The sequence below is a fragment of the Stegostoma tigrinum genome, chromosome 19, assembly GCF_030684315.1.
Source record: "Stegostoma tigrinum isolate sSteTig4 chromosome 19, sSteTig4.hap1, whole genome shotgun sequence".
Classification (NCBI taxonomy): domain Eukaryota; kingdom Metazoa; phylum Chordata; class Chondrichthyes; order Orectolobiformes; family Stegostomatidae; genus Stegostoma; species Stegostoma tigrinum.
The window spans coordinates 38,870,412-39,142,878 of record NC_081372.1 but is presented as its reverse complement, the minus strand read 5'-3'; the positions used below and the strand labels follow the sequence as shown (position 1 = coordinate 39,142,878).

General features: G+C 40.5%; 3 protein-coding genes across 10 annotated transcripts; 2 read left to right on the top strand and 1 right to left on the bottom strand.

Moving 5' to 3' along the window:
* Positions 1 to 37,745: 37,745 nt before the first annotated feature.
* On the top strand, positions 37,746 to 65,055 carry opn7b (opsin 7, group member b). Its single transcript, XM_059652648.1, is given in 7 exon segments — positions 37,746 to 37,831; positions 55,483 to 55,526; positions 57,026 to 57,188; positions 59,584 to 59,711; positions 62,226 to 62,418; positions 62,420 to 62,558; positions 64,486 to 65,055. Coding segments are annotated over 7 exon segments (1,323 nt in total).
* A 13,234-nt stretch (positions 65,056 to 78,289) lies between these two features.
* slc9a8 (solute carrier family 9 member 8) lies at positions 78,290 to 151,280 on the bottom strand. 4 transcript variants are annotated; one of them, XM_048550221.2, is made up of 16 exons: positions 150,955 to 151,280; positions 144,836 to 145,026; positions 142,669 to 142,749; positions 140,356 to 140,414; positions 139,107 to 139,190; positions 131,841 to 131,942; positions 129,078 to 129,112; positions 126,256 to 126,399; positions 125,788 to 125,926; positions 124,331 to 124,436; positions 103,565 to 103,681; positions 101,135 to 101,217; positions 93,223 to 93,334; positions 88,954 to 89,174; positions 88,411 to 88,557; positions 78,290 to 82,084 (listed from the first exon to the last, which is right to left on the bottom strand). In XM_048550221.2, exons 1-16 carry the CDS (start codon positions 151,191 to 151,193, stop codon positions 81,977 to 81,979), a joined length of 1,968 nt encoding a protein of 655 aa, XP_048406178.1. In that variant the 5' UTR covers positions 151,194 to 151,280; the 3' UTR covers positions 78,290 to 81,976. The 4 variants fall into 4 exon arrangements, with proteins under 4 accessions (XP_048406178.1, XP_048406179.1, XP_048406180.1 ...); XM_048550222.2 differs by having other exon boundaries at positions 126,310 to 126,399; XM_048550223.2 differs by lacking the exon at positions 126,256 to 126,399.
* Positions 151,281 to 156,978: 5,698 nt separating this feature from the next.
* Positions 156,979 to 236,617, top strand: LOC125461406 (beta-1,4-galactosyltransferase 5-like). 5 transcript variants are annotated; one of them, XM_059652821.1, is made up of 9 exons: positions 156,979 to 157,347; positions 205,432 to 205,560; positions 207,611 to 207,724; positions 212,128 to 212,252; positions 214,082 to 214,198; positions 218,385 to 218,572; positions 219,992 to 220,114; positions 230,925 to 231,026; positions 233,446 to 236,616. In XM_059652821.1, exons 1-9 carry the CDS (start codon positions 157,245 to 157,247, stop codon positions 233,591 to 233,593), a joined length of 1,149 nt encoding a protein of 382 aa, XP_059508804.1. In that variant the 5' UTR covers positions 156,979 to 157,244; the 3' UTR covers positions 233,594 to 236,616. The 5 variants fall into 5 exon arrangements, with proteins under 5 accessions (XP_059508804.1, XP_059508803.1, XP_059508805.1 ...); XM_059652820.1 differs by having other exon boundaries at positions 205,432 to 205,566; XM_059652822.1 differs by lacking the exon at positions 156,979 to 157,347 and adding an exon at positions 159,248 to 159,302 and having other exon boundaries at positions 205,432 to 205,566.
* The last annotated feature ends 35,850 nt before the right edge of the window (positions 236,618 to 272,467 follow it).

Genomic DNA, 272,467 nt, shown 5'->3' with positions numbered 1-272,467 from the left:
CATGTAATAGGGACAACAGACTAAGTTCTCTATTACCAAGAGTGTGAATTCACAGGACTTTTTGGAAAATTTTCTCAAGGCTGAAAAGGAATGTGCTGTGGGAGGGTGATGATCCAATTATCATGATCTGTGTGGGTACCAGCAACAAACACAGGGCTAGCAAAAAAAGGTTCTGCGTCGGGATTGAGTAACTGGGGCTAAATTCAAATGCAGGGTCTCAAAGGTAGTATTAAGCTCGATTGTAACCTGAACCATAAGAGAAATGAATGCATTGCTCGACGATTTGTGTGAGAGAAATGGTTTTAATTCATGTGGCAATGAGCAAATAAAGAAGGATTGAAACAAAAGAGAGAGGCTGGAAGTAGGGTATAAGAGAAAGCTGGCAGTAATATAAAGCAAATACTCGCAGAAATACGTACTGTTTAAGTCAGATAAAATGAAACTAAATGTTGGTTTACTAGAGAAAATGATAATAGGAAATAAGGAAATAGTATTAGTCTTTCAGCGACTAACGAACAAAGACACTCAAGCTTGTTTCAACTCTCCCTCTTAAGAATCACTGAATTTCAGTTTCTCTTACCAAAGTAGACTACCTTGGCTTTTCACATTACATTCTATCTGCCAAATCTTTGCCAACTCACTTACCCCCTGTAAATTCCCTTTGCATCCTCTTCGTATTTGCTTCAGAGTTTTGACAGATAACCACTGACAAATTTATCTCTACATCCACCTCTTTCATATTCAGAGATATAAATAATCAGGACCAAATGATTTATTCACATTAAGTCCCTTCGATTTCCCTGTACTTTTCACTAATATTAAATATCGTGTTGTTTCTCATTTTACATTCTCCATTATTTCTGGGATCTTGTAATATTTCATTTAGTGTGGGTAGACAAAGTATTTATTAGTTTCTCTGCAATTTCCTTATTACTCATTATAAATTCTTCTGACTTTGCTGTAATTGATCTATACTTGTTTTTGCATTTCTGTTCCTTTCCTTTTTACATACTTTCAACTTCAACATTCTGTAGATATATTTCTTGTTAGTTTACTCATTCTATTTTCCCTATCTTGATCTTTCATTTAATATTTGCAAAATTCCAAGATCATCCCAATTTTCAGGCTTTTTTTGGCAACTTTATAAACTGTCCTTTTGATCTAATGCAATTTTGATTTCTTTTGTTATGTTCTGGTGTTTGGCAATCCCACAAATTTATGTGGAAAAATTAAAGATACCACTGGTGCAATGGTTGTCACTCACTGCCATATTCAATATGTTTAGTGTTGAAGGTAGTTCTTGATTTAGTGATTTCTCAGTTACGGGATTCTTCAGTACTATCATTCCAATAATACATGCCTTATTTTAGATTATATAGCTCTTACTCGACTCCAAACAGCATGGAGAAATAGCGTGTGTAAAAATTCTGCATTTCTGAGCAAAACTTCTGTGACTCTTCTTCAAAAATCATGTCTGCTAATGGCTTGCAGTCCTTTAACGTGCCCTTCCAAGATGTGCAGCAAGTGGGGCATTTAACATATTCTCTTGTCTCACTGGCCTTAGTTGAATAGTCTCAGAGAATGCACTGTTTATACTGTAAAATCCACGATCAATCCACGAGCAAAGTAACTTGTCATATAGCTATGTTGAACTTTCGTGCTACGCATCTCTTTACCCTTACGAGCAGCTCTCATGTGGTTGGGCAATGTTCACAGCCCAACCACACGTATGTAATAAGTGTGGGGAAAGAAAGAAAGAAGAAAATGGCACAAGAGCATGACTCATAGCATGTAGGTAGTGATCCCAATTTGAACAAGCAAATGTCCCAGATTTTCTCTCAAATATTTGGGTCCAGGGAAAGATACTGTATTGTTATATCCAACTTGAGTCAAGTTATATTGTAATAAGCAATGGTCAAGTCCTATGAAGAAATTGATAACAAATCCAAGCTATTTACTATCACTACTGCCACACAGGATGATGATCTGGATACTGAATGTATGCCTGACAACAGCCACACATCCATGGCAAATTATACCCATTCATCTGAAATGACAATTAGTGGACTGTGGGCAAGCTAGGCTGTAGCTGGTTATGTCCAGATCCAGATTGTCAAAAGGTAGGTTGTAATGTATCAAGCCCGTTCCTGTTTAAGAATATTTATACGTTAGGAGAAAAAGGGTTCTTTTAAAGGAAACAAAATACATCTATTATGGCACAGATTTCACACCATACAGCCCCTCTATTTTTAAGACAGTTATATGACTTAATTACATGTGATATTCTAGTCTAAGGCCTCACTTAAGTCACACTGTCCATGGAATAGACTCAATGGCATCTTGAATAAACTGTCCCCTATATTTTTGTCAACTCCGCTTCCTGAATAGCCATCTCTACCAAGACTTCTCATCTACACTGCAGCCCTCACTCTGGTCCGTTTAAACTGCAAGAACCTACGAGAATGTCTGAGTAAAAATGCCAGGAATTGGACAGGTGGTGGGCTCATGATGTTAATTTGGTCCAATAGGGATGATCAAACGGGATGAGAATGTTAAGTGCTTGTTTTCAAACAGTGCAGACTTCATGGATTGAAGGGCCTTTTTCTGTGTTGTAGATATTTATGATGCTATGAAAGTCAGCGGGAGGATTGTGACCATCATTTTGTGCCACAAATGTATTCAATGAATTGACTTGTCAGGAAATGTTAGCAGCCCACTTATCGGCACCAAAGTTTTGCAATTCTACTCCAGATTTTATTACTTCCACCAACAGCATGGTAAGATTTGAGTTTGTGTCACTCAGACAAGTTGCCTGTGCTGCACGATTACTAATACAGTGACAATGCAATGATACCATTCTATTCTATTCACATCACCCTTCATTCCCATTTTACTTACATCAGCATGAATCTGAGTGATCTGCTGCAGCATCTCTCATCCTCATTCCCTTCACACTCAACTCCTTCCATCCTGTCAGTAACTGCTCCACGAACCTCATTCATTTCCATTCGTTCCCATTACAAGTAGAGGTGATATGTAACCTTGTTCCATAAAGATTTTTGCCTTCTTTTACTAAGAAAGTGAATACTCACAAGAACCCTATTTATAAGCCTGCCTGATTGCTGACTTCACCATATGCACTATATCTGTTCAATCTGCACCATCCTCAGAATCATATAGCTCTTTCATACCTGGCCCCACTTAGCACAGGAGATTATAAAATGCCAGCAAGAGGACCAGGTCTGGTGCAGCACCATTGGAAATCATTGTAGCTTTAAGAACTGAAGTGGATATTGGAGTGTCGCAGCATCTCAAGCACCTGAATATTGGATGTGAACATATTAGCAGTTTGTCTGAACAGAGTGAAAACATCAATCTTCCAGACCACAAAGAAGTTCTCCCTCTGAGGACTAGAAAGCACCAACAACACTAATCAAGTGAGCCATATGCGTATAATCAAAGTTGACAAAGTACTATCACGAAATCATATCCTTTTTTCCTCCAGGATATCACAAGGCCATAAATTCTTAGCTGGAAGATCTGACGATTCCACAGGGATCCTTTCTCAGTGCAGTAGATATAATTTCATAATAAATATGCTTCTCTCCTTAGGCAATCTTCGAAGATCAAAGATGACTTCTAATTTGGTTGAATGAATTCCGAGATGGTTTATGAGTCCAACTGCAGTCTCTGCCATGTATGGATAAGTGTTTCTTAAAGGATTAGATAGTTGGGTTGTTTTGAATTTTGTGCACTGTCTCGGATGTCATGACTTTGTCTCTGCATGTTCCTGATACAAGAGTCTGTCAATGTGTTCAGTGCATTCCAGAATGAATCTCTTCCAGTCATAAGGCAGGGTCTCCCATGAGTCAACAGGTATATTTAACATCTTCAAGAATGCTTCATGAACATCCTAAAACATTTCTGCTGGCTTCATGCCATGACTGATGTCAGGCTGTCCTGCCTAACAGAGCTCATTTTGAGAGAAGAGCACCTCAATGCTGGATAAATTGGCCAAGGTGAGGATGCTGCTTACATTGAATTTGGAATATCTTGCAAAAGTGTCACTCTGCTTTGAAGTGCTGGTTGTAGTTTGTCCAAGTTTGGAAAGTATATTAGCGCAGAGATCATTGCTAGCCTGTAAACCACAACCTTGGTCTTGGTTTTGAGATCCTGGCCCTTAAATACTCCTTTCTTACTTGGCTGAAGGCTGATCTGGCATATTTGTAGTGGGTATTTTGCTAAGTTCATTGGAAAAGGACTTTTCAGGTGCGAGCGAAAGGCCCACATTTTTATGTACTTTGGAAAAAGAATCAACAAAGATCTGGAGTTTTTTCTGAGTAACAGCACACACAGTATCTGAATATGGAATCTGTATGATTGAAGTTGGACTGGCTTTCATTTTGGAATAAAAGCAGGAACAGTTTCCTGTCTGTTCTGCAGATTATTTCCTGTGGATAACCAGTGGAGGTGAATTGCAGTATTGCAGTAAGGGGAATGGAGAAGAGAACTGGGGCAATGACACAGCCATGTTTGACCCGCATATTCACAGCTATATGGTATGTTGTGGTTCTGCTCATGAGGATCATGCCTTATATGTAATTGTGGAACAGGCAAAGGATTATGACAAATTCCTAATGGCAGGCAAATTTAAGGAGGATACTTCTTAACTTTACATGGTTGACAGAGTTAAAGACTTCTGTGATGTCTTTGGCATTGTTCCTTGTACTTATCTTGAATTTGCTGAGGAGTGAAGATTATGTCTCCGGTGCTCCTCAATGAAAATCACACTGTAACTCTAAAAATTCATTAACCTCTATGATGAGGTGGTTGGGAGGATCCTTGAAATGATCTTTCATGTGGCAGAAACCAAGGAGACTCCTCTGCAGTTAATGCAATTGAACATAGTCTTGCTTGTATGACCATAATCATAGCATTGCTGAAATCACTGGTATGTGCTCTTCTTCTCACATGAGGCATATGAGGTTACACAGCTGAACCAGGAGTGTATTTCTGTCATTGATTGCAGAAATTCAACAGGGATTCAATCTGCTAATGAAGCTTAGTTATTTTCAGCAATCAATGGCTTTTTTTATAAACTTTGCACCAGACCAGGGCAACACTGAAACTGAGATACATGGGATACTGAAGAATGAGGTTCTCGAGATTCAAAATGAGGTTGGGTGGTAAAATGCAAATATTCCAAATGAGAAATTAAGGAAGATATGTTAAGTTACGCACCATGACTTTAATAAACATTATCATCTTGAGAGATATCTCAGTCCTAAAAGATTATCTCTTCACTTTGAGGTTGTGTCCTTTGGCCCTAGTCTCTCCCACCACTGGAAATATCTTCTCATATCCATGCTGCCTTGGTATCCCAGTATTCTATATGTTTCAATATGTTTCAATGTATTCCTCTCTTATCCGTCTAAACTATATCAAATACAGACCCAGAGTCCTCCTATGACAATTCCTTAATACCAAGAATCATTCTTGTAAACATCCTCTGGACCCCCTCCAGCATCGGCACATCCTTCCTTTGATATGGGGTCCAAAACCGCTCTCAATATTCCAAACGTTGTCTGGCCAGTTCCTTATACAGCCTCAAGCGGAACACCTCTGCCGTAGTATAACAGCCCTGTTGAAATAAATGCTAACGTTGCAATTGACTTCTAACTACCAACTGAACTTGCACGTTAACCTTAAGAGATCTTAACTAGTCCTTTTGTGCTTTTAGGCCTGTTTCCACATATAGTGTCAAAAAAAATCCATGCTATGCTCCATATCATGGTGGTGGCTTTCCAAAAGAAAGACTAGTAGGTGAGTGATGGTGACAGATAGATATTCGGAGAATGACATGCAGCTCATGTAATAAAACTAGAAGGAGGAATGGAAGGTTCTGCTCAGTATTTTGGAACAAATTAGTTCCAGAACAGAAACTAACACAGCAGAATGTGAATACTGATTTCCTTTGTTGAGTGGATCACTTATCCTTTTCTTTGATCATGTAGTGAATGATAGCTATGAACAAATATGCAAAAGATTTGTTACTTTGGTCATACACTTAGTTAAACTGCATAGCTGTGCTTTGCCTGTCAAAAGGATCACCAACTATCACTGTTTTTTTAAAATTTTTTTCTCACTTGACCAAGTGAGAATATCGAAGAATATCCTATGTTACTGCCCCACGGTTAACTATTTGCTGACCTTTTAAAGTCGGAGTCTGTTGAGCTCCCAGGATACAATTATATTAAATTGCAAAACTAATGCTTTTTGGAATAAGCATCTCAAGGTGATGCAAAATGCAAGAGAATATCTTGTATGGCGTGTCAAAAGCAGCATTTACGGTGATTCATCGTAAAAATTATTTTGTGTCAAAACAGCAACCAGAGCATCATTGCCGCATTATACTAAACAATATGTCAAATTATGTAATGAGTGCACTTGAGAGGCAGATGGCGCTATGGATCCATTTTTCTAATCTCAGTTTCATTGAATGGGCTTCTTGAGTAATGGCATAGTGTCCCGACCTCTGGGCTGTGAGGCTTGAGTTCGAGTCCGATCTGCTCTAAAGATGTGTAATAACAGGTTGAACATAGAACATAGAACATAGAAAAGTACAGCACAGTACAGGCCCTTCGGCCCATGATGTTCTGCCGTGGAATAATCCTAATCCAAAAATAAAATAACCTAACCTACATTCCCCTCAATTCACTGCTGTCCATGTGCATGTCCAGCAGTCACTTAAATGTCACTAATGACTCTGCTTCCACGACTACCACTGGCAAAGTATTCCATACGCTCACAACTCTCTGGGTGCAGAACCTCCCTCTGATGTCTCCTCTATACCTTCCTCCTAACACCTTAAAACTATGACCCCGCGTGGCAGTCAATCCTGCCCTGGGGAAAAGTCTCTGGCTATCGACTCTATCCATGCCTCTCATTACCTTGTACACCTCTATCAGGCCACCTCTCTATCTTTTTCTCTCCAGAGAGAAAAGTCCGAGCTCAGTCAACCTCTCCTCGTAAGACAAGCCCTCCAGTCTAGGCAGCATCCTGGTAAACCTCCTTTGCACCCTCTCCAAAGCCTCCACATCTTTCCTACAAGAGGGCAGCCAGAACCGGGCACAATATTCCAAGGTTGATTAGAAAATATCTTCTATCTGAATTATTTTCATTTGCATACCTAAACAGTTCGGGAGATTATAATTAATTTGTGCTTAAAAATTTTATATACCACATCTTTTAGGATTTGGCTTCACATTAGAGTTGCTAGACTGTTAAACTAGTATGAAATAACCAGCTGGTAGTGAGCTCAAATTATACTATGCAATTGTAGTGTCCTTGCAGTTCTGCCTAAGATCATATGTTCAAATAATGGTGCCGTTTTCATTTTGTGCAGAGGACTAAGTTGCATAGATTCAAATATAACAGTACAGCTTTGCCTAAGGCACAAGAAATGCAGATGCAAGAATAACAGGAGCATTTTGATCATTCCAATTTTAACCCCCGAATCCATATTTATAAATCTTTGCATACATATAATTAAAGGAGACTTGCTTTCACCATATCTTCTTAACAGGCTGGCTGTTACAGAAAGTTTTAATGTAACATACAACAAGAAGTATATGAATCAGAGACATGGGCCATCCCTGAAATGCGTATGCACAAACAGAAGTCAAACTTTACCTATAATATTTGAGCATTTACACAGTAACAAAAATTTACAAATATTTAGGCTCGTAAATCATTGTTAGATTCTTGTCAAATAGATGACACAACAGTGATTAAATAAATAAAATTGTGTCAAAATTATTGATTTAACAATTTTTCACTGTCATTGTTTTTTTGTAACAGATGTATAGGCATGTGGTATTTATAACAACAGTTAAATCACAGATTGACCTAATAAAATTTATTTTAATTCTTAAGATAACTTGTTTGTAAAATAGAGTGTTTTTTGGATCTATTGTGATTAAGAAATCATAAGATTATGACTGGGCAATTTAGTTTTGTATTTATTTATTTTGAACTGCTGCCAATGCTCAACTTTTGAGTCCAAGGCATTGATGTAAGTGTCATGCCATATGTTAAAACAAAAGCAAAGTACACCAGATGTTGGACACCTGAAATAAAAAACAGAAAGTGCTGAAAAAACACAGCAAATCTGGAAGGTTGTTTCAAGAGAGAAATAGTAAACATTTTACATCCCATGTGATTTCTTCTGAAAATGAGTCATACTGGACCCAAAGTGTTAACTTTTATAATCTTCACAAATGCTGAAATACTGAGTTTCTCCAGTACTTTCCATTGGTATTGTATGTTCTAGGTTGCTGTTTAATCTGCTCCAATTTCCTTCCAAAGCCCAAGTATTTAAAATCATTAGCATCAGCAGAAATAATTACAGTTCAAATAAAATTCCATTCACTATTCATTAATTGCTTTTTGAAAACAGAATAATTTATTTCCAAGCAATGTGACTCAGGAATTGAATTTCACATGCTGCATTAACTAAACCATTTGCAATTGCATTTTTCTTTGGCATCTTCCTGGAAGTAATGCATAACTTTAATAGAGATGACTGAAAATGTTCACTTTATTTATATTGTCTACTATGTGTAAAATAAATGCATTAGTTCATGCTGTAAATTTAGAAATAATTAAAAACAGACCTTGCATTTAAGTAACACTTTTTGCAACTACCAGAAATGCCAAAATGTTTTACAATCAATTAAGTATTTCTGATGTGTAGTCACTGTTGTGATGTCAGAAACACGGCAGCCAAATTGCTTTGCACAAACAGCTGTACAAAAATAATACAACAATCTTGATTCTGATGCAGATTAAAGGATAAGTATTGGATTGGACACTGAACAAAACTCCCCAGATCTTCAAAACAGAATCTTCGGCCTGGAGAAAGCAAACGGTGGCTCAAGTTAATGTCTCATACGAAAGATGCATCTCTGTGCACAGTGAAGTGTCAGCCTAAATGTATGTGCTCAAAATTTTGGAGTCAGTCCTAAGCCACAATTTTCTGACTTAAGAGTGGGGGTGCTACCAGAGGAAACCAGCACTGCTACACAGAATTATTTTTTCTGGAGATCTTCATTTTTGAGCTTAGGTACAGACTCAGACTGGAGAAAGGAAAGGAGAAAATTCTTTTAGACTTGTTGGAGAAGCTGAGAGAAAGCAAGTGGGAAAGGTGCAAAGGAAAGTGATGTAACAAAAATACATTGATTGCACTTTTAAAGTGACCCTACGTGTACTGCACTTTGGAAAAGAAAGTTCAGATATCCAAAAGACTTTATATAAAAAAAATTCTGATTTCAAAGTTAAACAATGTAGCTCCAATTATAGGATTTTGCCCTCTTGTTCTAGATTTCCAGACTGCAGGAAATAGTTTCTCAAACAAATTGATTCCAGTTATCATTATAAATATCTTCCCCTTTTCTGGCTTTCTAAGCTTAGGGGAATACAATTCAAATGTATTCTTAAAATTTGTTCACGAAATGAGAATGTCACTGGCTAGACCAACCCATCCCTACTTACTCTTGAGAAGGCATTGATGAGCTAACTCCTTGAAACACTGAAGTCCAGAGGATGTAGATACACACACAGCGCTGTCACATAAAATGTTCCAGATTTTTGGCACAGTGCCTTAAAGGAGGGGTGTTACAGTTTTCAAGTCGTGCTATTCCGTCTGTCTGCTACCCTCAATTTTCTCGGTATGAAGTTGGAGTTTGGAAAGTACTGTCAAAGTACCACCTCTATACTGCTTTTGTACCCACAGTACTTATATGACTCGGTCCAGTTTCATTTCTGGCCAATGATAATCCTCAAGATATTGATAGTTGGGGATTCAACAAAGGTAATTCATTGAACATCAAGGGGTGATGATTAAATTCTCTCCTATAGGGAGATGGTTATTGCTTGGCACGTGCATGGTGCAATGTTATTTGGCATTTATCAGCCCAAATCCGGACGTTATCAAAATCTTGTTGCCCATGAATACGGACTGCTTCAGAACCTGGCGAGTTACGAAAAATGTTGAACATTGTGCAGTCATTTGTGAACATCCCCACTCTGACTCTAATGAAGGGAAGGTCATTGATGATGAAAATGAAGATGAATGGATTACTCTGAGGTCTTCCTGATATGGAACCCTTGAACTGAGATGATTGACCTCTCATAACTACGATAATTTTCCTAGATATGACTTGAACCAGCAAAGAGTTTTCCCCATGATTGCCAGTAACTCCAATTTTGTTAAGGTTTCTTGATGCTACACACAGTCAAATGCCAACTTGATGTCAAGGACAGTCATTCTCACCTGACCTCTGGAATTCAGCTCTTTTGTCCATGTTTGGACCAAGGGTGTAATGAAGTCAGGAGCTGAGTAGCCCTGCCAGAAACCAAACTGAGCATCGGTGAGGAGGAGACTGCAAAGCAAACACTCTATGGCTGGTAATTAGCTTGAGTGGATTTGTGTTTTTCCTTTGTGCACACGACACACATAGGCAATTTTTCAAATTGCCAGGTATATGTTAATATTTTATTTGGGCTGCATCAGATTAGCTAGGAGCTAATTCTGGATACTAAATATTCAGTACAGTGGCTGAAATGTTATTAGGACCCATACATGTGCGTAATCACCGTGAAATAAATATCACACTATTCGGCTGCTTCATGAATACTATGGTTACTGACTTCATAATCCTTTCAGGAAGCCACTTTCAAAGACGGAGTTGAGTGAAAGCAGGATAACAATCTAACCCTATTTTTTTGACCACCCTTCAAATATGGTTCCTGTTTTGGTATGTCTATGCAATCGTGGAACTTGAAGGTAAGTACTTGCTAATTTATAATAATACATTTTATTTGTATTATAAGTTATTTGTTCACAAACACTTATAAATTGCTTCTTTTCTCCAGTTCTCACTTGACAGGAAGAAATATTTGTAAACGAACATTGTTACATTTCTGTCTGGATGTTGCACACATAAGACAGGTTGCCCCTTTTCCACCAAAGGAGAATTTGCCCATCAGCATAAGTTTGTCTTTTGTCGACTGGCCCAGTTTGATCAATGGTAGTGCTACCAATCCAGTTTGGTTGATGGCTAATGATAGTCCCCACCCAGACTACGTTCAGTGCCCTTGTTGCCCTCTGCATTCCTTTCCAATGTTGTTCAACAAGGAAGAGCACTGAGTTATCAGCAAAAAAATGGCTGTTGCTGGTAGCTAACAGGAACTTTTTGTGCCCATATTTGACCTGATCTCATGGGATTTCATGGCTTTCACCAACGTTGAGGAGTCCAGGTGGTGAACCTGTTATGCTAGTAGGACACAGATGGCTTCGGAGTTGTCTGAAATGATCTGTGAGTATGACTGTTTCTGACTGGTGTTTGACTAGACTATAGAAGAACTTTCCACTCCTTGCCACAGGTCCCCAGATGTTAGTAAAGAGGATTTTATAATTTTGACTGAGCGTGACTTTGTCATGTCCAGTGCTATGATGATGCCAGATAATCTGCTTGTTTTTAATATCTTTGAAGTCTTTTGCATTGGTCTGATGCAACTCATAGCTTCCCAGATATCTCAGAGGGCTGTTAAGTCATCTAAATTGCTATGGATCTAGAGTTACCTATAGCAGACTGGGTAAGGATGACAAATTTTCATCCTTATATGATATTGCTATAAAATGTAATAGATGGCTTGTTTTAAAACAATTCAGTTGTTTCACAATCACCAATACTGATTCTAGCTTTTCATTCTATATGTATTTAATTAACTGAATTTAAAATCCCTGCTATGATAGTGGGATTTTCTCTCATGTCCTTGGATTATCAGCATAAACCTCTGGATTATTAGGCAGAAAATCCATTGCCTGAGAGTTGACGTGGTTGTGGAAGAGATTGTGCTCCTAAACATATGAGCATTGCCTGGTTTTCAAACCTGTAAAATATTGTATTGAGTTAATTTTTCTCAGCCTAATGCATCGGTTTACAGGATGTCAGGCAGATAATAGTGGTCAACTATCTACCAGCAGTTTATTATAAAAATCTGAAATACAAAAAGTAACATGCTAATAACAGTGCAGGTCTAGCTTCATTTGTGAAACAAGAAAACAAATCAACTTGACAACTTTCACCAAAACTGATTAATGTGCTTCTTAATATAACTTTCTTACAAATTAATTTTTTAAAAATTTGGATTAGAAAATCCATTCACATATATCCTCTGATTTCAGTGTCCCACCTTTCAAAACCTAAATGTGTATCTTCATACAACAAAATGATCGGAACGTGAAGTTTCGGGCATGGACGAAATATATTCATTATAGGAAAAAAAAAATCCATGAATTCAAGAATTTTTTCACCAGTTGAGCTGTTGATTGCAAAAGAGAAGTGGGTGATCTGTTAGATCAGATCATATTCAAATTGTTGCTGCTGGTTGTACACCGCTGAGCTAAAGGGAACAAGATGGCTAATCTTACTAACTAATGATAACTTTTTATGTAGATGCCTTACCTTTAGTATTGTTACAGTTGTGGTTGGTTGGCTCGTTGAGCTGGTTCATTGTTCTGCAGCCACTTCTGAGATTGTTACTGAGATTTCAGTTATTGAATGGTCAGGTTACAACGTTTAGTCGAGTGATTTCCAAACATTTCACATTATTAACCCCATTTCAAGGTTTGAAAATTGTTGCAAGTCCTAAGTAAGAATGTGAGATCAGGTGTGGAGTAGGTGCCGGTAGCTCTAGGGCTGTGAGACTGGGCGTCTGTTGGAGTAGGAGTACAGTTGGTGCAATTCAGTCAGAGTTCCATGGCGGTTATTTCTACCTCTGAGCTCCTGACTACATTTCGGCTTGTGACCCCACCTTAGCTGACATTGGGAAGCCCTGTTTTACTCTATTATTCAGTTCCATTGTCACGGAGAAGAATGTGCTATATTTCAAATGAGTCAAATTGTATCTGTGTGCGGAATTCCTTCTGTTAGTTGTGCTCATTGATCCAGGGAGGAGCCATCAACCTAACAGTTATAACATTCAGGGAACAGACAGTTCAAAGGGGTTGCTATATTTAACTGTTGAGTTGTTAAATTCAAAGCTGCCTAGCAAAAATGACAGGGTTTGCTGCAGAATTTTCAATAGATCAATAAGGACAAGTTCAAGGGTTACTGAATAGTCAATTTTAGGAGGTTGAACAGAAGCAGCCAGAGAAAGTTGCTATGTCTGGACTTCTACTTCGGAGCAGGGAGAAGAGGCTCCAACCTGAAAATATGCTGCTGTAACAGCCTCCAAGAGGTTGGAATCAGAAGCAGTTCTGGAAGACAAGAAATGTAGCTAAAGGTTGAGTTTAGCCTCAGTGGAAGCCTTGAGTTCCATGGGGAAATGGAAAATACGATGTACCATTCATAGTTTAGTGAAGCTGAGAGTGAAGGTGAAACAAGCCACAAACAGTTTTCACTTTTTGCAATTGAGAAATGTTGGAACTCAGAGAAATGCAGAGACAGTACCAACTTAATGAAGGTCAGTGTTTGCAAAAACGTTCTCTTCCTGCCAGTGAGTAGAGTCCAGTTTCAAGTACCATGGGAAATTAATTGTTTTATTCCCAAACTGCTAATGATTGTTGGAAAAGTTTAGACATGAAGTTATAACCCTGATCAGACTGCACCTCAATTGACATAATAAGTTAAGAAAAACCTGCATTAACTTTTCCACTAATACCATAGTTGTAATCATTCTCAAAGGACTAGCCTCTGGGTATCAAGTTGTCATATCCATACTGTAAGATTATAATGATGTCCTGCTTTTGTTTTTGGTAATGGTGCTACATAATCCACTAACACTTGACTAGATGACTCTTCTTTAAACCGGTATGGATATCAAGAGTGCTGGTTTAATTACATGTTGAGGTTTTCCTACCATCTGACATGAATAAAATTTTTATAGAACTGCACTACATCTTTATCAAGTCCTTCTAAAGTACTTATTTATCAATGCTTGTATTTTCCGTATGTCGAAGGAATTTCACATCCTACTTACAATATCTCCTTACAATATCTAGGCAGTCCCACTATTTGATGAACAATCATCCATTTTTCATCCTCAGGTCTGTGGAGATGTCTCCCTTTCCTTATCAAAATTTTATTTTTGATATAATAACAATTCAGAGCTCCTTTAGCCTCAGCTTTACTATGAGCTGACTGTGCTAATTTATTTAACTCTGGATCTGCTTCATGAGCATCAAATAATAGACATGCCAAACACTTCTTTTGAATTATCCTCATTCTTGAATTGAATTTCAGTGGCCCTATTATTTGCTTGGTATATCACAGTGACAGTTCATGCATTTAGTTTAGCCATTGCTCTGGTCACTACAAATATTGGAAAGATGCCTCAAATCTGTTCCTGTAATTATTCCACCTCTCTAGCCTCAACTGAATTTTCCACGATTACAGGAAAAACTATGATTTTTCACTCCTGCCAAATCATTTTCCCAAAGTAAATCAACTCCAACTTTGGTAATTATTTTGACTACAATTAACCCAGACATCAAGCCACATTCCAATTTTGTACTTTTGTGCAATAGAACTGGGATATACTTTCCACTGATCCCATTGACTAACATTTTGGCATTCAACGAACTCTTTGGAGGGAAAACTAAACCTTTCTGCAGTAAGTGAGTTTGAGTAGCTCCTCTATCTCTTCGAAAAGTTAAGGGGTTGGATTTTCCTTTGAATTAAAAGTGGTTATTCTCCCTTTAGATAAAAAAATCCTATCTTTTATCTGCCCTATCCACCTTTTCTGCACTAAAAACAATGTCAATCTCTAGTTTCTTAGTTGTAGTTAAAGCTACAATCTGATCCATGAACTTTTCCTTCTGTGTTTCCTTTCCAGACTCATTCTTACAAATTCCAACAAGTCCTATGGGTTTCCCTTTCAATATCCAGCTTTCTAAATGAACATGCCCTAACTTGTTACAGTGGAAACATTTTAGCCTTTGGGTTTCACCTCTACTGTCATCATGTTTCATTCTGACCTGAGGCGGAGGCTTTGGGGCATTCTCAACTATCCATACTTTACCCTGACTACTTGCCTGTCTGTCACTTTTCCACTTTCTATCCTATCCTGCTTTACCAAGGTAATGGAAAAAAAGTGGTTTACAGATTAACTAATAATTGTCAGTCATTGTTGCTATCCATGGTTTTGGTAACACTTTTATCCTTAACATCATGTCTCGCGGTACTGAGATTTTAAATTCTAATAACAAAATAGCCTCTTTAAGATCTTCATACTTGTTTTCACTTTCTAATTTTATAATCCACCAGCGAAAATTATTTTTCTTAACTCTTCCAAATTCAATTTACATTTGCCCAAGATACTTCCTTAAATTCCAGAACCTTTGCCTAAATGCCCCAGGCACTAACTCCTATGCAGCCTTTGTGGTTTTCTTCACTGCAATAATCCTGACAAACCTCCTCAGATTGTGAAACATAAATTTCCTGTGCTTTACGTTTCAAGGAGGAAGAGAAGGCTGAATCATTAAACAACAGGAGCTTTATTATAAAGTGTTCACTCTATAGGTAGTAAGGTTGGAGAGAGATGTTTATATGCCCAAAATGACTGATGATGTTGTCATGCTGTCATGTGTCCAGAGTCTTAAGGTGATAGTCCACCATCTTTACATAATCACACAATACTTCACCTGTCAAGCTATATCCTCCTTGCCTCTGCATCCCATCTCATCCCATTTGATCCCATTCAATCTAATCCAATCCCACCTAAATCTCAAATCACAGACCACAAGAGCCTAAATTTTGTCACCAACCAACTGGGGTAGTGCACTAAAAATTGAGACCTGCTATTCCTGGAATTGATAGAGATTTCTTAAAGCACAAACACTACCCCAATTTACCTGATTTTCAGATTAAAATTCACAGAAAACATGGACCTAGTTTCTGTAGTAAAGAATTATTCTTTATTTCATTATTGATATAATTTAAACTATTGGCATATAACATCACTGCCTAAAACTCTAATTCCCTTATAAAATCTACCATATAGACTCCAAAAAACAACCAGGGAAAAATAGATAACAAAGTGTGGCGCTGGATGAACACGGCAGGCCAAGCAGCATCTCAGGAGCACAAAAGCTGACGTTTTGGCCCTAGACCCTTCATCAGAGAGGGGGATGGGGAGAGGGTTCTGGAATAAATTGGGAGAGAGGGGGAGGTGGACCGAAGATGGAGAGAAAGGAAGATAGGTGGAGAGGAGAGTATAGGTGAGGAGGTAGGGAGGGGATGGGTCAGTCCAGGGAAGATGGACAGGTCAAGGAGGCGGGATGAGGTTAGTAGGTAAGAAATGGAGGTGCGGCTTGATGTGGGAGGAAGGGATATGTTTGCCCTCCGGAGAGACCACTCTCTCCGTGACTCCCTTGTTCGCTCCACACTCCCCTCCAACCCCACCACACCCAGCACCTTCCCCTGCAACCGCAGGAAGTGCTACATTTGCCCCCACACCTCCTCCCTCACCCCCATCCCAGGCCCCAGGATGACTTTCCATATTAAGCAGATGTTCACCTGCACATCCGCCAATGTGGTATACTGCATCCACTGTACCCGGTGTGGCTTCCTCTACAGTGGGGAAACCAAGAGGAGGCTTGGGGACCACTTTGCAGAACACCTCTGCTTGGTTCGCAATAAACAACTGCACCTCCTAGTCACAAAACATTTTAACTTCCCCTCCCATTCCTCAGACGACATGTCCATCATGGGCCTCCTGCAGTGCCACAATGATGCCACCCGAAGGTTGCAGGAACAGCAACTCATATTCCGCTTGGGAACCCTGCAGCCCAATGATATCAATGTGGACTTCACAAGCTTCAAAATCTCCCCTTCCCCAACCGCATCCCAAAACCAGCCCAGTTTGTCCCCTTCCCCCACTGCATCCCAAAACCAACTCAGCTTGTCCCCACCTCCCTAACCTGTTCTCCCTCTCACCCACCCCTTCCTCCCACCTCAAGCCGCACCTCCATTTCCTACCTACTAACCTCATCCCACCTCCTTGACCTGTCCGTCTTCCCTGGACTAACCTATCCCCTCCCTACCTCCCCACCTATACTTTCCTCTCCACCTATCTTCTTTTCTCTCCATCTTCAGTCCGCCTCCCCCTCTCTCCCTTTTTGTTCCAGAACCCTCTCCCCAGCCCCCTCTCTGGTGAAGGGTCTAGGCCCAAAATGTCAGCTTTTGTGCTCCTGAGATGCTGCTTGGCCTGCTGTGTTCATCCAGCTTCACACTTTGTTACCTTGGATTCTCCAGCATCTGCAGTTCCCATTATCTCTACAGGGAGGATAACTGGTTTACTTCAAGTTTAAACTGAGATTTTTTTTGTTACTGCAGAGAACAGGCAGCTTTGTCTGGGGAGAAGAGTAACAGACCCTCCTGTGTCTTTCTGTATGTGTGTGTGTGTGTGTCTGTGTCTCTGTAACTTGTTTCCAGTTCCAACCTGCCCAGTAAGCTATCAACCAATCAACATCATTTGTAAACAGCTCTTCAGCTCCTGATTGCTGGCACATTGCAGGTTTCCATAACTACAGAACAGAGTTCACAATAGGTGTCAAATTCCTTGCTGTGAAATTATGCAGCCATCTAATATAGCCTTGTTTCTAAAAGTTTGCATTTCCTGACATCCAACACATGTGCCCAATGGTATGGGGAGACATGGTGGCTTAGCACTACTACCTCACGGCGCTAGAAACCCAGGTTCAATTCCACCCTTGGGCAACTGTCTGTGTCAAGTTTGCACATTCTTCCTGGGTGTGCTCTGGTTTCCTCCCAAAATCAAAGATGTGCAGGCTAGGTGGATTGGCCATGGGAAATTTCCCACAGTGTTCAGGGATGTGTGTTATGTGGGATGGGCCTGGGTGGGATGCTGTGATGGTCAGTGTGGACTTGTTGGGCTGAAGGGCCTGTTTCCATACTGTAGGGATTCTCTGATTCTAATGTACAGCTTTAACTCTCACATGCATTAACTAACAGTTTTGGTGGAACAAGTCCTGGTGGTGGAAGCATTTGGGATCCAGGAAGTGGGGGTGGGTGATCGGGACCTCAGCAAGGGGGAGGTAAGGACTAGGGGTGAATGGGACCAATGGGGAGGGGAAAATCAGGAGTGGGGTGTTAGGAAGAATCAGGACTGAGAGGGAAGGGGCAAATCAGGACTAGGTGTGGGAGGAGGGGATCTGGACCAAGGGGATGAGGGAGATTGGGTCTCATGAAGTAGGGGTGGGGTGATAAAGATTGACACTTGGGAGAGAATCAGTGCGGGAGTAGAGAGTAGGACAGTGGGAGAGAGGGCCTCCCAGCTCCTGGGCCCTCCTTATCACCCCTCACACCGCCACCGGAGTCTTCTGTGCCCTCTTCCCTCCTCAATCCAGAGGTACATTCTACAATCCCACATCTGGTGTCCCATCTCCTGTATGATGTACCTTATTTCATTATCACGCAAACTTCCCTGCGCTTGCACAATGCTACATTTGCTTATGATGTCACATGTAAATTCCACATGATGACATATATTTAAAACCACGTGCATGTGTGTTCCCCAGTTATTTGCAGTTGCCCGAGTCAGTACACTCTGGCTTTTTAAAATCTGATTCTTTCTCATTGCAATCTAGTTCTTAATAGCAAATTTAAAAAAAAACATGGTTCTTACAAAGCCAACAAGATTTCTGCATGAATAGACAGGAATCTTGTTTTAAACTGAAAGGAAAAGCTGGCCCAGTTGATATGAGTGATCATTCAGAAAATGAATTATGTTAAGAAACCAGGATGTTTGCATTTCATAAGACAAGCTTTTCTGGAGCAATTTGTTGGAGAATAAACTAGGGCAGTAGTTTTTCACCGTTGTGCGACAGCAGACTGGCGATTCGCAACAAGGTACAAAGTGTGTTGCAAAGTTTTGGGAAGCAGTGCTGCTTTGCCCGAGTTTCGAGGCTGCGTTTATGTTTTCAAACTCCTCTGAAGTCTTGGTGTCCACTAGCAGGCTGAACAGGATTTCATGAAGGTCTACACGTACTTTCAAATGCGGCCTCATACAGGGGTGTAAATTCAATGATCCAGCATACAAACATTTCCTATACTTGCAAATGGCCCCTTTACATTGTCCTGCATTCTGTCCTGACTTGTGTACAAATTGATCTGAAAACGAACTCCAGCATAGAAATTATTCGTAACCTGGCCACTGCCTTTATCTGCTGATACCAGGTGCCCCTATCAACTGCACATATGCAAGCCTCCAAAGCTACGCACATGCATACATCCCATACCATGCACGCCGTGTGAAAAGGTGGATGTACCATACTTAATTGAAACGTATAAAATAATCAGAGGGTTAGATAGGGTGGATAGGGAGAGCCTTTTTTCTAGGATGGTGATGGCGAGCACGAGGGGGCATAGCTTTAAATTGAGAGGTGAAAGATATAGGACAGACGTCAGAGGTAGTTTCTTTACTCAGACAGTAGTAAGGGAATGGAACGCTTTGCCTGCAACGGTAGTAGATTCACCAACTTTAGGTACATTTAAGTCGTCATTGGACAAGCATATGGACGTACATGGAATAGTGTAGGTTAGATGGGCTTGAGATCGGTATGACAGGTCGGCACAACATTGAGGGCCGAAGGGCCTGTACTATGCTGTAATGTTCTATGTCTATGTCTATGTCTATATTGCTCCAGGTATTTTAAACATATGGCTTGCCTATGGCAATGAAAACATCCTGGTTTCCTAGCTTAATTTATTCTCTGTATGAGCCTTGTTATCAACTAGACCAGCTTCTTCCTTCAATCTAAAACAAGAGTCTTGTTTATTCTTCCAGAAATCTTGTATGTCTTATTGAAATGTAATGTGAGAAAAGTTGGGAACCATTGAGCTAGAAAAGGTTAATTAACAATCATTGTAAAATAAACTTTAAGCAGTAGCAACCGTATTAGGTTAGAATTTTCCAGTAAATTTGAAAAAGCATAGTTCAATCTGAAACTAGGGTCTTAAACATAAACAAGGGTAATTATGAAACGATGAAGAGAGTGGTAGTTATGGTAGATCAGCAAAGTACATTAAAAGTTTTAATGGCATATAAACAATGACTAGTATTTAAAGAATTAATGCTTAATTTACAAAAAGACATACTTTGCTTACAGAAAAAAGACCAACAGGAAAAGTGAGAGAGCTATGATTAATAAAACAAGTTAAAGCTATATTCAATCAAAGAAGGAGGCTTGTGAAGTTCACAAAACATAGAAGCCAGAGGATTGATACAATTTTAGAATTCAGTGAAGAAGGAGCAAAAAGTTAATAAAGGAGGGTCTAGAGCCAAGCATCTGTAATAGCAAGAAGCCATGAGAGCAGATTGTAGAATCTCCTATTAGTGGGTACAAAGGAAAAGATTAACAAAGATAAATGTAAGTCCCTAAGGAACATAATCTGACTATCAGAGCTTAGCTGAAGCAGCTGTTGGTTGGATAGTTGGCCCACCATTTTATATTTTAATTGAACAAGTTGCCTACAGATGCCATTCAGTTATGAGGTTATAAGATCAACTCATGATGAACCTCAAACCTCTTGATTTGATTATGTATGACAATAACTGGCAGATATGGAAATATACCTTTTAGCTCAGTCATTTTTTTTGTCCAACAGAAACTTGAAGACAATAATTAGCTCACAGTGCAAGCTTCGGCTCTCAAGCAAGCTTACTACAATGATGAGAAAACCTTTACTCATATGATCTGACACCAACAAACAGCTGAAAACTTGTGTAAATAAATCAGTAGATACCACGCGACCAAATATTAAATTGACTCTCTGCACTTAATATCTGTTCACTTTGTTAAATAAAACTTCCTGCTAGACATGACAGCCATTGGAATGTAAAGTGGGTCTAAATTCCAAACTCTTCAAATTTAGAAATGTTAGCTGTTCGCAAATTAGATGAAAATAATCTAAATCAAGTGACCGTAAGTTGCATATTCTGTTATCCTGCCATTTATTTCAATTGCTCTAACAGTGATGACTGTGCTTTACTATGTTGGATCCTAAGCTCTGATGTCTCCCCATCTCCATCCTTTAACCCAGCTTCCCTCCTCTAATATGCTACTTAGACATACATCTTTGACCAAGCTTTCTGTTATTTATTTTGGTTTCACATTGCTGCCCGAGATGGGGACCATAAAATTGCACCTAAATCTAACTATATCTGTGTCATGAATCAGAAACTATCATGTGGCAGTTATGATTTTGCACTGCTGGTACAAAGAACCACATGTGAAGAGGTTGGTTGTGGAGACCCCAAAGGACTTTCTACCCAATCCTGTGGGACCTCCTGAGCCATGTGCTTGAACTCCCTACCAGGTGCTGTTTGGACATAAGTTTTCTCAGTAAAGTTAGAAATCCATCAATTGTACCTTTATTCAATCCAACAACATGACAAAATATCACAGACTGTCATTTGTACTCTCATGCCACCAGTGCAGATTAACTGTGATTTAAGCAATGGACAAAACAATTTTCTCCCACAGAACTTTACAAAGCAAGTTAATAAATTGTTGGTCAGTAGCGTTAGAAGTATCTGGTTGGGACATTGGCATATATCAATACAAGGGAACAGGTAGGAAAATAAGTGATTTATTCATTGGATAGAGACAATAAAAAACATATTTGATTTTTCCCAATTTGCTGCTTATATTTGTGATTAGAGAATTACAAATGAGACAAAGTCCAAAAGAAACTCTTTTGCAATGTGGAGAGATGGTAGTCAAGAAGCACCAACCCTCTCACCACCCAGAAACTACAGTTTTATATTCAGTATTTACTCACTCCCATAAAACAACTCATTATTTTCATTCAGCAGGGTGTATATCTTTTAAATCAGATATGGCACTGTGTTATTCACAGAGAATTTGGGGGCCAGGGAGAGTGGGTGCAGATATAATATCTTCTGAGTAGACAACAAGGAGTGTACTAATTGAAAAGTTTTGATTGATGATATGCTATACAACTCTTAGAGTTTGGAGTCACAGAAGTAATGCTTCATGTTGTCAAATCCAATCAGGTGATTATTACTGGCATTGGTCAATTAAGGGCATAACACTCTCATCAGCTATAATGTTGTAGACTATTACCTTATTGAAGATGGAAATGAAAGAACTAATGCATTGGTGACAAAATTAAACTTTGTTGTACAGAAGAAAAGAATTCAGCAATCTATGATCTTTCAATGATTTCTCTGAGTAACAAACAATGCTATGCTGTACACAATGCTACCAGACCTGCTGAGTTTCTCCAGCAATTTCTGTCTCTGCTTCAAATGCTATGTTCTCTTCTACGAACTAATGTCACTAGGGTCAGTTCCACCACAATGGACACATTGAAACTTTTTTGGATAACTGGTCTTAATATTATATATCAATTACTATATATCAATTGGTTAATCTACAAGGACTACAAACCCATCAACGTGCTGAGGAAATTTGGCAGATTAGGTTTGTGGCAGAGAAGTAGTGGAAATATCTTACATCCCAATAGCTTACCAGAAAATGTCTTTACCTGACTTAACAAAACAGCTAGATTGAAAGCAGCAAGGAATTTCAAGGCTATATGTTTAGTAAATAATTGTCTACTTAAATATCATATTGTTAAGGGAGACATCAAAACTTAATGTTAAAAATAAATGGGTTTACTTGTTTATTTCTTGAAAGCCTTAGCTCATAACAATTCGATTTGATGGAAGGAAACCTTGGAGGAGGGGGGAAGTAATTTTATAAAGTGATATAGGAAAGAAATTATGTTTCACAGTAGCAATGTCTGAAGGGAAAGGAAATTCAAAGGTTGGCTTTTCAGAAAATAAGACAGTGCAAGTTTTTCTTTTATGAAAAGCTGAGCTACTTTAGCCAACATTTAAACAATTGCTTTTGTCAGCTCACAGCTTTTTAGAAAAATTTTTCATTCTTGACAATGACTTAATTGATTTACCTTATTTTAAAGTCTCCTGAAACAACTGCTTTATGATACTTTTAAAGTGCTCAATGAGGATCCAAAATGTCTACTACTGACAACACTCCAATAAACATTACCAAATTTTCCATATGAAATGTTACTGCCACAGATAGTGACATATTAGTGTATTATGAACAAAGATAGAGTAATCAAACAATAAAGGAACTAACTGCATAGAAGTTAATTGGCTCTCTTTATAATGTTTTACCTGTTATGTTCAGGTGCTGGCTCAGACCAAACAAAATTAGTTTGTAGTGACTGCATTTTCAATGTCACCTCATGTTCAAAGGTGCATTTTCAGTCAGGCCATATTGAACACCATTTTGAGTAGGTCACTAGCAAAAGTGTTACATGTACATATTGGGGATATTCAGAATGGACAGATCATGGCCTCAGTCAGTGTGGAATACTGTCAGCAGTGTCATCTCTGGAGAGAAAACTGAGTTAACATTTAAAGTCCAGTGACCCTATTCTCCACAGATGCTGCTAGACCTGCTGAGTTTCTCTAGCAGTTTCTGTTTTTTGTTTCAGATCTTCGGCATCCATGGTTCTTTGTTTTATTACAGAGTAAGACAAGATATTCACAAGGGGGCTAGAAAGGGATAAATGGCTTGGCACAAGAAACCGTATTTGCTCAGGATCTTCAGTGTGTAATTCCAACCACCCTCAATGAGGAATAGTTTTTATTTTCTTTCTTCTTTCACGGTATCACTGCCAAGGCCAGCACTTGTTATTGTCAATGTTCTGGAACTAAGTGGCTTGCCAGAATAATTGAATTTTAAATTCAACCAGTTGGGTGTGATTGGATTTGAACCCGTGTTCCCAAGGCATTGGGCTGGGTCTTGAGGAACTAGTCCAGTGGCATAATACTATGCCCAATCCCAAACATACTATAACTGCACAGATATTACTGAGTATAGGTAGCTGGCACAGATACCATTCTTCAGCCAATTCAATTCACTCCATGTGATATCAAAAAACAAAGAACAAAATAAATTACAGCACAGGAACAGCCCTCCAAGCCTGTACCAACACGCTGCCCATCACAACTAAAGCCCCCTAACCTTCCGGTTATATACTTCTATTCCCATCCTATTCACGTAATTGTCAAGGCAGCCTTTAAAAGTCACTACTGTATCTGTTTCCACTAACTCCCACAGCAGTGAGTTCCAGGCACCCACCACCCTCTGTGTAAAAACTTGCCTCGTACGCCACTTTCAAACCTTGCCCCTCACACATCAAACTCATGACTCTTCCACCCTAGGTAAAAGCTTCTGACTGTCCACTGTGTCCATGCTCTTCATAATATTGTAGGCCTCATCAGGTCACCCCTCAACTTCTGTTGTTCCAGTGAGAACAACCCAAGTTTCTCCTTTCATTAGCTAATGCCCTCAATACCAGGCAACATCCTGGTAAATCTTATCAGTACCCTCTCCAAAGCCACCACATCCTTCTGGTAATGTGGCGACCAGAAATGAACACAATATTCCAAATTCCTAACTAAGGTTCTGTAAAGCTGCAACATCACCTGCAAATTTTTAAACTCCATGCCCTGGCTGATGAAGGCATGCATGCCGTGTGCCTTGTCGGTTACCTTCTCCACCTGCGTTGCCACTTTTAGTGACCTGTGTACCTGTACACCCAGATCCCTCTGCCTATCAGTGCCCTTAAGGGTTCTACCATTTACTATATATTTTCCACCTGGATTAGTTTTTCCAAAATGCATTAACTCACATTTTTCCAGATTAAACTCATCTGTTATCTCTCCAACCGATCTATATCCTGCTGTATCCTCTGATGGTTATTGTTGCTATCCGCAATTCCACCAACCTTTGTGTCATCCGCAAACTTACTAATCAGACAAGTTACATTTTCCTCCAAATCTTTTATATATTACAAAAAGCAAAGATCCCAACACTGATCCCTGAGGAACGCCATGAATCACAGCCCTCCATTCAGAAATGCAGTCTTCCACTGCTACCCTGTGTCTTCTATGACCGAGGCAGTTTTTTTTATCCATGTTGCAAGTGCACCACTGACCCCGTGTGACTTTACCTTCTGTATCAGTCTGTCATGAGGGCCCTTGTCAAAGGCCTTACTGATATCCATGTATACAACATCCACTGCCCTACCCTCATCGATCATCTTCGTCATTTCCTCAAAAGACTCAATCAAGCCCGTGAGACATGGCCTCTACTTCACAAAGCCATGCTGCCTCTCATTAATGCACGTGTTTACTTCCAAGTGGGAGTAAATCCTGTCCTGAAGAATTCTCTCCAATAATTTCCCTACCACTGACATATGCCCTCCAGATTGTAATTAGTTGGATTATCCCTGTGACCGCTCTTAAACAAAAGAACAACATTGGCTATTTTCCAGTCCTCTTTGACCTCCCCTATAGCCAGTAAGGATACAAAGATACAAACAATTGAAGGCAGTGCATATTGCAAAGGCAATGGGCCCTGACAACATTCCAGCAAAAGCACTGAAGACTTGTGCTCCAGAATTTGCAGCTCTCCTAGCCTAGATCTTCCAGAACAGTTTAAAAATATTGGCAGCTACCCATCAATATGGAAAACTGCCCAGGTATGTCCTGTAGAGAAAAAGTAGATCAAATCCAAAACCATCCAATTACTGTCCCATCAGACTACTCTCAATCGTCAGTAAAGTGATGGAAGGTATCATCAATATTGCTATCAAGTGGGATCTTCTCAGCAATAATCTGCTCAATGATGCTCAGTTTGGGTTCCGCCAAGGCCATTCAGCTCTTGACCTCACTGTAGCCTTGGTTCAAACATGGACAGAAGAGCAAAATTCCAGAGTGAGGTGAGATTGATGGCCTTTGACATTAAGGCTACATTCAACCAAGCGTGGCCAAGAAGCCCTGGCAAAACTGGAATCAATGGGTATCAGGGGCAAATGCTCCATTTGTTGGAGCCATATGTGGCACATAGGAAGATGGTTGTGCTTGTTGGAGTTCAGTCATCTCAGCTTCAGGACATCTCTGCAGGAGTTCTTCAGGGTAGTGTCCCAGGTCCAAAAATCTTCAGCTGCTTCAACACTAACCTTTCCTCCATCATAAGGCCAGAAGTCGGATGTTTGCAGATATATCACTGTTGCTTTATTGTTGCCATGTGAAAATCCTGGAATTCCCTCCCCAAGGGCATTGTGGGTCAACCTACAGCATTTGACTGCAGTAGTTCAAGAAGGCAGCTCATCACCACCTTCTCAAGGGCAACTAGGGATAGGAAATAAATGTTGGCCAGCCAGTGATACACACGTCCCTCAAGTGAATAAAACAAAGCTTATTTGATGCTGTTAAACCCCTTGTTTAACACCCTCATGGAAAACTGGTACGAAAGGTAAGGTCACATAGTATTGGGTGAGCTGGCAAGATGGGTACAAAACAGGCTTAGTCATAGAGGCAAAGGTTGTGGTGAAATATACTTTTCAGAATGGAGGGCTGTGACTAGTGGCATTCCACTGGGATCAGTGCTTGGACTTTTGCTGTTTGTTATCTATGTAAATAATTTGGAGGAAAATGTAGCTGGTCTAATTAGTAAGTTTGTGGATGATACAAAGATTGGTCAAGTTGCGGATACTGAGGAGGATTGTTAGAGGATGTAGATCAGTTGGATGCACAGGTAGAAAAATGGCAGATGAAGTTTAATGTGAACAAATGTGAGGTGATGCATTTTGGAAGGTCAAGTACAGGTGGAAAGATTCTGTCAGTGGCAGGACACTTAGGAGTATTGATATGCAGAGGGATCTAGGTGTGCAGGTCCACCGATCACTTAAGGTGGCAGTGCAGGTAGATTAAAAAGACTATGGCATGCTTGCCTTCATTAGAAGGGGTATTGAGTATAAGGATAGATAAATTATACTGCAGCTTTATAGAACTTTAGTTAGGCCACACTTGGAATATTGTATACAATCCTCGTTACTCCAATACCAGGAGGATGTGGATGTTTTGGAAAAGGTACAGAAAACGATTACCAGGACGATGGCTGATATGGATGATTTTAGCTATGAAGAAAGGTTGGCAATACTGGTGTTGTTTTCACTGGAAGGCAGGAGATTGAGGGATGACTTAATTGATGTTTATAAGATTGTGAATGACATGGATAGAGTGGAAAGTATGAAGCTTTTTCCTAGGGTGGAGGGTCAATTACTAGCCAATACCAGTTCAAGGTGCAAGGGGCAGAAGCTTAAAAGAGATGTGCATGGCAAGTTTTTCACACTAAGGGTGATGAGTGCCTGGAACATGTTGCCAGAGGAAGTGGTGGAAGCAGACACAATAGCAGCATTCAAGATGCACCTGGATGAATACGTGTACAGTAAAGGAATAGAGGGAATTGGATCGGGTAAGTGAAGTTTTAGTATGGAAGGGCAAAATGTGTCGGCACAGGCTTGCAGAGTTGAAGGGCCTGTTCCTGTGCTGTATTGTTCTTTGTTCAGCCTCACAGCGCCAGGGACCCGGGTTCAATTCCAGCCTCAGGCCACTGTCTGTGTGGAGTTTGCACATTCTCCCCGTGTCTGCGTGGGTTTCCTCTGGGTGCTCCGGTTTCCTCCCATAGTCCAATATGTGCAGGCGAGGTGGATCGGCCATGCTAAATTGCCCAGAGTGTTCAGGGGTCTGTGGGCTGTAGGAGAATGGGTCTGGATGGGATGTTTCAAGGGGTAGTATGGACTTTTTGGGCCGAAGGGCCTGCTTCGACACTGTAGGGAATCTAATAAAATTGTTGGCCAGGCTGACTGCTCTTTCTATGTGCTACAATCTCCACAGATAAGTTTGGCGGTATCTTCAAAGATGCAATCAACAATGCAACATTTGCTGTTGATCCCCTTTGTGGTGTCACTGGAAAAAAAACACTGTACAATGATGATGCTTCTGAGAAAATGTCCAACGTTATGTTGGAATAGGCTTTCACACAATAGTGATATTATTGGGAGTCAGCTGGAGTGTCCTAGCATTACGCCTGTCAAACACATGCCATTGAACCATTGTTTGCTATGACTAGTGATTGAAGCCACAGCATCTTTTGCTAAGCTTGATAAGCCTGGAAAATTCCATACATTTTAATCCCAATTCCATAGATCCCATCATTGCTTCTGTAGATAGTCTTGAGGTTGTAGACTAGGGAGAGGTGGAATGGTGCTGGAGAGAAAAGTGGAGATTACAATTTAGGAAAACCTGCTTTAAAGATGCCTAAAATCCAACAATATTTGATTGTCTTGCTTTTGTTTCTCAACATTCTTTTCCTAATTCACAGAATGACTCACAGAATGAAGTTTTGGCTGTATTTTCCTTGATTGCCTAATTTTGGACAGCCAATATGTTAATAAAACATGTAAAGAAGGGGACATGAAGGGTTACTGCATCACCCTGCCCTGATTTACCATTGTTACTCTTCATCTTCCTTTCCCTGCCCCAGCAGGAATGTTGGTCAACAGTTGGAATTGCTGGTCACTTGTTGGAATCAGGAAACTGACCATTTTTCCGGTCTTCCACCTATACTCCTGCTAGCCTGAAGAATCACCAGAAGACTAATGACAGCAATCTCAAAGACATTGGCAGAGGTTTTGAGTGAAAGCTCTTTTGGAGTGTGGCGAACCCAGCAGGGAGCACAGTTTTTCTATTTTGTCCCCAAATTTTTGACCCTTTTACAGGCTCCTGCTCAATCAGAGGTGATGTCTAGGTAAAGCCTAAAAGTTCTAATCTCAGTTTGGAAAAAGGTCTAACCAGTTTAGGCTGAAATGTATAATCAATACATTTGATTAAAATGTATGCATTTCTAACAAGGCTGGATAAACCGGTTGCAAAAAAGGATGTTTTCCCTGGTAGGAGAGTCTAGAACCAAGGCACACAGTCTCAATATCCATTGTAGACCATTTAGGTCCGAGATAAGGAAAGTTTCTTCACTCAAAGGGTAGTGAACCTGCGTAATTCTCTATCATAGAAGACTGTGAAGGCCAAGCCACTGAATACATTCAAGAAAGAGACAGATTTTTCTTTTAGATTTTAAAAACATCAATGAGTATGGGGAGAAACCCAGCAAATGGCATTGAGATAGAGGATCAACCACCATCATTCAAGCAGGCAGGAAGGTCAGATGCCAATCCCTGGTTTCTTTGTTTTTTAGACATTATCAGTGAATGGCGTAAATCTGATTTTAAATTTATGTCACCTTGTTCGGGGACTTCCCCACCAGAGAGAAGAACCTTTTTTAAATTAATCAAACTGTTCAGAGATGTCATTACACACCTGTGGAGTAGGTGGGACTTGAACCCAGGTTTCTTGGTCCAGGTGTAGGGAAACCATAAGAGGATCCCAAAGAACTTCACTCTCATGATCCTATCTGATTTGATCCAGCTAACACTATGTAAAAACTTTAGAATTCAGAAGTCTTTAACCACTTACCAGATTGTCATCAAACAGCAAGAACGAATTTCAATCGACTCTAACAAATCAGCAATGAACGCGCATGACAAATTCATCCCTATCAAATTACATATTTACGTGTTGCAAAATTCAATATTCTGAAAATACTAAACTAAAGCAGGCAATTGTTCAAAAATGTTTTGGGCTATTCATACCACATATTTTTAACCAACTCTGATTGATGTTCATAATCAAAAATAACAGTTCTACATTTCAAAGTTTGTTTTGCCCTTTTTATTCAAGATCTTTTTGTTTTCTGTCTTTCAGATGTTTACCTTACTCAGATTGAATCTTTCAACATTTCAGACATCATTTTCACTTGATGAGACACTTTGATGCAATGTTCCAAGCTGAACCTAGAGCTAGACTGCAGGAACAGGAATATCTGTTCAAGGCATTGATAGTAGACATTTGAAATTAGGACTTTTTGACTGCTTTATTTGTCAATCTTCTGTGGGAATGTGAGGATATGTTCCATAGTAATGCAAGTATGTGAGAAAATGAAGAAATATTCTAGGAAGAAAGCTTTTTCTTAAAAGAAGAGGTACTCTAAATTCATATGTGATGTATATCATGGAGATGTAGCAACCTAACAAAATAATTCAGATTACTGAATGCATGAAGTTGCATGTTAAAAGAATTCATTGTATGCAAGTTTTAAAATGTTGTTGCTTTTGTGAGGCTTTAGGTTACAGCATCAGTGAAAAATATTGACTTATTATTAACTCAGGTCATCTGTGCCATAAAAAAGCATCACAAAGTGGCAGATATTACACACATAAATCACATACCCATCAATGATGGATAAATTGCAGCAGCTGAACTGTGATAAACAGCAAGTAGGAATAAATTGATGTTTCCATGTTGGGAAGAGGTTGATGGAGGGTTACTTTAAGGATGAATACTTGGGCCCCAGCTATTCATGGGCTGTATCAATGCTTTGGATATTGAGGCCAAATGTCATATTTCTAAGTTAGTGAATAATATTGAGGTTGCTTGGATTGCCAACCTGGTTTGTTGTTCCGCAGACATTTCATTACCGTGCTTGGTAACATCCTCAGTGCAGCCTCTGATGAAGCGTTGGTGTGTATTCCCGCCTGTTTTTTAAACTCTGGTGTCAGTTGCGATGGATTGCCTCACTTCCAGGTTTCCTCCGTAGTGGAATGTTCATGGGGTCGAATTCAATGCATTTATTAACAGCATGCTTCATGGAATGCCACGCTTCCAGCAATTCTCGTGCTTGTCTCTGCCTGGCCTGTCCCAGGATCTTGGTGTTGTCCCAGTCGTGGTTCTCCTTGTCCATGTGGATTGAGATGAGTGAGCATTGGTCATGTCTTTTTGTAGCCACTTGGGGTTTGTGTGCTCTTGTTGTTAGTTTTCTGCCTGTTCGCCCGAAGTACTGTTTCTCGCAGTCTCTGCAGGGGATCTTGGAGATGACATTGGTCCTGTCCATGGCAAGGAATGGGTCTTTAATTCAGGTGAGCACTTGTCATTGGGTTGATGTGCGCTTGTGTGCCACTCTGATGTCCAGCAGTTGTAGAAGTCTTGTGGCGAGTTCCGACATGTTTCTGATAATAGAGTATGGTGATGAGTGTGTCAGGGCGAGTAGAATCTTTCTGATGCTCTTCCTGCAGGCATCTCCTGACCCAATTCTTTGGATATCCATTATCCTTGAACACTTGGAAGAGATATTCCTCCTCCTCCTCTCGGCGTAGTTCTGTGTTGCTGCAGTGTGTTGCCATTTTAGTGCAAACAGCATTTAAAAGGGCTACAACACTCTGCAGCAACATGGAACTACACCAAAAGGAGGAATACCTCTTGCAAGTGTTCAAGGATAATAGATAGGTGTAAAGAAAACTAAACCCTTAGTTTGTTGAAGCCTTTGATGTCTGCACTGAGCTGCATTAGACATGTATCAGAAACACCACCAATGACAGCTCACCACCGCCTTCAGGGCAATTATGGAGGCACAATGACATCCCATGATGAAGCAAAACAAATCTCGGCCACTACCCCACAATTTCAACGAAGGTTCGAGACAACACAAGTATCTGGAGCAAAGTTTCCTGTGAGGAACAGATGGGGTAACGTCAGTGGGGCAGGAACACAGCGCTGTTAAGGGACGTAGAGGCGGGCGGGGATACTCTCAGTGGTCGCACTGCTTGAAGCAGCTCGGCACTTCAGAGAAGTGAGCTTCTCCAGTGACAATCGGATTACGCCACCAATGTTCTGCAGTCGTCTTGATTAAAGTCGGGCTGCAGCCAAGTTTGCCTGAAAGCTTGTAAATCTTGTCTACACATTGGCTGCTAAAGGCGGACACCCTCCTGTTAAGGTAAAAATTGACAGCAACTTTCTTCTGATGTCCTGATTCTTTTTAATTGAATTTTCTTTAGAGCTCATTTATTTCTGTTCTTTTTCTAAATCTAAATCTAGTAAAATAGATTTAGTAAAATCTGTTCAAATAGTCTCGTGAAATTCAATTTCCTGCTGTCATTTTTATTGGATTTGTGAAGAATGAATGATTGCATGGGGAAGACGAATAGACGGCAACAGCGAAAGTTTGTTATGTGAACTCCGAAACTGGATTTTCAATGTCCAAGAGAAGCTGCTTGCTCCTCGGTGTTAATACTGACTGACCATCGTTTGATGGACGTACAGGGTTGGGATAGGGGAGGAGGCGACTCTAATATCACAGAATATCGTATCGGTGACATAGCGTTTCATATTGCACACTGCAATCGTTCAAGTCCAACGAAAATACACGAGTTCTGATCTTTCTCCATGAGCTGCAGATTCGCATTTGCCCACGGTGCCAACATCAGCCAGAGGCGACCCGCTGCTGCCTTGTGCTTTAGTTGGAGTTAGACATAGGGGCCCAAGGGACGGGGGAGACCAGTGTACTTTCGACTATCACTGTATTCTCAGGAATGGTTGGTTTGCGAAGGGAAATGGCAATGAAAGCCTGAGAGGAGAAAGGCATTTGGAAATCGCATAAAGATAACGCATAATGTGCCAAATTTGGCCTCAGAGCTGAACAGCCGCAAAAACAGAGCGGAATCACACGGGCTTACAATGGGATATTAAAACATCATCATCCCAGGTGATACTCTTTTGAGGTAAGAGTAGAGAGATTTAAAAAAAGACATGGGACAGATTTTCACGCAAAGAGCAATCCGCGTGTGGATTGAACTTCCTGAGGAAGTAGTGAATGTGGGCACAGTTACAATGTTTGAAAGACATTTGGATAAGTACATGAATAGGAAAGGTTTGGAAGAATATTGGCCAGGAACAGGCAGATGGGACTAGTTTAGTTTGGGATTATGTTGGGCATGGACTGGTTGGACCAAAGGGTCTGTTTTCGTGCTGTATGACTCTATGACGCCCAATATTTAACTAAATATTTAGATAAATAACCCAGTTTACATTGTTCTCGATGTGCATCACACATCGTGTCTCCAAACTGCTGATTTATTTCAGTTTCTTTGAATTTGTTATTGTGAGTGAGCATCGCTGGCAAAGTCCAGCATTACTTGTTCATCACTAATTATTCTGATGAGGTGATTTTTTGAATGAACTTCATCTCCAACCACACCCACAGTGCTGCTAGGAAGGGAGAGTTTTTACTGGCAACTGTGAAGGAAAAACAGTATTGTTCCAAGTTGAGATAAACATGTTTTGGGGGTGGTCGTGTTCTCATGTATTTGCTGTCCATGTCCTTCTGTAGAGTAGGCATCTTAGGTTTTGAAAGTACTGTAGAAAGAGGCTTGGCTGTAGTGCATCGTGAAGATGATTCACACTGTTGGCTGATGGTGGATGAAGTGAATGTTTAAAAGCATTCACGCACACCTTCATTTTAGATGGAGTTTATCTTGTGTGCTTTTGAAGTCCACTCATCTAGGAAAATGCCACTTATTCCATCACAATCTTCACTTGTACCATCAGATGGTAGGCAGACATTGGGGAAATAGTAATTGACTTAGCTGCTGCAAAATTCCCAGCCACTGACCTGTTCATACAGTGACACTACTAATCAATTTTGATATACTTAAAAACAGAGCATTTTAATATGTGCACATTAATAGTCAAATCAGTAATATTTCCCATTATACAGCCCAATTCATACATTAAAAAAAACTGCTTTCTAGCCAGACCCGAAACGATAACTCTATTCTTACCTTCACAGATGCCATCAGACATACTGAGCTTTTCCAGCAACTTTGTTTTTGTTTTCTTTTCTAGTTTGAAAGACACTGGGATTTACTTTTCCTTTGTTCCTCTCCAGCTGCATTCAAAAACAGGGCTACAGCAGTATGGAAGTAAATGGATTGCCTAAATTTTGCATGATTCTGCTCTTACTGTCTATATTCTCTTGCTGATATGCACCCTGGCAGCGAGAGCAGGTAGTGGTGTTCCCATGTATCTGCTGCCCTTGTGCTTCAGCTGTGGGTTGGAAGAGTCTGCTTGAGAAGCTTTAGTGGATTTCTGCAGATTTCTTGTAGATGCTACACATTACTGCTACTGGGCGTCAGTGGTGGGGGGAGTGAATATTTGTGGTCATGGTGCCAATCAAGAAGGTTCCTTGATGGTGTCAAGCGTCTTGAATGTTTTTGAGCTGCACTCATCCAGGCAAATGGGGAATATTCCATTACACCCCTGCCTTGTGCCTTGCAGATGGTGGACAAGTACTGGGGAATCAGGAACTGAGTTACTTGCTGCAGGGTTCCTAGCCTTTGGCTCACTGTGATTTCTTGTAATGTTAGCCATGTTGGTAATGTTTAAAGGTGTGAACGCAGAGACCATCAGGATGGGTGATGCCACGGTTGCTTAAAATTTGTAACTGAATGAGGAAGACAGTTGTGATGTGCAGCAGCAAGGGCGCACTCTTTCCGAGCTAAGGGGCTTAACAGAATGGCGGGTAACAAGGAGATAAAAAAGATGGTGAATAGTTGACAATGCAGTGGAGAATGGAACATGTTTGCAGGAGACACCATCCACCAAATAGGGCTGTACAGACAAAACCTCAGCTTCTTCGATCTCCCAGAGGTGCAGTATTTGCACGAGCTCAGATTACCAGGCACTCATAAAGATCTGTGGCCTTCTAGAAGAAGGAACTGCTCATTGCTGAGCCTTATGGCTATGAATAATCATTCAAAGTGAAAACCATAGTTGCCTTCAGTTTATTATTCTCCGTTTTCTTCCAGAACCGGAAACCTATTAAGAAACTCCAACTGAGCTGCACATAAGTGCATAGAAGCTCAGATCTGGCGGGTCTGTTCATTCTGTCTCCTTTCCCTGTAAAAGCAATACCAGAATGGCCAGGGAGTTGGATGTGAACCTGTAGCCAGATGCCAACCATTATGACCAGTTCCTGGGCAAGGTTCCCCAAGTTATTACAGTTTCAGACGAGATATTCCAAACTGTAAAGCTGTCATTGAGGACGGATGAACAGGCTCTCCTTCCTTATCACCTATCCTCTCATTTGTAGCAACAAGGTTAATTTACAAAGGATCTTGTTCCTTGTGGATACCTGTCTCTTAGATCCAAATTAATCCATGTTTTAAAAGCAACCAATTTAACCAGTCTTTCTTCAATTAACAAAGAGATGGTTTATTGGTCACTAAACACAAGAAGAAATAAAAAACAGTACACACATGCGTGCACATTAGAAATGAGAATGAAATCAAAAGGAAAAAAAATCATTAAAAGGTAAATGGGTCAATTTCTGGGTCATTCATAGAAAATAGATAATGTGATATTGATAACAAAGTGTGGAGCTGGAAGAACACAGCAGGCCAAGCAGCATCAGAGGATCAGGAAAGCTGACGTTTCGGGTCAGACCCTTCTTCAGAAAAAGGGTTTGAAAAATGATCTGGACCTGAAACGTCAGCTTTCCTCTTCCTCCGATGCTGCCTGGTCTGCAGTGTTCATCCAACTCCACACTGTGTTGTCTCTAGCTCCAGCATCAGCAGTTCTTACTGTCTCAATGGGACATTGATAGTTGAGCAGTCAATTCGAAGGTGCTTTGATTTGCATGTTAAAATTATTTTCCCTTGGTTCTTTTCAACTGTGCCTGGCTGGCTGCACTCAGAGTACCCTCTTTTGCCCTGATTAATTTTGACAAGCTTGCTGGCTTCTCACACTTGCAGTCTATTTCAGGTAGAGGTGATAGTGGGTGGTTCATTGGCTATGCCCTTCATAGCACACTAGCGCTCAAATCCACCCAGTACACACAAGCACCTCAGCCTAGATAAGTACCTCAGCTCACACTTTTTCCCAATAGCACATACAGTCAATGGTTCAATTGGCTTTTAAGCCCCATTTTTGAGTCATATAGCATGGAAATAGACTCATCATTCCAAATGGTCCATGCTGAACGGAAACCCAAACTAAACAATCCCATCTGTTTGCTCCTGGCCAATATCCCTCCAAACCTTTCTTCTTCATGTACCTATCCAAATGTCTTTTAAACATTGTAATTGTATTCGCATCCAGTACATCCTCAGGAAGTTCATTCCACATACAAACTACTGTAAAAAAATGTATGTGTTCTTGCATATTTTTGAAAGAGGAAGGCAGGAATAATGTTTCTCACACAAACATCACTGGTACTGTTTCTGAGGCATGCAACCGAGGATCAACACTTTTTGGTGGAGGATTAAAACTCGAGAGACATTTTTGTCAATCAGAGATTATTAAGTTAATTGTAAGTTAATAAATTGGTCAAATAAAAGATATCATAGCTTGTTTTAAGTATTTCAAAAAAATCCATTGATGAAACTATTAACTTCAATGTAAGTGCAGAAATTATGGATATATTCAGACTGTGTTTCAGCTCTGTGACATACTGGGAATAGAACAGTCTGGTAGCAGATGGAAAACTTGGAGGTAAGCACAGCACATCATGATGTGGCTTTCTAGCTCCTCCTCTATATGACCATATTATCTCCACTTTCCTGAACAAATTCTGTCAGTGTACTTGATGCACTTTCAAATTTATTATTTAATGGGCCCCTCCAAACTTGCACTTTGATGGAGTTTGAAGTTAGAAGTAAAACAGTATCAGCAGAATGGAGTCTAAAGGCTGCACTTTGCTTTAGTGAAACTTTCTTGGATGTGCATCTTGGGGCTGGAAAGGTCTGCTTTTATCCTGCTCTTTACTAAGTGGAGGGAGAAGCCAAGCCGCTTATAAAATCAACAGCAGCAATGTGGTGCTATATTGTAAAATGTAACAAGCTGCTGTACTCCTGCAAAAGCAGCTGATAAAGTAGGTGTGTTCTCCTGGCCAGTTTTCCATATCTACCACAGGGCCCATTATGAAGGGGAGTGAAGTCAGGAATGAGTGATGTTGTTATCTTATTCAGTGATGGAAGAAGCAGAGCAGCCGGCATGTTCACACCAGTCAAGTGTAACCTCCATCAGAGCAGATATATTCACCTCAGTGGGGCCTTGTGCCTGCTTCGGTGAGCAACATGTTGTGGCCAGGATGAGAGAAGAGAGGGATGTTGTCAGATCCCTCAGAGGATGGAGTACAAACACAGCCATGGCTAGCTAGACAGAGATACAAATGCTTGGCAGTCACCCATTGACACCTCTTTCTGGAGGAGCAGAAGCATATGTTGCCATCTTGTGATCTAATGCAGAGTCTGAGGAAAGAATGGAGGGTCCATCCATAATAGGTGTGCTGCTGTGCCTCAGGCACTAGAGTTAATCAACCACTGAACAATGTTGTGGAGAACAAATGTAGCATTGAACTGAATGGATGCAGGACCAATGCACTGACAAGAACAGGATATATGTCACATTCTGCAGCATGACATGGTTGATGGCACTGATGCATAATGGTATATGGACAAAGATCACAGGCATATCTCAGCTGGGGCTTCCCTCTCCTGGTTGAGGGTCAATATGAAATATCTGACGCAGGCAATGATGAAGTGCAGATCAGTCGCCTCATGGGATATGTCTTTCTCTGAGGTATTGTCGGTGCAGGAAGGCTGACTGACTGCTGCTAACCTTGCATCAGTGCAGCCAGGACAGCCTTTTGCCCGCAGTGGCACCTCCTCAATGAAGGTGACTGCAAGAAGATTTCAGCACACGTGTACAGCCTGCCTCCTCCTCAGCCACAGTGCAGCTACAAGCGGAGAGTGCCACATTGATAGTCTCACTTTATGGCTCAGCTGGATGACTTCCATAGTGGAAGCAATCAGTTAACTGCCTTAAGTTTAATGAAAAGTGCTTAGTTGGATCCGAACATGTTTGATCATAATGATGAATGGTTTTCTGATGCTCAAGTGATAAATTGGGTGATACATCTTGGATTTGCACCGTCCCAGAGAAGGTGTGTTTATGATTCATTATAATTAGTCAGGAAAAGTTAGACAATTAAGCACATATCCTAACTCCTGAGTAACTATTTACCTGACTCCACAATTAGTCCACACACCCAAAACTGCACCAGTCCTAGATCATTTACAATCCTAACCCCGCAGACCCTGATCTGCGGCCCTTGGCCTGCAACCTGACACCATAAGGATCACATTCACCATCCTGCTGACCCCACAACACTCACTCAACTGTCCACCTCAGAAATCATCCCTCCCTTCCCCAGGTATGAGCTATCCACCTCAGGGACCCAACACTCACGCCAGAGGACTGTGCCATGGGATCGCACACCCACCCTCCGGAACGCAACATCTCCTGCAGCCTGACACCCAAACCCGACCCCTGCACCCAAGTGCTGTGTGAAACTTGATTTCCTCTTCCCCTTTCTTCAGAGGGAGCCCTGAGCATAATCTCCTGAATACACTTTGTTTTTTCCCTTTTCCTTTCATAAAAAGAAGGGCCAGGCGGGTGATCTGGATGAGATTACAGCTGCATGGAAAATCCCTTCCAGTGAGTTTGTGTGAGTAAGAGCTGGAATTTGTTTTTTTTCTCTCTCTCTCTGTGTCTCTCTCAGCCTATTTGTCTTAGTTTCTCAGATTACAAAGCCCAGTCAAAAGGCAAATTTGGAAGGCAGCCTGATACTGAGAATTCATTGAGATTGGTAGATTCCACTAAACTATTAAATAGTTGTGGTGTCAAGTTAAGAACCTAATGCCTCAAGGACTGTAAGGACTTGTTTACTATTCAACATCCATTCTCCCTGTCTGTAACAGACACTTCCCCTTTTAAAACTTTTCTTCATTTGTGCGATTAATTAATGCTATGTTTTCATTATTATTTTTCTTGAGATTAGTAGGTAATACCAATCCTCTTCTTTCACTGAAGAAAAACCTTAATTGGCTTCCTAATTTTCGAGGAAGCTACATTTTAATTGAAGTGTGTTGGCTACCTGCTAAAAGGAAACATACATTTTGTTGTAATAGATCAGGAGTAGTTTAAAGAGAAGGGAGCCAATTTCCTTTCCTCACTTTGTTGCAATAGGTTTGGTCTCGGTCTTAACAGCCATTTCTTCAAAGACTAATCTTTGTGCCCCTGCAATCCATCCAAGAGCATGATTAGCTGGGGCACCTGCAATTACCTAGTGATGGCTACTGGCCTGATACTGTGCATAGATCCAGAAGAATTGCTTCTTATACTTGTGTACTGGAATTCCTTCCCTTTTATGAAGTCCCCTAACTGCTGTTGAGTCTTGTTGGCTACAGGATTGCATTTGAAAAGCCCTTGCAGCTGATGGAGCCCAGTGATGAAGGCAAATCCCACTGCCCTTTATACCTACGTGAGCTAATCAATGGTGAATTCTCTGAAATTCAATGTCCTTTCAATTAGGGCACAAATGAGCTTCAGTCTGTTGAGATGGATAAATGATAATAAGGCCCTCTCATTTTGAATTTCCTCTACCCTAGAGAAAAAAGAACTTTGCTATTCACCTTATCTACCTTATGCCCCTCATGATTTTACAAACCTATATAAGGCCACCTCTCAACTTCTTACACTACAGTGAAAGCAGTCCCAGCCTATTCAGCTGCTCCCATAACTTGAACCCTTCAGTCTCGGCAACATTGTTGTAAATCTTTTCTGCACCCTCGCCAATTTAATAATGTCCTTCCTATTAGCAGGGTGACCAGAACTGTATGCCAAAAGCGATCTTATCAGCATCATATACAATCACTACATAACGTCCCAAATCCTATACTCAACAGTCTGAGCAATGAAGGCAAAATTGCTAAATACCTTCTTAATTTACAAATATTTGGAAAGGCAAGGATTGATTAAGGATAGTCAGCATGGTATTGTGTGTGTGGGAAATCATAACTCACAAATTCAACTGAGTTTTTTGAAGGAGAATAAAGAGGATTGTTGAGGGCATTGTTAGATGCAATCTATATGGTCTTTAGTAAGGCTTTTGACATGTTTCCTCACAGTAGACTAGTTAACAAGGTTAGATCACATGGAATAGAGGAAGAACTATCTGTCTGGGTACAGAACTGGCTCGAAGATAGAAGACAGAGAGCAGTAGTGGTAAGTTGTTTTCAGATTGGAGACTTGTGACCAGCGGTGTGCCACAAGGAACAGTGCTGGGTCCACTGCATTTTGTCACTTATATGAATGATTTGAACATGGGAGATATGGTTAGTAAGTTTGCAGATGACACCAAAGTTGGAGGTATAGTGGACAGTGAAGAAAGTTACTTCAGAGTATAACGGGATTTTGATCAGATGGGCCAATAGACCGAGGAGTGGCAGATGGAGTTTAATTTACATAAATGTGAGGTGTTACATTTTAGAAAGACAAATTAGGGCAGGACTTATACACTTAATAGTAAGATCCTGGAGAGTATTGCTGAACAAAGAGACCTTGGAGTGCGGGTTCATTGTTTCTTTAAAGTGGAATCACAGAGAGTGAGGAAGGTGTTTGGTATGCTTGCCTCTATTGGTCAGTGCATTAAGTATAGGAGTTGGGAGGTCATGTTGCAATTGTGCAGGACATTGGTTAGGCCACTATTGGAATACTGCATGCAGTTCTGGTCTCCCTGCTGTAGGAAGGACGTTGTGAACCTTGAAAGGTTTTAGAAAAGATTTGCAGGGATGTTGCCAGGATTGGAGGGTTTGATCCATAGGGAGATGCTTAAGAGACTGGGGCTGTTTTTACTGGAGAGTCGAAGGCTGAGGAGTGACCTTATAGAGGTTTTTAAAATCACGAGTTACATGGATAGGGTAAATAGACAAAGTCTTTTCCCAGGCATGGGTGAGTCCAAAACTAGTGTGCATAGGTTTAAGATGAGAGAGGAAAGATTCAAAAGGGACCTAAGGAGCAACTTTTTCACACAGAGGGTGATGCGTGCATGGATGAGCTGCCAGAGGAAGTGATGGAGACTGGTACGATTACAGCAGTTAAAAGGCGTCTGGATGGGTACATGAACAGGAAGGATTGAGAGGCATATGGGTGAAATGCTGACAAATGGGAGTGGATTAATTTAGGATATCTAGTCGGTATGGACGGATTGGGCTGAAGAGGCTGTTTCTGTGCTGTACATCACTATGCCACTATGACTCTATAATGCCTTTTCCCTCTGATGCAACTTTCAAAGAATTATGTACCTGCACCCCAGGTCTCTCTGTTTGACAACATTATCCAGGACCTTACCATAACTGTGTAAGTCCCTACCTTGTTCATCTTATTAATGTGCAACAGCTCACATTAATCCAACATAAACTCCATCTGCCACTCTTCAACCCACTGGCCCAATCAATCAAGATCTCTTTTTAGTCTTAGATAACTTTATTCACTGTCCATTATACCACCAATTTGGTGTTATCTGCAAACTTACTAACCATGCTTCCTAAATTCTCATCCAAGTCATTGATACAAATGATAAACAACAGTGGGCCCAGGACTGATTCCAGCATAACACCACTGATCACAGTCCTTCAGCCTGAAAAAAACCCACTATTAGCAACCCCTTATGATTAGCTGCGGTTAACTTATTGCTCATTTTTGCTAACATGAAACGTGATATACCAATTGACTTATTTGCTGGAAACTCCTCTTCCCCCCTTTTAGTTGATGTGTTAATGGTTTGGCGTAAATACATTAGACTTCTGCCAGAATAATGGTGAAATTTCAGGCAATTCTGTACAAAACTTACAATCTATAATCTCAAAATCCTGCACATCCATCATTTTGTATGCTAGTTAAATAAAAGACTGAGGGAAAATATTTTTTGCCTCATTCCACAGAAAGAGGAAGATATAAAATGACTAAGCTTCAAGTGCTACTGTGCAACTCATTCTCTGTCTTCTGAATGAGGGTCACCGGACCTGTAACATTAACAGTGCTTTCTCTACACAGATGCTGCTAGACCTGCTTAGTTTTTCCAGCAAATTCTGTTTCTCCTTCTGATTTCCATCATCTGCAGTTCTTCATTTTTATCTCATTCCCTCTTGTCTTCTGGGAGTGGCATTCACACAACTATCCACTGGGACCAGCCCCTCCACCTTTGAGGAAGAAGACACAGATCCTTCAAATGATGCACTGGCAAGGTTTACCTGATATACCTTCTATCAGCTCACGTATTCTGTCTGTGGTACGTATTTTATTTAGATTAGACTGGATAGCACTCATTGCAGCATCTCCAAATTTCCCAAGAGGGAAATGCCCCAGGGCTCTGGCAATTAGAGGACAGCTGGAGACCAGGCACCTGCTCAGCCCCAGGCAAGGCTGGACCCTGTGATATTGGGTCATTAATAATTTCATTAAAATAGAAGAACAGACACAGGAGCAACATGCAGGTTTGTTGGAAGCTATTGGGAAACTGGGTTGAAGGTTGGAGGAATCCACCCAATGCTGCCAGTACCATGTTGACTCTGACATGTGAGCATTTGACTGTCTCCATGGACAAATCGGTGGCTGCTATGGAGAGCCTGGCCCAGCAGAATGCTCATCGGCTGCCAGAGACGCATGCAGACATACACTCCCATCACTTTGACCATTGGCAGCTAACACCAACCACAAAGCATTGGTGGATGGGCCACCTTGATCTCACTGTAGATGCTCCTTCCTTACAATGATACAAGGTGATGCCAGTAAACATCCAGCCAGAGGAGGAACCACATACTTCTCCCCAGAAGCTTCCTCTCAGGACATTCCAAAGGTGCTGTTTCCTCCAGCCTACCATTTATCCCACCCTGTGCAAGTTCAAGCCAGGGAAGCAGTACCTGGCTCTGGTCAGCTTGCACTCACCATGTTTGGGCCTCCTAGCAACAAATGTCCGCAGGGTCTGCTATCCAAAATTCCTTTGTCAATATGCTCCACCATAATACAGGCTCTCTCTTCACCAGCCGCAGACCTGTAGAGTGAACTAGTTGTAATGGAAGGGCAAGGGAAATTAAAATATTCTAAGGACACAGAAATAACATGCATGATAACTCATCGTACATGAAATAAAAATAATGGCACTTTAACTCATCACCTGTCTGATTGGCTGTTATTAGTTGCAGGTACAAGAATGCTACAAAGTCTATCCTTCTATAGCATCATAGAATGTTAGAAACCTGTATGAAGGAGTGCTACTCTCTCCCTAATGCCTATCATAATATAGCATAACATCGTACTATTGTTGAATGTGGGAGAACCAGATGTTATAAAGCTTTCAAACAGTTGTTAATGTCAACTTTTATTAAACTGCAAGAAAAATGTAGGAAAAAAGAAAGACAAAAATGCTGCATTTGTTTTTGGGACGAAAGAAGAGCTATGAGCGCTTCAAACTACAACAAAGTTATAGTTAATGAATGATAACTTCACCCAACTCAGATCTATTGGAAGTGGGTATCAATTCAGTTCTGTCTGGCTTGTTGCATGTGACATTGCATTGGTTTATCACGGTGAAGGTGGTGTTTCTCCTGCTCAATGTCATCATCTTTCTCCTTAGGATATTGCTGCAACTCTCCTAGCTCTTCAACATCCTCCACATGCCTTTCTCCCTGCTTCAGTTGTGCAGGGAACAGCATTAAAGGCATCTCCAGACCTATCCAAGCATTAGAACTTCATCTCAAAGAAGCCTATTAGCTGCTCCATGTTGGACCCGATTGAATAATGGGCTGCATTGCACCTAAGCTCCACCTGAGTATCGGGTTGTCTAACAATATCATCACCAGCAGTCATAGAGGGCAGCCTTTATCAGGCAGTCTTCCTTATCAGGCATCCAGCTCTTGAAACCTCAGACTTAGCAAAATATGGGCATCAAGTTATCTGGTGCAGTATCCAAGATGTAGTACTGATGATCACAATGCCACATTTCCACAGCAATGAAAAAATATAACCAGGTCATCAAACTTCTTCGGGATTACTCAGTCCTGACGAAGGCTTTTGGCCTGAAATGTTGACTTCCCTGTTCCTTGGATGCTGTCTGACCTGCAGTGCTTTACCAGCTGCACATTCTTAAGGATCATGACAGGGTCACCATCACGACAAAACAATTCAAGTTCTTAAGCCCAAACATGGTACTTATGGCAGGAAATCAAGAAATTGCTGTAAGTTTGACCCATCAACACATTCTGTAGGTGAAGTCCATTACGGGTAATAGCAACAAATGCATAATCACAAGTTTGTGAACTATTTTACGTTACGTTCTTTCTAAAGTCAGGCAATTTGTGAAATAGGATGCTATTATGCTTTTGCCCACATGGCCCAAGATGAACTTCACATCCTTTAGGCTTATTTTTTCTGTTACTTTAACAAGATGACTGCACACATCATGGGCCTTATTTTACTTTTTTATTCATCGAAGGTATGCTCCGTTCCTTGGGCAGAAATGAGAAAAAAATGTAGCCAGGTATCTGTTGAGCATCCACATTCCTTGGGAATATTTGAGGTTTAATAGACAGGAGGTTAGGTGGGCTACATCACACACTACATCAACCACATCACGTTAACTACATCTAACACACTACCTTGTTGTTCATTTGGTTATCCAGTTGTTTATTTCCTACTCTGAGCAAAAATAATAAAATGTCCCCCAAACAATTCCAATTAGAAGCAGCACAAGCACTCCTGCCACATGCTGTTGTCTGGTTAAATGACAATTAGAACAGCCAGGATTGTAAAAGAACATTTATTTTCCATGTGCTTTAGCGTTAAAAGGGCTGAATGAAGATAATTGAAACATTTACTGTCTAACTTTTCCTCAGTAATTAGTATAATTTTTCTTGAGTAATTTGTTAATATTCAAAAGGGGTTGAAGTCATGTTGGAATAACTAATTACTTAAAAATATGTAACCTTCCTTTACAGATGAGAAATACTAGCGATGAGACTAACAGCATTTTGTCATCTATATCAAAGGAGGAAGGCATTATTTTTGGAGTAATTTATTCCCTGTATGGTAAGAGGCAGTTAATGCCAAAATGAGCTACATTGGGCATTTAGATGTACGCAGTTAATTCTACTGATGTGGAATTTAAATGATTGGATCAGCAAAGAAAGTAAAAATGGATTAAATCATTTCGTTCAAAACTTGAACTGGTCCAAATTTTTAGATGACGATGGAATAAGACATGTAGCCTCTCTCTGATGGAGAATTTAGTGACCCCTTCATAGTCACATAATTCTCTAACACTAATCCACACTGTTCCTCTCTGTATACTCTTTTGAATACAATATATTAAATTATGTCGATTAAAGCAAATGAGCAAAATTAATGAGCAATAATCCCTTAAAGGAACAAGCGAACAAAATGAAAAGTTCCAATGCAACTTAATTGTTAAACTAAAATTTGATTGTGGGGTGAGACAATACATTCCATTTGATGCTGATCAGTCATGGAAAACCTCAAGAGTGCAAATCAATGCTATAGGCTCCCTCTCCAGGGACTTTGACATAACCACACGAGAGAGGTGAGAATCCAATCAAACAGCCCCATCCACGGTGCACTGTCTGGACCTGTTATTGGCCAGGCCCAGTACCCACTCATGAGGCAGTCGTCCAATTTGCTTGCAACCCCTCTGCACCAGATGCACAACAATCAGGAGTATGTAGCTCAGATGTGAGCAAAACGCCAGAAGCAGTCCCCTGAACTAGTGAAATAGGGACTGCAATTGGACATAGCTTATGTGTACATGAAATGTGGAGGCTACAGAAGCTGCAGGGGAGTCTGTGAACAACCTTAACCTGACAATTGCATGGCACTGCAGCATGTTTGTTTCTCCTATATAATACATATATACTGTACAGACAGATTTAATTGATGAATTAACACTTATTTATGTTTTGCTTCAGTTAGTTGATATTAATACATCAAGGCTTGATTCATTTGAATACATTTAACATCTTCGAAGTAAGATTGTTGATTCAAGGTCACTCCCAAAATATTCTGCTTAATATCTAACTCTATAAATTTAAAGGCCCCAAAGCCTGGCTTCCAGTCTTAAATTTTCTTTTTTTTTCATCTATCACATGTTGCTCAAATTTCACAGAAACTCCCTACATAAAATCGTTGTAGTGCATCATAAAGATACTTACTAGTTTCTCTTCTTTTTGTTTGCTCATGGAACATGAACATCATTGGCTAGCTAGCATGTATTGCCAGTTCTTATTTGCGCTTGAGAAGGTGGTGATGAGCTGCCTTCTTGAACTGCTACAATCCACTTGCTGTAGCTTGACCCACAATGCTGCTAGGGTTGGAATTTCAGGATTATGACACAGCAACAATGCAAGGAGCAGCAGAATATTTCTGAATCAGAATGGTGATGACAAGGGCAGTCATTCTCAACTCATCCCTGGAATTCAGCCCTTTTGTTCATGTTTGACCCACGATTGTAATGAGATCAGGAGCTGAGTGGCCCTGGCAGAGACTGAACTGGGCGTCACTGAGCAGGTTATTGCTGAGCAGGTGCTGCTTGAGACCAATATTGATGACACCTTTGATCACTTTATTGATGATCGAGAGTAGGCTGACGAGCTGGTAATTGGCTGGGTAGGAGTTGTCCTGCTTTTTGTGTACAGGATACTTTTCCACATGGATGGGTTGATGCCAGTGTTGTAACTGTACTGAAACAGCTTGGCTAGAGGAGTGGCAAGTTCTGCAGCACAAGTCTTCAGCATGATTGCTGGAATGTTGTCAGAGCTCGTAGTATCCAGTGCCTCTGACTGTTTCCTGATATCACATGGAGTGAATGGAACTGGCTGAAGACTAGCAACTGTGATTCTGGGGACAACTGGAGGAGGCAGAGATGGATGATCCACACAGCACGTCTGGTAGAATATTATTACAGATGCTTCAACTTTATCTTTTGCACTGATGTGTTGGGTTCTTCCATCTTTGAACCGGGGGATATTTGAGGAGACCCTTCCTCCAGTTCCTTGTTTAATTGTCTACCGCCACTCCCAACTGGATGTGGTAGGACTGCAGAGCTCAGATCTGATCCGTTGGTCATGGGATTGCTTAGCTCTGTCCCTCACTTACTTCTTATGCAGTTTGACATGCAAGCAGTTTTGTTTGGTACTTTTATGAGATTGACACCTCATTTTTATACCTGGTTCTGCTCCTAGCATATGCTCCTGCACTCTCCATTGAACGAAGACAGATCCTCTGACTTGCTGGTAATAATTGAGTGGAGAAATGCTGGGCCATAAGGTTACAGATTGTGCTAGAGTACAATTTTCCTGCCGTTGATGGCTCTCAACGCCTCATGGATACTCAATCTTGAGTCACTAGTCCTTTTTAGCATGGTTGTCATTGCCACACAACATGATAAACAATATTCTGAATGTGAATGCAGGACAGAATCTCCACCAAGACTGTGTGGTGGTCAATCTTACCAACACTGTCATGGACATATGCATCTGCAGTTGGCACATTGGTAACGACAAGGTCAAGTATGTTTTTCCCTCTTGTTGGTTCTCTCGCTGCCTGCCACAGACTCAGTCCAGCAGCTATGGCCTTTAGAGCACAATCAACTTGATTCATAGTACTGCTGCCAAGCCATTCTTGCTGGTGGACATTGAAATCCCCCACCTACAGTACATTTTGTGCCCTTACTGCCTAGGTGCTTTCCCTAAGTGTTGTTCAACCTGGAGGAGTACTGATTCATGGTGGAGGATGGTACGTGATAATCAGCAGGAGGTTTTCTTGCCCATGTTTAATCTGAAGCCATGAAATGTCATGAAGTCCAGAGCCAATGTTGAAGATTCCCAGGGAAACCCTCTCCCATTGTATCCCACTGTGCTGCCACCTGTGCTGGGTCTGTCCTGCTGGTGGGACAGGAGATATCTAGGGATGGTGATGGTGATGTCTGGGTTATTTTCTGTAAGATATGATTCTATGAGTATGACTATATCAGGTAGTTGTTTGTCTATGAGACAGCTCTCCAAATTTTGGCGCCCTACACCAGATGTTTGCAGGGTTAACAGGGCTGTTCGTACTGATTTTTTTTCTGGTGCCTTGGTTGATGCCAGATAGTCATCCAGTTTCAATTCTTTGTTGAGATGTTGCAGCAGTTGATACAACTGAGTGGCTTGCTTAGGCATTTCAGAAGGCAGTTGAAAGTCAACCTCATTGTTGTGGGTCTGGAGTCACATGTAGCCCAGACCAGGTAAGGATGTCACATTTCCCTGCCTGAAGGATACTGGTGAGCCAAAAAGTGGGTTTTCCCACTAATTGACAATGGTTCTATCGAAGATTCTTAATTCCAATTTTTTTATATATATGGTAAGTGTAGATCATTGCTGGGTCTGCTTTCAACTGAATACCATATATTTTCAGAAGAATGGATCTAACTGAGAAATACTATACATGCGTCAATGACCCCGTAAACACATTTGTTTGATTTCTGAAGCTACACTTCTATATCACCCACTTTTTTAGGTTTCAAAATCCCTTCATTTGAAAATGTCTCCTTTCAAAAGTGTAAGTTTTATATCAATTATCGTACAATAATAGAAATATTGTGTTATGTGAGAAACCTTAAGGATCATTTTTCCTGCAATGGGGGAATCCACTCTGACATCTTGGACCTCAAGTCTTTCTTTGAAATTCCAAGCTACTAGTCTGTCTTTAGCCTTGAGCATCCCATTGTGGATTTACTTCCTCTTTGCATGCCAACTTGTATGATGAAGCTGGCTTTCCCCTGTCTAGCACTTACGAGTATACACCACATTTCTTCCAATTATCTAACTCCTTTTGTTTTGCGTTCCTTATCTTCTAATTTAGCTTCTAACTTATCACTAGTCACTAAAACTCCTTATTCATAAGTGTCTACTTCTCATGGCATTCCTATCCTGTTCTAAGGTCCTGGTTCTTGTTAATCAATGCCTCTGCTTGATCTCAGATCTGTTCTGGACTACTGCCACATAATTTTTCCCATCCATCATCAGAAGTACTGTTGCTAATTCCTGATCTTTTCCTAGAGCTGTAATTACTTCTAGGCCTTTGCTGGAGATCTAAGTACCTCATCATGTGTTGATATTATTATCTAACTTTGCTAATCCATCTAGTTTATTTTTTGCCCCTCATTTTGTATATTTAACCAGTTTTTGAATTTGCCGTTGACTTTTTTCCTGCTCTACCTGTAATGGTGGCATCCCTCTACTTACTGGTCCCTTCTCATATTTTTGTTACTCATGGGCCAGCTTTTAGTAGCTTTTCATTGAGATAAAAAGTTTTATACTATTGCTTTACTATCACTTAGTCCATACTCTCCATCTCATTATCTATCCTCTTATAACTGTCCATTATATACGTTTCTGAAGTCAATGTTGCTTCTCAAATTCTGTTACATGTTCAGATTCAGAAGTATTTAATCAGAACCAAATAACCTTGAAGAATGTACTCGAACAATTTGGTTACCATGAGAGAGAATTGCTCTTTATCATTGCCTGTCACTAATTCCAAGCATTTCCACTCTTATTGTACTCCACTTTGTAATGTGCCAATTCCTCTGGACATTAATTTATCTCTGATGGCCTCTAAGTGATGCCGAATTGTCTCTACAACTTCAGCCTTTATAGTTGTCCTTCTTGTTGCACTCAGGATGTTCAAATCCTCAGAAAAAACTGGAGCCACATGTTGTCCCTTCTCAAGTTGGAGGTCAATTACACTTTGCAGAAGGTATTTTTACATTTCTTCCCCCAGAAATAATATAGACTGCATCCATGAATCGTTATAAGTGAATTCTTTGTACGGATTGCCCACGTTAGGGGAAATGTTAGTTTACAACTTGGCTGGTCAGCTAAGATTTTGTGAATCACCTCATCAATTGCAACATGATTTCTCTCACAAACCCCATTTTTAAATGGACATCCCACTATAGTGTTCATTCTTAAGATGTTTATTTTTCCCCCACATATCTTAAATTTATCATTGGCAAAATCCCCCCATTGTCAGTTCATGCTACATCTGTTTTAAGAAAGTAGTTTACCCTAGCTATTTTACGTGATATCACCAAATCCTAAAGTAAGTGAAATTTCACATTCCTTAACATTTCATCATTCCTTACTGTGATGATATGTGTCTTTAAGAAGGATTTGTTCTATGCTGATTCTCTTGAGGAGGAGTGTTTTCAACCTGGTGTCAAGGTGTCTGCTGCATGGACAGCAGATTAAATAGCTTTGTTTTGTTTTAATTAGATAAAGGAAGCATGAGTGGGTGGAGTCAGGCTCACACAGACCCAGAGCTTTAATTTTGCTTTTAGTTGTTAAAGTTAGGTTTATTTGAAGTTGAAGCAGCTAGATACAGCTCTCTTGGCTGCTGCAGAAGCTTGAGTTCTGTCTCTCTAGCAGCATGTTGCTAGGTTCAGTTTTTTTGGCTTTTCCTCTCTACTGTGAGGATTACACAGGCTTAAAGGGAATGGGAGGCCATCAGAAAAAGTAATAGACTCAGGAAAGAAGTGCAGGAGTTCCCAGTGGCCATCTCCTTCTCAAACAGGTACTCTGCTTTGGAACCTGTTGGCAGTGCTGTGGCCTGTTAGGGTAAAGCCATAAAATACTAAATGAATATTTTGTGTCAGCACTTACTGTGGAGAAAGACATTAAAGCAAGGCTACTTAAGGAAACAAATAGTGATGTCTTGAAAATTGTTTGCTTTATAGAAGAGGATGTACTGGAGAGCTTAAAATGCATCAAGCAAGATAAATCCCCAGGGTCTGACCAGGTGTATCAGACATTGTGGGAAGGTAGGACCCCCTAGCAGAGATTCTTGTATCATCTTATCCCACAGGTGAGGTGCTAGAGGACTGGAGGGTGGATAACCTTGTGCCTTTATTTAAGAAAAGACGCAAAGAAAAGCCAGGGAATTACAGACCAGAGAATCTGACGTCAAGGGTCAGTAAATTGTTAGAGGGGTTTCTGAGAGATAGGATGTACATGTATTTGGAGAGGCAAGGATTGATTAGGGCTCAGCTTTGTGCATGGGAAATCATGTCACACTAACATGATTGGGATTTTTGAGGATGTGATCAAGAACTTAAATGAGGGTAGAGCAATACACATTGCCTACATGGACTTTAGTAAGATCTTTGACAAGGTTCTGCTTGGTAAATTGATTAGTAAGTTAGAGTACATGGAATCTAGGGAGAGCTTGCCAATTAGATACAAAACTAGCTTGATGGTATGAGACAGAGTGTGATAACTGGCGGCTTGTGACTAATGGTGTTCTGTAGGGATTGGTGCTGTGTCCACTGTTATTTGCCATTTTTACAAATCATTTGGATGAGAATCTAGGAAACATGTTAATAAGTTTGTAGATGACGCCAAAATCGGTGGTACAGTGGAAAGTGAAATAGGTTATCTGAGACCGGAATGGAATCTTGATCAGCTGGGTCACTGAGCTAAGGAGTGGCAGGTGGATTTTAATTTAGATAAATGTGAGGTGTTGCATTTTGGTATTACAAACCAGTGCAGGATTAATTGTAGTTACCTGGGGAATGTGGTCGAACAGAGAGACCTAGAGGTGCAGGTGCATAATTCCTTGTAGGTGGCATCACAGGTACACAGGGTGGTGTCTTTGGTGGTGGCTTGCCTTCATTGGTCAGGCCATTGAGTATATGAGTTGGGACAGTAAAGGGCATTAGATTACAGTGAGAAGGCAAGATTTAAAAGTAATCTGAGGGGCAATCTTTTCACATAGTGGGTGGTGTGTACGTGGAATAAACTGCCAGAGTAAGAAGTAGATGCAGGTACAGTTAGAACATTCAAAAAGACATTTAGACAGGTACATGAATAGGAGAGGGTTAGCGAGATATGGGCCAAATGCTGGCACATGGGACTATATTAATTTAGGATATCTGACGAGTTGGGCAGAAGTGTCTCTTTCTATGCTGTAAGACTCTATGAATCTATCTCCAACCCTAACAACAGGCCCAAGAAGACTTCCAAGTTCTGACTCAGTTCAATTTAAAAAACTAACTTAAATCAATACTTCAGCCCAAATAGATGCCAGGTTTTCACTTACAGTTATCAGCTTACGAGAAACCAGCACCATTTGAAATCAGCTCTTGTCTCCCTTTACGTTCTTGCTCCAAATCCCTAGTGACTTTATGATCATTCAGAACAAGCAGTCTGTCTAAAAATGCAAAGAAGATAAAGGGTGAAGGATCAATAAAAGAGACAATGAAAAAGGAAGCGAGACCAACTTGAAACTAAAAGGGAGAGAAACAGAAGTGAAGGAGGGAAAAGTAGAAGTCATAGAAATAAAGGAAGAGAGATGCAGAATAGACAAGGAAAATAATATGAAGAAAGGTTCAGGAAGCATAGCAAAGAATGGAGAAGGAAGAAATAGAAGTTATTTGGGATAAACAGGGAAATTAATACAAGCAAAGGGAAAGAAACAATAGAAATAAAGATGAAAACAGCAAATAATTTAATAAGCTTTAAATTCAATTTTTTAAAGACTTACAGGAATATGCATCAATATTTGTGATAATAAAATGCTTTGAGAATTTTATGACTGGCCTCATTCCACAAAAACGTAGCATCATGTGCCCTGAATCATAGAATCCCTATTTTAAGCTGTTAATACAATGTTCTATCTGTGATTTTTGCTTCTGGCCACTTTAGACTTATGCTCAGTGCAGTCTGGTGAAATTGAAACACAAGGAAGATACACAAAGGTGAAAGAAACATAAAAATCTTGCATATATTATCAAACTCTAAGTGGTTGCATTTATCCAATCTCTTCCAGACAAGCAAATGGGTGTATTGATTTATCGTAGTGGCATGTGTATAGACTCTGGTGTCCTGGTCAGCGGGTTACATTGATTTCTGGCAAGACGCTTTGCGTTCAAATGGTTTCCATTGATATAGAATGGATGATCCTTTATATTTCAGTGGTGGACGTTTGTTTTGTTGCTGAACTAAATTCCTGATGGTTGATAGTGTTTATTCCAGTCTTTCACATACACGGCAATTTTTTTTTTCTGTCACGCTGTCTTAATATGTTAATTTTGAATCTAGTGAATTCAAATGTTGCACATTTTGTAATAGATTTTCCAATTGTTGGGCATCGAGTGGTAGAACCTATTGTAACAGAATGGGTCAAGCGTCATGGAGAATGACTGAGCTATTCCAAGGTACAGAGGAAAATGGGTATTCTTGCTCATGACTCACACAAAGCTAGTACGTAGGTGTAACACACAATTGAGAAATTTGATGGAATGCTGTCTTTTTTTTATGAAAGGAATAAAAGCTGGGCCGTTGTGTTTCTGTTACACTTGGCATGTTGAGATTGTATCTTGAATACAATGTGCAATTTCGGTCTCTTTCTTTAGTGAAGGATGTAAATGGGTAATTAATGTTTAAGAAACTGAATGATCTTGAAAAGTTGAATGTGGGAAAGATGTTCACCTCTGTTAGTCAGCCCAGAACTAGGGGGTACTGTTTTAAAATTTTAAGTGCTGACTTTGGAACGGAAATGAAGAGATTTTTTAAATTCTCTAACAGGGTGTGAAACTTTGGAAGTCTTTGCTTCAGAAGTTAGTGGAGGCAATGTAATTAAATATTTTTAAGACTGGTGAACAAATTCTTCTTAGCAACGGGATCAGTAGTAGTCTTGTAGGAAGGGAATGTGGACTTTAAAATGGATTTAAAATGGAAAAGATCTAATTGAACGATAGAGCAGGCTGAAGAGGACAAATGGTCTATTTTTGTTACCATTTTGTAATTTTTTTGTCCAATCACGAAAGGATACCTTGCAATGGGAAGTCCAACCAATTATGCTCAAAGGTTTGGCTGAAACAGACTCTCCTTAAAAGACGCTACAAGATTCACCATGGGAAATTAAAGAAAATGCGTCCTGTATGAACAAGGAAGAACTTTCTATTAAATTTAATTCAGTTCATGACTACATAGCTATGGAGCATGCAGTTTAATATATAAAGGCAGCATGGGTTTTTTGTTGTCTTAAGAACTTACTAGAGTGTACCTTTTTGGTAGTCTGGTTATTTAGTTATCTCCAAAGTAATGTGTAGTCTAAAACAGCAAAATGCTGCAGATGCTACATATCTGAAATAAAAACAGAAAATACTGGAGAAACTCAGCCGGACTGGCAGCATCAGTGGCTAGAGTCATAAAGTCGCATCTTAGAGCCACACTGGATTCAAAATTTTAATGTTGCATCTCTCTCCCCATAGATGTTGCCTAACTTGTTGTTTCTCCAACTCTTTGTCTGTTTTAATTCATTATCTACACTTATTTTACTATGTTTGTCACAGTATAAGTCTGAAAATGTGAAATCTTTCTTATGGTCCATTGTAATGGACCGTGGGCATTTCATATCTCTTCTTAAATTTGTTGGTGTATGCGGGAATCTTAATACTATCCGTAGGTTTAAATTTGTACCTAAGCATAATATTTTCTCTAGATCACATTTTATTAGCTATTTGCAGTAATTGAACTACCACTTCTTGGGCTGTTTGAGGTTGATACTTTTCTTTGACTATTAGGTTCATGATAATATTCTCCAGTATTGTTGCTGAGTTGAAGTAGGTGCTGTACATGTACTTGTTCCTCTGCCTGCCAAGTACACGGCCCTGTGTACTAATATATATATAGATAGCAGGGTATGCAAGTGCATCACATTGCAAGCACAGATAACAGTTGTAAACTGAATATAATTCTTCACCCACCTGGGATTATTCAGCAAATATTGTATTGTCCATTTATAGGATCACAAGTAATGTGTGAATTTCGCAAGTGCAGGGTGTTTGAGTATGATTAGTACCCTGCTGGTTGTGAACAATCAACAGGATATTTTGCTCACTATCTGGCAATCTTTTGAATACATACTTACATACCTAGAACTATACAACTATGGAAATTCATACATTGCCTTACTCACTATGCGACTAGCAGACAAAATTTTTGGGCTTAATGACAGCATCCTGTTTGGTGGTGAACATCACGTGACAAACTGATGAAAGTGTTGCAGTGAGTTAACATTATTAGCTATTCCAACATTTAATTAAGATTTTATCCCTCACTATTTTCATATAATATACAATGGAATAGAAGACATAGAAAATGAAAGCTGGTGCATTTTTTATATTTGTATATTTTCTGAAGTTTCAGTTTGAAAGCTCAAAACAGCCTGAATTCATTATTCTTTTTGGACAGGGATCAACATATTTATAAAATGTGGATTTTCTTTTCTTCTTTCCTTAATTTCCATTATGAGAGACCTAGTAGATCCCTGTCTTCCTGACTTCAGCCTATGCCTCTGATCCACCAAACATCCTGGATTATACTGGCATCTGCAGGAAATGAGCAACAAGGCCTGGTTACTTCTTGGAAAAAACCTGAGGAAAATTCTTAGGTGCATTGTAAAAACTTTCTTTATCATTTTATTTCAGCCTTCTCATTTTTATTTACAGAAATGTTGGAAATGGTGTAAAGCCTGTTTAATTATACATCTCTGTTTTGGCTGGGAGACCTTTGTCTTGAAACCTCTAGGAATTTCTGAAGAAGGCCCTAGGCCCGAAACGTCAGCCTTCTTGCTCCTCTGTTCCTGCTCGGCCTGCTGTGTTCATGCAGCTCTACACCTTGTTATCTCAGAACTCTCCAGAATCTGCAGTCCCTACTATCTCAGGAATATATTCAGTGTGTTTTGTCAATCCAATATGATAGTGACAATCTCTTAGTTTGGGTGCAGGGTGCTGTTGGAAAACATTTAAGGCACAAATATGTTTTGTGCTGCAGGACAACAGAACTACTGAACTCTAATGATGGACTTCTTCTGAAATCCTCTCAGTAACACAAAATATTCTTTCCTGCTGCCTGTTTCGTTGTTTTTCCTTCTCCTTTATTTGATTTTGCAGTCAGCAGTGAGTGCATTGTACTCACATTAATATTAAGAAAAGCTGACCACGAAGCTTTGATAGACTCCAGAGTTCAGCCTTTCTCCTTTTTATTGTCAATTTGAATTCAGCAGTCTTCAGCAGATCTATAACAGGATCGGTAGCAGCAGAGATTAAGTAACTAACCAGGTTGAGGAATTCTCTTTACTGACAAAGCAGAAAACCAATTACATTATCTACTCTAATGTAGAAATCTAATTGTCTGATTGGATATTGAAATAAAAACAAAAACCTCACTTGTAAACATACTGATATTTCTTGCACTGTTAATAACTCATGCCACACAAGTGGGAGTCAGCCTGGTCATGTGACTTCACACTATTGAAAAGAATGAAGGTCCTAACATGCTTTCTTATCTGCCCTTGACAATGTCATTCCACATGTTACGTGTATTTTGGGCCAGTACATAGACCAACTGGAAGTGAAAGATCCTCATGGAGCATACATTGAGAACTATATTTTCTTCTAAAGAAATCAGATTTAATGCTTTATTTTTTTTTCAGGGCAAGAGAGGTTGTTCAGAATTCTGACAATATGGAATTAAAAGCTCAATTACTTGCAATGGAAGATGTCTTAACTTTTATGTCAGTCTTTACAATAGGAATCGTTGATTTTGGTTTAAATTCATACTAAATCAATAATTGATTTGCTAATTCCATTTCCGAAGAATGCAAAAATACAGCCTTTGGAGGAGTGGACTGTCACTAGCAGCAATTCACAGAATTTCTCAAAGCTTTGGAGGGATATGGGTCAGAAGCAGGCATGTGCAATCAGATTAATTTGGGATTATGGTTGGCACGGACTAGTTAGACCGAAGGGTCTGTTTCCATGCTGTGTGACTTAATGACTTTATTTGCAGACAGCAGAATTCGGCCTTAGGTTTACCAAAACAATTTACAGCAAGAGATAATATTCTTGATTATTACCATTGAAAATGCAACTCATTACATTCATCTGATGGTCAAACCAAGAAATAGCACAATCTGTATAATGTTCATTACTTTTATCAAAAACCAGAAAAGTTAGATATGAACTTTCTATGTGAGAAATGTAAATATAAATATGGCCTAGCAGTTGGTGGTAGTTTAATTTATGTCTTTTAAAGAAAAACGTAATTCATGGGCAAGCATAAACCGTAAGATGTTTTGAGACAAGTGCTTTTACTTTGGAATTCTGTCAGTATGAGGAGTAGATATTCCCATGTAAAATGCTTTAAGTATTAACTGTTTTTAAAAAACTGTGTTTTCACAGGTGTTTTATCCATGTTTGGAAACAGCGTTCTCTTGTTTGTAGCATACCGGAAAAGGCACACCCTTAAACCTGCTGAATATTTCATTGTAAACCTAGCTGTCAGTGACCTTGGAATGATAGTAACTCTATTACCACTTGCCATACCATCATCTTTTGCACACAGGTAATTAAAACACACACATTAATTCATACCAAATTCAATTTCACTTATTGCCGTGAGCAATGTAAGGATCAACAAGAAATAGGTAAGAAAAATTACTGATGTTATATTGTGCAATTTAATTAGATTTGGTTGAAATTTTTCTTCTGTAAATATAACACAAAATCCTCCAAAATGTCATCTTCTGGAGGAACAGGAAAGTCAATTCCAAGGTAAAATCACACCACAAAACAAATACCTCACAAAACACATCTGAGATGTTGAGTTTTAAACCGAAAAAATGCATCTGCCTCTTTGACACCATGGGTGTTATTTTACTTCCAGACTGACATCCACACCATTTGCACTCAGTCTGGAGCAGGCCACACTGGGTTTGATTTTGCTAAGACTATACCTGACCAGTACGTACAGAGTAGACAGGGTGTGATGTCAATCAATCAGCACGTAAAGCTGTTTTGACTGTGGCACGTGGTATTATTTTTGACATCAACATTCTAGCTAACCCTGTCACCTCACTCAGCTAAATATCCATTCAACAGCAGGAAGGAAGTATCATCAGTATTATTTAAAGGCACCATTAACCACTCTCAGGTTTGTTGCTGATCAATTTCTACTGGTTGTTGTTGGGCTAATAGAAGTGTTGCTTGGAATTGAGGAGAAATTGACTTATTTGAAAAAATTAGGAGGACTGATTAACAAAAGGTAGTCAATGAATTGGGTTTAAAAGAGGAGCAATAATTCCGGAAAGTAGGATGCAGTGAACTAAAATTATGGCATGAAAGGATGCAGATGGATATTCGGACAGCCAAAACTAGAGAGACTACATTTTCTTGAGGATTTGTGCCTGTCAGAGGGCTAAAGGCAGTTATAGGTGCAAGGGAAGGTAAGGGCATGATAACGTTGAAGCATAAAGATGATTATTTTAAATTTTGGTATTTCGGGGAGCTGAGGGAAAGGGCAATTTTGAAGTATTTGTGTACAAATAGAGAGAAAATTTCCTTAATTTAAGCATTTGTAACAGATTTTGGGAGACAAACTCAAGTATTACAAGAAGAATATGCAGACAATAGATTTTCTGACTCTTTTTATCAAAGTTACACAATCAGTCCATGAGTTAGCCCTTAAGCAACCAAATATTTTCTGGTAATTTGAGGAGGTGGTGACATGGTGTTAACATTACTGGACCAGTAATTGACAGTCCCAGGCTAATGTTCTGGAGGTATTTGTTTGAATCACATTGGGGTTCAATAAAAATCTGAAATGAAAAGCTAGCCTAATGGTGGCCATATAACCAAGATTGTTTGAAGTCATTCAAGGAAGAAAATCTGCCTTCTTTACTAGGTCTGGCCTACATGTAATTCCAGATTGACAGCAATATAGCTTACTCTTAATTGCCCTCTAAAAAGGCCTAGTAAGCCATTTAGTTCAAGGCAATTAAACTGGACAATAAATGCTGCCCCAGCCAGCAATGTCCTCATCCCATGAATTAATCAAAAACAGTTTAAAGAAGCAGTTTTCAGTTTGTCAACAATCATAAAATGAGTGATTCTCTTTTAAGAGATGTCTAAAGCTACAATTTTCAATTACAAACTACGCCTCCTGAAATAGTTTTATGTCCATGAAGATTTCTCACACATCCTAGTTAGCTGATTTGTTAGCCTGTTACTGAATCATACATATTCAACATTAGGTGGTCTTCTTAAAATTTTCATGGAACCACCATCACTATACCATTCTGATCAATGTTTTAATCCCAATTTGCAAATATCCTATAGCTTTTTTACAAGTTAGGAAAAAGGAAATATTATCATAGAGGTCTGTTTACAAAGTTATTACTGGATAAAATGTTTTTATAAATCCTTTTCCATAAATCCTTAATTTTTTTTGAAACATTTCATATGTGGTTCTTGTTTGAAATATTCAAAGAAGATCTCTTGATAAGTGGATGAATGAGAGAATTAAGAATTACATTTCAAATAAACTAATTTGAATGAGATCTGGATGTATAAATTAATTGGCAATGGAATGGAGCAAGACAATTTTTTGCAATATTGGGTTACAGAAATGCTTAACAAGAAATAAGATGTGACAGAATAGTATACTGAGGAGGAAATCTGAATGAATATAATTTGACTCTGAATGTCAAATATTTTCTAGTTCCACCATAAGCTCAGTGTTGAAAATGAAGGGCCAGTCATCAAGTTGAGTTCAAAAATGTTTAGAAGTTGTGAAAAGCAAATTTGAGCTTTACTAAATTAAAATAATTCGCATATATATCTCAACATACCATGTGAAGCATTTAGATGAGTCTTTATCACCTGAACACAGGACAGAAGGATACTTTAATTTTTGTCTGTCTAGTCTTACAGGATAACTAATGCAGTGATCTCTCTTCCAGATGGCTGTTTGGTCATGGAACATGTATCTATTATGCATTTTGTGGTGTTTTATTTGGTATCTGCAGTCTTACTAACCTGACAGTGTTGGGTGTGGTCTGCTGCATTAAGGTTTGTTACCCTGCATATGGTAAGTTCCAAATTTTTCCTTTTTCATCACTTAATTTTTACAAGATATATTGATTCCAAAAGTAATTTAATAAACATTTGCAATTATACATGAACCGTAGACTGCTTCTTCTGCAGAAAAAAATATAGAACTTAAAGCACAGATATAGATATTCTAACCAAATACACTCTAACAGTATTTATTCTCCACATTGAGATTCTTTTCACTCTGCTTCTTTGAATAATGCCAGTATATTTTTCTATTTGTTTCTCCCTCTCATATACTTATTTATCTCCCCTCAAGTACATCAATATTACAAAGCAAGTCCAGACCCTCTGTAATAACACCTCTGTGTAAGTCTATGCAAACACAAATGACACAAGAATGCCACTAATTGGAAAACCAAATTCAAATAGGATGACATATTAACAACATTAATGTTTATCTGTTACAATAACCCAAACAATCTACATCATCCAAAGATAATTATAGAAATTATGCATTGAACCTTAGTAATGTTTTAACTAAGTTAAGAATGGCCCAGAAATTGCTAGAAAATGCTATCATTTCTTTTCACTGCCATGACTAGACTCTAAGAAGATCCATCATTTTGGACAATGAAGAGATATGTCATGTCTGGACAACTCCAAAAAAGAATTTGTTACCTTGCTATTGGCCTTGCTATTGTCTATCATGCAACTGTTGGTTATTAATGCAGTCATTAATACAAATTAATCTCGTAACAATCAGTTAGGGCTCACAATTCATGTTGTCAAGATTACATGATTTATGGCCCAAGTGTGCCATTCAACTCTGGTGGCCAGTGACGGAATTCTGAAACTGTAAATAGTGTTCCATCAGCAGTAAATTGTGCTTTGAGGTTTTAAATAGTAAATGCCTTAAAGAAAAAACTTACCTTTTTCACTTCTTTTCTCCTCCCCCCCCCTTAATCCATTCTCTTTCATTTCCTTTATTTCTCTTCATGTAGCTTGACTCTCTCATACCCCTTACTCTCTAATTTACTTTGCTTCTTGCTCTGACCTTAAATTTCATTGCATTCCAAGCACCACATTCATTTGGAGAGTGAAGTCCCTGAAGAAGTCTTCATTTTCTGAAGAAGGGTCCAGACCTGAAATGTAGGCTTTCCTGCTCCTCTGATGCTGCTTGGCCTGCTGTGTATATCCAGCTCTGCACCTTGTCATACCACATTCACTTGGTTGCCTCATTTTTGATTCACTTTTCCAGCAGTTTGTCGTACAAAATAACTGGAGTTGATGGGTGGAGGAAGAATTCTAACTAACATCCTTACTTCTGGGCCAATGTTACAGCATACAGCTACATGGAAGACAAAAATAGATTCATTCCATCATTCTTCCCTGAATATATTTACAACATTCAAGAAACTTAGCAGCCAGCACAGCAACCAGTTATTTGCATAAGGCAGGCAATTTTCGTGTTTCTGCCAATTTGTTCTCAAGTTTCTGTAGTGATTTTGAAACACTACATCAGTTAAAACGAACAAAACAGGCTTGAAGAGTTGAATAATTCATTTCAATTCCCCTTCTCAAGTTTTGCAAGGGCAGACAGGTAGTTAAACTGGAGTGGGTGAAGAACTCGCTCCGTTCCTACTCAATTCCGATTTTAAAAAGACTGATCTTGCAGTGTATGCCGCACCTTCTTGAGTGCAACATGATCTGTGCAAATTGGGATGTCATTCTGGTAGATATTAATGCCATCTTACCTTGGATATGAGTAGAGTGTCCACGGCAGCTTCAACCTGAGTCTGAAAACTGAATGGTCAGGCCATTTTAAACTACTTTGTTGGACCTGGAGTTTGAGGAGCTTGGTGGGATCTTTCGTGCAGACAGGTGCCTCATTATTGCACATAGGCCACACATGCAAGATGCATTTATACTGGGCTGAGTATGCCATGCACCAGCTTCACCCAGTACAGCTCAGAGAAATTTGAGGGAACATATGTTGGAAAGGTCATGAAGTAAACAATAGTGCTACTGGCTTGGAGTGAACTAATCAGCAATTTTTAAATGGAAATACTATAGGACTTCTCCAAAAGTGGAAAAGTGGGCTAATTTGTGTGGTCCTCCCTGCTATCCCCTAACAATTCCCAAGGTATTGCCATCTTGTCCTAGATCTAAACATGATGCCACCTTGATGAAGACATGTTAGTGAGGCCTGACTAGTGTCCTTCATGCAGTAGTTGTCTAAAGTGGTTATGGGAGTCAGGGTAAAAACTATAGCATCTCCTTTGAATAGAGCTGCCTGGGATTGAATTTAGCTTTTGATTAATATGCTGAAATGGAACTTTTCTGGGGGTTGATGTAGTATTTGCATAATATATTCCTTGCCGAAAGCAAAAAGGTGGCAAACAGTCCACAAGGGAATAAATTGCATGTCATCTCTGACGGATTGGGTTTTGATTTATCTTTCCATTTGCTAAAATGTTTTTGAGCTCTGGTAATTAGTACTTCTGGTTTGCTTCTAATCAAATGTTTTTACATTTTTATTCTACAATAGGCAACAGATTTACATCAGAATATGCATTTCTCCTCATGACTTTTGCTTGGGCATATGCTTCCATATTTGCCATCTCTCCTCTTGCAAATTGGGGTCATTATGGACTGGAGCCATATGGGACTGCTTGTTGCATTGACTGGAAAGCACCAACTACACATTCCAATGCAGTGTCCTATATTGTTGTACTTTTTGTCTTGCTATGTCTTCCCCTGCAGTATAATCATTACATCATATGTCCTCATCCTGTTAACTATAAATGGATCAAGGAGAGCAGTGCAACAGCATGTATCACCACAAACAATCTCAAGCAATGCTCACAATCTAATTGTAAAGGTAAACCTGGAAATACTTTATGGTATTTTTAATTACTTCATGGGAACAAGAGAACAACTTAGCTAGAAACTCTGATCTGTGGTAATTAAAGTCAGTGTTAGATTGAACTGTGGCGGGAGAGATTTGGGACATGACCTGGGCTCATTATCAGCTTTTTTCTTGCATAATAAAATGTTTGATGCATTGGGGAACCTGCCTCCTTGCCTGTGTGCAATGTCAAAAAATGTCATGGAGGAGCTTCATGCCAGCTTCGTACAAGGCTTTGTGCAATGCTTTGGGCTCTTCCCAGTAAGAGTGGAGCTCCATTAGTACACCTACAGATCCCATCATAATGGCACTATGTGAAGATTGATCAGCAAATTTCCATTGCAGCACAAGAAAAAACCTTTCAATGATGTGGTACAGCCATGTGACCTCAACTTGCTGTTATCATTGCTTTAGAAGGTGTTCAGAGGGGATCTTTCAAATAACTGAAATAACTAACTAAAGCAGACACTCGATGCATTTTTATCAAGATTAAAATAAGGTAAATTTGTCATAGTCCCAGTGGACCACAGGCTGCTCTCTCTCATTAGAGAGAGGTGACTCATGTTGATTGTTTAACCTTGGGGTCACCATGCCTCCGGGAAAGAGAGGCGTTCAAAAGGGAAGGCCTTCATGTCATTCACAGCCAGTGCAGGAATTGTACGCATGCTGCTGGTGTCACAAGACTATTTATTAAATAACAAAAGTTATGCTTAACAAACAAAAGCAATCAGTATCCTAGTTCTGGTGATGCATTTTCGTTACAGGCACTCCACAAATACACTCTGCCAACACTTCACCATCCTCCACTCCCCTCACCATCACCATATCAAAACCGGTGAGACCAGGTCACAACTTGCCAAAATCTACTTCAATGCTCTTTAAAGGTTCCTGGCAGAGATCTTGTGAAGTAGTGGTAGTGTCCCTATCCTTGAGTTAGGAGGCCTGGGCTCCTGTCCCATCTGCTCCAGAGCTCTGCACTAACATCACTGAACAGAACAAATAGGAAAATATTTTCAAAGGTTCCTCAGAGATTGATGCACCCCCATCTTGGAGTTGCTGCCTGAGTAATCAACATTGCTCATAGTAGTGCTGCTGAGGCAGCCAACCTGCTGACTTTCTGATTGGAATAACAACCCTTGGAGGTACGCTATTGTCCTTATTTAAATAGCAGTATCACTCTGTCCGGTTGTATCAGTGATAATGGGAACTGCAGATGCTGGAGAATCCAAGATAATAAAGTGTGAAGCTGGATGAACACAGCAGGCCAAGCAGCATCTCAGGAGCACAAAAGCTGACATTTCAGAGATGAAGGGTCTAGGCCCGAAACGTCAGCTTTCGTACTCCTGAGATGCTGCTTGGCCTGCTGTGTTCATCCAGCTTCACACTTTATTATCACATTGTCCTGTTAATTGGCCACTATGAATAAGCCATTCGAAATCCTCCTGCTCACTGAAATGGGATGCAGCTGAACTCATCAGCAATCAATAAGATTCAGCTGGATAGTTCAGACTGTTGCATAAGTGAGCAGTAAGGCGTATGTAATATTATACTGAAGCAGTTTCTTGCTTTTTCTCTCCATCAAAGGAAGCTTTCCTCCTTGACAGTTCTCCTTAAAAGCTCAAAACAACCTCTCTGATTTGGACAATGTAAGATGTCTAATGATGTCAAAAATGTTATCAGGACCTGTCTGATTTTGACAACTACCTATTCATTATTATTTGTCAATTGCCAAAATTCTGTTACGATTGTACCATGTTAATTTGGAATAAGGAAGCTGGATGGTTACTGAACAGAGTTAAAAATGTTAACACCAGTCTTAATGAAAAATGTTTCATTTTTGTCACAATCATTATGAGTGTGAAATAAAATCTGTAACAGTTGACTTTTCATTACTTTACAGTTAAGTGTGGCTGTGTGCATTGGATTCTTAGCAGCATGGACTCCATATGCGGTTACGTCAATGTGGGCTGCATTTGGGAACGCTGACAAGGTTCCACCACTAGCGTTTGCTCTGTCTGCTATATTTGCAAAATCATCTATGTTATATAACCCAGTTGTCCATCTGCTGTTTAAACCAAACTTTCGAAAGTTTTTGAACAAAGACATGGCATATTTACTCAATCTGTGCAGCTGGCAGAGTCAACCCTGCAAGAGAGCATCAGACCTGTCCTTAAAATCAGCCTGCGACCAGATCATGTTGAATTCTTGCAAACTTACAAATAGATTTGTGGATCTGCGGGATGCCTACAACACATGCAGTAACACATTTGAAAGTTTCAGTAACTGTCCAAGATCTCAGAGTCCAGGAGCAAACACTGATATTTCAAGTGATATTAGTACAACACATAGTCATATGAAAACTACAACCTTTGTGATGCAGACTACAAACATGACATCTTCGACTGGACATGTTGAGGTCACAATAGACAAACTTCCCATCAAACCAGGAACTAATATATCACTATTATAAAATATTGTTACTTTTTTGTCACAGTGAACAATGAAGGCATCGTGCAGATCTACTTAACTTGACAAAGTGGGCATCAGTATGGTAAAGATGTGTCCAAAAATTGAGAAATATGTCATAAACTTTGCCAGTGTCAGTACTATAATTCTATATATTTGCCTTAAGTTTGTAAAGTGCTGTGTTAATATGTTTCAAAATTTTGGCTAAGGATTTGAACAGTCTTACATAAATAGGAATTAGAATTAGAATGAGAATTATCTTTATTGTCATATGTACTCACATGAGTACAGTGAGTCACACGTCATTGCTTATGGCACCATCTTAGGTAGAAAGGTACCTAAGTACAGATTCTTGAGTATAAATTTTGAGGAAAAAGAGTAAAACAAAATAAAAGGTGTGACATTACAGATCTTCAAAAGTACAAGATCATAATAATAAATGAGAAGAATAAAGAAATAAAATATGTTATGAATGTGTTAGTGTGGCTGGTTATTAATATCATGCAGTAGAATTTTCCTGTTGTATGTAGAAAGATGATTAAATATTCCAGGGGCGCTGCTTGGAACTGCAGTTCACAACAACAGATATGTTGGGTGGGGTGGGGTGGGGTGGTGGTGGGTGGGAGTGGTACATAAATGGCTAAAGTAAGGTATATTTAAATTGTGACCACAACCCAGCTCCAATGTGCCCACTTTCACTTTTAACAAAGTGGGATGAGCAACCTACTCATTCAGATCAGGATTTTAATATTTTCTAATCATCTTGTTCAGTGATTTTATTTACACACCTACATAGAACATAGAACAGTACAGCACAGAACAGGCCCTTCAGCCCACAATGTTGTGCCGACCATTGATCCTCATGTATGCACCCTCAAATTTCTGTGACCATATGCATGTCCAGTAGTCTCTTAAATGTCCCCAATGACCTTGCTTCCACAACTGCTGCTGGCAACGCATTCCATGCTCTCACAACTCTCTGTGTAAAGAACCCGCCTGTGACATCCCCTCTATACTTTCCTCCAACCAGCTTAAAACTATGACCCCTCGCTTTAGCCATTTCTGCCCTGGGAAATATTCTCTGGCAATCAACTCTATCTATGCCTCTCATTATCTTGTATACCTCAATTAGGTCCCCCCCTCTCCTCCTCCTTTTCTCTGGAATAGGTTGGATTTGAACCTGGACTATAAATCCAAGCTTTATCAGTCTTCTTCTATGTCATTGTTTCTGTTGTTTGATTGCATCTGAGGAGCTGTTCCTTTACAATATTTTCCAGTTCTGAGGAAGGTCAATGCCTGAAAAGTTAACCTGTCACTTTTTTTTAATGTAGAAATTGTATCTGCCTTGTTATGTGTTTCCAAATTGCCCATTTTACCTTCACTGACATGTTAGGCAGAATTTTCTGAGACCCTGTCAGCAGGATTACAAAACAGTTCTATGTAGCATTCCTGCTGTGTAGCCACCTGCATCCAACCTGACAGATTTGTTCTTGAACTCAAATTACACCATTTCCTATTGTAGGATTTGAACCTATGTCTCCAGGAAATTGGCATGGGTTTTACTAGACTGCTAGTCCAGTGACATCATCATTAAGCTATTACTACTTCTACTGTAGGCTGTCAGAAATTTTATGAAGTTGGGGCGGACCTCCGCAGAATTAGCCAAAATTTACCATTTAAGGGCTGCTTCCCAAATGGGCTCAATTTTGAGACAGAGGGGGTCTGGGACTTGATGGAAGCCCCAAAGCATTAACCTGCACAGACCTCCAGTGGGACAACAGAGAGATTCCATTGGAGAGATTCTATTGACTTCTATGGCTATAAGAACATAAGAAATTGGAGCAGGCTAGGCTATTCAGCCCTCAAGATGGCCCAAGCATTCACCAAGAACATACCTGACCTGAATTGAGTTTCAGCACCTCTTTTATGAAATTTCAGCATCATACTTAACACCCCAATATTTTAAAAAAAGCTATCTACCTCCATTTTAAATACTTTCAGTGATGTAATTTCCATAACTCTCTGGGGTAGACTACTCCAGACATTTTGCAACTCAGTTTTGAATGATTGTTGACTTATTCAGTAACTAAATCAAAACTTAATCAGCCAAATGTGTGCCCAATCACTTAAAATGTTTAAATTCCTTTGAAAATTTGTTATGTCCTTATCACAACATGCCCTTGTACCTTTTTAGTATCATCAGCAAAAATGGATATATTATGCTGTGTCTTCCCCAGGTCATTAGTGTATTTAGAAAATATTGGAAGCTATAAGACTGATCCTTATGGCACTCCAGTTGTTATGTCTTTCTAACCTGAAAAAGACCAAAAATCCCAACTGTTTGTTTTCTGTGTGTTAACCAATCCACAATCCATGCAATAAATTACTCCTCCTACCCTGAGTTGATATCTTGTGTAATAACCTTTCTGTGACACCTTAGCAAATGCTTCCCGGAAACCCTAAAATACTACATCAATCAGTTCCAATGTTTGTTATCGCCTCAAAGAACTCAGGAAAATTTGTCAAACATGATTTCCCTTTCACAAAACCATGGCAATTCTGTTTGATTCCTTTAAACTTTTCTAAATGCCATGGCAATCCTTCCTATTTTACTGATGATAGATGTCAGGCAAAATGGCCTATAGTTCCCTTCTTTCTATCTCCCTCCCTTCTTGAGCAGGGTAGTCAGATTAGTTGGAATTCTCCCATAATCCAGTGCATTTGGGAATATTTCAACCAATGCCTTCAGTATCTCTGTCATCACTTCCTGTAAAACCTTTGGATGCAGGCAGTCAGGCCCTAGTGACCCATCTTCCTTTAATCCCATTAGTTTGTCAAATCCTTTGTGCCTCACGATGGAGACTGTTGGAAGATCTTTACTCCTGTTTCCACCTTGCGTATCTATTACCTTTCAGATGTTTATAGTGTGAAGAACATCCATGCACAAAATCATCCTTACTCTGGTCAGTTTCATGAATCTTAAATAAAATTGGTATTTGATTACAGTGGGGTTGAATGCTATATTCTCATTTATTGAAAACCTCCCTTTATTTACAATTCACCAATACCAGTGTTAATATCAACATCATTCTATGAATCTTCAAAAGATGATGTTCACTGTGTTGTGTGGCTTTGGGTTATTGCTAAATGAACAGCAGATATTTGGAGGTATTAGCAAACCACATACAAATACAACAGCAGAATGTTCAAATGGCAGGGTTTCTCACAGCGTTACTATAAAAGAAAGTATCCAAACAAAAACCAAAGCTTACAAAATGGCCTAAACTGATGGTCGGGAAGAGGATTGAAATATTTTAGAAAGATGGCGAAGATTGATGCAAAATATTGGTTTAAATTATCTTCCATTTCCCTGTTCTCTAGTATCATGCCTCAACTGTATCCTTCAAGAGTCCCCTCACTAAATTTAGCTACCCTTTTTTTGTTAAAGAAGCTCTTGCTGTTTGTGTTTATATTTCTTGCCAATTTACATTCCTAGTAATTTTCTCACTTTTTATTAGCCATCTAGTCATCCATGGCTCGTTCTTAAAATTTTCCAATCCTCTGGCCTGCTCTTCGTTTATGCCATTTTGTACACCTTGGTTTTTGATTGGATATTTCTTTTATGGTAATAGTTTGAGAAACCCTGCCATTTGAAAACACTGCATTTGTATTGGGACGTGGCTCACTGAACCTAACACAGTGACCATTATCTTTTGAAAATTCATAGTTATATAGACTGGGGACTGGTGAATTGTAAATCAAGGGAGGTTTTCAGTAAATGAAAATATAACATTCAACTCTACTGTAATCAAATATCAATTTTGAATAAGGTTAATGAATTTCAGTAGAATAAGAATGAATTTGTGCACAAATAGTCAAATGTCTCTGTCCCTGCTGAAACAACATCCATCTTGAATACAAATCAATGTAAAATTGCAGATCATAATTGATATGTAATTTTTGATTTTAAATTGTTTACTTTTTGATTAATTCTTCATTTACAACAAGTTAATTCATGCTGATTATGTCACCAGCTGAGTTATAACATTTGGTGGCCTTGTGATTCTCAAGCTCATCTGAAACCTGAGATCAAGAATTTGCCCAAATTGCTGCAGTGATAGAACCACGTCAAATTTCCATGGCTGGCTGAAGAAGTGGTCTTTGGTGGTAGTTTTTAACTACAAAAAAAAACTATATTAATGTAAGCCCCTGCTTTAAAATTTATGGTGTTAATGTAGTCACTGAGTGAAATTTATAAACCATATGCAAACATGTTATAAAATTAATAAAACGGGAATAAGAAATAACAGCGATTAAAACAAGATGAGAAAGAAAGGAAAGATGGACAAAACCTAGGGGATAAGAAAAGACAGGGAAAGCAGAAAAGTATTTGATATTCATGATTTGTGCTCACTTATATTTTCACAATAGAGCATTAAAGCCAGTATTGCTATCATTATCGTCACCATAATAAAGTGATTCTTATGCATCACAGAGTCTGAGCTGAAATCTTATATAGCAGTACAGAACTTACTGTTGCTGACGGTGTTGTAGAGATTAAAGTTACAGGAATGATTAACGATTGCAATGAATAATATGACAGCAGTGATTCACGTTTGGGCTGTTGAGCCTTTCAGCCACCTGGAACTGATTATACTGTCACTGGTTGAGCCACCATGGTGACTTATACCTGGAAACTAAGTGTCATCGTATACCAGAATTCTGGCAAGTTTAATGATTTCCCTTGGAGTTTAGATAAACAATGACCAGATCACAAAATAATTATACTACTGTGGACTTTCCCACAAGGATGTTTTGTTTACTGGATTTAAATGGCTACAGGTAATCTCAGTCAATCTGATGAGTTTTTCCATTAGCTCAATACGGAGGAGATCCATTTTACAGAGAAAATAATCTTCCTGAAGACTGTCAAGCTCCCAGTTCAATATATGACTCATTTTATTGTTAATTAACATCTATTTCTGCTCAGATAAGTGATGTACTGGTGTCCACAACCCTAAGTCAGTGAGTCACATCCAGCAGGCAGAAAGACCAAAATATGCTGAGGAAATTTTCACTAATCATTGAGAAGACTTTTTATTTTGCTGGTGTTTTTTTGACAACTGTTCCTAACACACCCTTACAATTTTACATTGGATGTGCTACCATCTGTGCATAACCTATGAAGCAGAAGGTAGGGGTACTTGCATTAATACTGAGAAATCAATAAGGGCTAGCTAGATTTTTATTCCATGTAAACAAATGGGTTTTGAGTGACTTTACAATCAGCAATCTGTTTCTGTCACTGTTGTGCGAAGAATTGGATGAAAGGAATAACATATTACCAACTAACACACTATTGTAGCATGCAGGAATAAGCATCTCAGCTCTTTTTTTCTCCATTTGATTTGATTTGATGATTCTTGATTTTTTTGATCATTGGAACATCCAAACTCAAAGTGTCTGTTGCACTGTTGAAACATACATACTATGGAAATAGCAATCTGATATTGGCATAAGGCACCGGAAATTGTGGAATATTGGTTAAATTATAATCAAAAAATCTTTTTCCAATAGGTTTCATTACTATTTCTCTCTAAAATGTGATATTCTTATTTTAAACAGGATTAAATTCTCTTTTAGTGCCTTTTTTTTTGTATCTTGAACTATTTTTCTATCTTTATGTGTTCGATTGAAGAGAGTTCAGATTTATGATACTGGAGTGAACTTCTTGTCAGCAGTGTTTTTAGAAAGGAATATTGTTAAGCTATACTACAATGATATAGTAGGATTATTCTGGTGTTCTCTTACAGTCACCTAAACTGACTGCTAAATTATGAAACTGAATTAAACTTCTGATTATGTCCTAATAATAGTAATAAAATGAACTTAAACCTTTTGGATTACTGTGGAAACTCAATTATTTTTATTAATTTCCTTTAGGGAGGCAAAGTTGCTTGCCCTAATATAGCATTGCTAAGGTCATTCAGATCCCCAAAACAATAAACCTCACCAACTACAAATACCAAGCTCAGCAGCAATCCTGGACCAACATGAAGAGTAACTGAAGTTGCTTTAAATAAAGCATATGGGGGCAAAGTAACTGGCACTTCATTGGTTTCGCAAGCTTACAATGTGACATTAAAAGGTTGAAATTTCCCAGATGTTAACTCCAGCTTTGCTGGATCTTTACCTTTTCTGGGTGATCCACATGACCTTGGAAAGATTAATAGTTCTCACTTATACTTCTCGGTCAAGACCTGATGTTTATATCTTAGCGGGTATGCTGATGATGCAGGAATATCAGCTTTCAATAGGTGCTTGCTCACACAGAGGAGGAGTGTTAGTTTGGTGTAAGAGTCTGTGATATGCTGCAGCACAGTTTCACCAGAGTAATGCCTGGGTTATAATTGCATTGACCTGGTTATATTCTCATAAGTAGAGATGTAAAGTAAGTGGCTGGGAGTTTCCGGAGATGAAATCAGAAACAGGCAGTGAAGGGCCTCCACCTTAAACCATTGTTTGCAGAGAATTCTTGAACCAATTGGCCAATTAACAGCTGGCAAGGAGGATCACAGACCACTCTACTTCTGGAGGTGGGCATTTAGGTGGTGGGCATGGCAACACCAGGCTCAGAAGATGGTGTTGTCACCATGTTTCAAAGGCACAGGTCCCCAGCCCTGGTTCAAAAAGAGACCAGTAAAAATCTGACACCATATCAACACCCCAGCATCCATCAGTGTGTAACCCCCGGACACCCAGAGTCTGTAAACCCCCAACATCCCACAGTGTGTAACCACACCACCACCCAGCAGTCTGTAAACCCTGTATCATCCAGTAGTCTGCAATTCCCTAACAGTAAGGAGCAGTTCCCCTATTATGCAGAAGCCTGCGAACCCCATCCCCAACAGCCATCGAACCCACACAACAACCAGAACCCTGTAACCATCAGGGCCCTCACAGGGCAGTCCAAGTGGAAACCCCTGAGGCACATGGCAGAAGCAAGATTCCATGTAGCTCCATGGAGTAATGAGCACTCACCCCACATTATCCTTCTTGCTTTTCAGGCAAGGTTCCACACAAACATAAGAGGGACTCCTGTTCACTTAAACAAGCAAATCTGGATTGTTGTGGGAGAAGAGATCAGATTTCATGCAATTGAAAGGGAAGATTTGTTGCAGGTCTTCATGAAGATCAACACCCTTTTTTGATCTGCTAGGGTGAGTGTTAGTCCTCTTTGTTGGGGAAGCAAATGGCTGGGTCAGGATGTAGATGCTGGGAAGGGGAAGCCTACTGTGCTGGCAACAATGGCAGAGGTTGCAGTATCCCCTGAAGAAGGAATTGCTGTTGTTTATTAGGGGATGTCAGCCATTTACAGTCAATCCTCATATGGTTGCACAAGAGTGCTCCACCTGCATACCATTGGTCACAGATCCAGCAGAAAATATTATTAGACATTGTATCTGCTCTAGTGCAGCCATTAAGATTATTCTTCTGTGTTCACCAAGAAGTGGAGGGTCCAAAACACCAGAGAGAGGGAGCCCAGATTAGTCCAGTCGAGTCCTAATTATTGCAACCCCAACTCGCAGACAGGAGCAAGCTTTGGAGTTGGCAGAGTATTGGAGCAGTGACTTTAATGTCGACAATGAGGCTGAAGTTCAAGCGCAGGAGAGGGCTTAGGCTGGCCTCGTGGGTGGTGTTCATGTATCTTCCAACGTATAGACAACAGTGTAAAATGAAATTGACCCTATGAGTTTCTGTGGACTGAGCCTGATTGTTCTGTTGTCCAACCACAAGAACAGAGACAGAATAATCTCTGGGGGAAACTCACCCCTGAGGAGGTGCAGCATGTCTTAGACAGTTCAAGCTCATGTCATTCACCTGTGCTCTTCATCAATGTAGGTGTTTGAAGTCAGAATCACAACTTAGTTCAAATCACCACACATAAGTCAAACATGTCAGAAGCTATGACAGTTGAGGCCATGAAGAGTCAGAGGACTAGAGGTCAGGATTACACTGACCTCTTCGCTAATGAAATGCCTTGGGAGTTGTCTGTGAGGCAAGAGATGCTGATTGTATATGAAGACCTGATGAATATTCCAGACAGCATCTAAACCTAGGTTTGGACAAAGGAGGAATCTAGCAGGCCCAGTCTGTAACTCTACCCCATCCCCTTTATGTACAGGTCTATGTCCATAAAAAGCTTGGAGACTCGATGTGGAGGCCCAGATAAGGATACACAGGTCAATTGGATACAGTACTCTAGGAAGAAAAACAGTGCTCATGCAATTGATTTTGGGTACTCTGTCTGACCATGATAATTTCTGTTTCTACGTACATGCTAAAGCTTGACTAACAGATCCCATCAGATAATTGCAAGAAGGAATGAAGGAAACAGATTGTTTTGCTCAAAACTGCTGAACTTCAGGTGATCTTATCAGGAAAAGACAAAGAAGGATCATTAAAAGGCTTCAACAGTAGGCCTTAAGAGTTTGAAGAGGCAGATGCAGGGCACTCTGTGTGTGTCCTTGAGGCTTGATAAGCACAACTAATTGTTCACTCACAACTGAAGCATTCAGGTTACATATCTGTTCAATTGAATCCAATCTGAGATCTGCCAAAGAGCATCAGAAAGTGAAATAGAAATAGGAAGTGCAGGGGAAAGTTTTTGGCAGCATCTGTGGTGAGAGAAACAGGGTTAGCTTTTCATGTCCTGAATGACTCTTGTTTCAACTAGGTGAGGAAGAGGGATTCACCTCCCCTCTTTTTTGAATCCTGTCTTGGTTGATCACAACAAATATTTTTATTTCTTTCAGTGTGAATCTAAATCAAATGCTAATTAAAAACAAAACAAATGATTTCATAATGAACAAGAACAAGGCTGTGAGTGAAAATGAATTTTATTACAAACCCCAAGAGAAATAGTTAAAGCACAACATTAAGGATACAAAACTACTGCACCTCCCAGTCGTGAACCATTTCAGTGCCCCCTCCCATTCTTAGACGACATGTCCATCCTGGGCCTCCTGCAGTGCCACAACAATGCCACCCAAAGTTTACAGGAACAGCAACTCATATTCTGCTTGGGAACACTGCAGTCCAATGTTATCAATGTGGATTTCACAAGCTTCAAAATCTCTCCTCCCCCCACTGCATCCCAAAGCCAGCCCAGCTCATCCCCGCCTCCCTTAGCCTGTTTTTCCTCTCACCTATCCCCTCCTCTCACCTCAAGCCACACCCTCATTTCCTACCTACTAACCTCATCCCGTACCCTTGACCTGGCCGTCCTCCCCAGACTGACCTATCCCCTCCCTACCTCCCCGCCTACACTCACCTCTACTGGCTCCATCCCCGCCGGTTTAACTTGTCTGTCTCCTCTCCACCTATCTTCTCCTCTATCCATCTTCAATCCTCCTCCCTCTCTCTCCCCATTTATTTCAGAACCCTCTCCCTCTCTCCCTTTTCTAATGAAGGGTCTAGGCCTGAAACGACAGCTTTTGTGCTCCTAAGATGCTGCTTGGCCTGTTGTGTTCATCCAGCTCCACACTTTGTTAACTTATAACTCAGTTCAGCACTATTACTACTATCTGGAGGCTATTGGCACCCTGAATTGCAATGTTGCTGCTGGGCTGTATTGTGTGCAGAGATAGGCACTGAACATGTACATTGGAACAAGGTGCATCTCAGTACTTTTATCTTGCTCTCTTAATGATCACTCACTGCTTTTACTTGGACACTCCATCTGCCTTTCCTTTTGACAGGCAGAAAAGCAGATAGCTTGTCATGTTCACTGGAAGGCCAAGGAGGTGAACATCTTAAAATGTGCAATACTGTATTACATCAATATCACACTGGAGGCAAATGCCAGCAGCTTAAGCAACAAGTACATTGCACCCACATCAACTAATTGACCAATGTCTGATGGTTTGAGGATAGTGTTTTTTTTTTAGGTCAGTCAGGAAACTTGACCATCCCAGTCAGGGAAGATGCTGAGGTGCCCCAAGTGAGTGAGTTGGAAGTACAGAAGCCAAAAGGGCTAGCAGTTTTTTTTGACAGGGTGTAGGGTGGAACACAGTTGATTCAGAACCAATTGAGTATTATATATTATACAATGAAAACTCAGAAATGCACCAAATTGGTAATTTCAAAATTTATTTTAAATTTGATATCCCCATATTTAACACCTCTTATGAAGTGTGAAGATACCATATAAATGTATAAAAACGTGAAAGGAAAACATTTCTTGTACAGACAAAACATTCCATAGGAAACAACTAAAAAATGTTCATTCACAGGCCTAAATATTCTAGAGATGCACTTTAGACAAAGCTGTGAATTAGCCACAAAGTTGTACGCATAGGGTAAAAAGCTGCAAAATACAATGCTGACAAAGTGAATCAATCATTAAAAATTGTAGTTTAGGTTTTAAAACTTAGTGTAAATGAGAAAGAATACCAGAAGCTGTGCAGCCATAGACGCAATTTCATAACTACTGCAGTGTTGGCTTAGTTTTCGCCTAGCCCCAAAGTTTCATCAGCACAGAATGCTTTAAATAGCTCTGCATGTACTCCAACAGCCTAGAAGGAGCACTGCAGCTCAGGTATGAAGGGAAATCTAACACACCAGTCAGTGGTTAGAGAGGTCAAGACTCCAACCAAACCAAAAAGGGAAATTTAAATACTTAACACTTGCAAATACTTGCACTTTGTGAAAAGAGCAAATTTCTGTTTCAAGTCACAGCAAACAGGTGCAATTCATAAAAAAAAAATCCAACCTATATTGGGAAGGTGGAATACCCAAATCTTCATTTATAGTTTCTTTACTAAAGATCTACTTAGATAATATTGCTTAGCTACTTCAGTTCTACTGTCATTATATATACTAGGAAATGAACTTACAATGATCCATATAGGCAACGTAAGAATCAAAAACCACAAATAAAGTATGTTTTTTAAATACCTGACAAAAGGCAATTTAAAAGTTCAGCTACTTCCTATTATTACTTCAATTCTCAACTGTGAATTCTTTTCAGTTTTCTATAGGACTTGTGACTTTTGTATATTTGCTTACAATCAAGTACTTTACAACAATTGCTTGCCTGTAAGCAGTCGACACAAGTCACATTTATGGTTGAGGTAGTGGAAACAAGTTTTTTTCTACAGCTTTATAACTGCATTAAGCCCATATGATAATAAATGTTCCGTATTGAACATGACCAAATACTAAGGAAAAACACAGTAAACTTAGTAGGCCAAAGTGATATACAATCTTTTGCTGGCTCATTTGATTTGAAGTGAAGCAGATGTATAAATTTGTAAGTTATTTCTTTTGGATTATTTTTCCAGAAGTGGCAAATAAAAACTAATTACACCCTAAATTATCTAAATACTCCACATTTCTCCATATGGCTTCCTACATTCAAGAAATCAAGTTTCATATTGGAAATATTACAATGCCAGACAGACAAAAACCTAGAATAATAAACTTCTACTTTTATAAACATGGTCTCAAAAAGGTAAAAAATACCATCACAATGAATATGCTTTGAGCAAATGCTTCTTGGTATAGATATATTCTACAAATATAGAACTAGACATTTTGTTTATTAATACTAACTGTTTCTATATACAGAAGTCTTACTTAATTAATGCTGTTCTAGAAGTATCTTGAGGTTGAAATGACAAGAATGCATATGTTCGTGGATATTTAGATTTCAATAGACCATGTCTTTGATGAAGAGAAATTTAAATTTTCCAAAACAAAATACCCGAAAATTAAATAGCCAATCAACAAAGCAGACCTACCTATCACAAACAGTTAATGGTGGCAGGGTAGAGAATTAGACATAACTAACATCAGCATTTAAAATTTTGTACTGTTATACTTATTAACTGTAGCAACTTTCCAGAAGAATCTTATTGAAGATTCTAGTTCAGTATGTGCAGCAACTGACTGTAAAGCTGAAAATCACATTTTAGCTTTGTAAGCCCTCTTTGCACGATGAACCTCTTAAATAAAACTGTCCATAAGGTAGCATTTCAGAAAACGAAAGTAATACGACAGCAATTGTGGATGCCTTAATTTTTGAAGCCTGAATATAGTGACAATAAAGAAAGATTCAAATGAGTTAACCAGTTTTACATTTTAGGAAAATAAGATGAAGGGAGATTGTGAAATGGGTCTTGCATAGGCAAGTATGAACCAAGACACAATAGACTATCTGATGAATTTGTGCTTAGCAACAAAGTTAAGAAAATATTCCTGTACCATGATAGCAGACACACTGGAAATACCTAGTATGTTTGTCAGTAACTACAGAAAGAGAAAGAAGCTAATGTTTCAGTTCAATTCTGACAAAGATTTTTTGATATCTCTTGTTTCTCTCTCCGGATAGCAACAACCGTGGGTACTTCCAGTATTTTGTTTTTCTTTCAAATTTACAGTACCCAGCTCTACACCTTGTTAACTCAGACTCGTTAGCACTGGCAGTTCCTACTATCTCTGCTTCAGTAATCCTAATTATTTTGTACTTGGTGTTTGTGCAAGATGTCTCCGAGTTAAACATTCTGGCAAGTTGAGACAGAAAATTCACTGATCTTTGAGTCAACCTTATTGTAAGATGATGTAAAAAGAAGGTAAAGTCACCATTATCCAAGAGGACCACAGAGATATGGATTAACCTGCGGATCTCCACACCTCAGGCAAGAGATAAGGTCACAAGTTGGGACATGCACAGTGATTTCAACTGGTGTGGGAACTGAATCAGTGTTGTTGGCTTCACAATCCATCACAAACCAGTTATCCAGCTACCTTTCCTCCACAGATAATGTACAATACTTGGGAATGGCTCTTTGTGAGAAACTGACAAAATTGAGTTGTTCAGTCGGCAATATGAAAAGTTAAAAAAAATGAATTTATGCTGAAGGAAGCTAAAAACTGTACTGTCAAAGATCCTGAATTAGAACCCATTTAATCTAATTATTTTAATGACTTCATGTATCAGAGTATTTGATGAACATTCTCCTGTTGGATCAGTTTGAGTCACTTTAAGGAATGCTTCAGTAATCCTAGATAACAAGGTGTACAGCTGGATGAACACAGCAGGCCAAGCAGCATCAGTGGAGCAGGAAAACTGATGTTTTGGGTGTAGACCCTTCTTCAGAAATGTGGCCCATTTCTGAAGAAGGGTCTAAACCCAAAACGTCGGCTTTCCTGCTCCTCTGATGCTGCTTGGCCTGCTGTGTTCATCCAGCTCTACTCCTTGTTAACTCAGACTCTGCAGCTTTGGCAGTTCCTACTGTCACTGCTTCAGTAATCCTAATTATTTTGTAGAATGGGTTTAGTTAATTAAACTAACATATCCCATGACCATATTTTAATATTGAATTTGTCCATTTAAGATCACACAAATTTCCCAAAAAATTGTGATGTTCCCATTTATTAAATTTCATCAAAAGTAATGACCAGTTATAGAAACTTGGATGTCTGAGTTAGCAGCACTAGAGAAACGACTTGCAACAACTCAGCTGCACCATGAGCAGCAATTCTGTGATATTGCAGTCTACAATTTGAAATTGTTAAAATTTACAATAACTGGAAGGGATTTCAGTAGTTCTTATTTCACATGAATTGGTATTTTCATTTGAGAGAGCATTGCAAACAATTAAAATACTGAGCTTGATACAACTGAAAAGACAATGCTAAAAGCTGATAGGTTGCATGAGAAGTGTAATAACTTGGAGCAATGGTTTAAAAATGGTGGAGGGTGAAAAGACAAATAAATGAAATTAAGCATGTAATTTTTCTCTGTTTTTAATGTAACTGAGAATATAGTGCATGGACTAAATCTTCCTCTTATTAGCTTTTTTTCTGGTAGAATATCTTATTTCCTTCATGATGTGCCACTAGTATTGTAGACATAATCAAAATAGCAGATTGATAGAGAACTTGTTTTAGAACAAGTTTGAAACTCTGCCCACTCTTAATTACTAGACAAAATATAGTATTTGATGCATGCTTATTATGGACAAGTGGGCTTTGCAATCCTTGTTGTGACATATTTCTATCTCAAGCTTGAATAATAATAGATGGGTAGCGTTGCATTGTCAGTTCTGCCAAAAAATATTTCACCATTTTTTAGGCTAATATAAAATTTATATTAAGGCTACTCAGAAGTATAATCATTGCTTACAAAGCTAGCAAACTGAAATCTAAAATTTCAGTAATATTTGAAAGATTATCAGTTGGTCTTGCAATGTGGTTCATTTGAGCTTGCTAGAAACTACACACGTATGCAGGACCTGGTTCTTTGCAGGAAAACTGCATCTGCCCATAATGTGCATTTTCAATTAAAGTTTGGGATACATTGTTATGTGGAGCTTTCCTCGTAGTATGCCTCAATTCAAGTCAGCTTGCCCCCTTTTTTAATCAATTTAAACTGAAAGTTCTGGGCTTAGTGTTCCTTGGTGCGTTCTCCATGGAAAAACCTTAACCATTCGGAGCCTATGTGCCAACCAATCTCTCTGCTCATGCAATATAAATTTACAGACAGCAGAATGTTGCAGACAGAATGATCCAGGTGCCTTGTAGACTAATCAAAATATGTTAGCGTACAGGTATTGTTCACTTTATTAACAAACTGCCTTTATTGTTGGGGGTGGGGGGGGTGGTGGAGTAAAAAGGTAGCAAAATCCTACCATAGCTGCTCAGGACATTGCTGAGATGAAACTTTTGAGTACTTTACACAGAACTGATCTCTTTACTTAAGGAAGGATAAAAGTGCATTGGAGGAGTTCGGGAGAAGTTTCATTAAACTGATTCTTGGGATTATGGAATTGCCTTAAGGGAAAGGTTGAGCAGGTTGAATCAATACCAAATTGAATTTGGAAAACTGAGACATGATCTTACTGAAATAGAAAATTTAAGAGGGCTTAATCAGGTATTTATCAGAGACTTGCCCCTCGTATTGGAATCTAAAATTATATCTAAAATAGATTATGAGGTGAGACTGAGTAGACTGGGATTACACGCATTGGAATTCAGAAGAATGAGGGGAGATCTTATAGAAACATCTAAGATTATGAAGGGAATAGATAAAGTGGAGGCTGCGTGGTTGTTTCCGCTAGCAGGTGAAACTAGGACTAGGGGGCATTGCCTCAAAATACAGGGAAGCAGATGTAGGGCTGAGGTCAGGAGGAGCTTCTTCACCCAAAAGGTTGTGAATCTGTTGAATTCCCTGCCCAGTGTAGTGGTTGAAGCTACCTCACAGAATGTTTTTAAGGCAAAGCTAGATACATTTTTGAACAGTAAATGAATTAAGGGTTATGGTGAGTGGGCGGATAAGTGGAGCTGACTCTCAAAAAGATCAGCCATGATCTTATTAAATGGTGGGGCCAGATGGCCTTCTCCTGTTCCTAGTTTTTATGTTCTATTAGTTTCAAAAGAAGGGACATTCCATTTAAGACATAGATGAGGAGGAAATTCACCATTTAGAGGGGTGATAATCTTTAGAGTTTCCCACTCGAGTTGGCTGTGGATGCTGAATCATTAAATCTTTTCAAGGCTGAATTAGACAGATTTTTGCTCACCCTGGATAATAGTGGACCAGGCTCAAAGGTGAGATTAAGGGCACAGTAAGATCATGGCTGATCTGATTGAGTCTAGAAACAGGCTCATTTTCATACACGTTACTGGCTATCTATATTAACAGCTATATTTTTTGGGCATGATTGTGGTGATTAGTTGCTATCTTGAGGACTATGTCTTTAAAGTGGTGGTCTAATTTTATCTGATTGCTAACTCCTGGTAGCAGGTTGAAATAGAACTATTTGTAAAAGTCTTTCTCCAGGTCAGATCTCGTTAAGATGAGTTGGTGGTCTTATCCTTGCATTTTAAAGAAACAAATTTTGCAACATTGACAAAAGTGTAAAATTTTCACGTACAATGTATGAACATTAGATAAAGCATCAAAAACATAATAACTTCCCATAAGATTACTCTTAAATCAAATGGTACTCTATTTTATAAAGTTGAGAAGTTTTCCTTTAAATGCACACTATTATTTTGCTGAATTGCTGCTGCATCCCTTTAGAGTCACAAATGTTGAGTTGTTCTCAAGGAAACACAGGCTGAGGTCAGTTTGGTCTGGTAAATTTGTAGGCTAGAATATGCAAATCCCAGTGATACAATTAATTTTGCGATGACTCAAATATTCTAGTTTAAAATCAATTGGAATGGAATGAAAAGAAAAATCCCTATGTAAGTGTGATTTATTTGAACATACTGACGGTCCACACAAAACGTTTGTGGACAATCTTGCGATGCAAACACAACTCATTAAAATCTGGGAGAATTGGGTTTGAACATCTGAAGGTGGTAAAACTTACACTGGAGTATCATGACTGCATCAGCAATTTAACAAGTAAAGGTTGAGATAAGTTACAAAGTAGAAAGCAAAGTAAATTTGTCTAACAATAGCAGCAAGGGGAGGAAAAGCAGCAGGATTTCTTATTTAGCAGCTAAATGAACTCATCAAAATTCTTCATTATCAGAATGCTCAAGGAAATTGGGGATAGTGAAAATCAATAATCTTATTTACAATAAAGTGCATATCTGCTTGTGATGTAAATGTTAATTTACATTTAGATTTTTTTTTAAGATAAATATTTCTTATATTAGGGTTAACTGCCCACCTTCATAACGACAATCTAAACATGCAAAATATTATGTAGAAGAAATAAGTGTAGAGTTATTTGCTCTTAAAGGAAATTAAACAGCCAACAGATGGCACTATGTACACTTTAAGAGGCTCAGGATGCAATGTTGTGTAATCAAGTTGGTGCCAGCCCTTCTCCTGTATCCTAATGGAACTTAATATAGTGATGAAACATCTGGAGTAAAGCCTAGATGTTTAATCAATCCATATACTAGAGCAGCTCCTGTTCATCATCTTCAGAACCTGATGGTCCTTGACGTACCTCCTCATACCACTTGTTGGTTAACGTTTTCATCTGTATTCGGCCATGATGGAGGTCCTAGAGTACATATGAATAATCAGAAATATGAGATTAGAATTCATTTCAGTAATCCAATGCATCTCAGTAAAATTACTTATCTGTGCTGTTTTATTTATCTGAGCTCTGGGAAAGAAGCTTTGACCAGTTTGAGGTATAAAGGTAGTACATTCTGAGACAGTGCATACCCCGAATTGGAAGTGTCACCTATTTGTTAAAGGCACTGCTGATTTCTAATGGTGAAACTGGGTGCTTAGGCACCAGTATGCTGCTGGGCAGTTATGATGTAAGGTCTACAAGCACGTTATTCTGTCTTGCAATGGGTGCGAGCTGAATGTGGTGAAGGTGAATGAACTAAACTGGAATGGGATCTAAACAAGAAGCCCGTTTTGGGAATCAACGGGTGATGACAGTATTGAGGAAACAGATTATTTTTGCAGGAAACCCAAAATCACAGATATACACAATTAAGATCTACATGTACTCAGCCACTAGTAATAGAGCAAAGTAACAAACTGCATTACTATTTTAAGAGACTCACAACTTCAGCACTGAGTTTTAAACAGTATTTTTAAAATCTATTGCTTCTGCATTGTCCAAGTAAAACATTAAATGTCCCTCCAAATATATGAGAAGGACCTGCCTATAGGAACTTGCTACCCAGTAAGTTAAATAAGCAAATGATTCAAGGTAACAAGGTGTGGAGCTGGGTGAACACAGCAGGTCAAGCAGCATCTTAGGAGCACAAAAGCTGATGTTTTGGGCCTACACCCTTCATCAGCCAGGGTCTAGGCCCGAAACGTCAACTTTTGTGTTCCTAAGATGCTGCCTGGCCTGCTGAGTTCATCCAGCTCCACACTTTGTCATCTGGGATTCTCCAGCATTTGCAGTTCCCATTATCTCTAAGCAAATGATTCCATCTGTATTGGATTTTTCTTGATAATGACGACAAAGAAATACAAAGAATTAAAAAACGTATATTAATTTGCAACTGTCCTCATTACCACATCTGCACCAGTATATAATGCAACACGAGCCTGCACAAATAAAAACTTTCGCTTAAACAAAGTCAAAGCCAATGTTTATTCAGAATCTTTCTCTCCAAACTGCAAGCAATGCAGTTCTTCCAGAACATGCCTTTTCCTTTTTCTGACCACTCATGATATGTTCAATGGAGACAGAGATGTACAGTGGTGATGCAAGTTAGAAACTAAGATAACACTTAATGACAGACTTGGTAATTGTACAATAATCAAAATGCACTGTTGAGAAGTTATCAATCAGCCTCGTCCATTAACAGAATCTACAAGGGGCAGAGATAAAGTGATTAGCAAAGGTCTTTTCCCTCGGGTGGGAATGTTCAAAACTACTGGCATATTTTTATGGTGAAAGGAGAGATATAAAAGGGACCTGAGGGGCAACATTTTCACAGAGGTGGGTTCATATATGGAATGCACTACGAAAGGAAGTGGTAGATGCAAGTATAGTAACAATATCTAAAAGACATTTGGACAGGTATGTGAATACGGGCCAAATGCAGGCAAGTGGGACTAGCTTAGTTTGCGAAACTTGGTCATGGACAATTTCCATGACTACGACTAAACTTGTTACTAGGGCTCGAGAAACTTACCATTCAGATCATAAAACCACACGATATGAGCAGAATTAGGCCATTCAACCCATTGAGTCTGTTTGGCCATTTGAGCACGGCTGTGTCTCTCAATTCCATTCTCTGGCCTTCTCCCCGTAACACTCGATCCCCTTAGTAACCAACAACTTATCTATCTCAAGTCCTAAATACACTCAATGACTTGGTATTCACATTCTTCTGTGGCTATGAATTCCACAGAGCAACCACCCCTTGGCTGAAGAAATTCCTCCACTCATCAGTTCTAAAGGTTATCCTTTCACTGAGACTGTGCTCTTGGATCCCAGTCACTCCTAGCATTGGAATGATCTCCACATCATCTCTATCCAGCCTCTCAGCATTGTGCACGTTTCAATGCGACCCTCCTCATCCTTCTAAACTCCACTGAATACAGACCCAGAGTCCTCAAATGCTCCTCATATGATAAGCCCTTTGTTTCTGTTATTATTCTTCTCAATTTCCTGGTGCCCCTCCAACACTAGCAACTAATACATCCTTACTCAGCTATGGGGCCCAAACTGCTCACATTATTCCAAATGCGGTCTAATCAGAGCCTTATACAGTCTCAGCAGTGCATATCTGCCTTTGTATTCCTGGTCTCTTTAAATGAATGCCAACATTGCATTTGTCTTCCTAAATGCGAGCTGAGCCTGCATGTTATCCTTATTGAGAATCCTGAACTAGAATTCCCAAGTTTTCTTTGCACTTCAGACTTCTGAAGGCTATCTTTTTTAAACTGGGAAAGGTTATGCCTCTTCTTCCTACAAAGGTGCATCATGTCACACTTTCCCACACTGGACTTTCCCACAGGCTTCTTCTAGCCTGTCCTGGTCCTTCTGTCGCCTTCTCACTTGCTCAACACTGCCTGCCCTCCACCTATCTTTGTCATTTGCAAACTTAGTCCAGATTGTTAGTGTATCAAATGAACAGTTGCAGTCTTAACAATGACCCCTGTGGAACTCCACTGGTCACTGGCTACCATCCTGAAATACACCCCTTTATCCCATATCTCTCCCTTCTGCCAGTCAGCCAATCCTCTATCCAGCCTGTAACTCCATGGACTTGTCTTACGTAGCAGCCTCCTGTGTGGCACTTAGTCAAAGGCCTTCTGGAAATCCAAACAGATCATCACTGGCTCTCCTTTGTCTGACTTGCTTATTATTTCCTCAAAGAATTCTAACTGAGTTATCAGGAATGACCTCCCCTTGATGAGACTGTGCTGACTCAGACCCATTTTACCATGCACTTCCAAGTACTCTGCAATCACATCCTTAATAATGGGCTCTAAAATCATACCAACACAAGTCAGGTTAACCAGTCTACAGTTTCCTTTCTTAAACAGGGGTGTCACATTAGCTATTTTTCAGAACTCCAGAACCCATCCTGACTCCAGTGATTTCTGAAAGATCATGACCAATGCCTTTACAATCTCTGCAGCTATCTCCTTCAGAACTCTGTGGTGTAGTCCATCCGGTCTGAGTGATTTACTCTCCTTCAGACCATTCAGCTTCCTCAACACCTTCTGTTTAGTGATGGTAACTACATTCACCTCTGCCCCCCTGGCTCTCTAAGTAATAGTATGCTGCTGCTGTCTTCCATTGTGAAAACTTATGTTAAGTTCCTCTGCCATTTCTTTGTTCTCCATTATTACTACTTCAGCTTCATTTTCCAGCAGTCCTATGCCCACTCTTGCCATTCTCTTACTTTTTACACATATCTTAAAAAAAAAACCTTGCCCTCCTCCTTTAATATCACTAGCCTTTCTCTACCCTTTTTTTTACAAAGTTATCCTGTGCTGGATTTTAAAGGCTTCCCATGAATCTTCACCACATTGCACACTCTCTGTATTGTTTTTATAACCTAACAGGTAGCTTATTGCAAAATACTGCAGATGCTGTAAATCTGTGGAGGGAGAAAACTCTTAAGGACAGGTCAAAAACCTAAAATGTCGGTTCAGAAAGTCTGGTTTTTAGCTATTTGTTTTCATTAAGCCAGCTGGACGTACTGTCAGGACCTAAGGCAGCTGACTCGGTGGAAATTTCTTTGGACAATTATCTTGCAGCTGGAAACTTCCATAAAAAGTTCCCTACAGTCAACAATTTTGTTCCAACGGACTTAAGCTTAATATTAACCCATGAAAAGTTAGAGAATTAAAAGCCTCCTCTAACTCCTGGGAAACCATCAAATTGAATTCTCAGGTTACCACTAATCTCGCTAAATACACAAACCTGACCACTGGCCGTTTCAGAACCTTCAATCACCTGACCTCATTCCCCAACCCCAACTATCCATCGCTCAGTTCCCGCCATCAAACTACCCTTAGCCTTACCCATTTCCCTCGCTAGTCATCCAGCAGGCATCCCAGACAGCAACATCCTTCACTCATCTTCTATTCTAAACCCCATATTTATCTTTACATAGAGTTGTCAAAGCGGCTGGCTGCAGGACAATTAAACTCCCAGAATAAAGCACTTACTGCTGCAAAAGGTGTGGTTTTCACTCTCATTGACTGGGCTGTTGGCTAAGTTTCCTTGATTAGTCTCCACTCCTTTGCAAAAGGAGACATCCATCCAGGCAATTCCAGGGCACATTTGATCAAAAGGTGAGTACATATCTTTTAGTCCAAACAAAGTCAGAAATAGGGTTTCTGATCCGGTTGGGAATTACTGGACTCTTTCTGTCTTTATAGACACTGTCAGGCCTAGAGTATTTCCATCATTTTCTCTATGCCTCAAAACGGGTCGGCTATTCACTGCTGGGCAAGTGGAATGAAGCTTACACTATCCAATGGTGCAGACATGTTGGAGCAGCATTGTGGGATCAACTGTGTCAAATTCTGCAGATAAGTTGAGAAGCATTAGGAAGAATAATGTGTTTTTGATATATGCGCTTTCAAAGTCAAAAAATCATGTCCTGACAGCAGTTTTGGTAGTACAGTGGGACGGGAGAACCAGAATGGTGAAATTTAAAAATATAGCCTTGGGAACGCAGAGCAAATACTTGGAAGCCAATAAATGTCCAGGAATAGTACCGGAATGAGACAGAACTTTTAACAATACCAATCAAAAGGAGAAACGGTGGCACAGTGACACTAGACTTGTACTCGAGATGCCCAGGCCAATTATCTGGGGTCATGGGTCAAATTTCATCAATACAGCTGGTGGAATTTAAACAATAAATTTAAAAAAGGCTGGTATTGAAAGCCAGTTCCAAAGCGTTGGTCCACTAATAATATCCTTTAGGAAAACAAATCTGTTATATTAAACCAGTCAGAGCTACTTGTGACTTTAGGCCCAAAAAAATGTTGTTGAATTTTAAACAGCTTAGCAAGACATTCAGTCCAAGGGCAATCAGGAAAAGCCAATAAATGCTGGACTCTCCAGGATTACCCAGATCTCACAAAAGAATAAACTAAATTACCATCATAGCAATGAACAGGAGAAACAGGATGAGCAGTTTAATGGCAATAGCACCAAGGAGCAGGAATCTCATTAACAACTGATTAGCGTTATCAGGGAGTAAATAAATATTGTTGCAAGATGTTGTTTTTGAAAGGTGATTAACCAGATGTAGCTGACATAATGATATTGCCAGAAGAATAACATACATGTGTAAGATACAGACACAGGAGCCCTCTGGAGATTTTGCTCGATTTGTTGAAGCTAGCATAAACATTTAAAGATGAATACTTTCAACTTTCTGAAGAGCTCCTGGTATGTGAATATATATTGTTGCCTTCAACTCAAAAATGTAAAGATTTACTTTGTAATCTCACTGATTTGACTTAATATAGATTATCAGTGTTTCAAAATATCCTAGACCTTGCTCGTGTATTAGAAGCAATAATATCTTACACAAACTCAACATGTTCTTGCTCTAATGTAAAGGCACCTTATTATGTCAAACAGATTTGGTTTTCAAGAAACACTGTCTCAGATTCTTCAAAAGGAGCTGTTGTGGATTTCCAGTATCTGCGCACTTAATTCCTTAAAAGTGGAATTTGACTACATCCAAATATCTTAATACAAAGTTACCCAAAATTCCTCAGGCAACAATCCAACTATTCCAAGCGCTGATCAACAAAACAGATGTCAAGACCAACAACATAGATGTCAACTATGAATTATAATACTAATTTTAATGAATATGCAAAAATAAGAACAGCTGCAAGTTTTTATCTCAAGTCTGCTCTACCATTCAATGCAATCATGCTACTCAGTAACCCAAGTCCATATGCTCACCTTTGCTCCATATCTTAAAACACTCCTTGTAGAACACTGTTCCAAATGCCTACCATCCTTTGTTTGGAGAACTTCGTTCCAGAAAAATCAAGCTCTAACTTTTAGGCTATGTTCTGTAATACTACTGTCCCCAATAAGTGTAAATAGTTTCCCTCCATTGACCTTATACATTGTCCTTGATGAAAAGTTCAAGGATATATTCTTGTGTATTTTACATAGAATATAACTAGAAATGGGAAAAGAAAGTATGGAATGTTAAGCTTCACCACATTAGAACAGCTACGAGAGAAGGAAGAATCTTTCTGAATTTCCTAATTAGCAAATCCAACTATTAACTTGCTTTTCCATTGTCAAAAAATACAATAAATTCTAGTATTTCACAGCCAACATTATCAGTTTATGCACTATAGTATATTAAATATTGATTTGTTGATCAAAGAGAAATTAGAAAGGCCAACCTCTGGAGTAAGTCTTCGAGTAAAGAAAGGGTTCAAATATTTCGCATCCAGCCACATGAAGCCTTTGAGATCATGCCGCTTGATGTATTGTGCTTCATACTCTTCCTCAGTTAGTTCGGATAAATGCTCAGACTCAATTGTATTTCCCTGGAAACAACAGCAACCAGTTAGAACTACGCATATAATTATTAGTCGTTTTATACTGAGTTAGATTGCCAACTATGAATTATTTATTGAATTCTGTAAAATAACGCCATAATTTTTACTACCAAATTGTATTATTCTACTCATTATCCTTAAATAAAATAAAAGACAGGCAGTAAATTCAAAATATTATAAAGTGGCTAAGAAAATGCTGCATTTTTAAACAATTGCTTTAATTCCAAAACAAGTAATTGGGTCTTTTATTATAAGAAGTTATGACTGTGGTATTCTATCTTAATTGTTCAATTCCCAATTTTCTGATTTGGTTGATCGACTGATAGGAAGGCTCATGTGTCAAAGTGCCACAAAGGATGGGAAGACAAAAGGCAAATAAAATACCATCTTCTCAGTTTTGCTGAGGGTAATATCTTTCTTGTTTCTTCTGTGGATTTTAGAGTCTTCTATATCCATCAACCTGATGAGAGGCATTGTTCCTCCACCCAAAACCAGAATCGTGAAAAGTACAATGACTATTGTGGTTGTTCCAATGAGCTGACGCTTCTCTATTGGCTCCATCTCCAAATGTAGACTCAAAGCATAGGGAATGGCACCACGTAAACCTAATGTTCAAGCATGGGAACAAGTCCAAAGGATTTAAGGAGTAACAAGGAGATAAAACCACAACAGCTATCATGTCCATCAATTTTGATTACGGCCAATTTAACATCAACTGAGGTTTCAATTCAAACAACAGTTATGTTTTTATTGAAACCAAACTCAAAGCATATTATAAAAAATTACTATCGAGTCAAATTTGTGGATTAAAATAAACACGTAGTTATAAAGTAGATAGTCACAAGAGACAGATGTTTGGATTATTTTATGATTGAGTTACCTGCGGTTATGATATACCACTGTTGCTTGTTTAAGACTGATTATACTTAGGATATCAAATTAGGATCAGCAAGTTAATTTTGGAATTTGGAAGATGTTTTGAGGTGAATCCAGGAAGATTAGGGAAGCAATGTTTAGGAAGGAATGGTATTCAATGAAAATACTTTGTAGTGCAAAAGATGCCATTGTGAAAACAAATTCATGTACCGACCTTCATATCAAGGTGCCCCAAAGTGTTTTATAGCCAATTAAGTACTTTTCAAGTACAGTCATTTGTATTGCATGACATCAATTTACAAATAACAAGTTCCCATTGGAACTGCTGGTTGAGAATACAACAAATATAGAGGTTAGTTATGTGACCATGCCTCTAATTTAGGGTAAAATTGAGGAATGAAAGGACTCATGCGACCTGCTCTGAATCCTGCCTGATAACAAGCAACAGTGCTGACAGTGAATACATAGCTTATACAATTTCATGTTAGAATAAACTAAGGGAGGTGTAGAAGATAGCTAACTAGCATACCTCCTGGACTCAGCACCCATGAGAGTTGCTGTGAAGTGGAGCTTTGAGAGTGGAAGACAGCATAGGAAATCATTGCAGGATTCAGAATTTTCTACAAATGACACTGAACCTCAGACAGATGCAGTGAGTGTGTGACAGCACATGAGATACAGAATTGGGAGCCTTCACTCAAATTGAAATTTAAATGAAACTGGAAGATTCACCTGACTTTGATCAAAAAGAGGGATCACCAGGGTAACCTGGAGAATTTGTAAATAGAACTGGTTTTAGAATTTTAGTCTGCTACTTTGGCAATTCTTGAGGCTTTTCTTCAAATATATGGTACACTGCTAGTTGAAGGAAACAAAGAAGCCAACTCGTACTGTCACAACGGATACAGTAAAAATTTCTGATTACAATACATGTACAAGTAGCAATCAGCCATAAACAAGATTGATTAGAAGTACCTTAATCATGCCATAATCAAAGTAGTTAACAGTCAGTAGTTAATGAGTGTATTTTTCATAATTTATACCAATTACATTAAATGACCATTTTAAATACTACTGTTAGAAGAGACTGTAGGAAATAAATAAACAGGAGACTCCATGGGTCTTAATAATAGCAGAGCCCTTGAGTTTTAAACTATACGGACACTTTTTAATACGTTTGGTCATTTTATTAAAGACAAAGTAAACATTCTATCAAGACAACCCATTGTATGTTGAAGGTAATATGCACACAGTCAGATCTAATCAGTGATGATTACCATATTAAAATTTATTGAAATTTAATTTCTTAATAAGTAGAGAGGTTGATATCAAATTGGGTATAAAAGGAAGGTTCGGATAGACATTATTTTATATAGTTCATATTTCAAATACATAGCAGATACAGAATAACATGGATAAGAATGTAGTAGTTTAGTTCTGTGGGAAAAACAGAATGATAGAACATACTTAGGCGGTAATAAATTGGGAAAAGTCAGCATACAGACAGACCTGTGTCCTTTTACACTAGTCACAAAGCAAGCAAGTTAAGAAGGCCAATTGCATTTTGGCTTTCATTGGAAATAGGCTTGAACAAAGGAACAAAGAAATCCGCAACTTTCCCCCCACAGTGATCGAGAACGCCCTTGACCGCGTCTCCCGTATTTCCCGCAACACATCCCTCACACCCCGCCCCCGCCACAACCACCCTAAGAGGATCCCCCTCGTTCTCACACACCACCCTACCAACCTCCGGACACAACACATCATCCTCCGACACTTTCGCCATTTACAATCCGACCCCACCACCCAAGACATTTTTCCATCCCCACCCCTGTCTGCTTTCCAGAGAGACCACTCTCTCTGTGACTCCCTTGTTCGCTCCACAGTGCCCTCCAACCCCACCACACCCGGCACCTTCCCCTGCAACCGCAGGAAATGCTACACTTGCCCCTACACCTCCTCCCTCACCCCTATCCTAGGCCCCAAGATGACATTCCACATTAAGCAGAGGTTCACCTGCACATCTGTCAATGTGGTATACTGCATCCACTGTACCCGGCGCGGCTTCCTCTACATTGGGGAAACCAAGCGGAGGCTTGGAGACCACTTTGCAGAACACCTCCGCTCAGTTCGCAACAAGCAACTGCACCTCCCAGTCGCAAACCATGTCCACTCCCCCTCCCATTCTCTAGATGACATGTCCATCATGGGCCTCCTGCACTGCCACAATGATGCCACCCGAAGGTTGCAGGAACAGCACCTCATATTTCGCCTGGGAACCCTGCAGCCTAATGGTATCAATGTGGACTTCACCAGTTTCAAAATCTCCCCTTCCCCCACTGCATCCCCAAACCAGCCCAGTTTGTCCCCTCCCCCCACTGCACCACACAACCAGCCCAGCTCTTCCCCCCCCACCCACTGCATCCCAAAACCAGTCCAACCTGTCTCTGCCTCCCTAACCGGTTCTTCCTCTCACCCATCCCTTCCTCCCACCCCAAGCCGCACCCCCCATCTACCTACTAACCTCATCCCACCTCCTTGACCTGTCCGTCTTCCCTGGACTGACCTATCCCCTCTCTACCCCCTCACCTACACTCTCTCCACCTATCTTCTTTACTCTCCATCTTCGGTCCGCCTCCCCCTCTCTCCCTATTTATTCCAGTTCCCTCTCCCCATCCCCCTCTCTGATGAAGGGTCTAGGCCCGAAACTTCAGCTTTTGTGCTCCTGAGATGTTGCTTGGCCTGCTGTGTTCATCCAGCCTCACATTTTATTATCAAAGAAATCTTATTATAGTTACGCACAGTCTTGATGTGACCACACCCAGTTACTGTGTACAGTTTTGGTCTGCTTAGCAAAGAGAAGTAGATGGAGTGCATCTAAGATTCATCAGGCTGATTCCCACGAATAACAGGTTTACCAAATGAAAGGAGATTGGGTCAACTTGGCGTGCATTCATTGGAGCTAAGAAGAATGGGAGAGAATCTAATCAGAACGAACTAAATTCTAAACACTAAAATACTACATTGGTCAGCACTTCAAGATATCTCATGGAGTTTATGTCCACCTGAGGGACAGATGGGTCTTGGTTTCTTGTCTCATCTTGTGACAATTTGGCTTTGGAAATGCAGTGAAGTAGGAATTTAGATTATGCGCTCAAGTCCAAAGAGAGGGACTTGAAATCACAAATTTGAGACTCAGGTAAAGATGCTAACACTGATTCATCTTGCATGAGTGTGGGAGTGAGGTTAAGGTAGGAAAGGTTGTGAAACTGGCAAGAAAAACAGTGCAGCAATTTGCAAAAGTTGGCTTGAATTATGCTTGACAATGACAGGGACAGAAGGCAGAGAAATCCTTTTCCTTTACTCCATGGTTCTTACCATCTCCTTCTCTTCCTTAAAGAAGATCTGTAAAATCCTATTTAGTCATTTATTGGTAGCCACTTTTTAAAATTGTGTTTTTTCAGTTTATGACCATATGCTTCTGTAAACTGCCTTAAGATATTTGTTCTACATTAATACACTATACAAATTTAGGTTTTCATTGGAAATTTAAATCAAATCAAATATAAAGCAACAAAAAAAAGCTGTGATGAATTGTCCCACTAAGTTTAGCATCACTAATGCATCAAACAACATAACTTTATGGCCAGAGTACAGCAAATACAAAAAAAATCTAAATCTAATGAGTTTTGCTTGTTTTATATTATTGTTTTAAATGAAAAACGTTAAAACTTAAACTACATTTTACTATGCTGCAAATAGCAATGATCCACTTACCGCTAAACCACATAACAAACATCATTTTCGGGGTAATTTTATGATCTCGAAAGAAGTTCAGAAGGTAAGACAGCGGAAAGATATTCACTGCTCTGCCAAATAAGACAAGAACCTGTAAATAAAAAGTCTTATTAATAGAATTAAATATGGATAATAAATAGTAGTTTTTTAAAATACATACATGTATTTAATTAGTAAGTTTAGTATAGCCAGCAACGCATTTGTCTTGATATTTTATTTACAGATTGCTGACACTAACTTGGTTTTGCTTCAGTGTCCACACCTATTTCATTTGCGATTTGGTGAAAATACGATCCAAGATTGAGTACATATGTATCAACAGTTGCAGCATTAAGGATTTTCTTTCACTTCATCAAGACCAATTTTTTTTTGTAATGTGGACTGTGGACTGAAATAGAAAAGTGGTTGTTCCATAAAATAAAAATTGTGGAAGGGGTAGGTGCACTTTTTAAAAGCAAGCTCCTTTAAAAGCTACAGTAAGCACTGTTTATACAGTTGTTTGTTCAGCCAGTAAAGGAGAAGTTCAGTTGTAAATGAACTGTCACCAGACCCTGAGTACAAAGTGAGATTCCGCCACCAACACGTGGACTGCGATGTGGTAACCAGTTGTTGATGACAAATACCTTCTGCCTACAAATGACTATGCAATTGGCTCCCAGGCAGCTGAACAACTTGTTAGTGAACAAGAGAGCCAGAAGCTTTGTGCCTCCGGAAAGAAATCGAAAATAGAATCATACAGCACAGAAACAGGTCCTTTGGCTCAACATGTCTGCACCAAATATGACATTCTAAACTACTCTCACCTGACTTCACATGGTCTGTATCCTTCCGTTTCCAGCCTGTTCATATGTCTGTCTAAATGTCTCTGAAAGATGTTGCTATTGTATCTTCTTCTAATACCTTCCCTGGCAACACATCCAGGCAACTACTGCTATTTTTCTGTAAAGAAAAACTTGTCTCGCACATCTCCGTACAACTTTCCCTTCTTACCATAAACTTATCCGCTTAATATTTGACATCTGCCTATCCGAAGTATCCATGCCTTTCAATTTTATATTTCTATCAGGTCGCCCCTAACCCTCTGAGTTTCCAGTGAAAACAATCACAGGTTTGTCCAAACTCTCCTAATAGCTAATACACTCCCAATTAAAGCAACATCCTGGTAAATCCTTCTTGCAAAGTCTCCAAAGCTCCACATTCTTCCTGTAGTGTGGCAACCAGAACTGCACACCATATTCCAAATGAGGCCTAACTAAATTTTTATGCAACTGCAACATGATTTGCCAACTTTTATACTCAATGCCTCAACTGATGGAGACAAGCATAACATATGCCTTCTTTACCACTTTATCCATTTGTGTTGCCACTTCAGGTAGCTATGAAATTGCACTCCAAGATCCTTTGTATATCAAATGTTCCCAAGAATCCTGCCATTTAACATATTTTTCTCTTGCATCTGACCTCCCAGTACTTATGATCTAAGTCTAGTCCATTTCTTGGTCCAAATTTCCAACTGATCTATATTTGACTGTATCCTTTGACAACTTTCCTCACTACCCACAACTCCAGTAATTTTCATGTTGTCTACAAAATTCCTAATCACACCACTTGCATTTTTCATCCTGATCATGTGTGTTTAAATATAATGTATATAAGAAAAAAAAAGGGTCCCAGCACTGATACTTGTTGAAAATTACTAGTTACACATCTCCAGTCAGAAAAGCACCACTCCACAACACACTGTCTTTGATGAAAAAGCCAATTTTGTATGCAACTTCCCAACTCACTGTGAATCCCATATGACTTAATCTTCTGTACTAGCCTATGATGAGGAACCTTGTCTTATGCTTTAGTAAAGTCCAAAAGACTACATCCACTAATCAATGGTTTATTGGCAGTTGCTGAAAAAACTCAAATGAGAGAGAAGACCTCCTCCACACAAAGCCATTCTGACTATCTCTATTAAGTCCATCCTTCTCCAAATCAAGTAAATCCTGTATCTGAGAATCTTCTCCAATAATTTCTCAGCCACTGACACAATGTTCACCAATTTATAATTTCCTGGATTAATGCTGTTGTCCTTCTTAAACAAAGGAACAAAATTGGCTGTTCTCCAGTCTTTAGGGTCCTTATGTGTGGCTAAAGAAGATACAAAGATCTCTGGTCAAACCCCAGTGATCTCCTACCTTGACTCCCTCCGTATCCTGGGAACAGATACCATCAAGCCCCGCAGGCTTATCTACCTTAATGTTTTTCCAAGACATCTAAAATCGCCTCCCTCTTCATGTTGTCATGCCCTAGAATATAATGTACCTCTCTCTAATTGCAACATTATCCATGCCCTTCTCCTTGGTGAATACCGACGTGAGTACTGATTAAAGACATCACATACTTCCTCTGGCTCCATGCATATACTCCCTCCTTTGTCTTTGAATGGATCTACCCTTTCCCATAGCTACCTTCTTGATCCTAATATACAAACAAAATGCCTTGGGGTTCTCCTTAATCCTACTTGCCAAGAACATTTCATGGCCTCTTTCAGTCTTCCTAATTCCTTGTTTAAATTCTTTCCTACTTCCTTTATATTACTCAAGAGTATTTTCAGATTTCAGTTTCCTATACCTTGCATACGTTTTCCTTTTATTTTTAACTGAATTTTCTATGTGTTTGTCATCCAGGGTTCCTGAATTTTGCCATCCTTATCTTTCATTCTCACAGAAACATACTGGTCCTAAGAGATAGTAGGAACTGCAGATGCTGGAGAATATGGGATAACAAGGTGTAGAGCTGGATGAACACATCAGGCCATGCAGCATTAGAGGAGCAGGAAGGCTGATATTTTGGGCCTAGAAATTTCAGAAATTTCCGAAGAAGGGTCTAAGCTCGAAACGTCAGCCTTCCTGCTGTGTTCATCCAGCTCTACACCTTGTTATCTCATACTGGTCCTAAACTGTGTTCAACTGACTTTATAAAGGTTTCCACATGTCAAATGTGGATTTGCCTTCAAACAGCCTCCACAATCTAACTTTTCCAGTTCTTAATATAATTGGAATTAGTCTTCCCCCTGTTTAGCACTTCTCACCCGAGGCACACCGTCTTATCCTTATCCACAACTATCTGAAAACTTACAGAATCATGATCACTGTTCCCAAAATGCTCCCCTACTGAACATTTGATCACCTGGCCAGGCTCATTCCCCAATACAAGGCTCCATATGACCCCTTTCCTAGTTTCAGTGTCTCTGCAGTAGAAGAATACCTAAATGCCTGAACAGCACCAGTTTGTTTTCTATCACTAGTCAATATAAATTGTGGATTTTAACCAATAAGTGAGACTTTTTAAGTTGTGAACCAGTTTCTCTGTGCCTCTTGCAGGCAATATGGAAGTATTGAAGATAGATAGAGGAGCAGCGAATCCTGGCAAACCGAAAGGACTGTGTCAGAAAATCTTGTGAATAGGGACCACTCAGTTTTTCCATCCGTCCATGTTATTTTTTGTCTTTCTCCAAGTTTGTATAGGAAGGTTGTAAGGAAGTTAGAGGTTTAACTTGTAGAGTTAAATGTCAACAGTTTAGTTGTTTACCCATAGATAGAATATATTTATTTGAAATAAATACTAATGTTTGTTAAGTACAGAAACCTAATCTGTGCTTTTTGTCAATGGGCCTAAAAAGACTGATAACTTGGAGAATTTCTTGTATTTTTCTAAAATATTTAACTTTTGCAACAACTCTGGAAATAGCGCATTTTGATTTCCAGTGCAGTACCTGAGTGAGATGTGACAATTTCTAAAGCAAAGCTGAAAATGAATGCAATAAATGTTCAGTACTCTCAATAATATGTGTAAGAGGTAAAGGTAATATTACCACAGTCTTACCAGATCACAGTCCTGCTCTCTCATTAGAGAGACGGCTGGTGGTAGTTTAACCATAGGGTCACTATACCTCAGGTGAGGGGAGAGGTAAAGAAGGGGAACTCTTCATAATAGCTTTAGCCACTGTGCAAATGAACCCACATTGTTGGCATCACAAACCAGTTGTCCAGCCAAATGAGCTAAACTGACCCCTCAACCAATATGTATATTGTGATGACGTCTGCACTTTGAAAAAAGCTTATGTGAAGGACATCCCTTGCCCCAAAATGACACGAAGATAACTGGAAAGCAAGGTGTAATTGGATTTCTTGGCTGTAAGGATTTAAGCAATGGTATGGTGACCTGAATTTGCTATGTGGACGAAAACTGGAGGTTAGGAGATACGTATTTCAGCCTGCTCTGCTGCAGCAGAACAAACAAAGAACTCTTGGTGAGGATTGGAAAAACAGTTCCATGAATAAAAAACAAAGTAAGTCAGTTTTCCGCTTTTCAGTAAGAGAACGCCTGAAGCTGTTCTCAAAGCGATGTGCAAGTATGCTGTATGTGATAGAACCCTAAAAATAGCGTGCCTAACTCAGGCATGCTGGAAAAATAAAACACATGCTTACACAAGTTGGCCAGACTGTGAATTGGATTGTTGTTATGTGGCTTAAAAGGAACTCTAGAAAGCTTTGCCATTGTAACTGCTCTGAACCAGAGATGGTATTCTAGAACGTCACCCTAATCGTATCTGAGAGCTCGCATGAAATATGCTGTTAACCAAAGTAACTCAAGGCCAAACTCAATGAGAAATCAAGCAGAGTGTAAAACAACGTGTGGTGCCACATTTGTGCCTAGGAGTGATGCTGGGTCAGTTGAGAGGCTTACCTTTGTTGCATTACTACTAGAAGTAACTTTCATTGGTATTTCAAGAGGAGCAATTAACTGTTAATGCAGCTTTAATTTTATGTTGGCTGTGGGTTCACCGTTAGAGTAAAAATTTTAAAATGCAAAACTTTCTCCATTTGGCTGATTTGGAGTTTCTTTTCTTTTCCGGTTATTGGTCTCTACAAAGATCTATGCTAATTATTATCATAGCATACTAACTTATATGAAACTCAGTGGAATATATTAACAACTGATTATTAATAATACATAAAAAGGGTACAATATTTGAAGGGTTAAATTATTCCAGAGCCTAGGCAACAGCTTTTTTTTTTGTATTCACAATGGAACGTGGACTTCATTGACTAGACCAGCAAGAGTCACATGTACACAGACCGAGCAATAAAGGTAGACTTCCTTCTTTAAAAAGGCATTAGTGAACCAGTGAACCCTCTCTGATGAAGGGTCTAGGCCCGAAACGTCAGCTTTTGTGCTCCTGAGATGCTGCTTGGCCTGCTGTGTTCATCCAGCCTCACATTTTATTATCTTAGTGAACCAGATATGTTTTTACAACAATTGACAGCAGCTATATGGTCAACATTAGGCAAGCTGTTTACACTAGCTTTTTTTGTGCTATTGAATTCAAATATTACCAATGTCATGGTAGAATTTTTTTAAAAACTTGTTTATGGGATGAACGCATCACTGGGTAGGCCAACACGGTGGTGCTGACGACTCAAGATAATCGAGAAACTTTCAAAAAGTAGTGGTGTGCGGAGGACAGAATGTTGCTCTTTAAAGATGGACCTGTGCTGCACCTCCTTTCATCATATTTAGGTAAGTAAATTGCCAAGACTCTAAGACTCATGGAAAACCAATCCTGCACGGCTCCCTGTTGCTGTCTATTTGGAGTAGGTACACCCATAGTGTCATTAAGGAGGGAGTTCCAGGATTGTGACCCAATGACACTGAAGGTCCAACTGTACATTTCTAAGTTTGTATGGTAAATGTCTTGGAAGGAAATCTGCAGGTGGTGGTGTTCACATGCATCTGTTACCCTTGTCTTTCCAGACGGTTGTGGTCATGGATTTGCAAGGTGCTGTGCAAGGAGCCTTGGTGAATTTCTGTAGCCAGTCTTGTATATGCTGCTAGAGTGTCAGTGATGGATGGAATGAATGTTTGTGGATATGGGGTCAATCATAGGGGCAGCTTTGTTCTGAGTGTTGTTGGAGGTGCACACATCCAGCAAGTATTCCATTACACCCCTGACTTGCTCCTTGTAGATACTTTTCAGGCTTTGGGGAGTCTGGAGGTGAATTAATTGCTGAAATATTCTTAGCTTCTCACATGCTCTTGTAGCCATTGTTTTTACTTGAAGAGTCCAGATTAGTTTCTGGTCGATGGTAATGCCCAGGATATTGATAATGGGAGATTCAACAATATCACTTAATGTCAATTAGAGGATATATATCCTTTTATGGCAACAGTGTTAACAGTATGCTTTTTTAAATTTCCAGGAAAATTCAGGAAATAAAAAATATAACCATATAAATGGCTGATATCCAGACTTTGTGCCACATACACTGTCATCCTCAAAGGCTACACAGTGGAAATCTTTGATAAATGAAGGAACTACCAATGCTTACTGAAAGTGCACAGCAGTCATAATTAGTAGTCAACAACATTGAAATGAATAGATGATGCCTTTTTAATCTGGAGTTCACTGACTACACAACCAAAGTATTGTACACTAGTTTCCAAAGCTTGCTTGAAGACAAACCACATCAAAATGAGCAACTAACCATCACAAGAGTAGCATTTCAAATTAATGTCTTAAGCCATCACTGGTTCCAGATTTCCTTGAAGGAAAATTCAATCTTCTGTCACAGGATCCAATGCATGCTGAATAGAATCTCCTGTCAATGGATCCAATGTATACTGAATAGAATCTCCTGTCACAGGATCCAAAAGTATACTGAATAGATCTAAAGCTTACAAGTATTAGCATTCCCTCTGAAATTTGCCCCAAGTGTTGGTTAATTATGTGAAGCAATTCTTCTTGGTGTTAATCCTGAACACATCTCTCACCACTTTGAGACTTGGTATGGTGTGCTAAAATGAATCATTTCCAAACTACTTAAAATCTCAAACTGATGAGAAGTATATGAGTTTGATCCAAGGATAAAGAGCATCGAATTCTCTAATTTCCCTCATAACCACCTAAAGCTGTTAACCATCTTCATAACTTGAGTGGACTGTCTCCAACATGAATATTTCCTTTGTGTCTTTATGAGCAAAACAGAAGATGCAGTCTGTCTAAAGTAGTTTCAGTACCACATACTTTAGATTACTTGAAATTAGCAATAAACCTGAGCTTTCCGTTTATTCTATTAATTAGAGGCCCCCTTGTTTGAGGTTAAATATTGAAGGAGGTGGTTGTTGATAGTGGCAGTCTTTATAATTCATATGCCTCTACTATCTTCTCTCAATGCATCCCACGTATTTGGATCCTGAAATAGCACATCAGTGCCTTTTGGCAGCTGTTGTTCACTTTCCAGCACTGCAATATTTGAATGGCAGTAGTGTCTCCTGGCTTTTGTCTTCAGCTCAGGCTTTTATTGACCGAAAATTAGGGACAGCTGTGCAGTCTATGCAAATAAATTGAACACAGAATTTGTTCATCTTCGAATATGCAGACAGATTTGGCAAACAAGGCGTCAACTGTAAGTTTAAAAAAAACGTGGAAGCACTAGTGCTAATCTTTTGGTGGATGTCAAGTATCACATCCATTTGTAAAAAAAAGGAATAATGCAGAAAACTAAGCTGCAAACTTGTTAGGTAAGTTACAGTCCTCAAGACTGTTTAAAGTGAAAGGTGTTTTGATGAAATCAGGGAGGGTAGGTTTTAAGAAGTTTATTTTCTGGTATTTTATGATATTTATATGTTTTGCCAGATGTTGGCAACCAAGAAATCTAAGAACTGGGTCAGCTTCTCAAATGACTAGTTGTTCTTAATGTCTTAGTTGTTTTATTTACTCACTACACACTTCTCATATCTCAATTTTCTGCTCCAATAATTCATCATGATGCATTAATGAGAGTTTAAAAAAGGTTAATAAGTTTAATATTAAAGATTGGCAAAAATAAGTACTTACAATACACCAGATAACAAAGGAGATCTCAAACTTGTGAGGAAAACTGAATATCGCCAGGCCAATGTAAGCAAAAACACAAGTCTCTGAAAAAAATGGTTTAATGTTACGGGATAAAAATGTAATTGTAACATTTCACAACAGTAGTATTACCAATTGAGGCTTTGTTCACTGCCCTTTTATCTAAGGAACAGAGTCTGCATCTAATTTGGATTAAGAATATGGAACTCCTCATTCATTTGCAGCATAAAAAGGCCTGCTGCCATGAAAAGTGTACAATTTCACCCTTACCTAATGTCCACATGTCCATAGTGCAAAAGTATATGTAGTACAATTTGACAGCCTAATCTGAATGATGGATGTGGACTTGAAATCTCCATAATAACTGATGCTTTTCTGAGGTTATTCTAGGTGTATAAGTAAAATGCATTTACCCAACACTTGGTGTGCCACCTGAGATATATGGAGACTTGTTGTTTTTTTTCCTGCCTAAAGTTGAATAGCAGAACTTTCTTCAAAACATTTAAATTTAAACCATTGTACTTCAATTTCAAAAGAATAATGCATTGTGCTCCATTTTTCAACTTCATGTACAAGAAAGCCTCAATCCTGACACTGAAGGAAACAGATGGTGAAATCTTGAGTACATTTTAAGTTGTTCAAATATGCTAATAGTACAGGGTAGCTGCTCCCTAGCCCAGGGGCTGGGAAATGACACAGAGTATCGTTAAAAATCAAAGAAATTAAAACGTTAAGCTACTTTTAAGTCCATGGTCTTATTTACCATTGCTTTAAAAATAGAATTGCTAGTGACACAAAATAAAATGTTGTCATTATAATTTAAATGTTAGATTTAATGACCTATTCCGTATTTTCCAGATCAATCAAACCTCTGCTTTGTACATAAGCAGGTCTAACAGCCTGCTTATTTTTTAGATTCCCTACAGTGTAGAAACAGGGCCTTTGGCCCACCAAGTCTACACCGCCCCTTGGAGCGTCCCACCCAGACCTATCCCCCTATAACCCACACACCCCTGAACACTACGGGCAATTTAGCATGGCCGATCCACCTAGCTTGCACATCTTTGGACTGAGTTTGCTTTCTCCTCTCATAATACCCACAGCATATTTAGTAAATTAATTATTACAAATTTTCCCAGAATAGAGACTGGCTTCAGGCACTTCAAATCTAACAGTTACCCACTACAACATTCTCACTGCCTCCCTTCCTTTAAAAAGTAATTCTAGGGATATGGGCATTGCAGACATTTATCACAACTGGCCTTCTTTCCACAATATTAACTGTTTGATACCACCAAAAGCATTTAATTGTCACTGTACAAACCATGTATTTTTTATTTTTCTGTAATTTTTATTGAACTAAAATGGGAAAGGACCTTTGGGGGGGGGGGGGGGGGGGGAGACTGCTACATATTTTGCAAGCAAGTAGCATGATGTTCACTCAGCACCGTTTACGCAGCTGCTTTTTTAAGCAATAGTGAAAAGCTTGCAGATGAGCTGGAGCCAAGAGCTGTGTACAAATACAGATTCAACTGCCAACAAGTAACTGATTGATAACCGTTCTGCCTGCCAACAACTATGTAATTAGGTTCCAGGTAACTGAACAACCTGGGGCTGTGAATGAGATAGGGAGGAGCTACCAGATCTCTGCCAGCGCAGGAACATTCTCTGTTATCTGCAGTAAATGCCACCAAAACTGAATAACCCGCCAGTTTTTTTTTTGCAGCAGTTCCTGTAAGACATGACATTTAATTAATAAGTCAGAGACCTCCAAGTGCAAACCTATCACCCTGTGCTTCATGTGAACAAGTAAAAGCATCCAGAAAAAAGGTTGAGATGCTGTGTACTGATTAGCACAAGAGTCATCCCAGGAAATCCTGTGAGCTGGCTTCAGTTTTTCCTCTGCACCTAAAAACCATATCTTTCCCCCGTACATATGTGTACGCAGAGGGGGAGTTTATAAAAAATGGGCGGGGGGGGGGGGGGAGAGAGAGAAAGAGTTAGAATTTAAACAGGTAGAGTTATATGCTAATGGTTCATAACTGTTTATGTATAGCTAGAGACTATTTATCCGTAACAACTAGTGATTCTTGTCAAGTACAGAAAATAAGTCTATGCCTTCTGTCAACCTGGCTCCTAAAGTTAAGTAAATTGGAGATTTAGCATATTAATAAAAAGTCTTTTAATTTTTGTGATGACTCTGGGCAAAACACACTACCCCAGTGAGGCAGCTATTTTGGTATGGGACTGGAGTTGGTTGGTTAAGGAAGGAAAAAAAAAGGAATAGAAAGTAAAGTCATTTTCCAAAGATATTCAGATGAATGCTTAAACTAAATTAAAATTATGTTAGCTTAATTTTAAAAACATTTTCACACTGTAATTGAAAAGACTGGAGAAATGCATAACACATACCACACATAAAAGCAACAGTTCGTAGTGTCTGCTGCATTAGAATTTGAGTAACTGGTGAAAGGTTATGGTGAGCATAATGCGACATCACAATACCAGAAAACAGAATAGCCATGATTCCTAAGAAGAAACAAGAAAAACACAGGAAATGTTACTTACCAAAAAGACCATAATTTCAATTACTTAAATCAATGAATTACTGCAACTACAAAACAAGCATCATTAATGACAAGGTAACAAAGCGTGGGGCTGGATGAACACAGCAGGCCAAGCAGCATCTTAGGAGCACAAAAGCTGACGTTTCAGGCCTAGACCCTTCATCAGATAAAGGGGATGGGGAGAGGATTCTGAAATAAACAGGGAGAGAGGGGGAGGTGGACTGAAGATAGATAGAGGAGAGATAGGTGCAGAGGAGAGTATGGGTGGGGAGGTAGGGAGTGGATAGATCAGTCCAGGGAGGACAGACAGGTCAAGGGGGTGGGATGAGGTTAATGGGTAGGAAATGGAGGTGCGGCTTGAGGTGGGAGGAGGGGGATAGGTGATAGAAAGAACAGGTTAGGCAGACCGGCGACGAGCCAGGGTGGTTTTGGGATGCAGTGGGGGGAGGGGAGATTTTGAAGCTGGTGAAATCCACATTGATACTACTGGGCTGCAGGGTTCCCAAGTGGAATATGAGTTGCTGTTCCTGCAACCTACGGGTGGCATCATTATCACTCTACAGGAGGCCCATGATGGGCATGTCGTCTAAGGAATGGGAGGTGGAGTTGAAATGGTTCGCGACTGGGAGGTGCAGTAGTTTACTGCGAACCGAGTGCAGGCGTTCTGCAAAGCGGTCCCCAAGCCTCCGCTAGGTTTCCCCAATGTAGAGGTAGCCACACCGTGTACAGTGGATGCAGTATAGCACACTGGCGGATGAGCAGGTGAACATCTGCTTGATGTGGAAAGTCATCTTGGGGCCTGGGATGGGGGTGAGGGAAGTGGTGTGGGGGCAGGTGTAGCACTTCCTGCAGTTGCAGGGGTAAGTGCCGGCTGTGGTGGGGTTGGATGGTAGTCTGGATTGGTTAATGGAGTCGTGGAGAGAGTGGTCTCTCTGGAAGGCAGACAAGGGTGGGGTGGGGAAAACGTCTTTGGTGGTGGGGTTGGATTGTAGATGGTGGAAGTGTCGGAGGATGATGCATTGTATCCGGAGGCTGGTGGGGTGGTATGTGAGGACGAGGGGGGATTCTCTTTGGGCGGTTATTACGAGAGCGGGGTGTGAGGGATGAGGTGCGGGAAATGCGAGAGACATGGTCGGGGGTGGGGAGTTGCGGCCCTTGAAGAACGAGGACATCTGGGATGTGCGGGAGTGAAATGCCTCATCCTGGGAGGAGATGCAGCCGAGGCGAAGGAATTGGGAATAGGGGATGGAATTTTTTCAGGCAAGTGGGTGGGAGGAGGTGTATTCCAGGTAGCTGTGGGAGTCGGTGGGCTTGAAATGGACATCAGTTTGTAGGTGGTTGCCTGAGATGGAGAGAGAACGGTCCAGGAAGGTAAGGGATGCATTGGCAATGGTCCAGGTGAACTTGAGAACGCCCTCGACCGTGTCTCCCGCATTTCCCGCACCTCATCCCTCACCCTGCCCTCGCAAAACCACCCAAAGAGAATCCCCCTAGTCCTCACATACCACCCCACCAACCTCCGGATACAACACATCATCCTCCGACACTTCCGCCATCTACAATCCGACCCCACCAAAGACATTTTTCCCACCCCACCCTTGTCTGCATTCTGGAGAGACTACTCTCTCCGTGACTCCCTTGTTCACCCCACACTCCCCTCCAATCCCACCACACCCAGCACTTTCCCCTGCAAACGCAGGAAGTGCTACACTTGCCCCCACACCTCCTCCCTCACCCCCATCCCAGGCCCCAAGATGACTTTCCATATTAAGCAGAGGTTCACCTGCACATCTGCAAATGTGGTATACCGCATCCGCTGTACACGGTGTGGCTTCCTCTACATTGGGGGAAACCAATTACTTAAATCAATGGGGACCACTTTGCAGAACACCAACGCTCGGTTCGCAGTAAACTACTGCACCTCCCAGTCGGGAACCATTTCAACTCCCCCTCCCATTCCTTAGATGACATGTCCATCCTGGGCCTCCTGTGGTGTGATAATGATGCCACCCGTAGGTTGCAAGAACAGCAACTCACATTCCACTTGGGAACCCTGCAGCACAATGGTATCAATGTGGATTTCACAAGCTTCAAAATCTCCCCTCCCACCACTGCATCCCTAAACCAGCCCAGCTCATCCCCGCCTGCCTAACCTGTTCTTCCTCTCACCTATCCCCTCCTCCCACCTCAAGCCACACCTCCACTTCCTACCAACTAACCTCATCCCGTCCCCCCGACCTGTCCAACCTCCACGGACTGCCGTATCCCTTCCCGATCTCCCCACCCATACTCTCCTCTGCACCTATCTTCTCCTCTATCTATCTTCAGTCCACCTCCCCCTCTCTCCCTATTTATTTCAGAATCCTCTCCCCATCCCCCTTTTCTGATGAAGGGTCTAGGCCCGAAACATCAGCTTTTGTGCTCCTAAGATGCTGCTTGGCCTGCTGTGTTCATCCAGCCCCACACTTTGTTATCTTGGATTCTCCAGCATCTGTAGTTCTCATTATCTCATTAATGACAAGGACTTAGACTCAGAACATCAGCACTTTGGTTCTATAAACTGTATGGAAGGTGAGAAATGCTCAAATTTTCACACACATGGCTTCAAAAGCTTGACCCAGATTTTGCAGTCAGCAATGAATGAATGACGCTCACCCTTCAAAATGCTCATACTTTCATAGATAGTTCATTAATTCCCTACAGAGTGGAAACAGGCCCTTTGGCCCAACAAGTCCACACTGACCTTCAGAGGGTCCCATCCTGACCTATGCCCCTATAACCCACAGAACCAGCACATACGCCAACACTACCGGCAAGTTAGCTTAGCCAATCCACCTACCCTGCACATCTATGCGCTGTTGGAGGAAACTGGAGCACCCAGAGGAAACCCACACAGACACAGGGAGAAATGTGCAAACTCCACCCAGACAGACACCTGAGGATGGAATCAAACCCAAGGTCCCTGACTGTGCGTTTTCACTGTTACATGTGGGTCCTAGTTAGTCTAAACAGCTTGTTGCCTTCTACAGGGGATCTGTGTATTGCAGGAACAGGCAAGTGAGATAGTATCATACAATCATAGAATTCCTACAGTGTCAAAACAAACCATTTGGCCCAGAGTCCACAACAACCTTCCAAAGAGCATCCCAACCAGACCCACTCCCGTACTCTATCCCTCTAACACTGCATTCCTCATGACAATCACCTGACGCTGTAAACGAATCCAGGTCTCTTGCATTGTGAGGCAGAAATGCTAACTGCTCAGCAACCATGTCACCCTATCTCCTTAATCAAGCAAAGAGATGAATTCTTAATAAGTCTTTCCATCTAAATTATGAGGCATAAACTAGATTGGACAATTCAGTGCAAAATCATCTAAAGAAAATGCAATAGAAAGGTAACAAAATTAGACCGAGTGAGAGATAAATTAGACAGTGCAAGAAACCTTTCAAAAAACAGGCTGAACATTCCAAGGTGTGGCAATCTCAAAGAGGCCGCAATCTTCAATTTCCTAGGCAATTCCTGAGGAGTCTGTTACAATGAGGCTTCCACAGGAATAATTGTATCAGAGATAATGGGAACTTCAGATGCTGGAGAATCCAAGATAACAAAGTGCAGAGCTGGATCAGCACAGCAGGCCAAGCAGCATCTTAGGACCACAAAGGGTTTAGGCCCGAAACGTCAGCTTTTGTGCTCCTAAGATGCTGCTTGGCTTGCTATTTCCACAGGAATAATGACTGTCTCGCCATCAGAAGATCCAAGCTGAACTTTTTTTTAAAAAAACGCTCTACCAAAACATTAAAGACTGTGACTAACACACTATAAGGTAAACTTTTAGTTCACCAGGCAGTGTTTTATTGAAGTTAAAACTCAGTGCAATTAAGTCACTTCTATTAAATGGCCATGCCCCAACAGTTTTTTTCACATTTAATGGGTAGCTACCACAGCAACCAACGTTCCACTTTTTTTTAAATGTAGTTCATCAATGAGGTATTGTAAAAAGTTTCTACAGGAGCTGGGAGAAAAATTGAGAGATCTTGGCAGATTTCTGTTTTGATATACGAGATTGAGTGTCAGAGCATGCTGTCCAATTTACTGCTTAATAACTGAGAGTGTTGATAAACTGTACTGTAAATCCTAAGATAAAATCCAAGTCGTAGTCACACGACCATTCCCAAATAGTACTTCACGAAACTGTAATCATAATGAATATTAAAATCAAGATCATTCCACTAATGCGGGGATCAAGTTGTACAAAGCCAGAAACTGATGAGTCATTTGTAACCCTCAAAAAGCTATGAGCAGAAATGGACCTTGATCTAATTTTTCCTTTTTATACTTGAACTACTATGTCTTCCAGACAGGAAAAGAGGAGCTTACTAATTTTGATCAAGTGCATCTTATAATCAAGTGCATCTTTTAATCAAATTCTTATGATTTTAATCAGCAAAAATAATACTTGCAAGATTGAAACACTATAATTTCTCTATGTAGCGTTTTCTTTCATTACAGATGCAAGTTTAAGCAAAACAAGTTATATTAAGGTGTTTCATATATCTTAAAATACCCATTTCACTTTAATCATCTTGAAATAGATAGTCAAAGCCCATATTATTTCATGAAATAAAGTAACACAAGAACAAACTATTTTGGTCAACATTAAATCTGGTGCATCACGGACATAGCTAAAAAGATTACTCAATGAGATCTTTGAAAAAAATCACAAACCTAAAAGGCAACATTGTAGAAGTTATGCAAGAGATTAGTATTTAAACAACGTTGTAACAAAACAGTTTGTACAATCGAATTTGCAAGATTGCACTGGTAATTTGTGTGGAATTTAAGCTATAAATGCAATTATTCAATGTAGCTAATATAGTTATTGAAGATTTAAATAGATTCTGTTCCTTATAATTGTCTTCTACGTGACCAGCTTTTACTGTTCAAGTGGTCAGAATTCAAGCAGTTCAGTCAAGTGAAAAATATAATTCACTTGGACTCCCAAATTGTGCTCTTAATTGTGAGAAGAAATGCATGTCAAATATGAATTTCCGCATGGGTTGGGTTTTCTGGTTACCAACACAACCAAAAACCTGACTGTAGGTGGTGTGCAGAACAGCCTCCCCTCTCCCCAAATATTTAATAGCTCTAAACCAGAAATTAACACTAATGCTGTTTAAGAGCAGAGAATAAAGTTGGCTTCCAAAATTCTCAATTGTAAACAGCTGCTCATTTCCTTTTGGATGTCTGACACAATTATATTTTTCATGAATTTTAAAACATCACACCTACCTTTGTAAATTCACTTGACCCTCACAGCAAATAATTTTTACTAATTTTCTTTTCATTATTCGATTAACAGGTCTCTTTTCCCTCATTTAATTAGAAAAACAGAAATAGAGCACAGGAACAGGCCTTTCAGTCCAACTCGTCCATGACAACACAGTTTCCCAATGTGAAACTAGTCCCACTGCCTGTGTTTGGCCCATATCCCTTTAAATCTTTTCTATTCATGTACCTGTTCAAATGTCTTTTAGATGTTGTAAGCGTACCTGAATCCATCATTTCCTCAGCAGTTTAGTTCACATACAAACCATCCAGTGCGAAAAAGTTCCTTCTCCTATCCTTTTTAAAACTTCTCTCCTATCACCTTAAAAATACTGTCCCTAGTTTTGAACTCCCCTACCTTAGGGAAAAGGCCTTGGCTATTCAACTTATCCACGCCCCTCATGATTCTATAAAGCTCGATAAGGTTATCCCTCAATTTCCTATGCTCCAGTAAAAATTAGTCCCAGCCTATCCAGCCTCTTTCCACAACTCAAAACCTCAAGTTCCAGCACAAACTGTTAAATCTTTTCTGAACCATCTCTAGTTTTATTTTTATATTATATAAATATGTTTTCTATAGCAGGGTGACCTGAACTGTGTACAGTACTTAACAAGTGACTTCAATGTACTGTATGACCTCAACATTAAATCTCAACTCCTGTACTTAATGGTTTGAGCAATGAAGGCAAGCATGCCAAATGCCTTCTTAACCACCCTGTCTACCTGTGGTGTAACATTTAAAGAACTATGCACCTGAACCCCTGGGTCTCTGTTCGGCAACACTACCCAGGACCCTACTATTAACTGTGCAAGTCTGTCCTTGTTTGCAATAATTCGCATTTTTCCAAATTAAACTCTGCCACTCCTCAGTCCACTGGCCTAAGTGATCAAGATCCCTCTGATCTCTGCTGGACACTGCTGGTCGCAGGCCTGCACCACCACCCTCTGTCTCCTACTGTCAAGCCAATTTTGTTTCCAATTGACAAGTCCTGCCCTGAATGCCATGTGAACTAATTTTACAATTCAGTCTGCCATATGAAACCTTATCAAAGGATTTACTGAAGTCAGTTCGGAAAAAGGGTCACTGGACCTGAAACGTCAACGCTGTTTTTTCTTTCATAGACACTGCCAGACCTGCTAAGCTTTTCCAACAGCTAGGTTTTTGTTTACTGAAGTTCATGTAGATGAATACAACTCTGCCCTCAATCTTTTTGGTTACATCCTCAAAAAAAATCAAAAATTTGTGAGACATGATTTCCCATGCACAAAGCCATGTTGACTATCCCTATTCAGTCCCTGCGTCTCCACATGCATGTAAATCATATCTCTTAGAACTCCCTCTGATAACTTACCCACCACAGATGTCAGACTCACCAACCTACAGTTGCCAGCCTTCTCCTTACTGCCTTTTTTCAATAAAGTACTACACTAGCCAATCTCTCTTCCTCTACCACTGCACTCAAGGTTGTAGATGATAAAAATACCTCTAGTAGGTGTCCTGCAAATTCTTCCCCTAACTTCCCACAAGGTCCTGGAGATTTATCTACCTTTATGTTTTTTTAATGCCTCCAACACCTCCTCTTCATAATGTGGACTGTTTTCAAGACATCAATATTTATTTCTGAGTTCCCTAATCTCCATGTCTTTCTCCACAGTAAAAACTGACACGAAATGTAGCTCTCGTATCTCTACCATTTCCTACGGTTCCACACACAGGTGATCTCGTTAATCTTTAAGGTATCCTATTCTTGTCCTGGTTGCGCTTTTGGTCTTAATGTACTTGTAAAATCTCTTTGGATTATCCCTAACCTTATCTACCAAGGTTTTCTGACATTCCCTTTTTGCCTTCCCGACTTCCCGACTTCCCTCTTAAGAACGACCCTTTACTCCTTAAATTCTTCAAGAGATTCATTTGATTCTAGGTGTCTATCCCCAAGATATGCCTCCTATTTATTCTTGTCCAGAGCCTCAATATCTTTATTCAACCATTGTTCCTTACTCTTACCAGCCTTATCCTTCACTCTAAGAGGAACATAATGCTTCTGAACTCTCATTATCTCACTTTCGAAAGCCTTCCACTTGCCAGTTGTCCCTTTACCTCCAAAGGAACTACCCCAATCAACTTCTGAAAGTTTCTGTCTCACACCTCCAAAATTTGCCTTACTTCAATGAAAAACTTTAATTTTTATACAAGGCCTATCCTCTTCCATCATTAGTTTTAAAACTAACAGAATTATGATCCCTCAGAAATATCCTAAGCACAGCAGTAATGTTTTCCCTTATCAAAAATGCATTTCCTCCTCCTCTCTTGCCTCCATTTCTATCTTTACCTCCCTACAGCATCTAAACCATAGAACACTGAGCTGCCGCCAGTCCTTTTCTTCCTTTGGCCATGTTTCTGTAATAGCTTTGTTGTTCCAGTCCCCTAATCCCATACATGCCTTGAGTTAATCTGTTTTACATGCAAGATACCCTGCTTTGAAATAAATTATAGTTTAATTGTTCAGTGTCACCTCCTTCTCTGACTTGCCCTTGCCTACCTTTCATGATCAATTTGCTCTCTAACTGCAGAACCATTTTCACCTGTCTCTCTATTCTCATTACTGCTTAGGATCACCCCAATCCCCTCCCTGCTAGTTTAAAGGTTAACAGATAGAACTAGCAATTTCCCACACCAGGATATTAGACATCTCTAGTTCAAATGAAAGCTGTCCTTTTTCAACAGGTCTCTTCTGCTCTGAATCGTTGCCCCCTACACCAGCCCATCAGCCACTAATTTATCAATCCTATCCTCCTATTCTTACTTTCACAAGCATCCAGGAATTACAACCATTGAGGCTCTGTTTCTTCTACCTCGTTTATGCTATAGGTTACTAGTTTGTTTTTAGTTTCTGGTTTCTCTTGTGCTAATGTTGCTACTCCCAGTTTCAAATTTTATTGCCATTTATGTTTAATTTTCAATTAGTTTTGTTTAAAGTACAATATTCTTTTTAAAATTACATGGATAAAGTAACATTATGCAGCCTTTACAAGGCCTATTTTTAACTCTTTCTATCTTCAACCTCTGCCTCTGTTTCCACAGAGAAAGACAGTCATATTTAAAGGCCCAAAGATTCCTGCATTTAGCTTGATTTATACTTCCTCCCAACCTAGATCTTGGTGGTTGTATTTTGTTCTATTTTATTCTTTGTCCCTGCTTCGATGGTGCTATCTTCTACATGACAGTTCTTCTGTGACAGGTTCCTTTTCTGTCAATCAAGCATTCCGCTCGTTGTGGTTGGAAAGGCCATCAATTTCCCAATTCCATATTCTCTGCTCTCGGCTCATCACTTCTCTCCAAGGGCCATAAGAGGGTCTACCTTGTAACCCATCAGTCTTCTCACTAATCAGACCATCTCCTTTTCGACGATTTAGGCCAGATCTTCATTACTGCTCCCACCTTCTTAAAGAGCTAGCTCCCTCTGGAACAATTTGATCCACTCTTTCATCACTCTTGGCACAGCATCCTTCTCATATAAGCGAAGGAGATGCAACACTACCATGTCAAATGCTCCTCCTTTCCCCAAACAGAAGACTGAACAAAAATGGCCTTGCTGTTGAGGAACGGTATGATTTAGCTGAATTCCAAAGCCTCTGTTCTTGATCACCAAACCACTTCCGTGAACAAACTACAAACCAGCGCAAATATTGGATAGCGCTTGGAATACCTGAAGTTCATTTGAAGAATTTGAATTACGTATAAGCCTAAATAACAGCAAGTGATTTGCACTGAGAATTTTGACAATGTTGAAAAGACTGCTCATTGCTTCCTTGACCTGACACAACCTGTCCATACTCTCTCTGACCTATCCACACCCCCACCTCACTGACCAGTCCCCACCACTGCCTACCTGCACTCACGTATCACTAGTCCACCTAACTTCCGCAGCCCCAGTCCCACCCCTCCTCCCTCTATTTGTTTCTGAGCTCCCTTCCCCCTCCATGTTTCTGAAGGGGTCCGAACTGAAGTATCAGCTTTCCTGTTCATCTAATGCTGCCTGGTCTGCTGTGTTCCTTCAGCTCCATGCTGCGTTATCTCTGACTCCAGCATCCACAGTTCTTGCTATCACAGTATAACAATAGGGAGGTTTTGCTAAAACCATACAAGGTATTTGTCAGATCACAGCCAGAATACTGTGAACAATTTTAGGCTCCTTATTGAAGGTAAGATACACGAAAAGACATGACCCACTATCAATAGTATCCTTACATACAGATGAGGAAGGACACCACTTTGATTGGGACAATGCATCCATCCTAGCACAAGCCAAACAGAGACACGCATGAGAATTCTTAGAAACATGGCATTCCAACTGGAACTCCATCAACAAACACATTGATTTGGAGCCCGTCTACCACCCTTTGAGAAAAAGAACTGGAAATGACATCACCAATGCACGAAATGACATCATCAACCCAAGGAAACCTAAACACATAAATGGAAAGCAGGACATAACACCAGTGCTTCACCGGAGGTTCACTTGATGATGTTACCTAGAATGGTCTGGGTATGAACCTTCCAGCGCAGTGAACCAGCTGACATCCAGAACAAAATAAAGACTCACTCCTTTGTGGACCGAGAAGAGGACAGCGCGACTGTGTTGGAGGTGGAAGGAAGACGTCGGGTTGGCTGTGCACCCTTGCAACCAGTGGATCTTAATGCTGGCTTTGGCCTAACGCTGGTTCAGGAGAGCAGCCAACCTGCAACGATGGCTGCGGCAAGTGCTTGTGCCCCAGGTCGGGGGTCCGGAACACCATCCGCGTTTCCGTGAAGAAGGTGGATGAAGGTGCACCTTTTTCGTGAAGAGGGTCCTGTTGGACTGTTGTGGGTTCGCTGCTGTGGACATTTACTGCCTGCAGGATTTCCCCAGAGGAGGTTTCTATGATGTAACCTTCAGGAGTGCCAAGCTTTGTGAGCGCTTCCTGGAGGTTTTCAAGGAGAAAGGAGGTGAGGGCCCCCTCTCTGTATTGACTGCTGTCCCGCTGTTCGTGATTCCGGTGCAGAGGAGCCGTATGGTGACTGTACACATGTACAACCCGCATGTGCCAGCAGTTGATGTCCTGACCTTCCTTGGAAGGTACGTGAAGGTGGAAGGGGACCTAACCAACATAATGGACCCCTTCGGGATCTGGACCAGTAAGAGGCAGGTCAAGGTGACGCTGAGGATGGGCACAGACGGGAACATCGTACAATCACCGTCCAGCTTTGCGATCGGCAGGAGCAAGGGCTACCTGACCTACGCAGGGCAACCTAAAGTCTGCAATGCCCGTGGTAGGTCAGGCCACCATCTGCAGAAACTGCAGGGAGGAGGGACACCTTGCAAAGGATTGCCCACAAGAAAAAAGCTGCAACCTTTACAGGGAAGCGGGCCACCTCTATAGGTCATGCCCGCGGCGGGGGACCACCTACGCCCAGGTTGCTGGCAGGGGCAATGCGGGGCAAGCCCCCCCGGAAGACAGGAAGGCACTAGGGCATTGCAAGGACCCCACTAATGTGCAGGAGGGCCGGGCCCCGCAGGATGGACCCGAGGCCAGCAAAGCGCCCCTGCAGGCTCCGCTCCCCCCGACAACCCGGAGTCGATGGAGGAGGCGACAGGTGACCCAGGGGAGTGGATGACAGTCCGGAAAGCGAGGAAGGAAGGCGCGCCGGGAGGCCCAGGCACCGCAACCATCAGGCAGGAAGAGGCAGCTACACGGGGGATATAAGAGCTCCTCTGACGAGGGAGATTCGGAGGAGGCCCGCCCAAAGCAGAAGCTAAAGATCTCAAGGGAGAAGGAAAGCAGCATCCCACTTCCAGGTGGCGGGAGGCGTTCTGAGGCTCCGTCCGACACCCAGCCACGCACCGCTGGGGCCCTGGAGGGCGCCCCGTAACTTTCAGGTGGGAAGGAGGAAACAGCGTGTCCCCAGCCTGACCCAGAGCAGGACTCTCCTGCCTCCGTACCCGCGATGGGGGGATGCCACCCGGAAGGCAGCATGGATGGTTTCCTGAGCCCGGAGAGCGTCCAGCAGTTAGCCCGGGCAATGGGCATGAAGGGACAGATGGAGGGGCTGGACCTTGGACTTGGGGAGGGTACTGCGGTCACTGCCCACAATGGGGGTACGAGTCGCGAGCATTAATGTGCGCAGCGTCAAGTCCACTGCAAGATGTGTGTCCACGCTGGCCTACCTGACCACCGTCAGGGCGGACCTCCTGCTTCTGCAGGAGTGCGGGATACCGCACCTCAGCAGGTATGGGAAATGGTCTGGCGCCTGGACCTGTGGGCCTTCGATCTGGTCGGAGGGTAACGACTGTCGCTCCTCGGGCCTGGCTATTCTGCTGCGGGGGCGCAACTTCACCATCTCTCAAGTTCAGGAGGTGGTGGGGGGAGGGGGACGCCTCCTAGTGGCTGATGTCACCTACAGGAACGCTCCCAAGGCTGATCAACGTGTACGCCCCAGCGGTATGGAATGAGCAGTTGGCCGCCCTGCAGCGGCTTCCACCCCTGCTGGCTACGTCCAGGCCTGTCGTCCTAGGTGGAGACTTCAACTGCATCATCGATGCAGATAGAAGATCCGGCGTGGGGACAGTGGGTGGGGGGAGTCAACTGGACGTCGCGTCCAGATTCCTGATGGGCACGATGAAGGCCGCCAAGCTGCTCGACGTCTTCAGCACCCCTGCAGACGGAGTGCAGCCGAGAGACACCTGGTCGCAGCCAGACGGGTCTATTCGCTCAAGGATAGACTTCCTGTTTGTGTCATGGGCATTCTCGGTCAGGTCCATTGGCGTCAAGCCGGTGTTCTTCTCTGACCACTGCCTCCTGCTGGCCGACTGTCACTTACAGGACAACCAGCAGGCCGGCAAGGGGACATGGAAACTCAACATGACTGTTGACCCCAGAGAACATCGAGCAGCTTAAGAGGGAGTACGCCGGTTGGAGAACCGTGAAACGCCTCTTTGAGTCACCGGACGACTGGTTGGAGACGGTGAAGGAGAACATCAAGAGGTTCTTTGTCCTCAAGGGTGTTCGGAAGGCGAGAGGTGGGGAAGGCTGTCGCGACTCCAGAAAAGGGTGCAGAACCTGCTCCTTCTGCAGTCGATGGGGGTCGATGTCACGGAGGACCTCCGCGAGGTGAGGGGCCAGCAAGCCTTGCTCTTCATCGCGGAGGCCTCCAGGATAATCTTCCGGTCCAGGGTCTGCTCCGTGGAGCAGGACGAGACGTGCTCGCGTTTCTTCTTTCAGAAGGTGCACAAAGAGAGCTCTGTGCTTAGCCAGCTGAAGGATGACAGCTCGGTGACGTCGTCTCGGCCCGACGTTTTGAGGATCAGCAGATCCTTCTCTGCCGGACTGTACGACACGAAGCCCACGGACAGCACGGCCTCCGAGTCGTTTGTGTCGTCCATCACGGAGGTCTTAGACGACGGCACGAGGGAGTGGCTGGACCGGCCAATATCCCTGGACGAGCTAACCAGAGCCCTCAAGTCCTTGGAGAGGAATAAGACTCCCGGGAGCAATGGCTTACCGGTCAAGCTGTATTCCGCTCTGTGGGGCCTGGTCGGCCAGGACCTGCTGGAGGTGTACAATAGTGCGCTTCGGGCAGGGGAAATGTGCAAGTCCATGAGGTAGGGCATCATCATCCTCATTTACAAGAGTAAGGGGGAGAGGGAAGAAATTTAGAATTGGCGCCCCATTTCACTATTGAACGTGGACTACAAAATCCTGGCCAAGGTCATAGCCAACCGGGTCAGGTCTGTCCTGGAGTCAGTGATTCACCCTGACCAAACCTGTGCTGTGCCGGGCAGGAAGATCGCCGAGAGCCTCGCGCTCATCAGGGATACGATCGCCTATATGCAGGAGGCAGGTTGACACCTGGACCAGGAGAAGGCCTTCGACAGGATCTCTCATGCTGACGAGGGATGTCCTCTCCAAATTGGGGTTCGGGGAGGGCATCCGCAATTGGATCCGGCTGCTCTACGTCAACATCGTTAGCGCAGTGTCGATCAATGGGTGGGAATCAGACAGTTTTCCCGTCAGATCTGGAGTCAGACAGGGCTGCCCGCTCTCTCCTGCCTTGATCGTGTGCTGTGTGGAGCCCTTCGCCGCATCCATCAGGAAGGACGTGAGCCTGAAGGGCGTGACTATCCCAGGCAGCGGAGGCCTTCAGGTCAAGACGTCCCTCTACATGGACGATGTCGCCGACTTCTGCACCGATCGTCGGTCAGTGAGTAGGCTGTTGGACATCTGCGGCCAGTTTGAACTGGCCTCGGGTGCCAAAGTCAATAGGGGTAAGAGCGAGGCCATGTTCTTCGGGAACTGGGACGCCCGCTCCTTCATCCCCTTCACCGTCAGGACAGATTACCTGAAGGTGCTGGGTGTTTGGTTCGGTGGAGCTGGGGCGTGCTCTAAGACTTGAGAGGAGCGTATCACCAAACTGAGCAGAAGCTGGGCAGGTGGACGCTCTGGTCCCTCTCCATCGCGGGTAAGAACCTGGTTGTCAGGTGTGAGGGGCTTTCGATACTGTTAAATGTGGCGCAGGCCTGGGCTATTCCCTGGACCTGCGCCGCTGCGGTCACCCGGGCCATCTTCCACTTCATCTGGGGGTCAAGGACGGACCGGGTCCGCAGAGATACCATGTGCAAAGACCTGGAAAATGGGGGGGAAAGGGCGTACCGAACGCCATCCTCGCCCTGATTGCCTACCTTTGTGTGCAGCTGCATCAAGCTGTGCGTAGATCCTCAGTACGCAAACACCAAGTGTCACTACTTACTGAGGTTCTACCTGTCCCGGTATTGCGAAGGATGGGCCTGGCCTCATTGCCGCGGAATGCTCCGAGTAGTCGGACCGTCCCATATCACCTGTCCTTCGTGGAGTAATTTTTGAAAGGAAACACCTTTGACCACAAGGCCGTCAGGCAGTGGTCAGCACGTAGTATCCTTGAGACCCTTCGGGAAAAGGAGCGGGTGGATCCCGTTGTGTGGTTCCCCACGCAGACTGCCAAAGTCGGTTGGCAGAATGCCTCATCGCCAGAACTTTCAAACAAGCACAAGGACATTGCTTGGCTGGCGGTGAGAGGGGCTCTGCCAGTGAGATCCTTTATGCATGCCCGGAATCTCTGCGCCACCGCACACTGCCCTCGAGGTAGCTGCGGGGGGGACGAGACTGTCGATCACCTCCTTCTGGAGTGTGCCTATGCGCAGGAGGTCTCGAGTGTATGCAGTGGTATTTGTTGAGGTTCGTCCTGAGCATCTCTGTGACGCGGGACTCCGTGCTCTACGGGCTGTTTCCCGGGACGCGCACAGAGGCCAACATCAACTGAGCGTGGAGGACCATCACTGCGGTGAAAGACGCTCTTTGGTCTGCCCGCAACTTGCTGGCCTGCCAGCTGAAAGAACTGACCCCGACCGAGTGTTGCAGACTGGCGCACTCGAAGGTCCAGGACTACGTGCTAAAGCTTGGGGCAGCCGCCGCCAAGGCACGGTGGGCAAAGACCACTGCATGAAACCCCTCGTCCAGAATGGAAAAAAAGGGCCCTATCTGGTAACTGGGCCCAGCTGGCGCCTTCCCCAACTGGTCAGGGGGCCAACAGGGACTGTGCGGGGAGACGACTGCCGGGGTGTTTTCTTTGCTTTGCTGTTTTTTTCTTTTGTTTTGTTTTTTCCTTTAGCTGGTGTACGTACCCCCTGGGTAACCCGGAGCGGCTTACACGACTGGGTAGGTGTATAGATGTTTTATTTTTTGTACATTCTATGAATCAAGTATATTTTTTCAAATTAAAAAAGTGACGAAACATCTGAAAACGAACCTTCCCGCTCAGTGAGCAAACTTACATCCACAAACACAAGATTCATAGGGGACTTGAGAGGATACATGCTGAAACGTCGATGCCCGTTGTGAGTGCGTTTAGGGCCAGTGGGCTTACTCTTAAACTAAGAGATTCCACTTTTCAGCCAGAAATGAGGAGAAAATTCTAAATCTACACAATTCCTTAGTAGAGAAAGCCGTCAAAATTGAAATAAAGTAAATTCAAAGTAGATTGATTTCAAAAATCAGTAAAAGAATTGAGGGTTACAAAGAAGAAGCATTAATGTGGAGTTCACTGAATGCTTATTTCATAGGAGGTGACTATTTCACCTGCTGTGTCTGTGCTGGCAAAATATACCAATTGCCATTTCCAACTTTCCATGTAGTCTTGTGCATTTCCTTCTTTGGATAATACTCCAATTCTTTACTGCAAGTTCCAGATGTACCTGTCTCCATCATGTCAGTCAGCGCATTGCAAATTCTAACCAAAGGGTGAAAAAGTTTATCCTTTTGCCATCACTGCTTCCTTAATGTACTTAAATCTATATCCTCTTGCTGTTGAATCCTCCATGGCTTCTCTTGTCTACACTGACAAATCAAAATCATTTTCCCACCCAGTGCACCAAAGTCCATGTCATCACAGAGTCATACAGCATGATTAGGCCATTTGTGGAATACTGTGCGCAATTCTGTTGTCCCTGCAATAGGAACCTTGAAAGGGTTCGGAAGAGATTTACAAGGATGTTGTCAGGGTTGGAAGGGTTTAAGCTATAGGGAGAAGCTGAACAGATTGGGGCTATTTTCCCTGAAGTGTCAGAGGCTGAGGGGTGACCTGATAAGAGGTTTATAGAATCATGAGGGGTACTGTTGGGTTAAATAGATGTCTTTTCCCCAGGGCAGCGGAGTCCAAAATTAAACAGCATAGGTTTGAGGTGAGTTGGGGGTGGAGGGGTAGGGGGAGGGACTTTAAAAGGGACCCAAGGGGCAACTATTTCCACACAGAGGCTGGTGCATGTGTGGAATGAGCTGCCAAAGGAAGTGGAGGAGGCTGGTAAAATTACAACATTGAAAAGGTATCTTGATGGGTATATGAACAGGAAGGGTTTAGAGGAATATTGGCCAAATGCTGGCAAATGGAACTAGATTTATCTGGGATATCTGGTTGGCATGGGTGAGTTGGGCCTAAGGGTCCATTTCTGTGTTGTACCGCTCTATCATTCGATGCCTCTATGAATGCATAATATTCAGCACCATTTGCAGTTTCTCAGGTGAAGCCATCAATGTCCACATGCAGAAAAACAGAGACAGGGCTTTGATTTTAACATTCATGCATAAAACTGTCAAGGAATGGCCCTCTCCAACAAAGGAAAATCTAAAATCCTCTAGACATTCAATAGCATTGCTGTTGCTGAATCCTCTATCATCTATAATGCAGGCAAATTGATGTAGATCATCTCTAGGGAGGTCTTCACGTTGGGACTCAAGCAGCTCTTCAATATCCTCACTGTTCACTTCTTCAAAATGCAGCTTGCTGTGCAAGATCAACACAATGTTCTTTGATTCTTGGGACCTCCTCTGACGGATCAAAGCTTTTTAAACATACTGATTAAGGTTTATGTCAGTTCTAAAGGAATAACCAAACAATGTGAACAGGAATTCTGTACTGTGACATTTGTTCAACAAGGACTTTTTTTTGCTTCAGACTTCAGCTTGCCAAGACCTTGATGTATGAACCACATCTCTGGTATAAGGACAGTAATATTTCAGGAAGGCATCGTGCTTTGTTTGGATTTGCATGAATGGTTTGGTCTGTTTATGTGTATCAGTAGGATATTATATTTCAATCTGCATGTCTGAGGCTTGAGTGAACAGAGATGCACTTGTCTCTAGTTCACAAGGTGAGTTTAACCAGATGAATTCAACCTTAGACAATCATCAGTTAAGTCAGAGTATTCTTTAATAAGGAATCAGAGACAGTCAGAAGTAATAATAATAGTTGGGGACTTCTTTGACAGTTCTTATCAAAGCTTAAGTCAGCTCAGAGACAAGAGGACAGACGTCACGTGTACTATTTGCACTCAAGGAAACCTAGACCTGTGGATAATAAGAAACTTCCATGCTGTTTTCATTGCAAGTTATTGGCTCTGAAGTTTTATTTAAGAAACCTTTGCTTGGTTCATAAATACTGGGAGCTCAGGCATTGTCATATCCGGCATGACAGGGATGCATCGTTATAGATTAAGGATTTGGTACCTTAACGTTGTAATCAGAAGTGTTTATGCCTTAAAACCCCTCAAATTCTAACCCAGCATTGAGTCTAATTTAAACAATGCCTTATTTATTCATATTTTCAAATCTGTGGGCTCACCCATCCTATTATTGCATAGAAACAGACCCTTCAGTTCAACCCGTCCATGCCAAGCATCATCCCAAACTGAACTAGTCCCACCTGCCTTTTCCTGGACCATATCTCTCCAACACTTTCCTATTCATCATGCACTTATCCAAATGTCTTCTAAATGTTGTAATGTGCCCACATCCACCATTTCTTCAGGAAGTTTATTCCACACACAAATCACCGTCTATGTAAAAATTCTGCCCTTTGTCTTTTTTAAACCTCTCTCCTCTCACCTTAAAATCATGCCCACCGGTCTTGAAATTCCCCCATCTTGGGGAAAAGACACCTACTAATAACTCTATACATACTCCTTACTTTTTAATAAACTTCCATAAAGATGCCTCTCAATCTCCTATGCTCCAGAGAAAAATGTCCCGGCCTATCCAGCCTTTCTTTTTAATTCAAACCTTCCATGCCCAGCAACATCTGGTAAATCTCTTCTGAACCCTCTCCAGCTTGATAATATCCTTCTTATAATTAGACAATCAGAATTGGACATAGGATTCCAGAAGAGACCTCAGCAATGTCCTGTACAACCTCAACATAACTACCCAACTCCTCTACTCGAAAGGACTAAGCAATAAGGCAACATGCCAAGCACCTTTATAACCATCTTATCTATAAGTGATGAAAATTTCAAAGAATTATATACCTGAACCCTTAGATCCCTCTGTTCTACAACACTACCCAAGGCCCCGTCATTAATTGTATAAGCACTGCCCTTGTTTGCTGTACCAAAATGCAATCCCTCACATTTATCCAGACTGAACTCCATCTACCATTTTTCAGCCCATTGCCCCATTTGATCAAGATCCCTTTGTAGCTTTAGAAAATCTTCTTCACTGTCTACTATGCCACCAATTTTGGCGTCATCCTCAAACTTATTAACCATGCCTTCTATGTTCTCAAACAAATAATTTATATAAAATGACAAAAAGAGGGCCCAGAAGCAATCCCTGTGGAACATTGATGGTGAAAGGCCTCTAGTCTGAAAAGCAACCTTTTATCACCACTCTCTGTCTCCTACCATTAAACTAGTTATGTATCCAAGTGAGAAAGCTCACCATGAATCCCATTTGGCAACTTTACTAACTAGTCCACCATGGGGAACTTTGTTTACTGCTCTGCCTTCAATCTTTTTGGTAACTTACTCAAAAAACTCAAGCTTGAGACTCAATATTCCTCTCAAAAAACCATACTGACTGTCCCTAATTAATTTCTGCCTCCCTAAATGTCTGTAAATCCTATCTTTTAAAAACAGCTCCAACAATTTACTCACAACCAAAGTCAGACTCACAGGTCTACAGTTTCCCGGTTTCTCCTTACAACCTTCCTCAAACACAGGCACAACATTAGCACCCTCCAGTCATCAGGCGCCTCACCATAGTTACAGATCATGCAAATATTTGTGCAAGGGGTCTCGCAATTTCCTCCCTTACTTCCCACAGTGTTTTAGGAATTTGTTCAATTTTAATTGCTCCATCACTGCTGGCTGTGTTTCAATAGCCAAGGCTCTAAGTACTGGAATTTCCTCCTTAAGTATCTCCCAGTCCTCCCTCACTCTCCTCTTGGAGATGGTCCTTAAATCCTTCCTCAATGAAACAGGATTTTGGCCATCTGCCCTATCAGCACATGTGAATTGTTATCAAATTTTGGCTTACAATATTCCTGTGAAGTTCCTTAAAGGTATAGTGCAAGTACAGATTATTACATTTTTTTTTGCTTTCCAGTACACAAGAAGCAAAATGGGCCTTTAAACTTTACCGATGTCATAAACTGCATCACAAAGCAACAATGAGCATTTTAGAACATAACCAATTTGACTAACACTTATTCTATCTTAGTTCCAATCTAACTTAGCACTGTACTTTTAAGATCATGTACAGAAGTTTGCCATTGTAAAATTTTTGTTGCGGTACAACTCTGGTTTTAAGTTGCCAAAAACATGTCATTTATTAAAGGAAAACAAAGCAGAAATGAGTCACAGGTTTGTAACAATATGAGATATAAAAGCAGGTTGATATAAAGCAGGCTACAAATTTAATCTCTATGTTCAATAGGGAAATTGACATAGAACAGGAATAGAAGCATAGTGAATGTTTGCCAAAACAAAGGGCTTCATAAATCACTCAAAATATTTTAGCCTCACAAAATTCAGTTGGAAGTTTTTCAGAAGATTTATAGCTCAGGTTGTGGATGAAGTTGTAGACTTGCTTGTTGATGCTTCATCACCCTGCGAGGTAACATCGTCAACGCGCCTCCAGTGAAGTATTGTGTTCTGTTCCGCTTGTTACTTATATGCTTGGGTTTGCTGGAGTGGTTGGCACCACTTGCGGTTCTGTGACCCACAACCAATAAAACCAACATAATGTACAAAATATCTTGCAAGGACTGTGAGAAACATTATATGGGCCAAGCTGGAAGAAAACTGACAATAACGATACACAAACACCAACTAGCCACCAAGAGATACAACCAATTCTCACTGATCTCAGTACACACGGACAAAGGAGGACACAAATTCGACTTAGAAAACACATCCATAATATCACCAGCCAAACAGCCTTATGCTAGGGAATTCCTGGAAGTCTCGTATTCCAACTGGAACTCCAACAAACGCATTGAACTGGACCTGATATACAAACCACTGAAAAACAGAACCGGAAGTGATGCCAACCACTTGAGCAAGCCAAACATATAAATAACATGCAGGACAGAACACTAACACTTCACCAGAGGTGCAGTGATCATGTTACCGAGCAGGGTGGTGAAACATCTGCAATCAAACATGCCAGCTCGGCGAGCAAGTCTATGACCCCAAATTCAGAAGTTTAATTTTTCAATACACAAAATTATATATCGCTTTAAAGTACAATAATATACACATCTACCGATATGATCAGTCAAAGTACTGTTCACAAAATATGGAATATAAAATAAAATCTTATTCAGAAGCGAAATCCTGATTTTTTTGGTAGTTTTCTCTGCAAAAACCTTCTATGCACTCGCAATCAGGCAAAGATCAAGGATTCCTCTTCATACAAATATAGTAAAACTGACACTTACCAGACAATTTTATACCTTCTGCAAGCCCATAAGGAAGATATGCAAAGATTATCATCATCCCAAACTCAAGAGATGGTGTCTTTCTGAGGTCAATGTGCTTTAACAGGTAAATACTTAAACATTAAGGAAAAACAAATACTTACTTATTCAAGCACATGAGTATAAGTAAAATTTCACCGCTGAGAATTGTAGTTACTTTCACATTTTGCCACATGAAATCGAAACGATTTACTTTTTTTAAAAAATAAACAAGTTCTACTCAAATCTCACAGTGCCAGGGCCCTGGGTTTGCTTCCACCCTCAGGCGACTGTCTCTGTGGAGTTTGCACATTCTTCCCGTGTCTGGGTGGGTTTCCTCCGAGACCTCCAGTTTCCTCCCACAGTCCAAAAATGTGCATGCTAGGTGGATTGGCCGTGCTAAATTACCCATAGTGTTCAGGGATGTGTAGATTAGGTGAGATGCTCTAAGGTTCGGTGTGGACTTGTTGGGTAAAGGGCCTGTTTCCACACTGTAGGGATTCTATGATCTTTGATCTTCTTCAAAAGGATACAATAATATTTAGATATTTTGCAGAAAAAGGAATAGTATTTTTCATCTGTTTTGTTTAGAGTGTTCCATATACATAGACATTTCTCTTATCAAGTTGTTTCTTTGGCAGTTTAGGTAAAGGTGAGGTGAAACAAGCCCTGGGTGAAGTGGTGAAACAGTCACTGATGGCTGGCCTGCAGGTGCAGCAGGTAGTGAGGACAGCTAATAGAATGCCAGCCTTTTTAGCAAGAGGATTTCAATATCAGAATAAGGATGACTTGCTGTACTTATACAGGGCTTTGGTGAAGCCATACCTTGAGAACTGTGTGCAGTTTTGGTCTCCTAATCTGAGGAATGCCATTCTTGCTCTTGAGGGAGTCCAGCAAAGGCCCACCAGACTGACTCCTTGAATGGCAGTGCTGACATATGGGGAAGACTGGATCGACTAGGCTTGTATTCACTGCAAATTTAGAAGAATGGCGGGGGGAGATCTTAGAAATATGTAAAATCCTGCTGGGACTGGACAAGCTAGATATGGGAAGCATGTTTCTGCAGTTGGGGAAGTCCAGAACTAGGGGTCACAGTCTAAGAATAAGGGATACGCCATTCAGGACTGAGAATTGGAAGAATTTCTTCAATTAGGGTTGTAAACCCGTGGAATTCTATCCCACAGGAAGCTGTTGGGGCCAGTTCTCTAAATGTATGCAAGAAGGAGCTGGACTTGGTTCTTGCAGCTAAAGAGATCAAGAGATATGGCGATTAGACAGGAATGGCATACTGAGATTGCATGATCAGCCATGATATTATTCATTGGGCCAAGGCCTCCTCCTGCACCTATTTTCTATGTTTCTTTTTTCTTAAAAATATAAATGTTGAGAAACAATATATCAACTATGTTAACATTCCCAAGTAAAACAAAAAAGGATATCAATGCAGAGATGAGACCAGTGAGGGTTCCAAGTGCTGCAGATCCAAAAAACATCTTGAGGAAGTAGCCCAATGCTTGTAGGAAGGTTTGCCATCCACTTACATCAGGTGCATTTGCTCTGGCTAAACCTTCAGCCGTGCTGAAATTAACATTTGAACATATCAGCAACAGAATGAAATCATTCACTGTTTGCATCACTTTGCATGCAGAATTGATATTATTCTTGGTCAGGTAAATAACAAGTGCAATTCAAACTGGAAAGCAGGATCACCAGTGCCAATATGATATTATGGAAATAAGGAAAGACTTTACCAAACAGATCATGAAGTTATCGGACAACTGACATTCCATACTAATTATCTGCTAGATCAATATGGTATGATGTACAATTCAACTGCCAAATAAAAATTGCATATATGTTTAATGTAGAATAAGAAGAATCTATTCTTTCCTTAATTAAAAACTTACTTTGTAAGGACAATGGAAACTGCATCATTAAGAATACTTTCTCCAAATACTAACATGTTCAAAACAGGATCCACGTTCAGAGCATTAAAAATGGCAATTGTAGCGACTGGGTCAACAGCAGATATTAGGGAACCGAAAGCAAAACTACAAAACATGAACGATAATCACATAGGTAAGAAAGCATAACAAACTTTAATCATCCTTTATTTATAAATATTTCTTGCATTAGAAATCTTGATGCTAAACATTGAACACCATCTTTTAAATGACACCATATTTTCCAGCACAACAATAAAACTGAAAATGTGTATTAAAAGGCAAAAAGATAATCTGAGTGCTATTACAGAGAATATTTGAATCATGGCATTAAAATGTACACTTGTCTAAATTCTATTGGGTAATCTTTCAAGATGTCTTTAGTGCTTAGATTTAAAACTTCTTTCCCATGTTAGACAGAAAGCATTAACTTACTTCATTAAAATAGGCTAAAGCCTTCCTAAAAGAGCCAAGAGTGGATCTTCAGCCAAATATATTGTGCCATCTTAATAGAGTATCCCACGCTAAGAATTTCAATGCAACAGTCTGTATTGTTGTTTGATACTGGTGTCTGGTGTGGTAGGAAGAGCATGCAATATAGACCATACAGAATTTTGTGCTATACTGTAGCAGGTAAATAAAATTTGCACATTAACCTACTTTTAATGTCAGGCCAAAAAGATACAATTTATTTAGATTCTGCAGAAATAATAGGGGATTTCTTAAAGTAGTTTGGTTAGACTATCCAATATACATCTAAGTTGGCTGCAGAGATATTCCAAACCAGTGTAAGCTAAATGTGACAGCTCACAGTTGATGTGAACGTACTGTTGCAACTTATTTTAATTGTTGCTGGGTAGAGAGAGGAAAAATGCCTGCTGGGAAGGAACGGGCTTCATTGCCGGATGCAGGTTTGATGTATTTTTTGACCACTCTGTCATTCGAAGGTACCATCCTCTCATAAGAACAGGAGATATATCTGATTAACGAAAGGTCAGATTCAGAACAAACATATGTTCAAACATCAGAGGTGGAGAAGTGATGGCCGAGTAATATTATTGCTGCATTGTTAACCTTTAGTTAATCTAATGTTCTGGGGGCCCATATTTGAATCCTGCCACAGTAGATAATGGAATTTGAATTCAGTAGAAATCTGGAATTCAGAGGCTAATGGCAACCATGTCGATTGTCAGAGAAACCTATCTGGTTCACTAATGACCTTTAGGGAAGGAAATCTTGTCTGGCCAAATGTGACTCCAGGCCCATGGCAAAGTGGCTGACTCTTAGTTGCCTCCCTGGAAATTAGTGGCGAGTAGTAAACGCTGGCCTAGCCAGCACTGCTCACATCCCGCACTGCCCACAATCCCGCAAATGCATTAAAAAAAGTTACAGTTAAGGAAACAGTATACAAGCTTTTGTGTTTTTTACAAGGTGAAATTAGCTAGAATTGCATTCTATCCACTGGATGGGCAAAGCATGCAAGGAAGCTACAATTTTTCCCTCATGCTTTAATAACTTGAGGAAGGCTATTGGAAAAAACAGTTCACTCCAAACTTTACAAGCACACTGTTGCAGGTCACATTTGACTGAAGTGTTTTAAAACAGCAATGACCGGCATTTGACCACTGGGAAAACCAAGCCAATTAATTAAGCTGACCACATAATTTAGCCTACAAGACGTAGGTTCATTTATTCACATGTAAGTTTACTGTCAGGATTATTCAGGAAAGACTTTAAATTTTGTGTGGCTATGAAATATTATGACTGCTAGACTTCATAAGTGATTACGTTTTAAAATGTCTGTTTTAGCTTCAGGTAAGACAATCTGCTCTGGAATAGAGGGGTGATGTTAAAATGCATTGAACTCTGCTCATCGTAAGACAATGTGATCTGGTTTCCAGGGGCCAAGTTAACATCTACTGAGCAAAGTGCCACATGTAATACCTCAACACAAATTAGAAAACTTGCTGTTCTTGCTGTGTACGAGTCTCAAAGGCAGTCAAATAAAAACAGATACTTGCTACGCCAGATAGGAGAAAAGGACTGCTTTGTGATTAATCCTAAAGCAAAATGCTGCTGAGGCCAGATCATCTGTTGAAGGAAAAAGACTTTTTGAGGACAGTTCAAGACCAAAGAATAAATAGCGAATGTCTTGCTGCTTTAAGTCCATTCACGTATGCCGAGAAGATTGAGTGAAGCACAATTTGTTTAAAAGGACTTCTAGAAGATTTACAGTGGCTGGGAACCAGATTGGAGAATCAGAGAGAGACATTTGGAACATTAAATACATGACTATCTTTCTGAGAAAGTGTTGTAAAGTAGAAGCATGATGTGGGGTAACTGGTTATGGTACACTACTGGAAAATTTATTCTGTAATTTACTGCATGAAGTGGCTACTAAACAATATTGATTTTAGTTCAGTTGTATTAACGCAAGTATTAATATGTGAAACCCTGTTTGCATTGGTAACTGGGAATTTTATATCCTTTGTTTAAAGTTATGGGTTTCCATGGGAATTAAATGAAGCCAGAGAAAACAAATATTGTCAAAATTCTTGAATGTTTCTAAGTTCTACAAAATCATTGCCAGATCAATAACTTCATACTTACTTCCCATATCTTGTGAGCAAAATGACATATCGTACTGACTTGTTTTGCAGATTTGTTTCCAAAATGCTTGCGTAGGCAATATTAGAGACTGAAAACTATTTAAAATTCCAAGCTCTCAATTTCAAACATCAAAGTACATAATGATTTATTTACAGAATAATTTGTAAAATAATTACCTGTCTGTCACTGTGAGTTTATAGATAACTTCAGCCTAAAATAAAAATAAGAGTTAATGTTGAAACAAAGATCAGCAGTGCACTTCTCTTTCCAAAGTCTAGAACTTGTGACTTCTTTGCTTCATCAAAATATGTGCAGTGTCTATATTACAATGGGAGTTTCAAACTACATTTAGCTTTCCAAGGGGTTAGATTTTCAAAAAAGCAACGTTGCAAGACAAGGAATTAAAATTATATGTTGAGCGTCTAGTATGCAAAATGGCTGAGTCACATGTCAGTCTGCTTCATGTGGCATTTTTGATCCAATTTGACTCCATAACTTTAATAAATAATTGAAACTGACATTTAAAATATTTCCAAACTTTAGTGGCACTATAGTGGAAGAGTTTGCTCCAGATAATAGGGATGTTCAATTTCAGGTCAGACCGATTTAGGTTGATGAAAAGATATGGTCCATGGTTTACTGAAAAGGGCTACTGAGTTCACCCAGTTCAAATATCCTAAACAAATCACATTGAAACATTACTGCTTCCAGAACAGTGTGTGTCCATAACAACACTGATTTCATTTCATAGGTTCATCATTAGAGGTGAACATTTTGCGACAGGCTGAAAATATAAAAAGGTACTACATCAATGCAATCCTTTTTTCTGAGATGGCATTAAGAATTTCTGCAGAAGGTGACTGGAACGGCACAATGGCCCATGTCAAATCAGAGGATGTTGCCAGTTCACTGAGAATATTTAGTCAGCAATTATGTTCTGAAGTGAGTGACATAATTGAAATTGGACATTGTAGGATATAAGTGTCTCACAATAACAGTTACATACTCTCGCTCATTCCCAATTTCCTCTGAGGTTTGTCTAACATTTCACTATCACCTGCAACACGGTGCATCCTCTCTACAATATAGCACTGGATTGCATATCATCATAACTTTGAAAAGTATTTCAGAGATGTAGCACTGAATACACTCTGACCTGCTGAAACAACAGCACCTCACTTCACAAAGCAGGCTTTTGAAAAGATGTAACAGCAGAGCATTCAGAAATAATATGATTAAGCTGACTCAGTATGGCTTCATGAAAGGGAAATTGTGCCTGATAAAGTTCGTAGAATTCCTTGAGGAGGTAACAAGCCAAATAGATAAAATGGAAGCAGTGATTGGATTTTCAGATGGCATTTGATCAGGTTTCATACATTGGGCTACCTAATAAGATAAAAGCCTGCAATGTTGGACGCAACATATCAAGATGGATAAAGGATTAGCTTGCTAACAGAAGACAGAGTTAGGACAGTAGAACGTTTTCAAGATGGCAACATGAAACTAGCGGAGTGCCAATGGAATCAGTGCTGGGGCTACAATTATATACAATATAAAAGTTAATGATTTGGAGTGAAAAAGGGAAATGCCAAGTTTCCAATGACACAGATAGAGATGGTAAGACAGGTGGTGAGGATAACACAGTCTGCAGAGGCATATTGGCTGCTGAAACAAATCAGTAAAAATGTGGCAGATGGCAGATAATGTGATGAACTGAGAGGTCAGGAAGAATAAAGAAGCTGAACATTAATTAAATGGAGTAAGTCTGCAGAAAGACTCGGAAGAGAGAGATTTGAAAGTCCTTGCTCCATGAGTCTCAAAAAGCCTGCATCTGAGTTTGGCAAATAATAGGGAATGATAAAAAGTAAAATGGAATTTTGACCTTTATTTCAAAAGGGAATGGAGTATAAAAGTAGGGGTGTTTTGCCAAATCTGTATAAGGCATGAGTCAAGCCACAACTAAAATTAAAGAATCAGTGTGGAAACAGGTCATCCGCCCAATCGAGTCCAAACAGATCCTCCGGACAGCATCCACCTAGACCCACCCCCTATTATGTCCCTATAATCCTGCATTTCTCATGGTTAATCCATTTTACCTGTGGACACTGTGGACAATTTAGCACTGCAGGTCCATCAAACCTGCACATCCTTGGCCCACAGGAGGAAAGTAGAGCATCCATAGGAAACCCTATGGGTGAAGGGGAGAATATGCAAACTCCGTACAGGTAGTCACCCAAGGTTGGAATCAATCTCAGGTCCCTGGCACTGTGAGGCAGCAGTGCTAACCACTGAGCCACCATGCCGTCCTGGGATACATTGGGCCCCTTATGCAAGGGAAGATATACTGGCATTAGACACAGAGCAAGATGGTTCATTTGGCTGCTATGTGGAGAGGCTATCTAATGAGGAGACACTGAGTAGATTATGCCCGTACTCATCGAAATGTAGAAGAATTACAAGTGACCTCATTGAAACATACAAGATTCTTCAGGGACATGACAGGGTGGATGCTGAAAGGTTGTTTCCTCTTGTGGAAGAGTCTAAGACCGGACAATATAATCTCAGAACAAGCCGTCGCATGTTTAAGACAGATGAAAATTCCTTACTGTGGAGGACTGTTGAGGGTGGGTTATTATGTATATTCACAGTTGAGATCGACAGATTTTTAAATCAGTAAGAGGCCAGGCAGCATCAGAGGAGTCCCTAGGGTCCAGGCCCTAAATGTCAACTTTCCTGTTCCTCTGATGCTGCCTGGCCTGCTGTGTTCCTCCAACTCCACACTGTGTTATCTCTGACTCTAGCATCTGCAGCTCTTGCTATCACAGTCTGGGTCAGAGTAGCTATATGCAGTTCCATGGAATTCTTAATGCAAGCACAAATTCATGCAGCAGATTAACATTTAACCATGCTTATACATTTATATTGCAGTAGATACTCACTTTACCAAGAAAGTAAACACCACCACCAACAATGAAAGCTGATATTGCTGTGCCAAACACAGCAAAAAGTGTAATGGATCCAATATTTTGGAAGAAGTTACCCTGTAAATAAAAACAGTTACCAATAAATTCAACTGTAATACAATTATTACATTTTTTGAACTTTGGCATTGTATTACAAATAATGCCATTTCCAAAATTCTCTCTTCTTCCAGAAGCCACTTGTTCAATTGCCACTTGTCTAGCGAGACCTGATGACGAATGCTGGGAAGGTATTGCAAAGTGGGAATCGCAGCAGAATCACATCCTGTTTTATTCCGATTCACGCACTGCTATCAGCGCTGGCAAACAAATGAAGGTTATTTGCCACTTTGGTATTGCTAATCTCAAATTATGCGGTTGTGTACACTAAGGTTGGACTGTAAATTTCTAACATTGAATATTACATTCCCCAATTTGGAGATGGGAGGGAAGACAACCAACAGTGTACTTGATACCATATTAAAAATGATTTATGAAACACACATGTTGCTTTTCTGATTTTCCTGCACCATTAAGCTTTTGTAACTGAAAATTCAGTGTCTTTTATTCTACCATGGAAAAGAGATTGAATGATAATATTCACATCCTGCATTTTATGTTCCCACCTCAAAAGTGTATCTTGACCCTCATCCTTTGCAATTCATGCTCAATTTCTGAGCTCCCTTGTCCCCCAAGAAGGCTGAATGCTTCCCAATTCTGTACATAATTCTGCCAAATCCCACTGCTCAAACGTCTTAGTTTGACTTCTACATTGGTCGGAGTGCTAAATACATCTTGGCCAAAATCACAAACATCAGTCTCTGTGCTTTTGGACATGTTTTAATATGGCTCTTTGATTTTTTTTTCTCAGCTTAAGTGTCCATATGATCCGCACTGTAGTCCATCTCTGCGGATCATCTTCAGATGGTACTAGCTATGCCTGTTCTATTATGGTGGATAAATATTGAACAGAAAAGTTTACTTCCTAATCCATTATGAGTATTGCCAAAGAATCTAAGAGGGCTCCATCCTTCTCATCTACATGTCAATGACATAATTTAAAGCTTCCCAATGTATAACTGGCTCTATCCCGACAATTTTCTAACTGATTAAAAGCTCTGCTCTTACCGCTTCTGCCACTCTTTATTACAGCTGGAACATCTCCACGATCTTCCAGAAATTATGCTACTTCTTTGATGTAACTTCAACAGTCTACTGTGGGAAGCTGATCCAGAAAAGTGCCAGTTTCCTGCTTGCTATCACTAAAGAAATTTTCCATTTGAATTGAGGGGGAAGATAGAATACATCTACCATAAAATATTTCATCCCAGTTACTACCAGGAGAAGAGAGAGACACCCGTACCTGACTATACAGGGCAGCCCATGCCTGCTTACAAAACAGCAAATGGAATTTAAGCAAAACTAAACAGCCTGCTTACACAGCGAGACATAATGGTATTTTTGAACAAAACTACTCCGATGTCAGAGATAATGGGAACTGCAGATGCTGGAGATTCCAAGATAATAAAATGTGAGGCTGGATGAACACAGCAGGCCAAGCAGCATCTCAGGAGCACAAAAGCTGACGTTTCGGGCCTAGACCCTTCATCAGAGAGGGGGATGGGGGGAGGGAACTGGAATAAATAGGGAGAGAGGGGGAGGCGGACCGAAGATGGAGAGTAAAGAAGATAGGTGGAGAGAGTATAGGTGGGGAGGTAGGGAGGGGATAGGTCAGTCCAGGGAAGACGGACAGGTCAAGGAGGTGGGATGAGGTTAGTAGGTAGCTGGGGGTGCGGCTTGGGGTGGGAGGAAGGGATGGGTGAGAGGAAGAACCGGTTAGGGAGGCAGAGACAGGTTGGACTGGTTTTGGGATGCAGTGGGTGGGGGGGAAGAGCTGGGCTGGTTGTGTGGTGCAGTGGGGGGAGGGGACGAACTGGGCTGGTTTAGGGATGCAGTAGGGGAAGGGGAGATTTTGAAACTGGTGAAGTCCACATTGATACCATATGGCTGCAGGGTTCCCAGGCGGAATATGAGTTGCTGTTCCTGCAACCTTCGGGTGGCATCATTGTGGCAGTGCAGGAGGCCCATGATGGACATGTCATCAAGAGAATGGGAGGGGGAGTGGAAATGGTTTGCGACTGGGAGGTGCAGTTGTCTGTTGCGAACTGAGCGGAGGTGTTCTGCAAAGCGGTCCCCAAGCCTCCGCTTGGTTTCCCCAATGTAGAGGAAGCCGCACCGGGTACAGTGGATGCAGTATACCACATTGGCAGATGTGCAGGTGAACCTCTGCTTAATGTGGAATGTCATCTTGGGGCCTGGGATGGGGGTGAGGGAGGAGGTGTGGGGACAAGTGTAGCATTTCCTGCGGTTGCAGGGGAAGGTGCCGGGTGTGGTGGGGTTGGAGGGCAGTGTGGAGCGAACAAGGGAGTCACGGAGAGAGTGGTCTCTCCGGAAAGCAGAGAGGGGAGGGGATGGAAAAATGTCTTGGGGGGTGGGGTCGGATTGTAAATGGCGGAAGTGTCGGAGGATAATGCATTGTATCCGGAGGTTGGTAGGGTGGTGTGTGAGAACGAGGGGGATCCTCTTGGGGCGGTTGTGGCTGGGGCGGGGTGTGAGGGATGTGTCGCGGGAAATGCGGGAGACGCGGGCAAGGGCGTTCTCGATCACCGTGGGGGGAAAGTTGCGGTCCTTAAAGAACTTGGACATCTGGGATGTGCGGGAGTGGAATGTCTTATCGTGGGAGCAGATGCGGCGGAGGCGGAGGAATTGGGAATAGGGGATGGAATTTTAGCAGGAGGGTGGGTGGGAGGAGGTGTATTCTAGGTAGCTGTGGGAGTCGGTGGGCTTGAAATGGACATCAGTTACAAGCTGGTTGCCTGAGATGGAGACTGAGAGGTCCAGGAAGGTGAGGGATGTGCTGGAGATGGCCCAGGTGAACTGAAGGTTGGGGTGGAAGGTGTTGGTGAAGTGGATGAACTGTTCGAGCTCCTCTGGGGAGCAAGAGGCGGCGCCGATACAGTCATCAATGTACCGGAGGAAGAGGTGGGGTTTGGGGCCTGTGTAGGTGCGGAAGAGGGACTGTTCCACGTAACCTACAAAGAGGCAGGCATAGCTGGGGCCCATGCGGGTGCCCATGGCCACCCTCTTAGTCTGTAGGAAGTGGGAGGAGTCAAAAGAGAAGTTGTTGAGTGTGAGGACGAGTTCAGCTAGGCGGATGAGAGTGTCGGTGGAGGGGGCCTGGTCGGGCCTGCGGGACAGGAAGAAGCGGAGGGCCTTGAGGCCATCTCCATGCGGAATGCAGGTGTACAGGGACTGGACGTCCATGGTGAATATGAGGTGTTGGGGGCCAGGGAATTGGAAGTCCTGGAGGAGGTGGAGGGCGTGGGTGGTGTCACGGACGTAGGTGGGGAGTTCCTGGACCAAAGGGGAGAAAATGGAGTCCAGATAGGTGGAGATGAGTTCGGTGGGGCAGGAGCAGGCTGAGACGATGGGTCGACCAGGGCAGGCAGGTTTGTGGATTTTGGGAAGGAGATAGAAACGGGCCGTGCGGGGTTGGGGAACAATGAGGTTGGAGGCTGTGGGTAGGAGGTCCCCTGAGGTGATGAGGTCGTGAATGGTGTTGGAGATGATGGTTTGGTGCTCGGGTGTGGGGTCATGATCGAGGAGGCGGTAGGAGGTGGTGTCGGAGAGTTGGCGTCTGGCCTCGGCGATGTAGAGGTCAGTGCGCCATACTACCACTGCGCCACCCTTGTCTGCGGGTTTGATGGTGAGGTTGGGGTTGGAGCGGAGGGAGCGGAGGGCTGCCCGTTCTGCGGGGGAGAGGTTGGAGTGGGTGAGAGGGGTGGAGAGGTTGAGGCGGTTAATGTCTCGACGGCAGTTGGAGATGAAGAGGTCGAGGGAGGGTAGGAGGCCTGGGGGTGGTGTCCAGGAGGAGGACTTGTGTTGGAAGCGGGTGAAGGGGTCAGTGGAAGGAGGGTTGGGTTCCCGGTTGAAGAAGTAGGCATGGACGCGAAGACGGCGGAAAAACTGCTCTATGTCCGACCGTGACTGGTATTCGTTGATGTGTGGTTGTAGGGGGACAAAGGTGAGCCCCTTGCTAGGGACTGACCGTTCGTCCTCAGTCAGTGGGAGGTCTGGGGGGGATGGTGAAAATGCGGCAGGGCTCAGTGTGGCTGTCTCCTCTGGGGTTGCAGGCTGTGGAGGTTGTGGGCGGAGCGATGAGGTCGTCGGCCGCGGGCAGGGTTTCGCCGGCCGTGGGCGGGGTTTCGCCGGCGTCGACCGTGGGCGGAGTTGCGTCTGCGGTTGGAGGATCGGGGTGGGCGGCAGCAGCTGAGGTGAGGGTGGTGTGTGGGCTGTGTACCTGGACGTGGAGGTGGTGACTGCAGCAGCGGTTCCGGAAGTTCTGTGGCCGGCGGAGGCGGATGTGACGTCATCGGTGGGGTCTTCGGCCGTGTCCTCATGGTCAATGGCGGCGGGTGCATGGTGGGGGAGGGGCAGGGACAGAGTCGGGATTTGGGAGGCGCAGGAATCCTCTTGTGGGTGGCAGGGGCCAGTGAGTTGGTTGTACTTACGATTTTTGGTGTCCAGTAAAGCTGAGTGGAACTGGGTGTTCAGTCTGTGGATCCTGCGGAGGATAAAAAACAGCAGGGGCAATCTGCAATCACGCCTGCCCCAGCTCAGAGCCTCCCTCTCCCAGACCTGCAAAGGACCCCTGCTGTTTTTTATCCTCTGCAGGATCCACAGACTGAACACCCAGTTCCACTCTGTGGAACCTGTCTCTGCCTCCCTAACCGGTTCTTCCTCTCACCCATCCCTTCCTCCCACCCCAAGCCGCACCCCCAGCTACCTACTAACCTCATCCCACCTCCTTGACCTGTCCGTCTTCCCTGGACTGACCTATCCCCTCCCTACCTCCCCACCTATCTTCTTTACTCTCCATCTTCGGTCCGCCTCCCCCTCTCTCCCTATTTATTCCAGTTCCCTCCCCCCATCCCCCTCTCTGATGAAGGGTCTAGGCCCGAAACGTCAGCTTTTGTGTTTCTGAGATGCTGCTTACTCCGATGTCAGTATGCCCTGCAAGCAATCATCGGAGGTAGTTCTGATAAGAGGATGCCTAAGGATAGGCAAGTGATGAGTTCCAGCTTCATTAAAGAAAGGACGACTGACTCAGTAAACTAACAACACCAGGTGCGAGTCTCAGCCCATGAACCAGCCAAATTAACTCCCTTTGCAACTGCAAAGACAACAGCTAAAGTTGGTTTGTAGTAAATAGTTGTTTCTTTGAAGTTATTCACAATATTAAGAAATAGGTTCTAGTTAAAGATTCTTCAGACAATTATAGAAGTAGTTTTCATCACAAAAGACAGTTACACGTGTAACCAAAATATAATACAAGCATTAGGGAAAACAACACTTAAACCTAGATGTGCAAGTTAATTAGTCTTAGGAAACACCTTCTCTTATACCCCAAACAACATAGATTGTTCACAGCCCATTAATTGTGAAGTGCTAACAGTAGAAGTGGCTGTATAATTTTACACTTTATAAAAGAAATTAAGCTTATAGCAATCAGTTAAAATGAACTGCCATTTGTACTTTTACATTTATAATTGGGACAATGAGAAACATAAAAAGGAATAACCGAACATGATAAAGATAAGCACATGAAAACATTTCAAGCTGTCCTTACAGATAAGCTAGCCTGAGACATATCAGGAGGAGTATAGCCAGTAACTATAGAATGTGCATGAACAGAGCACACAGAAAGATCCTAAGGCCTAGAGACTACAATGTCTGGTAAACACCACAAAAGCCTGGGAACCTGGGACTTTCGAAAGGAATGCCCATCATTGATTTGGTGTTCCACGGCATTGGGTGTGTGGATTACGGGGGAAGGTTAGTGTCCATGCTGTATTGGGTTACTGTAACACAAAATGTGTAAAAACGCCGTATTTCACCGTAAAGATCAGAGTGTGTCACTGATCTCTCTTCTGATCTGATCCAAAGGTTAAGGGAATAATTGAGTTCTCATGTCGAGGCCAGATTTGGGGAAAATCTTTTGGCCTTCTCCCTGCATCAACCAGTTTTTGCTCAAAAAAAAAATCCTGCATTTACCTGAATACTGCCTGCTTCCTTAGTCTTTGTCACTGGTTGAGGAATATGGTCCTACACTTACCCTTAATTTGAGCCCCAAAAATTCTAACCGCTAGGTATGCCATCCCAGAGTCCAGATTACCACACTGGTATTTCCTGAATTACGCTGCTAAATAGTGATAAATTACCATGATATGTTAGTTTCAGAAAAATATTACAAAACTCTCCTTTTTGCTTAGATTTGCCTTTCCCTGATTTACAATTCCAAAAAGAACACTAGCAACTATGCCTGCAGTTTATTTCTTAACTAATCCACCATAGTTGAGTGAACGGTTAGACTCACGTGCTACCTTTCCAAGCATTTTGTGAAGTATAAAATCTGTTTATAGGAAGCACAAAATGGCAATCACAAGTATTTAGCCAAGAACAGAACCCAAATCTGAGCTACCTTTCTATCAGCCTAATATGTTTATTCCCAAATTGAAGGCATTTTTGTAGTTTTGCAAGTACAGCAAACTTTTTATTAACCAGTACTTATGGGGCCATAGGTCAATGCAAAAACACACACTAAATAATAGAAATGTTGTGCAGGTAGTATACACATCTCTGTTATATTTTATTTACAAAATAAATCACTTGATTAATAATAATGCAACCTTGTCCCAAATTAAAAAGCAAAATTTACCTGGAAACAGCTTTCTCACTCACATCTTCAATGGACTACTTGGAGATCACGGAGTTTGTGATAATACAGTAAACATCTGGTATTTCATGTATATAATTCTTACAGGTTTAATTGAAAGTGCAGGTTAAAACAAACAGTTTACTATACTATATTTGAAACAGTTAAGCAAATGTACACCTGAAGATGTAGAATTAATAATACGGGGACCAGGAGGCAGAAATGGCGGGGGAGGAATAAAAACAGCCTTGATTCAAGATAAAACATTCAGAATACATTCATCCCCAAATTACCTAAGTTTACAGAGGATTTAAAATAATGCAAAAACAAACATGCACAAGACTAACACCATGTAAAATAAGGCTTATTTTGGTTGGAGGAGTAGCAGAATGGTTCAAAAATATCTCACAAAATAAAGTATCGCATAATCATTCCCTTACAGTTTCTCACTTCTCTAATGCCTCACCTACCTTGTGTAATGAATATCCAGACTCAAATATAATAGGTGGAAGTAACAAAAGAAAGAACATGTTTGGTCGAAACATTTCTTCTTCCTGAGCAGGAAGGAAATAAAAAGCAACGATTAGCAATCAATGGCCCTTTAATTCCCCATACAGCAGAATATGACTGGAAGTTCTTGTGGCCAAAGTCTACTCAGCAGCCATTAGGTTCTTGGTCCACTAACTTAAAATTCTTCCAGCTCCATTACACACATCATTTACAAAAGTGATTAAGGTAACAGGAAAATATAAACACTGCAGAAATTTATATAGCTACTGACGAGTGATATCACTCTAGCATCATCATACCTTGGGATGTCTGCCTACAGTAACAAGTGTTACATAAGTGTAAGTTGTGCTTGTTAATCACCTCTTGCATTTTGCTTATTTCCTTAGTAGTTAAATATTAGAATCTGTATTAGATTAGTAAGAATGAACAAGACTCAAGTTTCTTCACTGCCTCTATCATTGTCAAATCAGAAGGAAAGACTATGCATACATACAAACACAAGTCTGCAAAATTTGAAATCAGAGGCAATGGCATATCAGAATTAGAATGAGGGGATAAGACATCAACCCTTTTCAAAATGTTCAAGACATACAGTAAATTAATTGTTTCATATCAAAACATTTCTCAGAACAAAGGCACAAAAAAATGGAGTCCAAGTGCAACGGCAGAAGGAGCATTCAAAAACCCAAGTATCACATCTACAATTTTCAAAGACCATCTGATCCACCCATTGCAGTGTTATTTAGTCACCTCAGGACCCACAACTTGGAGTGGAAGAAAGGCTATGAAGGATCATCTAAGCAAAGTGATAAGGCTCCACTACAATAAGGTAAAAACGAAAACTCCCAAGTTGTAGAAGTTGTTAAAGCAGAATTTGCTAACAGGAACTAATACAAAGCCTAAACCTCAAGCAACAATTAAGCATCGGTGTCAAAAGCATTTCCTTTAGGTACCTTTAATATTGAAGAATTTTTTTTGATATAGATACCTTGAATAATTCAATTTGAGCCCTACATACTGATCAAGCTGAAGAACAGAAGTGGTGATTGCAAGTAGCTTCCACAAAGCTGACTGAGAAATGTGCTTGGTTAACATTGGCATAAGGTTTCTAAGGATAATATAAAACATCAATTTGGTGATTTTCATGTGATATAAATCACTACCACCAATTTGATGCATTTTGATCTGTAACTTAACAGTTAGACCTACCTTCCAATTGGCCCAGTGCTGTGATTCGATAATTTTAATCACAGCTCCCATTAAGATCCCTGGGGAGAAAAAGAATGGTAAAAATACAGTGGCACTATTTCAAAAGCAATCTTCTCTCAAATAAATGAACAAATTGACTCCAAATTGGATATCAGGCCATTACACATACATTAAAAATACCCCTCTTCCTGGAACTTCTGGCACTCTTGGTGTATATATATGAAATGGAGTGTAGTGGTTTAAGAAGTCAAATCATCACCACCACCTTCTCAGGAATAAATAGGGTTGGACAATGAATGTGGGCTCAGCCAGTGATGCCCCACCCCATGAGTGAATAGAAGATAAATAGCCAAGACATATCAAGACTTTATACATGCATGTTAATTCTTATGGCTAAAACAACCTGTTCGTCGCAGTGTTTATTTGGCAGACCATTCTTCAACTTCTTGGTAAGAATTCTTTGGAAGATACACATATTGTTAGTTTAATTCAGTCATGATTGTACTCTGACTGGATACAAGAAACCTCATGGATGTCTACTCTGTATCTAGAGACTGGTGCTCTGGGCTTTAGATGGTGTGAAATATTCTACTGGATGTTACAATAGGCTATTGTACAAAATGCGGGGGAATGGAATTGTGGGAGATATAGCAGTTTGGATCGGAAATTGGCTTGCTGAAAGAAGACAGAGGGTGGTAGTTGATGGGAAATGTTCATCCTGGAGACCAGTTACTAGTGGTGTACCGCAAGGGTCGGTGTTGGGTCCACTGCTGTTTGTCATTTTTATAAATGACCTGGAAGAGGGCGTAGAAGGACGGGTTAGTAAATTTGCAGACGACCCTAAGGTCAGTGAAGTTGTGGATAGTGACGAAGGATGCTGTAGGTTGCAGAGAGACATAGATAAGCTGCTGAGCTGGGCTGAGAGGTGGCAAATGGAGTTTAATGCGGACAAGTGTGAGGTGATGCACTTTGGTAGGAGTAACCAGAAGGCAAAGTACAGGGCTAATGGTAAGATCCTTAGCAGTGTGGATGAGCAGAGAGATCTCGGTGTCCATGTACACAGATCCTTGAAAGTTGCCACCCAGGTTGACAGGGCTGTTAAGAAGGCATACAGTGTTTTAGCTTTTATTAATAGAGGGATCGAGTTCCGGAACCAAGACGTTATGGTGAAGCTGTACAAAACTCTGGTGCAGCCACACTTGGAGTATTGTGTACAGTTCTGGTCACCGCATTATAAGAAGGATGTGGAAGCTTTGGAAAGGGTGCAGAGGAGATTTACTAGGATGTTGCCTGGTATGGAGGGAAGGTCTTACGAGGAAAGGCTGAGGGACTTGAGGCTGTTTTCATTAGAGAGAAGAAGGTTGAGAGGTGACTTAATTGAGACATATAAAATAATCAGAGGGTTAGATAGGGTGGATAGGGAGAGCCTTTTTCCTAGGATGGTGACAGTGAGCATGAGGCGGCATAGCTTTAAATTGAGGGGTGAAAGATATAGGACAGATGTCAGAGGTAGTTTCTTTACTCAGAGAGTAGTAAGGGAATGGAACGCTTTGCCTGCAACGGTAGTAGATTCGCCAACTTTAGGTACATTTAAGTCGTCATCGGATAAGCATATGGACGTACATGGAAGAGTGTAGGTCAGATGGGCTTGAGATCGGTATGACAGGTCGGCACAACATCGAGGGCTGAAGGGCCTGTACTGTGCTGTAATGTTCTATGTTCTGTGTAACAAAAATGATTTAACATTTCAGGTCATGGACTATTTGTCTGATCAATTTGGTTTCTGTATGCACAGATTATATCTGACCTAGTGCATATTTCCAGCACTTTCTGCCCTTATTTCAGGTTTCCAACATTTGTAGTGTTATGCTTTTACAGTCGTAAAAAGTGCTATACTGAGGAGACCAAATCTGTAGTTCTGCTATAAGTACAGACTTCTTTGTCCTTCTCCTTCTCCTGAATACCATTTTGAAAACTTTTGTGAAGAGGTCATGTCTTATTCAAGTGTCAAAATCTTCATTTTGTTTCCTTCACATGAAGGCCCACTGATTTTGATGGTTTTTAGCGTTAACAAAATGCTCCTCTTACACAGTGAGTGCAATTTCAAAGCATAACTGGCATTTGGTTCAGGCAAGATTCAAAGTTAAAGATGTCCAAGTCAAGAAATGTGAATACCAAATATATCTGTAGTGTACATCGTAAACTCTGATAACTTACACTAACAGGTTCCCTGTAGTTAGATACAGCCAATCCCATTATAAAATGAAAGATGATATAGTTCAGTCGATTGAGTGAAAATGACTTTTTACTTACCTAATGACACAACTGCCACACTTTCTGGCAGAAAATGCAGTTTATATTTGATTAGCAATCGCACCAATATGATGCAAATAGCTGTGAAATTAATAATAAAAAAATCTCAGTTATGCATAAATAATATTGCTACAAAGTCAAGCAGGGAGTGTTATATTGTTGAATATTATGCTAATAAAATATAATCGAAATTATGTAATACAAAATTCAAACTCACAGCAAGCCAAGGGTAAAAAATCTTTGAGGGCAAAAGCCAAACTCTGGTTGCTATATAGTAAATTTATTTTAAAAATTAACTAAAGCGAAACAACCAGACAACAGAACACTGCTGGGGAAATCAGAAATATAACTCTTATCAAGTTCCAAATTCAGTTAAATATTGATTATTGCACAAATCTTGCTCAATTGTTCAAGATAATTTTAATTAAAAAATTTAGATTACAAAAATATTAAATGAATGTAAAAGGTTTTAGTACAAATTTGAGATAGTGTTCCAATATATCTAGTAACACTGTATGCATACTGAAATAGAACATGTTTCATAATTCTTAGAAGTGGAAGAATAACACTCCCTTAAGTTATGCAAATATATCTGAATAAGCATTTCTTTCTCATCACTCTTACTACATCCGGGACTGAACAATAAATACACTGTTCATTGTTGCATTGCCAGTCAGTAAACAGTATACTGTTAACACACCTGGCATTCAAAGATTGCAATAGATCAAATCATGTAAACATATGATATAGAAATGAGACCTATTGTTATTTCAACTGCTTGTTTGAGTTTTAACTTTAAGTATGAATTGCCTCGTTTTTAAATTTACACAGAAAATATAAACATTGATAAAGATTCAAGAAATTTAATACTACACAACAGGTAAATTTCAACAAGCATAATCAAACTTTCCTTCTCAGACTGGGAGTTAATTTTTTTTTAGCAAAGGGATTAATAATTTTAAGGGATGTCAGTATTGGTAGCTAAGTTAATATTTACTGCCCCATCCCAACCGTCCTTGGAAAATGGTTGAGCTGCCTTCTTGAACTACTACAGTCAGCGTGGTATGACTACATGCATCATGCTGTTAGGACGAGAAGATAAGGATAATTATCATCCTAAATTAAGTTTAAAGGAAAAAATGAAGTCGATTTCAGTAGCAACTTGTGACCACAGGATTTTCCAAAGTTGTTTCTTCAGACAGTTAATAAGTTACTTTAAAATGTATTTGCTGTTGTAATTTAGGAAAACGGCTAGCCAATTGTGTGCACAAATTATCGTAAAACAATGATGCAATAAATACTTGATAATCTTTTATTTGTGATGTTCACAGATGATACAAATACTTAATAGGGTATCAAGGATAATCCCGCTGCTGTTCTTAGGTAGATCCGAGAGATCCTTCCCATCATCTGAACTAGTCTGCAGTGTATCATTTTGTTATGTATTATTATTTGACAACCTGAAATTAGTAAAATAGCAAAACTGCTTCAAAATGATTGGTTCCTTAGTTTTGGAGTTGATTACCATGCAAACACTTGACACTTATATACGTTGGTATTGGCTTGACATATCAACTGAAAGACACCATTTTTGAATATAGCACTGATTGTCAGTAAAGGATTGCTCTGCTCAAATCTTTGAATGGTGTTTGAAGACACTCTCTTCTGAATGAGTGGTTAGAGGGCTGACAAACAAATTTTATGCAAAAATTTATGTCACTTACAGGTACAAAGCTAATGCGGCAATTCTCAAAATGTAATCCGCCACAAAAAGCACTTAAAACAGTATTTGTAAATACCATCATTTTTTTTCTGGAAGTTGTTTGTTTTTCTAAACAGTTGCATTGAGAAATGCAAGTAATGTCTTTTTTCCACTGATATGATTTTCAGTATGCATCATTTTGCTTTTTGCATCAGACCTCTTAATTTTAAAATAAAGGGGAAGAAGAGAATAGACTAAAAGCAGCTCCAAGAAGACAATTTATAATTTTAATTATAGAAGTAAAATTACACTGGTGTAGGAGAGCTTAGTTACTAAACATAAACAATTGCTTCAGCATTATTTCGAGCAAGGACAGAAAAGGCCAGTGGAATTACCAGGAGCAGCCAATTGTTTAGATGGCCTCCACATATATATGAAATGAAAATTCTGAATACAGTGACGTACCTAATATAAGGAGACTAAAGAATATAGTCATTCCACTTGATTGTTCTTCTTGTTGTGCTTCAACCCCTGTCTGCAGGGGCAATATAGGTTTTGGTGGAGTTGATGGAACTAGTAGTGGAGTAGTAATGGTTGTAATGGTAATTGAGGTGGCCCGCAATGTACTATTTTGTTCTGTGGTATTATTCGGCAACCTGAAATTAGCAAAATAACAAGAGGTTTTCAAAAAACAAAAGGCTCCTTTTTGGAGTTGATTACAATTCAAAACAAACAGTCGCTTTTAAAAGATAGATATTTATCCAAACATTTGCACTCAAATTAATTACTCCCAGCCCAGCCTCCTTTCTCTGTATTTCTGTATTCTCCTTCAGAGGCAGAAAACTCATCTATTTTTCACCCAGCTATTAATTCTTCGGCCAATGACGACAATGTTTTCCATTATCAGGTGGAAGGGTTAGACCGTAGTGGTTGCGAGGTAGAGGCAGTTTAAGGCGTTGCTTGACTCAGAAACCACTATAGATCAATAACCACAGAGTCGAAGAGAAAACAGGACTTGGTATTGTACTCTCTGGTTTGTTGGCTTTAAGCTCTGGAATTCACTCCTAAAATAGTTTGCTTTTCTCCTTAAAACAGCTAAAAACTTTTGATTTGCCAGTTGGCATGAAAGAATCATTGTCTATTCAATTCCCAATGCCATTTGGCAAAAATATTGACAGGGAGGAAAAGGTGACCAGAAGATCTTAATATAATTTTCCATTGTCTGATACAAGCCCAACAGGTCAAATGTTGTACTCCAGATCTGCTAAATGTCTACATTTTAAAACTTAACTGTTTGCATTTAACTTTTATGCAACGTGAGTGTTCTAACTGCGATGTGATTATGAAGATATCAAAACTAAAAATTAACATTTGGTACTTTGACACTGCAAATACCATACTTAGTTTCAGTGTCCACAAACTGGAAACTACCTGGTAAATAATAAAATCATTTCAGGATGTGCAAAATCATTTTATAACCTAATTAATAAAGGTTAAGTGAAAGCTTCAAATATTCTTGCATATGTGATGAATTGTAGCCTTTTCCCCTAATACATCCAACTATAATACTGAGGCAAGGGTGATTTTCATTGCTCATATCACCATCTTTTTATCAAAATTTTCTAAGAGCAGATTTCATCAAGAAATGTCTGCCTGGTCAATAATCTCTAAACTCCTAAAAGAAATCTGCTTTGCTAAGACAATACTAGGTGAATTACCAAGTAGAAAGGGTATCACTGTCAACCAAGTCATTTTGGAGAGTTTCATGAATGTGGTGACTGGGTGATACCAAGCCTCAACTTTTGATTGTCGCAGAAAGCAAAGGCAACATTGCAACATATCTCACTTCTGTTGAGGTCAAAACAACAATAATTAGGAGACAGATGTATGATCTGCAAGGGTAATAAAGATACCAAATCTATCTGGTTTTATAAACAGTTTAAGGATAAAGAATTTTACATCAATAATTCAGTAATGGTGTTAAAGCATGGGATTTGATTGACAAATCTTTAGCTCTTGATGGTTTTTACTCAAAGAAGTAGGGAAGAAAATTAGAGATATGATTTTCATCATTTTCCAACGTTCTCCCAATTCAGGAACTCAGCCTTTAGATTGCAAAGCTGTAAGAGATAAATTTAGAAACTAGACTTGTCAGTTTAAAATCAGTTACGGGAAATTACAGGAAACTATCATCGGAAACAATATAGCAACAGGCCAGTGTTGATTTCTGAATGGTAGATCCTGCCTGAATAACCAAATTGAATGTTTTGAGATCACTAGTGTAACAGACAGGGATACAAATGAATATTGTCTGAATGGAGTTCAGGAAGATATCTCAAGAATCAGTACAAGAGATTCAGAAAATTGGAAAAGATAATTTTTTTGTTTTTACTTATTCAGAATTGAGATAGCTGGACCAGCATTTGCTACTGATCCAACAGAAGGAAGTGGTGAGCTGCCTTCTTGAACAGCTGCAGATCAAGGGACATTAGTGATATTAGAAAGGGAAGTCCAGTGACTGTGTATTGTTTGAGGTCAAGATGGCCTAGGGCTTGGAGGTAATTTGCAAGTGGTAGCATTATCACGTACGTGCTGCCCTTGCTGTTCAGGTGGTTGAAGACAAGTTTGGGAGGTGCCATTGGAGAAATTGTGTTAAGTTACTACAGTGCATCTTGGGATGGCACACACTGCTGCCACTGTGTGGATGGAGAAAATATGATTAAGGTAGTGAATGAGGGTCCTCTCAACCGTCCTGTTTGGTGCCCAGCTTGTATTGTTCAAGCTGTACTCATCCAGTAAAACAGACAGTATTCCATCATACACCTTTCTGATCACTGGACCCGAAACGTTAACTGTTTTTTACTTCACAGATGCTGCCAGACCTGCTGAGGTTTTCCAGCAACTCTGTTTTTGTTTCTGATTTACAGCATCTGCAGTTCTTTCATTTCTTTAATTTAGTATACCACCATACATCTGATTTGTGTCCTGTAGACCGTAGACATGCGCTAGGGAGATAGAGGGAATTCTTACCCTCTGACCTGTTCTTGAAACTACATGATTTATGTGACTTACACAGATCAGTTTTGGGTCAATCATAATCTTTCAGCTAGCAATAGTGGGGGATTTAGTGATGTATGAAAACACTGATTGTCAAGGGTGATGATTACATTCTTTCTTGTTAGGAGATGGTCATTATGTGACCCTTCTGTGGTACGCACTTTATTTACTACTTATCAGCTGAAGCCCAGATATCACCCAGGTCTTGCTGTACGTGGACATGGACTGCTTCAGTATCTAGGCTGTATCTAGGCTGTGGCGAATAGTACCAAGTTTGTGAAATCAGTGACCATTCCATTTCTAACCTTAATGATATAGGGAGGTCACTGACAAAGCAGCTGAAGATTATTGGGCCTAGGACACTGCCCTGAAGAACTCCTAAAAATCAGGTATTGAGATAAAATGATTGATCTTAACAATTACAACAAACTTCCCTCGAGCCAGGTGTGACTCCAAACAGTGGAGAATTTCACCACCCCACCACACCCCGGCTCCCACTGAATCTACTTTTGCTAGAACTCCTTGCTGTCAGATTCAGTCAAATGGAATTAACTCTAAATTGATCTGTGCAGCTTAGAACATTAGTTCATATATGGACTGTTGCTGTCACAATACCAGGAGCCAAGCAGCCTTGACAGAACACAAACTTTGTCTGTGGGAAGGTTATTTCTTTCCAACTGACATTTGATAGTACTGTTGTCAACAACTCCTTTCACCACTTTACTGACAATCAAGAATAGAGTGAAAAGGTGGTAACTGAGCAGGTTGTGTCTGTCCTGCTTTTCATGCACAAGACAGACTAAGGAAATTTTCCAGTGTCAGATAGAGGCCAATATTGTAGTTGCACTGGAACAGCTTGGCTAGGGGGCATTGCCAATTCTCAAACACATCTTCAGTACTATTGCTGGCATGTTGTCAGGGCCTTGGGCCTTCGCAGTATCCAGTGTTTTCAGCTATTTCTTGATGTCACATGGAGTGATTTGACCTCTTCATCACCAATCTACCTTTCACAGTTGCACCCAGTGATGGTACTGGCTGGAGTGACCACTTCAGAGTCATTATGGAGTCAAAGTCACATTTTCAAACATGTCGTTTAACCACAGTGCTGAATAGGACAGACTTCACACAGACATTAGTGATGTTGGAGACCACAGGAACAGGCTGGCATTTTCAACTGATGCAAGATGCAAATACTTCAGCCTTTTCTTTGCACTGATGCTCCTGGGCTCCACCATCATAGGAGATGTCTGTGTGGCCTCCTCCTGTTGACTGTTTAATTGTCCAGCACCATTCAAAACTCAAGGTGGCAGGACTGTAGAACTTTGATCTAATCTGGGTGTTGTGGGATGACTTGGCTGTCTCTACCGGTTGCTATTTGCATCTTCTGTCACGTAAGTAGCTTCTGTCAGCTGGTACAAAGATTAGTGAAAATCTGTCACACTGTTCCTCGTAAAAGACAGGAAGGTATTAAGAAATTGGAAGCAAAGGCTGATGTGGAATAAAAGGTGCTGATAAGTGGAATAAAAGGTACTGATCAGCTGTGATGTACTTAAATTCCAGGCAATTTCAAGTACCTGAACAGTTTGTTTTCTTCCTTATGTTGATCCTGCAAGAATTTATGATAGCTTTAGACTTGCAAGAGACAGGTTGGCTATTGTGAGGTTGGTAAGTAATTAGCTTGTGTTACTTTATGCAATGATTGAAGCATGTATGCAGTGTACTGTCATGAAAGTGAGTAGCAGATAATCACGTCAGCAAGTTCAAGAAGGGGTTACATAAACAGCTGTTGAAACATTAGATACAGAAGATTGACAAATAGTATGCGATCCCTAAGTTCCCAGATACTTCTAACAGACAGATGAACCCAATGATGTTTTCTAGTCTAGTTTGAATGAGTACACTACTTGTTAAGCTATTACACTACTTTTAATGGACTTATAAATTGATCATTAAAGAAAGAACTTGCATTTACACAGCTCCTGACATGGCCTCAGGCAGGGGTGGTGCAGGCATTCACCAAGTATGTTTACAACTGATAAAGTAATTCTGAAATATAGTCAATGCTGTAATGCAAGAACCATGACAGTCAACATAGAACTTTATTGTACATATGAACAACAATAAAATTAATTTCTATAATCCATTTTAAAGTGATTAAGAGATAAGAGTTAGCTTGACCCCAGATGAACTGATCCGTGGAATGGTAGGTTTAATGTACGATGAGCGGCTGAGGATCCTGGGATTGTATGCACTGGCATTTAGAAGGTTGAGGGGAGATCTAATAGAAACTTACAAGATAATGTATGGCTTAGAAAGGGTGAACGCTGGGAAGTTGTTTCTGTTAGGTGGGGAGATTAGGATCCGTGGGCACAGCCTGAGAATTAGAGGGGGCAAATTTATAACAGAAATTAGAAGACATTTCTTCAGCCAGAGAGTGGTGGGCCTATGGAATTCATTGCCATTGAGTGCAGTGGAGGCCAGGATGTTAAATGCCTTCAAGGCAAAGATCGATAAATTCTTGATCTCACAAGGAATCAAGGGCTACAGGGAGAGTGCAGGGAAGTGGAGTTGAAATGCCCATCAGCCATGATTTAAATGGCGGAGTGGACTCGATGGGCCAAATGGCCTTACTTCCACTCCTATGTCTTATGGTCTAGCTTCTTCATAAAGAATGTTTGGGAGTCATGATCATCCAACATCTGGGCAGGCAGAAACTTAGTTTTACATCTTTTCTGCAATATCAGGGCATCAATCCATCATGTAGGGCAATTTTCACAGTCTAAGAGTTTTTGCTCATTCACTGGAATAGGGCCTTAATGAAGAATCGACTGGCTCAGATGATAAAGTGCTAGCTAATCTCATGTTCCTTTCAAAACACAGAAAAATGGCTAGGTAACTGAAACTTGAAAAAAAATGTGTAGTTAATAAGCTGATCACTACCCAGAGTTCAGCCATAATTCCGGTGTAATTGAATGACGCACCATAACAGTTTTATGTAAACAATTGCACCCTCAATAAAATGCTTTGACAAAAAGAGAAGCCATTTGTAGATTTTGTCCAAATATGCCTCAAAGCAAATTCCAGAATCTTCCGTATTGAATCCAAAATTTCCATCCTGTTCAAGTATGACTTTTGGGATGATTTAAGTATTGCAGTACGCATGAGCGAGTGACTATGCTGGACAAGCCTTTGAAGTATTCACAGTTCTGCATTGTTATAGCGCACGAATCATCCATCACGTTACTAACACGTAGACAAGCACTTACATTTCAAAAGGGGCATCGACATATAAACTGCTGGAATCGGACACTATATGAACGGTCTAGGGATTGATTTAACTAAATAAACCTATTAGTGAATTCGTATGAAGCGAAGCCATCTTCGTTGCTAAACCAAAAAACTCTGGTTTCTTCAAAAGGTTATGACCAGTTCTTAAAACCAAAACAAAAGCTGCAGGTCTAAGCGTCTAGCAGCATTCTCTGGCGGCAGCTACTTTAATTCGCTTAATTTCACCCATTCGGCCTCACCTGTCTTGATCTCCTTTCGATGCTTCCTTTCCGTTTTCCGCAGATGTGTCACTGTGACCAGCCACCTGGGATGGTGCACCATCTTGCTGCTGGCTGGCCCTGTGCTCGAGGAGAGCCTGTGTCTCATGAGCATCTGGCGCCTGCCAGGCCTCAGAAAGCTCGCACCTGATGCAACATCCCGTCAACAACAAGGCAACCACCACCAGGTCAGCAACACAACTCCCCGTTACAGCCACCATTCCCCTCTGAAACCACAAACTGCACCTATCGAGGGACCTGAATCAACCTAAGCACAATCTCACAGTGCCCGCCCCCAACAACTTCCCCATCTGGCGTACCATTTCCGGCCTGTGCGGCCTGCCGGGAAATTGTAGTCCGCTTGTCGGGACACAAAACTACAAGTCCCAGTGTGCTCCGGGACACCACGATGTGACTCACCTGTGGAACGTCCAGTTTCTGAATGCTCCATTCCATTCAGTGTAGGAGACTGATCACACGTCAGCATGTAAGGCACTCCGAAAATACAGACTTTCCACATTGCCTAAGAAATACAGTCACGGATTTTCGTCTTGCATTCACCACGGTGAACTAGACCTGCCATCATTGTGTGAAACTCATAAACTCAGGCAATTTTCAGTTTGATGGCACCAAACTGATATGCTGCCATGGGATCTCAACTAAGCTCATCTCTCACTTGACATTTTGCTGTATTCAGTGGGAAACAGTTCCTTGAGAGAATAACAACTCATTATCCCTTGCAACTTTGCAATGTAGATGATAGGTTTTTGATATATGAATACACAACTGCATGTAAGAATTTTGATAACTGCAATCACATGAATTCCCTTCACTTAACATGTGACTTGACAAATCACCTGGGGCTTTTCACCACGATCTACCACAAAGCAACTTTATTTTCTCAATATATCCATTGGGATTTGTATGGTTTCATGCACTAGCAGATTGGCCTCATTGGCAAATTCGTAAATAGGGACTGAGTCATGTGTTTGTTGTGATAAGGTAATGCTGAAATTGAGCATTTTAAAGCTTTATTCTAGAATAATTACTCTGATCAGATAATTTGTTGTTATATATCATGTAAACTTATGAAGGCTCAAAGGCTGTCACCTTTGGTCCTTAAAAGTGCCCTTAAAAGTCTATCTCAGTAAAGAATCTCTAATATTTGAGTACCAGATAAATCCAACTGCTATGTGCTGCTACTATGCATTGCAGTAAAAATATTGTCCACTACTGACAGGATGTTGCATCTAGCCATTCTGTTTATCACAAATAAGTAACATACTAATGAGCTTGAAATAACCCCTTCAAGGTTCTAACCAAACACTTCTGGTCTGGATAACAAAGTGTGGAGCTGGATAAACACAGCAGGCCAAGCAGCATCTTAGGAGCACAAAAGCTAACGTTTCGGGCCATTTCTTAACTAAAATCTTACTTTTTAAAACTGTTCTTAACATCTCCTTTTATCAGGAGGAACTGTGTACTTATACAATAAACATCTAATATGTTCCTGCTACTAATGTGACGCAGAAGTAGTGTTAGATATTTTTTGATGAGTAATGAAAATGCCTTTTAAAGATTAAAATTAAATAAGGAATTGTGAATGCTTAAGATGTGAAATAAAACCAGACAATGCTGGAGAAAATTAGCAGGTCTGGCAACATTTGTGGAGAGAAAGCAGAATTAACATTTCAAGTCCAGTGACCCGTCCTCAGTTCTATTTTGTTTTTGTCTTTTAGTCTTCAAAAAATACAGAACATTTCCTTCAACAGCAGGAGGGCTACATCAATATCGGAGTTGTGAATGGAATGGAAACGTGTGCAATCATCAGGGAACATTTCCACTAGTGATCTAATGAAAGATGGATGGTCACTGATGAAGCAGCTGAAGATAGTTGGGCCAATGTCTCTAGGACATTACCTTGAGGAACTCCTGCAACACTATTCTGGGCTGAGCTAATTGGCATCTAATGATCACAGCCATCTTCTTCTGTGCTATGTATGGGTGGAGGATTCTTCCCTGATTTGGACTGACTTCAATTTTAATTGCAAATTTTTGATGCAACAATCATACTCTGTCGTGATATCAAAGGCAGTCATACTCACTTCACCTCTGATATTCCACTCTGTTTCAATAATGATGTTAGGAGCAGAGTGGTCCTGACAGAACTCAAACTGCATTGGTGAGCAGGTTATTGGTGAGTAAATGCTGCTTAATAGAAGTAGATTGACTTCTGTGATGGTAGGAACCTTAAGTGCGACTGCAGTGGACCATGGCAGGTGGCTTAAGATGGTTGCAAACATTTCAGCATTGTATTTTTCAGATATTCTGGGCTTCCCTGACACTAGGGACAGGGATGTGAATGGAAACCACTTACTATATTTGTTGGTTATTTAAATTTCTTACACAACTCCTGAACGGGTGTGGTTATACAAACAACTTTGATCTGACCTTTTTTTGCGGTATTGATTATCTCTGCCTCAGTTTTAAGTATGCCTATGCCCCTTCTGCCATGTAAATTTGAGCAACGACTGGTTGCCTTCCTTGATGATAATGGTACGTTGAGGGTATGCTGTGTGTACAATTGTGGTGGTTATTGAATTCAGGAACATGCATTACATTTGGGGCGGCATGGTAGCACAGTAGTTAGCATGGCTGCCTCACAGCACCAGGAACCTGAGTTTGATTCCATGCTTGAGTGACTGTCTGTGTGGAGTTTTCACATTCTCTCTGTGTCTGTGTGGGTTTCCTCTGGGTGCTCTGGTTTCCTTCCACAGTCCAAAGATATGCAGGTTAGGTGGAGTGATCATGTTAAAGTATCCATAGTGTGCAGGGATGTACAGGACACATTGATTAGCCATGGGAAATGTAGAGTTCTAGGGTTGGTGTTTGTGTAAGGGTGGGATGCTTAGTGTGGACTTGATGGACCGATTGGTCTCTGTCCACACTGTAGGGATTCTGTGATGATTCTATAATACCACATTTAATTGCTACTTTGTGGAAGCAGGTCATTTGGCCCATTGAGTCCACACTGACACAATTTCATTGCTGTTTGCGAAGTGAGTTGTGAGACCATTCAGGGGCCTGTTGAGAGTCAGCATCATTGCATGTGCCTGGAGTTAGATATGGGTCAGACCTGCTTCTGAAGCAGCACTGCCAGAAATGAAGTTTTAGGTTTGGATGTTTTAATCCTCTGCCACAGGTGGGCCTTTGTGGTCATGCACTTCTAACCGATCTTTAACTAAGCCACAGGAATCTGCAGATTTACATATTTGGCTAGATGTTTAGTTCTTTTAAATGTGCGAATGTTTAGATAGTGAGCTATTTCTGAATTTTTAAAGTTTGTTAGGGAAGAATTATATATTTGTCAGCCCTGTAATGAAGCATGGAATGATTTTCTGTCCAAATCATCTTGTGGCTAGGATTTTGACACGTATGTATTTTATTATTAAGCAGTAATGACAGCGTGATTCGATATGATCTTGCAGCTTCAGTCTTATTGTATTCTAAATGTCAAATGTCTTACTGCATTCTTTTTTCACTAATGGATATTCTATTCATAAGTACACTATAGACCACTTCAAAATTAACAGCAGATAAAGTGCAAAACAGATTACTTTCTTTCTCTAGCACAGCCACCCCAAGTGCAGCATGTGGAGGTAGTGAGATTTCAATGTGAAAGAGGGATCTGAGAGGGGAATCCCTTCTAATCGCCAGCCAATTTATGCCTTGAAGTTTGTTTGAAAGTTCTGGCCACAAGTTCCGGCATTTTTGCTGAATAACTTTTCTCAGGGAATTTTCCAACAGAACTAACTTTCTCCCTTTCCTGCAGGCCTTTGAGGATGTCACATGCAGACCACAGCCAGATAGGCTTGTGGTCAAAAATATTTTTTGCACAAACTTTTCCATAAAGAACAGGTGATACTGCACAATCCCATTAACTGAAGCATTCTGCTGCAACATGCCTATATCCATTATTCGCAACACTAAGATAAAACAACATATGGTGATGCTTAGTGCTCTTGTTACAAGGGTCTAACACAGTATAACAGTTTATGATGATGTTACGGACCTATGTTCTTTCTTCAGGCTCCTGATTATACAGCATTCTTTGCGTACTTATGGAAAAAGAAACATAAACATGTCTCATCTAGCTCCAAATACAGACTTTGAATCAAAAATTGATCTTCATGGCCTCCATAGTAATGATTTCCACGGTCGTCAGCTCTTGGAGATTCTCTTTGACATCAACGCCAAACAGATAAAGCGTAAGGAGATTCTGCAAGCTTCTCTGGAATTGGAGATGTTTCCTTTTTTTTCCTCTCTTGCTTTCTGGATACCTTTAAGGATTTTGGTGACTGCTTGATGGATTGGCATCAATTTACTGGGGGCTGAAAGAGGGTCTCCAGCCTTTGTAATCTGTTGTAAGTTCATTGATGGTTTCTGAGTTAACTGTTTCAAGTTTAGTTTCCAAACCAACCCTCCTCCCCACTACCGACCTTCTGACTTTTCTGTAGATGACTGTCAGCCAATAAAATGCAGTGGGCCTCGAGGGAAAAGTCAAGCTTGACAGTGGCAGATCTGTTAGTTAATACTCAGGCACAAACAGGACGGTTCACAGTATAACTATTGTGTCCATCTCCAATCAGAGCTTAAGTGCAGTATTTCTCAAACCTGCAGAAACAGCAGTCAGTTATGATTGTGACAAAGTATCCCAAGGTTAAAACACATTGTGTGATAGACTTAACACAATATAACTAAATGAAGGCAATCTTTTGACCCATTAAAGCTATGTGTTGCTTAACCAGTTCAAATGTCTGTGACAGTCCCACTCCTTAGGTAGGTCCCTGTATGCCTGCAGTTTCCATTTCAACATTGTTGCACTAAGAAAGCTGTCTTGAGTTACGCTTGTGGGTTGTTCTGCCCAGGAGATATGCGGGGTGTCACAGCAACAGGGATGTCTGGCATTTCCTCCTTCGGTGAGGTCTAACCAGTCTGGTTTTTCCTCCAGCTTCCTGGAGATGGGTACACTTGGGTATCTCGCTGCACTTGTTGCTTTATGATTGGAGTACACTGGGCCTTTGATATATTTAACTTTTCAGAATGAGGTTCTTCCCTTGCATCTTCTCAATTTGCTGTCTTTCCCCTTCTCCCTCCGTGTTGCCTTTCCTGTCCTTATTTTAGTGTATTGGCATTGGCACGGAACCAAAATTCATTTTGAGAATGAAGGAGAGATCAATGTGATAGGCATGAGGAGTATCCTTCTGCACTTTCTGATGTTTTCAACTGTGGTTTTTGGAGACCAGCCAAGTATAGATATATTTGCAACTTTAAAAAAATTAAGAACGGACCAAGTGAAACAACAGGGGGCATACTTGAGGAAGACTTACCGACTGGGTGGCGACCTAAAAAAGCTCTTCCTGCCAAACAATTCCTACGTTACCCCATTGTAGTTTGACGCGTGGGAAGTTTCCGCCACGTTTGGGGAACAGTCTGAGTCACTCTTTGAGGGAAGGGAGGGGAACGCGTCATTATGGATGGTCCTGCCGCAGGTTGCCCGAAAGACCCCACCCGCGCTTGGATGGGGGGGGTGGTGGAGGATGCTTTTGCTGGGAACGTTGCAAAACGAAATCCTTGGAAAACCCACTGACATCAGGGATAACGACCTACTTTGTTGAAGTACGCCCTGTGAAATCTAACACGACCGAAAACAAAAATTTGAAATGTGCATGTTATTAAAAAAAATGCTGGCGTTGCAGTTTCGTTCTTGGCAATGAATGAGGGAGGGCGACGGTGAGCTTTTAACCTTGAACGGACACACTATGTCAAAACAGAGGCTGCAATTTCACCGCGGGAGATAGAGATTAAAACAATATCGATTTTTGTCTATATATATATATATATATGTGTTTAAAACCAGCTGCATTGTTTCCGAACAGGAAACGCGTTCCTGTATAAAAGTAAAAAAAGTCTTCCTTTTCCTTTCACCAGCGAAAGGGCGGTCCCGGTTCCCCCAGCCGGAAGTTGCCAAAAAAATAAGCTAGTACAAGATCTGCATTCCCTTCGGTTTAAAGGCGGATTCCTTCTTATTCATGAGCGCGGAGCGCAGCTTCCTTTTTTAATGCCGCTATTCCATCGCGGATACGCTCTCTCGAAGAAAATCCTGTGGTCGTTCTCGCCCCCGACCTTTTCACAATAAGAGGGTGTCTGTTTTCTTTATCTTAATTAACGGGGACGTCTGCAGTTCTAATACATTTATCTTAAAGCGTAATATGAGAATTTTACGCATCCCGAACCGCTCAGTGTTTGCTTTGTTATTTCTCTTTTCCTTATCATCTTCATTCCTGTACTTCATCTATGTAGCGCCTGGATTGGGTAAGTGTCCGTTTTGGGTTTTTTTTCTCTCTGTCGCTGTCTGATGGGTTTGTACTTTGGGGGCTCCGAGTTGATGGCTTTACTGGAAGACAGTAGGAGAGAGCTGCTGGGCTCGCCGCTTTGCTGTTACATTTTCAGCTGACTGTCACAGTCTTAGGCCCAGCGGGTGGGAGCTGGATCTGATTTGTGATAGAGAAAGAAAGCATCGCCTCTTGGTGGCTTTACCGAAAATGGGCGTGCTACCCCCTGAAGTGGACAATGTGTTCAAAAAGAAAGCTTTATCCATTGGTAAACTAGGCGGAAGTGCCTCTTAGGTTGGTCGCGGAATCGAAAGGACGCCCGAAGAGAACACCGTTTCATGTGTTGCCACTACATGGGCTTCAGAAATAAATACAGTTCCATTTAAAACATGTTTCTTTAATTGTCCCTACAATTCCATTCCCAGCCCCTACCACTGCATCTGGGCATTATATAGTCGTGGATACATTTTTACATATTTTGTCTAGTTTCAACAAACGTTGTAACCAAGCAATCTTGGTTTACGCAAGTTCTTGTGACTGGAAACAGATGAATCACATTGTTGAATTTCCCAACTCTCAGACGACTGAAGCCTTTAAAATGTTGCTTTCAGTTGGTGCTGTAGTGGTGCAGAGCCATTCGCAAACCCTTAAAGTGCTGCATAAAACGGGCTAACCCATTTGTCTGTCAGGTGAGCAAAGAAATTTCCAGATAGTAATTTCCTTCAGTAAACTGTTGCCCCATTCTACAGTTCTCACGTGTTTTCTGGCATAGTAGCGCGGTCAGTCACAACATGGATGATTGTAAAAACCATTACAGAATGTACTCGGAGAAAGACCTTTTCAACCTGACAAAATCTGAATGTTTTAGTTATACAAGCCTGTAATGAAAGTCAGAACAACCTTGATTTAATGAGACGAAATGAGCCTTCGTGATATTTTTTCCCCAATGAAAGTCCATGAATGCAAACTGTATTGATAGGTTTATAAATCTGTAGTTGTGGGAATAAGAACAGCCTATTTTTTTTCCAGCTCTGAGTTCATTTTGTAAGCGTGTGTTTTAGCAATGAAGAAGCGATTGATCCAAATATTGTTAATTAATCAAGGAGTTTTGTTTATTTTTTATTGTATCCTGTGTTTAATGTGAATTTCTTTGAACTAAGTAAACAAAATAAAATAATATATTTCACTCATTGCAGCAAGACCTGATAATAGTTGTAGAGTGTGACTAAGATTCTGGCATTGAGGAAGAAATGACTTTTTGTTAGAGTTTTAAATTCTTTGTCAAGGCCATATTTCCCGTTCTTGACCTTTTACGATTCCCTTAGAGAAACTGCCACTCTGTAATATTTTTTCCACTTTGTTTGATCTTTGTTAGATAGTCAGTTTGAGATTTTGATCTCCAAGGTTTTGTCCATAATGTTTTTGTCTTGTCAGTATTGGAATTTGAGCATTTTCATAGGGTTTGAATTAGAATGCAATTGGCTAATGAAACAAACATTGTTTCATCTTTTTAAAAGAGAAGTGCAGTGTTTTGAGAGAACACACAAAAATACAAAATTGTGGGATTAGAGTGATAGCTCCAGTAGAAGTTCACAGAGGAGGCTCTTTGCTAAATGTTGAAAATAAGTTTGCTACAAAGGTGAAATGACAACACTTAGTGATTGGTTGTCTGGTTTAAAATGTTTCGTGAATTATGTTTTCAAGCTTGCTGCAATAGAACTTATGCTGAGAAATGTTTTCAACACTCATTCTTAGTATTTTATTCCCTTCTTTGCTGAACATAGTGTGTTTTACTTTGATAGTAGGAACTGCCGATGCTGCAGAATCTGAGATAACACAGTGTGAAGCTGGATAAAGGGTCAGGACCCAAAACGTCAAACTTTCCTGATCCTCTGATGCTGCTTGGCCTGCTGTGTTCATCCAGCTTCACACCAGGTTTGATTATGACTCTGTTCTACTAGCACCAGCAGCCCAGGAGCTTTTTCAGCTGAGTGGTTTGCATGTGTAACCCTTCTGAGCAGAATGTTTAACGTTGATAATCAATTTTTGGCTTTGCCATTGCCTAATATTCATAATATTTCCTCAACTGAATTTGGATCACTTTTTATTTGTTAACCTCCCCCTTGTGTCTGACAGAGAATCAAGCAAGATAATACGTTTCCATTGCTCTTGCCGATGACCCACTTAATTCTCCAAATCTAGGTATATTAAATGATGGAAAAAAATATGAATTAAATCCTAATTATGGAAGTTTGCAGATCTAGAATCAATTTAAGTTTTTCCTTGTCATTAAAAAAGAAGTTGCTGATATTTTTCAGCCATATTCTGATGCTGACTAGCAGAAGGCAGTGTCCTACTGTTTCGAATTTTACTGGGAAAGGAAGTTTTGCAGTTTTAAATCTGTCCATCAAGTTCCTACTTTTTTGAGACAAAACATTGATACAAAGCCAGCTTTATAGTGTTGTTCTGTCTTAATCTTGTTAACTGTGTCAATTCTAACTTCCACCTCTAATCTGTTATGCCACAATTAAAGAAAAGTGCTTGCAGTGTGCTGTCTGTTGAAGAAAATTTATTGAATGTCCGAATAGAGGTTTGTACATTTTTCAAAGATCTTTAATGCATAAGATGTAGACACATGTTAGCAGTGTGATTTATGTTTAGAAAGATATGTTTGAAAAGTCTCTATTGAGCAGTGGAGGGTCTCGTGGTACAATGGTAGTCTTACCTACCCATGGATTGGGAAGCCCAGGTTCAAGTTTTACCTGCTCCAGAGGTATGCAATAACATCTTAGAACAGGTTGATTTAGAAAAGTATCGGAACAATGGATGAAACTTGATGGTATTCATTTCACTTTGTCAATGTGAATCAGTATTCTATTTCGGGCTGACTGTTATTAAATATTTGTCAACGTTTGCTTAATTAACTGATTATGCAAACGTTCCATGAAACAAAATGCAAATACAGATGCGAATTCCAGGCACCCCCTTAAACACTGACTCTTCAGATAGCCTGTATGTCAGTACAAGAATGTTTTGAAATGGTACATACAATGGTGAAGTGATGCCAGTTTGTTAGGAGTTAAAAAGCACATGTAGAAAGTATTCCATTGTTGTTTATATCAATGAGGAACATTCGATATGCTTACAGTGAAAAGCGTACATAGTGCTGATACTAATGCTTAAAGTTCAGAGATAAAATAAGTCTTACTAAAATTTTAAGTTTTCCAGTTACTGAATGACTATATATGTGTTAATTGATAAGACATTTTGATCTTGCATGCACAGAACTCCGTTCCATGAGATTAATTGGTAGATGTGACATTACAATTTGTTTCTCCATTTTATCTCAGACCTTCTTGTAAACTATTGTATATCTGCAAAAATAGTTTGTGTTTAAAAAAAAACTGTGTGAAAAGAAAACATGTTTCAACTGGTGTACAGGTGCGTTTTTCCCATAAATATTGATATGGAACATACCGTGATACAAAAAAAGTGTATTTTTGAGTTATTATAATGTCAATATTTTGCCTAGTATTGCAAAGCATTTCATCAGATCCTTGGATTGAAACATTAAATGCTGACTATCAGTTCTGGGACCCAGACTGCACATAATTTCTTTACCTGCACTTGTCCTTTTTGTCTCTGATTTATCTTTTTTTTTCTTGCAAGATAAATGCTGCTAACTAAATTAGCACTGAATTTGGTAGATTGTGTTAGTAATGAAACTAAGCATATGCAAGCCTACCTCACTTGAACGTTGCTGTGACAGGAGATCTATCTGTTGGTGTGAGTTGGTACTTAACCTCGGTGCGATGTTTTCTGAACTAAGGTTTTTCATTGTATGTGGAACAAATTGAAGCTTGATTGAAGACCTAGCATTGTTTTACAAAAAATGATTTTTTTAAGAAAAGGAATTTTTGATGAGAAGTGGAGTATGTCTTTGGTCATTAAGCTTTATAGTAAAATTCCACACTTTTACATTTGTTTCTACTGCCTGCCTCATCTAAAATTAGAAATGAATGATATTGAAATACTGTGACTCTTTGGATTTATTTGGAAAATTTATAAAAATAGTATGGTTTTTTTCAGAATTTCAGTGCAGAACACCAGACGTATGTAGGGGAAGAAAGTATGTATTGAAATATCAGAAGGTTGTAAGATTTTCAAGTCTGTTCCAAGCACTGAAGACTTCATTGCTCAGTTTGCATCCATTTGCAGTGTTGTAACCTCCTTTTGTGGGATAAAAATGCTGAAAGTACTCTTGACAATTTAGGGAAAAGAAAACCTGGAAAATGCCTCTCGCTGCTTTCGCTGTCCTCCATGTCACACCCTGCTCAGCCACAGCCATTAAAGTGAGTTTTCAGAATGCCATTGATATTCATGTGCAAAGCCATTTCTATGTGAGTCATTACCACGCATCAACATTTATTACCCAGAGGTGGCAACTTATTCAGTGTAATGAAGACATCCTGATGTCTGTATGAGTTCTGTGCTCGCTTAACGTATAAACATGACTCTGGCATTTCAGCTCAATCATCAACATCTATTCATTATTAGTTACAAAGTCTTAGAGCTGTCTTAAGTCTTAGGTCTTACAGACCCTTCAGTCCAACTTGCCCATGCTGGCCGGATATCCTAGATAAAACTATTGTCTGATTTGCCAACTTTTGGCCCATATCTGTCTAAACCCTTCCTGATCGTATACCTATCCAGATGCCTCTTTAAATATTGCAATTGTACCAACCTACACCAGCTAATTCCATGCATGCACTGCCCTTTGTGTGAAAAAGTTCCCGCTTATGTCCCTTATAAATCTTTCCCCTCTCACCTTAAACTTGCATCCTCTAGTTTTGGACTCCGCTACCCCGGTGGGGGGCGGGGGGACTTCAGTTTTTCACCCTCTCCGTGCCCCTCGTGACCTTTATGAACCTCTCTGTAAAGTCACCTCTCTGCCTCCAATGTTCCAGGGAAAATATTCAACCTTATTCAACATCTCCCTATAACTCAAAACATCCAACCCTGGTAACATTGCCATAAATCTTTTTTAAACCCTTTTCAGGTTTCACAACATCCTTCCTACGGCAGGGAGACCAGAATTGGCCTGTTGCAGAAGTGGCTTAGCCAATGTCTTTACAGCTGCATTCTTTTTATATGAAACATCTGCTTCTCATGCTCCAACCAGGAGAAACTTTCTGTCGGTCACAGAACATTGTTTTATTCCATCTTTTTGCACAACTAACTGGCTTTCATAGAACTAGATTAAAATGAAGGATGCAAAGTACAAGGATTTCTTGAGTGAGAGGGGATTACAGGGGATCCTGTGAAAATGATATAATGCAACATTAACCATAGAAAACACAGGTATACAGTTGTAAGAAGATCCAAGGTTACAGGGTGAAGACAGGAGAATGAAGTTGAGAAACGCATAGGCTACAGTTGAATGATGGGTCAGACTTGATGGGGCTAAATGATTTAATCCTTCTCCCATATCTTATGGTTAAAAAGATGCAGACTGTCTGGTATAGATAGGAATAGTAACACTTTTTCAGTTTAAAGTCCTTTGTGTTCTTGATGTGTTTAGATTTTAAACCTGAGGCCAGTTGTTTGATTGATGACTGTTTGATTGTATGCAGCAGTGGTGAAGTTTGTGGATCTTGAGTTCCTGACCAATTACTTGTGCTGTTTCATCAGGCACCAGTTTGGGAGAAACTGGAAAAGAGAAGCTTTCAACTTTTTGTCAATCGTATTACTTTTTTGATCTACTTGTTCCAAACCATGAGTCCAGCTTGAGGACCTGGATGTCATGAGAAGGTGTGCGAAGACCTTCTGCATGGCCAATGACTCTTTCTGCATATGAAGATATGTTTGTACAGCACATTGATACTCTAGCTGCTTATACTTTATCCAACCACTCCTGTCACTCATTTGCAATCTCTGTCCCTCAGGTCTCGTTCCATACCTATCCTCGCACGCACATTTCAAACTTCAGCCAGCTATTGAACCATAATAGCTATGTCACAGAAGCACATTGGGGCACACTAACTAACACAGATGCCCCTCTTTTTTTTGGAGATATGGTAGGAACTGCCAGTGTTGGAGTCTGAGATAACAAGGTGTTGAGCAGGATGAACATCTTTATTTCCCTCCATCCAAACATCAATGAATACTGCTCACATCTGGACATCGAACAGCATTCCTGCCACCTCCACTTCTGCACTTACTACTTTAATCAAACTGTCTGGCCTGCTGTGTTCATCCAGCTCTACACCTTGTTATCCCCCTCTTTTGGACCTTCTCTTTACGTTTTTACTGAATGGAAAAGGTCAGTGCTCACAACTGCTTCCATATTGCAGAAAATAATTGTCCACCTCATTCAATATGAAGAAATGTGAGACCGCATCAGGAGCCACTCCATTTAGGTGGGCTTATATTCCCCTACCACTATGTCCACTCCACACCTCCCTCCCAACCCCACCACACCCGGCACTTTCCCCTGCAACTGCAGGAAGTGCTACACCTGCCCCCACACCACCTCTCACCCCCATCCCAGGCCCCAAGATGACTTTCCACATCAAGCAGATGTTCACCTGCACATCTGCCAATGTGGTATACTGCATCAGCTGTACACGGTGTGGCCTCCTCTACATTGGGGAAACCAAGCGGAGGCTTGGGGACCGCTTTGCAGAACACCTCCGCTTGGTTCGCAGTAAACAACTGCACCTCCCAGTCGCGAACCATTTCAACTCCCCCCTCCCATTCCTTTGACCACATGCCCATCCTGGGCCTCCTGCAGTGCCATAATGATGCCACCTGTAGGTTGCCGGAACAGCAACTCATATTCCGCTTGGGAACCCTGCAGCCCAATGGTATCAATGTGGATTTCACCAGCTTCAAAATCCTCCTCCCCCCCACCCACCACTGCATCCCAAAACCAGCCCAGCTCGTCCCACCTGCCTAACCTGTTCTTCCTCTCACCTATCCCCTCCCCCCCCACCTCAAGCCGCTCCTCCATTTCCTACCTACCCACCTCATCCCGCCCCCTTGACCTCCCCTCTCTACCTCCCCACCCATACTCTCCTCTCCACCTATCTTCTCCTATCCATCTTCAGTCTGCCTCCCCCTCTCTCCCTGTTTATTTAAGAATCCTCTCCCCATTTTCTGATGAAGAGTCAAGGCCTGAAACATCAGCTTTTGTGCTCCTGAGATGCTGCTTGGCCTGCAGTGTTCGTCCAGCTCCACGCTTTGTTATCTCGGATTCTCCAGCATCTGCAGTTCCCATTATCTCTGATCACCATCCCCTGGGTGTGTTTAACATGTGGGGAATCGGGCGTTTGGGCAGCATCCAATGGAAGACAAGATTCAGGAAACTGTTAGGATGTGCTTGACCATAGTCTGGCGCACGTTCCTTTTCAACATGCTTGGATTTACTTGGCACAGAACCTGGACATTCAGCTATGCCAATGACATAACATGATTGATACAGTCATCAATGCCAGAAGAAGCAAGAAATATATGAATACATGACCTGTACCTGCTGAAATGTTGCTTTATGGAGTTATCTCCAATATAATCTAGAAGAGAGTTCTTTTGGTGTTCCATATCAGTCTTTTCTCATCTTGTCATCAACTATAGCCTGAAAGAATGAGTGTGCACTGTAAACTTGCTGGAACATTATGGGAAATTACAATGTAGTGACCAGGCAAGGAGAAGTGAATCAGCATCCCTCTTTCCAATCTCCCCAGGTGGTCAAAGCAGAGATGCAGTCATGCTAAACTCAACACTAGTTCTGTTCCTGTGTCCCATAGATGCTGCCAGTTCTGCTGTGCTTCTGCAGTGTTGTTTGTTTGTTTGTTCCACTTATGATCCTCCTTTTTCAGTAACTTGCCATGTTCTGTGCTGCTATCTGGGAACAGGGAGCGGGCGCAGCTGAACACGTGGCTACGCAGCTGGTGTAGGAGGGAGGGTTTCAGATATGTTGATAATTGGGATGCCTTCTGGGGAAGGTGGGACCTGTACAAGAAGGACGGGTTGCATCTGAACTGGAAGGGGACCAATGTCCTGGGTGGAAGGTTTGCTCGAGTAGTTCGAGAGGGTTTAAACTAGTATGGCAGGGGGGTGGGAACCTGAGCTGTATACCAGAGGTGAGCGTTGATGCAGGTGAGGCAGTAGCAAGAGGTAGACCAGCTAGTGGGAAGGATTTTCCTGGGAAGGAACCAAGGGATCGGTTAAAGTGTGTTTGCTTTAATGCAAGGAGTATCAGGAATAAAAGTGATGAACTTAGAGCATGGATCAGTACCTGGTGCTATGATGTTGTGGCCATAACAGAGACATGGGTTTCTCATGGGCTGGAATGGTTGCTGGATATTCCAGGGTTTAGAACATTTAAAAAGAATAGGGAGGGGGCAAAAAGAGGAGGGGGTGTAGCACTACTAATCAGAGAGGGTATCACAGCTACAGAAGCTTCCATTGTCGAGGAAGATCTGCCTACTGAGTCAGTATGGGTGGAAATTAGGAACAGCAAGGGAGTAGTCACCTCGTTAGGGGTTTACTACAGGCCCCCCAATAGCAGCAGGGAGATTGTAGAAAGCATAGGTCGACAGATTTTGGAAAAGTGTGGACGCAGTAGGGTTGTTGTAATGGGTGACTTTAACTTTCCTAATATTGATTGGAACCTCCTTCGAGCAGAAGATTTGAATGGAGCTGTTTTTGTAAGGTGTGTTCAGGAGGGTTTCCTAACGCAGTACGTTGACAGGCCGACGAGGGGAGAGGCCATTCTAGACTTGGTGCTCGGAAACGAGCCGGGGCAGGTATCAGATCTTGTGGTGGGAGAGCATTTTGGTGATAGTGACCATAACACTCTCTCATTCTACATAGCTATGGAGAAGGAGAGGATTAGGCAGAATGGGAGGATATTTAATTGGGGAAGAGGAAACTATGATGCGATTAGACACGAGTTAGGAAGCATGGACTGGGAGCAGTTGTTCCATGGTAAGGGAACTATAGACATGTGGAGATGGTTTAAGGAACAGTTGTTGGGAGTGATGAGTAAATATGTCCCTCTGAGACAGGCAAGACGGGGTAAGATAAAGGAAACTTGGATGACGAGAGCGGTGGAGCTTCTAGTGAAAAGGAAGAAGGTAGCTTACATAAGGTGGAGGAAGCTAGGGTCAAGTTCAGCTAGAGAGGATTACATGCAGGCAAGGAAGGAGCTCAAAAATGGTCTGAGGAGAGCCAGGAGGGGGCACGAGAAAGGCTTGGCAGAAGGAATCCGGGAAAACACAAAGGCATTTTACACTTACGTGAGGAATAAGAGAATGGTCAAAGAAAGAGTAGGGCCGATCAGGGATAGCATAGGGAACTTGTGTGTGGAGCCTGAGGAGGTAGGGGAAGCCCTAAATGAGTTTTTTGCTTCTGTCTTTACGAAAGAAACGACCTGTGTAGTGAATGAAACCTTTGAAGAGCAGGTGTGCATGCTGGAATGGATAGAGATAGAGGAAGCTGATGTACTGAAAATTTTGTCAAACATTAAGATTGACAAGTCGCCAGGCCCGGATCAGATTTGTCCTCGGCTGCTTTGGGAAGCGAGAAATGCAATTGCTTCGCCACTTGCGAAGATCTTTGCATCCTCGCTCTCCACTGGAGTCGTACCTGAGGACTGGAGAGAGGCAAATGTAATTCCTCTCTTCAAGAAAGGAAATAGGGAAATCCCCGGCAATTATAGACCGGTAAGTCTCACGTCTGTCGTCTGCAAGGTGTTAGAAAGGATTCTGAGGGATAAGATTTATGACCATCTGGAAGAGCATGGCTTGATCAAATACAGTCAACACGGCTTTGTGAGGGGTAGGTCATGCCTTACAAATCTTATCGAGTTTTTTGAGGATGTGACTAGTAAGGTTGATGAGGGTCAAGCTGTGGATGTGGTGTATATGGACTTCAGTAAGGCATTTGATAAGGTTCCCCATGGAAGGCTCATTCAGAAGGTCAGGAGGAATGGGATACAGGGGAACTTAGCTGCTTGGATACAGAATTGGCTGGCCAACAGAAGACAGCGAGTGGTAGTAGAAGGAAAATATTCTGCCTGGAAGTCAGTGGTGAGTGGGGTTCCACAGGGCTCTGTCCTTGGGCCTCTACTGTTTGTAATTTTTATTAATGACTTGGACGAGGGAATTGAAGGATGGGTCAGCAAGTTTGCAGACGACACAAAGGTCGGAGGTGTCGTTGACAGTGTAGAGGGCTGTTGTAGGCTGCAGCGGGACATTGACAGGATGCAGAGATGGGCTGAGAGGTGGCAGATGGAGTTCAACCTGGATAAATGCGAGGTGATGCATTTTGGAAGGTCGAATTTGAAAGCTGAGTACAGGATTAAGGATAGGATTCTTGGCAGCGTGGAGGAACAGAGGGATCTTGGTGTGCAGATACATAGATCCCTTAAAATGGCCACCCAAGTGGACAGGGTTGTTAAGAAAGCATATGGTGTTTTGGCTTTCATTAACAGGGGGATTGAGTTTAAGAGTCGTGAGATCTTGTTGCAGCTCTATAAAACTTTGGTTAGACCGCACTTGGAATACTGCGTCCAGTTCTGGGCGCCCAATTATAGGAAAGATGTGGATGCTTTGGAGAGGGTTCAGAGGAGGTTTACCAGGATGCTGCCTGGACTGGAGGGCTTATCTTATGAAGAGAGGTTGACTGAGCTCGGTCTCTTTTCATTGGAGAAAAGGAGGAGGAGAGGGGACCTAATTGAGGTATACAAGATAATGAGAGGCATAGATAGAGTTGATAGCCAGAGACTCTTTCCCAGGGCAGAAATGGCTAGCACGAGGGGTCATAGTTTTAAGCTGGTTGGTGGAAAGTATAGAGGGGATGTCAGAGGCAGGTTCTTTACGCAGAGAGTTGTGAGAGCATGGAATGCGTTGCCAGCAGCAGTTGTGGAAGCAAGGTCATTGGGGTCATTTAAGAGACTGCTGGACATGCATATGGTCACAGAAATTTGAGGGTGCATCCATGAGGATCAATGGTCGGCACAACATTGTGGGCTGAAGGGCCTGTTCTGTGCTGTACTGTTCTATGTTCTATGTTCTCTATCTTTACTTTTTATGGATCATGTTGTAGGTCAAGGGAGTTACAAACTATTGCACCCATGACTGGGAGTAAATGGCCTGTGCTGAATCTTTTGAAGGCAGAGCAAATTTCTTCAGCTGCTTCACAATGCCCGACCTTTTTGTAACAGCATTTAATGAACTTTGGAAATCATAAGATATTTCTACGATATCAGGAAGGGATGGAAATCAATCAGCAGCTAACCTGAGAGCAGTTGATTACTTGAACACTGGTGGAAGGGAATTCTTGCTGCTTGTGGCCAGGTTTTTGAGTTGAATTGAGAAGGTAGTAGCTGAAATGTTGACCTCAATCTGCAGTACACTGTCCAGACTGCCTGCTGTGCGTGCCTTTGACCACATCCTGTGCTAATGACGCGCAATAAAGTGGTGTTTGGTGCAGCCATCACTAAAAGTATGGGCCTACCATGAGAATAACTTTAGAGGCAAAACCACATCCGGTAGATTCAATAATGCTGCAGTTTCTCAGAACTAGTAGGAATCAATGAACCTGGAGTGGGGTGTGGACTTTGTGGACTTAGGTCAGAAATCTGCCAACTGAGCGAGAATGGCTTGCATTCGATGCGCACAAACCACCATCTGCGTAAAACGTTGAACTGCACTTCCTTCGGAACATGGATTGACTGTGATCTCATACGTTTTGGTAAATTGCTAAACAGTGAAGGATAAGAGAAGAGATGAAGATAAAAGTCATGGGGTAGATTGAATTGAAATCATAGTCTGTTCAGAAGATTAAAAAGCAACTGGCTAGTCATTTGTGAAATTGATAACTATTTATGGCTTTAGATGTTCAAGAAAGAATATTCTAATATCAAGTATTCAAAGTTGACATTAACAGTAGATAAGTAGCTGGCTAAATTACTTCATTCCTCTTCAATTGCTTCTTGTACTGCAAGCAAACTGCCTAACACCAAGATGCTGCTTAGCCTGCTGTGTTCATCCAGCTCCACACTTTTTGTTATCTCGGATTCTCCAGCACCTGCAGTTCCCATTATCTCTAACACCAAAATTATAGTCTGTCCTATCAGAAGACCTACCAGAATTGTCTCATGCCTGACCTGTCCATTCATGTCCAATTTGCTATGTTTATCCTTGTTATAACAGGAATGACACATGACCCTAGTTCATAGCAGGTGTCCATGAGCCATTGCTATCTCCGTTGAGTTGGATGGTGCTCTGGGAAAGGTACATGTCAAAATTAGGCATGCAGAATACAACTCTAGATCAGATAATGTCACCTGTGTTAGATCATTTCTATATCCTTAATAGTATGATGGTAACTGGTTAGTAACTCTGTCAGTGATCTATACATTTAATTTCTTTATCCATTCTCTACTCCCTCCTTTTAGGTGGTTACATGTATTGTCCAGAGCACATGTAAGTTCTTTTATTGTGTGCAGTGGGTGCTTAATGCTGATCCAGTTGTTTGGAGAAGAATCTTACTCCTGACCTCAATTCCGTTTAACTGTTAAGACAGTGCCACCTGTATCTTGTAACTCTCTCTGTAATAGTTCCATTTTCCAGTGCGCTCCCCTTGGGGAGCGAATAAGCCTTCCAGTTTTTGGTTACAACAATATTAGTTCAGTAATCAAGTTCAGAGTTGCTCTTGTTGTTTTTAATATTTCAGAGAGAAAACCCACCCATCCTCTCCCAAATGCTCAATGGATTTGCTATGGTGGTTTTCAAAGTGCCTCAACCTTGGAGATGGCAAGCGCTATGAATCCTCTATTCCAATCAATTGGCACTTTTTTCAATAATTTCCTTAAAATGGGTTCCTTGATAATGTTTGTCCTGTGGTTTGTTTTTCATGCATCCTTTAAATATTCACCTTTCCCTAGTAGATGGCACCATCTGTCTGCATCCACATTTTAGTGGCATCTGCTCACTGCTTTCCTTTCTATAAGGGATTGGCTGTTTTTGGGTTGGCCTTGACCTTTTATGTGTGGCACCTGTGGGAGACTTCCTCCCTCCACATATGATGGATTGTCCTTTTAATGTTTGATGTGATCATATATCGTTGCTGATGTTGTCTTGCACAATTCTGACAGCACACTGCCTACCTGTTTAAATATTACTATTTTCTTTATCATCACACCACTTCAGTGCTTCTGGTGAGCACTGCTAGCTTAGCTACCTAAGCAGAGTTCCTCCCTGCCCCCATAACCCCTATAAAGTTCCTTGTTTCACTTTCTGCATTTACTTTAGCATAGCCCAGCCAGTCTTGAACTTCCCATCAATGTAGCTTCTCAAATTTCCCTGAATAAATGAATCTTGAGCTTCAGCTGCTAAGAGATTGTCCTTCATACTCAACCTTTCTTGTCTTCAACTAATATTTTGCAGTGATGGGTTTTTCCACCCGATAATGTTCTTTCTGTGGAGGTGATTCCCATATCCTGTACTGTTTGTGTGGATTGGACTTGAGGGCGTAAAACAGCAGAAGGGCTGTATGGAAGGCTGCCTGATATTGGTCAATTTGCCCATGTTTAAAAGCTCCACACTTTGACAGGTATGTGGGATAACTTGCTGAGCCATCATGACTGTCTTACCTCGCTGTATTGCCTGGGCAGCGCAATCCTGTATGGCCCTCCCTGTGGCTGCTGTGGGTCACTTGAAGTGATCATCTCTAGTTGCTGTGCCACTGTATTAAGACCAAATTGTAATAGCACCCTTTTTTGTTTTAATTTCATTTTTCCTGTAATAAAAATCTGTCCGTATCTGTCAGTTGCAAGGCTGACTTTCTGACCAGTAACAAAAAAAACAGAAATTGTTGGAAAAACTCAGCTGATCTGGCAGCATCATTGGAAAGAAAGTGGAGTTAAAGTTTTGGTCCAGTGACCTCCTTCAGAACACCAGTTTAAGCTATATATGTGTTTACCTGCTAATCGTTCCATCTCCTGTACCCTATCAGTTCCAAAAAAAATGAGTCTTCCCTTGACAATGGAGTGTTAGGGATAAAACTGAACAATAGTTTGAGTCCTAACTGTAACATTTATAGGCAGGGGAATTTTTATGATTGAGACAAAGGCACCTACATCTATTAACATTTCACTTTGTTGAACCCCTAAAATGGGTCCTCTTCCTCACTATCTCTAAGGGCTGTTGCAACCTATTTATCTATCCTGGTGACCATCTTGATCACCACCTGGACCTATTCAGTGGTTAAGCATCTGCTGTTCCCTTGGTTTGGAATCTGATGGGGACTGCATCCTCTTTTTCTTCCAAACCAACCTCCCTTTCCCGCTCCATTATTTCAACAATCTTTCTACTCATGGCCACACTTCCCACAGCTGCAGAACTTGGTCCCTTGCTTGTTTTGTCTACAAATCCTTGCGTGATTTTCAGCCATACTACAATGAACTATTCGTTGAATGTGATGACCTCATCCAAATCTGCTGCTATTTCAATTATTGTTGTGGTGGTTATTTGGAAAGTTATAATACTGTTTCCCTTCTTTCTTGAGTAGTGATGTTACATTTGTAGTTGGCTAATCTCTTAAGACATTTCCAGAGTCTAGGGAATTTTGCATGGTTGCAAGCAATGCATGAACTCTCTCTGCAGCCACCTTGTTTAAAATCCTAGGAAGCAGGCCGTTGGATTGAGCAGCCTTGTTAACCTTTTAGTCCCATTAACTGTCTTCATACCTTTCTTTTCTCTCTACTGATTGCAATAATTTTAAGTTCTTCTCTTGATTTTTTTTTTGCTTTGTGATGCTTAGTATCCTTGAGGTCCTTTATGCCTTCTGATCAGGCAGCTGAACCACTTGTTCAAAGTCTCTGCCATTACGAATCTGAGCTTTGCCCTCAAAGGAATAATATTTACTTTAGATTGCTGCCCTTTTACATACTTGCAAAAGCATTTTCCTTCTGATTTTATATTTCTTGTTAGTTTTCTCTCACGCTCTTATTTCTCCTGTTTTTTTTTAAAATCCTTCATTGCTTTCTGCTAATGTTCGCAATTAGTGACAACCTCGAAAATCATGCAACATTGTACAACTGGATCTTATGGATGATTCATCTTTCTTCTGATTACTTACTTGTTCAATAGAGCAACATAGCTCATTAAAAATCTAAACTCCATCTCTAATGCCTCCCGTTCCTTTCTTAAAAAAAGTTTCCTTTCACACTTTTTAGCCAACTCTATCTTTTTGTAGCTTGTTATGTTGTGATCATTCTTTTCCAGTGGTTCCTTTCTATGAGGTCATTAGGCCTGTAAAATGTAATTAAATCCTGTTCCCTGGTTGGTTCTGGAGCATGTTTGGAATAGTTTTAGAACATGTGCACACTGTATGAACGCATCTCCCAGGCTACCTTTTTATTAAAGGTGATTCATCCACTCAATACTATGATTTGATATCTCCCTTAGTTGTTGCAATACCTCTCCTTTGTAAGTTTTCATTATTTCTTGATTTATACTCTGTCCTACTGCCATAGAGCCTACAAACCACTTCCTCCAATGACTTGTTTTGGTGTTTCTTATCTCTACTGAAACTGATTCTGCATTTTAATTATCCCAACTAAGACTCTTTCTTTCTTTACTGAATCACTTCTATTAGCAGAACCACCAAACCACCTTTTGAGCTTTTCTTCCTATCCTCCTGGAATACCATATACCCTTGAACTATTTGGATCCCGTCTATGGTCACTCAGATATCACAATGTTATGATTGTAGTTATTATATTATAGATATTCTATTTGTGTTATCAATTCACCCATTTATTAAGAAAGGAACATGCATTTCAGATGAAGAAGCTTTTCTTGTTTTTAAACCATCTTTTCTTATCCTGGCTTTTATTTGCAAATGTTTACAGGCTGTGTACCTTGCTATTTATACTCTGGTTGTCATTACACAAATTGCTAAACTGCTCTGTTGCCTTGTCATTTCTTAACTTTCCAAATCTCCCTTGTCCCCTTCCACTCTCGCTATTTTGTTTAAACCTTCTCTGCACATCTCATTCTCCTGTGAACCTGCTAGTAATAGGGTTAATATTTTTCCCCATAAGCTTATAATTTGTAAGAAGGGGATAAAAGTGACCTGAGGGGGCAACTTTTTCACACCGAACGTAGTGCGTGTATGGAATGAGCTGCCAGAGGAAGTGGTGTAGGCTGGTACAATTACAATATTTAAAAGGCATCTGGGTGCATATATGAATAGGAAGGGTTTAGAGGTATATGGGCCAAATGCTGGCAAATGGGATTAGATTAATTTAGGATATGGAGTTGCCATGGATGAGTTGGACCAACTGTTTCTGTACTGTATAACTCTGACTAAGACCTGTGAATGTGCTTTCAGTAAGGGATAGAGTCTGATTTTTGTTGTAACAAGTCAATTTATAATTGATGTGTAGGAGGCATTTAAAAGTATTGCTCTGACTTTCCATTACTGAAGGATGGTACATGGCATTTTTCCACAAGATTCTGATTGGAATTAGAAGTTACTGTCTGTTGGACAAATCCACAGTTGTCTAGATACTTTGGGGTGGAGATGTGTGATTTTATGTTTAAATTTGTATCTTGGCTAAATCTTTACATACCATACTTATTAACCTACAGTAGATCAAGGCAAAAAATTGTTTCTACCGTAACCATTAATTTATCAAGGGGTGAAATGTGCATATATCTCAGCACTTAGCTTGGATGTTTTTCACCTTGACTACAACTTGCTTTTTGTAAGATCAAAGGCTTGCTTCTTAACTTTTGAATGATACTGAAAATGGAAATGATTTGGAAACTACTTTTACTTACTGAAACGCCACTTTTTTAAACGAAATTAATTTAAAATCCTGGCTTTCAAACATTGTGTACATAAAGCATCCTTGAGTTGTACGTGTGAATGATTAATAGAAAATAAATAAGCACAACCCTACGGAGGCACATTTACTGTAGGTAGTCTGATTTCATGTTTCAACAAGCTTAATTAAAACTCATTTATATGCGACTTGCTTTGGTTTTTTGCATAGGTGTGTCACCACTTGTTCAAACGCGATGTGTTTTTCCTAACTTTGTCTACACCTTTCCTTAAACAAAATGTAGGGGACCGATTTTCGTATTAATTCTAAAAGTATTTCAATATTGATAAATGCCAAGTCAAATACTCTGTCAGGGTAAAAATAGCTGTACGTTACTAATGTGACAAGACTCAGCCAGTGCCTGTTTATCAACTTGCATTTATAGCAAATTAGTCTCATTGTACAGTATCAAGACCTCTAAGGAGTTGTAATAAGTCAGCAATTTGACTTAGTTCTTTAGAATAATTTTTTGTTTTTTTTTAAACCTTTACCAAGTTTGCAGCACTTCAGCTTTGAAATCTAGTTATCTTCCCTTTTCATGAATGAGAAAGAAGCAGATTTCTTATTCCATTGAGGTTCTGCCTGAACTATATTTTTAATGTGGATATTTTTGCATCAGCAAAGATGTAACCACCTGCAGTCTAACTTTAGCCTTACTTCATTTTTATTTTTGTAAACTTTCTCTTAGCAGTTGATTTGCTTTCTACTCAGTGCTGTTGTTCCCTTGTCTCCTTGTGTTGTGCAAAGCTGCTCAATAATCTGTTTGGTTTTTTTTCTTAAAATGAACATAGAACATTACAGCACAGTACTGGCCCTTCAGCCCTCGATGTTGTGCCGACCTGTCATACCGATCTGAAGCCCATCTAACCTGCACTATTCCATGTATGTCCATATGCTTGTCCAATGATGACTTAAATGTACTTAAAGTTGGCGAATCTACTACCGTTGCAGGCAAAGCGTCCCATTCCCTTACTACTCTCTGAGTAAAGAAACTACCTCTGGCATCTGTCCTATATCTTTCACCCCTCAATTTAAAGCTATGCCCCCTCGTTTTCGCTGTCACCATCCTAGGAAAAAGGCTCTCCCTATCCACCCTATCTAACCCTCTGATTATTTTATATGTTTCAATTAAGTCACCTCTCAACCTTCTTCTCTCTAATGAAAACAGCCTCAAGTCCCTCAGCCTTTCCTCGTAAGACCTTCCCTCCATACCAGACAACATCCTAGTAAATCTCCTCTGCACCCTTTCCAAAGCTTCCACATCCTTCTTATAATGCGGTGACCAGAACTGTACACAATACTCCAAGTGTGGCCGCACCAGAGTTTTGTGCAGCTTCACCATAACATCTTGGTTCCGGAACTCGATCCCTCTATTAATAAAAGCTAAAACACTGTATGCCTTCTTAACAGCCCCGTCAACCTGGGTGGCAACTTTCAAGGATCCGTGTACGTGGACACTGAGATCTCTCTGCTCATCTACACTACCAAGAATCTTACCATTAGCTCAGTACTTTGCATTCCGGTTACCCCCACCAAAGTGCATCACCTAAATGCTGACCATTTAAAAAGGTTTACTATATTGTTATGTAGTACCAAGACCAGAGCAAATACCACTTTTGATTCAAGATTGTTAGCATTGCAGTAATACTAGGCATCATTTTAATGGTACAAGCAAGCTGTCAGGTATTTGACTTTTAAATCTATTCACTGAGGATCATTCCTGTCTTTGCACTAACTGGTGATTTACATGGTCAAATTGCTAAATGTTTTCATTGTCCAGATATGCTCTGAAAATTGCCTGTTGGAATAACAGGGAAGAGGTGTCCTTGCCATTGTAATTATATTTTATCAGGTACTAACTTAACTAAAGAAGGGCACATTGTGATAAAAGTAGTGCGTATTAGAAATGAGTATTCAAATATGAAAATATCGAAGGAAGGCTTAAGCATGATAACGCTAATAGTACCAGCTATCAACAATACTTAGTGGATTTTGAAGATTCAAGTCAACGGAGATGTATTTAGTGTAGATGGAGAAATACTGTCAGGGAGGGTTGAGATGTTATGCTTTTGACAGATTACAGACTTGAAGTCTATACCAGCCAGTTTCTGAATGACAGTTAGAGCCTATGCCAAGTTTCATGTACGTGTTAAAATATTAAATGTTAATTATGCCTTTTGTATACATTTGAATAATATTCCTATGTCAACATCTGAATGAGAGATCCTTTTTATTTGATCTGTAAAGCAGCCTATTATGCAGGCATTTGTTTCACTAATCTCCTACTCTTTCTCATCTCATTCTTTTATTATGTTCTTTAATTCCTTCTCCCTCCAATACTCCATGATAACACATTCTATATTCTGACCCCTCTCTGGGTAAAGAATTTTCATGTACCACCTACAGTAGCTTACCAAAATTTCTTTTGATAGTGCCTGCCAAATATGACCTCAGCAGGTACATGGGAGCCCTTCCACTTTCAAATTCTCAAGCACCATCTTTGTGAAAATGTATTGATGTTCCTTCTTCTTTGGGGCAAAATCATGAAATTACCTGCCTAACAAGACAAACTTACAAGACTGACCACAGTATTCAAAGAAAGCAACTCATTATGACTTTAAGAATAATTAAGGATGGGCAATAAATGCCGACCCATCCTGTAATACCCACGTCCTGTAAATAAATGAAACAAAAAGCATTCAAGTTGTTAGCCTGTAAATGTGGGAGGAATAAAAACTGGGCACCTTTATGGGGAAATGCATTCATTTTGTTAAATAATGAACAATGTATTCCAGTTATGATCCCTGTGGGGTTTCACAAACCAAAATTTAAAACAAAACATCATGAAGAATGTGCTGGAGAACATTTCATTTCTAGTAACTTTAATATTAGTCACAATTCATGTGAGTTAAACATAATTTAGTAGCCAAATCATGACCTGTTTGAACTATAAATTACATGGATTGGCAGATACGATAGAAAACATCTCACTGAGTTTGACCAGCATCTCAGGAGCACAAAAGCTGATGTTTCGGGCCTAGACCCTTCATCAGAGAGGGGGATGGGGAGAGGGAACTGGAATAAATAGGGAGAGAGGGGGAGGCGGACCAAAGATGGAGAGTAAAGAAGATGGGTGGAGAGAGTGTAGGTAGGGAGGGGATAGGTCAGTCCAGGGAAGACGGACAGGTCAAGGAGGTGGGATGAGGTTAGTAGGTAGATGGGGGTGCAGCTTGGGGTGGGAGGAAGGGATGGGTGAGGGGAAGAACCGGTTAGGGAGGCAGAGACAGGTTGGACTGGTTTTGGGATGCAGTGGGTGGGGGGGGAAGAGCTGGGCTGGTTGTGTGGTGCAGTGGGGGGAGGGGACGTACTGGGTTGGTTTAGGGATGCAGTAGGGGAAGGGGAGATTTTGAAACTGGTGAAGTCCACATTGATACCATATGGCTGCAGGGTTCCCAGGCGGAATATGAGTTGCTGTTCCTGCAACCTTCGGGTGGCATCATTGTGGCAGTGCAGGAGGCCCATGATGGACATGTCATCTAGAGAATGGGAGGGGGAGTGGAAATGGTTTGCGACTGGGAGGTCAAAAATTTCAGTTGTCCCAGATAATTTCCTCAATGTACGCCTGGCCCACTCAGGTCAGGCAGTTAATACAAAGAAATATTGAAAATGACAGCATGTTTAGTTGATTTTTGGTGATAATTTGTATCACTTTACCTAGTTGGAGAGAACAAATTCAACCAATATAGTCAAATATAAAGGATAACTGCAGTTGAAATTATCTCTCTCCACGGCAAGACCAAGAATTTCTCTTCTACAAGGCGTTGAGCTAAATTGCAGGATTTGGACGGTATAACTGCAAAGATTATTAAATTTGACCAAGTATCCTGAAGAAAAGTAGAACCTTAATTACAGTTTGCTGGTCTATTATATCAGTAAGAACATTGTCCTAGCATTATGAACAAAGTGTTAAAGGCCCCTTGTCCAAATCTGTCTACACTAGATGGTCTGTCTCCTTCAGTGACAATTCTACCCAGAAGTGATCGGAACAGTTTCTGATGTCGGAATTTGACTTGTGCAGCCTTCTGTTTACTTGTGTGATGGTGTGACCTAGAGCAGTAACAATGAATGCCTTGTAACATAAACTTGTAGTTGAAATTGTTCAGAAGCTACTCAATTTAATAAACATGGAATGGCCTATTCCATTACAAGGCATTTTGAAGAATGCCAAACATGACTTTTTGAAAATACCTGGTCTCCTTTTTTATATGCATAAATCCAGCAAAAAAAGGTTCTGTTTTGTCATGGCAGTTCAAATCAATCCCTACCTCTTTACTTCTCTAATTCTTCCATGTATATCAATTAGCCTGATGTGCTTTATTATCCATCATTCTATTAAAAAACACGCAGGAAATCATTATTTTAAAAAGTCAAATTCACAGTTTTGATGGAGACTTAGTCATATTTAAAATGGCATCAGAATGAAATTGCTACCATTGGGAGAGGACAAATTAGGCTAGAGGGAGGAGTTGAGGACTTGAAGTAATTCAACAGCCAGCATTTACACAGTATGACTTATGACTTGTGCCGGTTTGTCAATCATAACATAGCAAGGTTCAGTTTTTGCAACTCTCAAATTGCCAACCATCCTGTTGAGGGACAGAGTAAATATTTCAATGAAGCTGTCCTTAAAGTGGAGCAGCATTGATGTAATGATTGAGAGATCATGCTACCAGTTGTTCAAAGTGGTGACAGCATGTCTTCTCTCGCTATACCATGCTTTGAGCCACAATCCCTCCTTGATGAGTTGGGCAGTAAAGAAGTCAAGAATCCTGCACTTTGAGTCCTGCTATCTTGTGGGAGAGTCTGCAACATGTATGCAAAGATCTGTGGGATGAGTATTGCCCATTCAGTTACATGAAGACCATGGCAAAAGCTCATGATTTGAGACCATATTCTCAAATTCAGGGACCACCAGCGATGACAGTTTAGCATTTTTCTTTGTGAACTCGAGGACGGTGTTTAATAATGAAAATGTCACTCTAACCCCCTTGACCTTCATTCTGCATTTAATTTGTTTTGAATAAAAACAAAAAAAGTTTGATGTACAGTGCCTCAACATTTGAAAAGAGATTTATCAGTTTAGATGGTGACTTTATTGTAATTTCATCTTGATATACTTCATTTTTGATTAGCATTTGAAATAGACTTTAGGAAAATTGGTAATCCAAAAAGCTGCTACCACAGATCTCAGCAAGATTGCATCTTACAGTTAAAATGTCAGGCAAGTAATTTGGAAGTATTAGAATTAAGTATTGAGGATGGTTCCCCAATTGTTTTCTCATGTTTTATAAAGGGTCCCTGAGTTACAGATATCCAACTTAAGAATGTGATCTCATATAGGGTTGGGAATTTTAAATGACCTGATATTGGAACATTTCTGTACCTAGCAATGTCTTTTTTTATATTTATCCTGTATTATGTTCTGACTTGCCAACAATCCACCTTGTGAATGGATTCCAGGACAGAACCTATTCACAATCCAGAGGCTACCTGTATTTTTCTTTGGCTAATGATTTGCCGAACTTAATTCATAACTCCCAGTAGACTGTTTAGATGAGGTAGAGTACCACAACTTTTTCCTTTGTATATTTCCTCTCGATTGGATACTGGTTTTGATAGTGATCGCTGTTTAAATAATAATGCAACAAGACGTCAACACTCAAATGCCCTCCATCCTGCATTCGCTCATCCATTGTATTTAAATATGTATGCATTGAAGGATTGGCTTTGTAGGATGTGTGAAGTCAGCAGCTTAACAAGATACTTAACATTTGTAGTTTGAGGCAACGTATTAATATCCACTGACATAATGCACCAAAATTTATTAGCTATTGTTCCAACTAACAAAGAAGCTATGGGAACTCAGTGTTTTGTATATATAGAGTTAATCCATGTACCTACTTAAACTGAAACATTTAAGTGGCTATAATTTTTGCATTGACGTATTCAAAATGACGACCTACATTTTATGCAATATAGAGATTTTTTATTATTACATGAGTGCACTATTCTGTATTACAAGATTAACATCCTTTTCTCATGGAGTCTATGGGATGAAAACATTGAATTTAAAGATGACTTACTCTTTTGAGGTCTAGCAAGTAAATTACTCTATCTGTTGGTTTGTAATCCTGAGCTTTTTTAAATAAACGTGGCACAATAAACAATGGTTTCTCTTTATTGAACCTGTCTAGGCCCAACTCAAATATTTGTGTTCTTCAGTGAGATCGGAATTTCAGAACCCATCGAGTGACAAACATAGCAACGTTTTCATTTTTATTTTGCAAATACCACCATGAGCTGGCTCTTCACTCTCTGCAATATCTTCACCTGGAACTCTGAACTTGAGGGCTTTCTCTGCCTTTCTTCCTCTTTTTAATCCTACTTCAGCCTTTGACTATCATCTGGTTCCTTTCAACATATTGTTCCTGTGATTTATTCCTAACTTTCAAGCATTACAATTTCTTTTACATGTAATATTGTTCTCTCTTTATACACACTTGCTAGTTTTTTTCTTTTAATGATCTACATTTTTTTTGTTCCCTTTTGTGTATTTTATGTGCATCAGAATATTGGGAGTTTAAGGCAAGGTCATTCTAACATTTTAGAAGATATGTGAAGGAAATGCAACAAATAGCTGTATTTCCAACTGAGTATTATTCATAAAGCAAAATCTCTCTGCTGAAAACATCTTACCTCATTTGGAGCTGAGTGCGGGAGACTAATTTAACCAACAGAATAAAATATTGCATTGTCTTGTTTTAAGTCGCCAATCTCCAAACGCCCCAGAAACTGCTGCTTAATGTTTGCTCTGTGATTCCATTTTCAACAAGGTTATAATTTTTCCCCAGTTAATGACTCCATAGAAACAGAATTGATATGTTTACAACAGAAATGGCTCCACAATTACAATGAAATTGTGTTTCAAATAACAGTTCAATGTCTATTAAATATTGACGTAGTGCATGCACTTGCCACTCTCTTGTTACGTGACATCATTGTTTTCTCCTGTCAAACAAATGGAATTTGACATTTTTGTTTAATTACTATCCATCCAGTTGTCCAAGGTCATGATTGCTCACATATAAAACGTTTCCTGTTGTATTAGCAATACACAAGAACAACAGACATCTGCTTTAACGAACGTATTAGTTCATGTGCCCCTTGCCGATGTGGAAGCTTGCATTATCTACAAATATTATGTTAAGGTTAGATTGCCAATTTCTGGTCACCATGTTTTACTAAGAGTTCTCTTATCCATTTTAAAAAAACTGTCTAAATAAACATGGTGACTACATTCCCATATCAATGCAGCTACTGCCTCCCCATCATGTGCAAGCAAATTTGGCCACAACAATTTATAATGGAAATATAGAAACAGCCAAAGGAAAGTGTTTGGTTCAGAATTCCACAAACTATTAATGCAGCTTTTTTGCATTGACAATGTAGTTTTTTTTGCTTATGGTTGAATCTTTTAAGCAGTCCTTTTATGTTTCGAATCAGATTTCCTTCGAAAATAATTATTTCAAATTAAAATTGTATATTTGAAATCTAGCCTTTCCTGACATTGCTTTCCCTTAAAGTTCTTGCTGTATGTTACTTGCTGATCTCCTTTGTGTTTTCAAAATAAACTCTGATACTAACAGGCATTATGAGCTGAATGACAACATAAGTTTCTAGTAAATACAAATTACCTGTGAATATCTGAGCGCTCCTGTTGAAATCTACCATAGTGAGCAACAATTCAAAATATGTGAACAAAACTTGTCTTTTTCTCCATGGACATTAATATTTATTTTGTAAATCCTTTGCCAGAATGGGAAATATTTCTAATGGGTGGGCTTTAATGCACTGTTTACATAAAAGGAAAAAGAAAATGTATGCTGGCTATTGTTTGCAAGAACAAAAAGTAAAATAAACTTTTAAGGTTCTTAAGTAAGGAAAGAATGGTCACATGAGATAACAGTGATAGGCCTTTTTATTTCTATCAGGGACTGTTTTACCTGATTTTTAGTTTTGTTTTAATAGTACCAATAAAAGACTGTCATCTATCAACATGCATGTCCCCAAACTCCCTGTTACTTGACTCTGACTTCTCAACTTTTTTTTTTTCACTATTGTTGCATTGGAGATGAACACAGGATCCAGGAACTGCACTTCACTGTTCTCTTGGATTTTGTAGCAGTCTGACATCTGTCAATACTGACAGTTGCAGCTTCAGACCTTTTTAATGCGACTTCACAATGCATCGCTGATGGGTGCACAACTCAGGGATGGGCGTGGAAACGTTCCATGTGAATGTTTATATGATGTAGCAGTCTGCAAACCTTGTGCCAACTTGGTTTTTTTCCTACTCCTGTGTTCCTGTAGCCTGCTACTTTGCCTGTTTTTCAAATTCCACTTGCCTCTCTCCCATTCAGTCATTGCATTCTTAGTTGAGTTTTGGGAATGAGTACATATTTTGAGGGCTATGTGAAGGAAGTTGGAAGTTGGAAGAGTCTAAATGATTTGGCAGTTTCTGGGCTGAAGTGAGCATCATGTAACATCTTGGAACCGAAATGACAAGAAGAGATGATGGGGTTGTGATATTGTCACTAGACTAGTAATCTAAAGACCCTGGAAATTTGGGGTCAAACCCACTATGGCAGACGGTGATGGAATTTGAACTGGAAAACCACTTGGATGAAGCACTGAGGTTGTATTTAGGGTGGGGGCAGCACAACTATTGACTGAGCTGGTCACATCCTTTAGGAATTGCAGTGGCATCCAGATGCTGTAACAATAGTAGAGCCAATGGAAATGAGGAAAGCTGCCTGCTCATTGGAGTCATAGTCAGCATAAAGGAAGACGATTATGGGTTAAATGTGATATTAAGTACTTTAGAAGGAAGAATAGAGGAGTTGAATATTATTTAAATGGAGAAAGACTGCAGAAAGATACAGAACAGGTAGATTTGAATCTTAATCTTGAATCCATGAATCTTAAAAAGCTAGCGTTCAGGTCCAGTGGGTAGTTGGGAATACAAATGGAGTGTTAGCATTTCTTTCAAGCAGGATGCAATACAAAAATAGTGAATATTTGCTAAAACTGTACAAGGCAATAGACAGACCACAGCTGGAATACTGCAAACAGTCTTGAGCCTCTTAACTAAGCGAAAATATACTAGCATTGGAGGCAGTCCAGAAACATTTCGCTAAGCTCATCGTGGGTATGGAGGGGCTGTCTTCTGAGGCAAGATTCAGTGAGTAAATTGGGCCAGTACTCATTGGAAATTAAAAGAATGAAAGGTGATTTTGTCAAATGTACAAGATTCTTGGAAGGATAATTGCAGAAAGGATATTTCTTCTTACGGGAGACTCGAGGAGAACATAATCACAATATAAGGGGTCACACATTCAATCAGAGATAATGGGAACTGCAGATGCTGGAGAATCCAAGATAACACAGTGTGGAGCTGGATGAACTCAGTAGGACAAGAGGCATCTCAGGAGCACAAAAGCTGATGTTTCGGGCCTAGACCCTTCATCATCAGAGAGGGGGATGGGGAGAGGGTTCTGGAATAAATAGGGAGAGAGGGGGAGGCGGACCAAAGATGGAGAGAAAAGAAGATAGGTGGAGGGGAGAGTATAGGTAAGGAGGGGATAGATCAGCCCAGGGAAGACTGACAGGTCAAGGAGGTGGGATGAGGTTAGTAGGGAGGAAATGGAGGTGCAGCTTGAGGTGGGAGGAAGGGATGGGTAAGAGGAAGAACAGGTTAGGGAGGCAGAGACAGGCTGGGCTGGTTTTGGGATGCATTGGGGGGAGGGGAGATTTTGAAGTTGGTGATGTCCACATTGATACCATTGGGCTGCAGGGTTCCCAAGCGGAATATGAGTTGCTGTTCCTGCAACCTTCGGGTGGCATCCTTGTGGCACTGCAGGAGGCCCATGATGGACATGTCATCTGAAGAATGGGAGGGGGAGTTAAAATGGTTCGCGACTGTGAGGTGCAGTTGTTTATTGCGAACCGAGCGGAGGTGTTCTGCAAAGCGGTTCCCCAGTGTAGAGGATGCCACACCGGGTACAGTGGATACAGTATGCCACATCAAGCAGAGGTTCACCTGCACATCTGCCAATGTGGAAAGTCATCTTGGGGCCTGGGATGGGAGTGAGGGAGGAGGTGTGGGGGCAAGTGTAGCACTTCCTGCGGTTGCAGGGGAAGGTGCCAGGTGTGGTGGGGTTGGAGGGCAGTGTGGAGCGAACAAGGGAGTCACGGAGAGAGTGGTCTCTCCGGAAGGCAGACAAGGGTGGGGATGGAAAAATGTCTAGGGTGGTGGGCTCAGATTGTGGATGGCGGAAGTGTCAGAGGATGATGCGTTGTATCCGGAGTTTGGTGGGGTGGTGTGTGAGAACGAGGGGGATCCTCTTAGGGCGGTTGTGGCGGGGGTGGGGTGTGAGGGATGTGTTGCGGGAGATGCAGTCAAGGGCATTCTCGACCACTGCGTGGGGAAAGTTGCGGTCCTTGAAGAACTTGGACATCTGGGATGTGCGGGAGTGGAATGAATCATCCTGGGAGTGGAGGCGGAGGAATTGGGAATAGGGGATGGAATATTTGCAGGAGGCTGGGTGGGAGGTGTATTCTGGGTAGCTGTGGGAGTCGGTGGGCTTGAAATGGACATCAGTTACAAGCTGGTTGCCCGAGATGGAGATTGAGAGTCCTAGGAAGGTGAGGGATGTGTTGGAGATGGCCCAGGTGAACTTGAGGTTGGGGTGGAAGGTGTTGGTGAAGTGGGTGAACTGTTCGAGTTCCTCTGGGGAGCAAGAGGCGGCGCCGATACAGTCAGCAATGTAACGGAGGAAGAGGTGGGGTTTGGGGCCTGTGTAGGTGCGGAAGTGGGACTGTTCTACGTAATCTACAAAGAGGCAGGCATAGCTGGGGCCCATGCGGGTGCCCATGGCCGCCCCCTTGGTCTGTAGGAAGTGGGAGGAATGGAAAGAGAAGTTGTTGAGGGTGAGGACGAGTTCGGCTAGGCGGATGAGGGTGTCGGTGGAAGGGGACTGGTTGGGCCTGCGGGACAGGAAAAAGCAGAGGGCCTTGAGGCCGTCTGCATGAGGAATACAGGTATATAGGGGCTGGGCGTCCATGGTAAAAATGAGGTGTTGAGGGCCAGGGAATTGGAAGTCCAGAGGAGGTGGAGGGCGTGAGTGGTGTCACGGACATAGGTAGGGAGTTCCTGGACCAAAGGGGAGAAAATGGAGTCCAGATAGGTGGAGATGAGTTCGGTGGGGCATGAACAGGTGGAGACAATGGGTCGACCAGGGCAGGCATGTTTGTGGATTTTGGGAAGGAGATAGAAACGGGCTGTGCGCGGTTGGGGAACAGTGAGGTTGGAGGCTGTGGGTGGGAGGTCCCCTGAGGTGATGAGGTCATGGATGGTGTTGGAGATGATGGTTTGGTGCTCGGGGGTGGGGTCATGATCAAGGGGGCGGTAGGAGGAGGTGTCAGAGAGTTGGCGTTTTGCCTCGGGTCACACATTTAAGCTAGATGACTAACTTCTCTGAGTGGCCAATGAATCTGTGGAATTCTTTACTGCAGAGGGCTTTTGTTGCTGGGTTATTAAGTATATGCAAGGCTGAGAAAGACAGATTTTGTAATCAGTGGGTGCTTCATGGGTTATGGGGAATGGCAGGAAAATGGAGTTGAGTTATTTGAATAACCATAGCTCGATGAAAGGTGGAGCAGACCTGATTTAGGCTGAATGGCCTAATTCTGCTCCAGTGTTTGATAGGTGCTACAGATCAATCATCTCAGTTTATGAACATCACGTCAGGAGTTCCTCAAGATGCTACCTTTCGTCTGATCAAATTCAGCAATGACCTTCCCTGCAAAATTTGGATGAGAGTATAGAAGGCATAGTTTGTGGATGACACCAAGATGGGTGGCATAGTAGACAGTGAAGAAGGTGTTCTAAGATTACAAAGGGATCTTGATCAACTGGTTCAATGGACTGAAAAATGGCAGATGGAGTTCAGTCTGGATAAATGTGAGATATTGTTTGTTTTATGGAAAGTCAGAGGCAGGATGTATATGATTAACGCGCAGACCTTGGGTAGTGTTGTAGAGCAGATATGTCCCGGAAACTAATTTTTTTGAAGTTTGTGCCACGTATGGACAGAGTGGTTTAGAAGGCATCTAGCACACTTGCTTTCATTGCTCAGTCCTTTGAGTATAGGAATTTGGAAGTCAGGTTGAGGTTGTGCAGGACATTGCTGAGACTTCTGCTGGAATACTGTGTCTGTTCTAGGAAGGATATTAAGCTGGAGAGAGTTCGGAAGAAATTTACCAGGGTATTGCTGAGTATGAAAGGTTTTGAGTTATAAAGAAAAGCTGGATAGTCTGTGAGTTTTTTCACTGAAGTGTGGTGGATTGAGAGGTGCCCTCAGACGTTTTATAAAGTCATGGTGTCGATCAAGTTCATGGTAGGTTTTTTTTCCCTCGCACGGAGAATTACAAGACTAGGGGCATTTTTTTTTTTAAAAGAGGTGAGGAGAGGTCCTTTTTACAAAAAAATGACATGAGGGGTAGATGCTTTCCACAGAGGGTGGTTAACGTGTGAAATGAACTTCCTCAGGAAGTATTGGATACAGGCACAGTTACAATATTTAAAAGACACTTGAATAAGTATACAGATAGGATAGGTTTGGAAGGATATGGGCCGGGAGCAGGCAGATGGGGCTGGTTTAGTTTGGGATTATGTTCAGCAGTGGACTGAAGATTCTGTTTCTGTGCTGTACGACTATAAAGTTAGACTGGAGATGTTCACTGTGCACTGTTCAGTACTATTTGCCAATCCTCAGATGCTGAAGCAGTCCATCTTCAAATCCAATAAGATATGACCATATCCAGGTTTGGAGTGATCAGTGGGTAGTAATATTAGCACCACAAAAGTACTAGGCAATAGCTATCTTCAACAAAATAAAATCTCACCATCAGCCCTTGACTTCATTATCATTGCTGAATCCTCCACTATCAGCATCATGGAAGTTGCCGTTGACTGACTAGAAAATGAACTGGTCTAGCCATATGAAAATGGTCGTGTTTTGATTTTTGCTGTGGATCCTCAAATATTCATTATTACCAGAAGCAACAAATTTGTTCTATCTCCAAGCTTCATTGCAAAAACTCCCCAAAGCTCTTTTAGGTAACATCCTCTAAGTCCATGACTATCATCTAGGAGGACAAGGGTAACAGATACCACGACAGCAGCATCACCTGTTAGTTTTTCTCCGTGCACTTGGCATAATGACATGGAACTAGATCCTGCTGTTCCTTCATTGTAATTTCGTCATAACCCTAGAGCTCCCTTCCAAACAGCATTGTGGGCGTAACTAAATCAAACGGACTATGGCAGTTCAGAAGGTATTTCACTACCTTTTTCAAGGGCAGTTGTGTGTGGGCAATAAATGTTGGCAGTGCCAGGAAAGCCCCCAATTTCTGGTTAAATTTAAAACATTTTAAAGTGTGCTTTGATTTACTGATTCTGTTTTTTGCAGAGAGAAAGAAAGCAAATAATCTAGGAGTGATAATAAAATGTGAGGCTGGATGAACACAGCAGGCCCAGCAGCATCTCAGGAGCACAAAAGCTGACGTTTCGGGCCTAGACTCTGATGAAGGGTCTAGGCCCGAAACGTCAGCTTTTGTGCTCCTGAGATGCTGCTGGGCCTGCTGTGTTCATCCAGCCTCACATTTTATTATCTTGGATTCTCCAGCATCTGCAGTTCCCATTGTCACTAATCCAGGAGTGACGAGATTTTATTGTTTTAAGTGCTGGACACACTGATTTGAAAGAGACCCAGTGCTGAAGGTGGCTTAACAAAAGCCTCAACTGTAGTAGCTGTTATTTTTCAGTATAGCTGTGTTATCGATTTTCTTCTTTCTCTGCAAACCTGTATCATTGCTATGATGCTGTATTATCTGTCTTGCGACTTGAGAGGGGAGTGCAGTTTCTTTCTGCGTAGTAGCCTAGTTAACTAGTTTTGACATTTATAAGAATAAGCTAACTTGAAGTAAATAGTAAGTTATTTTCTGAGTTAATTATAGAAATCTAGTGAATGTTTCTTTTATTCTGGATAGCATGTTAAAGCAGATACGAATTCCCCTTTTTAAGTGATTATAAGATAGTGTTTACACTTTTGGTAAGGCTGCTGGAATAGCGGGATGTACCAACTAGTGAGGCTGTTTGGGTGTGTGCTTGTGTTTTTACATCTACTGGTTGTAAGACAATGATTAAAGTACGAATTCTGCCTTTTAAAGGGAAGGGAGAACTGTTCATGCTTTCTAAAAATAAAGAAACGTTTCCCTTCCTTTCTCACAATACAAAACCAATTAATGTCCATTTTTAAGGTTGTATGGAACTGATGCATGCAGTATAACCTGAACTATGGTTGTAATGATGGAAAAATTGTTTGGCATTTGCTGCAATAAATTCTTTTGAAGCCTGAAAATGCATAATTAAATGTGGGCAAGCACATTTGGCTTTGTGATTCTGTACTGCTCCAGAAAGATGTACTGTTGAAGTTCCTGCTGATTAAAACATACAGAAATATTTCACAACTTGTTAGAACCCTTGCTGATTTTTCATTGTTTTGATGTTGTCTTATGTAATTTTGGTTTGGAACTATAAACTGAGAGCGGAAGGTGATCTTTTGGACTGTATGCAGCAGCTTGTTTGCAAAGGAAAGCAGAACAAACTGTTATTTGTTCATGAGACCAGGTCTGAAAGTCAATTGCAGGTTGTTCTTTGTTCAAAAAGTGCTCTATAGATGCTTCAACCCCAGAGAGGCCTTGTGTTGAAACAGATGGCAGATGTTGAATGTTGATGGGACCTACTTGGGAGATAACCAGCCTAACAAAGAGAGGCCACGGTTTGAGTTTGCTTTTGAATTTTGTTTTAAGTCAGAAGGATCGTGCCTGTGAAAGTTACGGGACAGAGGTTTGGATCTCTGCTTGCCCCCTCGTTATCAACTTACTGCAAGTTCAGAGAATAGAATCTCCGTCAAAAGAATTAAAGGAATGTTCTTCAGATTCTACTGGAGGATATTTGCATGCATTGATGTCATCAGAAACCAAGCAAGATAGGATTCAGAGATAAGAGGAACAGCAGACGCTGGAGAATCTGAGATAACAAGCTGTAGAGTTGGATGAACACAGCAGGCCGAGGAGCAGGAAGGCTGACATTTCAGGCCTAGACCCTTCTTCAGAAATGGTCTAGGCCCGAAGTGTCAGCCTTCCCGTTCCTTGGCCTGCTGTGTTCACCCAGCTCTGCACCTTAGAATCCTTTCTTGGATAACATGTGCTGGTGGTGTTAACAAATGATGGAGCCTGCTAGATTAAGTTGGCCACTTACTTTACGTTTATGTTTCCATTTGATTTATTCCTTGAATGTCTGCGGGGGTGCTAGGATCAAAGAAGATGATGTTTAAATCATTGAGATTAATGAAATTATTTTGTTTAATTTTGCTGTGCTAATGTTGCTGTATTGTTAATAAACTAAGCCTTTTGTTTGAGCTATAAACCTCACGGCTAGTATCAATTATTCACAACAGCAAAGGAACTGGTTATTCAAAATATCCAGTTTGGAACCATTCGGGTCAGGTTTGAAGGTGCTTGAGCATTTCATTTTACTGTGTCGTGACCACTGGGAGAGGGAGACTGTGTCTGTCTGTTTCCCTCATTGTTCTTTCTCTTAAAAACCCTATGTCCTGTTTATAACTTTACAAAGTTTTAATACTTTCAGCTTCCAGCTTTATTCCTACTTGTACATCCTGGTCCTTCCTTCACTGTCTGTAGAAATGTGTAAAAAGTGGTGTCATTGGTTCATTTTTGCTTCCTGGCTCTTTTATCTGAGAGACTACTTCAAAATGATTTGTAGCTTAGCCAGTTTGATGGTAGCACTGTCTCACTGTCAGATCCTGGAGATTCCTTTGAATTGGCATTAGAGTTGAATTAACATTGTGAAAGAGTGAAATCTACACCATAGAGAATTAGTGTCAAGATGTGTTTTTTTTATTTTGAACATCTGGGCCAATGCTTTTAGAGAACCCCTGGTTCTATTATTTATATTTTGAGGACATGTATAAATGTGATTTTTCTGATGAAATAATCTTTGGTTTCTGAGTGTCGCATCCTGTGCACAAGGCATTGTTCTGTTCTGAATAACTAGCTTCCCACCCAAATCACTCCTTAATTTACACAGTACGTGACGTAAGTGTGATGGAATACTCTTGATTTTGTCTGGTGGTGTGTAACTTTAAAAACCCCTCAAGAAGTTTTACACCATCCAGAACATAGATTCCATTTGGAACCCTATCCCCACACACTCAAATCTTCAGTCCCTCCAAGACTGTGTCAAGGTGCATTTAATTTGTACCATCCATAACATGCAGTATTGTAAGTCATGAATACTTGTTTGACTGCTTCGTAACTGCTATTGTCTAGAAGGACAAGGATGGCAGGGACATAGGAGTCTCAGAACATCCAAATTCCCTTGTATTCTCACTTGGAAATGCATTGCTGTTGTCCTGTGGCCACTGGGCCGAAAATTCCCTGTTCAAAAATTCTTTGGGAAACCTTTTTTAACCTCTCGCTGCTGTGGCTGAAGAAACTAGCTCACTGTACCTTTTCTAGAGAATAACTGGTAATAGGCAGGACATGCTGGATTTTTCCAGTGTTAGCTACGTGCCACAATGACTATAAGAAAACTACATTTCATTATATAAGAAAATTTAGTAGGTAAGACATTTTCTTTGTCTTTCGAGTGGAGTTTGGTCTGATTAACTTTTTTAAGGTTTTATCTTGCTAAGTATATATGTTTTATTTCAAGTAAACTTGGGAAAGAATTAAATTTTCCGACTTCATATTTGCAGTAAATGGTTTGCTTTGCAAAAAATGTTTTAAAATTGCATGTGAGGGTTGCATTGGAGTATGTGTTAACCACCCCACAAAAGAATTGTAAACCAAATTCCTGCCTGCACAAAACTAAGCTGGCCTGAATTGCAACCAAAACCCATTTTGCATGCATTCTTTAAAAATATGATTGCATTTTTGTTGGATAATTTACGATGTTTGACTTCAGTTGTACAGTTCTAATGTTGTAGGACTCTGTTTCAGTTTGTTCAGGCTGCCTGAAGAACAAACTAAAGTGCAGCAAATTTACAAAAGTCTATCTTAGCTGTGTTAATGCTACTTCTCCCCAGGCCCAGCAGCAATCGTGTTTATCATGTGAACGGTTCTAAAATCTGTCACTCCTCATGCTTCTTTCCTGAGACCCTTTGTTTTATCACCTATATTAGTCTGGGTTAGGGCTAATGCCACCATGTAAATGTCATCACTCTACTTGAGAGGGGCATTTGGCGGTTTTTTCCTCCTCGGGAACTGAATTTGGTGCTCTTTGATATATTTTAAATATCAAATGCATTTGAAACTGTTTAATTTCTTCAAGTCTAAGATGATTCAATTTTCTGACCTGAACAAATTAAAGTTGGTTTCTATTTTCTATTTTTCCACTGTACATTCTCAAAATCACACTGATGAAACAGAGACATCATGGGAAATGGTTTTGGAGCCACGTCTGACTACCTGAAGAACACACACAATTGATTCAACATAGTGTTCCAGGTCAATGACTGACTAGCCTGATTTAATACTGAGTGGCTTGCAAGGAAGGGTTCTCTGGGACTGCCAAATGAACATGTCACATTTTCTTAGCTCTAATTAATTCCCAGTGGTTAAGTAAGCAACCCAATTAAATGGATGTTTGCAACTGTAAACATCTTTTTGAGCTGAAGTGAATGACTTGGCCTTTTGTTTAAATATTCTGTTATTCTGAAGCTTGAGCAAATGCAAAATTATTCTGTTTATCAACCTGCATAGTCTTCAGTCCCATTGCGCTCTGACAATGCTTGGAACAAGACTGTGTTTTGTTCTAAACCTTTAAAAATTGAGACCATTGTAGAACTGAAGGAGGCTGTTTCTGTTTGAAGAAGCTAGCTACTTAGTTCCATTTCCTTGACATTCTCCAACATAATTTTTCTGCAATATTTATCCACATTCCTTTTTCAAACTGTTAGAAAATCTGCTGCCTCCATATTAATAAAAGATCTTGGATATTGTACCAGTGCTCTAAATACAAAAAAATCTTTTGGTGATCATGCCTTGCTGTCTTTTAGTAATTGATCAACTATTTAATCCAACTATTTCTTTTCAAAATTCCTCAATCAGGCCCACTATTCCAGTGCCAGTTTCTTTTGGAATTTCAGTGATTAAAGCCTTTCATCATTGGGAATTGGGTCTTTTTCTTCCTTGTTATTCTTGCTTGCTCTTTTTAACTTTCTTTCTAAACTGAGACACCTAAACTTGGACACACTTGCTTAAGTTTTAGTTACAGATTTGCATCAATGTTCTTGTTGGTTTTCCCCTCTTGCCCTCCCAACATCTGTCATCTCAATTTTCTTGTAATTCATATGAGATATCTTCCTGCCCAATCAACTAATTTCTGTACTTTTCTGCAGTTGCCTAATACTTCACCTCACTTCCCATTTTTGATAACTCTACACCCAAATCTGTACAGTGAGCTTAGCATTGATCCCTGTGACTCTGTTCATGTTCCTTCATTTTAAAACCAGCATATATGGTACGAATGATTTTGGTTTAGGGAGTGGAATTGTGAAGTTGAAGTAAGGAGTATACCACAGAGTGACTAAACCATAAGATTTAAGGTTGATCTAACTTGCCAGGGTAGAAATAAGTGTGGAAGGGTCAAGGGGATATGGAACAGTGCATATACACATGGAAAGGTAATAGAAAGTAGATGTAAGGTGGTATCTGTAATTCCTGTACAAGGTTCCCTAAAAATGAGCGTATAGATTGTTTTTCCTTAAATAAAGGCTGAAAATGTTAAGAGAGTTAACACTGCATTTTTAAAAAAAAAAGTAAATGAAGAATTATGCTGATTTATGATTTACTATTTATTTGACAGGAGAACAGTTGTGAACAACTTTAATAGAGTGTAGTGATGGATGAACGCAGCAGATCAGTCAGCCTTCCTGCTCCTCTGCTGCTTGGCCTGCTGTGTTCATCCAGCTGTACACCTCGTTATCTCAATTTCTCCAGCATCGGCAGTTTCTACTATCTCCGAACAATTTTAATGTTGGATTTGCTATTGAGAATGAAGAGAAATTTCTTCACACAAGTTTTTTGTTTTGCTGGTAGTTTTGATTGAGATAGAGGTCATTGCAAAATAGCTAAAGAACCCTTTTATTAATAAGTGTAGAGTGGCCCAGTTTCAAAAATAAAAGAAAGCTTTGGTGGATGAGAGTGCAGGACGGTTAAGAAAGCATTGGAAATGAGAACTAGAACGTGGAGGTTTCTTCATTGATGAAAAGGAACCACTGACCAGAGTAAGAACAGAGTTGATCCTTGTGATTGGAAGTAGTTCAGAAAATCAAGTAGACAGTTGTGGTAATAATTAACGTGTGAAATATGAGTCAGTTCAGTGAACCAGCGCTGAGCTGACACATTGCATTCAGTTGTGGAGAAATGTATATTGGGTGAAGTTATGCACATTCTGTTCAGGACCAAAAATATGACATCATTTACATTTTATTGAGAAAAATCTGTGATTTCAGGCCACTTGAAAATAAGCACAATTTCAAATGTCTTTTCTGAACGTGTTCAAAATTCTAACTTGGCATTCTGATACTGAGGTAGATTTAATAATGATAAGCTCACCTGTAATAAAGATGCAAATGTATGCATATTCTGTTCTTTGCTTTCACCATTATCCCTTCCTGTGTCCATAAGTTGAAACACTGCCTGCATAAATTGTGCTGTAATTACATCCTGCACTACATGTTTCGGACTTCAGACTTGGAATCTGTCGGCTTCTCAACTTGCACTGCAGAGAAATTTCTATCCTGGATTGATGCTACTTCCTGGCTTGACCTTTTTTTATATTAATACTTGCAGCATCAGTTATATGAACTGAACAGTTGCTCAGCTAAGTAATAAGAGGAGGGTTTCCATTGCCAGCTTTCACAACCATATACATGAAAAACATCTAATTATTGTCTAATAGTAACTTAATGTAGCAAAGCAGAAAACCTTTAACGCCTGTGTCTGAATGGTTTTGGAATGTCTTAATATCTTCCCCACCTTCCAATTATCTGAGACCATCTGAACAGATTGAGCACGTGCTTTGTCAGAATCCTAATCCACAGTCCCAACATGATTGCCCTGTGATTCTAATCACCTGAAAGAAAACGGCATTTAAAAGAAGGTTTTGTGATGTTGAGCTCTCTGCATACATTTCTAAAACGTTTTCTTAGGTAAACGCATTGAATGGCACCCCAAAGAATGCAAAGGGAAGTTGTTCGCTTTTATCTTTTGCTCATATCACGCAATTGTCTCTTAACACTGACATACGCTGCATTATTTATCACTGCCTATTCACTCCGCACTTCATTTGGGGGCACAACGCCGCAGCTCGTGGCTTCCCCCACCTGCCAAACAATTTTTTTACACTGAGCTTCTTGATACGCACTCGTTCTCCCCAGCCTTGTCTCATTGTCCTTTTAGAGGCCTGTCACAGCCTTCTCCCTAACCCTAACCCAGATCCAAAGCCCTGCTTTATTGTTCTTTCTCTCCCAGTACTTTAAATAAAAACCATATTTGTATTGCTGGTTTCTCCTCTTTCATTCATTCATTCATTCATTCATTCATTCTGACACCAGAAAAAGATCTGTCGTGAAAGAGGACCTAGAAATTTAGAGGGAGTAAAATCTGTCCTAATTTTCAAAGGGAAAATGATAAATAATAAAGGGTAAATAATTGCAGAACTATGGGGAAACCGTAAGAGAGTGGTTCTCGTTGGATACTAGGAATCTTTGTATCGCACTTGTGCTGAAACTGGTAAAAGGTGGCTTCCAGTGTTGCAGGACGCACTGAAATTCAGGGAGTGGGTTGGGGTGAATAAAAGTTTTTTTTAAAAAAAAATTTGCAGAGATAAATGCAAATATCTAACGCAGTGAGTAAATAGTGAAACAGATCGTTCTAACTGTCTCATTTGGTGCTTTTGAGAGCAACAGGGAATGCAAGTATGTGGATGAAAGGGGACTAGCAGATGGAAAAACAACTTTGAGAGAAAAGAAGAGAGACGGTGGAAAAAAGACAAACTATTCAAGCAGCTTTAGAGATCAAATTTCGGAAGTATGATAAGAAAAATAGCAGGAAATAGAAAGTAGTACATAATGGAGTTTGAGGAAGACAAAGCTTTCAGATTTGTTCTGAGGTAAATGCCTTGGGAAATCAGTTGGTTTCAGTAATATGTCTGATACTTGTTCAGTTTCATTATGGTTAGTTCTGACCCATGAGATTGAGTTAAGTGAATAACATGTTAACACCTGGTTCCTAGGCCAAACAAGCACTTATTAATAAATGGAGCAGGCCACTCGGCCCCTCAAGCCTGCGCCACCATTCGAAACAAGAGTCTGATCTGGTTATGATCTTAATTATGCTTTGTTGCATCCAGCAGTTTCCAAAATAACGAATGACCCAACATTAACTGTGCTATGATTGCAATTCTCTTTTGAAATGACACTCAGAGGAAATATTTCTCCTCCATCTTCATCTTAACTGCATCTTAACTTTTGAAAGTGTGTCCCCCTAGTTAGACTTCCCCACAAGGAGAAACATAGTCATAGTAATTAACTTGTCAAGCTTTATTAAAATTTTACCTATTTAAATATAACCACTTCTCATTTTTTTATAAACTGCAGCGGTTACAGGCCCAAACCTTCCTCATGAGACACAGTCCTCCTCCCAGGAATCAGCAAGTGGAACATCTCTGAAATGCTTTCAAAGCAGTATTAACCTCACATAAGTAAAGTGAACAAAATTGTGTTTATTATTTTATGTGTGAAGCCTCAGTTCTGATTGTCACCTTTCGAATTGTTACAATATTATTGAGTACCACCAATATAATGTGTCAAACTTTGAAGTAGATTTCATTTTTTTTAAACTGATTATTTTCTTTTGGCTTCTCCTATTTTTACCTGAGCTTACATAGAAAACATGAGCAGGAGTAGGCCATTCAGTCCTTCAGCTTTTTGAACCTGCTCAGCCATTCAACAATGATCACATTCCTAAAGTTTAAAAAGTAGAAATGATCCTTTCTAAGTACATTTCACTTTCATTTTGGCATCTGCATCTCCTTAATGCTGCTTTCCTCTTGATAATATTGCTCAAATTTCCACATTACATAGCAAGGACAGGACTCATAACAAAATAGAAGTACAGCACAGGATCAGGCCCTTTTGGTCCTCCAAGCCTGTGCCAATCATCATGCCCTAACTAATTTAAACAACAAACCACCTACACTATTTGGTTCGTATTCCTTTACATATACTATATATTACAATCAACAGAGAACCTAAGACTGCCCCTGTGTAATACCACTAGTTGCCAGTCTCCGTTCTGATTTTAAAAAAAAAACACCCTTCTGCTGTCGTCTATAACTAAGCCAGTTTTGTATCCATTTTAGCCAGCCTTTGTCATCAATGGTTCCTGAATCCTGCCATTCCTATCTTTCAGTTTTGCAGGGATCTGCATATCCTGCACTTTAATCACCTGGTCTTTGAAGCCTCCCATGTGCCAGATGCAGATTTGCCCTCAAATAACTTCTCCCAGCCCGTATTCCCCAGTCCCTGTCTAATTTGGATGTAATTGGCCCTTGCTCAATTTAAGCACCTCAACTGAGGGCCACTCTTGCCCTTGACCATGACTACTCAATCTTGTGGCATTATGGTCACTAATCCCAAAATGCTGTCCTGAAACATCGATCACCAGTATTGGCTCATTCCCTAATACCAAGTGTACTATGGCTTCGCCGCTGGTTGGACTGTCAACATACTGTCTGAAAAAGCCCTTCTGGACACTTCTAACAAAATGTTCTCCGTCTGAGCCTTTGGATCTCAGGGAGCCCCAGTTAATAAGAGGAAAGTTGAGGTCACCCACCACAACTACCATGCTTTTTCTCTCTCCACCCCCCCCCCCCCCCACCCCCCATACCTTTCCAGTATCTGACTAGAGATCTGTCCCGTTGTCTCCCATGGGCAGTTAGGAGGTCTATAGAAAACTCCCAGCATTGTGATTTCACCTTTTCTGCTCCTTGGCTCCTACCAGAATGTCTCTGCAAGATCTCTGCAATGTGTCCTCCCTCAACACAGATATGATGTAATCCCCAATCAGCAATGCATATCACCCATCACTTTTTGCTTACCACTCAAAAACAGCAATATCATGAAATACTAAGCTGCCAGTCCTGTCCTTCCTTTAACCGTGTCCCTGTAGTGGCAATAACATCGTAATTCCATGCAGTTATCCATGTGCTATACTTCACCTGCCTTACTGGTTATGCTTCTTGCATTGAAGTAAATGCACTCCAGACCTCCAGTCCGTCTGACCCTGTGACTTCCCTCTGCGTACTCTTACTCTGCACTGTGCATATCTCAGTCTCTCTTTTGTCCCCAGTCCCTGCACTTGCCTGTTTTTCTGGTTCCCACCCCCTTGCCACATTAGTTTAAACCCTCCAGAAAAGCTCTTGCAAACCTCCCACCAAGGATATTGGTGCCCTTCCTATTCAGGTGCAACCTGTCCTCCTTGTACAGGTCCCATCGTCCTCAGAAGATATCTCAATGATCCATCTAACTAAAGCCCTCCCTCCTACACCAGCTCTGTAATCACATGTTCAACTGTATTGTACTCTGTATCTGTCTCTGTTCCTAGCCTCACTATCCTGAGGCATGGGTAGTCATTCTAAAATTTGTACCCTGGTAGTCATGCTTTCTAGCTTCATACCTAACTCCCTGAATTGTATTCGCAGGACCTTTTTTCTTTCTTCCTGCCAATGTGGATTGTGTCTTCTGTCCATTTTCCCCTCCTGTTTCAGGATGTCCTGTAGCCACTGAGACATCCAGGACCCTGGCGCTGAGGAGGTAACGCACCATCTTAGAGTCTCATTCAAGGCCACAGAAATGCCTGTATGTGCTCCTGACTATCGAGTCATCTTTATACTAATGCTGCCCTGGACTTTGCTCTACAGCAGAACGAGTTGTGGTCCCACGGGTGGCTGCTGCTTGTACAACCTGACAAGCTATCTCTCCCCAACAGTATCCAAAACAGTATGCCTGTTTGTGCTGTCTCCCAGAATTCCTTTGTGAGGTCTCTGCTGCCCAGTGATTTGATTTCATAACACTTCTCCATCGCATTTCTTATGGTTACTCCAACCAAGGCATATCTCTGGTTAAGAACAAAAACAGAAGTTGCTGGAAAAGCTCAGCTGGTCTGGCAGCATCTCTGAATAAAAAAAGTTAGAATTACCGTTTCTGGTCTGGTGACCCTTCCTCAGAACAGGTCTGAGGAAGACTCACTGGACCTGAAACGTTAATTCTGACTTTTTTCCTACACGGATGATGCCAAACCTGCTGAGCTTTTCCAGCAACTTCTGTTTTTGTTCCTGATTTACAGCATCCGCAGCTGTTTTGGTTTCTATCTATGGTTAGTTTCCAATCTCACACTTCTTTCTTCTATCACCACTGACCTCAGGAACTTACTCATTTCTACTGAGTCTTCACCTGTAATTTTTATACATTCACTGTGTGATACTCCTGCCGAGGCTCAAACTGACAGTCCATAAATTGGGTCTTGGCATCTGCTCCAGCCCTACCTTTTCTTTTCCATCATGGCCCAGACCACATTATGTGCATGATCTTGGTGATAGTGCTGCACTGGTTGAATAATCAACCCATTGAATCATTATTTGATGTATTGACATGCTCCAAATCCTTACCCATCTCAACCATTCCACTTTTTCTTCTATATTCAACAGTATTTATAAGCATACTTGTGTCATATAACACAACAATTTTCCCCTCATTATACAAAACCTTTGCAAGTTCTACAAATGATGGGATGTTTTTGATCTGTATCCGCCTCCTTTTAAGTTATTGCCATTTACTTCTGCATCTCTGAGATTGGAATGTTACTTTAACTTCCATCGATGACATGGTGCATTTTGCCTTTGATCGATGTTTTGTGCATCAGTACATTCAATTTGCATGCATTGTGTGTGTTTGAAAATGAAATGTAGCTGGAGTTTGCAAATACATGTTCCATGCATTTGCCACATAAGTGTCCTAATATCCAGCAGGCATGGTTCCCATGCTTTCACCTATCAAAGAAACACTGACTTCACCCCTCCTGGTTATTGTCCAAGCTGTGTTTCATTGGGATTGCACGTTTAGAGAACAGTAAGTGGTGGCAAGGAACTCTGCTCGTAGTGACTGGAAATCTCAAACTGTTATGGTCCTGGATGAGGAGGAATGAACAGGTTCTCTGTCTTTCTTTCACCCACTGCTTGAGTTGGTTGCAACAACGTTAATGTAAGAAGGGATTCTTCTGTTGAAGATATTTTTCTCCTATACTGAAATGAACTTGTGATTTAAAAGGAGACAATTTAACAGACTTGCTTGAGTTAAGAGTTTTATTAATTATTAAATGGGGGGGGGGGAAATTACTTGCGCATGCATACTCATCGATTAGAAATAAGAAGTGAGGCCAAAAACATACCACCTTTTTGTAAAGAAATGACATGAATTGTTTGTAAAGTGGACCTGGTCGGATATGGTGGCTGTTGCAATGAAGGTTACCTGTAACAACAAAATCTTTGATAGTTGAATAGTCAATTTCATGTTCCTTAGCTTTGCAGATTAGTTGAGATTCCATAGTTTTAATTCCTATCAGTTGTGATTTGAGTTCTAGTATTCAGAGTGAATCATTTTGTTATACCTATTCCCTTGTTCCTCTGGCTGCCGGTTGCTGACTTCTAGCACTCGTTGAGGAAGTCTTTGTCAGCAGCACTTACGACTAAAGGTAGTTGTTCGACTGCGTCTTTCACAGCACATTAACCTAGATTGCTACATGAGAACTTTCAGTTCCTCCCACTAGCACACAGCAGTACAGTTGAAGCAAGCTTTGTAATCCTGTCCCTTTTTGCACTCTTTAAGGGAAAGACAGAAAACGTGCTTACATTTTTTTTTTGAAGCATTCTCCACAAACCATGGTTGCTGTTGAGTAGGAGGTCATCAACAACTCACTATTTTTGTATTCATAAGAGATCTGTCTAGTTTGTTTTGATTTGCATCCTACCCCTACTTTTGAAAGAGACAATTATTTACAGTTCCCTTTGAATCCATTGGTCTGCTATTGTGTGGGTGTCTCCAAGTAGCCACTTAATTTACATGAAGAGTGATTTCTAGCTGTTGCAGTTCAGTGATACGTTTTGAGATTACAATTAAAAATGTTCACAGTACTCCAGGGTTCTGACTTCTGGTTATGACAATATTCAAACATGTGAAGGACATGAATTTATTGTGCTTGCCTGCAAGATACTATGCCCTTCCCCACCCCTCACACTCCAAAATGTTCAAGAGTCAAGTTTGTCTATTTAAACAAAAGTAAATTTTCTGCAGGGCAGTAAATCTTAATTATGATCAAGTAATCTTTGCTGAAATCTTACCTTTTTTACAATTATGAAATCCCATTTGTTTAGATTTTAATCATTGGAGTTTTTTTAAAGTATTTTCTTCTTCTCAAACAATTGTTTCCTCTCTTTATGCCTTTAACTTTCTGTACAAAACTGGACATTTAATTTCAAACTTGATGTATTCTTACTAATGTACAGTTTGGTTGCAGAGATTCATTGCTGATCTCAGTTTGCAGATACCCTTTAGATGGAACTAAACTGTATCTGACTTGCAGAAGTGTGCCAAAAATCTAAGCTTGACAAATGGTGAAAACATTTGTTTTTGTTACTGTTGCAAAAATCTAGGTAATGTGTTTACTTTGAAATATGCCAATTTTACAATTATTGATAATTGACAATAATATGTCAGCACTGCTAAGAACTTTTGAAAAAATGCAGATAACTACCTGACCTAATTCCCAGCAGACTACCATCCCTTCTCCATGGCCACCAAGCTACCAGCTGAGATGTAACTAACCAGGCCAAGCCAGCAACACCATCTCACTGCAAAACTGTTGACCATGAACCTAACACCCCGACCTGAAAAAATGACCCCTGATGACTAGAAATCCATATTCTCCACTCAACCTTTCAGTAACGTTCATTAAAAGACCGGAGCTTTTTCACTAATTGGGACACAGCAACTGGTGCCATTAAAGCTGACATGTCCTTTTCCACTGACTACGCCACTCCAGTGATGAAGTCCTGTGCATCTTTTTTTCTGCATCAGGATTAGAAGTCCTCAGGAGAAATTTTAGCAGTAGTTTCAGGTCAGAGGCATCTTTTGATTTGAGCCCATTGTTGCAACTGCTCAAAGATTCAGACCAATGTATCCCCCTCATGGGAGTGTCCAAGACCAGCGGGCATCGTCTGAGTTGAGGGTGGTAATTTAAGACTGAGATGAGAAGGAATTTCTTCTCTTGCAACATCGAGAGTCAATGCTACTGCTCGTCATAGAGAGCAGTAGGAGCAGATTTCTTGTGAATATTTTAAGGCTGTCATGATTTGATTGCACGGCAGAGCAGGCTTGACAGTGTTCTCCGGTTCCTATTTCTAGTGGTCTTATTGTTGCAATTGCTTTCTTGCAATAATTCAGGAGAAAATGTAACCAGTGCATGCCAACATCTGTACGTCTCCAATTTTGTGCAAATATAGACTGATTAGCACTCCAGTGACCTAGATCCAATTAACAACAATTGTATATTAATATGTAATGATGCTGCAGTTTTTGCAACAAATTTCAATCAAGATATACCAATTTGACAGTATAAAACTTGAGTACTGCTGAAACAAGTCACGTTTTCATTTGCACTTCTCATCAAGACAATTTACAAAAATAGCAATGTAAAGGGGAACAACATATTTATATTATGTGAGAACAGTGTGCTGATTTAGCAAGTAAATTGATTGGTGGAGGCATTGTTGTGGGACATGCACCAGTTAGATGAAACTGACAGTTGCCTAGCTTGGTTTAAGTTTAAACCAGTCAGGTTTACACTGAGGCATTGCTCTGAGGAATGAACCAGAACATTGTGCTACCTCTTTTGTTCAGTTGGATTAGGTGTAGTATGTAAAATATTTTTTTTTCTGTTTGCAAAGAGGGCCTTATATATTAATATATGTAGTTTCAATACATATAAACACATCACACTGCAAGTCAAAATGACAATCCTAAATTGGTTGTGTCAGCATTATTCTTTGCACACTCAGGTTCATCCAGCAAAAGTTGTCCCATCACAGAATCTCATCTAATGTTGGACAATATTTAGAAATTTGCAAGCTCTGGCTGGTTGTATTTGAACAGTGTCATTAGTACCTTGCCTGCTGTGAGCAGCTGAAGGGACGTACTGCCTTTATTAACATTTCACTACCCCCATTCTCTCACATGAACCCCCCACTCTCACATGCTCTCTCTTGTGTTTGCCTCCACCCCGCTCACCCCTCCCTCCCCTGCTTTCGCCCAATGTATAAAACCTGCTGAGTAATTCCAGCAATTTCTGTCTTTTAATGTAACAGCTATATTTTTCTGCAGGAAGTAGACCTTACTAGCCATTCACTATTACGATGTACAATAGACTACTGCAGAAAATGTAATTGGATTTTATAAATTTATACTCCATTAAAATTCTAACTCCATTTTATTTGTTTTCTGTTCAGTTAGCCATCTTAACTTGGTTGCACTTCTTTTAAAGTTTTAAAGAATCCAGAATTTATTTTTTAATTTGAAAATTTCCAATGAAAGAAAGATTTGGAGCTTGTAATTGAGATTTGGAAGTAACTTTGAGTACCAGTACCAGAGCATTGTACTTCAGCACTTTCATTTCACAAGATTCCTGTACATTTAAAAAATATTAGTCAGATATTTATGGGTTGGTGAACACAAATGGGAAAAATCCTGCCAGTGTTGGCCTGGCGATGTTTACCTAACATAGAAAACGCCTATTAAGCATGTATTTAAATAATGAGATATGTAGATTAAAAACACTTCAAGTTGATTATAGAGTTTGATTGTGGCACATTCTACTTCAGCTCAGTGAGTTTTATACACCCTGAACTGGGCTAGAGAAGCAAGATTGTCCCTCTGTTTAATGACGGAATTATGTGGAGTTTAATGCAGCACATTGTCATTGGCAATCACTCAATATTGCGTATGATTGTCCACCTAGGCAATTCTGTGTCGCTGATCAATACAGGAGGTACAACTGAACTGCATGCCTTGGATTATAGAAGGTGAAGCATTGTCAGGGAAATGTTGGAGAGTGCAAGGACCTGGATTTTGCCAGTGAAGTGGTTTACAGCAGGTGTTTGCTGTCATTAGTTCTGAAATTTCGCAACTCCAGGGTGTAGCACATGCACATGTTGGCACAAATCTTGACGTTGCCAGTTGTCACTGTATCCTGTCACAGGCTGACCTGTACCCACTAGTCCCGCCTGCACTGAGTCAGCAATCAATGCACTCGGTGAAATCATCCCCTCTTCCATGCCCTCATTGCTGCATTAAGCAGTACACATTGTTCAGTCAGGTTTACTAGGTCAGTAATTATGATAGGAGTAGCTTTTTATTTGTACGTTGTATTTTGATATTGTAGATTTATGTCAGTCCTCCATAAATGTTGAGAATGTAGTGGAGAGTTGCTACCTTCAATTCCTGTGATGCAGTTGCACCCACACTGCAGTTAGAGCAAGCATTCCGAGTTTTGAGCCCAGTGGCAGTGATAGTAAAGCTTTATAGACCCAAGCTGGGGTGATGAGTGGCATGGAGGGTAGCTGTGTTTGATGGATGTTCCCATGTGGCTGCTGCCCTTATCCTTCTAGCTGATTTAAAAAAAAAAATATGGTTTTGTCAGTGTTCGGTCAATTCCTGCGGTGAGTCTTGTAGGTGGTTCACATCTGCTTCCATGGTGATGGTAACAAGTGGTATGCCAATCAAATGGATGACGCCGAGTTTAAGTTATTATTACTGGAGCTGAAACATCAAAATAAGCAAGAAGCATTCCATCACCTCTCTGAGTTATGCTTCACAGATGTTAGGGGGTGAGGTAATTCAGTAGCTACTTGCATCTCCTCTCTAACTGATTAATGAGTCAACAAGAGGTGGTCAGTGAGCCAGTTTTATGGCTGTTACTTTTCCTGCTTACAAATTCTGTGTCGATATATCTCTTACACACTGCAGGTGAAGGAGCAGAGCTCTGAAAGCAAGTGTTTTGAAATAAACCTGTTGGACTATAACCTGGTGTTGTGATTTTTTATTTTTTGACCTTGCCCATCCCAGTCCAAAACCGACACCTCCATATTATGTGGGCTTTGGAGGCCTGAGTTCAAATCTCACCTGCTCCAGAAGTGTGTAAAATTAAAGGGCTGAATTAAGGATTGGTTTGAAGAAAGTAGACACAAATTCTCTTCCCAGCTTTTCAACCAAGTTTTGCCCATGTGTTTTACATTACATTTTTATAAGTAACTCTACATCAACAAGATTTGTAGAAGTAATTGTAGAACATTCCTTCTGTGTGCGATATAGTATAAATGCATATTGTTAACAATCTACAGTCAGATTTTTTAAAAATGTGGCTGTTTTATCTTGTTGTACAGTGAGCACGATCAAAAGCTACACTTTGTGGTTGACCTAGAATGGATTACCTTCACCTAAGGTGCCAAAGTTCTAGTACCTTGGTGCCTCCTTGAACTTCTAAGAATTGGACCCTTTATCAACTTTTTGAGTTTAACCATTCCTGTGTGTTTGCTGTATTATGGCTTTTATTGGCTGGACAAAATTGCAGATTCCCTCTTTCCTCATCTCAGTCAAACTATTGTGCCAAGTCTGACACTCATGTTTGCACCCTGTAAGATACTTCCTTTTTAGATCTGCATCATTAGATGGGGGATTGTACCGTTTTTGGTTTTTAAGTCTGGCACTAGCAGTTCAGTGAAACAACAATTCCCCATTGTGCAATTTTGCTAAACTGTATGTATTCTTTTTTCTTTTCCAGTAAACACTTATCTATTTATGATGCAAGCCCAAGGCATCATGATCAGAGAGAGTGTGAAAACAATGGGATCTCAAATGTATGAACAGGTGGTTCGCAGTACCTATGCTAAGATGAACAGCAGCCTTAATGGTACAGGTATTTATGCAGTAGCCATGGTAACAAGTTTAAATTTTAGAATATATTTTCTACAAGTGCAGTGTGCAATATCTATAACTATTGCATAGCAAACAAGAAAATTCTGTTTGTGGAATTATTTTCCCAGTTGTTGACTTGCTTGCCAAGCTGGTAAGTTTTTATTCCCAAACATTTTGTCACCATGCTAGGTAACATCATCAGTGCATTTCTGGTGAAGCATCCTGCTTGCTATTTGTGTCTTAGTTTATTGGGGTGGGTGGTGTCACTTCCAGGTTGGATTATAGTTCCATTCTACAAGTTTGTTAATGGAGTTCCAGTTTGAGTGCGAGGCCTCCAGGAATTCTCGTGCATGTCTTTGCTTGGTTTGTTCTAGTGTGGCCCCGTTAACTGGGATAACGATGTTTTGTACTAAATTTGAGGTTTCAAAGTCAAAGCATCTTGAAATTCATGAAATTCATTCTCCAGCATCTTCGGTTCCGGCTATCTTTGAATTTCATGAACTGGTTTAGCATCTACATAATATGTTGGCAGTAACTTTGAAAGAGATGTCTGTTTTATTTTTTAAAAAAATTGTCTGAGGAAAAAGATGTTTATACAAAGGTGACAGGATTTATTAGGGTAAGATTGACTAAATTTACTTTCATGAGCAAAATACTTAATTTTTTAAAACTTACAAACTTTGTCATTGAAGGCACTCTTACAAAGGGCAATTATTTGTAACTTTGAATGTTTCTTCTGTATTTGCTGAGCTTTCATGGTTCATATCACTAATTGCAATAATATTTGTTTTACTTTGTTAACTGATGTGATATCCACTTTTACCAAAGGGAATTTGTTTGTATAACATTCAGTAAGCAATTTACCACAAATTTAATATGTGTTATTTCTTGCTTCTGCGAAGATATAAATGTGTTGCTTCTGGGTTCAAAGATGATGGTGAGAAAGTCAATAGAGGACTTAGTCTCCTGATGTTTAAAGTTGGAAGTTTGTTTCAACAGCAGAAATCGTATCCAAATTCTTTGTTCACCATTCTTCCATATCCTGAAATCAATGTACAAATCTAAGAGGAAAGATGTTGAAATTATGTTCAATTAGTTTGAAGATACAGAATCATGGAGTACAGAAGAGGCCTTTTGGCCCATTGGCAAAAAACTGCATTTTTTTTAGTCCCACTTTCCAGGACTAGGCCCACAACTTTGGATGTTATGACATTTTGAATGCTCATCCAGGTACTTTTTGAGAATTTTCTCGCCCTAACTGTCTTCACAGGCAGTGCATTCTTGATTCCCACCCACTGCTTGAAATGCTTTTTCCTCATGTTCATTCTAAACATCCATCCTTCACCTTAAAATTGTGCCCACTCATTATTCACCCTTGAACTAAGGGGAAAAGCTGTATTATTGTGATATGTGCCATGATGTAGTAGTGGGCAATTGACAAATCCAGCTGATTGGTCCTTTTATTGCTGAATGGTGTTTTCTACCTCTTTCCCGTTCACACCCCTTATTGCTCAGCAAGACTTGGAAAAGTATAATTTTCAGCATCCGTATAGCCCAGCTTCATCAAGGCGACTGTAAATTGTGCTTGACCTGCAGCCAACAAATTTGACCACATGCACACTTTTTTTTTTGTAGGGGGAAGTTTCCTCTGGGCCTGCCAGTTCGCAACTTCCCCATATCCTGCAAATACATCCCAATTTCAAAATGAGAGAGTAACTCTGATAGTCATAAATAATAACAATATAGAAATGTATTTTCCTCCTCCTGTTAGGAACAAAACCACCTATGCCTAAAGTATAGAAACTTGGTATGGTCAGTAAATATTTGAAAATGTACTAGGTAATAATACATCTTTTGGATATCCTTAAAGCCTAGTAGATTGATACATGACTGCTGTTGAGAAGACAAAAGGCTTCTCTTAATATTCAAAATTGAATTGTTTTTGCAGTTTTACATTTAATGTCACTTTTAACTTCTCTGTTCTGTATCTTTACTTGTACCATGCCTGAAGCAGTGAAATTTACTGAAGCCTCTATTCTTCTCAGATTATCCAGATGATTTAAACCATAGTGAAACTTATCTACAAACCACAACATTTCTTCCTGAAGATTTTACCTACCAAGCAAACCTCATGTGTCCTGAAAGACTTCCTTCTATGAGTGAGTATATTTTAAAAAAAAAGTTAATGTAAATCTACAAAAGCATCAAATTTCTGTTAGAATTAGAGTTTGTTCCCAACTCTCGCCTACATTCAAGGTGGCTGTTGAGAGCTATCTGTGCATGCGCAGTCTCATGATGTCTGTCTCCAGTGCCTGAACTGTTGGGTGCCTCTGTACATGCCCAGGTGACATCATGACTGATGGATTGGCTTTCAGTGCACAGTGAGCAGAACTGTGATATATTCATTGTTCAGATGTAAAACGAGAATGCACATGATCAGCTGCATGGCTGGTTTTGACAGGCTAAGCTAGGATGAAGGGTCAGAACTGTTTAATGGTTGTTCAACCAGTTTAGTTTCAAATCCATTGCCTGCTCTCATCCAATATGGTAATTTTCAATTCCTAACACTGAAGCAGAAACTATCATCGCAGAGCTGTTTTTGTGTTTTTACAATGGATGCCAGAGTTTGTTTCTACCCTGTGAATACATGGCACAGTACCACCTTTTAAGGCAGGCAGCTGTAGCTCAGTCACTTGGCAATGACAGTACTGCAATGCTGTGTTTCTACTCCTGCATTTGGCACTGCATTCAGTGGTGGTGTTGCTCATAAACACAGCCTTATGCAGGATGAGAATTATTTTATCCATGCAGCGTCTTCGCTGGCATTTTCTCTTGTACAGAAATACCACAATATTTAGGAATAAATTCAGAAATTCTTAACGAAATATAAGCATTGAAATTAATAAATTGATGACAATTAGATATAATGTTGAGCATGAATCCAAAATTTAAGTTGATTGCATTCCCTTTGAAAGGAATAGGTTTCTTGTTTTTAGGAGCTATTTCGGCTTCCCTTTTACTCAAATTGATGAACTGCACTTTATACTGAAGTCTATACAGGGACAGAAAAGGTATAATTTGTGGCTAAAACCCAAAGTTGATGGCAAGTCTTCTCTTTAACTAATGGAATCCCTATGTTGATGGTGGTCTCGATCTCGGTATCATACTCAAGAATTTTGAATTGTGACATTGATGCAAATTATCCACGGCCAAATATGATTGGTGTTAGTTTTTGAGAGGAACTTAGTGTGCCTTTCATCTTTATGTTCTTTTATGGAGAGGGTTGAGAGATGTGTTGACATCTAGCTGCAAAGTATGCTCTAGATGGGCATTGCAACACAATAGGGGGACATGAATGTGGAGTTAAGTGGCAAACATGCCAATCAAGTGGGCTACTGATTCTTAAGTAGATTTGTATTTTGTGTAAGATATAACACATTGTGGAGTTAGAGGAACACAACACGCCAGGCAGCATCAGAGGAGCAGGAAAGTTGATGTTTTGGGACGGGACCCTTCAGAAATTCAGTATTTTGTGTTTTTATTGTCACAAAAGTATTGAGAATGGCAAACCTACAACACGCCATTATGTTTCTAAGTTAAATCGTATAAATAATGTGTGCCACATCTTGCACAGTACGTTGTACGATGTAGCTTTTTTATATTGGGTTAGACCATTTGCGTTTCACGTTAATGGGAGAACCTGGCAGCGGGAGCCATACTGAAAGTCAGCTCGAGATGGTTTCTCTATTGTTGGAGATTTGTCAGAAAAAGACATTATATGGAGTGGGGTGGCCATGGGCCCCAGCTATGCCTACCACTTTGTAGGTTATGTGGAACAGTCCCACTTCCGCACCTACACAGGCCCCAAACCCCACCTCTTCCTCCGTTACATTGATGACCTGTATCGGCGCCGCCTCTTGCTCCCCAGAGGAGCTCGAACAGTTCATCCACTTCACCAACACCTTCCATCCCAACCTTCAGTTCACCTGGGCCATCTCCAGCACATCCCTCACCTTCCTGGACACCTCAGTCTCCATCTCAGGCAACCAGCTTGTAACTGATGTCCATTTCAAGCCCACCGACTCCCACAGCTACCTAGAATACACCTCCTCCCACCCACCCTCCTGCAAAAATTCCATCCCCTATTCCCAATTCCTCCGCCTCCGCCGCATCTGCTCCCACGATGAGGCATTCCACTCCCGCACATCCCAGATGTCCAATTACTTCAAAGACTGCAACTGTCCCCCCACAGTGGTCAAGAACACCCTTGACCACATCACCCGCATTTCCCACAACACATCCCTCACACCCCGCCCCCGCCACAACCGCCCAAAGTGGATCCCCCTCATTCTCACATACCACCCCACCAACCTCCGGATACAACGCATCATCCTCCGACACTTCCGCCATCTATAATCCGACCCCACCACCCAAGACATTTTTCCATCCCCACCCTTGTCTGCTTTCCGGAGAGACCACTCTCTCTCCGTGACTCCCTTGTTCGCTCCACACTGCCCTCCAACCCCACCACACCCGGCACCTTCCCCTGCAACCGCAGGAAATGCTACACTTGCCCCCACACCACCTCCCTCACCCCTATCCCAGGCCCTAAGATGACATTCCATATTAAGCAGAGGTTCACCTGCACATCTGCCAATGTGGTATACTGCATCCACTGTACCCGGTGTGGCTCCCTCTACATTGGGGAAACCAAGCGGGAGCTTGGGGACCGCTTTGCAGAACATCTCCGCTCGGTTCGCAACAAACAACTGCACCTCCCAGTCGCAAACCATTTCCACTCTCCCTCCCATTCTTTAGATGACATGTCCATCATGGGCCTCCTGCAGTGCCACAAAGATGCCACCTAACTTGAGTCTTTATGCCAGGAACAGCAACTCATATTCCACTTGGGAACGCTGCAGCCCAATGATATCAATGTGGACTTCACCAGCTTCAAAATCTCCCCTTCCCCCACCGCATCCCAAAACCAGCCCAGTTCATCCCCTCCCCTCCCCGCACCACACAACCAGCCCAGCTCATCCCCTCCACCCACTACATCCCAAAACCAGTCCAACCTGTCTCTGCCTCCCTAACCCGTTCTTCCTCTCACCCATCCCTTCCTCCCACCCCAAGCCGCACCTCCATCTCCTACCTACTAACCTCATCCCAAGTCCTTGACCTGTCTGTCTTCCCTGGACTGACCTATCCCCTCCCTACCTCCCCACCTATACTGTCCTCTCCACCTATCTTCTTTTTTCTCCATCTTGGGTCCGCCTCCCCCTCTCTCCCTATTTATTCCAGAACCCTCACCCCATCCCCCTCTCTGAAGAAGGGTCCAGGCCCGAAACGTCAGCTTTTGTGCTCCTGAGATGCTGCTGGGCCTGCTGTGTTCATCCAGCCTCACATTATATGGAGTGAATGTTGCTTGCTACTTGTGGTAAATAATGTGTATAGTGGTGAGGTCCTGCTGCAGGCTGATGTGTTACCTGTTAGGGGAGGAGATGTGAATTGAGAATGGATACTGTAGAATTGTCACTAAATTGTACCACTTCTTTCTAACTGCTAGAGACAAAGGCAATGATGACAAATTTGGTTGGATCCAAAATACATTCTCTGCTTCCTCCACCCCTAGCTGGAGCTCTTCCTGCAGTGGTTAACCTCTAACAAGCTACAATCATCTTTTTAATTTTCATAAAGTATGATTAGTCATATTGTTTAATGAATGAGTATGTGTTCCTTGATAGCCCAGTTGCTGATTCCTTAATCGATTTATTGATAACTTGTTAGGAGTCTAATGATCATTATGACTCAAGTTAGGTTTTATCTTTTTTTATGAAAAAGATGTACATCAGTTTCCTGATATCCTTTTTGGGCACACAATAGTGTCACGGCTGTGCTGGAATACTTTAACACTGGAAGTACCAACTTCTGATATGCAAATCTTTGCTACAATTAGGAAATATCAAGGTGATCATTTTTGTGTCTAGTACACTTAGCTGCTTCTTAATGATACATAGAGAGGAACAAGCTTATAAGACACTGGCATCTGTGATCTTGAGAGAAGGGAGAATCATAACATCTGGTTGAAGATATTTACCAATGGTTCAGCTTTCTTTTTTTTTAAACTGCATTCTTTGTTCCACCAGAACTGGGTGTATTTATGGAGCCCCTATTCTGATTATTTACCTTTTTCTGCTAGATGTGATATGACTACAGAGCTTTGCTTGAACCTGTTTGGGTGTGGAAATGTTTAGTTTTATCTTTGATAGTTAGTATATGGACAGCCCAATGTTGTATCTGTACTTGCTAGTCTCTGCCTGCTAAATACACCTGATGGTCTTTCTACATACCCATTGATGTACAAACCAAGGTGGAGGAATGAAGTATGTGCTGAACCATGGGTTACACATTTTGGCAATGCACAATTTGTCAGCCGAGTGGATGCAAAGGTTTAAACTTGTAGCTGTAACCTTGTCGTAGTATGTCATTAGTTCTCGAATTGCTTGATGCTGTCATCTCCATTTGGAGTAGTCTAACCTTGCGTTTCTGTTGTTTCAAACAGAGGGCCCAATTAATGTAAACATGACTGAAATTTCTTTGGAGGAAATCCAGGAATTATTTGCTAGGGATCCTTATATCCAGATTGGTGGTCACTGGAAACCAAGAGATTGCATACCTCGTTGGAAGGTAAGCAGTTGATGTGTGGTTAAGAAACAATAATCTTTTCCATTCATCTTACTGATGCATTTAAACGTTGTGAACTTATACACAAGTAATTATCAAATTGGATACCTAAGTGCCTGGATCAGTTATTGCAATAAGAATTAACTTTATTTTGAGGTCTCTGAGCCTACTGACTCAAACCTTCCGCAACAGTCATCCGTTCAATTTGTATGTAATGTTTATATTATGCAATTCTAATGATGGAGTGCAAAATGTTTTTTAATAATTACCGGGGGCTTAGCATAGGTTTCATTGGACAATTCAGCATTTTATTTCCTACTGAAAGTTGTTTTAGTATTTTTTTAAATGTTGTTGTTCTTCTTATTCTTCTTCTTATTCTTCTTCTCATTCTTCTTCTCATTCTTCTTCTCATTCTTCTTCTCCTTCTTCTCCTCCTCCTCCTCCTCCTCCTCCTCCTCCTCCTCCTCCTCCTCCTTCTCCTTCTCCTTCTCCTTCTCCTTCTCCTTCTCCTTCTCCTTCTTCTCCTTCTCCTTCTCCTTCTCCTTCTCCTTCTCCTTCTCCTTCTCCTTCTCCTTCTCCTTCTCCTTCTCCTTCTCCTTCTCCTTCTCCTTCTCCTTCTCCTTCTCCTTCTCCTTCTCCTTCTCCTTCTCCTTCTCCTTCTCCTTCTCCTTCTCCTTCTCCTTCTCCTTCTCCTTCTTCTTCTTCTTCTTCTTCTCCTTCTTCTTCTCCTTCTTCTTCTCCTTCTTCTTCTCCTTCTTCTTCTCCTTCTTCTTCTCCTTCTTCTTCTTATTATTATTCCTTTCTCCCCCTCTCTCTCTCTCTCTCTAAACATGCCCCTTCTGCCCCCATTGTAAGGTGATGCCTCTCTATGCATAGGATTAAACGTGGCTGTCAGTACGTGAACCTTTCCTTTTAGACAGACATGTAACGGTACTGGTGTGGGTCTTGGTTGGAAAGCAGTGACTCATGTTGGGCAAGATCATCTTACACTGTGAAGAACTTCTGAAATATGAGAAGCCACTATGCATGAACTGCATGTTAAATTCCTTCTTACAATTTTTTATAATTCTCAAACTGATTTCGTACAAATAATTGGAGTATTTATTAGTATAATCTGTCTTCACATCAGTTTTCATTGACCAGGTTACACAGAAGATCCTTTTTTATATTAGCAGTGGTACTACAACCACTCTTTTTTTTTAAACTGCAAAGCTAGAGCTAATACTTTTTATGTCAGTGTTTGGTTACATTTTCACCTGTCTAAATCCCCTCTCACCTCATTGAAGTTAGCCCTCTTCCTATTTAGAGTAACTTCTTAGAGTCTGAACATTGCATATTAGTGACGTTCACTCACCCCCCAAACCTATTTAAAACAAATATGACATTGATGTATAACTTAAATTGACTCAACACTCCCTTCCCCTAACAGTATAATTAGCACTCTTCTAACTGTGTAGAATTTTCTGAAATGCCTGAATTTCTACACATTGCTGTTTTCCTCCTGTGTTCAATCTCTTGCCCATTAGTGTCCAGTGTTATCACTGTCAATAGTCTCTGTTGATATTTTTAGGAGCGGCACACACCCGAATACTCCTGCACTTTCTGCTTTTAATTATTTCTAATTGTCATGCATCAATTGTCCAGAACACACTCTGCCTGTGGCGTGGCTTCCTTGTTGAATATGTAATGTAGGAAACACTGCTCTTTCCCTGATGTTCGGCAACATTGGCAGTAGTTAATTTTTGGAATGTTTGAACGTTTTGAATGTGCCCCAGAATTCTGCCCCCAAATCAGTTATTGGAGATAACCTGATCTGAGTTGTACGATTTCAGGTCGCAATTTTGATCCCTTTCCGCAATCGTCACGAACATCTCCCAATCCTGTTGAGACATCTCATTCCAATGCTACAGCATCAACGCTTGCAGTTTGCTTTTTATGTTATTGAACAGGTGAGTGGTATAAATAGGGGGGAAAATACTTCGTATTGATGTCCATGCTCTCAACGTAAATAAGATTTTCAGCCTAACACTTTAAATGTACAATTCTTAAGATCTATACATTGTTTACCATTGGGCTTTACTTGTTACTGCAAAATTTCTATCTTCTGGTAAAGCCACTAGAGCACCTTCTCTTTTCACTACTTAGCAGTATTGATGTGATATGCTAAAACTAATTTCATCACTGCTATTACAATTGGCTGCTGTAAGTTGCAAGCTCCTTATACAGCCAACACCACTATTTAACCTGAATGTTAAGTGAAAATAGCATGCATTGTTGTGATATCACTTTTATCAGAAAAAAAAGTGTCTGTCTGAGCCCATTAATGAGTAAAGAGGTATTTGTAAAAGTAAAATCATGAACTGTAAATTGTTGAATTAAAAACTGAATAATAGGCAGTAAGGCAACACCATAAAATTTGGAAACTTACTTTGATTGCAGCTTCTGCAAATGCTGCAGAAATACTTAGCTATCTAGAACTTCTTGTCACATTTTTAAAAAAAAAGTGTTGAGTCTGCCAGACAGACACATGCTGCGTTTTTCCAATAGCACTGCTGTATAAATTTCATATGGGAAATAAAAGTTTATTTTCCAGGTGCTTTTCCATATTCTTGTCAGAAAAGGTTGTTTTCAGGTTTGTAACATTCTATGTCTGTCTTAAATTTGCATCCGATGAACACAGCCTCTATAACAAGTATGTAAAGATTGGAATTAGCAAGATGTGTTTATCGATCCCTCATTTATGAATACCTTTCATAATGTGCACTAAATAATACTGATAACATTTGTCTGTAAAATTCTTACTATTTTTGGCATTTTGTGTTTGTTTTTCTAACAGTTTGAATTGTCACATCTTGTGGATGTAACTACTAGTTCTGCTATCATATGCATGTAAATGATTTGAACTTTGACAGAACTCAAGTGACTGCAGGAGGACGCGAATGGAATAATAAGTTGTGCAGATAGATATAATGCAATGCAAAGAAGTGAGAGATTATAAATTTCCATTGAATGATATACCCTAGTTATATGTTTCAAGGAACAGATACAGAAGGGTACGGATAAAGCTTTTAAATGGACAATATTTGGGTTGCAAAATTCTATAAAACATTGCAGGAAGTAATATTAAATCAAGATGAATAATAGATTTGGATGAAAATGGAATACCATTATCAATTCTGTTGGCGTTGCTTTTGAAAATTATGTCAATGCCTTGAGAGGACATGAGATTCACAATAATTGTATCAGCAATAAGAGCCTTTAATTAGACACACAGACAGTAGAAGCAAGGTGTATATTCATTAGACACCAGGCAATAGGATGGATGGTTCATAATTAATACCTTTTCATTGGGAATACAATTTCAACCATTTATGTGAAAACTTGACTTAACTGTGAAAACTGAAGAAGAGGGATACGTAACAAGGTGGGTGTGATGCACAGCCTGATGGGCTGGATCTCTTTTTAAGCATGTGCCAACTTTCAACATGAGTGGATTAGACTAGATTTCTGATCCATTTTGGAGCAGAAGTTTATCTGGAATGTATCATTTGATCCTGTCTGCTGCAGAGTCTTTCTACAATGTGAGAGTTTGATCTGATTGTCAGTTAGGCTTTTAATTATTTCTAATTGTTACATATCAATTGTCCAGAATACACACACTGCCTGTGGCGTGGCCACCTCGATGAATATGTGATGTAGGAAACACTGCTCTCTCCCTGATGAGTTCAGAGTCTTGCTGTGATTGCAACATGTCTGAGGAACATGCAACTTGTGAAAATAGTGATACAATAGGCTCAAAGTAAAGCCACAGTGAGCTTTCGGCAGATAAGACTTTGTATTAGTTGGTTAGCTATTTTCATCTTGTTTCTTCTTTCTCTGGAAATGTGAATTTTTAAAATCCCAAATGCAGGGACCAACGCAAGTTTTAAAAATTGGGGAAACTGGGGTAGTATGGTTGCATATGTTGTGGTGAGTAGTGTTTTGGCTTGAGCATGGGATGCAACGTCTTGCACCATCCACCTGATTGATAACCAGGACGTGAACGTGGAGTGGGGTGGGCAGGAGAAACAATTTATTCTAGTCCAAATGGTGGAATCAACTTGAGCCCCCTTTGGAGAAGACCTCTTGCTGAAAGGACTGTTTCCTATACTGTGAAAGTTGACATGTTCTTGGCAATCAAATACAAGAATGTGTACCTGATTAGAGCAGGCAGCAAGTGGCTTCAAGCTCAGCAAGTCAATGTACTTTGGTAGAAATTTGGTAGATTTGTATTTATATCACATTTTTTCATCACCGATGGACTGAATGCTTTATAGCCAACGAAGTTCATATCTAGTCCAGTCATTGCTGTACTTCAGAGAACAGAACAATCAAGTTGTAACAGTAAGCTTCACAAGAACTAATGTGCTGATGACCAGATAATCTGTTTTCTGATGTGATATTGATTGAGGGATAAATATTGGTGTGGGTATCAGGGCTTCTCTTTAAAATCATGCAATATGGTCTCCTACATCAATCCAAGCAGGCAGCCTGGGATACCATCTTTTCTCCAATTTCCAGGAATGCACACTTACACAAGGATTAATATTCTTTGCAAACCACACACTAAAGTCTAAAGAACATGCAAAGAAATTGCATGAACATGTGACCATATGATATAGGAATGCAGGAAACTTAGTTTTATAGTTTTGCAGTCTAAAATTCAATAATAAAAGAGAAATAATAGCCAACCTAAATGGATTACACAGCTGAAGATTTTTCTAAAATGAAAAAGCTGCATTATACTTATTGGAAATTGCTATGGGTAAAGTTTAGCTTTGCAGCAGAACATTGCATGTATTTTGTTTCACTTATTTCACTGCATTTTGAAGAAATGTTAAAGCAAGCCTCAGTCTGCCTGCTTGCGTAGATGTAGAAGATCCCGTATATCTTCCTTAAAAGAACAGCAGATGAATTATCCTTGGTGTCCAGACCGATCCCATGATCAATATTACAACAGAAACAGGTTATCTGGTCATTAGCCCATTGCTGCTTGAGAGTTTATGGTAAGACCATATGACATAGTGGCAGAATTAAACCATTTTGGCCTAATGGGCCAAATGAGTCTGTTGCATCATTCAGTCATAGCTAATACGTTTCTCAACCCTATTTTCTTGCCTTCTCCCCATAGTCTTTGATCCTCACCAATCAAGAGCGTATCTATTTTTGTTTTAAAATATATTCAAAGATTCTGTCTCAGCCCTCTGAGACAATGAGCTCCACAGATTCACCACCCTCTGGATGAAGAAATTCCTCCTCATCTCAGTTCTAAAGGGTTGTCTTTCACTCCTGATGTTGTGCCATCAGGTCCTAGTCATGGAAATGTCTCCTCCACATCCAGTCCCCTCTGAATTTTGTAAGTTTAAATTAGAACTCCTCTCCATCCTTCTAAACTCCGAGTACAACCCCAGAGTCCTCGACCAGTCCTCATGTGACATGCCCTTCTTCCCTGGAATCATTAATGTGAACCACCTCTGTACCCCCACCAATACTAGCATATCTTTCCTTAAATATGTGACCCAAAACTGCTCACACTGGTGCAACTTGATTTGTGGTGTTTTTGGCAGCATGGCAATAACTGGACTTAAAAGTGTAATTGGTGATTACAGCAACTGTGTCCAGTAACCATGAAAGGTTCTTTTTATACTGTATAAAAGTCTTCCCTCAATTTATAATTGTACCTTGCATTATTATCAGTCCTATTTCAAGCGCCACAGTTTACTTTTTGCTACCAATTGCAATGTGAAATGAACTATTAGAAACTTAGCATTTCAAAATCTTTTAAAAATTCTATTGTCTGGTTTTCAATTTTGCACAGTGTAGGTAAAATCCATAACCTAATGATGAGATGTATACCCATCACCATAATTTTGAGATTGTGTTAGTGGAATTTGGGAGGACACTTGAAGTATGTTCTTTGTGCTTATAGAAACAGGAAAACTGTAAGCAACGCTATTATAATGCTGTTGTAATTCTGAATCAAGTATCACTGAAAAGGACCTTTCATACACTCTTGCCTAATATTTTTAAAAGAGCATTTCAACAAAAAATTGTATGGTTGTGAAACTTAATTGTTTTCTTACTTTTTCTCATCAGGCTGGTTTCCACCCATTTAACCGTGCAATGCTGTTCAATGTTGGATTTATGGAGGCTTTGAAAGATGTGGACTGGGATTGTGTGATCTTTCATGATGTTGATCATATACCTGAAAATGATCGTAACTACTATGGTTGTGGACAGATGCCAAGGCACTTTGCAACTAAGCTAGATAAATACATGTACTTGTACGTCTATTTCTCATTTAATCTCAAATGATTGGTTAATCAGGTCTAGAAATATGTCTTTTTTAAAAATGTCTTTAAAGAAGTATATTTAGCTTTAACCTTTTTGCATGAAATTCCAGCAAAGTTTTATTTGAATGAAGTTCAGAAGATGTCCATTCTTTTTGCCTTGCACTCCTCTACAAAGGTCCATACAATGCACAGTTCCTCAGAGCTCTGTAAGCTAGTGATTTGTTCAAACAGCTTTGTTTATGCTGTGTAAAAGATCTCTAAGAAGGTTGTAGAAAGTTTGCAGCAATTCCCTTTGTTAATTGCTTTAACTATCATTTTATTTACTATGCATCATGCCGAGTATAAACCCTGATCCTGGCATATGCAAAGATTAAATTTTGGGATCTCAACTGCTTACAATTTGTAAAAGTAACTTGGATGAAGGGATGGAAAATATGATTGCCAAATTTAATGATGCTGCGAAGCTAGGTAGGAAAGTAAGTTCTGAAGAGAAGCCCAGGAGTTTACAAAACAATGTAATAGGTTACATGAGTATTAAAATATCTGGTAAATGGAGGAGAATGTGGGGAAAATGTGACATTGTCCATTTAGCCAGGAAGATTATAAAAATTTCATATTATCGAAATGGTGAGAGGGTTGCAGAGATATGTGATGAGGAAGGTTTTCAGTGTCCTCGTGCATGTTCAAAAGGTTAGTGTGCAGGTAAAGTAAGTAATTCTGAAAGCTAAAGATCCCATCATTTAACTTGAGGGGATTTGAATGCAGACATAAGGAAGTTTATGCTTCAATTATGCAGGGTGCTAATAAGGCCATATCTGGTGCACTATGTGCAGTATTGGTCACTTCATTTATGGAAACGTGTCAATGATTTAAGACGGTTGAGAGAAGTTTTATGGGTCTAATGCCTAGAATGCTGGGGTTGCCTTAAAAGGATGGACAGGTTTGACTTTTATGCGCTGACGTTTCGAAGAATGAGCTGATTTGAGTGATCTTGACAGGGTAGATGTAGAGAGTATGCTACCTCTTATGGGAGAACGAGGGCCACCCATTTAGTACATAACTGACGCAAACGTCTTTCTGTAGTTTGAGTCTTGAATACCCATTTTCCAAAAGGGTAGTGGCAACAGAGTCCTTTAATATTTTTAAGGCCGAGGCAGATTCTTGTTTAGCAAGAGGATGAAAGGAATTTGGATCTGAGGTTACTGTGACGTTTGTCATGATCTTTTTGAATGGCAGAGCAGGCTTAATGGGCTGAATTGCCTACTGGTTCTCCAAATTAGTAGGTTCATATAATTACATTTCTGCAACTACATGAATCTCTTTATTTCCAACCTTGAACCATCTAAATGAATATTGAATTATTTCAAATACATTTTAATTGTTTATTATAGTGTTTTTTTTCATTGACAGACTACCTTACAATGAATTTTTTGGTGGAGTCAGTGGATTGACAGTGGAACAGTTTAAGAAAATCAATGGTTTCCCAAATGCATTTTGGGGTTGGGGAGGTGAAGATGATGATCTCTGGAAAAGGTTGGTTCATTGTGATATATTAAATAATTACGTCTATGTTCATTCACATGTCATGAATTCAATTCCTCTAAAGTAGTTTGGCTTGAAACAGCAGGATGTATTCAAATCAATAGCACCTGAGAAGTAATCTTCCTTGACTTTTTATTTCTACTATTAAAAAAGTCAAGCTGAATTTATATCCTTTAAGCATTCAGGCCTGAAAATGTTGGAGGGCTCCACTGCCGTAGGAAGTGAAGGGGTGTTAGTGAGGAGAGTAGATTGTTGGAGTCTGGTGCATAAATTCATCCTAAGTTCAGCACCTCGTTGGTGTGATGTAAGGTGTATGAGTTTTAAAAAAAGGTGTAAATGATGGGCTTTATTGATTTAACTGGTCAACATTTTTGGAATGTAGTTGTTGTTTTAAACAAAAATGTGAGAGTTCCTGGAGTATTGATGGAAATGTGGTACCATTGGGAGAATTTCATGAGTGAACAGAGTAAAAATCGAAGAGTTTTAGCTTGCTTTCAGTTCGAAGAATCAGCGATGTATTTTTTTCCCCTCTAGTTTAAATGAAAGAAAGAGTCTGAAAATATTTTGGTTTCAGATTGCAGAGGTAAGTCCTGTTTGAAGTTAGATTTATGAAAGTTTTTCCTCGAGAAAGATATTAATTCAGAAATGTTGGGAAATGGGTTACCTGAGTACAAGTCTTTCAGATGAAAGTTCCAGACTAGACATACTTGGGTAGAATTCTGAAAGGGTTATTTGAAAATAAGAAAAAATTCAAGTTGAGAGAGATAATGGGAACTGCAGATGCTGGAGATTCCAAGATAATAAAATGTGAGGCTGGATGAACACAGCAGGCCAAGCAGCATCTCAGGAGCACAAAAGCTGACGTTTCGGGCCTAGACCCTTCATCAGAGAGGGGGATGGGGGGAGGGAACTGGAATAAATAGGGAGAGAGGGGGAGGCGGACCGAAGATGGAGAGTAAAGAAGATAGGTGGGGAGGTAGGGAGGGGATAGGTCAGTCCAGGGAAGACGGACAGGTCAAGGAGGTGGGATGAGGTTAGTAGGTAGCTGGGGGTGTGGCTTGGGGTGGGAGGAAGGGATGGGTGAGAGGAAGAACCGGTTAGGGAGGCAGAGACAGGTTGGACTGGTTTTGGGATGCAGTGGGTGGGGGGGGAAGAGCTGGGCTGGTTGTGTGGTGCAGTGGGGGGAGGGGATGCACTGGGCTGGTTTAGGGATGCAGTGGGGAAGGGGAGATTTTGAAACTGGTGAAGTCCACATTGATACCATATGGCTGCAGGGTTCCCAGGCGGAATATGAGTTGCTGTTCCTGCAACCTTCGGGTGGCATCATTGTGGCAGTGCAGGAGGCCCATGATGGACATGTCATCAAGAGAATGGGAGGGGGAGTGGAAATGGCTTGTGGTATACTGCATCCACTGTACCCGGTGCGGCTCCCTCTACATTGGGGAAACCAAGCGGAGGCTTGGGGACCGCTTTGCAGAACACCTCCGCTCAGTTAGTAACAAACAACTGCACCTCCCAGTCGCAAACCATTTCCACTCCCCCTCCCATTCTCTTGATGACATGTCCATCATGGGCCTCCTGCACTGCCACAATGATGCCACCCGAAGGTTGCAGGAACAGCAACTCATATTCCGCCTGGGAACCCTGCAGCCATATGGTATCAATGTGGACTTCACCAGTTTCAAAATCTCCCCTTCCCCTACTGCATCCCTAAACCAGCCCAGTGCATCCCCTCCCCCCACTGCACCACACAACCAGCCCAGCTCTTCCCCCCCACCCACTGCATCCCAAAACCAGTCCAACCTGTCTCTGCCTCCCTAACTGGTTCTTCCTCTCACCCATCCCTTCCTCCCACCCCAAGCCGCACCCCCAGCTACCTACTAACCTCATCCCACCTCCTTGACCTGTCTGTCTTCCCTGGACTGACCTATCCCCTCCCTACCTCCCCACCTACACCCTCTCCACCTATCTTCTTTACTCTCCATCTTCGGTCCGCCTCCCCCTCTCTCCCTATTTATTCCAGTTCCCTCCCCCCATCCCCCTCTCTGATGAAGGGTCTAGGCCCGAAACGTCAGCTTTTGTGCTCCTGAGATGCTGCTTGGCCTGCTGTGTTCATCCAGCCTCACATTTTATTATCTAAAAATTCAAGTTGAGTTGTGTGACAAATTAAACTTTCCACACTGGAAATTGGAAGAAACAGTTAAATCAGACCTATAGATGTGATAGGGAAGGGGATTTTCCGTGGTACCTGAGCACTATATAGAGTGATGGCATTAGTGCAGATAGCGAGTTTAGAGATTTGTAACTCAGGTTGAGGTTCTGGATGTGAGTTTGCTAGCTGAGCTGGAAGGTTAGTTTTCAGACATTTTGTCACCATTCTAGGTAACATAATCAGTGAGCCTCCGACGAAGCGCTGGTGTTATGCCCCGCTTTCTATTTATCTGTTTAGGTTTCCTTGGGTTGGTGATGTCATTTCCTGTTCTTTTTCTCAGAGGATGGTAGATTGATTTGGAGCCAATGTGTTTGTTGATGGAGTTCCGGTTGGAATGCCATGCTTCTAGGAATTCTCGTGCGTGTCTCTGTTTGGCTTGTCCTAGGATGGATGTGTTGTCCCAATCAAAGTGGTGTCCTTCCTCATCTGTATGTAAGGATACGAGTGATAGTGGGTCATGTCGTTTTGTGGCTAGTTGATGTTCATGTATCCTGGTGGCTTGCCTTCTGCCAGTTTGTCCAATGTAGTGTTTGTCACAGTTCTTGAAAGGTATTTTGTAGATGACGTTCGTTTTATTTGTTGTCTGTATAGGGTCTTTTAAGTTCATTAGCTGCTGTTTTAGTGTGTTGGTGGGTTCGTGGGCTACCCTGATGCCAAGAGGTCCGAGTAGTCTGGCAGTCATTTCAGAAATGTATTTGAAGCAGGGGAAGAGTGATTATGGTTTCTGGGCTCATTTGATCTGTTTGTTTGGGTTTGTTGCTGAGAAATCGGCGGACTGTGTTCATAGGGTACCCATTCTTTTTGAATACGCTGTATAGGTGATTTTCCTCTGCTCTGCGTAGTTCCTCTGTGCTGCAGTGTGTGGTGGCTCGTTGGAATAATGTTCTAATGCAGCTTCGTTTGTGGGTGTTGGGATGGTTGCTCCTGTAGTTCAGTATTTGGTCCGGATGTGTTGTTTTCCTGTAGACGCTGGTTTGAAGTTCCCCATTGGCTGTTCGCTCGACTGTGACATCTAGGAATGGCAGTTTGTTGTTGTTTTCCTCCTCTTTTGTGAATGTTATGCCAGTAAAGGGTATTATTGATGGTCTTGAAGGTTTCCTCTAATTTGTTTTGTTTAGTGATGACAAAGGTGTCATCCACATAGCGGTCCCAACGTTTGGGTTGGATGATTGGCAGAGCTGTTTGTTCGAGTCTCTGCATTACTGCCTCTGCTAAGAACCCTGATACGGTACACCCACGGGATCTCCGATATCAGGGTTCTTAGCAGAGGCAGTAATGCAGAGACTCTAACAAACAGCTCTGCCAATCATCCAACCCAAACGTTGGGACCGCTATGTGGATGACACCTTTGTCATCACTAAACAAAACAAACTAGAGGAAACCTTCAAGACCATCAGTAATACCCTTTACTGGCATAACATTCACAAAAGAGGAGGAAAACAACAGCAAACTGCCATTCCTAGATGTCACAGTAGAGCGAACAGCCAATGGGGAACTTCAAACCAGCGCCTACAGGAAAACAACACATACGGACCAAATACTGAACTACAGGAGCAACCATCCCAACACCCACAAACGAAGCTGCATTAGAACATTATTCCAACGAGCCACCACACACTGCAGCACAGAGGAACTACGCAGAGCAGAGGAAAATCACCTATACAGCGTATTCAAAAAGAACGGGTACCTAATGAACACAGTCCGCCGATTTCTCAGCAACAAACCCAAACAAACAGATCAAACGGAGCCCAGAAACCATAATCACTCTTCCCCTACATCAAAGACATTTCCGAAATGACTGCCAGACTACTCGGACCTCTTGGCATCAGGGTAGCCCACAAACCCACCAACACACTAAAACAGCAGCTAATGAACTTTAAAAGATCCTATACAGACAACAAGCAAAACAAACGTCATCTACAAAATACCTTGCAAGAACTGTGACAAACATTACATTGGACAAACTGGCAGAAAGCTAGCCACCAGGATACATGAACATCAACTAGCCACAAAACGACATGACCCACTATCACTCGTATCCTCACGTACAGATAAGGAAGAACACCACTTTGATTGGGACAACACATCCATCCTAAGACAAGCCAAACAGAGACACGCACGAGAATTCCTAGAAGCATGGCATTCCAACTGGAACTCCATCAACAAACACATTGATTTGGAGCCAATCTACCATCCCCTGAGAAAAAGAACAGGAAATGACATCACCAACCCAAGGAAACCTAAACAGATAAATAGAAAGCGGGACATAACACCAGCACTTCGTCAGAGGCTCACTGATGATGTTACCTAGAATGGTGACGAAATGTCTGAAAACTAACCTTCCAGCTCAGCGAGCAAACTCGCATCCAGATTAGTGCAGATGAAATTGCACTTTTATTGTGTTTCAAAATCTTTTCCAGTTATGCTGTATTGAATGGTTTAGTTTAATCTAGTTTATTTCTTTTACATAAACACTTGTTTTTACAGTTAGACAAAATCTGCAGCATTGTGTGCTTGTATTTATCTTTTTAAGATCACATCATTAGATCATGTTTTTGCTTTCACTTATCAAGTCAGATTTCACTCTGGGGTCTGATTTGTTCAATATTAATACCTGACATTAGCATGTCCAGTGTCGCAGCTGCCAGAAAATTTCAGCAAAGCCAACCAAGGCAAATCCAATAGTTAATACTAACTGCCAATCCAAGCTCTGCTTCAAACATCCCTCCTGAGAACTCTCACCTTGAAGTAATCACCCAGATATGGGAATTTTGGGGTCTGTGGCTTTTATTGGAGATCAGAAAGCATTTGGTAATTAGGATGCTTATGCCTGTTACTGCTGCAATCCGCTGCTACAAATGTGACATTGGTAGTTTTCTAAATGGGAATGATATGAAAAGCAGTAAATATCACTTGTACAATGAAGCATTATAGCTTTAAATGAATACTCCCTATGCACTCAGCTTACCCTGTTTTTCACAAGCTTACTCAAGCAAAGATGATAAAAGCACATGATATCCTTGCTCATTTGTAATGATCGCGTGGCTCTCATTTCTAGACTTTTTAGATGTCTGAAATCAATACCTACTTTTGTGTGTAAATACCGACTGATTTAATATTTAGAAATCTTAATTCAGACCACAATTCTCTAGCTAGCTGCAAATAATCTCTTCGCTCTATTTCTTTCAAACTGTATGGTTGATGAGTAATGTGTCGATAGTTGTAATGCTCCTTAAATTTACATACTATCTTTTAACCTAGAAAAGCATTCCTGGTGGCTAACAAAACATCAAGAAAAAAAACTGATACTTAGACAATTTGAATGGAAGAAGAGCAATGATTAATTTAAATACTTAGACTATGAAAGTGATTTCAATGGGATGAAGACAGAAAGAGAGGTGTCTAGAAAGACAGGAAGCAGAAAGTAAGCACCTGTGACTGAAATTCCCTTGATTCTGAAGGGTTCCAGGAGGTTTGAAGTTAGCAAATAGAATATTGTTGTTCGAGAAAGGTGGGAGAAAGAAGGCAGGCAACATAATGCCTGTAGGCCTGATCCAAATCCTTTGGAAAATGCAGGAACCTGTTATTAATCGCATCTATGAGAGGGTGAATGAATTGGAGATTACACCAAAATGAACAAAATTCTGAAAAGTATCATGAAGTAATTTTACTGTGACCGAGGAATCTATCAAGGGGCCGCATTTTCTTTATTTAGAATCAATTATATAAAAGTAAGACAAAAATTGTTTTCAGTCACTCAAACCAGGTACAGTGCCTCGTATTAGAGGGGTCCGGATGTGAAAATTGTCAACATACAGTTTTTTTTTGTTGGAGAATATTTAGAATTGAAGGGATATTAACTTTAGTTTGGTTTTACCCTGATTTAAGTGTGGAGGGGAAGAATGAGTGACAAGAATATGGTGTTTGGAGCTGAAACTAATAGGTTTTTCTCCTTCTCAGTGCTTAGCTGAAGAAAGGCATGGAGCCAGAAAGCAATTGAGAATTGTATCGAATGTCCCCCAAAATCCTGTAGAAGCTGACTCCATAATGTCCAAATGAGGCAGAGGAGGAGCAAGTATGCCTACTTCCTGGTGATTGAGGTGTTTGGGAGAGCCAACACTGTTGACATTGCATTGTCCCACTCAGCTGGTTAAGAGTAGAATCAAATCAAAAATGTATCTGGGCTAGATAGTTGAAAGGTATTAAAGAAAAATTGTATGATATACAATGCTGGCTGCCGAAAGGGCAGCAATTGATATTTCTGTACCACTTTCGGTAAAACATCCCATGACGTTTCTCAAAGGTGACTTTCGATTACTGTGTCTCATGAGATATTAGAACAGATAAAGATGGACAAAAGCTTGGTAATCAAAATTGTGTTAGCTGAGGCAACTCTAATGGAACACCTGTTGCCTACAAACCCTCACTGTGCAAAGAAAGGAGAAATTATTTTAATTTTAAGTTTGTTCACCCCTTGCTATGGCCTAACTGTAGTTAGAATATGAAATGTGTCAAAATGTTGCAAGTTAGCTCCGCAAAAGCAAAGTTGTCTTTTTCTGTTTAGCAAGCTGGAAGGGTCTGTGTTTTTATTCTATCAAGAGATAAGGCCCTTGCTGGGTAGGCCAGCATTTATTGCCCAGCTGTAACTTCCCAGAGGGCAGCTAGGAGTCCAGCACATTGCTGTGGTTCTGGAATCGGATGCAGGCCCAACCAGATGAGGATGGCCGTTGGGGAAGCTAACAGACATTTATGAGCCAGATGGGTTTTTCCTGACATTTCATTATCATCGGACTTGTGGATGGGATTCAAACCTAGGGTGTCAGAACAGTACCTGGGTCTTTGGATTAATTGTGTAGCAGTTTAATAACACTAAGCCATCACCTACCTATAAACTCATCGATGCAGTCAAACATGCTTTCTGTGTTTTTATGCTACAGGGTGAAATCCTGGAGCATTTCTGTGAACCTGACAGATTCACAGAGGGGGATCAGGCAGGTGAACAAGTCATTGAAGTGATAATCATCCTTTTCCATTGACACATTTTATCCACTTTCCTGACCTACCTCTCAAAAATGCTGGAGGCCATCAGGCAGTGTTGGTCACAATGTGCTGTACGGTTAGTGTCTTAACATTGCTTTGTGACTGTGCCTTCCTGGACCACCTTATCACAAGCAGCTTTTCAGTTCCATCCATGTTGGTGTAGATCACAGCAGCGATACACTTGCTTTTGCATTATACACTTCATCTTTAAACATTAAAGAGAAATATGGCAAAAGAAAATGGTAAAACAGTCCAGTTTCATTCATGCAAAAAATGCCTCTTGGTGCCTACCAGTTGGTAAAACTATTTTACAGCTATTGCTATAGATTTGTCCATGATCTCGTTCCTTGGTGTGGTCAAACTCTGCCATAATTGAGCAGTACTGTCATACGAGAAGTAAGTCCAACTTTGCCTCATCTGAGGAGCCTTTCTCTGATTGCAGCCATTCTTCTTTTAGGTTTCCTACTCGATGTCATCTTGTGATTAGGTGACAACTTTGCTACTGTTGGATTCCTTGAGTTATCTGAGTTTGTTTGGAGGAGCTAGGGAAGAATGTAAAGAGATTCGAAAAGAATTGATTGTTAAATAATCATATGTGCAGGAGTAGGTCATCTGGCCCATCAAGTCTGTTCTGCCATTCAATAAGATCATGGCTAATCTTTTCATGGACTCAGCTCCACTTACCCATCTGCTAATCATAATCCTTAATTCCTTTACTTTTCAAAAATCTATTTTCCCCTTCAAAACATTCAATGAAGTAGTCTCATCTGCTTCACTGGGCAAGAAATTCCACAGATTCACAACCATTTGGGTGAAGAAGCTCCTGCTCAACTTTTGTCCTAAGTCTGCTTCCCCTTACTTTTGAGGCTGTGTCCCCAGTTCTAGTTTCACCTGTCAGTGGAAATAACCTCCCTGCATCTATCCTATCTATTGCATCATGGATTGTAGGGAAGAAAAGGTTGTAGCTCTATTTGCCAAATTGAAACTCCTACTGATTTCAAGCCTTTCAAACTGATAGCACCCAAGGGGGCGATGAAGCTTTAAAACTATCCCAGGCCACAAAAATATGAGCAAATTCTACAAAATGCAGGTCAATAATATACCATTTCCCCATTACTGTAAGATATCTGGAATAGCTGTATCTCCATTTCATTTCAATGAGGAACATTTCCATTTTACTTTTAGAACATAGAACATAGAACATAGAACAGTACAGCACAGAACAGGCCCTTCAGCCCACAATGTTGTGCCGACCATTGATCCTCATGTATGCACCCTCAAATTTCTGTGACCATATACATGTCCAGCAGTCTCTTAAATGACCCCAATGACCTTGCTTCCACAACTGCTGCTGGCAACGCATTCCATGCTCTCACAACTCTCTGCGTAAAGAACCTGCCTCTGACATCCCCTCGATACTTTCCACCAACCAGCTTAAAACTATGACCCCTCGTGCTAGCCATTTCTGCCCTGGGAAATAGTCTCTGGCTATCAACTCTATCTATGCCTCTCATTATCTTGTATACCTCAATTAGGTCCCCTCTCCTCCTCCTTTTCTCCAATGAAAAGAGACCGAGCTCAGTCAACCTCTCTTCATAAGATAAGCCCTCCAGTCCAGGCAGCATCCTGGTAAACCTCCTCTGAACCCTCTCCAAAGCATCCACATCTTTCCTATAATAGGGCGCCCAGAACTGGACGCAGTATTCCAAGTGCGGTCTAACCAAAGTTTTATAGAGCTGCAACAAGATCTCACGACTCTTAAACTCAATCCCCCTGTTAATGAAAGCCAAAACACCATATGCTTTCTTAACAACCCTGTCCACTTGGGTGGCCATTTTAAGGGATCTATGTATCTGCACACCAAGATCCCTCTGTTCCTCCACGCTGCCAAGAATCCTATCCTTAATCCTGTACTCGGCTTTCAAATTCGACCTTCCAAAATGCATCACCTCGCATTTATCCAGGTTGAACTCCATCTGCCACCTCTCAGCCTATCTCTGCATCCTGTCAATGTCCCGCTGCAGCCTACAACAGCCCTCTACACTGTCAACGACACCTCCGACCTTTGTGTCGTCTGCAAACTTGCTGACCCATCCTTCAATTCCCTCGTCCAAGTCATTAATAAAAATTACAAACAGTAGAGGCCCAAGGACAGAGCCCTGTGGAACTCCACTCACCACTGACTTCCAGGCAGAATATTTTCCTTCTACTACCACTCGCTGTCTTCTGTTGGCCAGCCAATTCTGTATCCAAGCAGCTAAGTTCCCCTGTATCCCATTCCTCCTGACCTTCTGAATGAGCCTACCATGGGGAACCTTATCAAATGCCTTACTGAAGTCCATATACACCACATCCACAGCATGACCCTCATCAACCTTTAATAGGGTAGACCTGAAGATAAAACTGCTAGTTACTGCACCAGGTGTTGCATACTTAAATTTACCTTCTATTTGAATAAAGTTATTAACAATTTGCTGAATCTCTTGAGTAAGCTGAGAAAGAACAAAGCAAGCTTACAGTTCACAGTACTCGAGTTTAGGTATTTTATTGGAATGTCTTGCCAGGGACATTGGTGTTTGTCACCATTTGAAAAGTTCAATCCTGCTACGTATCTACAGAATGATTTTAATTTCAATTTCCAGCATTCACGGTTTGACATTAGGTTGATTTGATATTTCTGTTGCAGTTAGAACCTGGGAGAGGGATTTCAAAATTGTTTTAGTGTCCAATGGTGAGAGATTCTGGTACAGTCTGGTGGAGTGGTGCTATGTAAGGGCTAAATAATGAGCCCCATATACAAGAGGGGAAAATAGATTGACAGTAAATATCCTGAGACTTGAATTTTTCACCTGCATTGAAGAATGGTGGATATGTTAAGTGGGCACTAAGCCCTACTAATATCGTAAATGAAGAATTCTTTAAAGATTCAGAATGAATCACCTGTTGGGAATGAACTTGCAACTTTTCAGGACTTTTGCGGTTCTAAATTATGTCTATTTACTACAAAATACTTTTCTTCCTGTCTGTCTTTTTGAGACAGTTTTGATTTCCATGCTTGTTATTGAGAAATTATTAATATTGATGTACTGAATTCTGTATTTTTTTGAAAAGGAAAGTACATTTATTAATGCAGTTCTTGTTTGGATTACATGGATTCTCAGTTTTAAAATGGCAATATCGTGTGCAGGCCCAAGACTGAATCACACGAGATTAGTTAGGAAGGTCTGTCATTAGGAAAATTTCTCCAGTTATTCTTTACCCTTCTTTTCTGACACAAGTTGAGGTGAATGGAGGATAATTTAGGTTGAAAAACAATTGCCTCAAAGGTGAGTAATCTTCTGAATGCTCTTTGAGCTGTGCTTGCTGACTGTTTTGTCAGCGTCAAGTGGCAGATGTGTTTGTTGTTGAAATTCTTTGCACGAAAGCCTTGTTTTAAGATAAGTTTTGGAAAGTTTGACTTAACTCAATTTGCTTCAAAACAAGTCAAAAATTTCAAATTCTTGATTGAATAAAGAGCACGTATTAAAGAATTTGTTTGGCTGTCTTCAGGGTTCGGTTTGCTGGACTTACAGTAACAAGACCAGGGGGTAATTTAGGAAAATACAAATCAGTTCCTCATCATCATCGAGGGGAAGTGCAGTTCTTGGGAAGGTGAGTCAGACGTTTGGTATTTTTTTTTTAATATTTTGTTGGGTTTGGATTCTGCTCCGATAATAGAAGACATACTTAAAATGGCATATCCAAGTTCATTTAAAATTAACTAAATGTTGCGATAAAATCATTATTTGACGAGGTGGAAATTCTTACTAGAATTTCTGCCACATATGAAGCTCTAAAAGATTAGACTGTATATTGTAAAAACGGTGTTCTTCACATTCCTACACACACACACACACACACACACACACACACACACACACACACACACACACACACACACACACACACACACACACACACACACACACACACACACACACACAGGATACTGTCATAATGCTGGATTGTAAGTTAGTTTGAAAATGTATCTATTTGAATAAGTCTGTTTCTCACACTGATCAACTGATGTTCATGCGTGTAAGCATATGCAATTAGCCTGGCCCTACCTTTCAACATTTTATCTAAGGAAGTTCCAAGGTTAGGACCATTGAAATGTAGGAAACAGATGAAAAACCCAAATCATTGTAGATGGCAAATAGAAGCAAAGCCTATGCTAAGAGGGAGATTTGTATTGAGACTGAATTATATTACGGAAATATCCTTTTGTAGATTATTCTAATTTTATTATCCCTTTCAAAATCCACAGAAAAAATATTTGCTGTAGTGCAAAAGCTTACTCTGGAATTCTGAGCCTAAATATATTTTCAGGCCTGGTATGCAACGCTTGTAAATGTGTGTTGCTTTTGACCATCAGATTAACTTAGCATTGTACTATCAAACTGATCCAAGTATTTGTCTAATCATTGTGGATGAAGTTTCAGAAGGGGGATATTTTCAGATGTGTGAAGTGTGATTCCAGCTTGGTATAATTTTCTTTATCAAAAAAAATCTTTAAGTATCCTGTGACCAAGTACTATATTGTTAAACAGATTTCAGATTGTTCATTTCTGCCTTGATAGGCAGCCTGATGGCTGCCACTCAAAGTATTCAGTGAACACATGCTATTGGTGTGTTAAATACCAATATCAACTGACTCCAAACATCACCGATAAAATAACTACCTAACATGGAATAATTATTTATCCATCCTTTCTCTCTGACTTTTTGAAAATTGCAAGCTAGACTTTGCAGTCATCAGCAAAGCAACAGGACTTCCTGTCGACTCCGAAGAAAGCTGCTCACAAAATGTAACTTTTTCCCTTGTCTAACCAGATTTTAAACCTAGCACCCATATAAGGAGATTGTCACGGCAGAGAGATCAGGATGCAAAATGTGAGGTGCCAATCACTTGAAGTATTCTCAAACACAATAACAGAAAATTTTAAATGTCCTTAACTCTTCACTTCTTAATTAAATATTCTAGTGGAATAATAGATTATTCAAGACGGATAGAAACAAGTATCAGTTTTGGAGGGGACTATTTCTTCAGAAATTAGGTTCTGAATGTAGATCACAGACCACAGCATCTGCATTTTTACATGACTCTGCACACAGCAGACACCCAAATATACTGAAGGTGACTGTGTGCAATTTTATGAGGGTGGCACTGATATGTTCAATATGTTACTATTGCAAAGTCCATGCTAGTGTACCTTTATGGAGCTCTTTGATCATTTAAGGAAGCCAAAGCACCAAAAAAAACTAACCTCCATAAATTGCCCATTTTAAGTTACAAACAAAAATCATACTTAACCCTTGCATTTTACTCAGTTATGGTTTTTGAGTTTATGCTTCAGTTTTGTGAAATGCCTGGTTAAAAATCATTTAAAATCTGACATTTCAAAACAAAAATCAGTAAGGGTTTCATAAAACTCTAGTAAACTTTCTGTAGAAGATGGTGTTGGATAGAATGCTATGAACTTGAACTTTGGAATTCCTTAACCCAGAAGGTTGTGGAAGCACAATCATTGAGCAGGCTCAAACATGGTTAGGTTTCTGGAAATTAATGATATTAAAGGATATGGAATTAGAGTGGGAAAATGGTATTGAGGAGATGATCAGTCATGACCTAGAATGGTGGAGCAGGGTTGATAGGCTAAATCACCTACTCCGGTTCCTATGTTGTGTGAACTTTTTTAAGAATATTGGGCCCTTGACTTAAATTCTGACCCTTCATTGAATAAGTGAAGAATCAAGATCAAAGAATATCTAACAATTTGTCTAAAAGTAGATTTGTTGTGTTCTTGAGTCACTAATATATTATTTCAGCAATATTTCAATCTGTTGGACTAACTGTATTTGTTAGCACTTTTTGATAAAACCATTAGTTTTGCAAAATTGAAGCTGTCTACTTCTTTTAGTATACAAATTCAAACAGCATCTGTTATATTAAGTTATTTGATTATTTTAATTGACATGAAAGCATCATCAATCAACTGCTTCACTGGTAAAATATTTGTTTCTGTTACAGATATGCTTTATTGAGACATTCTAAGGAAAGGCAAAAGCTTGATGGCCTGCAAAACTTGAAGTACTTTCCAAATATTACAGTTGAAGCCTTGTATAAAAATATAACTGTAAACTTGACACCGGAGCTGGCTCCAGTGAGTGACTATTAATCTAAAATGGGCACAACAGTTTAGTGAGGGTTAGGGTTGCTTGCTCAGAAAAATTGGTGGACTTGCAAACCTGGTAAAAATCTGCAGTGAGACAACACAGAAGTTCCTTTGCGTAGTCACGAGGAATTGGCCAGCAGTTGATTTTATTATTTGACACCAAATTGAATATTGATCAATGACTATGCAGCAGTGCTGGTGAATGAGAAAACCAGGCCTGAAAAATTAATTGTATGGCGAACTTCTTCAATGTAAACGCTTTCCGTTTTTCCAATTGGATAATAGTACATCATTAATCAAGAAGGAAACATAAACTGAAGAATCCACTGAACAGTATCTGGACAATGAATCAATCTGAATTCCAAGACTGCAGAGCCAATTGGAAACTGCTAAATCATATTTTGGTTTAGGATGCCAAGAAGAATGAAGTGAGCAGTTTCCTTCCCAATCACCTTGTGATCAAATGTTAAATTGAAAGCATACTATACCTTGTTTTTAATTCGCTAGCAATTGTTAATGCACTTCTAGTGAATGATGTTTTGTTTTGTAAATAAACTGTGAATTGCCAGATATTTTTTTATTTATAGTCTACTGAACCACAAGGTTTACATGTTCAGATCAACAATATAAGTCTGACACTGTTGTATATGTACGGCACAGAACACACTGAATATAATCCCCTTAATTTTGAATGTGAGGTGAATAGATTCGTATGTGTTCCTGAATACATAACTTAGTGGGTGTTCTATTTCAGTCCTCTTTACTGCTACACTCTCTCATGCTGCTGAAATTCATGGATTGTTCCCAGAAAATTTGGCATGTTTGTATATGCCCCTGTAAAAGCGACAAATTGTGGTTGTTTGACTTAATTCAAATATAAGCAATTACAACGAATAATCAGCATTTTAAAAATAAATATGTGCCAATTATACTATGACATTTTAATTAACAAGTTAGTACATTAGAAATGTAGGAAACATTTTTGCATTATTACAAATTGGGATTATGGCAACCTCCAGAAATTTTGAAACTGCAGAGTTTGTGTTTATTCAATATTCTGTATTTGGGAAATTTAACTAACTTCTTTAGTCCAAGCACTTAGCTAATACTTTATCTGCCTGAATTGGTGAGTTCCTTTCCTTGTATGCCAATCATATTTGTGAACATTTGTTAAAGGTCAACTTATTGACTAGGTGCTAATGCCCATTGTCCATTTGAAAAAAAATGGTTTATAGTATTAGATGTTGCAGTTTGCTGCACATGATAGTAATAGGACAAGGAGCTAAATCCAAGCTTCTACAGGGTTTTTGATGAGGACAATTAGATGTGTGTTAGTACATGATGAGCCTGTCTGCATAGCTTTAACATGACTGTAGGCCTTGTGTTATATGTGCCAGGAGGAGATGGGGAAAAGAGAGAATTATTGTAAAAGAAGTGGAGATATATATATGTATATATGTATGTATATTTTTGTATCAATCTTTGGTTTACACCTTTTTGAGTCTATGGTCCCATCCACCAATGAATGGTAATGTCATGATTCAGGCCCTGCTGTTTGCAATGAGGAACAACCCAGGTGTACAGACATGAAATCTTTTGTTGCAAGGTCATGATCAGTCAATATGAGAGGACATTTGGGGATGAAATTTGTCCATTTTTTTATTTTTTGCCAAGCTGCTAGTAGGAACACAAAATAAAATTCCTATTTTGGACTCTGAACCTTTTTTTAAGCAAAAAAAGGATCAAAGGCAAAGAATTTCACTCTCCTAGACTTATTTGTCCTTGAAAGGCTGTTAGCCTTTTTCAGATTTTATGTTAGTATTTATAGCTGGTGCTTCTTGAAGAGGTATTGCATATATTATCCAGAATACTAAATATGATGCGGTCAGAGTGTATAGCAATGAAGAGAATGCTGATTTGTTTCATTTTCAGCTGTTGGTTGTGGTTTAAAATGGTAACTTGTGTTGCTATTTCTGAAACTGGTATTGCTTTAGTACAGAAATAAACATGTAATTGTATTTGTTTTGATCATAGCTATACGTAACCCTATGTTTGTGTCTTTTTTTCCCCTCCTTTCATCTCTTCGCGCATGCACACACGCACACTCTCATGGCTTTGATGAAGCACTTAACTATGTACTATTCATGTTTTCCTGATTTTTTTTTTCTCTAAACAATTTCTCTTGTGTAATTATGTAGATGAGAAAATTGTGATATGCATGCTCCAACATATTATAGAAAACATTATGAAAAATGTCAGTTTAAGAATTGGAAAGCTGCTGTGAGGCAGTACATGTTCCAAAATTCTCTTGAATAATATTTCCCCATTTTAACTTCTCGTCAATTTGAAACTATTCAGACCACAATTCTTTTCGTTCTAAGTATTCAACATACCTATTTGGTAAGTGATTTGCCCATTTCATAAGCATGTTTCATGTAATGTAATTGATGGATAATTCTGATTTTTAACCACTTTTTAACTATGTTGTTCACAAGACCCACGATGTTTGCACATGACCCAAATTGCACGTAAAGAAGTCAGTAAATGGACAAAAAAGTAGAAATCTATCAAACTTTCAATAATACTGTGCAGGAAGATGGGCAAAAAAAAACTTGAAATTACCAGCCCTTTTTTTCTCACGTGTTGGCATGCATTGTTAAACTATGGTGCCTGTTCAAATTTTTGTTGTATGATCTAGTTTTTGCATGTTTCCGAGTGGAGTTGGCCAGATCAGCAACGTTCTCGACCTATGCACTGAAAAAAATTGGAAAGTATTAGAGTTCTCACCTCAAAGCCTTCTGTCCCTTATTTCACGCCTTTGATCATTTGTTATACATTTTTGTATTAATTTATGGATGAATTTTTCAATAAAAAATGAAAGACACCATGAGTTGATGTGTAGCTCACAAGTATTTCATAAGTCTTAGATTATTCATTATTTCAGGAAATTCAAAATAAACCACAAAAAATGTTCTTGTGAAGGGATTGAATGGCGGGTGGGGGGAAGGGGCTGTGGTTTGTGGCGGGAAAGCCTGTACACAAAATGTATTCTGACCAAACTACATCAATTTTGTACAACATGAATAAATGTGTTTGGATTCTCTGATATACAATCTCTCTCCATATCAATCACTAGACTGAATCATAGTTTCACAATTCATTCATTGTTGTCTAATGCCTGTGCAAGCACTGTGAGCAGAATCTTTGTCTTAAACCAATGCCCCAGTATTTTGTTACCACTGGTGGAGCTATCTTCTTTTAGACGTGGACCTCGAGTGATACTGATTTGATTTACTCATTGTCGTGTGTATTTTATAACAAAACACTGTGAAAAATGCCTCTCTGGCACCGACTTAAACCAAAAAACAAAACCAAAGCATAGAATGTAAAGGCAGAAGAATAAAGAAAGTGTTCAGCTTTACAGTCCTTCTTATTAACTGGTCCACCATGGGCCTGGTGGCCAACACAAGTCCCCTTTGCTGTGCGGCCACTGCTAGCACAGAAGTCACCCTTCTTTGTCAGCCTCTTGCCTCCACTGATGTCCTCACCACGGAGTCCTCATTGGACCTCATCAATGTAGACACTATCAATACTGCTGGGTACTGCATTGGCTAAAACTCAACACTTTCGCTGTCATGAGTCTGCTTTAGACCCCCCTTGCTGATGCAGCTTCTGCTGATGCCACTGGGTCTCGTTTTGGGCCCAAACTGGTCTCTGGTACTGCTTCTGCTGGAAGTAAATGCTGCAGGAAACCCAAATTTGCTTTGGCTGCAGCAGCCATGAGTCAGCACTTAGGACCGGCTCGTCGATACAGAGGCTGTTGGAACCCGAACCCAAACACCCTCCACTGCTACCCCGTCTCTGCGCTGGGCCCACTTGCCGACTATGCGATTATTTTTAAGAATGTTTTGATTGTAGTTTTATCATTTCCAGAATCCATCCATGTTAATTTTAATGTCTCAAGCTAACGATGTTCATCACTGAATGGGGAGATAGGGTCGTCTTGATTCCTGTAAACCAGTTCCAGTGCACATTGAGGGGTGCAATGGCCTAGTGTTTTAAATCACAGACCAACATCATGACCTGAGTTTGAATCCTGCCACGATAGATTGGAATTTAATTCATTAAAGAAAAAAAAATCTGGAATTGAATGTCCAGTGATGAAAACGAAGTTGCTGGAAAAGCTCAGCAGGCCTGGCAGCATCTGTGAAGAGAAAATCAGAGTTAACGTTTCGGGTCTGGTGACCCTTCTTGGAGAAACGTCAGTTTAAATGCAGGCTTTTTGGGGTGGGCAGAAACTAGATGGTTCATTAGATGACCTACATGTGACTCCAGCATTTAGAATTTGCCCTCCTCCAGGTAATTAACAATAAATGCTGGCACAGCCAGTGATGTTCACATCCTGTGAATGAATGAATTTAAAATAGACTATCATTTGCAGTAGTCAGGCAGTGGTAAATATATGGAAAAGAGAATTGGATAAATTCTTCAAAAGGGAGAAAAGCAAATGCATGGTTCTCGGGAAAGTCCTATAAAGTGAGCTGACAAAAACAAAGTAAATGGGGCAGAATTACTTCCCATGAGGTGGATAACTTCACACTTACCCATTATGGTACTGTATCTGCATTTGCCCACTCGCTCAAATTGTCTAAATTACCTTGAAGCCTTTTTGCACTCTACTCATTGCTTGCCATCCCAGCCAGTTTTGTATTGTCTTTGAACATATTATATTTGATTCTTGCATTCAAATCATTGACATGTATTGTGAATAGCTGGGGCCCAGGCACTGTCCCTGGTGGTACCCCACTTATTATGGCCTTCCACTCTACTGACCATTTCTATTATACTATAGTCCACCAGTCTCATGTGCTTTGATTTTGTACGTTAACCTCTTCTGTGGGACTTTATCAAAAGCTTCGGAAAATCCAAATGCATTCCTTCTAATCATTCTCCCTTATCTGTTTTTATAGTTACATCCTCAAAACAATTCTATTAGGTTTGTCAAACACTCTCTTCTTTTGTAAGCCTTTCTTGACTTTGCATAATCCTATTGGTATTTTCTCAGTGTTGTCGTAGCCTTTCTCATTGACTCCAGCATTTTCTCCACTACTGATGCTCGATTGATATGTCTGCACATCTGCGTTTCTCCATCCATTTTTTTTTTTGACCATAGGGTTACATTTTCTACGCTCCAATCTATCAGGACTGTTCCAGAAACTATAGAATTTTGAAAGAGATACCGAACGGATCCATGATTTCTATGGCTTACTCCTTTGGTACGCCTGTCGCATAGATTATCAGGTGCTGAGGATTTATCGGTACTATATTTTTTATTAATTTCTTTCAACTCCTTTTCCCAATACTTTTGATTCCCTAGCACTACCGAGAAATCGGCTGTTATATTTGAATACAGAACTAAATCATCATTTAATTATTCTGGCATTTCTTTGTACACTTATGAATCCTCACATTTCAGAAGGTAAGATGCCTCCATTTATGTTTGTTTTTTTTTGTGTGTATGTATAAAAGAGAGAGAGAAAGAAAGAGTGTATCCTCCATTTTTCTATTTGCCATGGAAGGCCCGTTTTCCTTTTAATGAAAAATAAGAAAGGAATGTATAGCAGTTGCAATGCACACATTTTTCTTCAATAATAGGAATTGCTGATCTATTGTTTTGCCTTTTAATTAAGGTAACTCGTTACAATGATCCCAATTGATGGTATTACTGGATAAATCCAATCCCAGATTAAAATTTGGTTTGATGGATTGTCATTTTTTGATGAGGTGGTCTCTTTTTGAAGCATAAGCATGCAATTTTACAAATTTGGCTTTGAACATAAAACAAGTTCATACAAAGGAAGCAAAGATAAAACAGAATAGACTCAAACTATTTACACAAAACACACACTTACATTTTGAAACACAACAAAATAATCTCATTAATCCAAAAATGCTCATTTCTAAATTCCAAACATATCACTTGTATCATAGCCCAATATGCTACTTGTATCCTACTTGCATTAGAGAAGAATCCTGTTCTTTATAATGATTGAATTAAGTTTAATCGTGAATTCAACTCCTAGCCTATAAAATCTGAGCCCCTTCCTGTTTACAGCTATAAATCATCCCTTTAGCAATTTATCTAAACTCTTCTGGGCTGGAACTTTTACTGAACTGCTTGCTTTCACATCATCTATTTTTACTACAGTTCCCCCTTTCTCTGGAGCACTGCTTTATATTTTCAGTTTCATCTTCATCCATGGACTTATGCAAAACTGCTGTAAACTGAAAATGGAAAACTAAACATTTGAGCTGAATTTTACCATTTTGTTTTCTTGGCTAAATGTGAATTGCACAAGTGTGGTGTAGTGATTCTCTCTGCAAAGCTGAGCAGGTTTCCTTTCCAAATCTTACGAAATGTGCTGCTGTAATTGCTGTTTGAGAACCATGTCCTATTTTCACCCCATCTTACCATGTGCCATTCATGGAGGAACTTGCCACTCACTGGGGGTCCTTCAGAAGATCAGAATTTGTGGAGCTTAATCATCTTTCGGATCCCAATTTGCATCTGCAGGAGTGCTGCCATTGTCTGTTGGGCTTTAGGAGAGACGACTGAGAAGGGGAAGCATGCTTCTCTGAGAGGGAACTGGAGCCCGAGTCGATGGGCTGCTGGAGAGGAAAGGAATCTTTTTCCAAGTGGACTAGCAGAAGATGCCATGTCAGTCCAGTCAGATTACCTCCTGCATCCATGCCGTTGCTAGTGTAAGGAGGATTAGGCAACAGTGCAGGAAAGTGGTCAATGATTTTACTCACTCAACAGAGTATGTTCAGTTCCTCAGTCTCTGCTGCTTTGCATTTATCTGTGTCACTGCTCCCACGCCCTGCCACACTTAGGCTCTGGCATCACATTTGCTGCATGTGACACCTCCTCTCATTTGCTCTTGCTACCCCCTATCCTTTTTATAAAGATTCATTCATGGTATGAGAGTGTTGCTTGTTAGGCAAGCATTTATTGCTCATCCCTAATGCCCAGAAGGCAGGTTAAAAGTCAACCACATTGCTGTGTAGCTGGAGTCACATGTAGACCAGACCAGGCAAGGACATTAGTGAGTCAGATAGGTTTTTCCAACAATTGGCAATGGTTCGTCGTCGTTATCAGATTCTTAATTCCAGATGTTTTAAACAAATTCAAAATCCACCATCTGTCATGGCGGGATTCGAACTTAGATCCTCAGAACATTTCCAAATTCTCCAGATTAATAGTCTAGTGATAATACCACGTAGGCCATTGCCTCCCCTACGGCACACCACTAAACCCCGGGAGTCCTCTGTGCTGCCTCCTTACTTCCCTAGAATACCTCAGCACATTTCTCTCACTTGCACCAGCCCTAAACAACAGCTCCTCGGCTCCTTTATATCATTACAGGAGAGGATGTCTCATTACAGGACAAGGTGTGAGGTGGGGATGCTGCTGGGCATTCATGTCATCATTTCGGGCAGGGGAAGATGGAGCCCCCTGGTGTGGGGGCGTGGTGACATCCACATCATGAAAGCCGAATAAGTAACACTCATTGTTTCACTGCAGTAGTCGCATGAACTAACCAGAGGTTGCAAAGCCTACTGCTTATGTCTTCCAGGTAGACACATTTTTTCAAAGACCAGCCTGTCACCAATGGAGAAAAGATCCTTCAACTTTCTGGAACAGTGTGGGAAAGTATTGGAGGCCTTATTGTCTTTACTGCCACCTGAACCTCCAGCAGCATGGACAATGACATACCTTTTTTAGGCTCTGTGATGTTGCCCACTGTGTCACTCCCACCTGCACGTGGGTGAGGGGGAGATGCCTGAGGCCATGTGTAGTCTGAGGATTCCGAGAGACCAGGCAAATGCTGAGCTCCTGGCTGGAGATGACCAAGTAGGCTTGACCACGAGACCCTTCGTGCAGATACATAGGGAAGAGCAGCAATGGTGGGCAGGTATTCAGGATTCGGAGTGGCCAATGAACTTTATGTTTGATGACAATGTTGTTCCCCTGTGGAGGTCCAGTGAATGGTTACAGATGCAACCTCTCCCTCAAGTCAGCCCACTTCCCATGCCCAATATGAGGTCCTTCCATTGGCACAATGGCACGTAGCTGTCTTTGGCTTTCAGCCTCTGCATTATCATGCTCTGAAAACACCTTTTCCAGCTGCCCATTCCAGTAATGCCAGAGCCTTTATGCTTCCCCAGGCCATCATCCAAGCCATGTACACTTGGCTAAAACTGCTTCCCCTAGCCCCGAAATCTTTCATAATTTCTACAAACAGAGGTGACTTGATGAGCATCGCCCACACATTCAGACATTTGACCTTCTCTGCCAGCACTGGCTGACGTCTTTCCTGACATCTAGCTGTTGTTCACATCTCCCTGAGTGTGACTGGTTCTGGAGCGTGAGACTAAAGACTAACCTTGATTTACCTTCTGGAAAACTGCAAGAGGATATAGACAGGTTGAGTGAGTGGATAGAAACAAAGCAGATGGAGTTTCATTTTAGAAAGTGAGGTCATATACTTTGGTAAGAAGAATCAAAAGATGGCATGTTGTTTAAATGGAGTGAGACTCCTGTTAAAAAGTAAAGTTCACTATAAAGGATCTGGCTAGTGTTGCGCACAACACCCCAAAAAAAATGTTAGCATGTGGGTACGGACAGTAATTCGGAAGTTAAATTGAATTTTGGCTTTTATTGCTGAGAGGGTTGGTTAGAGTTTGATAAGAGGGAAGCAATGTTATAATTGTATGGAATGATGGTGAGTCCACACCTGGAAAATTACAAAACTTTGGTCTGTCTATTTAAAACAAAAGGTGACACTGGTATTGGAAGCAGTTCAAAAAAGATTCACAAAGCTAATTCCTGAGGTAGAGGTGTTGACTTATCAAGACCAGTTAAACAGGTTGAGCCTTTATTTTTGAATTTCTGAAGAAAAGGGTCTAGACCCGAAACATCAGCCTTCCTGCTGCTGCTTGGCCTGCTGTGTTCATCCAGCACTACACCTTGTTATCTCAGGCCTTTATTTATCTGTGTTTAGAAGAATGAGAGGTGATTTTCTTGAAGCATATCAGAATCTTAGAGGGCTTGCCATTGTTGCATTGAGAAGCTGTTTCCATTAGTTGGGGAATCTCGGATTAGGAGACAGGCATACAAAATAAGGGGATACTTGTTTAAAACTGAGTTGCAAAGGAATTTCTTCTCCCAGATCACAACGAATGTTTGGAATTCTCTACCTCAGAGTGCTGTAGAGTTTGCATCACTAGGAGAATTTAAACAGGAGGTAGATGGATTTTTGAAACATTCGATAGTTGAGGGCTATGATGAGTTGGCATGAAAAAAGAGTTAAAAGACAGATCAATCATAATTTGGTAGAATGGCCGGGCAGCCTTGAAGGTGCTGAGTAGCCAATCCTGCTCCGAATTGTTATATTCTTCTGCAGTAAACATTGAACTTAATGACAGGTCTTTTCTTACAGGAAGATATAAATTTGCCATAATAGGTTTGGGATAATATCAGATCTATTCTAGAATGAATAAACATGTTCTCATACCATGATTTGTTATGATTTAGTATGAAAACATGTTCATAATTATTATCAAAGTAATTATTACTTTCATTCTGTTCTTAAACCAGTAATAGGGCTGTATGGGATTGCATTCATTCTAAATGGTCCAGACCCTCTGGAATGATGTAAATATGTAGAATGTGCTTGCAATCAATTTGATATCACACAATAAATACAAGTGAGATGCAATATTGAGAAAATTGGGTTCATAGTTCACGTAATTTACGATATGTTTTGAGATTAGGGAAATAAAGTTTAGTTTTAGAAGGAGGCACAAATGCAACTGAAGCACTTCGAGCTCTATTACATGTAAAGGGTTGTTTAATAGTGTAAGGGAAGAAGAATTTTGTCTTGGGGAGTTCAAGTTACATTTTCTTCAACATACTCTGTGAACTCTGGCTGTAAAAGCCATGAGCTCAGTGCAGGCCATGTGGGCACAGAGATGAGTGGAGTTTAAGAAGGATGTCCGGTTTTAATTTATCTATGTGTCTGCTGGGAGAAGTTAGTTGTAGTTGCAGCTTGAAGCTGGGCAAATGTTGAAGCCTAACATTGCTTCAGACAGCGTGAGTATCGATCACAACTTATTCCAGAAAATTAGAATAGAAGAAGCCCCTACAGGCCATTGATAGTTCAGTGCATCTGAGAGTATGGGTGAAGGAAGCTCATAAGCAGTATTTCATGGATGCAGCTCAGTGTCATTATGTATCTGGTAGAAACCCTCAGTTAACTGTTTAAATGCCAACTTAGAGAAGCTAGCTGTCTGCAAAGGGGCTTGAAATGCGCTTGTCAATAAATGCTTATAGCATTGGTGAGTAAGGATTGGTGCTTGTCAAAACTGAAAGAACTGTGGATGCTGTGAAACAAGAACAAAAGGTTGCTGGAAAAGTTCAGCAGGTCTGGCAGCATCCGTGAAGTTGAACACAGAGTTAATGTTTCGGGTTCAGTTCTGAGGAAGGGTCACCGGCCCGAAACTTTAACTCTGCTTTTGCCTTCACCAATTAATGCTTGTCGTCCAGCTCACTGAGAACTGCCCACAAGCTTTCAGAGAGTTGCTCCAAACCAGACCATTGTGGCCTTCAAACTGCAAAATTAAGCTTTCAATTCCACAACAATGATCACTTTAATACATCATTTAAAAGCTCTTTTCCTGAAAGCATAAATGTGAATTAGGACAAGTGATTATTGTGACTGATGTCAGCTTGATAACACTGGTGTGAACCAAACTGCATACTAGAAATTCAGAGAAGAAACAAAAGAAATAAGAACAGCAAAGAATGATAGGCAATGTTAAAGAGAAACCAGCAGTTTTCTACAAGCATGTAAATAATAAATAAGTGTTAAAAAGAAGAGTAATGGCAATTGGGAGCCGAGAGCAAAATTTGCCCACAGGCACAGGAAGCATGGATGATGTACTAAAGGCGGCTTTTACATTATCCTTCCCAAAGCAAATGTTAGCAAATCATGGTGAGAAGGGAGATAGTTGTAGCTCATTCCCTAAAATATTGAAAAAGATTTGGCCGTATGTAACATTTACTAAGTCGCTCAGGGCTGAATGGAATACACCAGACAATACTGAGGAACATAATAGTTGAAATTGTGGAGACACTGATCATAATCTAATCCTGAGTGGACTCAGAGTTTGGGGCTGGTGCTAGAAGACTGGACAACAGCAAATATTACTGCATTTTTTTGAAAAATTGCACAAGGATAAACCCAACGATTACAAGGCAGTCAATTTACCTGCAATGCTGGAGATCCTTTTCAAAAAGATTAATCCAGCACAAAATTTGCAGCTGCTGGAACAAGTATAGATTAATTAAAGAAATCCAGCATAGAATAGTTATGGGCAAATTGTGTTTATTTGCGATTTTCAATGGGTTAACTTTCATTGTCGTTGATAGTGCAGTGATGTGTTTTACATGGAGTTGTCTGATAAAGTCCCATATAACAACCTTGTCAGCTGACTTAAAAACCCACAGAATAAACGGCAGACTGGCAGCATGGAGATAGCATTGGCTGAATGGCAGAAAATAGTGGTAGTGAATGATTATTTTTTAGACTGGACAGCACTATATATCAGGCTGCTGCAGAGGTCAGTATCAGGCGCACAACTTTTCCTGATCTGTAATAGCTACTTGCAATAAAGTATATGAGATACATTTGCAGATGGCAAAAAACTTGGAATATTGTGAACTGTGACAAGGATGAAAATACAACCATAAAGGATGTAGTTTGATTGAATGGATGGACATGCGATGGATGAAAATTAACGCAGAGAAATGTGAAATGATATATTTTGGTCAGAAGAACAACAAGAGTTGATATAACATGAAGTGAACAATTCTAAAGCGGGTGCAGAAATGAAGAGACCCATAGGTGCATTGTCACAAATAGTTAAAATGACAAGGCAAGTTCAGAAAGTATTATGGGACACTACACTTTTAAAAATAGAGAAATAGACTAAAGGGCAGAAAATTAAGCTGAATCTTAAAAATCACTGGCTCAGCTACAGTTGGATCATTGGGCTGAACTTTACCAGAAATAGATTAAGTGTCAAGAATAAAGGTCCAGAGACTAGACACTCTTCATGTTACACTGTTTTATGGTGCAAAGTGTGAATGAGCAGCTCTTACACCATGTACAGATGATGGGAATTTGGCAGATGTTTGTAACTTTCACAACTGGGTGAATCTTCCTAGGCTGCAATACGTTGATTTTGCTTCACAGCCATTAGTGGGATTGCTTCCTGACACTGCACCAAGTGGTCAAGAGTGCCTGGGTCAGAATTTGTACTCCACATGGTAGGTGACTGCATAAGGTTCATATACAGCATTGTAATGCTCAGTGGCATATTTCACCTGCATTGTACAAGTATCTGTCTAATGCTATTGCCCAATGAAGGGCCTCCTATCCCTTGAAAGTGCAGCGTCCTCTCTCACGGAATGAAACACTTACCCTGCCAGCTCTGGGTATATGGTAGCTATTTCCATATTGGTCGAGCATTAGCTATTTGCATCACAATGGAAGGAAATAGTGGTGGTGATTCACATAGTGAGTCTCAGGTTCAGCTTCTTACCCTTGGTAATCCCCCAAATCTATACACCCCTTCTTTGCAGCCCTCCTTGTGAACCCCATTGGCTTTAAACTTTCCTATATTCCCAACTAATCCATCTAATGTTCCAACCAATCCAATTTAATGTTCATCTCCCCACTTCACCTCCTGAACCCTAGGCACATCAAACCAATGTGTCAAATATAATCATACACTGCCTCCCTAGAGACAGCACTAGAGTGTTGACTATCAATGACCCTCTTTCCTTATCAATGACCTTTCCTTTCCTCCCATACTGTGTTGTTTCTTCACCTTATGTGTTGAGCTACCACCTCTGCTTCTCAGATGTTGCCTCCAATCCCCACAATTCAGTTCCCAGCTTTCCTGCCACAGCTGCCCTGATGCTACTCCCTTCGCAGTTTGAGACATGGCCACTTATTTGAAGCACATTGTGTATTTGCTGCATGTTGACACATGCAGTGGGTGTAACATTGATGTAGCACACTGCTGTACAATAACCACACCCTTGACTGATAACTGCTAACAACAAAGTCAAACTGCCTGGCTTTGTCCCTGGGTGCTAAACAGCAGAGCAAAACAGAAGTACTCATTGAGGGAGCAAAGCACAAAAGATAAAGCTAAGCATCAGTGCTGTGAATATTGAAGCAGGTATGAATTGAATGTGCACTAAGAGTAATCCTTGAGTTGGGTGCCTGTCCCTCCATGCAAAGTGCCCTGACAGCAGTCTTGGAATGAAAGGTAACAGTACATTCCAATGTGCTGCATTGGTTGAACCATCTTGGACGTGGGTCAAAATGTGCCATGAGGTGTGATGAGGTTGGCATGTGTTAAATGCCAACACGTTTGGGCTTGGAGAGCAGGCAATCACCCCCTTTTGAGTAAATCTTGGGATTTGGTGGGCGGCACAGTGGCTCGGTGGTTAGCAGTGCCGGGGACCTGGATTCGATTCCAGCCTCAGGTGACTGTCTGTGCGGAGTTTGCACGTTCTGCCCGTGTCTGCGTGGGTTTCCTCCGGGTGCTCCGGTTTCCTCCCACAGTCCAAAGATGAGCAGGTTAGGTGGATTGGCCATGCTAAATTGCCCGTAGTGTTCAGGGGTGTGTGGGTTATAGGGGGATGGGTCTGGCTGGGATACTCCAAGGGGCAGTGTGGACTTGTTGGGCTGAAGGGCCTGTTTCCACACTCTAGGGAATCCAGTCTAATCTAATACCTGTGATGATCATCTGGAGAAACAAGTGGCAAGCTGGAGTCATAAAGTAACTGCTCAGACTTCCATGTCAGAATTGTCACCATCTAGCCTCTATCCAGTATATGGGAAAATGGAAAACTGCATATAATGAAGCACAATTAGCTAATCATGAGACTGTAATATAACAAGTAGGCCTATTGCTGCTCACAGCGTAAATTCATCTCTCAGTTAAAAGCTTGGTTGGGAGATTGGATTTTTTGTTCTTGATGTTGAGAAAATTCTTGTTAGCCATCTTGCATGACCTTCCTAACCTCCTCACCAGGGCCCACGTTGTTCAGTTTCTGGGAAGACTCAACCTATTGTGTCTAACTCTTCGCAGCCCAGTTTAGCAATCCAATGGTACTGGCTGATATAACCAATTTCAAATGCAAATTGGATAATTACCTGAACAGAGAAAAACTGCAAGATGATAGATTAAAAAATCAACAGTCAATCTGGATAAGTTGTGTATGCAGAGAGTTAGAATGAAGAACCTATGGTCTGAATGGCCTCCTGCACTGTGATCATTCTTTGATTCTAATGGACACATACCTTGCAATATCTTCAGTAGTAAATCTATGAGAATTGCAAAGTTACACCCAATGGAGAAACTAGATATCCATAGAACTGACTGCCAGATTGTTATGTTTAGTTGTGGATGTGCAGATGTCAAAGGAGTAGTCTGATTTACCTTGCTTTAAATGTTAAATACACTGCGGACCTTCTTCTTCTTCTTATCGCACAGTCTGTACTATTATGTTTTATGGGAGGTTGGTATAAAAATTCAGACTCAGGATGATTGCACAATGCTTTGGTATGCCAACAGTTTAAAGGTTATACTGCAATATTGCCCTTGAACCTTGAGCTACACAATAGTATTACTCTTGAAGTTTTGTACTTTGCAAATAGATAAAGGGAATAAAGTATCATCTGATTTTAAACTAGACTAGTGTCTGAATAAATTGTATGCTGCTCAACTTGTTATGTAAACCTTACTGGGTTAAAACCAAAGTAGGGCTTGAGTAAAATGCAATTGGTGATGCAATCATCTAAGAAAATGCTTAATCATTAGAAACATGATTCCCCACTTGCTAAGTCACTGAAACCAGAAGGTCACCTAAATAAATCCGTGTTCAAGATATTTAAATAGGGGTCCGTGTGTGATGAACTGAGAAATAAGCCAATAGGGTATATGGGTAGAGTGGAGATAGCTATTCAAAGTCTATGAAAGAATGCGTACTGAACAACTAATAGGAGTCAGAAGCACAAGTTCTGCTAAAAGGAGTTGTTGCAGCAGTAACAAAATAAACATGTTACACCTTCTACAAGTGACCGAGAGCTGAGTAGTTCCAGTGCCTAGTACTTTTAAGATGGAGGCAGGTAATGAAAATAAGTAATGCATAGGAACATTGACATGAAGACACTAACAACAGTACAAAACAATTTTCAGTCAAATTGAACAGTCCTGCACCTCTGATGCTGCTTGGCCTGCTGTGTTCATCCAGCTCTACACTTTGTTATGTCTATGTAAAGTACAATTTTTTTACAGCAAATAAAGAGACAATCCATATTGAATTCCACAACTAATGAACCAAAATTAGTTAGCAACTTGATTGCAAGAAAGCATTTGCAAATAATGACCATAAACCAGTTGGATAAGGAAGTAATGCAAGCGAATATAACTGATAAAAAATATCTAGGATCTAATTAAGCTGCAAAATAGGGTCGGGGATTGAATTGTAAGTGTTTCTGCTTGATATGGGGATACTGAGTCATAAACCAAGATTTAGGTTTAAATAAAACAATTTCAAATGAATGAGAAGTAAATTGAGCATGCTATACCTAGCTATCCTGTGATGTTGTGGTCAGTTGAGGAATATGAATTGGCTCCCCATTTTCAATCACCTACTTGGCCAGTTACAATTTTTTTCTAGCATGCAGCTATCTCACTTCAATTAAAAGATCATGATAATCAAAATTAAGAAGCTAAGTGCCAGGTTTTCTTCTTGGAAAGGAGTTTTCTTATCTACTGACTCGGAAGATAAAACAACGAAAACGGAACATTGAATACTTAGTACGTTTAAGAAAGAGAGAGGGGGAAGGCAGGGAGAAATTTGACTACGTTGTTTATAAGTCATTAGAATCTTTGATACCATGATTCTTTAATTGTTGCCTTATAGCTGGAACACAGCATAATCTTTGAATATCTTTGAGTTTCATTATATTTGTTCTCCCAAGTTTGTTTTTTCCCCCTGGGGTGCTGTTCCTGAAGGCGAGGAGGAACAGAAACAGAATGAGAGAAACAGAGAAGCCAAATTCTGAAGTTATAAATCAATGGGCTGAATTTTATCAAAAATTAGCGACCGTCTATTTTGAGGAATTTTATGAAAGTCTTCTCTCCATGTGGTCTACTGTGTCATTTCATCCAAGTCTCCATTGCTCACCGCTAATAAATGAAATACATCTTTCTGGTGCTGCACTGCACGTTTGTGAACTCATCAAGTATTGGATGTACTCTGTGCTGTTGGAACTTTTGGAATTTCCATAGCACATGCCACATTTAAAGGCCGGCTGTGCACCAGATTATTCACTGTCAGCTGTGAATAGCCATTCACAGTAAGTGTAGTGGGAGAAAACCAGAAAAACACAACTTCTGAGGCCACATATGTGGCACTTCACTGGAAACAGAAGCTCACTTTTGCAAATGTATTGTTACATTACATTGTCATCTGTCTGATTCACTGTCATTGTAACTGCAGCGACAAGAATGAAGCTAGACAGGGTACCCATCCACAACTGCTTACTATTGTAGAATCCTGTCTAAGAGAGTTCTACTCTTTCCATAATGCCCAGTGTATCGTGGCATTTTGGCTTTGTTCAATGTTGAAAAGTCTTCAAACAGATTCAAATGTTAACATTTAAAAATTTTTTTTGCTGTTCCTGAAAACCAGGGAATGTTTTGAACATAAGTCGGTATAAATTGTGGAATCAAGACCCTTGATGTCACAAGACATTAATGGTTAGGATTAAGAAAAATATAGACACTTAGTGCAGCGACTGAGGACTCAACATAGCAGAATGTCTGGTAGAGCATAAAAGTGCAATGATGCGCTGAAGGTAACTTATGAAAACAAAGAGTGTCTAAGAGAAAATATTAGTGGGTAGAATAAATGAAAACCTGTCTTTTTTTCAATATATATTAAAACAAATAAGAAAATGTATCTGGAAAGAGTAGGAAACACGAAGGACCTTGAGAATTAACCTACATGATGAACTGGAATGCACGGGGACCATACAAAATGAATAATTTATAATTGGTCTTCTCAATAGAAAAGTACAATTCAGGTTCAGATATCATGTGGAGGATTGCAAAATATATCTGGGAGAGAGCAGATACTAGCAGACTTTCCTTTCTTCAACATTGAGAATCTAATTTTATCGATTTTGTTATACGTTCTCAATGACTAACCATTGTCCATGTAGTTTAAGGGCTGGGAAAAAAAAAATTCTGTCCTGTGTTCTTCTTCCTGCTCTGCTCCTTAAAATTCAGAAATTGAAATATAGTTCAATGTGTATTCTGGTGTCTCGCTCAACTGTCTTTGAAGTTGGCTAAATGTCAAGTGAGCCTTTTGTCTCTGAATACTGTGAGATTATCATACAGGAGTATGAAAAAGGTTATCCAAATTTCTTGACATTCATTCGGTTATCTGGTTTCATTGTTTTAGATAAAAGCCACAGTTTCAGTGCAGACAGCATAGCTAATTCCATATAGGTAACCTGGAGGTAGCCTCAATTTGTGATTTGGTGACCATGGCAGGCATTTTAAGTGGTCCATGTTGCTTCCTTTTTTTTAATGAAAACTTTTTATTTCTGAAAATTGTTAATAAAATGAGAACAATGGTAAAGATGAATACTAGCAAAGTGGTATTGGCTAATAAAAAAGAGCAATTTTAAAGCAAATCCTTACATGGTAGAAAAATAGACAAAGTAGTAGCATTACAAAGGAACTTCAAAATAAGTCAAGAAGAGAAACTTAGCAAATTTAATGCAATATTTTAAACAATTAATGAAAAATATTCAGAACAATATGGTTTTTGTATCAGGACGTTAAGGACATGAGAAAAGTATAGATTTATTAATCAAATTTGTGGAATTGGGAAACTGATTATGCAACTTTATTATTTTTAAAAGAAGAGTGAAAATACCAAATCACTCTGCCTGATTAACATCAAATGCATCATACATTTCCTTTTATCACGAGGAATACATCAGCATTGGATAAATATAAACTGATCAAAGACTGCTACCATTTATTTAGTACACATTGGCCTTTGATTAATGTCTTTGATTAAAATATAATAAAAGGGGTCATGTGTACTGAAGTCTGTCTGATAGCAAGCCTGGCTTGGTTTTCAAAGATTAAATGTGGGCTTAGATTGTTTTTTTGAGAACGAGGTGCAATATATTTACACTTGGAGACAATGGCAGCAGCCTGTGTGGTAACTGTAGATAGATGAAGAATCTAATAAGGACTAGAAAAGTGTTGAGAATGTGTTTTGGGTTGTAAATAGTGCTGCTTTAAGCTGTATCCAGGATGCTTAGTGACCACTTAAATCTAAATCCAAGGTTCATGTGATGCACGCTCCTGGAGTGATTTGGCTTTGAGAGACGTTATGTCTAAGATCGAGTCACATGGTGCAGAAACAGACCCTTTGGTCCAATTGGTCCATATCGAACATAATCTCAAACTCGCCACACCTGCCTGGTCCTGGCCCATATCCTGCCAAATCTTTCCTATTCATGTACTCATCCAAATGCCTTTTAAATTTCAGAACTGTGCCCATATCCATTACTTCCTCAGGAAGTTCATTCCACACATGAATCACCCTCTGTGTAAAACATTTTCTCCTCGTGTCTTTTTTAAGATTTCTCTCCTCTCACCTTAAAAATATGCCTCCTCGTCTTCAAATTCCTCTTCCTTGGGAAAAAGACAACCAATAACCCTACCTATACCCCTGATGATTTTATAAACTTCTATCAGGTCACTTCCCAACCTCCCATTCTCCAGTCAGAAAAGACCCAACCTATCCAGCTTTTCTTTATAACTCCAACCTTCCATACCTGGCAATATCCAGGTAAATCTCTTCTGAACCCTCTCTACCTTAATAATATCTTGAAAATTCACCATCACAGGCTACCTTCTGGGATGCAGGAAAGGGAGAGTGGTTATAGGCAGTGAGATACTATGGTTTGTCTTCGGTACGTGGATGGGAGCACACACTTGGATTGAAAAGACCAAATTTGTGAACATTTGTAATGGAGCTGGAACATGCATTTAACTCACTCTTGAGTAAGAACTACCAGAAAAAAATCCATACCATGGAAGACAACTTTTAGTTTCAAAACTATCACGCAGTGAAAGGAAAAGAACAGAAGTAACATTGGGAATTAAAAATAATTTTGAATTGGTTCCAGAAAAATTGAATGTCTGCTTTTAGGGCATTGTAAAATTTGTCTATGAAGTGTTTTTTTTTCCCATCGTGATAAAAGGAAATGTCCTGTTTGTAATTTAAAGTCTAGGTTTCGTATAAGCAGTAATGTTTAGTAATTAGCAATTTTCATCTGCTGCAATCAGTCTTAAAATGTGAAATTTTGTTGCATCAAGTTAATCAACTGGAAACTGAGATTCCTTTCTTTTACGTTATTATTCACAATGAATGATGTAACACTAATCTGGTTGAATATTTTGAGATGGTCACATGCATAATTAATAGGGGATTACCTGTGTTCAAATTTGATAAAGTACCACAAGACTATTGGTAAAGGATAAAGAGATAACTTTGATATGTAGTTTAGTAATTGATTGACAGATAAGTGAGGTGTATACATAAAGGGTGATAATGGGAACTGCAGATGCTGGAGAGTCCAAGATAATAAAGTGTGAAGCTGGATGAACACAGCAGGCCAAGCAGCATCTCAGGAGCACAAAAGCTGAAGTTTCGGGCCTAGACCCATCCCCAACCCCGCACGGCCCGTTTCTATCTCCTTCCCAAAATCCACAAGCATGCCTGCCCTGGTCGATGCATTGTCTCAGCCTGTTCCTGCCCCACCGAACTCATCTCCACCTATCTGGACTCCATTTTCTCCCCTTTGGTCCAGGAACTCCCTATCTACGTCCGTGACACCACCCACGCCCTCCACCTCCTCCAGAACTTCCAATTCCCTGGCCCCCAACACCTCATTTTCACCATGGACATCCAGTCCCTATACATCTGTATTCCGCATGCAGATGGCCTCAAGGCCCTCCGCCTCTTCCTGTCCCGCAGGCCCGACTAGTCCCCCTCCACCAACACCCTCATCCGCCTAGCCAAACTCGTCCTCACCCTCAACAACTTCTCTTTCCATTCCTCCCACTTCCTACAGACAAAGGGGGCGGCCATGGGCACCCGCATGGGCCCCAGCTATGCCTGCCTCTTTGTAGGTTACGTGGAACAGTCCCTCTTCCGCACCTACATAGGCCCCAAACCCCACCTCTCCCTCCGTTACATTGATGACTGTATCGGCGCCGCCTCTTGCTCCCCAGAGGAGCTTGAACAGTTCATTCACTTCACCAACACCTTCCAACCCAACCTCAAGCTCACCTGGGCCATCTCCAGCACATCCTTTACCTTCCTGGACCTCTCAGTCTCCATCTCAGGCAACCAGCTTGTAACTGATGTCCATTTCAAGCCCACCGACTCCCACAGCTAAAAAGCTCTCTGATGAAGGGTCTAGGCCCGAAACGTCAGCTTTTGTGCTCCTGAGATGCTGCTTGGCCTGCTGTGTTTATCCAGCTTCACACTTTATTATCTTGTATACATAAAGGGAGTTGTTTGGGATGTGAAAATTGTTCCTACTGATTTGTACTGGAGCTTCAGCTTTTCACCATGCAGGTTAATGTTATATTGTTTACAGATGGCACTAAGTTTGGAGATCAGTATGTTATGTGGATGTGAGCGGTGAGTTTTAAGGTGACAAGACGGTGAGTAGGTGGACAATATACGATGACATTGAGATCAATGTAGGAAAATGTAAGTTTATTCACTTAAGATACATTGGAAAATCGATGATGAGCGATCAGGAGATGTAGAGGAACAACAGAATTTAGATGCTAAAAAGCTAACAGACAGATTAAATAGATAACCAAAAAAATTAGTGGAGTATTGGCCTTTATCTCAAGTGGCTTGTAATTAGAAGTTAAGAGTAATATTTCAGTTCTAGATTTTAGGTTATATCCCATCTGGTTATAGACCAGGTGTGATCTAACTGGTGCAAAAAGTTTGAGGAAATGAATTCACTCCCGTTTGGGTATTTGAATTCTCTGAGGAGACTATTGCATATATAGAAGTCTGACACATGTTTGGAAACTAACAACAGCACTTAGTTGTTTCACGCTTTGGGCTAAATTTATTGGACAGTATTTAGAAAGCTGCAAAACAATATGCAGTGCCACAGCCCCGCAATCTAAGATGCACATTCTGCCATCTGCTGGTGAGTCTCACACATGTCAATTACAGTTTCTTATTTATTTGACAATTTGTTATCTCAGTTTTCAGTTCACAGTTTTTCAGACGTTAAAACAGCCATATTTTTGTTGCTTAGTTTTTGACCACAGAATTGAATTTGGGAGAATGCTGTTTTGAGCATTGATTCTTGAATGGAGTATCTATGAGATCAAGTTGCCCCAGAGATGGGAATGTAGAAACATAAAAGAAAGGAGAAGGTACAGGTCATTCAGCCCCTAGAGCATGCTCCACCATTCATTATGATCATGACACTCAAAACCTAACCCTGCCCTCTACCCAGCACATAGTGTTTTGGCCTCAACCACTTTCTGTGGCAGTGAATGCCCAAGGCTCACTACTCTCTGGATAAACAAATACAATCTCATCTCAGTCCTAAAAGTTTTAACCCTCATCCTTTAACAATGCCCCCTGATTCTGGACTCCCCCACCATTAAGAACTTACTTCCTGAATTTAATCTTCCTAGTCCTGTTTGAATTTTAGAGGTTTCTATAGAACCTCCCCTCATTCTTCTCAAGCCCAGTGAATACGATCCTAACTGACTCAATTTCTCCTCATGTTTCAGTCCTGCCATGTTGGAAATCAAATTGGTAAACATTTGCTGAACTCCCTCAATAACAAGAACGTCCTCCTCCAGCTAAGGAGACCAAAACTGCATGCAATATTCCAGGTCTAGCCTCACCAAGGCCCTGTATAATTGCAGCAAAGCATCATTGTTCCTCTACTTAAATCGTCTTGCTACGAAGGCCAACATATGGTTTACCTTCCTGACTGCCTGCTATACCTGCATGCTTACTTGCAGCTATGGGTGCATAAGGACACCCAGATATCAGTGAACATTCTCCTCTACCAATTCGCAACCATTCAAATATTAATCTGCCTCCTATTCTTGCTACCAAAGTTGATAACCTCACATTTATCCACATCATACCACATCTGCCATGTATTTTCCCACACACTCAGCCTGTCCAAATACACAGAATCATCCCTGCATCCTCCTCACAGCTCACCCTTCCTTCAAGTTTACTGTCTTCTGCAAATTTTGCAATATTACATTTAGTTCCCTCATCTAAATCATTAACATTTATTGGAAGGTGACCACCAGTGCATCCATTATTTTAGGACCAGTTCCTTTTAAATACTTTGGGATGTAGATTTTCAGCCTCTGGGTATTTATCAGCCTTCAATCCCCTCAATTTCACCAATGCCATTTCTCCACTAATACAGATTTGCTTTAGGTTCACTGCATTACTAAACCCCTTGTTATCATTTCTGGTTTGCTATTTATGTCCACCTTCGTGAAGACAGAAGTGAAGTATAAATTTAGTTGATCAATCATTACTTGGTTCCCCAATTTCTGACTATAACTGACCTACATTAGTTTTTACCAATCCTTTTCTCTTTCAAAACCCTAGGGATACTTTTACAATCAATTATTATATTTCCTGCAAGATTACTCTCATTTTCTATGTTACCCTCCTTCTTCAATCCTTTGGTTTTTCTTTTCTGAGTTCTGAACTGTTCCCTATCCTCAGATCTATTGCTGTTTCTTGCTCATTTGAATGCCTTTTTTGCATCCAGTACTATCTCTAACTTCATTCATAAGTCATGGTCACTGTTCTCTTTGCATTCTTGTACCAGACAGTTGCACTTTGAATGTTTGCCTTGACCTATTCACTGTTGTTCCTTTCAGTAACATTTCCTAATCCATCAGAGTCAACTCATGCCTCATACTCATGTAGTTTCCCTCAGGGTCCTGGTCTCAGACTCTCCATCCTGATGAAGAATTCTGTCATATTACAGTCACTCATCTACAAGGGGTCTTTCACAACTATGATACCAATTATTCCTTTCTCATTGCATCATATGCAGTCTACAATGACCTGACTCCTCAATACATTGGCCCAGAAAACCATTCCATAACAGTCCAGGAATTCCTCTTCAAAGGAATTGCGACTAATTTGATTCACCTAATCTATGCACATAATAAAGTCACCCATAATTACAAATGTTTCTTTACTGCATGTGTCTCTGATTTCCTGTTTAATACCATTCCCTCCATCAACCACTACAGTTTGGTGGTAGGTATACAATCCCCACAAATGATTTTTGCCCTTTGATATTTATCAATTCTCCCCACTCAGATTCTACATTTTCTGAGATAATAGTTTTCCTCAGTATTGTGCTGATAGCCTTTTTAACCAGCAATGTAACTCCAACACATTTGCCTTTTTCTCTGTCCTTTCCAAATACTGAATATCCCTGGATGTTCAGTTCCCATCCCTGGTCACCCGAAAGCCATATCTCTGTAATCCCAAATATATCATACTCTTTTTCAGCAATTTGCATAATTATTTCACCCAATTCATTTCACATGCTCCATGCATTCAGGCTCAAAGTTTTAGAACTTGCCTTTATACTATTCCTTGTCTCATTCCCACTATTTCTTACTGTGATCCTGTTTGATTTGAGTTGTTAATTCCTCTGGCCACTTCTCTTATTCCCTGTAATTTGTTTTTGTCCTTGATTCCTCTTTCTCTGACTCCTTGCACAGCTTCCCACCCCCTGTCAAATTAGCTTAAACACTCTCCAAACTCTCAACCTCTTAGGGCATCAGTCCCAGGCCTGCCTGGGTGTTTGTACTGGCCCACATCTCCCAGAACTGGTCTCAATGCCCCAGGATCTGAAACTCTGCCCCTCGCACTATTCTTTTAGTCACTTGTTCATCCAACATATCCTGTTGTTTCCACCCTGATGAGCATGTGGCACCGGTAGTAGTCCTGAGTTCACTATGTTTGTTGACCGATTTTTCAGCTTGCTTCCTAACTACTTTTATTCTGCTTTCAGGACCTCATTCCTTTTTTCACCTATGTCATTGATACCAATGTGTACCATGACCACTGGCTGTTCAGCCTCCCCTTCCAGAATGCCCAATAGCCGCGCTGAGAAATCTTTCACCTTAGCACCAGGGAAGACAACGTACCATGCTGAATTCTCAATAACAGACACAGAAATGCATATCTTTTGCTCTTACGGTTGAATCCCCTATGACTGCTGCAATTCCACATTTTTTACTCCTTCCCTGTGCAGCGCAGCCAACCATGATGCCACTAGTTCAAGTTGTTGCTTTTTCTTCCGAGAGACCATTCCCCACAACAGCAGCCAAGGCAGTGTATTGGCTTTTCGTGGGCTGCAGGAGGTTCCTGCACTACCTGCCTACTCCTTTATCTCTGCCTAGACTAGTTTGGAAATATTGATATTCTGAAATTTTTATTTCTTTAATTTTCTAATTGATTCACATGACCTACAATGCTGTACTTTTAATTTCTTTGTGTTATTCACAACACCCTCGCCTTTGTGGATGCTCAACTGTGTCCCTAGACATTACTCCAGAATTTTCTGGGAGCTGCAGCTGGATACATTTCCTGCACACCTGCTGGCCCTGGGCGCTGGAAATGTGCCTTGCCTCCCACATAAAATAGGAGGAGCGTGAGAATGCCAAGGCTTTGAGGTCTCCTCCCATGACTTGCCCTTTTGGATCATACCTAATGCCAAATAATCCCAATTTCTCTAGGACCCTTCATTCCTATTCCTTGTTACTACAGAATAACATCTTTAGTGACCATGAACCACAAAAAACTGATAAACTATAAGTGGCGAAAATTATAAATATTCACTTTGCCTTACCTACTACTCACCAATCAACTCTCTCCCTTGGAGCCTCTACTCTTGGAGCAGTGTTAAACTATTCTAGTTTTTCTGTGACACCACTCTCTGTTTTTCCCAACAAGCTGTATATACCTCCCAGAATGCTTCCTGTGATGCCAGCTGTGAGGACAATCTTCCCAAGCTGCTTCACTTTGATGCCACCTTTTCAAGAAGAAACTTAGTGTTGAGATACAGTGCCCAATATTTTTGACTGATTTTTGGGACTAATATGAAATAAGGAGAAACACGCTTGAGTTAAATCTGGGCAAATTTCAGAAAGATCTATATTTTGTAAGGAATATTAATTATGGAAATCTATTTATGCATAGATGAATCAGCATGGTCATGGTCCTTTTTATTGTGTCACTTTCTCCTTTCTGAACAATCAACAGGCCGAGAAGTTCTAAAAAATGGGCTGTGAAGTTCAAAAAAGTGCTGTTTGATGCCAAATTAAATGTTGAATTATTGGATGAGGGCATTAGACAGAATGGCTCAGGTATTCGCAAGATGGTCATTATGTTAGGAAGTTAGTATGAAACCTAGAGAGAAAAATCAGTAATATTTGGAAATGAATATATTGGCTATACTGGAGATATACAAAACAAGTCAGACAAGCATGAGATAACAAAGTGTAGAACTGCCTGAGTCGTTCACAAGTTTTGTTTTGGATTTTCCTGCTGGAAAAACAATTTTGAGAGGCATGAAGTAAGTCACTGCTTTGATTTTTATTTGCCCTGTTACCTACAGGACCAAAAGACAGGTCCATACTTGGGAAATAACCCGCTCTTACTTGACTGAAATCAGAATAAATGTTATAGGCCTTACAGTGTGTGGGCTGCGCCTACTGCTGTTTTACTAGTTTTACAACCTTCAGAGAACTTGAAAGTTGTTCAGTGCTAACACTGTTCTAATTAGCAGCTTAGACACAGTGTGGCAAGTGTCCAGGTCACTAAGAATACATCCAACGTTCCATATAAAAAATACTGGGAATACCTGGCACTAGGAAGGGTGCTGAGGCAATATCACACTTCCATGAGATGCAATGCATTCCATCCTCCATTAACACTCCCATTTCATTGAGAGCAATCCATAATATTAAAAACAATGAAACTTTATTGTTCTCCTATGAAGTCCAAGTTGCTGCCCTGGCACGCACCACTCCAGTAAAGGACTCATTTGTCTTTATAAAAAGTGGTGTTCTGTTGTGTGAATGAGCAGTAGAGAGTTCCTTGGGCTTTAGAGTCTTCCAAAAGCACTTTCCTTGAGTTTATGGTAATTCTAAGCAATAATTTTTAATTTAAAGCTAACTATGTACATCAGATCTTCTCATGAGTTCATCTTCTTCTTCTTTCCAGATTTGGCACTTTCACCGTTGTTACATTGTAATCATGTATGGTCCTAATGTAAGATCCTCATTCTGTATCCATACTAAAGTCTTTGTTCCTTCACTCCCCCAGAAAATGTCTCAGACTTCACTTATGGCTCCTTGACCAATCTTCCTGCTCTTGTTGTCATCTCCCTTTGATTTGCAGATGTTCTGCACTGTACTGTCCTGTTTAGTCAGTGGGGAGCATGTTGAAGGGCTTATGTGCTTCCTCATCTGAATAGTGAGTCCAGGTTTTGATTGCTCTTCTGTTCAAATAGAATAAAGCACTATGTTTCTCCTGATAATACCAGGGTCTGATTCAAAAGTACACAACTTCGGTCTTTTCAGGTTACTTTATCGTTTGGCAAAAATCTGACCCACGCTCTCTCCCCTGTCGTAAACGCTGTTGAGTTATGATTTGTGTAGGAAGTTAAAGTTTCATGTATGGAGGTCTCCTTCCCTTTTCCTGATGTTTTTCTCTCTCATAATCTTGTAATGTTAGGTTTTCATGCATGTAACAGGAAGATAAGTTTTAAATTTCTTTCCAATTAGGAACTCTGTGATAACATGTTCTGTAATATTGATGATCATAAACTTCAAAGAACAAGATTGATGTCATCATGTTCCTTTAATGAAGCTTTAATACTCGTACAGCTCTTGTGGCCTCTCTACTTGCTTGAGGATGGTGATGTGAACCAGTAATGTGAACAAAGATATTTTATTTGCAATATATTGGAATAGTTCATTTGCAAATTGCAGAATTATGTCTGATACGACAATGTCTGGGATCCCACATTTGGAATAAATTCTCTTCAGGATTGAATGATTGTATCTATTATGATACTATGCAGAGAGTTGATTTAAACTTCTCTGGAGGAGTGATCTATAACTCTGAGGAATTTTTATTTCTGCGGACTCAAATAAATCCATTCCCAGGCACTTCTATGGCCTTCATGATAAAGAAAAAAGTAACAGTGGTTCCTTTCGCTTTTAATTATTCACTGCAAAAGACACGAAATGAGAAATTATTGCCTGTAGAATGAGTAATACCTGGCCACCAGAATGATGACTGTGCCCTGGCTCGAGACTTTTTTATTCTTAGATGTCCTTGCTGAATTTGTTGAATTTCAAACTGAAGAACACTTGGTATGACAGGTCTCACGTAGACGACTAATGAACTATCAGTGATGGTTTGGGCCGTTCAAAACTTTATATGCAGCCTGGCCATCCTTCAAGACAATATTTCTGGATTTTAAGGCCTTTTTTGTCCTGCTTTTGGGTTTGTCTTCTCTTGCAGCTTCCTCTCAGTAGCTGATAAGTGCTAAATGATTAAGCATGTGAACATTTCAAATTCCTTGATGAAGTATAACTCCTCCTGCTCAGTTCCATTTGATGGTATTCCAGATAGCGTGCTTGCCGTTGTGTGGTACTTTTACTTTATCCGTTTGGTAGTGGAATTATATCATATGAATTTTAACCTGAACTGCTAAATCCTGTTTGGCAACTTGCCTATTTACTGACGGTTCAGGAGAATGACTGACGATTTGTGATCAGTTTCAATTTTGAATCGTCATGCTAAAATGTAACCTGAAAAATGGTAATATTCCTGCATTACTGCCAAAACCTCTTTCTTTATCATTGTCTGGCATTGTTCTGTGTTTGATAGTGACCTAAATATGTGATGGACACTTGCTGTTTTTCTGCATTTGAAAGGCTATTGCTTCCGGTTCTGTAGATGTTACATCTGCAGTTACAAAAGTTGTTAAGTGTGAACGAAAACAAAGTTGCTGGAAAAGCTCAGCAGGTCTGGCAACATCTGTGAAGGAGAAAACAGAGTTAGCATTTCGGGTCTGGTGACCCTTCCTCAGAGCACTTAGTTCCCTTAGTTCTGAGGAAGGGTCACCGGACCCGAAACATTAACTCTGTTTTCTCCTTCACAGATGCTGCCAGACCTGCTGAGCTTTTCCAGCAACTTTGTTTTTGTTCCTGATTTACTGCATCTGCAGTTCTTTTGGCTTTTGTTAACTGTGAATGCACTTTGCTGAGACTTCAGAAGAGATTAGGAAATATTTTAAAGTGTTTTGCTGGTCCAAGTTCCAGTACCATTGTGCAGCCTGTCTGAAAGGCTATCTCATGCATTTGTTGAATTCTGCCAAATCCCGTTGAAACTAGTTAGTATCGATCAGGCCAAGGAATCTTTGGGGTATGTGACAGAGATGGGATTAAACTTTTACTGCGTGATTAAAAATCTTAGAACTTGTGTTATAAGTAAATGACTTGGCTTATTCTATTTTATTTAGTAATTAAAGTTTTATTCTATTTTTACAATAAAATCTACAATGTTGCATACTTATGATTTAGTAAGAGAATGCCTCATTCAAATTGAAACATGAAATATGAAGCCAGGTTTCAGTATGGGATCTGACTAGTCCATTAATAACACCAGCTGGGATCATAACAGTGAGGTGATGGCATTTGTATTTGAGGAGCACAGAAGGTCATTATCCACTGTGCAACTTTACTGAGCACCTCTCTAGACTGCAGACACTGTTCTGATGTGGGTGGCTTTCTCTGGCCAGTCTGGCAGAAGCTGTGATCTCATTTAGAGATCTGAGCAACTTCCTTTCCACCAGGACCTCCAGGTCCCTGTTGGTGAATTGGGATGCTAACTTCATTACTTCTTGCACCACCTCCCTCTGAAATGTGATATTTCAAAAGATTTCCAGGTCCTGACTTGCAGTGTTTGAAATGCTTCCAACCTGACATTTAAATATGGTGTCCATGCTGAAGGGCTCAGTACCAGTGAGCACTTCTGACTCTGTGAACACATGTTCCAATGAGAAGGTTACCATGGAAGCTGGTTGAATGATTAAATAGATGAGCAGTGTATGATTGTGTGAAAAGTGACACCAGGCTCATAAAAGGAGATCCTCCATAAAACTCTCTGAAATTGCTATTTAGTCAAATATGAGAAGCTGGAGCCCTATATCACTTGCCTCTTATTGCACAACATGTAAAATGTAAATTAAGATTAAAAATACAGTGAATATTGTTGAGGAAATGTCTCTAATTACATGTATGGCTTATCTGTGCCAGCTCCCAGACAAACATGGCATGCTGAATGGGCCATGCTGCCACTTTCTGAAGTCCAAACTCCCTTTTTTTAATTGCCATTGTTACTCTGAAACCAATTTTACTATTCATGAATGTAAAGACATAAGCTCAGTGCTAGGATGTGAGCTTAACACAACTTTCTTTTTTCGTAATTGTGGAACCCAGTTTCCCAGTTAACTGCAGTGTTACATATTAACCTGTAGCAAGTAGTTTTCCAAAATTTCAGATACGTTAATCTGTCATGAGGTGGCAGCACATTTCAAGAAAACACTACCTGACTGTTTCTGTAGTTCCACCATTCCGGAATTAAAATACTGCTCTTCTGGATTAACTGTAATCTTTTGGAGGTTTTATTAATTGAGACAAATGTAATGGCTTTTATTTCCTTTCTGGCATCCTAACTTAAACAGAATGAAGAAGCAAAAATGCTTATTTGACCCAATGATGGAAGTGGCATTGAATTTTTCAGGCTGGTCAAACAGTTTATGAAGTAAAACCACATAGCCAGCAACATATTCAAAATCAATTTCCATAACTGGAACACCTGTTTACTTTTTTCTTTCATTTTGATTGCATGATAATCCTTTTTTTTAAAAAAAAAGCACACCTATTTTTGTTGCATAGATAAGTGAATTACAATGATTCTCAATTGTAAGATGTAATAACCTATTTCCTGGAATTTCGTGTTACTGATGTCGTTGACAGATGCCTTCTTGCACAAACAATGGTTCGGAAACATTGCAATTCTTTACTTGATGTCAGTTCTAAGATATAATCTAAGGTCCCATCAAGAAGTGGTTTCAATTGATATTGAGATGGTGGTGGGCCTGATGTTGTTGGGGCGGGAAAATAATGAAAGAACATGTTGGAATAGCTCTCTGATGTCTTTCTGTCACTTGTCGAACTTCTCAAAAACTGCCCAGAACAGGAATGGGAGCTCACTGCCAGTGGCTGACTTCGAGTTAAGGTGGGCTCTTTCACAATGATTTTGAGCAGTGATAGGCATTTGCTTGAAGATACACATCTCCAGTGAGGCTTAATAGTTGTAGTGGAGGGGAGCACAATGAGTATTCTTTGACATAAAGGAAACAGAAACTTCACTGTGTTAAGCGTCTTTTTCACTTAACATGCTCCAACGATTTTTTCACCTTACTCCATTCACCTCAACTGCATTGACTTCATCCCTACTTTGACCCAATCAAGGATGATATCTTAAATAATGTCTTAGAAGTCTCATTTAGTCAAAGATTGACATGATGCCAATCCCAAGGGAATATCACCAGAGCAAGAAAGAACCTGTCAACAGCATTGTTTCTCAATTCTAAAATGCAAATAATGTGACTCATTCATCCAAGCTTTAGACATCACAGCTACCATTGGAAGGAAGGGCGATCTAAAGAGGTTGTTGTTTGAAATTATAGCTGTGGGAAGTAACTGGGAAGGTGTGTTTTCTTACAGAATCCTATAGCAAGGCCAGAGAAGGTCACTAAAGGTTAAAGCTAGAAAGGGAGTTCTGTACCTTACATTCAGTAGTTGCCTTTCTTAGTCAGAAAGAGAATCAAAGTGAAGGAATATTAGCACCTATGTGGGATCGGACAGCAGTAGCTGGAGGACCAGCGATGCTGTGAGGCTGTGCTACTACATATAAAGCATGCAGGACTCCTGGCGGGCTTAATAAGACAGGTGAATACTCAAAGAAGGCATTAGCCAATGCACAGGGCCTATAGATATAATGGACAAGTTGGTGAGCAAAGTTCGCATGTGTTTTGTGAGAGCAGTGGAGTATATAAGATTCTGGCCCAATAATGTAAGTCAGGTCAGGGGGACATCAGCTTTGCTATCCTGGATGAATTTCCTCAGGTTTGAGGCTTGTTGTCTGTGTTCATCGAGCCTTCCTCAACAGCCAGATGTTTATATCACTCCCTCATTGTTCAGCTCTTGTGTAATTGCTGTAAATGGACCCTATGTGTGCTGGATTTCCCAGAAGCTATCATTATATTTTCATTCTGAATCAGTCGCATGCACCTGGATAGCTCATCCCAGCAGAAAGCCCTGATGGATGGATCCTGACTGAGGTAGAGTAATGAGTTTAACACCAGAAGCGCTTGTAATAATGATGGCGCAATCATGTTAGAGCTGTACAAGTAGGTGGAAAATCCTGGAAGGGAACAGAAACTCTAACTTCATGTGGAGATATAATGTTTGTATAGAGGGCCATTGGGCCCAGTGATAGAACTGGAAGGCCTAGGTGCACCAAAGGTGTGTCATGTCCGAAATCTGAAGAGGCTGAATAAAATATCTATAATGTTTATATTAATCTAGGGATAAGCACAGTGTTAAGATAACAAAGTGTAGAGCTGGATGAACACAGCAGGCCAAGCAGCACCTCAGGAGCACAAAAGCTGATGTTTCGGGCCTAGACCCTTCATCAGAGAGCTCAGCTTTGGTGCTCCTGAGATGCTGCTTGGCCTGCTGTGTTCATCCAGCTCCACACTTTGTTATCTTGGATTCTCCAGCATCTGCAGTTCCCATTACCTATAAGCACAGTGTTGTTGCATTTAAAACTATAGACTTAAGACCATACTCTGGCAAACTAAACATACTGACCTTGACTACACAGCAAACCAGGCAACAAGAGATATCCACAGTTGATGTGACTGCTCACATTATTGTGGAGCCTCAACTGTGAGACACGTTTCTTGGAAGTGGACATGAATTTAAAAGTGAGAATCTTTGTCAACCTCACAGCATTGATAGGCTCTTCCTTTGCTGCATGTTTGGGACCAAACATCCGTGCATTTCCCATTGCTTGCTATATAATGCCTTGCTTCACTGACAAACATCCCCACAACCTCACCAGTCCACTTAGCATCTACATGGAGTTGAGTGCTCGTGGGCCTCTCCTCAATCATCCAATAATGACTTCCTCCATGTTTCAATAGGCCCATCACTCTCTTCCACACTCGTGCTTGGCCTTGACCAATTTTCAGGGCCAAATTCTACTCTTAGCTCAACACCAAGTATGGACATTGGTCATTACATTTAGCCAGGGAATCTTAGGCAGTCATCACTTTCAGAAGACCATTTGGAAGACTACCCTACAGCTGAACTGTCAGTCAGTACCGATTCCATCAATTTTTGGAGAGAATTAATGAAAATGTGCATTGCCTACCAATTTACAATAACCTGATTGCTGATTTCGCAGCTTGCTGCAAAAGGCTTTATTTCAATAGCAGGAAGCTCCAGGCGAATATAAGTCAGGCTAATTTCTTTGCTTCTGTATATTTTGTTTGCGGATTCTGTCCCAACCCAGGGATTGTTGAAGACAACACCATTGCCTATCCAACAACACAAAGCTGCAATACTTTGGATTCTTTCATTTCTTGGCATCATACATTCTAAAGGTTTCCTTAAGCTAAAGAAATAAACCTCCGCTGCCTTTGAAACTGGAGCTTGTTTATCTTCTTTGGTTGTAAAATTCTACCAATTTATAAGACCCATATTCCTGTCTTGCCTACTCAAAACATGTGTCAAAACATGTTGAGTGAAAATATCTACAAAAACCCCACTAGTTCCAAAGCTAAGCCTCAAAGATCATTTTAAAAGAAATTGGTACTAAAATACCTACATGATACTTATTGAATTTAAGCACACAAAAAACCCAATGGTTAATAACATATCAGAAACCCATACTTACAATAAATAATATGAAAATAAATACATCTCACAGTTTACATCACAAAATTATTACAAGTTGCAATTCTTTATTTGCACTACTTAGAGCCTATTATTTAGAAGGCTATTTCAAGATGAACTCCCAGTTTTTATTTTCTTCAGCTGAAGATTTTTTCAGTAGAAATCCCTTCCATTCCATAGTCACCTTTCTTCTAGTTAGCACTCCCTCCTGCATTACAATAATCTGGCTGAGAGTCAAAGTTTGCTGAACAAGAAATCATGGACATTAGAACATATATTACTACAAGTAGTGTGATGTTACAATCATTTCAGTATTTAAATGAAGGGGAATTTTAAAGAGAAAGAAGAAAATTGCTAGACTGCATAAGGCAAGAGGAATACATTATTGTATACTATACAATGTTTTATACAATGTTAACTCTAAGGATTGTGTGTAATTTAAAAACAATAAAATTGTAACAGTATTAACACTGTAAAATGTCAGAATGAGGAAACATTAAACTGATTTTAGTGCATGAAGAAACAATGGTATAGGAGGACAAATCACTCCAGATTTGAATTTTAGTTTATTTCCATATAACTGACTTTCCTCACAAGCTTTTTTTCTTTGTTGTCTGATTATATGATTAATTGAACATTATATAGTCAGAAAAGTCGGTAGGTGTGTATTGTTGATCATGGGTGGACCTCCTAAAAACGCACACTGATGAAATGGAAGTTGCAAACTGTCAGCATAACAAGATTATTTCAAGTTGCTTTTGTTATCTTGTATATGATGTCTGCATTTTAAGTAGATTACAGAATAAGCAAATCTTTGTTACGTTTTCTAAACTGGATACGATTTTAAAAGAAATACCATTTAACTGACAAGTTGTATTGTTTAGCATTTTAAGTAACTCGCGTTATGAGCACGTTTAGTAGAATTGGTTTGTATAAATACGTAAGATGCTTTTTATAGGGGGCTGAAAGGAGTGGTAACTATTCCCCAACAAACACACCCATATAAATTTGAAGATTTGAAGCGAAATTTGATGCAATACTTTTCTCGGGGTTTTTTCAAGTCCATAAATGAATGTACTATATATGATGCCTGGAAGGATTGTCTAGATAGTCTTAATGCACACTTCTTAAATGTTCTATTTTACAACATATAAACATTTTTGTGAATTCTGCTCATCAATGAGAAGTGTTATCCAGGATATATATTTGGAGGAAAAATGGAAACTGAGAAATTTTAATATAGTCAAGTATAATCACAGTAGAAAAAAAATCTGAGATATTGTAATAAGCAAAAGTGATTGAAAAATCCAAAGACCAAGAGATGAATAGGCCTAAGAAAGGCATGGGGGCCATCTTTGTTGATCCATCCAGAAAATGTCTGCAGGCTCCTCATCGTAGTGTCCAAAGTTTCTTAAATTATTCTAATATATTATTCATTACTCCACTTGGAAGTCCATCTCTTAATCCAAAATTGTTGTCTGAACTGCAGGTCACAGAAACAGCAAATCAGTTTACACAAAACAAAATAACTTTTATCTCCTGACTGTTCTTGTTGTCTCTCCAGAGGGCAGTAACCAGTCAAAGGATAGTTTTTGAGAATTGGTTATTTTGGTTCTGCTAGCTGTGGTGGGTGTGCTATGTGGAGGAGGACACAATTCCCTAATGGTAATATTGCTCTGCTGTTAAGCCAGAGACCCAGGTAGTGTTCTGGGGACTTGGTTTCAAATCCTGCCAGGCAGATGGTGGAATTTAAATTCAGTTAAAATCTGGATTTAAGAGTCTGAATGATGACTGTGAAACCATTGTTGTTTGTTGTAAAAACCCATCTGGTTCACTAATGTCCTTTAAGAATGGAAGCTGCCATCGTTACCTGGTCTGGCCTACATATGACTCCACACCCAGAAATGTGGTTGACTCTTTTGGGCAGTTAATGTTGAGCAATAAATGCTGGACTAGCTAGTAATGCCATGAATGAATAAGAAAAGAAATTCACATATGTCAGAGATTTTTCTGCAGCGGTTTTTAGTTTCACCTTGTAAACCAGTGGTGATTAATTCAGGCATAGATGTAGCTATTAGTGGTAACTGAGGGTTGGGTATTTTCTTATTGCGCAATATCTTGTAATATTTCAATTTTATAACATGCAAACTTTAATAATTATTTACAGAATGTTCCAATGTCTTGCTTTCAGCGTTGGGTGTGGCGAGAGCCAGGAGGCAGCCTGGAAGATAGGCTTTTCTGTGTAGAAACTTGTCTCACGAAGTAGCAATAGAGAGAAGCTACAGGGAGGTGGTCACACCCAAGGTACAGGAGAAAGGTAGCTGGATGACTGTCAGAATGGAGAAAGGGAATAGGTGGACAGTGCAGGGATTCCCTGTGGCCTTTCCCTGAATTCCAAGTATACCGTTTTGGATACTGCTGGGGGGAGCGACTGGCCAGGGGAAAGCCATAGCAGCCCTCTGGCACTGAGCCTGGCAAGGTAGCTCAGAAAAGAAGTGGGGAGAATAGGAAAGTGATAATGATAGGAGATTCGGTGGTACCGAGCCTGACTCCCGGAAGGTATGTTGCCTCCTGGGTGCCAGGATCAGGGATATCTCGGATTGTGTCTTCAGGATTCTTAAGGGTGACGGAGAGCAACCAGAAGTCATGGTACACGTCGTTACCAATGACATAGCTAGGAAACGGGATGACAACCTGAAAAGTGATTATAGGGAGTTAGGATGGAAGCTGAAAGCGAGGATGAGTAGAGTAGTAATCTCAGGATTACTACCAGTGTCATGGGCTGGTGAGGCTATAAGCTGAGAATGAGCGCAGCTGAACACATGGCTACAGAGCTGGTGTAGGAGGGAAGGCTTCAGGTTTGTGGATCATTGGGGATACCTTCTGAGGAAGGTGGGACCTGTACAGGTTGCACCTGAACTGGAGGGGCAGCAATATCCTGGGCGGGACATTTGCTAGAGCGCTTCGGGAGGGTTTAAACTAATTTGGCAGGGGGATGAGAACCGGAACTATGGATCAGAGGATGAGGTAGCCCGTGTACAGACAGAGGTAGCTGGTAGCTGTCAGGAGGAGGAAAGGGAATAGGCAGATAGTGCCGGGATCCCCTGTGGCCATTCGCCTCAACAGTAAGTATACTGTTTTGGATACTTTTGGAGGGACGACTTAACAGGGAAGGCCATAGCAGACAGGTGTCTGGTACCGAGCTCCAGCCCTATGGCACAGAGGGGAAAGGGGGAGAATAGGTGAGTAATTGTAATGGGGGATTGAGTGATAAGAGGCACAGACAGGCGGTTCTGTGGATGCAAACAAGATGAACAAATGGTATGTTGCCTCCCGAGTGCCAGGGTCTGTGACGTCTTGGATCATGTCTTTGAGATCCTTAAGTGGGGGGCTCTGAGTAACCAGCAGTCATGGTACACATCAGTACCAATCACATAGGAAAAGTACTGAGAATGTGAAAAACGAGTACAGGGAGTTAGGTTGGAAGCTGAAGTCCAGGACAAACAAGGTAGTTAACTTTGGATTGCTACCAGTGCCACGTGATAACAAGGTGAGAAATAGGGAGTGAGTGCAACTAAACACGTGGCTACAAGGCTGGTGTAGGAGGGAGGCTTTCCATAATGGTAAAAATTGGAGCACATTCTGGGGAGGTGGGACCTGTACAGTAAGGATGGGTTGCACCTGAACCGGAAGGGCACAAATATCTTGGGAGGGAGGTTTGCTCAAGCTATACGGGATGCTTCAAACGAAATTGGCAGGGGATGGGGAAGCAGATTTGTAATTCAGAGGATGAGGTATTCAGCCTTCCAGCAGACACAAGGATTGAGGTTGTTAATAAAGAAATCCATTGATGGAGCATAATTGTGGACTCAGAGATGGGTTGAAGTGTGTATGCTTCAATGCTAGAAGTTTCAGAAATAAGGCGGATGAACTTTAGAGCATGGGTCAGTACTTGGAACTATGATGTTGTGGCCATTACAGAAACTTGGGTAACTCAGGGACAGGAATGGTTTTTGGAAGTTCTGGGATTTAGATGCTTTAAAAGAAGTAGGGAGAGTAGAAAAAGTGGTGGCGGAGAGGTATTGCTAGTCAGGGCTAGTATAGCAGTAACTGGAAGGTATTTCGAGAATGATATGCCTACAGCGTCAGTTTGGGTTGAGGTCCAGAACAAGAAAGGAACAGTCACTTTGTTGGGTTTTTTTTTACAGATACACTAATAGTTGCAGAGAAGTGGAGGAGGGGCTTGGGAGGCAGATACTGGAAAAGTGTAGAAGTCCCAGGGTAGTAGTCATGCGTGACTTCAACTTTCCACGTATTGATTGGAAACATTTTAGTTGTAATAGTTTTGATGGAGCGGATTTTATCCAGTGCATTCAGGAAGTATGTAGTTAGATCAACACGAGGAGAGGCCACTTTGGATTTGGGGCTTGGCAATGAACCGGGCCAAGTGTTATACCTGTTGGTAGGAGAGCATTTTCATGGTAGCGATCATAACTCTGTTACTTTTACAATAGTCATGGAAAAGGATAAGTACATACAGCAGGGCAAGGTTTATAATTGGGGGAAGGATAATTACAATTCTGTTAGGCAAGAACTGGGTAACATAAAATGCGAACAGATGCTGTCAGGAAAGTGCACTATAGAAACGCGGAGATTGTTTAAGGAACGCATACTATGTGTGCTCGATATGTTGGTCCCTAGCGCGCAGGGAAGATGTGGTCGACTGAGAGATCCTTGGTTCTTGAGAGAGGTCGTTTGCCTGGTTAAGAGGAAGAAGGATGCTTATGTAAGGTTTAGGAAACAAGGATTGGAAAAAGCTCTAGGAGGTTACAAGTTAGTCAGGAAGGAGCTGAAGAAAGAGCTTAGGTGAGCGATAAGGGGGCATGAGAAAACGTTGGCAGATAGGATCAAGGAAAACTCTAAGGCTTTTTATATGTACATGCGAAATAAAGAATGACCAGAAAAAGGGTAGGGCCATTCAAGGATTGGGAAGGGAATTTGTGTACGGAGCCTACAGTGACAGGAGAGGTCCTGAATGAATGTTTTTCTTCGATATTCACAACCGAGAGGGATCTAGTTGTCGGGGAGGACAGTGTGAAACTGTTTGGTAGGCTAGAGGAGGTCGATGTTAGTAAGGAAGACGTGCTAAGAATTTTGAGGAACTTGAAGGTAGATAAATCCCCTGAGTTTGATGGGATTTATCCAAGGATTCTATGGAAAGTGGCCAACGATGGAAACCCTGGAAATTACAGGCCAGTTAGTTTTACTTCAGTGGAGTATTCATCTGGTGTATTGTGTCCAGTTCTGGTCACCACATTACAGGAAAGATGTGGAAGTGTTGGAAAATGCATCAAGGAGATTTACTACGGTGTTGCCTGGAATGGAGGGAAGGTCTTATGGGGAGAGATTGAGAGAGTTCGGGTTTTTCTCTTTCGAACGATGAAGGATGAGAGATGACTTGATAGATTTGTACAAAATGATTGGAGGTAAAGATAGAGTGGGCAGCCAGAGGCTTTTTCCTAGGGTGGAGGTGGCTGT

Excerpts from the sequence above, each read along its gene's own strand:
- slc9a8 (XM_048550221.2), bottom strand. The coding sequence starts at position 151,193 with ATGGTGGCTGTAACGGGGAGTTGTGTTGCTGACCTGGTGGTGGTTGCC. Across the intron at positions 101,218-103,564 it reads AACTGTTGCTTTTATGTGTG|AGACTTGTGTTTTTGCTTAC; the intron begins GTATGTGTTATG and ends CATTTTTTTCAG. Across the intron at positions 88,558-88,953 it reads TCAGCAAAACTGAGAAGATG|GGAAATACAATTGAGTCTGA; the intron begins GTATTTTATTTG and ends TGTTGTTTCCAG.
- LOC125461406 (XM_059652820.1), top strand. The coding sequence starts at position 157,245 with ATGAGAATTTTACGCATCCCGAACCGCTCAGTGTTTGCTTTGTTATTT. Across the intron at positions 207,725-212,127 it reads TGAAAGACTTCCTTCTATGA|AGGGCCCAATTAATGTAAAC; the intron begins GTGAGTATATTT and ends TGTTTCAAACAG. Across the intron at positions 231,027-233,445 it reads GAAGTGCAGTTCTTGGGAAG|ATATGCTTTATTGAGACATT; the intron begins GTGAGTCAGACG and ends TTTCTGTTACAG.